The 226,554-nt window shown below is 43.4% G+C and overlaps 10 protein-coding genes and 1 non-coding gene across 22 annotated transcripts; 5 read left to right on the top strand and 6 right to left on the bottom strand.

Moving 5' to 3' along the window:
* Positions 1-1,539: 1,539 nt before the first annotated feature.
* On the top strand, positions 1,540-7,682 carry LOC147303219 (angiopoietin-4-like). Of its 3 annotated transcripts, none has more exons than XM_086280504.1 (7): positions 1,540-1,679; positions 3,146-3,951; positions 5,079-5,274; positions 5,358-5,504; positions 5,596-5,812; positions 6,878-7,073; positions 7,202-7,682. In XM_086280504.1, exons 2-7 carry the CDS (start codon positions 3,319-3,321, stop codon positions 7,346-7,348), a joined length of 1,536 nt encoding a protein of 511 aa, XP_086136630.1. In that variant the 5' UTR covers positions 1,540-1,679; positions 3,146-3,318; the 3' UTR covers positions 7,349-7,682. The 3 variants fall into 3 exon arrangements, with proteins under 3 accessions (XP_086136630.1, XP_086136628.1, XP_086136629.1); XM_086280502.1 differs by having other exon boundaries at positions 5,040-5,274; XM_086280503.1 differs by having other exon boundaries at positions 1,541-1,679; positions 5,040-5,274; positions 5,358-5,492.
* A 733-nt stretch (positions 7,683-8,415) lies between these two features.
* ndufb9 (NADH:ubiquinone oxidoreductase subunit B9) lies at positions 8,416-11,629 on the bottom strand. Its single transcript, XM_086280507.1, has 4 exons — positions 11,475-11,629; positions 9,707-9,899; positions 9,400-9,513; positions 8,416-8,784 (listed from the first exon to the last, which is right to left on the bottom strand). Exons 1-4 carry the CDS (start codon positions 11,561-11,563, stop codon positions 8,653-8,655), a joined length of 528 nt encoding a protein of 175 aa, XP_086136633.1. The 5' UTR covers positions 11,564-11,629; the 3' UTR covers positions 8,416-8,652.
* tatdn1 (TatD DNase domain containing 1) lies at positions 11,600-16,124 on the top strand. 2 transcript variants are annotated; one of them, XM_086280506.1, is made up of 13 exons: positions 11,621-11,700; positions 11,827-11,920; positions 13,034-13,099; positions 13,179-13,228; positions 13,723-13,786; positions 13,913-14,056; positions 14,193-14,235; positions 14,611-14,696; positions 14,778-14,818; positions 15,124-15,200; positions 15,281-15,351; positions 15,618-15,744; positions 15,868-16,124. In XM_086280506.1, exons 2-13 carry the CDS (start codon positions 11,848-11,850, stop codon positions 15,968-15,970), a joined length of 945 nt encoding a protein of 314 aa, XP_086136632.1. In that variant the 5' UTR covers positions 11,621-11,700; positions 11,827-11,847; the 3' UTR covers positions 15,971-16,124. The 2 variants fall into 2 exon arrangements, with proteins under 2 accessions (XP_086136631.1, XP_086136632.1); XM_086280505.1 differs by having other exon boundaries at positions 11,600-11,920.
* Positions 16,125-17,200: 1,076 nt separating this feature from the next.
* LOC147303216 (E3 ubiquitin-protein ligase RNF139-like) lies at positions 17,201-36,809 on the top strand. 2 transcript variants are annotated; one of them, XM_086280501.1, is made up of 9 exons: positions 17,201-17,704; positions 27,974-28,629; positions 29,302-29,449; positions 29,567-29,676; positions 29,933-30,184; positions 34,400-34,770; positions 35,912-35,977; positions 36,303-36,429; positions 36,553-36,809. In XM_086280501.1, coding segments are annotated over exons 1-7 (1,701 nt in total). In that variant the 5' UTR covers positions 17,201-17,541; the 3' UTR covers positions 35,913-35,977; positions 36,303-36,429; positions 36,553-36,809. The 2 variants fall into 2 exon arrangements, with proteins under 2 accessions (XP_086136627.1, XP_086136626.1); XM_086280500.1 differs by having other exon boundaries at positions 35,912-36,036.
* An 888-nt stretch (positions 36,810-37,697) lies between these two features.
* On the top strand, positions 37,698-51,009 carry LOC147303215 (E3 ubiquitin-protein ligase RNF139-like). Of its 2 annotated transcripts, XM_086280497.1 has the most exons (6): positions 37,698-38,390; positions 39,674-40,329; positions 43,127-43,274; positions 43,392-43,498; positions 45,414-45,665; positions 46,864-51,009. In XM_086280497.1, the coding sequence occupies exons 1-6, from the start codon at positions 38,228-38,230 to the stop codon at positions 47,644-47,646; spliced, it is 2,109 nt and encodes a 702-aa protein (XP_086136623.1). In that variant the 5' UTR covers positions 37,698-38,227; the 3' UTR covers positions 47,647-51,009. The 2 variants fall into 2 exon arrangements, with proteins under 2 accessions (XP_086136623.1, XP_086136624.1); XM_086280498.1 differs by lacking the exons at positions 43,127-43,274; positions 43,392-43,498.
* Positions 51,010-51,905: 896 nt separating this feature from the next.
* Positions 51,906-51,987, bottom strand: trnal-aag (transfer RNA leucine (anticodon AAG)). Its single transcript has one exon. It is a non-coding gene; the product is annotated as a tRNA-Leu (tRNA).
* Positions 51,988-52,373: 386 nt separating this feature from the next.
* On the top strand, positions 52,374-93,126 carry tmem65 (transmembrane protein 65). The gene is made up of 7 exons (XM_086280838.1): positions 52,374-53,111; positions 78,637-78,681; positions 79,635-79,702; positions 79,861-79,915; positions 87,560-87,602; positions 88,700-88,805; positions 89,273-93,126. The coding sequence occupies exons 1-7, from the start codon at positions 52,874-52,876 to the stop codon at positions 89,381-89,383; spliced, it is 666 nt and encodes a 221-aa protein (XP_086136964.1). The 5' UTR covers positions 52,374-52,873; the 3' UTR covers positions 89,384-93,126.
* A 1,236-nt stretch (positions 93,127-94,362) lies between these two features.
* On the bottom strand, positions 94,363-163,641 carry LOC147303212 (protein MTSS 1-like). 4 transcript variants are annotated; one of them, XM_086280834.1, is made up of 16 exons: positions 163,215-163,641; positions 150,977-151,038; positions 149,337-149,410; positions 115,184-115,268; positions 113,410-113,501; positions 113,226-113,300; positions 112,987-112,998; positions 106,571-106,728; positions 106,158-106,265; positions 105,791-105,888; positions 105,199-105,424; positions 102,066-102,290; positions 100,501-100,668; positions 100,172-100,328; positions 99,148-99,810; positions 94,363-95,571 (listed from the first exon to the last, which is right to left on the bottom strand). In XM_086280834.1, the coding sequence occupies exons 1-15, from the start codon at positions 163,284-163,286 to the stop codon at positions 99,158-99,160; spliced, it is 2,265 nt and encodes a 754-aa protein (XP_086136960.1). In that variant the 5' UTR covers positions 163,287-163,641; the 3' UTR covers positions 94,363-95,571; positions 99,148-99,157. The 4 variants fall into 4 exon arrangements, with proteins under 4 accessions (XP_086136960.1, XP_086136959.1, XP_086136961.1 ...); XM_086280833.1 differs by having other exon boundaries at positions 94,367-99,810; positions 163,215-163,640; XM_086280835.1 differs by lacking the exon at positions 112,987-112,998 and having other exon boundaries at positions 94,367-99,810; positions 163,215-163,640.
* A 5,901-nt stretch (positions 163,642-169,542) lies between these two features.
* Positions 169,543-171,399, bottom strand: LOC147303211 (uncharacterized). The gene is made up of 4 exons (XM_086280987.1): positions 171,310-171,399; positions 171,193-171,236; positions 169,720-171,113; positions 169,543-169,636 (listed from the first exon to the last, which is right to left on the bottom strand). The coding sequence occupies exons 1-3, from the start codon at positions 171,330-171,332 to the stop codon at positions 169,726-169,728; spliced, it is 1,455 nt and encodes a 484-aa protein (XP_086137113.1). The 5' UTR covers positions 171,333-171,399; the 3' UTR covers positions 169,543-169,636; positions 169,720-169,725.
* Positions 171,400-173,703: 2,304 nt separating this feature from the next.
* Positions 173,704-178,696, bottom strand: LOC147303210 (secretagogin-like). 2 transcript variants are annotated; one of them, XM_086279553.1, is made up of 11 exons: positions 178,478-178,678; positions 177,689-177,759; positions 177,298-177,393; positions 177,077-177,166; positions 175,965-176,021; positions 175,685-175,762; positions 175,547-175,602; positions 174,993-175,038; positions 174,790-174,849; positions 174,504-174,572; positions 173,704-174,253 (listed from the first exon to the last, which is right to left on the bottom strand). In XM_086279553.1, the coding sequence occupies exons 1-11, from the start codon at positions 178,545-178,547 to the stop codon at positions 174,128-174,130; spliced, it is 819 nt and encodes a 272-aa protein (XP_086135679.1). In that variant the 5' UTR covers positions 178,548-178,678; the 3' UTR covers positions 173,704-174,127. The 2 variants fall into 2 exon arrangements, with proteins under 2 accessions (XP_086135679.1, XP_086135680.1); XM_086279554.1 differs by lacking the exon at positions 175,965-176,021 and having other exon boundaries at positions 178,478-178,696.
* A 61-nt stretch (positions 178,697-178,757) lies between these two features.
* carmil1 (capping protein regulator and myosin 1 linker 1) lies at positions 178,758-209,620 on the bottom strand. Of its 3 annotated transcripts, none has more exons than XM_086279551.1 (38): positions 209,226-209,620; positions 203,705-203,802; positions 200,255-200,305; positions 195,266-195,325; positions 194,779-194,900; positions 193,676-193,773; positions 193,515-193,585; positions 193,144-193,217; positions 192,782-192,857; positions 192,523-192,611; positions 192,242-192,336; positions 191,601-191,687; positions 191,399-191,502; positions 191,227-191,304; positions 191,060-191,136; positions 190,788-190,892; positions 190,429-190,498; positions 190,228-190,309; positions 190,035-190,134; positions 189,895-189,949; positions 189,623-189,795; positions 189,348-189,416; positions 189,161-189,254; positions 188,990-189,088; positions 188,438-188,566; positions 188,204-188,326; positions 187,931-188,106; positions 187,687-187,774; positions 187,436-187,588; positions 186,726-186,792; positions 186,000-186,244; positions 185,770-185,885; positions 184,373-184,892; positions 184,076-184,118; positions 183,747-183,932; positions 183,503-183,640; positions 181,469-181,624; positions 178,758-181,157 (listed from the first exon to the last, which is right to left on the bottom strand). In XM_086279551.1, the coding sequence occupies exons 1-38, from the start codon at positions 209,464-209,466 to the stop codon at positions 181,045-181,047; spliced, it is 4,521 nt and encodes a 1,506-aa protein (XP_086135677.1). In that variant the 5' UTR covers positions 209,467-209,620; the 3' UTR covers positions 178,758-181,044. The 3 variants fall into 3 exon arrangements, with proteins under 3 accessions (XP_086135677.1, XP_086135676.1, XP_086135678.1); XM_086279550.1 differs by having other exon boundaries at positions 181,469-181,627; positions 209,226-209,619; XM_086279552.1 differs by lacking the exons at positions 195,266-195,325; positions 200,255-200,305; positions 203,705-203,802; positions 209,226-209,620 and having other exon boundaries at positions 181,469-181,627; positions 193,676-193,777; positions 194,779-194,902.
* Positions 209,621-226,554: the final 16,934 nt, after the last annotated feature.

Raw genomic sequence — 226,554 nt, 5'->3', positions numbered from 1 at the left:
CCAGGTGGATGAAGGGTAGAAAAAACCTCAACAAAAAAAAGAAAAAGAAAAGAAAAAACCTCAACACTAAACATCCAAAAGCAACTGTTGGTACTAATTAAATGTATACATTTTTTGTGTTTTTACTCACCATACTGCACTCTAACTCAGCACTTCAGCTGCTGTCATGACAGACGGAATAGCGTCACATTTATCAAAAATCATACAATATTTTGCTCATCTCTTCCTGTGCTAACCAAGTAGTTTCTGTATCTCTATGCAGCAATTAACAGTTAGTGAAAGCAAAGGAAGCACCACCCACACACCAACACCACCTGTTCTGAAGTGTTTGCTTATGGTTTGCTTAAGGCATCAACATCAAAGGAGCTTTTGTTCTCCCGTGATAACCCCTTACTCACAGTATTATCATAATACAACAGAGTTTTTAATCTTATCACTTGCAGCATGTCACATTATTTCAAATAACTTTTGTGTTGAAAGCAATTTAAGCATAAATCAAAGCTCTGAAAGTCAAACATAAATCTAAAGTCTGTTTTGAGAGCATCGTGACACCGGTACTTTTTTCCAGTTCTTTCAGTTTATCTAATGGAACAAACGGAGCAGCTTGTGGAGGTAAACGGTAAACAGAAACCCATTAAAGGCGGAAACAGCCTTGAACATTCAGTCCATTAAAAACTCTCAAGTATTCTTGGGGATAAAACGAAGAGCTAATGGTCTGATGGAAAAAGTAGTCAGTTGGACTCAAATTGAAGATAGTGACAGTATTAAAAAAGCCGGAAACTTCCAGTTGTTATATTCTGCCTCTGTGTGTGTGTGTGTGTGTGTGTGTGTGTGTGTGTGTGTGTGTGTGTGTGTGTGTGTGTGTGTGTGTGTGTGAGAGAGACGACACTCAACAAAGACAATAAATATACTGAAATTGGACAGTTTTAGAGATCTGGAATTAATATTCACAGTAACAGCATTAGCAGAAAGACAGTCTTATAAATTATCAGGTAGTTTTATCATAATGTTAACATTTAAAAATGAAGCACAGCTGAATCTGACAGCTGAGTGAGTTTTAGAGGTATTTCAGATTGCTGTTACAATTACATCCGTCTGTAGCCTGTAGCAGCAACTCATTTGTGTCTCCATAGTGTGGTGATGTTTGCTTAACAACTGAAAGATCCCTTGTCCTGTCGCAGGAGGAAACACGAATCACTTTGAGGTGCCCAGAGTACAAAAAAATTCCAGTTGGTCAAAATCCCACAAGGTTTCAGATTTGTTTGATATTTAAACACATCAGTTCTTTAAATTATAAATTTTCTCAATAATATTTGTCACGTTTGCGTTATCCGTGGTCGAAAAAGCTTCACCTAAAATCAAAGATTTATACTGAATAGGGGACAAAATAAGTTCTGATCGGTAAAAGCACAAAAAAATTAATACACTTAAAGCAAAGAGTTAAAACACAAAGTCCTCTTTAGTTCACTGTAATGCAATTACTGTAACTTGTTGTCACATTACTCTAATCCCATTATATGTAATCTATTACTTTCCAGGCCACTGGCTGCCAATCTCATTAGAGGATTATAAGGATACGATGTCATACCCGGTGCTGAACAAACAGACACACATGCTGCTTCCTGGCTGTCCTGACACTTTTCCATTCAGCTGAATTCAGCACTGCGACATGGCAGCAGGTAGGAGAGTGGTTTTCATCTTAAATATAAAATGATCTGTAGTCAGCTCAGCAGGTTTAATCGTTTGGTGTACTGCTGTTACACTTTTATTACACATTATCTCAAACTTATCAGGTTTTCTTAGGAGGATTAGTTTTACCTGATTTAAATCTAAGAAAATCACTGCAAAAACCTGTTGAGGACAGACACTCAGAGTCGGCACTCATTCAGTTTTATTGTCAAAGCTACAAGATTCATTGTTCAGCGCAGTATGTTAATGAGTTTTCATCAACTTTTACTCCTCCTTTACAGTTTGACCATCTTCGGCACTGCAGTACTAATACAAGTTTTTTGTCTCTGATCTTTATAATTCCTACTTTATAAATAAAGCTAAACTTGTTTCTTATGCTACATAATTCAGTTTAGTATTTCTCTCATCTAGCTGACAACAGCTAACAGAAGTACCTGGTTTAGGTAAAGGGTGGAGCCTGGGTGAAGCATACAGACTGCATACATGAGGCCCACTTGACCACTTGTGCATTATCTGCACTATTCCTATAGGAGGTCATTATATAGGTTATATTAAAAAAGTTTGCAGATTGAGGCTATTTAACGTCTGCTCTGTTTGTGTTGGGGAATAACAACAAAAGGTCAGATTGTAGTTGTTGTGTGGAAAAGGCAACACTCTCAACTTGCCCCAAGACGTGTGCTTACATATACCTGGTACATTAAATGATATATGAGAATGTTTTTAGGCCAAAGTCCACCCATGTTTTAGGTGTAAAGGCTGCAGGAAGGTAAAACATTCAAAATTAAACAAGCATCGTCATCTAGATGGAAAAAGCCTTTTTAAATTCTGAATATCCACCAAGCCTTCTCTCCGTTGTCCCACACACCATCAAACCATTTAACTCCTCGCTGGAGGGGAGAGGGAGGGGACACGGGGGGGAAAGAGGGCGGGAACAACTGAGCTGTAGTGCCTTTTTCACTGTGCAATATTTATGAGATTTTAAAATATCCAACAGTGCAATAGACACACAATAGTTGAAATGTGTAATTCCCTTGTATTCTTATTCCTGTTTATTCTATTTATCCCTATTATATACTCTGTATTTATATATATGTGTATATATGATTATTCCTGCTCACATTCTGCAACTTCTGTTGGTGCTGTGCTATTGGAAACTGAATTTCCTGGAGGAACCCACCCGAGGAATAAATAAAGTTTCATCTAATCTAAGATGCCTGTGAAATGTTATTTTGGCACAACAAAACAGAAATCTTAACAGACGAGCTGTAAGACTGATGTGAAGAAGTTCATTTGTTCCTGGATGGCTTTTGATTATGCACTGATTCAGTTCAAAACAGTGGCTCCACTCTAAACCACATTCATTGTTTTGGATCGGGTTCGCACATTCACAGAGACCTGGCTGGTGTGGCTCTGAGTTTAAAGGTCACAATACACCTTATTTTACTTTTTCTTTCAGATCTCCCACAGTTTTGGACCTAATGCCTACGTTTGGGTGAAATCTGGACCGCATCTTTCTGCGATGATGTCAGAGTCTGATCCTGACTCAGTAACTGAAACTGATTTTACCAGTAAACTGAATTTGTTTCGGATACAAGTGAACAGCCAGGAAGGAGGAGTCATTTGTTCAGAATGAAGCGGGTTGAAGTGTTAATATTTTATTTCTTACTGATTGTTTGGTGCGTCCGGCCTGTCGACAGTGACTTTCTGGTCTCAGATGTTACCCATGATGATGATGCCCACCCCAACACCCTCACAGAAACCGACGCCGATGCACCGGGCAGGAATATCCAAACAAACAGGGACATACGGGACACGAGCATGGAGACAAACTGGGACGAGCCAGATATGAGAAAGGACCACTATGAGGACGCTGACTGGCATCCTTTTACCTCCTTTACGGAAACGCTTACCGACCTGACCCCTGACGCCCCACTGGTGATACGCAATGACAACACTGGCGCTGAAGATAGCACCAACCAAACCTTCAACCAGACTATCAGCAATTCATCAGCGTCAGAGTGCGGTGAGTTCAGCAGTCAGCTGATGTCTAACGGACAATGCCGACTGACTGCAACACTTCCTCCTGTAGGAAATTCTCAAAAACGCTGCCCAGACATGTTCCGGTGTACAGACGACGTCTCCTATTGGCTCCATGAGAACGAAAACAGAAAGGAGCAGCTGGAAGAGCTGAAAGAGACGATGTCAGGGCTCCAGGAGGAGCTGAGGAACCACCGGCATCGAGTCAAGGCCCTGGAGATGCAGGTAGACTTCCTGCTGTCTACTCCACGTTCATGAGATGTCGTGTTGAACTTTGTAAAGAACAGATTTGTATTTTGAGACACGTGGGCTTAAAAAAAGAGTGTGATGTCATATCTCCAAAGCAAAGAAATAAATCCTGATTCAAGAAATTAGTTTGAGTGAAAAAAGTACAGTTAGTCTCTAGTAGTGTGATTACTTATAATTAGTGCTGAAGAAAAGAGAAAAATAAATCCTCCAAACACAGAGAAGAACAACATATGCACGATTAAAGTGAACAAAGTGAAACAGGAAACACATGTTTTAATCTTTGGAGTTTCAAAAATAAAATAAATTAAATTAAGTGAAATAAAAAAGATTTTTATCTAAATGGGTGGAGAACATTACTCATGCAGGGAAATACAATGCTCTCCTTTATCTCGCTATATCTCTCTGTCTTGACACTCACTAAGTCCTCATTAACCCTGAACGCTAACAGGATTAGCTGCAGGCCGGGATCCTACATTATTCTCAGTCTGCCCAACCCACAATGGATCCTTGCAGGCTTCTAAAACTAATAAATAATTAATTAGAACAAATAATATTATGTACCTATAAAACCAAGTTTCAACATTAAGTTCGGTCACAGAGGCATTTGGACATTACGTTTCTGCCAAACCTTCCTCCTCAGTCTAGAGCTCAGTAGCAGCTGAAGTGGTTAACTTTTTGTCTAAGGAAACATGTAGATATTAAACAGCAGTGGTCTGAGCACCGAGCCCTGTGGAACACCTGGTAAAACAGAGGTCAGCTGACAGGTGGAATTACTCTTTAAATTGTGTTACTGTTCATCTTAGAGATCAGCTGACCCCACTTTTATTAAGCAGAGGGCTATATTTAGTTACTGTTGTTCCCATTATAAAAACATTCACAATAAAATGATGGTACGTTGGCTTTTTATAACACACAAATGAAGCAAGCTGAAGTTGACTAAAAGGTAACTAGCTTCCTCCATCTCAGCTTCTTTTTACTTTCTATTTGCTTTTTTCAGGGATTTATTTGACTAACCTCACTATGACCACACAATAAGGTGAATCTTCTCTCATTGCACTGCTCAGGGTGAAGAAAGTGTTAACTTAAACTCAACCTTTCACCAGCGGTTGCGTTCTCTGGAGCGCCGTCACGCCGAGGCCGACACGCTGCTCCACGTGCACGCGGCGCTGCTGTACGAGCTGCAGGTGCAGCTCCGAAACCTGTCGGCAACCGCGCGCCACATGAGTCACAACACGGGCTGCAAGGTCAACGTGATCAGGACTGCGCCACCACTCGGCATGCGAGACACACTGCCGCCAGGTGCACCAGCAGCAAACACAGTGATGAATTGTGGGATATTTGATGTTTCACAGTACATTTTAACTTTGTCCGTCTCCCTTCAGATGTACAGCCCCTGTCTTTCTGTCCATCAGACTGTGCGTCTCTGTATCACAACGGTGTCCGTCGTTCTGGTGTTTACACCATTGTCCTGTCACCAGGCACCGCCCGGCCGGTCTACTGCGACATGGAGACCGAGGGTGAGACAGCTGGTGTGTTAGTTCTTGCAATACTAGTGCCAGTAATGGAAACACTCAGATACTACACACACTTTACACAATTCTATGTGTGTGTGTGCACTAGGTGGAGGCTGGACAGTGTTGCAGCGGCGCCGTGATGGGTCAGTGAGCTTCAACCGTGGATGGTCTGAGTACCGTGATGGCTTTGGCGAGCCGCGAGGTGAACACTGGCTGGGGAACCAGCACCTGCACCGGCTGTCTAACCAGGGCCACTACAGCCTCCGCATTGACCTGCAGGACTGGAGCCACGCCCACAAACATGCTCTGTACCACACTTTCAGGTAAACAGACACAATAGAAGAATGAAAGGTGGTAAATGCACAGGAACTGGACAGTTACTTACTCAGTAAGAGAGATGCTCTTAACGATGGTTAATGAAGACCTGTGGTGAAGTCTGTCTGATTTTCACTGTCTTGTTGTTTTTAAACAGGAAGTGATGAAAACTGAAGAACTGAGGGATGCTCCATGCTCAAATAATAGGGACTTGCTGATGTCACTGCAGGCTCGCCCTAAAGCAAACCTGCCTTATACTCCTTTTCGGCACTAACGAGGAGCATCACTTACAAAAAAAAGATCCTACTGTATTCAATAAGAGCGGTTTATGATTTATGGTTTGGAGTCAGCGGCACTAACAAATAGGCAGGAGGCCGAGCTGGACGTAGGAGATATGAAGATCTTAAGATTTTCACTGGGAGTGACTTGGATGGACGGGATTAGAAATAAGTTCATCAGAAGGACAGGTCATGCTGAAGGGTTGGAGAAAAAGGTTGGAGTGGTGAGACTGAGATGGTTTGAGCCTGTGCAGAGGAGGAATAGAGAATATACTGGATGTTGAATATGGAGCTGCCAGGCAGGAGGAAAGGGGAAGCGCACAGAGGAGATGCACGAGTGTAGTGTTGGAGGATACTGGGGACAGGGTGAGATGGAGGCAGGTAGTCCGCTGTGGTTACCCCTAAAGAGAGCAGCTGAAAGAAGATTAAACAATACATAAAACCTCAAACTGAAAGTGCATGGTAGATCTGTTCTGTTATAGATTTCTACACACCCAGACACCTTTGTGCTGCCAGAAGAGACTGCCCCCTGCTGGTTAAAGAATGAAGGTGTACGTCCGCACTGGCTTCTCTTTGCAGACCCAGAACTATATTCAGATTTACAGACTATATTCAGAGCTGCATTTAACGAAAACTGTCACATGCAATAAAAACTGAAAAGGCACTAACGTTTCCACCTTGTGGTTTTCATCTACCTTATTATAAACAGTAGTAGCTGTTTGGCACAGTACAACAGGAGTAAATCATCAGCCAACCTTGAATAGTTTTGATTTGATCATTTTCCTCTCGCTGCAGAATCGAGGATGAGGACAACCAGTACCGCCTGCATGTGTCCGGTTTCAGCGGGACAGCGGAGGATTCGTTCGGCTGGTATCATGACCTGCAGGGTTTCAGCACACCAGACACGGGCAACATCTGTGCTGAGATCAGCCACGCTGGCTGGTGGTTCCACCAGTGTTTCTATGCTAACCTCAACGGTGTCTACTACAAGGTAAGTTCTAGTCTTACAAAGTTGTTTTTCTGCCAGAAATTGTGAGAATAACAGTAAATTTGTATGAAATAAAAGAAACAATGGTTTGATGGTAAAATTAGACTGATGCTTCCACGTGTCTCCATCAGGGGGGGCACTACTCTCTGAAAGCTCAGAACTTGCTGGGGCCAGATGGCATTGTTTGGTTCTCCTGGAAGGATTCAGACTTCTACTCTCTGAAGGCGGTCACCATGATGGCACGACCACATAACTTCAGGCCACGCCTGTCACCATAGAAACACTCTCAATGACACTCAAGGATTCTGCAGCAGCAGATTTTTGAAAACATTTTTCTAGAAAGTGACTGGTGATTCTGCACAGGCTGTTTTAAAAGTCATTGGCCACTGACATGTAAGCTAATTCAGATATTTCTTCCAAACTAACTTCACAAATAATTGCCCAATGAGCAGCACTTGAGCTGAGCAACTAAGAGCTTCCAGAAGTAACTGTACCAGAATCAATTACGTACTGGAAATATTCCCCCAAAAATGCATCATTTCCTTCTGTATAACTTTTTGCTTTTTTTTTTTTTTTTAAATATAAATGATGAATAAAACTGATTATTTTTGAGCTGTTTGCAGGGATTTCTATCAATCATAAAATGCTTGCTTAAAGATTTTCTTAACCACACCAAGTGCCCTGAAATCACTTTAAATTCAAACTGACACACCACTGGACTTGAACCTGAGACGCACAGTCAACTCAGAAAGTAGTGAAAGTTCCACGTTGTTGGTTTGGGGGAATTTAAAGGATGAAGATTTCCTGAAACACGAGCAGCAGCTGGTACAGAAACCAACTGGTAACACTTGATTTCACAGCTAACATCAGTAACCCACAGGTCCACATGTTAATGAGCGTGTTCACAGGGTTCCTACAGCTTCGGGAATTTTTTCTCAAGGCCAGTTTAACAAGATCCAAGGACACGTGTGTGTGGCCATCAACGGTAACACCACAGATTTGTGGTCAGTGCGGTCACTCTCAGAGTTTGAGAACAGCTTAGGATTCAGTTTGGTTTTTTAAACATTAATGACATTTAAGGTCATACTCTCCCGATAATGACTAGAATGCCTTTCAACGCTTTAATGATCTACAAAAACTCTGCTTGTCTCAACATGTAAAAGCGAACTGTGAGCCTTTTCTATTTCGTTAAATTAAATGTTAAGCAACATTTATTTTAAGGCACTGCTCTGACTGTCACTTTGTTTACTCCTGAAACATGTAAAATGATCTGGTCGATCAGACCTTCAGGTACACCTAATAAACGTCTGACAAACAAACGTTTCAGCTGCAGTAAAACACACAGTCAGTTTTAATACACATTTATTAGAACAGGAATTAACTGGTACATCTACAGGACTTCTGAGTCACTCTGAATTCACAAAGGCTGTTTTTCTTAATTAATGCAACCTGCACCGGTGAACTCCTTTAGAAACGACTCTGTACAGACAGATGGTAATGACGGGTCAGCCTGTCTTCATGCTGTTGTTGTGAGATTTTCTTCAGGTTGCAGGAACGAGCAGGCCCACGTGAAAAAGATCCTTTATGTGGGGCGCTCCCTGGGACGGGTGACGAACTGCCACCACAGAGGGGGGAGGTCGCCCTCTTTGCGGGCAGGAGGGAGAGCTTCGGACTTCGGTCCAACAGCAGGGGTCTCAGCCTCTAGCTGGGCAACCTGGAAGTAAAAGGAAGGAAATGGTGACCTGAAGTTTCCAGTCCAACAAAAGCACTCTGGTGCCACCTACTGGAGTTTGTCATCAACAGGGACCCTTACATTCAGTTCCAGCTCCATGTTCTCAGCATTGGGCTCTGCTTGTATAGCTTTGCATGACTTACAGTTCAAAATAATTCCTATTTATCTTATACAGGCCTTAGATCCTCCTGTCTAAAACAAGCCTTTTATCTCCAGCCATCAAGTTTCTTAACCATTTATCCAATCAGGTTTGCAGAGGGGCTGGAACTTATCCCAGATGTCATAGGGTGAGAGACAAGCCTATCACAGGGCTAACACCCAGAGACAGACTCATATTCACACCTACAGCCAATTTAAAATCACCAATTAACCTAGTTAACCAATCAACTCAGCTCTCGTTAAGCTGTGACCAAGTCTAGGATTATTTGCTCTCAATGACGTCATACGAATCCAAGAGTAGAAAACCAAGAAGAGTCTAAAAGCTGAGCTATATGGAACAGTAAACAAGAAGTAGCACCTTTCTTGTCATTGGCAAAGGAGACCAGGTTAAACAAGGAGGTCAAAAGTAATGCTGGCATGTAAATGTTTGCTGCCCACCTCTTTCTCCCAGCTCTGATTCCTCAGTTTCTTCCACTGCTCTCTCTTGGAGAAATAATCAGGATACATGGCCTTCTCCGAGGGGTGCCAGTGGTCCAGCACCCACTCTGGGACCTACAGAGACAAAGCAGAGCTCACAGACACGTCTCTATCCAACATTAGGACAGCCAGCGTTTTCACTTCAAGTTTCTAACATCAAATGTTTTCCTGTACTTGTTCCCAGTTAGTTCAAACAGACCAGAAGTTAGGTCCAGAAAAAAGAAAGTTAGATACAGAACGAAATAATTTCATGGTTGCTCTGTTTTACCTTGTAGCACTCGTATCTCTCATATGAGGTCCCCCCAGGAGAGTCGGGGAAGATGTAGGGCTGAGGATGTTGGTTGGTCCAGAATTCCTCCTCTCCTGCCTTTAGCATCATGGTGGCCTTCACCATGTCCTTCTCAGTCTTGTTTTCATCAAAGCGAGCCCGCAGTAAGCAGGCATAGAAACGGTACTTGTCTCTATAATGACAAAACAACAGTCAGACCTCAAGAGAGACCACCAACATGTTTGAAGCAACTACATGACATCAAGAGAAAAAAAGTGTTAAAATATAAACATGTGGATATTTTATACTAACAGAAACATTACATATGAATTTTATCTATAAAACAGACAATAAGACTTTTCTTAAAACTTAATATCATCAGTGCAAAACATTTTAAAAACAAACTCTAAAGAAGGAAAATGAACAATTTTCTTTACTTTTTCTAAAATGAAAATATATATTATTGTTCTTGCAATCAACATAAATAACATCTCAACTTAAAGGAGCAGCCTTCAATCCTCATTAGAAAGACTATGCTGACGTGGGTAACATGGTGATTCACATTAAAACCCTGATACTGATTCTTCTGTCCATCTCTTTTCATAATGTGAAGCTCCTGCAGGCAGGTTATATTTCTAAACAAGCACAAAACTCTAATAATAATTTAAATACTGGCTGACTACTAGTGTAATATTAAATCTGTAATGTGGAGCACGAGTTTGACCAATGGATTGGTGTGGCGTCAGCAGTAATGTGTGTGTTGTATGAGGCTGGGATGGTAAAGAGAGCAGAAAGGACAACTTTTGAATTTACCAGTCTGAGCCCCAGACCTCACCGATGGTAATGAAATCTGACAGACAAGGTATGCTCTCAAATGCATGAGGCTGAAACTAGTTTCCTCCATACGGTGTCTGAGCTCAGCATAACAGATTTTGGAGCAGAGACGCTGCTCCCGTGTGGTAAAAGGAGATGGTCAAAGTTGCTTGGGCATCATGTTAGGATGCTTCCTGATAAACCAGAAAGAAACCCTGGGGTGGACTCAGAACTCGTTGGAGATCTCATGTGATCTAGGAACACCTCAGGAGGTACTGGAAAGTATGGGTGTGGGGAAGGATATCTGGAATACTTAGCCTGCTGACACCACAACCTAACTCCATATAAATAGAAGATGACGGATGGATGGATAAATGTCCAAAATCTTACTGACCTAACTGTATGTATTGATCTTTCACCAATGAAAGCCTTTCATTTATTCACATGGACCAGAACTGACACAAATAACGCTACATCCGAGTGACTGAATGAATACTAGTTATCCTAAATATTAAACATCATGGCAACTAACTTTGGAGTATTTTCCACATAAAGTTTAGACTAGTGCCTCTGATGATTAAGTAGAGTAATGTGTTTAATAACCTGTCTGCAGCTGAGCCAAGTGGGAGCTCAGCTAGAACTTTATTATTAGCTGCTTTTGACGCTAGCTGGCGCCATGTAAATACAAGTAACATATACTGACTCCTGCTCAAAAAGATTAAAATGAAACTATTGCAACTTCGCGATCTCTTACGCACATTCCCATCTGAATGACAAGTGGAGAAACAAAGATAACACTTTGGAGGTGTAACTGTCAGACTTGAGGAATGAGTGACCTGGCTTAGCAGCGGCTAGCTTCGCTGTTAGCTTAGCAGGACAGTGAACTTACTGCATGTAAAACACCGATATTCTATATTTTTCCACAGTCCCACACTAACTAAGAAGCCCTTCTTACCTAAATATGCACCACGACTCGAGGTGTCTCAAGGACTTCTTGTAAAGCCGCAGCACTTTCTGCTGGTGAGTGAGATAGGCAGAGGCCATGTTAGCCGTCCCCTGTCACCTTCTCGCCGAGCAGCGCGAAGGATTCTGGGATTTTGTGGCATCTGGAAGCTAAACCCGTAAATATAAAAAAAAAGCAGCGCGAATATATTACATTTCTTTTTGGTCACGCATTAAGTGTAAGTTATACAAGTGTAAATTATCTTCACGCGTCGAAATGTTTTCGATATTGTCTAAAATGTTTGGATAAGATGAGAAGAGTAGCCGAAAATCTTTTTCAGTAACAGTGATCCGGTCTGTTACAGTTATTACGGTATTGCGGCATTATGGGATTGGTGAGAGCTGCATGTGTAGTTCTTTCTGGGAGAATTTCAACCATGGCACAAAACAAATTCATTGGTAAGTCGCCCCTGCTTTATCGCCTGTTAAACCCTACCAGAAAAGGTAGAAGAGAGCGAGTGTCACTGGCTGCCGCTGACGGTTATTAAACGGAGCAGCCTGCATGTTTTGTTAGCATCAGTGCTAATAAGTTAGCTTCTTGAAAATGACAACACAGCAGGAACAGACTGAGTGACAGGCTCACAGCTGTGCAGGAATACAGTATACCGGGCACTTTATTTCAGGTTTACAGTAGTTCAGCTGCCACGATGGCAGCTCACAGTAGACTGATCAGCTGATCAGCAGTTGGTGCTGTTGTGCTGGCAATGAAGAAGCTATAGCACAGCATGAGCTCTGTGCTGGTCCATATATTAGATTTAACCAAGTCAAACCCTTTACCTGTCCGTGAAGCTCCTCTGCATACAGCCTGTGGTTGCTCTTCATTAAGGACAGCTGTAAGCTGTGTAGGGTTGTAGTCCTAACTACACAAAGTTAAAATCAACTGAGATAAAATGATGCAAATCAGTACACCCAGCAGCTCATCTCTCATTTAAATATTAACGACTACAAAATGGAAATGTCTAAAAAGCAGAGCAGTTCTCAGTGTACTTAGATGTGTCCAAGCAATTTAGTAACTTAGCTGACAGAAAATTGTTAATTGGTAATATTTCTGAAAGAATCATCTAGTAATTGCTTAATGAAAACCTACCTCTGCTTCAAAGTATGTCAAAGAAGTATTTAAAGTATGCGGCACCTCGCAGTGAGTCACTATAAAGATTACCAATGGAGTGAAATAAATTCTTTAAAACTAATAATTGTTATTAAACTCAGTACATGATTGTTGTAGAATTTAGGTGTTTATTATAGTTTTTTATGTTGTAGGTTAAAGACAGATAATCTGTAATCTGTAATTACTCGTTTTGTTATATGACTGTATTTCCAGTGTGTTTCTATTGTCTGTAAGTAAAGTATCCATTACTGCTAAATGTGTTCAGTGTTATTGTATAACGTGACCTCAGAGCGTCTCTCACATGATGCTGGTACCAATACTGTGATGCTTTAATTCCAAAGATACAATCAGTAACACTCTGTGAGTCAGTACATGTAGATAAATCCTGACCTCTTGCTGTTCAGACATCGGGGTGAATCTGACAGATCCCATGTTCAGAGGACTCTACAGAGGGAAGCAGAAACATGACGGTGAGCTACTGCTTCACTCTTATTTTCACTGTGGGGCTGTTCACATGATGTCTTTCTGAGTCTCACGTTTTCCTGACAGATGACTTCAATGAGATCATTGACCGAGCTCTCAAAGTAGGAGTTGAAAAGGTATGCTGTGTCCATCACTTTGATGAAGCCTCATGTATTTTAATCATAGCCATGACTTCAGGGATCGCTGCAGTGTTGATTTGTTTGAAAAAGGTCATCGTGAAATTCTGGGATGATAGAGATTTTTACAGCAACAGTTTGGCTAATAGCTGTTGGAGATGTTTATGAGTGTTAATATCCCGGACAAAACCCTCATTTATTTCACTCCCTGAAATGGACTGGGCGATGAGGGAAAGAAGAGAAGAACAAGAACAAAAAAAAGCCTCACCTACATTTTAAGTACACTCAACATATAAGCCGGTATACTCTATCATGCTGAGCCTTATTATATATGCTAAAGAATTGTGGTGCAAGTAGTCAGGATGCCGATGCAGATATAAAACATAATATAAACTCATAGTTACTCTTTTTTGTGTATGTTGGAAATGTGTAATTTGAAAGTTATTTGTTCTCAGTTGTAATGATTGCGTGTTTTATCTGTTGCTTCACTGCAGTTTATGATCACAGGGGGGAGCCTTGACGACAGCAGGGAAGCTCTTAAACTAGCTGAGACCAGAGGTAATAATGACAGCACGTTTAGTGCAACCAAATGATTTGTGGTCTTAAAGAATCAGCCAAACCTACCGAATGTTTCCCTCCGTGCTGGAGCGTCTCACCTTTAACAAGCCCCCTCCTTCATCACAGATGAGTTCTACTGCACGGTCGGCTGCCATCCCACCCGGTGCGGCGAGTTTGAGCAGAATGGAGAATCCCAGTATTTAACTGGGCTGAGGGAGCTGGCAGCAGCACACAGAGGAAAGGTGGTGGCCATCGGAGAGTGTGGACTGGGTGTGTGTACACGAGCACGTGTATGAATGTACATGACAGAAATAAGTCTTCATTTACACCTTATTTATTTTTCACTCTGTGGGTTACCCACTCTTAGCGTTCAACTATGAATATGTTTCTTTTCTCCTCGTTTCAGATTTTGACAGGCTGGAATTTTGCTCAAAAGAAACTCAGCTCAAGTAAGTTTGTGTGATTTTCACAAGTTTTGAAAAACGGCCTTCTAGAAGCAAAACTTGCCACTCGGCGGCCATTTTTTAAGGCCACATTGGGAATTTTAATAGTGACTGCATCCTTTAAGTTACCAGTGAAACCTGATAGATGTGCCAAAAAGTCTAAAAGCTTTTTTTCCCCTGAAGATTTCCTTCTAATTTCCTTCTAATAAACATTATGGTTCATTTATGACTCCACAGACTTGCAGATTGTTTCCGAGTCTGAAAAGTGAAAGTACCTTTAACCTGCTTTCTTTAGAAGTCTATAAGAAAATGGCCTTTAGCTTAAATGGCCCTCGTGGACTTTTGTTTCCTGTGCCTCAATTTGCTCCTGGTGTGTTGCAGATACTTTGAGAAGCAGTTTGACCTGGCGGAGGAGACCAAGCTGCCCATGTTCCTCCACTGCAGAAACTCCCATCAGGAGTTCATTGGTAGGTTTGTGAAGCAGACACCTGATCTGGTTCAGGAATTTGATTTTTATGCGAAACATTCAACTGTTTTTGTTTCCACAGACATCATGAAGAGAAATCGAGACCGATGTGTTGGAGGAGTGGTAAGGATGATATATCTAAATATCATAGACAGAGGAGGATATGCTTTCCAAATCCTGGAGATGCAAAAACAACCTGTGTAAAAGTGAATTATTTCTGTGACAGGTTACAATACTCGATGTAAACTGAACAGATTAAGGACCTAAAATGTAAAATTCTGTGAAGTTAATACTTTTGTTGGGATAAATTCACAAACAAACCTGATTTCATTCAATAAAACTAGTTTGCATATTTAAAAAGCCACTGAGTCACTTTATGAATGAATCTGATCAAAATTCTTCTGCGTCATTGCTCATTTGAATTTCAGGTCCACTCGTTTGATGGAACTGCAGAAGATGCTGCTGCTCTCATTGACCTGGACCTCTATATTGGAATAAATGGATGGTGGGATAATCTGAGAAATGTTGTTCGGTTTCCTTGAACGTGACCTGAATCACACTGAGTCTCACTTCCATATCTTTCAGTTCCTTGAAAACAGAGGCCAATATTGAAGCTATGAAGTCGATCCCCACAGAGAGGCTCATGATAGAAACAGGTGAGTCACACCGTCTGTTTATTTTAAAGCTTTTGGCAGAATGTGGCCTGAGTTTGATCACACAGGGAACCTTTAATATAAAGTTTTCTTAAAGCTCTGGAGTCATTGGTTTTATATTCTTGTTGAAGCTGTATCACCAATAAGAGGGAATATATTAGATTAAATAGGTTTGTGCTCACTTTATAGAAATGTTTTGCTGATGTTACAGTTCTTTAAATGCTACATTCATGTTATTTATGGATTTCCACCTTCCTGCTCATTTCCAGACGCCCCGTGGTGTGGTGTGAAGAACACTCATGCCGGGTCCAAATGTGTTAAAACTACATTTCCCACAAAGAAGAAGTGGGAGGCAGGACACTGCCTGAAGGACCGGAATGAGCCCTGTCATATCATGTGAGTCGCTAAAGGGAAACGCTTTATAAATCAATGGATACAATCAGACGTCGCACTGAAGCATGAATATTGTTAAACACAATAGACCTTTAATTTTAAGATTTCACTATTTGTCTCTTGCAGACAAGTCCTGGAGGTGATGGCAGCAGCGAGGGAGGAGGATCCACTGGAGCTGGGCAACACAATCTATAACAACACTGTCAAAGTCTTCTTCAGCTCAAGCTGATAATAAATGACATCATCAGGCTCACCGATGTGTCATTAATATTCTTTTATGAATCTGTTTGTGCGCCTCAGGACAAACCACTTATACTGTTATATTATTTGTGTTTACAGTCCTCTGTTAGTGCACAATAAACATATTTTTTTCATAAGGAACACATCAGTTGTCGTGTTTAGAAAAACATAAATGTTAATGAGTTTATTCAAACCACACAAAAAGCTTTGATGTTTGTGATTGTTCAAGTACCCCTACAGTGCTTTTGCTTCAGATCATCAAACAAGTTTTAATATTATACAAAAGTAACCCAAGCAAATGCAGTTTTCAAATGTTAATTTATTAATATAAAAAGTTATACAAAACCTAATAAACTGGCTGTGCCAACATTTGCAACAAGAGCTAAAATCAGCTGTTTTCAGTACCTGGCCATGAGTCTTTGGCCAAATGTTCTTTGCAAAATGATTTTAATTCAGTCAGCTTGTTTTAGAGTCATGCTGAAGTCCATCAAAAGCATTCTCAGAGGTTTGTGTTTTTAAGCCATGCAGGGGTGGACTTGCTGGTGTGTCACTATCATTGTGCTGCTGCATAACTTGAGCGCTCTTGAGCTTGAAAGACTTTCTGGAAGACAACAGAATTTATGATTCTATCAGTTACGGGAGTCATCCAGGTCCAGAAGCAGCAAAGCAGCCCCCGACCATCACATTACCGCCACCGTGTTTGACTGTTTATATGACCTCCTTTTTATGAAAAGCTGCCTTAGTTTAATGCCAGATGTAACAGTATTTGTATTTGTACCTTTCAAAAAGTTCAAGTTTTTAACTTTTGTCTTCAGTTTTCTCCGTCCATAGAATATTTTCCCACAACTTTTGTGGATCCTCGAGATGTTCGGAAATCCCAAAGTCTTTGAAATGTGTTTGTTTTTAGCTCAATAAATCAAATACGATAAGACACAACAAATATCTCAATAAGGTATAAAAACTAATCTGAAATCTAAATATAGTAAACTGAAATATATTTAATATACTTCTATATTGGTCTATTATATTAAGTCTGTGTTATATTTTATTTATGGATGTCTGTACTAGCAAACCATCCTCTGAAAGCAAAATAACGTCTACATTAAAACATGTAGCAAACAGGACACAGAAAAAAATGACGCTGTGTAATTTTATAGTTTGTAGAAATGTTACGTCAGCTGCCACGCCCACTGACGCGATACGTCGTAACAGCCTAGCAACTTCTTTGGTTTTTTTTTAAAAAAAAGAAGTCAAGTGGCACTTTCACAGCACTGACAAACTGACATTTAGAGATGCCTTCACTGGTTTTGTGACAGCGGACAGCGCCGGGTCTGATGGGGGCGTGAAGTTTACCGGCTGCCGGCTGTAACCCGGAGAAGCAACAGGAGGTTGAAGTGGACGAACATGGCGGACAGATGCAGGCTTCCAGCTGTCAAGTAAACGTTGGGCAAAGCGAAACTGAAGACGAAGGACTGCTGCCGGGTGACTCGTCACGTATTTCAGCGTTACATGGATAGCTGGGTCCCAACAGGACTGTAAAAAGCCCTCCGCTAAAGCCGTATGGCGTCCACCCAAGCCCGGATAGGCCAGCAGGCCTTGGTGGTGCTGGATGTGGCTCTGCGAGTTCCATGTATTTTTATTATCGACGCCATTTTTAACTCTTACTACGACCCTGGCTCGGGCTGGGCCGGGGCGATGGGGAAGGTGTTTGTCAGAGTCATGGGTAAGTATTTTTAACATGAAGGAGCGCTTAAGTTTCCCTCAACAGCAACGAGCTAGCAGCTTTAGTATGGCGTTATTTTTGTGCCACTATTCTGAGCGCACGTAAAGAAAAGTTTGCAGGTGCAAGTGTTGTATTTTGAGGAGAAATTTATTTTGAGCGAAGAAAAGCTGAATTTGAGTGAACAAAATTCATTTCTGCGTGCAAAAAATGTATTTCAGTGTTTGCTATTATCCACACACACAACAGCTGCCCCTCTCGCTCAGTTTTTGCATTTGCGCTCGCTCGCAATGTGTTGCTCGCGCGCTTAACATTTCTGCCCGTGCGCGCTCAACTTCACCGTTATATTTGTGCCACACAACCAGCCAATCACAGACTTGGATGCAAAAAAATCTGATTGGCTGTTCTGGTCTCCAATCAGCTCGAAATGACGAAATGCAACATCCCAGAATCCATTTCGTCCAAAACTCAAACGAGGCAGTGGCGGAGGAGCACCGAGTGGCGGAGTTTGAAATATTACTCTTTCTGAGTTACAAAATAAACTTTACACAGCACCATTCTCGCATGAAAATATCTTTAAACTTTAAATACCTGCTCGATTCATCAAGACATCACATATTTGCATAAGTGCTTTAACGTTTTCGGAGATACCTGTTACCTATGGAACGCCAGGACTGCCATAATGAATTAATTAAATACACCATTAAATAATTAATTAAATGTGGCAATAATTAATTAAAATTGGAATTAATTAATTAAATAAATAGTTATGACACATGTAATTAATTAATTATTGACACATTTAATTAATTATTTATGTATTTCACATTTTAATTAATTATTGACACATTTAATTAATTAATTATTGACATATTTAATTAATTATTTATGTATTTCACATTTTAATTAATTATTGACACATTTAATTAATTATTGACACATTTAATTAATTATTTAATGATATATTTATTTATTTCATTTTGGCAGTCCTGACGCCTGGCTCTCGTCATGAAATAATTTTATCTGTCAGCCTCACCCATCAAACTCAGGGGGCGGGGTTAACGCTGCCCATGCAGCTTCTCTAACATTTGATTGGTTGCCGTGCAAAGTAAGTCAAAACAGGTCGATCCTAGATAATCGATTGCTTGTGTAGACTTGGGGCAGCCAGTTATCCCAGAATGCAGATCAAATCACAAGCAGCAATGGTGGTGGTGTAGTTTTAAAATACCCCGTTTTTCTGTCACCAGCTACACTTTTAACAGTGTTTTAGCCGCGAATGTCGCGCCGTATGTCTGGTCAGGTTGTCAACATAGAACATGTTTGCAAAAGTGCTCAGATGTTTTCAGAGATTTCACTAGCTCTGCTAACAGTTAGCATGCAGAGCGCACCGAGGGGGTACATTAACCGGTTTGTTTACATATTCCACTCTCCGTGTTCCACATGTTGCATTCGCAGATTCTCATTTTCACCGAACGATCGTCTCTTTCCGCCTGGTCTTGTGTCTCTGTGCTTCTGTAACATAAAGAACGAGCTGACATTTTTCTCACGAAACCAGCGATCAGCTCAGCAGACCCTCAGTTTACCTGCATGCATCCTCCTCCTCATCTGTCAGCTGTTTAACACCTGCTGCTAATTCAAGAAACACGCCTAGTTACCTGGTGATAGTCACAGTTTAACTGCACAAGATAAGTAAATATAGTATTTTCCCCGAGCGCAGAGCTGCTGGAGCTCGTTTCCTTACAGAGCACTTTATAGGCGAACAGCTTCATCAGCGGCTGATGTCCAATCACCGGCACACAGCTTTCAAACCTCAGCTGAGTTTTAGCTCTCAGTGGTTAAACGCTGGACTTCATTCACTCAGGTTCTGTCTGTCGGGTCACGTTTACTTCGCTGTTTTATTTACAACTGAGCAAATCGGTTTGGCTGAGGTTAAAGTTACGTTTCATAACTGCATAGTTTCACAGACGTTTAATGGTTCACTGGCACATGTGTTAGACTGAACTATCATCTAAATATCATCTGTTTTTTAATAGTTATTCAACTGTATTCTAAGCACCTGTCTGTTAGAATGTGATTTTTTTTCTCTCTCTGTTGGCAGAGGTATAAAAATGCGCAGGAAAATCTGACGTGCATGGCGAACTTCACCGACGATATTTAGGGAGGAATAAACACACATCAAACATAAATGAACCATTTGTCTGTCTCCATAATTGAGAGCATTTTCTCTTCTTATGTCAACACTCTCTCTCTCTCTCTCTTTTTTTTTTTTTTTTTTTTGCTTTTTCGGTCATGTTATGTTTACCTGTCAAAGGCTTGTTACAAACTATGAAACACATTGTGCAGACTTCTGGATGTTAGAAGAAAACGAATACTGCTCATGAATGAGACTAAAGGCAGGAAGGTGTCCTTTAAAACTAAACATGTTAATAGGACCTCCCTGTTTATATCATAGTTTATGATATAGCACGTGTATTTCAGTAATAGCCTGCTGAGGCCACTATACGTGCTGGGCTCATATCAAATGTGAAGGCAGACTGAGTCTATGTTTGACGTTTGTTTATATCTAATCTTCCTTTTCAAACATTTAAACAGCAGCGAGTCTGCAGCTGAGGGAATACAAATTCAAATTGTCGGAACAGGTTTGCTCGTTTCTTGGATTCATTTGGTGATTTATTAAATGTATAACTGTGTGGTGGGGCGTGGTCTGCGGTGCAGTGCAGGGAGGGCGGACGCACCTGCACGGCATCCTTAATCACGCCCGCCTAGTTAAAAACACGGGGACTGAGGGGTTTGGGGGTGTTGTGGTGTGGTGAGATGTAAATAAAGATGACTCTGAACGTTGCTCCGTGGTCCCGCCGTGTCTTATTCACGCCACATTGGTGCCGAAACCCAGGAGGCAGCACGGCGGGTCCATATCGGAGCCAGGGAATGGAGGAGCTGGCCCAGAGGGTGGCCGAAATGGCGGCCGCCCAGCGGGAGCAGGCGGCGGAGGTGCGTCGCCAGCAGGAAGAGCTGCAGGACCAGTCCGAGCGGCACCTGGAAAGGATTGGGGAGCTGGCGGCGCTGCTCTGGGCCTGGGCGCCACCCCCACAGGTGTGTCCCGAGGACAGTGAAGCGGTGGAGGAGCCGCGTGAGGCACCTCAGCAGCCGGAGGTGGCAGACGAGGCGCGCGGGGATCTGCGCCTGCCGGAGGAGGGGGAACAGCCAGGTGAAGGGCTGCTCCTGCCGGGAGTGGTGGATGAGCCGCTCCAACCGGAGGCGGCAGACGAGGTGCGCGAGGGTCTGCGCCGGTTGGAGAAAGAGGAGCTGCACGAGGGGCTGCTCGAGCCGGGAGTGGCGGCGGAGGGAGCAGTAGTGACGGAGGAGTCGCGCTATGGGCTGCTCCAGCAGGGAGCGACAGCGGTGACGGAGGGGCCGCGCAAGGAGCTGGAGGTCCCAGTGCCAGGGGAGCTTGCTCGAGTGGAACTGGCGAGCGAGGCGGGCGCCACGCTTGAGATCGCCGTGCTCGCCAGACCGGCCTCACCACCACCAGAGGCCTGTACACGCCACACCTCTGCCCAGCCACCTGTGAGCTGGGGCTCACGCTTGTGCCGGCCGCGCCGGGTGCACCTGTCACGTGTCCGACTTCCGAACCAGCTTTGCCTGCGCCGCTGGATTCGCGGGCGGCCGCCTGAACTCGCACCTCCCCGTCGCTTGGCCGGGGCCTGGGGGTGCCAGCTGTCCGGGCTGATTCCCTCTCCCACTGGCGGTGGGGGAGTAGGTTCGGCCGGATGGCTCCCCGGCCTCAATCGGGCGATGGGGGTATGTGGTGGGGCGTGGTCTGCGGTGCCGTGCAGGGAGGGCGGACGCACCTGCACGGCATCCTTAATCACGCCCGCCTAGTTAAAAACACGGGGACTGAGGGGTTTGGGGGTGTTGTGGTGTGGTGAGATGTAAATAAAGATGACTCTGAACGTTGTTCCGTGGTCCCGCCGTGTCTTATTCACGCCACAAACTGTTATTCTAATCTGCTGCTGAGTCTCTTACACTTTTCTTTATGCTGTATATTTTCACGTCTCTGGAATAGTTGGCAGTTAGATAGTCAGCTGGGAAACTTTGTGTTAACTCATGGAGCTGAGGATGTCGTGGATATGCTGACCTCGCTGCGTGGTGTACAGAGCGAGGTCAGCATGATTAATATTCACAATAAAAATATTAGCCGAACATCATGAAGTCTGTATGTGTTTCATAGTGTCGAACAACCTTTGTACAGTTAAAGCCAGCAGTTACTACATGACGGAAACACCAACGTTATCTCTTTTATGTGTTTATACACAGGTCACTCTGATTACTGAACAAAAACCCAAAGATCAGATGTTAAACAGATTTATTTGCTCTCTCTCCTCCTTAAACATGTTTTTAATGTTAGTTATAATTCAGAATTGGCGACTGAAACACGTAGGACACATAAGAACATCAGGAAATAAAACACCGATAAATATAACCTCAGTAAAAGAAGTCAGCGGGGGTTACTACAGCTGTGTACCGGGGCCTGCGCTTTGTCGGTGGGATTGCTTACGAGGCGAGCGGGTCTATCCCACGCTTTGCCGTGAGACTGGGACGACATCTCCGAAATCATCGAAACACTTTTGCAAAGAGGCTGTATCTTGACAAACCGACCAGACACATGAAGATTAAACCACTACATTCTCGGCTAAAAAAATATTAAAACGGTATTTGGTAACACACAAACAGGGTTTTTCAAAGCTCAGTTCTGTTAGCTTCCACATGCCGGTTGTGTGCTAGAAACAATGGCCACCAGGCCAAAGCAATGGTTTTGACTCGATCAGCGTTAACCCCGCCCCCTGAGTTTGATGGGTGAGGCTGACAGATAAAATTATTTCATGATGAGAGCCAGGCGTCAGGACTGCCAAAATGAAATAAATAAATATATCATTAAATAATTAATTAAATGTGTCAATAATTAATTAAATGTGTCAATAATTAATTAAAATGTGAAATACATAAATAATTAATTAAATATGTCAATAATTAATTAATTAAATGTGTCAATAATTAATTAAAACGTGAAATACATAAATAATTAATTAAATGTGTCAATAATTAATTAATTACATATATCATAACTATTTATTTAATTAATTAATTCCAATTTTAATTAATTATTGCCACATTTAATTAATTATTTAATGGTGTATTTAATTAATTCATTATGGCAGTCCTGGCGTTCCATAGTTACCCACCATAAGAAGATCATTTGTAACCTTCACTAAAGCTGTTTCTGTGCTGTGATGAGCTCTGAAACCTGACTGAAACTCTTCAAATAAGCCATTCTTCTGCAGATGATCTGTTAGCTGTTTGACAACTACTCTTTCAAGAATGTTTGATATGAAAGGAAGGTTGGAGATTGGCCTATAATTAGCTAAGACTGCTGGGTCTAGAGATGCTTTTTGAGTAAAGGTTTAACTACTGCCATTTAAAGGCCTGTGGTACATAGCTGGTTATTAGAGATTGAAGCATTAATTATTGGCAGAACTTCTTTGAGCAGTTTTGTAGGAATGGGGTCTAAAAGACACGTTGATGGTTTGGAGGAAGTAATTATTGAAGTTAACTCAATCAATCAATGGGAGAAAAAGAGTAAATGAATATCAATGGTACTGAAAGTAGCTGTAGATAATATTACATCTGTGGGATGATTATTGGTAATTTTTTTTTCTCTAATGATTAAAATTTTATTTGTGAAGAAGTTCATGAAGTCATTACTAGTTAACGTTAAAGGGATGGTTGGCTCAACAGAGCTCTGACTTTTTGTCAGCCTGGCTACAGAGCTGAAGAGAAACCTGGGGTTGTTCTTATTTTCTTCAATCAGTGATGAATAGTAAGATGTTCTGGCTTTGCGGAGAGCTTTCTTATAAAGTAACAAACTATTTCTCCAGACTAAATGATGATCCTCTAAATTTGTAACACGCCATTTCCTCTCCAGATTACGAGTCATCTGCTTTAGGGTACGTGTTTGAGAATTATACCACGGAGTCAGGTACTTCTGATTAGAGACCTTAGTTTTCACTGGAGCTACAGTATCCAGAGTCGTACGTAGTGAGGAGGTGAAATTATTAACAAGATAATCGACCTCTGTTGGGGTAGCGTTCAGATAGCTGCTCTGCTCTATGTTGGTACAGTGCATTGAAGATGATAACAGTGGGTGGATTATATTCTTAAACTTAGTTACAGCGCTTTCAGAAAGACATCTACTGTGATAAAGTCTACTCTCCACTGCTGTGTAATCAATTATTGTAAATGTGAATGTTATCAGGAAATGATCAGACAGGAGAGGGTTTTCAGGAAACACCGTTAAATGTTCAGTTTCTATGCCATATGTTAAAACAAGATCTAGAGTGTGATTAAAGTGGTGGGTGGGTTCAATGACATTTTGAGAGAAGCCAATTGAGTCTAATAACAGATTAAATGCCATGTTGAGGCTGTCATTTTTAGCATCTACATGGATGTTAAAATCACCCACAATAATTATTTTATCTGAGCTGAGAACTAAATCAGATAAAAAGTCTGAGAAATCAGACAGAAACTCTGTGTAAGGCCCAGGTGGACGATAGATGATAACAAGTAAGACTGGTTTCTGAGTTTTACAGCTGGGGTGGACGATGTTAAGCATCAGGCTTTCAAATGAATTAAAAGTCTGTCTGGGTCTTTGGTTGATTAATAGGCTGGTGTGAAAAATTGCTGCCACACCGCCCCCTCGGCCTGTGCTTCGAGGTTTCTGGTAGTTAGAATGACTCGGGGGTGTTGATTCATTTAAACTAACATTTCAAATTCAAATTCAAATTTTATTTGTCACGTACACAGTCATACACAGTACGATATGTAGTGAAATGCTTGGACAACTGCTCGTGACCTAAAGAAAACAAAAAAAGGAAAGGCTATGAATAAGATAGGAAATAAATATGAAAAATTAAAAAGGGTAAATTTAACTAGGAAGGAATAAAATATAAATTAAGGTTAAAAATGAAATAACTGTACAACACAAATTAGAATGAAGGGTAAATTTAACTGGGAAGAATAAGATAAAATATATAAATTAAAGTTGAAAATAAAATAACTATACAACAAAATACACAATACACAATATAGAACTATATAAGAATGTATGAAGAAATCTAAATATAAATAAATATATACACAATAACAGCAGCTGTACAAGTATTAACTGGAAATGAAGAATATAGTGACCAGTGTTGTGCAAAAACAATGTCCAGAAAGTCCAGTGTGTGTGTAAGAACCATATGTGTGGGTCAGTACTGTGTGGTGGTGTGATTGAGAGACCGTATCGCCTGCGGGAAGAAGCTCCTCCTCAGTCTCTCTGTGTTGGTCTTCAGGGAGCGGAATCACTTTCCTGACCTCAACAGAGAGAACAGTCTGTTGTTGGGATGGCTGAGGTCCTTCACGATCTTCCTGGCCTTGGTCCAGCACCGCCTGCTGTAGATTGAGTGCAGGTCAGGGAGCTCGGAGCGGATGGTGCGCTCAGCTGACCGCACAACCCTCTGTAGAGCTCGTCTGTCCTGCATGGTGCTGTTCCCGAACCAGGTTAAGATGTTTCCCGCCAGGATGCTCTCTATGGTGCACGAGTAAAAGTTCCTGAGCACCTTGGAGGGCAGTTGGAAGTCTCTCAAGCGTCTGAGGTGGTAGAGATGCTGTCGGGCCTTTTTCACCACGGTGTTGATGTGACAGGACCATGACAGGTCCTGCGTGATGTGAACTCCGAGGTATTTGAAGCTGTCCACTCTCTCCACTGGGCACTCGTTGATGACGGGGGTCTGGTAGTTCCTCTCCTGCTTAGTGCTGAAGTCCACTATCAGCTCCTTTGTCTTACTGACGTTTAGAAGGAGGTTGTTCCTCTGGCACCAGTTCTCCAGATTCCTAATCTCCTTCAGGTAGGCCGTCTCGTTGTTATCAGAGATCAGGCCCACCACGACGGTGTCGTCAGCATAATCATCCTGCTGCAACCAGGTTTCTGTAAGGCAGAGTAAATCAATTTGTTGATCAATTATTAAGTCATGTACTAACAGAGACTTGGAGGAGAGAGACCTAATATTTAATAATCCACATTTCACTGTTTTACTCTTTGCTTCAGATGTGGATGCTGTATTGTTTTTTCTTTGTGATTTTTTTTTTTTTTTTTTTTTTTTATGTTTAAGTTGTTTATCGCTGGTTTTTAGTTTGTTTTTGTCTATTTGGGAACTGACACGGTCTAGCCTTCAGAATTACATGACAAGCTCATTCGGTGGAGTGAAACTCTGGCATCTGCTCCTTCCTATCTAAAATATAACCGAACGCTGGCATAAATTTTCGACCATCTCACACTTCTATTTAATCAGTTTTCTTTTTGATGTTTATTCAGCTGTGTGAAAACCCCGGAGGAACCCTCCCGAGGGATTAATACGTTTTATTTAATCGAATCTAATAACTTTAATGTCAGCCAAACCGATTAACTCAGGAAAAAAAAAAACACTGAAAAAGGCCAAACAAAAAGATGTTTAAGTTATTTAAGTGACTTATATGTCATGTTTAACCTGAGAGGCAAAAGACTGCGGGGGTTTGAAAACGATGTGCCGGGAGTTCTCCCCGGCTCAGATATTTGAAGTTTACTCAGCTACATTCTCGCCTGAAAATATGTTAAAAGTTAATTTTGCGACCACAAAAGACTAATAAGAGTAATATTTAAACTAAGTAAATGGTAAATGGCCTGTATTTATATAGCGCTTTACTAGTCCCTAAGGACCCCAAAGCGCTTTACATATCCAGTCATCCACCCATTCACACACACATTCACACACTGGTGATGGCAGCTACATTGTAACCACAGCACCCTGGGGCGCACTGACAGAGGCTCCAGTAGTAGTAGCCATTGTTGGAAATTGGAATTGGCTGGGCCAATCTGGGATATGGTTTTTCAATTTTGTACCCGGAAGGAAAATTGGGAGAAATTCGGGAGAATGGTGGCTCTGAGAGATTTTTGGGAGTGGCACTGAAATTCGGGATTCTCACAGAAAAATCGGGAGGGTTGGCATGTATGCCTGTCAGACAGGCTAAAGCCGATTAAGCGACCAGCAATAACATTTACACAGGGCAGATCCATCTGACACGCTGCTTAACTGCTTCACCTCGACCCTAATTTACTCTGCTTTGGCGCCATCAGCTCGCAAGCTAGCTAGCTGGCTAACGTCAAGGTGTGTTGTCACAAGTGTGATTTGTGGTGTCACGGATGGCCTCAGAGGCACCTTGGACCCAGATGGGTCATATTCAGGTCCTTCTTCCTGACAAAGCTCGCTTCTTCTCCTCTAACTGTACCCAGAGAGCTGCTCTCTGGTCTGAACTCTGTACCTGTGACTTTATATCGACGTGTGTTGACCTGGTGTCCCACTTTATGCACATCATTTGTATGTCTTGGCACTTGTCATATTTTCGGACAGGGGAATTACATTCTGGACTAGTGCTGTGTAATAACCAGAGCTGCTACTAACAAAAATCTGTTTCACTTTTTATTTATTGATAGAATAAGTCTGTAGCCTGACTAACTTTGAGTTTCCTCTACACCCCGTAATTCATAACAGCTCCTCGTTTTCATCACTGTGACAGAGTAAAGCTTCTCTGTGTTGAGTCAACAAACAGGTTATGTACCTCAGTTTTCCAGTTTGCAGACCTTTGAGCAGCTCGGGCCATCTGAAAGTGTTAGCCAAGAGCTCTGGGTTTGGATGGACAGGAAGTGAGATTAGCTGTTGGGTTTGCTTCTGTACCCGTGTTTCTTTATGTTTAGTACAGGAACAGAGACTCCATAGTGCCAGATGTTTGAACAACTTTATATTAAAGCAGTAAGGCTCAGGTTGGTTGAGGTCCTCTACAGTATGTACGATCAGTTTATCATAGTGTTATCAAATGCACACGTAGCATTACGTGGACTGTGAAAGGCATTTCTTTGTTTGTTTTTGTTCTTATTTGTTTTTCTATTTATGTTATATTATGTATGTTGCTTGTTCATCCTTTGACTTATCAGGATTACTCAACTCTATGCTGATTATTTTGCTCCAAAATTCTTTAATGTGCAGCATCTGTTGTTTTCTCACAAAGATTGATCTAAATACTCACTATAATCAGACAAACTTGGAAGCTACAGTTAGCTGACATTTGACATTTGTTCAGTTTGCAGTGAGAAATATTTGCCTTTCCTGTCTTTCTGACTGCTTCTCCGGTGTGTTCCAGGTGTCCTCATCTCCACTGTGGTGCTGCTGCTTTCTCAGAAAGCCTTGTTTAAGTTCTACACTCTATTCTTTGCTGTCCTCCTTGGCATGGCAGCAGTCCTCATAAACTACTACGCCACCTCCCACATGGACTTCTACAACGCCTACTACAAAGCAGCGTTGGGCTTCAGGTTGCTGCCTAGAAACGGGCCGACGCTGTGGCTGGGCATGGCCGCCGTCCAGCTCGTCTTTGGGATTGGCTATGTGTTCTTGCTTAACCTCCAGTCGGTGTTTGCTGCGCTGGTGGTCCTGGACATCATGATTCCTCTGTGGGGGCTGATGATTGAACTTCCTGCAGATGTCAGGCATCTGGTGGCAATGTTCTCGGGCCTGGTGCTGGCTCTCAGCACAGCCGTTTGCCTCGCCACGAGGCTCAAATGGTTCTACTATTCATGCCGGTACGTCTACCTGCTCGTACGGCACATGTACAGGATCTACGGACTCCAGCTGCTGCTGGAAGACACGTGGAAGAGGATCAGGTTCCCTGATGTGCTTCGAGTGTTCTGGCTGACCCGGGTAACAGCCCAGGCACTGATACTGGTTTACGTGGTGCAGGCGGTGGGGAGAGAGAGCGGAGATGCCACAGGTGGAGCTGCAGATGGGAGCTCTGATGCACAGGTAAATGCTTTTAGATAAAAAAAACTTCACTTCTAGGACATGTTTGCTATATGATGGTTACTTCATAAGCAAGGTAAGCTAACAAGATGTTAGCCACAGTGAATTGATATTTGGTTAATGACCTTATTCAGAGTCTTTGACATATCATAATGTTTACAAAAGTCATATATTTGTTTGGGGAAAGAAGTTTTCCTTTTGCAGCCCCAGGCGCCCCTGTTGGATTTCTGTAATTATATCTAAAAATTAGTTATATATAAATAATTATATCTAAAAATTAGTTCCTGTGTGTTTAAAAATATCTCTGAAAGCCTAAAATGTATGTAGGTGACCTCTACAGGTTTCCTGTGTTCTGTAGCCAAGTAAAGTCCAGCTGGCACATTAGCTCTTTGCAGTGTTTTACAGGTATATTAATGCACAAATTTCAATGTGAAATATTCTTTTAATAATTTATAAACAGTGTCTGATGTCTGAAGAGCAGTTAAAAATGATGCACACTACATAACAAGGTCATAATTCTTTAACAACCTCATTTCTACTGAAGCTGCTTCTTCATGTTCTGTGTTGCTGTTAATAATAAAGTCTCACCTAAAAAGACGGCAGAGTCTGAACTGAAGCTAAACGGGATTATGAGTAAAGGTGACGCATGTACCTGTGTGACTCCACCGTTTTCAGGGTTACCTGCTGAGCTGGGATGTGTTCTGGGATCTCACGAGTAACCTGATCATCTCCGGCTGCGACTCCACGCTCACTGTGCTGGGGATGAGTGCTGTTATCTCCTCTGTTGCACATTACCTGGGTCTCAGCATCCTGGCTTTCATAGGTATGACTGAGATTGTTAGTTGGAGTGGTAGCAGGTGTAAAAGCCTTCCTGATTTGCCCTTCACATAATTGTTTGGATGCTCCTGGAGTTGAGCACTTTCTTAATTTGAACCTTCAGGTTCGACTGAGGAGGAGGACGACAAGCGGTTGGGCTTCAAGGCTCCTGTCCTGTTTTTCATCCTGGCTCTTCAGACTGGCCTCAGCAGCCTGGAACCTGAGGAACGTCTGGTACGTCTCAGATTTGGGCTTCCAGTTTACGCCATCAAAGCAGCCGGCAAACTGTTTTTCTCTCATTTTTCTGTTGTTTTAACCTCTGTGTGAATTTTTATGTTGCCCTATAAACTAACAAAACATGTTTAATGATTACTGTAAATGACATTTGCACACAGCAGCAGAGTTCACTGTTCTTTTTGTAATCCTGTATTCCTGTGGTTATAACGTAATAACTTCGTACACGTAACTTAGTCTTGGTTTTGATCCACAGGTCCGCCTAAGCCGGTACATGTGCCTTCTGCTGACCGCCATCCTGCACTTCATTCACGGCATGACTGACCCCGTCCTCATGTCTCTCAGCGCTTCCCATGTCTCCTCTTTTCGGCGGCATTTCCCCGTCCTGCTGGTGTCCCTGGCGCTCTTTGTACTCCCTGCGGTGCTCAGCTACGCCCTCTGGCATCACTACGTCCTCAACACCTGGCTCTTTGCCGTCACCGCCTTCTGTGTTGAGCTCTGCCTCAAGGTGAGCGCAAACAATTTATCTTTGACTGGAATGGATGACGTCCAATGTCTCCCAAAGTTTTCACAGTCTGTGAGATTTTTGTGTGTTATGTTAGTCATTCAGTTTCACGTATGTGAGGTTTTTTGGACTCAGCATTACTCAAACTAATGAAAAAAATTAATGAATTAACATCCTTGCGGCCCGGCCGGGCACAGCCCGAAAACGGGACACCACCCGCACAAGGCACCTTAGGGGTCGGGTGCGATGCGAGCCGGGCGGCAGCCAGGAGCAGAGGCCCTGGCTGACCCGATCCCCGGCTACCAAGACTGGCAATTGGGACATGGAATGTCACCTCTCTGGTGGGGAAGGAGCCTGAGCCAGTGCGTGAGGCTGAGAGGTACTGGCTAGATATAGTCAGGCTCACTTATGGCCGGGGCTCTGGAACCAGTCTCCTCAGTCTGGGGCTGGAGTTGCCCCTGGTGAGAGGCGTCAGGCTAGGGTGGGTATCTTTGTATCCCCTTGGCTTACTGCTGGTATGTTGGGGTGTTTCCCATTGGACAAGAGGGTTTGTTCCCTTCGCCTTCGGGTCAGGGAACGGGTCCTGACTGTCGTCTGTGCTTATGCACCGAGCGGCAGTTCAGAGTACCCAGCCTTCTTGGAGTCCCTGAGTGCCCCTCCTAGGGACTCTGTTGTCCTACTGGGAGACTTCAATGCTCACGTGGGCAACGGCAGTGAGACCTGGAAGGACGTGATTGGGAGGAATGGCCTCCCGGATCTGAACCCGAGCGGTGTTTTGTTATTGGACTTCTGTGCAAACCACAGTTTGGCCATAACGAACACCATGTTCGAACATAAGAGTGTCCATAAGTGCACGTGGCACTAGGACACTCTAGGCCAAAGGTCAATGATCAATTTTGTAATCGTATCACCAGACCTGAGGCCATAAGTTTTGGACACTCGGATAAAGAGAGGGGCTGAGCTGTCAACTGATCACCCCCTGGTAGTGAGTTGAATCAGGTGGCGAGGGAGGACGCTGGACAGACGTGGCGCACCCAAACGTGCAGTGAGGGTGTGCTGGGATGGTGGTCCCCATCTTTAAGAATGGGAACCGGAGTGTGTATTCCAACTACAGGGGAATCACACTCCTCAGCCTCCCTGGGAAAGTATATGCCAGGGTGCTGGAGAGGAGAGTTCGTCTGTTAGTCGAACCTCGGATACAGGAGGAACAATGCGGTTTTCGTCCTGGTCGCGGAACACTGGACCAGCTCTTTATCCTCTCGAGGATACTTGAGGGTGCATGGGAGTTTGCCCAACCAGTCTATATGTGTTTTGCGGACTTGGAGAAGGCATTTGCCCGTGTCCCTCGGGGGGTTCTGTGGGGGGTGCTCTGGGAGTATGTGGTGTCTGGCCCATTGCTACGGGCCATTCAGTCCTTATACGACCGTTGCAAGAGCTTGTTCCGCATAGCCGGCAAGAAGTCAGACTTGTTCCTGGTAGGTGATGGGCTCCACCAGGGCAGCCCTTTGTCACAGATTCTGTTCATAATTTTTATGGACAGAATTTCTAGGTGTAGCCAAGTGGCGGAAGGCTTTCAATTCGGTGGTCTCAGGATCTCATCTCTGCTTTTCGCAGATGATGTGGTTCTGTTGGCTTCATCGGGTGAGGGCCTCCAGCTTGCCTTGAAACGGTTCGCAGCCGAGTGTGAAGCGGTGGGAATGAGTATCAGCACCTCCAAATCTGAGGCCATGGTCCTCAGCCAGAAAAGGGTGGAGTGCCCACTCCGGGTCAGGGACGAGACCCTGCCCCAAGTGGAGGAGTTTAAGTATTTCGGGGTCTTGTTTGCGAGTGATGGGAGAAGGGAGCGGGAAATCGACAGACGGATTGGTGCAGCGGCTGGAGTGATGCGGACGCTGTACCGGTCTGTTGTGGTGAAGAGAGAGCTGAGTGTAAAAGCGAAGCTCTCAATTTACCAGTCGATCTACGTCCCTACCCTCACCTGTGGCCACGAGCTGTGAGTAGTGACCGAAGGAACGAGATCGCGAATACAAGCGCCGGAAATGAGCTTCCTCCGAAGGGTGGCTGGCCTCTCCCTTAGAGATAGGGTGAGAAGTTCGGCCATCCGAGAGGGGATCAGAGTAGAGCCGCTGCTCCTCCACATCGAAAGGAGCCAGCTGAGGTGGTTCAGGCATCTGACAAGGATGCCCCATGGGCGCCTCTTGGGTGAGGTTATCCGGGCATGTCCCACCGGGAGGAGGCCCCGGGGCAGACCCAGGACACGCTGTAGAGATTATATCTCTCGGTTGGCCTGGGAACGCCTTGGTATTCCCCCGGATAAGCTGGAGGAGATGGCTGGGGAGAGGGAGGCCTAGGCTTCTCTGCTTGGGCTGCTTGCCCCGCGACCCGGCCCCGGATAAGCGGAAGAAGACGGATGGATGGATGGATGGATGGATGGATGGATGAAATTAACATCCTATGGTCAAGAAGAGATCAAGAGATCCGGAATAGTAAAACTTGTGACTTAAATAATCAAATGTGTAACAATAATGACCGGATTGATGTGCATATAAGAGCATGATTTAGCCCTACAAAAACAAGAAATAATCAGGATTAAATGATTACTTGTCTGGATTCCTTTTCACAGTTATGCTCTCGCTTTATGTTTTGTGCTAAATCCAACGCACCACTTTTCCTTTGCAGCACGTCTCTAAAAACCCAAACTCACTCCTCGACAGGCGAGGGGAGAGCCGAGGTGAGGGCCAGGCTTTGTCAGCAACAACAGTAAAACTGATTCAGAGAGGTGGACAAGGAACCACAGATACTGTTTGTAAATTCTTAAGTGTTGTGAGTTTGCATATAAAATGTTTCTACTGCTTAGAGACAAATGTAACTATAAGAACATGGAACCAGGCTCCTACATTCGATATTCTGGGCATGCTCACTTGACTAAAATTAGCCTGGGGACCCGCTGAGGAATGGCGAGTTTGTGGGTGTCGAATCGAAACTGTTCTGAAGGAGAGCGGCGACACATTTTTAGACTGTTTACTTCAAGCTTAGGGTCCAAAAACATTCCAGCTGTCACCAGAGGTCAGCTTCAGCTCCGTGTCACAGAGGATGTGTGGCTGTTGCATTTTTACGTTTGTGAATGTTCATTATTCAGGGAGTAAACTTTAAGGAACAACAATTTAAGTAACGATGTACAAACTTCAACTAAAACATGAATTGTGAGTTCAGGCGATCAACAGCATGCAGGATATTTTTGTTCTTTCTCAAATTAACTTGGAGCATGCAGTGAAGCATGAACACACACACACACACACACACACACACACACACACACACACACACACACACACACACAGAGCAGAATTTAAAGGAGAGTGTGGGTCAGAGTACCACTTGTCCATATTCTTAGTTAACATTCTTGTTTTGATTTAACCATATTTCATATGTATTCTGTAGTAGGCAAACATCTACTATCCCGGGTTTGTTTGTATTTTGCACTTTTACAGATTATATAATATGACATCTTGGTTTAAATCAATTCCTACAAGTTTGTTAAGTTAACATGTTATTTATTTCAACTGTTAATTGGTTTAGTTAGAACTCACCTTACCTACCTGTCTTCCAGAAACAAAAGGAGGAAATGTAGTTTTACTTCTTGCTTTATAGCTTCTGGGTTCATCTGAGGTCACAGGAAGAGACCAAGTGCGGAAGGGGAAGAATTCTTGTAATTTAAAAAAAGTTGATTTTAGAGTGTTTATGGAGAAATAGATTTATTGTTGTAATGTATGGATTACACCAGAGTTTATGTTGCTAGTAAAGAATCGCAGTAGAGGTCAATAATATTCATCTTACCTACTGAATGCAATAGTCCAGAGGAGAAATTGTTTGGTTAAGTGGACGATTTAAGCAGAAGAACTCAGGTGTTTGGGGAAAAAGGTCAGTGTAGCTGTGTGCAGTTATGTTTATTTGAACGGAGTTAACTATGGAGTTGAGTTTCTTATTTATTTTTTGTAAATATTGTTTGGGTCACAAATGGTGAATAAATCACTTGCTACACTGGACAGCATCAGCCTCCTGCACTTCTTTGGCCGCTTAAGTCAAGTCCTACCACAGAGAGTTTGTCAAACTTCCCGTTGGCATGCTCACTCCCTGTCAGGAGCTGAAACCGTTCACTAGTCTGCTTTGCTCTCTGCAGATTAAATTCAGCTCACGTTTCTGCTTCCTGCTCTCCAGGTGGTTGTGTCTTTGACCGTCTACGGCCTCTTCATGGCTGACGGATTCTCCAATGTCCTGTGGGAGAAGCTGGATGACTACGTCTACTACGTGCGCTCCACGGGCAACATCATCGAGTTCCTGTTCGGCGTCATCATGTTCGGAAATGGCGTCTACACCATGATGTTCGAGTCAGGCAGCAAGATCCGCGCCTGCACGATGTGCCTGCACGCTTACTTTAACATGTACCTGCAGGCCAAGAACGGCTGGAAAACGTTCATCAACCGCCGCACTGCCGTCAAGAAGATCAACTCCCTGCCGGAGGTGCGCGGTGACCAGCTGAGGAACATTGAGGACTTTGATTTCAACCATGGCACAAAACAAATTCATTGGTAAGTCGCCCCTGCTTTATCGCCTGTTAAACGCTACCAGAAAAGGTAGAAGAGAGCGAGTGTCACTGGCTGCCGCTGACGGTTATAAAACGGAGCAGCCTGCATGTTTTGTTAGCATCAGTGCTAATAAGTTAGCTTCTTGAAAATGACAACACAGCAGGAACAGACTGAGTGACAGGCTCACAGCTGTGCAGGAATACAGTATACCGGGCACTTTATTTCAGGTTTACAGTAGTTCAGCTGCCATGATGGCAGCTCACAGTAGACTGATCAGCTGATCAGCAGTTGGTGCTGTTGTGCTGGCAATGAAGAAGCTATAGCACAGCATGAGCTCTGTGCTGGTCCATATATTAGATTTAACCAAGTCAAACCCTTTACCTGTCCGTGAAGCTCCTCTGCATACAGCCTGTGGTTGCTCTTCATTAAGGACAGCTGTAAGCTGTGTAGGGTTGTAGTCCTAACTACACAAAGTTAAAATCAACTGAGATAAAATGATGCAAATCAGTACACCCAGCAGCTCATCTCTCATTTAAATATTAACGACTACAAAATGGAAATGTCTAAAAAGCAGAGCAGTTCTCAGTGTACTTAGATGTGTCCAAGCAATTTAGTAACTTAGCTGACAGAAAATTGTTAATTGGTAATATTTCTGAAAGAATCATCTAGTAATTGCTTAATGAAAACCTACCTCTGCTTCAAAGTATGTCAAAGAAGTATTTAAAGTATGCGGCACCTCGCAGTGAGTCACTATAAAGATTACCAATGGAGAGAAATAAATTCTTTAAAACTAATAATTGTTATTAAACTCAGTTCATGACTGTTGTAGAATTTAGGTGTTTATTATAGTTTTTTATGTTGTAGGCTAAAGACAGATAATCTGTTTTGAAAATAATCAGCACGATAATGAAGCTGTTGTAATTACTCGTTTTGTTATATGACTGTATTTCCAGTGTGTTTCTATTGTCTGTAAGTAAAGTATCCATTACTGCTAAATGTGTTCAGTGTTATTGTATAACGTGACCTCAGAGCGTCTCTCACATGATGCTGGTACCAATACTGTGATGCTTTAATTCCAAAGATACAATCAGTAACACTCTGTGAGTCAGTACATGTAGATAAATCCTGACCTCTTGCTGTTCAGACATCGGGGTGAATCTGACAGATCCCATGTTCAGAGGACTCTACAGAGGGAAGCAGAAACATGACGTCGAGCTACTGCTTCACTCTTATTTTCGATCCCCACAGAGAGGCTCATGATAGAAACAGGTGAGTCACACCGTCTGTTTATTTTAAAGCTTTTGGCAGAATGTGGCCTGAGTTTGATCACACAGTGAACCTTTAATATAAAGTTTTCTTAAAGCTCTGGAGTCATTGGTTTTATATTCTTGTTGAAGCTGTATCACCAATAAGAGGGAATATATTAGATTAAATAGGTTTGTGCTCACTTTATAGAAATATTTTGCTGATGTTACAGTTCTTTAAATGCTACATTCATGTTATTTATGGATTTCCACCTTCCTGCTCATTTCCAGACGCCCCGTGGTGTGGTGTGAAGAACACTCATGCCGGGTCCAAATGTGTTAAAACTACATTTCCCACAAAGAAGAAGTGGGAGGCAGGACACTGCCTGAAGGACCGGAATGAGCCCTGTCATATCATGTGAGTCACTAAAGGGAAACGCTTTATAAATCAATGGATACAATCAGACGTCGCACTGAAGCATGAATATTGTTAAACACAATAGACCTTTAATTTTAAGATTTCACTATTTGTCTCTTGCAGACAAGTCCTGGAGGTGATGGCAGCAGCGAGGGAGGAGGATCCACTGGAGCTGGGCAACACAATCTACAACAACACTGTCAAAGTCTTCTTCAGCTCAAGCTGATAATAAATGACATCATCAGACTCACCGATGTGTCATTAATATTCTTTTATGAATCTGTTTGTGCGCCTCAGGACAAACCACTTATACTGTTATATTATTTGTGTTTACAGTCCTCTGTTAGTGCACAATAAACATATTTTTTTCATAAGGAACACATCAGTTGTCGTGTTTAGAAAAACATAAATGTTAATGAGTTTATTCAAACCACACAAAAAGCTTTGATGTTTGTGATTGTTCAAGTACCCCTACAGTGCTTTTGCTTCAGATCATCGAACAAGTTTTAATATTATACAAAAGTAACCCAAGCAAATGCAGTTTTCAAATGTTAATTTATTAATATAAAAAGTTATACAAAACCTAATAAACTGGCTGTGCCAACATTTGCAACAAGAGCTAAAATCAGCTGTTTTCAGTACCTGGCCATGAGTCTTTGGCCAAATGTTCTTTGCAAAATGATTTTAATTCAGTCAGCTTGTTTTAGAGTCATGCTGAAGTCCATCAAAAGCATTCTCAGAGGTTTGTGTTTTTAAGCCATGCAGGGGTGGACTTGCTGGTGTGTCACTATCATTGTGCTGCTGCATAACTTGAGCGCTCTTGAGCTTGAAAGACTTTCTGGAAGACAACAGAATTTATGATTCTATCAGTTACGGGAGTCATCCAGGTCCAGAAGCAGCAAAGCAGCCCCCGACCATCACATTACCGCCACCGTGTTTGACTGTTTATATGACCTTCTTTTTATGAAAAGCTGCCTTAGTTTAATGCCAGATGTAACAGTATTTGTATTTGTACCTTTCAAAAAGTTCAAGTTTTTAACTTTTGTCTTCAGTTTTCTCCGTCCATAGAATATTTTCCCACAACTTTTGTGGATCCTCGAGATGTTCGGAAATCCCAAAGTCTTTGAAATGTGTTTGTTTTTAGCTCAATAAATCAAATACGATAAGACACAACAAATATCTCAATAAGGTATAAAAACTAATCTGAAATCTAAATATAGTAAACTGAAATATATTTAATATACTTCTATAATGGTCTATTATATTAAGTCTGTGTTATATTTTATTTATGGATGTCTGTACTAGCAAACCATCCTCTGAAAGCAAAATAACGTCTACATTAAAACATGTAGCAAACAGGACACAGAAAAAAATGACGCTGTGTAATTTTATAGTTTGTAGAAATGTTACGTCAGCTGCCACGCCCACTGACGCGATACGTCGTAACAGCCTAGCAACTTCTTTGGTTTTTTTTTTTTAAAAAAGAAGTCAAGTGGCACTTTCACAGCACTGACAAACTGACATTTAGAGATGCCTTCACTGGTTTTGTGACAGCGGACAGCGCCGGGTCTGATGGGGGCGTGAAGTTTACCGGCTGCCGGCTGTAACCCGGAGAAGCAACAGGAGGTTGAGGTGGACGAACATGGCGGACAGATGCAGGCTTCCAGCTGCCAAGTAAACGTTGGGCAAAGCGAAACTGAAGACGAAGGACGGCTGCCGGGTGACTCGTCACGTATTTCAGCGTTACATGGATAGCTGGGTCCCAACAGGACTGTAAAAAGCCCTCCGCTAAAGCCGTATGGCGTCCACCCAAGCCCGGATAGGCCAGCAGGCCTTGGTGGTGCTGGATGTGGCTCTGCGAGTTCCATGTATTTTTATTATCGACGCCATTTTTAACTCTTACTACGACCCTGGCTCGGGCTGGGCCGGGGCGATGGGGAAGGTGTTTGTCAGAGTCATGGGTAAGTATTTTTAACATGAAGGAGCGCTTAAGTTTCCCTCAACAGCAACGAGCTAGCCGCGTTAGCCGTGACATTAGTCGGCTGTGTGGAGCTGTGTCACCTGTCAGACAGGCTAAAGCCGATTAAGCGACCAGCAATAACATTTACACAGGGCAGATCCATCTGACACGCTGCTTAACTGCTTCACCTCGACCCTAATTTACTCTGCTTTGGCGCCATCAGCTCGCAAGCTAGCTAGCTGGCTAACGTCAAGGTGTGTTGTCACAAGTGTGATTTGTGGTGTCACGGATGGCCTCAGAGGCACCTTGGACCCAGATGGGTCATATTCAGGTCCTTCTTCCTGACAAAGCTCGCTTCTTCTCCTCTAACTGTACCCAGAGAGCTGCTCTCTGGTCTGAACTCTGTACCTGTGACTTTATATCGACGTGTGTTGACCTGGTGTCCCACTTTATGCACATCATTTGTATGTCTTGGCACTTGTCATATTTTCGGACAGGGGAATTACATTCTGGACTAGTGCTGTGTAATAACCAGAGCTGCTACTAACAAAAATCTGTTTCACTTTTTATTTATTGATAGAATAAGTCTGTAGCCTGACTAACTTTGAGTTTCCTCTACACCCCGTAATTCATAACAGCTCCTCGTTTTCATCACTGTGACAGAGTAAAGCTTCTCTGTGTTGAGTCAACAAACAGGTTATGTACCTCAGTTTTCCAGTTTGCAGACCTTTGAGCAGCTCGGGCCATCTGAAAGTGTTAGCCAAGAGCTCTGGGTTTGGATGGACAGGAAGTGAGATTAGCTGTTGGGTTTGCTTCTGTACCCGTGTTTCTTTATGTTTAGTACAGGAACAGAGACTCCATAGTGCCAGATGTTTGAACAACTTTATATTAAAGCAGTAAGGCTCAGGTTGGTTGAGGTCCTCTACAGTATGTACGATCAGTTTATCATAGTGTTATCAAATGCACACGTAGCATTACGTGGACTGTGAAAGGCATTTCTTTGTTTGTTTTTGTTCTTATTTGTTTTTCTATTTATGTTATATTATGTATGTTGCTTGTTCATCCTTTGACTTATCAGGATTACTCAACTCTATGCTGATTATTTTGCTCCAAAATTCTTTAATGTGCAGCATCTGTTGTTTTCTCACAAAGATTGATCTAAATACTCACTATAATCAGACAAACTTGGAAGCTACAGTTAGCTGACATTTGACATTTGTTCAGTTTGCAGTGAGAAATATTTGCCTTTCCTGTCTTTCTGACTGCTTCTCCGGTGTGTTCCAGGTGTCCTCATCTCCACTGTGGTGCTGCTGCTTTCTCAGAAAGCCTTGTTTAAGTTCTACACTCTATTCTTTGCTGTCCTCCTTGGCATGGCAGCAGTCCTCATAAACTACTACGCCACCTCCCACATGGACTTCTACAACGCCTACTACAAAGCAGCGTTGGGCTTCAGGTTGCTGCCTAGAAACGGGCCGACGCTGTGGCTGGGCATGGCCGCCGTCCAGCTCGTCTTTGGGATTGGCTATGTGTTCTTGCTTAACCTCCAGTCGGTGTTTGCTGCGCTGGTGGTCCTGGACATCATGATTCCTCTGTGGGGGCTGATGATTGAACTTCCTGCAGATGTCAGGCATCTGGTGGCAATGTTCTCGGGCCTGGTGCTGGCTCTCAGCACAGCCGTTTGCCTCGCCACGAGGCTCAAATGGTTCTACTATTCATGCCGGTACGTCTACCTGCTCGTACGGCACATGTACAGGATCTACGGACTCCAGCTGCTGCTGGAAGACACGTGGAAGAGGATCAGGTTCCCTGATGTGCTTCGAGTGTTCTGGCTGACCCGGGTAACAGCCCAGGCACTGATACTGGTTTACGTGGTGCAGGCGGTGGGGAGAGAGAGCGGAGATGCCACAGGTGGAGCTGCAGATGGGAGCTCTGATGCACAGGTAAATGCTTTTAGATAAAAAAAACTTCACTTCTAGGACATGTTTGCTATATGATGGTTACTTCATAAGCAAGGTAAGCTAACAAGATGTTAGCCACAGTGAATTGATATTTGGTTAATGACCTTATTCAGAGTCTTTGACATATCATAATGTTTACAAAAGTCATATATTTGTTTGGGGAAAGAAGTTTTCCTTTTGCAGCCCCAGGCGCCCCTGTTGGATTTCTGTAATTATATCTAAAAATTAGTTATATATAAATAATTATATCTAAAAATTAGTTCCTGTGTGTTTAAAAATATCTCTGAAAGCCACCTACATACCTACGTATGTAGGTGACCTCTACAGGTTTCCTGTGTTCTGTAGCCAAGTAAAGTCCAGCTGGCACATTAGCTCTTTGCAGTGTTTTACAGATATATTAATGCACGAATTTCAATGTGAAATATTCTTTTAATAATTTATAAACAGTGTCTGATGTCTGAAGAGCAGTTAAAAATGATGCACACTACATAACAAGTAGGGGTGCAACGATACACAAAATTCACGGTTCGGTTCGATACGTTGGTGTCACAGTTCAATATTTTTTCGATACAAAAACAATGTTCATGCCTTTTTTAATTTGTCATTTATTAAAATTATAAATATATGTTTTAACTCAAAAGTACAGTTTTTAAATTTAATGTTGCTGAAACAACAAAGTAATAAAAAAATTAATCTATCTGATGGAGAAATCTCTCATCTTTGGAAAATAGAGTTTATTACAGAAAAATGGCTCTTTCCAAAATAAAAGCTATACTATACGCTTCTTCTGGGCTATATTCTCAGCAGCATATTAAACATATCAGGTCCCCATAAGGAGAATCATGTGCTAACGGCTGTCTAAATGACTGGGGTAAAGTTTGTAGCATGCGTGCTTGTTCTTTTTTTTTTTCTGCTTCCACTTGTCTTTGCACTAGGATGATGTCGGAGTAAATGTGCAGTCATATTCGTTGTGTTCCCACTAGTGCTGTCAGCGTTAGTCTGAAATGACGTTAACGCCACAACACGGCAAATCTCCGTTAACGAGCTACTGCGGATTGCCCCGTGCGTGGGGCTGGACGACGTCAACACGTTCACGAGCTAACTGCGCTAACACACTAGTTCCCCCCCATGTAACTGAGCATTGCGTGGCACATCCAACATACTGTTTTACTTTAGTCCATGACGCGCTTACCTTCAAAGTCATGCTTCACATGAAAACCAAAATAGTTCCAAAGGCCAGATCTGAATGAGGGTGGGGGAGGTTCAATTTGCCATGTTGCAAGGAGAGCTTAACTTCTATCTTGCTTGTAGGGGTGGGCGATATAAACGATTTACGATAGAAACGATATAAATTTGGCCAACAATAGAGATTTTCACTATATCGCTCTATCGCGATAGCGCATGTTGATGATGTCATCAAGCTGCGCCTGTTTTGGTCGAAAGCATCGCAGCGGCTAAAACGATTATCATCTGCAAATTATTCCGGGCGACAGTCATAGCAAAAGGTTGAAGCACTTTTCAAATAAGGGGAAAGCCAAAAACTGCGCTTCCTCCACTTCTGTACCATTGATTCATTGATGCTGTATTCTATCACAGCTGCTCTGTTCCCATGTTGTTGCAGTATATTAATAACTAACCTTGTATTGTGGATGAATAATCTCAGTTGTTCCCCTGACTGATGTTTGGCCCGAGTATAGCATCCTGCTATGCGATTGCATTTGTCCCTGACCACCAGAATCCCTGAAGTTAACTTTTAATGAGTGGAAAAAAGTTGGCGTTCATCCTCCAGCTTCACTGTGCTAATGTTATGCTAACATAGCTGTTTCGCTAGCAATCACGTAGCACAACATGTTTAGGTGGAATCTAGCGAGCTAACGAGCTAACTTCCTGTTAACTTCTAACTCCGTTAAATGTAATAAATTTTGTTTTCATGGATGCATGGATGTTAAACTTAATTGTTACACCTGGTAAAGCAACAAAGCTGATGATTAAAGATGAAAGAATTTAGACAGTTTTTAACTCTCAGTATTCGTTTGACTTTGGGAGCTGAAGAGACGGAGTTTTGGACCCAGATTACCCTGCAAAGCTCCTGACTACGGCAGCCGTAATGCTCTGACAATCCATCAAGCAGTGCGGCTTACCAAAGTTGTACTAAAACATTTTTTAACAGATTTTTTAACAGAACAGTGCTTACTGTTCGAGGTCAGTACGCACAACCAGAATTCATACATAAGGCGCACTCTCGATTTTTGAGAAAATTAAAGGATTTTAAGTGCGCCTTATAGTGTGGAAAATACGTTATACAGAAGAAAAGAATATATCGTGATATATATTGTTACCGCACATGCATCAAATTATATCGCGATATGAATTTTAGGCCATATCGCCCAGCCCTACTAGCTTGCCCTGCGCTCAGTGAATCTGCGTTCGACTATTCCACCTAGGCTGCACTGTCGAGCGCAGATCCACTGACACAGACAGCATCGTCAGAAGAAAAGTTGATAAAATAAATTGAAAATTTTGTATTGTTCGATGCATATACATACCGAACCGAAAGCACTGTATCGAACGGTTCAATATCGATACGAGTATCGTTGCACCCCTAATAACAAGGTCATAATTCTTTAACAACCTCATTTCTACTGAAGCTGCTTCTTCATGTTCTGTGTTGCTGTTAATAATAAAGTCTCACCTAAAAAGACGGCAGAGTCTGAACTGAAGCTAAACGGGATTATGAGTAAAGGTGACGCATGTACCTGTGTGACTCCACCGTTTTCAGGGTTACCTGCTGAGCTGGGATGTGTTCTGGGATCTCACGAGTAACCTGATCATCTCCGGCTGCGACTCCACGCTCACTGTGCTGGGGATGAGTGCTGTTATCTCCTCTGTTGCACATTACCTGGGTCTCAGCATCCTGGCTTTCATAGGTATGACTGAGATTGTTAGTTGGAGTGGTAGCAGGTGTAAAAGCCTTCCTGATTTGCCCTTCACGTAATTGTTTGGATGCTCCTGGAGTTGAGCACTTTCTTAATTTGAACCTTCAGGTTCGACTGAGGAGGAGGACAAGCGGTTGGGCTTTGTGGCTCCTGTCCTGTTTTTCATCCTGGCTCTTCAGACTGGCCTCAGCAGCCTGGAACCTGAGGAACGTCTGGTACGTCTCGGATTCGTGCTTCCAATTTACACCGTCAAAGCAGCCGGCAAACTGTTTTTCTCTCATTTTTTTTGGTGTTTTAGCCCGGGGGTGGGCAACACCAGGCCTCGAGGACCGGTGTCCTGCAGGTTTTAGATCTCACCCTGGGTCAACATACCTGAATCACATGATTTGTTCGTTACCAAGCCTCTGGAGAACTTCAGGACATGTTGAGTAGAACAGGGCGATATGGCCAAAAATATTTATCACGATATACATTTGAAAATTTGCGATAACGATATAACTGACGATATAATTGATGCGAGACAAAATACTCCACAACATTACTAGCGCAAAAAGACAACCTTCCATTAATTTTCACTTAAACAAGAAGCTGGTTTTTATGTACATTAAAGCTTTATAAAAATGTAACAGTGCAAATGCAAATTCCTTGCTGAAAGTTTAACCAAAAGGCATTTCCAGTAGAAATGGGCTGACATATCCTGAGCATAACCATGTATAATATCCACTGAAGTTAAAAAGAGGTGCTTTGCAACATTAAACTGTAGTGTGCAGTACGTATTTTTTGGACCATAAGGCACATTAAGCGAAACAAAGCAGTCAGATAAATCAAACTTTATTAAACTCATTCTTCTTGCTTCCTCCACTTCTGTAACATTGATTCATTGATGTTGAATTCTCTGGCAGCTGCTCTATTCCCATGTTGCTGCAGTATATTAATGACTAACCTCATATTGTGGATGGATTATCTCAGTTGTTCTCCTGACTGACGTTTGGTCCGTTTACAGCATCCTGCCATGCGATTGCATTTGTCTCTAACCATGAAGAACCTTCACGTTAACTTTTATAAGTGGAAAAGTGTTAGTGTTCGTCCTCCAGCTTCACTGTTTATGTTATGCTAACATAGCTGTGTCGCTAGCGATCACGTAGCACATCATTATATACCAGCTAGCCCAACTTCAGTAACCCTACAAACGTCACTGCTGTTTAGTTTCCTGCCTTCATTTATGTTGGAAGTGATAGCAGAGCTGTACGTTTGAATTTTTTCAGAAATCTCTCCGTCAGAACATGCAATATCATGCTTAGGTAACTAGCGAAACTAGCGAGCTAACTTCCGCTAGCTTCCTGCTAACTTCTAACTCCGTTAAATGTAATACATTTTGTTTTCATGGATGCCTGGAAGTTAAACTTCATAGTTACACCTGGTAAAGCAGCAATGCTGATCGTTTTATTAAAGATGAAAGAATTTAGACAGTTAACTCTCAGTGATGCTGCAGTGTTGTTTGACCTGAAGTGTACTGAGTTTAGGACCCAGATTACTCCCAGATTTAAGAGCATCTTAGTCCGACAAATACGACAATAACGACGGCCGCTTGCATGTTCTGCAAAAAAATGTGCTTTGTTGTGTATCTGACGGACAAACACCAAACCAGTTCCACATCACTGAAGTTGCACCATTTTTACAAACCAATTCTGGTTCATCTGTTTCACTCAACAATCATGTGCTTATGAAAACAAAGGCACTGCGCATGCGCGTTTTACTCATATTCTATCGCGATATTTCATTTTCCTATCGTTGCCTAACATTATACCGGTATTACCGTGAACGGTATAATATGGCCCAGCCCTAATGTTGAGGTCATTTAACCATTTGAATCAGCTGTGTCGGATCAAGGACGCATCTAAAACCTGCAGGATACCGGCCCCTGAGGCCTGGAGTTTCCCACCCCTGTTTTAACCTCTGTGTGAATTGTTATGTTGCCCTCTAAACTACCAAAACATGTTTAATCATTTATACTATAAATGACATTTGCACACAGTAGCAGAGTTCACTGTTCCTTTTGTAATCCTGTATTCCTGTGTTTATAACGTAATAACTTCGTACACGTAACTTAGTCTTGGTTTTGATCCACAGGTCCGCCTAAGCCGGAACATGTGCCTTCTGCTCACCGCCATCCTGCACTTCATTCATGGCATGACTGACCCCGTCCTCATGTCTCTCAGCGCTTCCCATGTCTCCTCTTTTCGGCGGCATTTCCCCGTCCTGCTGGTGTCCCTGGCGCTCTTTGTACTCCCCGTGGTGCTCAGCTACGCCCTCTGGCATCACTACGTCCTCAACACCTGGCTCTTTGCCGTCACGGCCTTCTGTGTTGAGCTCTGCCTCAAGGTGAGCGCAAACAATTTATCTTTGACTGGAATGGATGACGTCCAACGTCTCCCACCGTTTTCAGTCTGAGATTTTTGTGTGTTATGTTAGTCAAGAGATCAAGAGTAATCAAACTTGTGACTTAAATAATCAAATGTGTAACAATAATGACCTGATTGATGTGCATATAAGAGCATGATTTAGCCCTACAAAGGAGTCAGTAAGGATTCTGTTGTCTGTTTGTCAGCGTGGGATTGAGTGGAGACTGATAGTATTCTGCTTATTGAGTTTATAGTCTGTGCCTACAGTTAATTAGTATTTATGTTCAATTACACTTATGGCTTCCAGCATTTATGAAAACAAGAAATAATCAGGATTAAATGATTACTTGTCTGGATTCCTTTTCACAGTTATGCTCTCGCTTTGTGTTTTGTGCTAAATCCAACGCACCACTTTTCCTTTGCAGCACGTCTCTAAAAACCCAAACTCACTCCTCGACAGGCGAGGGGAGAGCCGAGGTGAGGGCCAGGCTTTGTCAGCAACAACAGTAAAACTGATTCAGAGAGGTGGACAAGGAACCACAGATACTGTTTGTAAATTCTTAAGTGTTGTGAGTTTGCATATAAAATGTTTCTACTGCTTAGAGACAAATGTAACTATAAGAACATGGAACCAGGCTCCTACATTCGATATTCTGGGCATGCTCACTTGACTAAAATTAGCCTGGGGACCCGCTGAGGAATGGCGAGTTTGTGGGTGTCGAATCGAAACTGTTCTGAAGGAGAGCGGCGACACATTTTTAGACTGTTTACTTCAAGCTTAGGGTCCAAAAACATTCCAGCTGTCACCAGAGGTCAGCTTCAGCTCCGTGTCACAGAGGATGTGTGGCTGTTGCATTTTTACATTTGTGAATGTTCATTATTCAGGGAGTAAACTTTAAGGAACAACAATTTAAGTAACGATGTACAAACTTCAACTAAAACATGAATTGTGAGTTCAGGCGATCAACAGCATGCAGGATGTTTTTGTTCTTTCTCAAATTAACTTGGAGCATGCAGTGAAGCATGAACACACACACACACAGAGCAGAATTTAAAGGAGATTTTATCAAACTTCCCGTTGGCGTGCTCACTCCCTGTCAGGAGCTGAAACCGTTCACTAGTCTGCTTTGCTCTCTGCAGATTAAATTCAGCTCATGTTTCTGCTTCCTGCTCTCCAGGTGGTTGTGTCTTTGACCGTCTACGGCCTCTTCATGGCTGACGGATTCTCCAATGTCCTGTGGGAGAAGCTGGATGACTACGTCTACTACGTGCGCTCCACGGGCAACATCATCGAGTTCCTGTTCGGCGTCATCATGTTCGGAAATGGCGCCTACACCATGATGTTCGAGACGGGCAGCAAGATCCGCGCCTGCATGATGTGCCTGCACGCTTACTTTAACATCTACCTGCAGGCCAAGAACGGCTGGAAAACGTTCATCAACCGCCGCACTGCCGTCAAGAAGATCAACTCCCTGCCGGAGGTGCGCGGTGACCAGCTGAGGAACATCGAGGACGTGTGCGCCATCTGTTATCAGGAGTTCGCCACCTCAGCCCGCCTCACGCCCTGCCACCACTACTTCCATGCACTGTGCCTGAGGAAGTGGCTCTACATCCAGGACACGTGCCCCATGTGCCACCAGAAAGTTTACGTTGAGGAGGAGAGTAGAGACAGAGCCGCCTTTTCCAATAACAACGGGGGCTACGCTCCGCAGCAGGATGCCGCCGCTGCGGGCCCGCCGGCACCGGGGGATAACCAGCGAGGACAGCCGGCTGCAGAGATGCAGGCCAATGGAGTGGCAGTTGGCGCGCAGGCCGCAGGAGGAGCGGCGGCGCTGGACCACGATCTGCTGGAGGACAATGACAGCATAGAGTATGACGAAGACGAGTGGGGGACTCAGAACGGCAGCGCGCTGATAGAAGAAGACTATATCAATGATGACACAGACTCCACAGAGGACTGACGACAGAAGAGCTATAGATAAATAAACATCTATCTTTATTATATTTAAGTTAAGAAATGATAAAAGACATCTTAAGCATCTTAATTTGCTCTTGAAAAATGTCAGGGATGTCTTTCTTGTTAGTTTCTTTACGTTTTTGAGTTTTACTCTACAAGGGCTCGTGGAAAGAGTAACTGCTGCTCTCGTTGTGTGTGTGTGTGTGCGTGCGTGTGTGCATGTTGAAGCTGTATGACAGACCAAAAAACTCCCAACTACTCTGTTTATTCGACAGTATCTCCGGAGTATCGAGATCCTGATAGAAATCTTGCTATGTGGGCACAGCTGACTTTGCACAGTTTATTCCCTGATGCCAATCAGAACGTTTATAATACAAATAAACCTGAGACTATCTGCAGCAGCAGATTCTGCCTTGTTGGAGATGGTGGTAGAAGTGTTTTGTTCCAAATGGAGAAAAGACACAAAGCTGCACATTATTTTCTTTCTTTAGACTTTGTCACTTATGAGCATAAAAACTTATCTGGTTTGAAATTTAGCTGAGCTCCTCCTTCGGGATCCTTGTTTTGTGCACCTCTAGAAAGCTTTCAGATTGTCTGTTTTTTGTTTTTCATTGCGATCTGGTCTCTCCTGTTCTGACCACTCTGGGTTGCCTGTTGCATTTCCTCCAGTTTGTCAAAACCATGACTTAAATTTCATTTTAAGGAAGGGAGGGGAGAGCTGAGCTGGAGGCTTTTAGATTTACCAGTCCATGATGCTACAACCCTCACCCTGTGGCCATGACCAAAACAGGAAGGTCAAGAATACACGTGCCTCTCTTACATTTGTAGTGGGTAGGCTGGCTGGGCTTAGCCTTATGTGTGATTCATGTATTCTGTTGGCAGCAGAAGCAGTCACAGATAGGAGGAAATGGCAGTGCTGAGCAGCCAGTCCCTGTCATTGTGAGCTGCGTTGATGCATTTCTAGGGAGGTGCATGTCAGGTTATGGCACAGGGTCTCAAAACCTTTTGCAGTTACAAATGAGATTAAATACAGATGCATGCGCTTCACTTAAGATAAGAAGCTCAGAGTAAAGCCGCTGCTCGTTCATCTCAGGCTGAGGCAGCTGAGGTGGTTCAGGCGTCTGGTCAGAATGCCTCCTGGACTCCTCCCTTCAGAGGTTTTTCAGACACGCCCAGGTACGAGGACCCATTACAGCAGACCTATAAACAGAATTGTAAAGTGTTTCTGGTGAGGAGGATGTCTGCTTAGCCGGCTCCTACCACAACCCTCCTTCAGATAACGGTTGGACTGATGTCATGGAAAAAGTTACAGGGAGGCAAATCTGGCTAGTAGGGTGGGCGGTGGATGATGACGTTTTAGTGAAGGTGGTTTGTGCCACGGACTCTCACGGCATTACAGGAGAGCTTTGCATAGACAGGCGGTTTGACCTTGGTGGACAAATCCACCACCAGCACCGATCAGTAGTCCAAAACAGTGAGGCTACTGGAGCTGATGTGCTGCTTCAGAGACCTCATCCACACTGATGATTCTTAGTGTGAAAGTTGTCCGTTTGAAAATGGAGTTTTCTCTCTGCACTAGTTAAAGGTTCGTGGTTAAAATAGAGAAACTGTAAAAGGTCTGAAAGTACAAACCATGCTGAGTGGATCAGAGGTGCACGGGGGGGCTTAAGTGGGGAGCCTGGTGAAATTTAAGTTATGGTTAATATGCAGCCCTGGTGTGTGTGTGTGTGTGTGTGTGTGTGTGTGTGTGTGTGTGTGTGTGTGTGTGTGTGTGTGTGTGTGTGTGTGTGTGTGTGTGTGTGTGTGTGTGTGTGCCTGCCGACTTGTAATGTGATAAGATGGTGTCTTAATAATTTGGTTCATGTTCCCTTGTGGTGTGCTGCAGGGAAAGATGCTGGAGTGTTCATTAACGACAACTGAGGAGCGATTTCAACAGATTTTGAGCTCTAGTCATTCTGCTGGATTTGAGTTTTTAGAAAAGCTGTGAGCACAAACGGTCACGACTGATTCAGCTGTTTTTATTTGAATAGACGATGGATCCCCATCAAAGTTGGCATCTTTCACCTCGGTGACGTTAAATGTTTGATTAGTTTCCTGTGTGTTAAAATCTCCGACTTGCAGACTGATCACAGCTCAGGTTTGTGGTGAACTCGCTCAGCTTTTGTTTTTGTCCTTAAATGCAAACCGAGGATTTGTGAATGAAGCAGGAGAGCGAAGCAGTTCCCCATCAGCTCTGCACCGACCAGAGAAAACTGAGAGGTGTCTCTTTTTTTTTCTTTTTTTGTAAAGGTGACATCCTACTGTAATCACTGATATACCTCTGTCATTACTTACTACTGGTCTCTTGTGTGACCTTGCTTAGATTTGTGTACGTTATTGTACATTTAATGAAACAAACACGTGCACACGTTTCCCCTTGACGCTACTTTCTACATCATTCTTTTAAGAAATCAGTATTGACGTTGGTTAAAAGCTTGTTTCAGACCTGGGAGCGGTTAATAAGAGTGTGATGGTGTGGTGGAAAGCACATCTGAAGAGCTAGAGTCCAAAAATGTATTTGGTGAAATGATTGCTATGTTCAGTAACGGTCATAAAAATATAGGTGGTGCCAGTTGTTTTGCATTTCTTAAGGGAAAAATTTAAAAGAGTTGGATGGAATTTCTGTTCCCACACTGGTGGTTTTATCATTCACTAAATGCACATTTTCTTTCTAATCACTGGTACAGATTCCTTGTTGTGTCCGAGCTGCGAGGACGGCACTTTTTTAAAGGCTAAAACTGTGTTAGCAGCCACAGGCTGCAAGGCTGGAAGAAAGAAACTGGAAAAGATCCAGACGTGCAACCTCTGAAGGCAGTGTGCGATCATGTTGTTAAAAATTTGTTTAAAATAAGAAAATGTTTTTATTTTCCTGAGGTTTATACCTGCTGATCTAAAAATTTAAACTACTGGTCCAAAACGAAGCCCCGGCTGACTCGGCTCCCTCAGCGACTACAGAGATCTTTAATGTGAAACTGTATTAAAACTGGCTTTCAAGCACAACTCCACGAGTATTATGTGTAGACTTCCACAGCCCAAACGTTTTGAAGGCTTTGACTACAAACTTGTGCTCTGTGCTGTTTTAAAAAAAAAAAAAAAAAAAGCTGCAAGGAATCCATTTAATTCTTGCTCGATAAGAGGATATGACATATGAGGAAGTGTTGGGTCTAATTTGATTGGAAAGCTGTGCTTTTTGTTTCAGTAATGAAGGACTTTGATTATTAGTTTGATTGTTCTGAAAGCTTTTTAAAAGGTGGAAGCTGTTCATTTTGCCTTTCGTTTTAAAAAAGAGATTTATGTAAATAAAATCATCTTTGATATTGCATCTGGACTCATGACGCCTTTAAGTGACTTCTTCATAAACACAGTAGAGCATAATCTAATTTTTTTATTATTATTATTATTTTATTGAAAGAAGGACTTGTTACAATAAAGTGCATTGATATTATTTAGTCGGAAAAAAAAAAAGACTTTTTCTTAGTCCTTTTGTTTTACATTCAGGTAACGAAAAGTGATCTCGAATTTTTAAAAAGAATGTCAACTTTTCCATTTTAAATATTTCAAAAACCACCTTAAACCAATCAAGTGTTGGTGGAGTTGGATTTGACACTTCCTGGTTATTAATTTTTTGCTGGCTGCTAATAGCTCTTGTAAGAGCTTTGTGTCCCCTCCCCGGACCGAGCCAGCAACCAGGCCCAAGTACAAATTTACAAAATTAATATCAAATTTTATCTTAAAGACCTCACACAGAGTTTTATGAATTCCCAGTCAGTGATTATTTAAGTTAGGGCAGTCCCAAAAGATATGGGAATGATGTGCCTCTTCTGATCCACATCTTCTCCAGCATTCTGCTGTCCCATTTTTATATTTAGTTTGATGAGGGCTTTAGAAAAATCGAATAATGATTTCAGATCTTGCTGCAGATTCTCGATTGGATTTAGACACCAGACAGAACCCGGAGTCTTGCCTACGTTGCCTAATAGAGCATAACTTCATTAAATGAAGGACTGTAGAAGTTTAGGTGCAGACAAGTGTGCCCACATGCAGTTGAGTCATTGGACCACAAGGTGGTGCTGTTATACTATGTCCTGAAAACGTTTTTCTTGCACAAATCACGAGTGTGAGACCACGCAGGTTGGTGGGGTCACAACATGAACCACGAACGTTCCCACCAGTGGATAACGTTTTTGTTTCCACTCACTGAGCAGCCACCCCAAAAATTATTCTTGGCAGCGGTGGGATTCGAACCCACGCCCCCGAAGAGACTGGAGCCTTAATCCAGCGCCTTAGACCGCTCGGCCACGCTACCGATGTGCACACGCAAACACGAGCCCCATCTGAACTGACAGGCTGATGAACCGAAGTATTTATAGATGACTTTGAGGTGAGAAGGTGAGGAACTGGTTTCGTTTTATTATTGTTTTATATGCAATATACTAAGAAATCTGTTATATGACGCTGTATTATTTCTGATAAAGCTACGCGTCGTCATATAACTAAGTAAGATCACCTCCAGCAGCAACATGAAAGTTATTCATGGTTCAATAATTCTTCTACTTTCAGCTGCTTTAGGACATCATAGGTGGCCCTCCTCTTGTGGCCACCACCTCCAAACCCTGCATCATACACGTCTTACTGTCATCCTGTAAACATCCTCTCCAGGTCGTTTGCAAACATCTCAGTCCGCAGAGACTCCTGCCTGAATAGTTGACATTGTTCGTCCGTAAAGACTACCTTCACCTGTCCGCTTCCTCGATATTTTCGCTGATAACCAACTTAGAAACACTCCTGGCTGCTGCACACGTTTTAATATTACGACAAAAAAAAAAGTTTTGACCGGATGCCATTATTTTATTTTGAAAGCCACCAGCGGAAGTGTGACTGCGGCTGTCTTGTTCGCCTTTTAGCTTGAACTTCATGTGCCAAACTCCTGACCACCGAGTCATAAAAGATCATGAGACTGCTGTCTCGGCAGACAGCGGGGAAAGAGGACATGTACGGCCGTTTGAAATTTGACCAAAGTTTTACAGAAACTGCTCTTAAAAGCACATTTTATCACCATTAAACACGAGCGAGCGACAAGGACCGACGGACGGCCAACTTCTCCCCGAGAGACGTGAAAGCGAAGCGAAGAAGGACCCTTCAGAGAAGTACTTTGTGTCTTAAAGACTGGAGGAGTCGCTCTTTTTGGCACCATGTTAAGGATTTGCCTGCAGAGAGCTTTCCGCCCGGCTCTCCGTAAGTTACCGAAGGCGGCGGGGACTGCGCGACACGCTCCGAGCTGCTGGATGGGAACACACGGGAGAAACGAGCCCCTGGAGCCTCTCAACTCCCCCACCAGAGCCAAAGAGTTTATTTACCGCCTTCACCCCAAGGAGAGGACGTGTTTACTACAGGAGCTGCAGATCTTCGAGTCCAAAGCACTCGCACAAGGTAAAGCAACGAGCAGCGTGGGTTAAACGTGGCACATTGAATGAGAGGTCACAGGTTGTCGGTGCAGGCGAGCCCACATTTCCCTCCTGCAGTGTAGACCAGCAATGATATACTTCTGTACCTCCCCAGGGTCAAACCCAGGTGTAGAACACTGTTGGGTGTTCGGTCAGGGGCCGATTGATTTCACGATGGGCGGGCTCTTCTATGTTTGAACGCTCCTGGTCATTGGGTGGAGTCTTTGACAGCTTACCCTTAAAGGCACACGCGGACTCACTGTTTCAATACAGTTGAATACACCAGGTGTTGCTAATTAGACGCCTAATTGACGTTTAAAGGCGTCATTAGAAAGAAAACAGTAGTAGTGACACCAGTTGGTCGCTGTGGGAAGTGCAGCAGTGTGCCAGCATCCATAGCTACTGAACCCTGCTGGGATTTGATGGTTTAAAGGTGGTTAAGACTTGAGACCGTTACATGTACACGTTGCATGTCATTGTGGCAGTTTGAATCTGTGACTGACATCATCAGGGTGTGACGAGACCTGCCAGCTCTGTCCCAGTCTGGGTCAACTGTTTGAGGCAGATAAAAACTGTCATTTCAGGTCTTCAGCTCCAGCCACTCAGTCATTTCTGACTGAAATACTGTAAACAGCCTCATTACCAGCCCCCTCTGTGAGCTCTGCAGTCAGCCTCGCTCATACTCAGGATCTCAGCCAGGCTTTCTGCTTCTTCAGCACAAATGGCTTTACATATAAACAATGCGAGCTGCTGGTTGTCTTCCCTGTTTGTTTTGGTACAAAGACATGTTCTGTCTTTCAGTGTGTTGTCTGGTGCATTGGCTCAGTCACACAGCATATTTTCTTTGTCGCCTGCCAGACTGCAGGTTGCTGGAAATCTCCTCACTGGCTGGTCTGTCCAGGCTTTGTAGCCACCTTAAGCTTGAAGACGAGCTGGTTTGGGTGCTCGAGCCAGATGTTGACTGTGTTGATCCAGCACAGAAAGTGGGATTATATCCAAGTCTAAATTATAAGGAATAAAATCTTTTAAAGACTTTGTAGACCTGATATTTAAATTTTAACAAAGCCCAATAACAGAGGAGGTTTTTTGTGTGGTTTTATTTCTGTTTTCCGATGATATGAAAGTGTTTTCTATTTTATATTCTCCAGATTAAAAAAACGAACCACTGTAAAGCAATTTAAAGGCCCACATAAATGCTTAAATAATACCAATATTGATAATAATCCAGGGAAACTGGCAGAATCTTTAAAAGAAAAAAAGATGAACATTTTTTATGATGTCGCTCTTCAGCTGTCGTGTGTTTTGGATGTTTTCCCACCAATGCTGTGTGCAGAAAATGACTCGCATCTTTACAAGGACTCAGAAACGTGAAGCGCAGAGAATCAGACTTACATTCGATGGAGGATGTTACTGATCTCATTACCACACTTGGAGTAATAAGTTTAAAGGAAACTATAACATGAATATAATGTCTGTCACATCCTGTCTGCCTGTATTTTCTCTTCCTGCTGGAGAGTTGATCCCCTGCAGCTCCCGACTGTATTAAGACTTAATGTACCTGAAGTCAAATTATTCCTCAGCAAACTGAGGACCGAAATAATAAAGTGAATTATGCTCACCTAAAACTCACTTTGATCCTTTGTATATAGCTCACACTTTTAACTTAAGCTCAAATTCCAAGCCAACTGCCTCAGAAGATCACAGCGGTGTTCAGAGTTCTCCTGTGGGTTTAATGAGACCTGTGATTGAAGGTTTGAGACATATGGGCAGGTTGTGCCATTTAATGCAAAACGCCTGCTAACTTGTGCAGCAGTCATTGTGATGGTTTGTTTACATGAATGGTGGGATGACGTGTCGTACGGTTCTGTGTAAGAAGGAAGCAGCAAAGTGCCTTTGCTTTAGTGCAGCCATGCAGATGCTTTCTGTCGCTTCACTCAGTCGGAAAGTTTCCGACTGATCCCAAATGCTGTTCCCTCAGCATTTGGGATTTTTGTGTACATTTGGTTTGTATTGAGGTGCTTGGTTTATGTGTCTGCACTTCACTGGTTTTTAGTTTTGTGGGCGTGTCCTCCAGGGTTAAAGGCAGTTGCATTCACCTGGAGATGAGCGTGCAGGTGGGGTGAGGGTTAAACGCTGTCTCGTTCATAGTTTTTGTTTGTGTGGTAGCCCAGAAGTGCATGTGATAGCGTTCTGCGTGTCATCAGTGTCTCCACGCTTCGCCCACTGTGCTTCCCCACTCATGAGTGAGGAGTGAGGACACGTTCAGGATTTGTCAGGTGATGCTGGGTAGGGCTGTTCATATAACGATATATATCGGATGACGATATAAAAACGTCTATCGTTTCATTTTACGCTATCGTTTGTTTCGTGGTGTCGCAAAATAAACTGTTTACGGCAATATTTTTGTATCGTTTTGATGGTCACTGTAGTGGCTATATTCATTTCTTAAAGTTCTCTCTTTCTCTTATATTTAATATAACCACACTACAGACGGACAAGCGCCTGTTTTTATGCGTTGTCCGCTTGTTTATGTTCCACATAAACCTTTCACAATAAAGCTCAAGATCCTGTTGAAACTTTTCAAAATAAACTGAATCACGTGAAAGAGTATGCAGAGTATTTACGGATGAGAAGCCAAAAAGAGCCGTCAGGTGCTAAAAAATAAACCTTAGACTCAAACGTTAGAACAGGCTTTTCCCCGCAGCACGCCGTGTAATAAATACAAAGCCTTTTACTGAGTAGTTACTGGCAAGTGAACGCCTTACTCATAAGCTTACAGTGTGTGTGTGTGTGTGTGTGTGTGTGTGTGTGTGTGTGTTGACGTGTCTTCCAGTGTCAGGTTGTACATTTGTTGGGTGTGGACAGCTGGGCGTGCGTGCACATGTGTGTTGTTCTGTGTTTGACTCGCAGGGTATTTACTGTTTGCTTGAAAGCAAATAAAGCGTCTCCATGTGAATGAAACCAAAACCACGGTGACTCATCGGAGCACCAAAATAGTCAAATCAGCTGCCCAGTCAGGAAATGTGAGTAATCCCCTCGAGTGTCTGGAAGCACTCTGTAGAAGCCACGGGAGATACAAATATGGCATCCACTGACCAATACGCCGGACCTGCAGCACCCAGGGTGTGCTCAGTGTGTGGTTAGTGCCTCAAATACCTCGTGGTGCGTTTACAGCCTTCCTGCAGTCAACAGTACCTGTTCTCCCTCATTCTTATTCACAGTCAGATGATGCTGAAATGGTGAAATCCCGACACACTGAGAAGTAAGGCTGGGTCATATCATACCGTTCATGGTAATACTAGTATAATGTTGGGAAACAATAAGAAAATGCTGGAGCCGAACAAAAACTCCCTGATAACGACTGTGTGATGACTATTCTTCCCATCCCATGCAAGGCCACCTGGGTTGGCTGGAAGACTGTTTACTTAGGCTGATAGGGCGAAGGACACTGTCTCAGCTGAACTATGGACACGCACACACATACACTTACACTGATAAGCACTCACACATCCCCCCCTCCCCTTCCAACGCCTTCGATGCTTGTTGCCTCCTGGGAACACGAGGCTGGTCTGAGCCCGCGCTGGAGAGTCGGCGCAGTGGCAGGATGGCTGCTGTGTTGCCTGGGATTACTCCTTTTCCCTACCCAACCCTGTTGCTGGTCACGTGCTCCATAATGTTGTGCTGTGGACATTTATGTGCTTTCTGTGCAGAGGAGTTTTTTTGTTTCCTGTTCTCGCCCAGCATGAGTAGAGGTCTCTTTTTTTCCTCTTGTACTTTCCCATTGTAGTGTCCATTTCAGTGGTTTTCTGTAATGCAACCGTTCTCTGACTTGTATCCCCATGTGATGTCTGTGTTGTGTGTGTAAGGTCGGGGGCGGGTTCATTTCACTGCAGTTTACTGCATGTGGCGAATAAAAGTTGATGATGATGATGATGATGAAATATCGCGATCAAATATGGGTAAAACGCGCATGTGCAGTGCCTTTGTTTACATACGCACATGGCGGTGACGGAGAATGAGAAGAGTGAAAGCGGATCGTTGAATGAAACGGATGAACCAGAACTGGTTTGTAAAAATGCTGCAACTTCATTGCTGTGGAACTGGTTTAGCTTTCGTCCGTCAGATACACAACAAAGCACTATATTTGGTAGAGCATGCTAGCGGGCCGTCGTTATCACCGTATTTTTTGGAAAATACAGCACATTTAAAATCTTATATATCTTATAATCCCGTGTGCCTTATGTATGAATTCTGGTTGTGTTTACTGACCTTAAAACGATTTTATGTACACGGCGCTCGAAAATCTGTCAAATGTTTCAGTACGACTTTGCTAAGCTACGAAGCCGCACCGCCTAATGGATTGTCGGAGCATTACGGCTATCGTAGGCAGGAGCCTCGCGGAGTGATACGTACTGTGCTTCAACATAATATTACCGTATTGTAGGGGTGGGGGAAAAAATCGATTCTGTGTAGCATCGTGATATTTTGTTTGCTAATAATGTATCGATACAGGGACAGCAGAAATCGATATTTTGTTACAAAAAAGGTTTTTGTGCTCTGACTTCAGAGCATGTTGATCCTTTTTCTGAGCAAGAATCCTGACATTCCTTCACTGTCCAAATGTGTTTAACTTTTTTTTTTGGCAGCAATAAACATGACAGTTTACTTATTTTAATTTAAGATATGTTTTATTTTAATTAAGTTTAAAACTTTTTTATTTAATGTAAAATTACATTTTGTTTTATTTTACTTTCAAATTCTTCAGTTGCTGAAGGGGCTGCATAGTTTTCATAAATTGCATAGTTCAGAATAGCTGTAATTGTACCAGATGGTTGCATTCAGTTAAGTTGGACTAGACTGTAATACAAACCGTTCAGTTTGTCAACAATAAAACTGAAATGAGAGAAAGACTGAGTGTGAGACTTTGATATTAGATAAAACAAATATTGATAAAGTTTACCTTTATGTACAGAATCTGAATATCACAAAATATTTTAAAAAAATTGCAATAATATCGTATCGTGCGTTAAGTATTGTGATAATATCGTATCGTGGGATGTATGGTGATTCCCACCTCTACTGTATTGTGTGTGTATAACCTCTTTTTAAGTTTTGTGGATATTAAACATGGTTATGCTGAGGATATGTCGGCCAGTTTCCACTGGAAATGCCTTTTGGTTAAACTGTCAGCGAGGAATTTGCATTTGCACTGTTACATTTTTATATAACTTTAATGCACATAAACAGCTGCCTGTTTAAGGGAAAATACATTGATGTTTTGTTTTTGCACTAATAAAGTTGAGGAGTTGTAAAGTATTTTGTCTAGTGTCAATTATATCGTCAGTTATATGTATATCATGATAAATATTTTTGGTCATATCGCCCTGCTCTACTGAGAAGACATTAAAGGAAACGGCGACGGCTTCAGACCAGCTCCCCGTCACTTTGTTGTGCAGCACGTTGCTCGTTAGTCGTGTGCACCGAGGCTGCTGTGTGGGATGATGCGCTGATTTCCTTTTTCAGGAAACTGATTTCTTTTTCTGACTGTTAGTTTTTATTTGCCCACCACTGAACATGATTTTTTCCGATTTAGGAGAGAGAGACTGCTGTATCAGGTGTTTTATGCAGGCGTGTGTCTTCTTCCCGCGTTGCACGGGTGTGGAGAGCTTCGAAAAATTGCCAGACAATATTTATTAGCTAAAAATCTCTCACTGATCTCAACAGGTTTCCTATTACAGAAACGCTGAACAGCAGCATGAGAAGTTAACAAATGTGTGGGCGTTAATTTGAGGGTTTCTGCTGAGCAATTTTAAACTCCTCTTGCTCTTTGGGCTGCACCAGTCTGGATGTGATCTGGTCTGACTGCCAGTATCTAAAGCAGGGGCGGGGAACTCCAGGTCCAAGAGCCGGGGTCCTGCAGGTTTTAGATCTCACCCTGGGTCAACATACATGAATCAAATGATTAGTTCGTTACCAGGCCTCATGTTGAGGAGGTAATTTAGCCATTTAAATCAGCTGTGTTGGATTAGGACACATCTAAGACCTGCAGGGCACCGGGCCTCGAGGCCTGGAGTTCCCCCACCCCTGATTTAAAGGTGGATGGGTGGATGGAGGTATCGCACACTGCACAGCTTCTCTCTTTCAGCAATGCTTTGGCTCCTCTCTCACTCTGACTCGTTCACTTTCACTCATCATCTTCAGTCAGAGAAACTTTAAACGGGGTAGAAGCCGCAAGGACGATGGTTCAGTTCAGGGAGGATTTTATTAAATTTAGAGGAACCTTACGTGTTACCATCAGCTTGGTTGATATTATTTATCTTAAGCTGTCTGCCCTCGGCTTCACTCCATGTTTGAGGGCATGTATCACAAAGGAGGAACTAGTGGGACTATAAATAACCACAGGATGCAGCAACCCAGTGACTCAGTAATGAAATGACAGGCTTAATAAATTAGGACCAATGAGGCCGTGACACAGTCTGTCTACAGCTGATGAGAATGATTTCTCCTCCAGTGTTGGTTCGATTTTAGTCAAACTTGCACACAGTGGACTTTAACCCTCTGCAGCCGACCAATGAGAAGAAAACTTCACACATTACAGTTTTATAACCTGTGAACTGTAATGGACTGTGAGGAGGGGTGGGTGATTTCAGCCTCAGAATTATATCAGTGTTTTAGGAACATTTCGATGAAGATTATTTATGATGATATAGGAAAAAAATACAAAACCAGTTTACAGGCAGCAGCATTTTGAAGTGTTAGTGAATGAATGATGTGTTCCTGTTTTTAAAAATCAGCTGTTGTCACTGATGACACACTACCGAACTCCAAATGTGAATCTATTGAAACACAGTGCCAGCAGCAGCGTTGTAGTGCAGTATATCCAGTACATGCAAGTACAGCAGCAGCTGGGTGGGAAATGTAAGCAGCAGTCTAAAATAACAGTCTAACAATAGGTAACTTAACCTTAAATATCTTTTAGATCAGTACAATATTCTCACGTGCTGTTTTTCCCACCACACGTCACTGATTTCCACCCACTGTTTGCTTTTTCTGTCACACGGAGCCCAAATAGTGCAGTTTGGTTTTGTCACCAGCTGCTTGCACCTCCTCCTTCGTAGCCTCGTTGTGTTCACAGATGTGTTTTTGCCACTTTGTTGCTTCCACCTTCACAGTCTTCTGTGTTTGTTGAAGTAACATCAGAGGCTGATGCGCAGCTCTCGCTCTCAGACATGGTTGGCTTTGTTTCGTTGTTGTGCACCAGGAAACGTAAACAAGTGGAGTTACTATAGCAACGGCAGTGCGATATGACACTTTTATATTACGTAAAGATGCGCCACAGCCAGGACTGTGGGCTGGATGAGCTACTGCATTACTGATGTTTGGGTGTATTTAACCAGGAAGTTATTCCTCAGAATTACTGAAGTTTTCTTTTATGAGGATTTTTTTAACAGAATAGAAACAATCATAGGAGCCAACATTTCATACAGGGTACACTAATATACTGACTGAACACTGATAAGTGGTCGCTTGCTTTAGGTTGAATAACAGGATCTGATTGGAGTCCATTTCTGTCCACTAACTGCAGATTATTGTAGGTTAGCTCATTCTAGCTCGAAATGTTTATTAAAAACATAGAAAAAGAAGAAGAGAACAGCACCATGAACTCTGGTGAACAGGGTTGTGTGGTGAGTTCTCACTGAAATAGGCTGTAAAGGTGAAGCGAACGCTCTGGTGTGTCTCTGTCTTCCTGTCTCGCCATCTCGTCACCAACAGCTCAGCATTAATAGTAAATTACATTTAATCACCCCCCCTCGTGTTAGTTGTGAGTGATACATGCAGTTTATACAGAGCTGCTTGTTATGGGTAGTATATTAATATTAATGTTTATGAATTTATTTCAAAACCTGGTTTGCTGTGAAAGCAATGCCTGACTCCCCCGTCGTCTGTTCAGCTGCTGCTTAGGTTTTCATATCATTTCATGTTCAATAACGTATAAACCGGTACCATTATTTCTATACTGGTCTGGTATTTACACACAAGTACCGGTCGGATTCGTGTAGGGGGAGTGGACGTGAGTTCTAATTCTTTAACTATTTTTTTCTTTTTTTAAGCACCCAGAAAGTTTTAAAGGTCACTATTTAAATGTCTTTTTGTCCCATTAGATGAGTGAATGTCAGCCTCGCAGCAGAGCGCTTTGAGCGCCTCTTGGGAGAGTTTGACCCAAACAGTTAATCTCCTTTCAGAATTAGAAGGATCACCACAGTTCAGCTTCATAGAAGCTCCTTTCTTCATAGACTTACTTGATGCTTAAACTGCTATTGAACTTCTTTGTAAGTGCGGTGCTTTCTTTTCAGTTGTAAAAGTAGAAGCAGGCAATCCTGTTATTGTTGCTCTTCCCGCTGTTTCTACCAGAAAAGCCTTAAATATGAAAGTGTTCTGAGTTTCTTACAACAAATGGAAAAAGTTGCAGTAAAAGTAAGTTAGTAAAAGTATGTCAGGTTTCAGATGACTGGCTAATGTGTTTTTTCAGTGTGATGGTGTAGTCGGGCACCGAAGCAGCACCTCTTTCTTCTGCACCATCTTCCATATTAATTAGACGGCCGGTTTGGCCCCGAACGTCTTCTAATAAGCAACTGTCTGCAGCTCAGACCCCCACCCGTCCCCCCGCGCCCATTACTTTTCCAGCTAATGAGCTAAATGCCATCGAGGAACAGCGAGAAACTCTGAAAGATTTTCTCTGAGCTCGTCTCCAGGCTTGTTAACACATTACATCTTCTTGTAGGGAACCCTGTTAATGCAGGAGGCGCGCTGTGAGTGTAATCTGATGGTTTGCAGATTGTTGGCTTGTCACAAAGGTTTTGAGTTGTCATAAACCAGGGTAGATTCACATCTGTATTTCATGTTGTGCTGTGGCATCATGGGCTCCTGCTGTTATCGTAAATCCTTGCACTTCATATCCATCAGTTAGTGCTAGTGTGTTTTCCCACATTGGGTGAAGTCCTTGTTTTTCCAAGCCAACAAAGACTCATATTCAGGTGCAACCAACCTGTGGTGTACACTGCAGCCCAACGACATAAGTCCCAGAGGCACGGACCACCATCCGAACTGGACGAGACCTGGTGCACTAACCCTCCGTCTGCAAGGCTACAAACCACGAGCTCGCTCTGCTGTTTCAGGAAGCTACAACACAGACAGGCCTCAAAGATGCAAAGTTGAAGCCATGTAAACACCGACTGCAGTTTAAACTGTAACAACTAGTGATGAGGAACCCACTCGAGAGGGGGGAAAAGGAACATTGAGTACCTAAACCTAAAATGATGATCTCAGTTATGTAAATGCCAAACTTGAATCTTCAGGATCCTTGGGTGCGTAAAGGTAACGTTACTGCTACATTACTACGGGTGTTTCCACACTGTCGGCCTGTTTAGTTTGTTTAGTGTTGACCTCTGGTTCATTAGGTGTGGTTGTAATGACTGACTGTGTAATCACAGTCTGCTTCGGACCAAAACAACCGCACGGAGACCGTCTCCTCCAAATCCATCGAAAAAGCAGTCCAGCTGAACCAGAGGTCATTTTTCGACAGCCTTGGGTCCTGAAGCCTCGAGCTGAAAGCAGTGAGTTGTTATGAGTTGAGGAATTGCATACATCCCACTGGGACTATTATTGTGTAGCAGACTCTCTGACCACTCGGTCGCTCCAAAACAAACAGTGACATGTGCAATAACGTCGGACTGGCAGCCAGTAGCAGTTCCCATCCAGGAGCCAAAGAAATAAATTGAAGTTATGCTGCAAACTCAATTTGCACCATTAAATATGTCGTCACACTTAATAAGGACATTTAGAGATTTTCAAGCAGCAACAGATTGTGACTAATGATGCTCTTGTAACTCAGTTTGTTTTTGGTGAACTAAATTAGATACTGATGCTTTCTGAGGACATCATGTGGTACCAGTCTGATAGAAATGTGGGCTTAGAGTGCTGTTATGTGACACAAGTCACATATAATATGATACATGCAAAGACGTGTTTTCACACTTTTCATTACTTTAGTTTAACATAAAAACGAAGCTGTTAGGAAACCATGAATAATGAGGCATAAATTAGCAATGTGGATGTGCTGCTGCTGCTAAGCTGTAATTAAACTCTCCGTTACTGATGGAAATTATCACTCGCAGCAAGATTTCTTTTAAAGCCACATTTAAAAAGCCCACTTTGAACCCGACTGACTCGTGGTATTTTAAAATGAGGAAAATATTGAGCTGTTTTGTGCAGTACCGAGGATGAGACTAAGTCATTACATTTCACCTGCTCTTCAAAGCGTGGGAAGCAGCGTCACTCATAGATTTGTTTTCCCGTAATGGTGAGCGGCTGCTCAAAAGGAGGCATGCTGATCCAGACGGTATATGCTGTTCTTCTGCAAAGGGCCGTTAAATAACAGAGTGCTATGATCAGCTGCGTGGCCGATCATTCTCTGCTGCTGCTGGTTATTGTTCTGCTCTGCAGGACATGAAGCAGAACCTGCATCTGCTACAGGTGATGGTTGGAGAGCAACCCCAGCTCACGGCAGAGGAGGACAGCAGCGGTCCATCACAGTGGAGCAGCAGTGAGGCAAGAGACGCAACTAGACTGTGACTTGGACTTTGACAATGAAAGTCAGGTGTCCACTCGTATATTGACTGTGAATGACATCATGCTCTTCAAAATATGGGGAAAAAGCTAAAATAACTTGCTTTGTATAATTCATTTCCTGGATGGATGCACTGATATGTCAGCTCTAATATGGTTTTTGGTGGATTTTGGGCTTTGCATACGAGGAGCATTTGGCGTCCCGTGTATCACGTCCAGGGTTTTCCCTGGCTCAGTGTTGCCTCACAGTTACTGTCCAGGGTTCAAACCCTTCTGTCTGGAGGCTGAATCCTTTTCTGTTACTGGACAGTTTGTCCCGACAGCTGAGAACCAAGTTCACCGTTTCTGTTTTGAGCCAAGCGACTGTAACGAGAGATTCTTAATCTGAGCAGTTTCACTTTCTGGTTAAATAAAGGTTTAAAAACAGGCCACATGTGTAACCATGATTGGTTTACATGTTAACACCAAACATAATTAAGCTCCACGTAAAGAAAACCGTTAAATATTTTATCACAGCGCTTGTGATTTTCATTTGAGTACAGAAAATTTTAATGTGCAGGAAAACTGTGACGTTAAAGTTTTGTGCTTGCTCATTGTTCAGATAGTTCAGCTGTTACTTTATTTTTCATAAAGATGATTCTTGGCTTACTGTCCATGAAAGGGCTTATCGACAACCACAACACCACAACAAAGTGCATAAACTGGTGTCTTATAGTTGGTATTGGTGTAGTTCTTTGGTTACATTGTTGCTACAGTGGACTAACACGAAGCACCACAACGATTCTATTTGAAGTGTTTCACAGTTCTAACATTAAAGGAACATCTGTATCTGCAGTATCTGTGTATAACTGTGTGCCACAGCTGGACTGGATGATCCACTGAGTCCAATTAAAATGCATTACAGTGTGACTCTGCTGCTCATGTGGGTTTGAAGTAGATGATGGTGGTTTTCACAGTGTGGCTGCTGTCCATTGAAACGATCCTCCCGTGTAGATGAAAACAGCAGGAGCTGTACGGATGTTGCTTCTTATCCTGCTGGCAGGAGCTTTTTTTTTTTTTTTTAACTCCTCAGACTTTCCCTTGAGAACGATGCTGAGAGCAACTCTCTGGAAAGAAATGAGATGAAACCAATAAGGACGATTGACCGCATTACTTCTGGATGATGTCACGTTTCTTAAAGGATTTGCTGGGCGATAGAGGCAGCTGAAGTTTTTTTTAATATATTTTCTAAACTGTTTTGATGAGCAAAGACACAAAAACAAAGCTTTATTCACATGTTGGATTTCTGCTCGTACATTTTTGGCCGCAGAGATGGCGTGGGATTGTGGAACTTCCACTCACTCACACACTGTGAACATTAACTTCATTGCTGATTATTAATCTAAAAGACTGATCCATAACTGCATTTTAAAGGTGATAGTAGTCTAACAGTAGAGTTTTGTAGACAGTGATACTGGATGTTACTAAAATATTTATTTGTGTTATTAATGAGGTGATTGAACATCTTACCAGCTTCTTCAACATCACCATCCTCTTTAATGGCGGCTCACTGCTGTAGCTGTTTAAAATACTGGTGCAACTTTACTGGCAGTGACCGCAGAGAAGTTCTCTGTTAGGAGCTCATTTTAGCACTGCGAGTCCTAAAGGTAGAGACGATGCATTCTTTTATTTTCTTCTAACTCACTCTGCTAGAAGCTACCGTTAGCTTTAAGCTTTTTTGTGAACTTTATAAAACAAGGTGAGGTAGCAGTCTGAGAGATCAGTGACTTATAACAGGCCATTTGTCATGATACCTGAAACCACCAGGAGTAAACATGAGGATTTAAAGGAGTAAAACGTGTCCTAAGGTCAGCACTCTGCGGCTCAGATGATGCAGATGTTTGTGCATCGGCAGTGGGAGGACAGATCAGTGTTGGACTGTTGTTGTGCATTGGCAGCAAGTGTCACTGTGATGTGCTTCTTCCCGAACAACACATTCTGCTGTTTGGGGATATTGATTTAAAGCCACAGCTTTGTGTGTGTGTGTACTGCACAGAGCCTGGAGGCTAGGGTGTTTAAAAGAATCCAAACCCAGGTTTAGCTTTAGGAATTAGCAAATATCCAAAGTTGCAAATCCTTTGAAGAGGAAACAAAGGTGTTGGCACGCTTAATTAAACTAATTGAATGCAAACAGAGGGGCTTCTCTGCCACCAGCAGCAGAGTTTTGAGCATTTATTGGAGAAGCTTTTGTATTGCATATAACAGTACTGTTACACATTATAGTACATAATAATACCATAGTCTATGTGCATCACAGAAATGTAAGTACATGCCACTGCTGCTGCTTTTCCTCACTTTCATAGTGCTGACAATGTTTAGACTTTTTGCAAAATGATAAAAATAAACACTGGGTGAGAGGCGAGAACAGTTATCTGCTGTACTCCTCGTGCTGGCTGTCAGAGCAAATAAATAAACTTGAGGCGAAGGATGCTTCACTGTGGCGTGAACGAACCACAAGTTAGTTCTGGAGACTTCTCTCTGTCCTGTGTTTCAGTCCAGAGTGAAAATCTCACTTTATATTGTGTTGTTCTCTACACCGGGAAACAACAAATGGCACTTATGTAGTCATCTTCAGGAACATTACTCATGACCTCGCACTTAACTAGGCGTTGTGGATAACCATCATCTCACAAAGAAAAACCACACCGTTGTTTCGTTCTGGTATTTTATTTCACATTGGATGCATGGCATGGATTTTATGAAAGAATGAATGAAAAACAAGACACAAAATCTCATGTGTAAGCTGACATATGTAAACATTTTTTTACAATTAGAAAATTCTATGACCTATAAACATCAGGCTGTATTTCCTTATCATACAAAGTAAAGCAAAACTAAACAGGCTAACGTTAGCTAACGTATAAACAGTCGCAAGTAACTCACGACAGTTGGCACCAAACACACGCTTGTAAAGATACAACATTACTGCCAACTTACAGACGGTTTTGGCTTAGGACACAGCATAGGCAGGCACAGGAGTAGATAATTATCCTTCTACCGTTAGACAGGAAGTAGTGAGATGCCCCGCTTCTGGTAGGATGTCAAAATAAAACAGACAGTGTAAAAATGCCCCCCAAAACAAATACTGTATGAACCTATTTATCACCACATAATAGCTCGGGCGACCCTTGAGGAGCCAGAACATTACTTTTACTTCACCTGTTGGTCCTCTGCCCGCACACGAGCACGATCGGTCTGCATAAAGATTTTCTATTTAGCAAAAGTCAGAATTTTCCTGTTATTTTTCCCATTTCATAAACAAAAATATATTTAAAGTTTGACTAATTGAAACTTCGTTAGTAAAAAAAAAAAAGAAGCCACCATCAGGTTTGTCTGAACAAAGACTGAAAGAATTCTGAGGGGAACGTTTCAGTATTTTGCATTTTCCTCATTCAGAGCGCACTCGGGGGTCAGACTGAAAAGTGTGACGGACGTTTCCTTCACATGAATGCAGAGCAGAGCGCTCTGTTTATGGTGCTGCTCAGTGAACCTGCCTGATGGATTGACGTGACCTCCATACGCTTCAGTTTATAATTTGTCTCTGTGCACTGAGTTTGCGACACATACAGCGAACCAGCACGTAGACCAGGCAATGAATGGGTCACACTCGGGGTCTGCTGTGCATTTCGGTCTTTTTTATCAAATAATTTGGCCAGATGAACAAAATCATACAACACCAAACTGCTTTTAAGTAGCCGTGTGGTTTCTTCCTTAAGCAACCAGACAAACCCAGACGTGCATGAGAGCGAGAGCTACTTCAGGAACCTCTGTCTTAAATTTGCTCAACATATCATGACATAATTTTGAGCCTATATTGCCCACCCGTGTTGCTGATACAGATTTTGATGCAGCTTTTATATAAACATATATATTACCATACCAGCTGTGCTAAACTGCTAGTAAAATATCCCCTGATCTCAGAGAAGTCTTTTTAGAGGCTAATGCGTCTAAGGCTTTCTTTTCTCCAGGTTTGAGCACATTTCCCACCGGTGACACCTGCAGTGAATTCAAGAAGTGCAAATCTTCAGGGAGTTAATTAGTGGGATTAGGACACGTGGAGTGTCGCTGCAGCGAACATGGGGGGGGGGGGATTCTTGTTTGTTTGCCTACAAATTCTGCTTATTAATGCACAATATCAATGCTCCCTCACTTCAGACATCAGCTTAGTGCTGGATGGAGGCAGCTCTGATTACATATTGGCTTAAAAAGATGAAACTAGAAGAAGCTGTAGTCATAGACTGTATATGAAGGATGGACTGTGTGTAACCAAAAAGCAAACAGTTCTAAAAATGTTGCAAGTTTTTTACATATTTATGTATGTATCTGTATGTATCTGTTTATTACTATAAACAGACTATTACTATAAACAGACTATAAATAGTCTGTTTATAGGAGTTTATAGGAGGACTATAAATACCTTGGAGTACACATTGACAATAAACTGGACTGGGCTAAAAACACCACAGCACTTTACAGGAAGGGCCAGAGTCGTCTCTATTTTTTGAGGCGACTGAGGTCCTTCAACATCTGCCAGAAAATGCTGAGGATTTTCTATGAGTCTGTGGTGGCCAGTGCGATCCTCTATGCTGTTGCATGCTGGGGGAGCAGGCTGAGGGTCGCAGATGCCAACAGACTTAATAAACTAATCTGTAAGGCCAGCAATGTTGTGGGGATGGAGCTGGACTCCCTCAAGGTGGTGTCGGAGAGGCGGATGCTGTCCAAGATAAAGACAATGTTGGATAACACCTCCCACCCACTCCATGACATGCTGGTCAGTCACAGGAGCTCGTTCAGTGAGAGACTGAGATTACCCATGATGCACCACTGAACGACACAGGAAATCATTCCTGCCTGTGGCCATCTCCCTGTACAACGCATCCACTTAACACACTGTTTGCTGCTACAACTACACATGTTTCTTTTCCAACTATTTATTTATGAGTGACTTATGTATGTATGTATGTATATATATGTATATATTGTACTATTCTTAGTTAGTGTATTGTCTGTCTTGTCTTAATGTTGGTTTAAAATGGAGCACTGTAACAAAAAATAATTTCCCCCAGGGATCAATAAAGTATTCTGATTCTGATTATTATAGGGATGACATCAGTTCTAAATAGAAAAATGACAAATTTGTAACAATATCCTCAGAGTACAAGGTCACATTTAATTTGTAAAGGATCCGTTGTATGTAATAACTTTTATTAATCATTTAACTCAGCGGTCTCCAACCCCCAGGCCACGGAGCGGCACCAGGCCGCGAGAGTTGAGACTCAGGTGTGAAATCCATGGTTTTCAGGGTTTTTATCATTAACTCGGTTTCCCTGGGTCTTCTCCTGTGTGTTATGAATAAATCTTCTTTTTTTTGGTACCGATACCGGTTTTATTTTGTTGTATTTATCCGCGACACCGTAAAGGCTGGTCTGTGAAAATATTGTCGGACATAAACCGGTCCGTGGCGCAAAAAAGATTCAGGAGCGCTGATTTAACTAGACACTACATGTGTAATATAGTCGACCTAAGGCCTCCTTTTCATAGTTTTTCATCTTTCTTTCTTCTCATATCTGTTCTCCATCATTTACAGTCTTTGAAAAATAGACAAACAAATCATCCAGACTAATACTGGATTACAGATTACATGGATGTAAGTGTATTTGTCAAATGGTTCATGGCAGAGAATGAGGCAGAGCTCATAGTAGTGCAGCCATCCCAGTCACAGCCACCAGGTCTAACAGATTTTAAGATTTTCTTCTTCTACTTATATTTATATATTATTCTCCATTCAACATACATAATGTATGATAACACCAAATCCTTACTGCTGGCAAAGGCCATCAACAAACATCCAGAATTTTATTATAGAACTTATAAACAAAGACATTTGATAGTGAAAATGAATAATTGATGATATTCTGATGGTTCATTTCTGTGTTGATGGTTTCTTTTGAGGAAATAAATGTTTTGACAGCACTAGTATGACAGACAGCGCTGTGTGCACATGTCCACGTGCTCATCCACTCGATCGCGCTCTGCAGGGTGCCAGCCCTCCTCGGGAACTTGTCAGCCTCTCTGTGGACGTGAGTGTGTAGCGTGTCATTTCCTCTGAGATTTGAGGCCGATGAACACTCTGTTGAAGAAGTGGTTTGAGGTGCTGTTGAGTGGCACATAAATTAGGCCCTCGCTTAAAAACTCGAGCTGCCTCCTTATATCAGCGCCCCCACCTGCCAGGCCCACATCATATCGCTTTCAGCTGAGCCCAAAGTAGCCCGTCACGCAGGGAGATTGAGATGAATCGTCTCCTCTGACAAAGCTGACAATTACACAAACAGAGCGCGAGAGAAGAAGAACAGCAGGGCGGAGAAATGCAGAACGAAGGAAGGCTGAGAGCTGTGAAGAGACCCAGTCAGCTGCAAACAGAAAGCAGTAAATAAAGTAAAATAAAGATAAATGAAAAATCCTCAAGGACGAGCAGAGCTCCAGATTATGTGATTATTCTGTTTTATTATTAGAAAAACTGTGTGGCAGCTTTGAAATGGAACAAAGAAAGAAAACTGATGACTCGTCACATAAATGAGATTAATGATAACAGTCTGCAGGAGAATCGCTGAGCTGAGTGAAATCATTAAACCACACGCACATCAGACTTCATTATCACTGGTCATTAAGTGTCTGGATACACATCAGCTTTTCATGTCACTTAATCAATGCTTATTTTGCTCTTTCATATTCTGTGATTGTAGTAATTATAGTGGACGGGGTGTTTGCAGGAGCCTAAAATACTAGGGGTGCAACGATACTCGTATCGATATTGAACCGTTCGATACAGTGCTTTCGGTTCGGTATGCATGTGTATCGAACAATACAACATTTTTAATTTATTTTATCAACTTTCCTTCTGACGATGCTGTCTGTGTGGAGCGCTCAGTGGATCTGCACTCGACAGTGCAGCCTAGGCGGAGCAGTCGAACGCAGATTCACTGAGCGCAGGGCAAGTTAGCGAGACAGAAGTTAAGCTCTCCTTGCAACATGGACCTCCCCCACCCTCATTCAGATCTGGCGTTTGGAACTATCTTGGTTTTCATGTGACGTATGACCCTGAAGGTAAGCGCGTCATGGACTAAAGTAAAACAGTATGTTGGATGTGCCACGCAATGCTCAATTACATGGGTGGGAACTAGTGTGTTAGCGCAGTTAGCTCGTTAACATGTTGGCGCCGTCCAGCCCCACGCACGGGGCGATCCGCGGTAGCTCGTTAACCGTGTTGTGGCGTTAACGTCATTTTAACGAGATTTACGCTGACAGCACTAGTGGGAACACAACAAATATGACTGTACATTTACACCAACATCATCCTAGTGCAAAGACAAGTGGAAGCAGACAAAAACAACAAGCACGCATGCTACAAACTTTACCCGAGTCATTTAGACAGCCGTTAGCACAGGATTCTCCTTATGGGGACCTGATATGTTTAATATGCTGCTGAGAATATAGAAGCGTCTAGTATAGCTTTTATTTTGAAAGAGCCATTTCTCTGTAATAAACTCTCTTTTCCAAAGATGAGTGATTCCTCAATCAGATAGATTTATTTATTTTTATTACTTTGTTGTTTCAGCAACATTACATTTAAAAACTGTACTTTTGAGTTAAAATATATATTTATAATTTTAATAAATGACAACTATTTAGACCCCAGGCTGAAAATGGGGATGAGGTTGCTTTAAAACGACTGATGCCAAACTGACACCACCAATTATTTTTCCTCTGCGTGAGCAGCAAAGTTTCTAATATAAAGAAACCTCTGAGTGACGGTTGATGAGCCGCCAGGTTGGCTGATGGAGGAGAAGCAGTTGGCCGGAGGTTGGTGTTAATTTCCCTTTCTGCTCCGTGTGTGTGTGAGAGAGAGAGAGAGACATAACAGCCCGCATCCTTGATAGGACGGTCTGTCTTCTCTCTTCAATTAAAAAGTTTTTGTGTGTGTGCGCTTCTTTTTGCTACATGCGCGCACACGGACTATGGTAAATGGTAAATGGCCTGTATTTGTATAGCGCTTTTCTAGTCCCTAAGGACCCCAAAGTGCTTTACACATCCACCCATTCACACACACATTCACACACTGGTGATGGCAGCTACATTGTAGCCACAGCCACCCTGGGGCGCACTGACAGAGGCGAGGCTGCCGGACACTGGCGCCACCGGGCCCTCTGACCACCACCAGTAGGCAACGGGTGTCTTGCCCAAGGACACTGTCCGAGCCGGGGCTCGAACCGGCAACCTTCCGATTACAAGACGAACTCCCAACTCTTGAGCCACGATCGCCCCGTATTTGACAAATAACGTGGAACAGATGAGAAAACCGAGCAGCAGATTTCTGTTTGCTGCTCCTCTTCAGCGTGTTGGACAGAGCTCCTGGTGGCTGTCCTTGTCCTGCACCCTCGGTGAGATCGGCGTAGCCTGACGTGAGCAGCTTCTCCACCTGCTGCACAAATGCGTGGTCCTGCAGCTTACAGCAGGTCACCAGAGCAGGAAAAAGACTCGGGGCCATCGGCTCTTTGCGTTTGTCCTTTACCTTTCAGCATGACTGTGCTCTTGCACAAAGTCAAGGTTTTAGTTTTTTGTTGGCTTGTGCAGCGCTCTGACCTCCTGTGGGTGAACTCCAATGCTGCCAGTGTTCCCAGTATAAAAGTTTCTGGGAGAAAGAAAATGTTAGAAGAACAATCTGTTTGATTTTGGAGCCAATCCTGAGGATTTCATCTCACAGAGAATATGAGAGTAAGCATTTGTCTTATTTTCACTGAGCCAGTGGAAACATTTCACTGAAAGTGTTCAAGGTTGAAGTTTTCAAGGAGCACAAAAGATGCTCAAAAATGCAAATGCATGAGTAAATATCCTGATTTCCACTTTTGGGTGGATTTAGCTCTGTACCTTCAGAGCTGCACACTGTTGATATTATGCATGCACAAGTGTTAATAATGGAGCGTATTATCTGCCACAGGAATAGATAAATACATAAATCCCTCTCTGAGTCCAGCTGTGGCTGTGAAACGATGTCATCTGTGGTGATTATTTATATTTACTTGTGTCTGCGGCGTTGGCTGTGTTCGTCAGGCGTGTCGCAGGAAGCATTTCCACGCTGTTAATCAGCAGTGTGACAGCAGACAGATGATGCTGCATCTGCTGAAGTCTAATTATGTGTACGCAGACAAACACACACAGTCAGCTTATGTTTGATTTAATCACACACTGACACATGAACTGTGTTCCACTCACACTGCTGTCATTAGCAGCTTTATGAGATACCCTGCAGCAGAAACACTCGAGAGCTGAACTCGTCAGCGTTTACTCATCTGACTCCAAATCTGCAGCTATTGGCAGATTGTACAGTGATATTAATTTTTCGCTTGCATCAGGCAGACCTATTTCTGGACGTTTTCCCAGGAGTCGCAGTGTTTGTACTCACACTGCAGGCGCAAGGAAGTCAAAATGAAAAAGAGTGAAAATGAGTTGTTCGCTCTTTGTGGCCTAAAAAAGAAAGACACAAAGTCACCAGTACAGCGGCTGCACGAGGCTGCGGTCCTCCCCACACGCCAGGAGGCAAAATGATTTGAAGGCTGGGAAAATAGAGGTTAGTTCTTAGATGCTTGCTGCTGGGAGGTAAAGTTTGGTTCAAGAGGAGAACAGCAAAGGTTCTGTCAGCTCTAATGTAAAAGACCCTGAAGCTGTTTTCACACAGAGTATTTCAGGTCAGAGGAAACGTTTCATCTTTGGTTTGTTTCTGTTGTTTTAATCTTTAATATTTCTGCGTTCAGAAACATTAATGATGAGTTCAGAGTCGTGCTGCTTTTCAGGAACGTTTTAGTTCCACAAATTCAAACCTGTGAGTTTCCAAGTGTCAGAGCAAACGCTTTGTTCCTGTATTGTTACTTTTATTGTGAAAAACGGTGCTTAATGTAAGTAACAGTCCATTTTATCTCTAACTTGGATTTTCCTTTGACACGTACACTCTGCATGAATGCAAAATCCCAACTAGTCTGCAGACTTACCTGCAGATTTATCGGCCACCTCAGCAATGCTCTGTCACGCTCTGCTTCTGATGTGGGCTCTGGATCTAATCTCACCCGCTCGAGACTCTGCTCGAGTCGCTTTGGCTTACAGTGCCATCAAATTGCACTCAGAAGCTGCTCTCTGCTCCACGTCGTTTGAAATGGCTCCAGAGCAAAGCTGCACTCAGCTGAGGAAGAGGGCAGGAAGTCAGCAGCATTCTCAAACACTTCTGCTGATTTTTAGTCGAGTCGTCACAGACGTGTTCCCAGTGTGTTCCCAGTGTGTTCCCAGTGTGTTCCCAGTGTGTTCCCAGTGTGTTCCCAGTGTGTTCCCAGTGTGTTCCCAGTGTGTTCCCAGCGTGTTCCCAGCGTGTTCCTGTGGTTAGCCTCTGTGGGCAGCTCAGCTGCCAGCTTTCAGTGTAGCCAGGGCATCTCCACACAGCAGATGGTGTTCTGTGTGCCCTCCATTGTTTATGAATGTAAACACATTACTGATGGTTTTCAGATTGCGTTTTAATAAATGCAGTATTTATTCTGTCCTTCTCGTGGTCTGTTTCTCTGCATCCAGTCCAAGCCTGCACAAACTCAGCAGTATTACCTGAACTGCAAACGGGAACCAAAGATGTTGTGGTGCGACATAAATATGTAGGATCACATCTGTTGACAGAGATTAAACACGGTGTACACACGTGTGGCCTTCACCCTCCCAGTTTGATGAAACTGGAGGTATCGCCACACTAAAACTGAACGCTGGCCTCTCTGATTAAAGAAGTGTTGAAAGCTGCTGAGATCAAAGTGTGTTTAATGAAGGCCCAGCCTTTTACAGCAGACTGTACCGCCGTGCTCCTCAGATTAATCTGTTATAGGTTCACTGATCAGCTCTAAGATTAAAGGTCTCACTGGCTGGACCTGCTCAAAGCTTTTATTTAGTTTTGGTTAACTTTAGAGATCAATTAGTGCTTTATAATAATTAGGCTTAAGGTCAGGTTTGAGCTTTTTTTAAGTGTATCATCTGTCAGGGGAAATTATTGCTGCCAGAGCACAAAATCTGCAATTCATAATGCTGCTGAAGTACACAGAGTTTATTATCATTTCTTTCTCTTTTCTCTTTGCATGGACTTCTTTAAAAGTAAAAGTGTAAACACTCACTCTATGAATTACTAATGAAGTGTGACACTCTCGATGAACACAATAAATTGTGAGACACAAGCTCCTGAGATGTTTGCATAATGAAAACTCCAGTGATTGTGTGAAGAGCGAGGTGGCCCTGCGTGCGAGTATAATCAGAACATTATCTGAATAAATCACATCGGATTGAGCCTGCAGCTCCACCAGATCCTCTCATTGACATTCAGTGGATATCCCACGCACACACACGCACATCAGGTATTCATATCTTGTGGGGACAGCCCCTAACCCTAACCATGAAAAATGAATACCTAACATAACCATAGCTCTCAAAAATGCCTTCAGACTTGTGGGAACCAGGATTTTGGTCCCCATAAGGGCTGTTGGTCCCCACAAGTATAGTAAACTTCCAATTTGTGGTCTCCACAAATACATAAATACACGCTCGCACTCTTCGCCTGACGTGCTGCCTTCAGGCCTGAAAGCTGTGAACTGAAAACGTCTCCGCTGCAGCCAGACGGGCCTCTCCAGAGATGTTCCTCCACAGGAAACTTGGGTCCAATTAAACCAGAAGTTGATGTTTGCTGTCTGCACCAGTTTGAGGTCTGAAGTGCACAGTGTAACTGGTCAGAATGGGACCCCGAATGAGTGATTCCAGCGATCCCAGTCTGTCTGCACGCGCAGAGAACATGCTCTCGATCGTGAGGTTGACTGAATTTAATCGGGTGAAGTTTGGGATTTTTGCAGACTTGTTCCCAGAACTACTCAACCTCAGTTATTTGTCACAAAGCACAAATGTAAATATTTCCAGAGGAAAAACCTGTAAGTGGAATAATTAATTTCTTTTCTGCACACCACAACAGAGTATAACAGAACTATACGGTTGCAGACCTCATGATCAAACATTCATTCTTGTTTTCTTTGAAGTCTGCCTAAAAGGCCAGTGTGTAGCTGGTGTATTGTAACTAATTTGTTCTTGTTTCAACGTCTAACACACAAAAAAGTCTATTTGACTAAAACTGAGCACTGACCTGAGGGGCAGTACTTCTTCCATGCTCGCGTCCACTCCTCTGTGCAGAAGGTGGTCACATGTCACCTCGACTGATTTGGTGACATTCCAGTTTATTCTGACCGAGCTGACATCAGTCTTTATATCAAAGTACTGCAGACCAGTGCTGGTGGTCGTAGCATTGTTGCATCTTTTTACGGTGTTTTAGTGTTTCTAGCAAAGGCTGCAACATTAAAACATGTAGTTGTCCGGTCATGCACACCCTTAATCATAATGCCCTGCTGATGAGTCCATATGGTCAGAAGAAACTTGGCAGGTACTCGGGCATCTACGCAGCGCCTCGAGCTCACCATCTGATGATATTCATGCCACTTGGACACAAGTACGTCCCAGCAAACTCACATATGCTGACAGCACAAAAAGCCCTTCAGTTGGCGGGAAACACTGCAGAATTCTCAAATATCTCAGAGTTCAGTTGGTTTTCTGGTCATTTGCTTGAATTTTAATGAGCATCAGTCAGTTTGCTTGATTGGCAGGATCACACATTCACGTCTCAGCCTCTCACCTGTCGTTCCTTTTTAATATTACACCTCCAAAATAAAGCCAGTAGTGCTTTCCATGCCTGCGAGGGATCGACTGCTGCTGTTGTAGTGGAAGCTGTCAGTGCTGATGTGTGAGAGGCTCTCCTTACACTTCAGAGGCATCCTGTTGTGTTAAAGATGAGTTAAAGATGAGTGAAGAGTGACATTTTGTACCTGTTAAATTCCTTCACACCCTTCAGCCGAGTTACTTCCTGGATGAATGTTGTTGCTAAGGCCTGGCCTCGCTGACTGGAACGGGATTTTGTTGCTTGGCAACTTTGGCTTATTGAGCTTTCAGTGAGGAAGCAGAAGGAAGCGTCGGATCCTTCGGAGAAGCTTTAATTTGTAGACGCTGGTTTCCTCAGCTGAAGGATTTCTTTTTCTTGCAGTATGAATGTTTTTTCTTTTTCCTCGTGAGAAGTTGTTCAGAGTCAAATACAAAGGCTGGAGGTTTGTGGTAATTGGATGTTAGGTTGAATAAGGAGGGCACAGGGTTTCTTTTATTCTATTTTCTCCTCTTCAACTAAACTAAGCAGCTACAGGATGTTTCTAAGATCAGGGATGTGGATCCCATCAGCCCAGTTGCTGGCACTGGTTTCCTGCATATCCAAATCAAATATTGATCATCGGTCTTGGACATTTCACTGCCCTCCCAGTTAAAACTGAACATGGAGCAACATTTAAGTTTCCATCCAGTTTACTAAATCAAACTAAAGAAGGTTATCCACAGCTCATGTTCGTGTCCATGATCTTTTATTGTTTGTGCTTTCTGATCATGTTCTGTGTGTGGCTTTAAAACGAGAAACAGAAAATGAAGGAAATAATCTTCATTTTCTTTCCCTCAGCTGATTGTTTCGGGCTGACAGAAATAAAATATTGTTCTTATTACTTCTCTTCATCTGCTTGTCTTATGACAGCGGCAGAGAAAACCTGTATCTGTGATACCAGCGATACATTAATGCTGCCTCAGTCTGAGGAGGCTGCGAATCATTGTTTGTGTGAGGCTGCACACATTTAAGGATATAAACTTATTAAACAATTATTTTTGGGGAAACGAGTCTAACCTGAGGCTTCTTGCCTCACAGTCCCTCAGAGCCGAGGGTGCACAGAGAAAACTGTCTGCTCTAAGAACAGGAGGAAAACTTGGTGAAGCTAGTGTGTGAGGAGCATACAGACGCACAGGCAGAGGTCGGGAAATCGATGCGTCGCAGTAATCGACCCGCTCCTGTAATTGGACTCTGGCCGAGAGTGCGGTCTGCTCCAGTGGCACACTTCTGTCGAGTTATCTCAGCGTCTCTCGAGGGCGCTCCACACACCAGCCAGTCTGCTGCTCCTCGCACCAATTAAGGTGAGAGGACCAAACCAACACGTGAGATTAGCCAGTCTGTGGATGGACGTCAGAAAGCCGCTCTCGCAGAGTTTCAGTGAATCTGCTGGTAGTTAACTGTGGTTTTTATGCATTATTTTCATATTTGAAGCCCTTTGATACCTGAGTTTGTGGCTGTTAGAGAGCAGCAGAAACAATATCAAGTTTGGGGGGAAAAGAACGTTATTTGGAAACAGGATTTCCTTCTCGATGGCTCGGTGGTGCAGCGGTTAGCGTTGTTGCCTCCGTTGGTTTTCTCCGAGGACTCCAGCTTTCCTCTCACCGTCCACAGGCATCAGCGTTAGCTTAGTCATTGTGAACGTGCTGTGAGTGGACACCTGTCCCTGTGTTAGTCCTGCAATGCAAGTAAATGACCAGCTGCTGTGGCTGGTGACAGACCCACCCAACTCAGAGTGGGAATCCACTGCGCAGCATACACAGCATGAGCCATAAACACAAAAGTGGCCTCGTCTTGGTGTTTTAACTCGATTTAAATTCCTTTTGGTTTATATTTGCATAAATGAAACATGTGGGGTGGTGGTGTGAGCGTTTAATCATTGCACATCACACTGATGAGCTCCATGATTAAAGTTGAAGTTCTAAAGAAGTGAATCCGTGTCTCTGGCTGCGTCTCCATGCTGCTGCAGACACTTGAAGTCAAACCTCAGCAGTTAATGAGTGAAACTCTGATTTTCTCTTTGCTTTTTTTTTGTTCTCAGATGAAGTGGAGCCCTCGCCGCCGACGGCAGCCCAGATCAGATACGGTGAGAGATTAAAACAAACACACACACGTGTGCGCGCACACACACGTGTGTATTTATATGCTGCTTACCCTAACCATAACCGAACTGTGACCCTGACACTAAAACCACATTTTGAGTCTCAAAAATGCTTCAAATTTGTGAGGACCGGCTTGTGTGTCCTCACAAGTGACTGTCATTGGTCACCGGGACATTAAAAATGCATGCACAGAATCACCAATCAGACAGATTTTAATGATACTGTATAAAAAAGATGGACGTAACCGATTAAGTCTGCCTGTCCTGTGAAGGGAGGAGTGTAGAGTGGCTGCTTTCCCGACTGAGCCGAAGGACACGGCTAACGACATGTCTTTAGCTAATAAGCAGACCTTCTTTATTGTCTGTCCAACTCAAACTGGGACTGAAATTCACAAAATGAAGATAATTTTGAGCCCATGATCATGTTTACCGAGGTCACGAATCAAGCGAGCCAAAGGAGTCGCCTCCTGCTGGTGATTAGAAGGAGTGCAGGTTTAAGACACTTTGCCCTGGACTGTCTTTGAATGCTTCCCACATATAATGTCTCGAATAGAAATATGAAGTTAAAATCAATAATTAGCTTTATTAACTATTCTGCTGTTACAGTGGATGCTGCTCTTATCAAAGATGATCAGTTAGTCTTCTTTAAAGGAAACAGCCTTAAAAAGCAGATATTCGCAAAGCCTTGAACTGAAGGGCGTCACCGAGGCCAGGTTTAAGATGCATAAGGACTTTTTTATCTGAGTGATGCAAAGATAATCTTACAGAGCCAGTTAATATAAATATGCAGGTGGAAATGAGCAGAACGGGTCTCCTGTAAACAAACCGTTATCACAGATACAGGGAAGCTGTTCACTGTGCAAATTATTCCAAGTTACATTCAAATAAATCTGTTCTGTGCTTTCCACGTTTCTCATTTTCCTTCTTTTAATTTGCAGTTTTACTCCACAACGCCATCCCCTTTGTTGGATTTGGCTTTCTGGATAATGCCATCATGATTGCAGCAGTAAGTATTTGAATCTCATTTTGCAGGAATTAGTCGCCTGTAAAGAAAAAAGAGTCTTATCTCTGCATTAAGGCTGTAATTTCCTTCTGTCTGCTCTTCCCGATGTGCTAACTCTGAGTCGGGATGAGCGTTTCACCTCTTTCTCTTTCATTCTCCAGGGAACTCAAATCGAACTTTCCATCGGAGTCACTCTGGGGATCTCCACCATGGCTGGTAAGAGCCGAGCGGCGATGAGTCGCGTAAACCTAAAATGACTTCGTTATCTTGTTGGCCTTCTTGAGCTCATTTCTAATGAATATTTTAATTGATTAATGTAGAAAGTTTTGATTGGATAACCAAGCAAAGCAACTTTCTGCTCCCATTTCTCCTGCGTGAGATGATTCGTTTCTCCGTTTTACAGCAAATATGTGTTAATATATGTACATATGAATCCTCAAATCCCTGATTTATGAAACTCCACTGAGGAGCGTTCCCACTCGAATAGCCGGTAGAAGCTGCGAAGCTTTGATGGATGAGGAGGAGAGGAGGGTGTGACCACATCAAAACCTTCCCGATCAGAGTTGAGTTTTCTCTGTTTTCAGCCTCATGCAGTGAAAATCTGTCGATCTCAGCAACTCGTTTTATATCGTTCAGGGTCGTTCAGTGTGCACCTCAGCCTGGCCGTAGGGTCTCGCAGTACAGGGTGATACTTTAAAACTACAAATATCTAACTCCAGTAATTATCTTTATAGTAGTCTGAAACAGTAGATCGTAATCTTAATGTTCGCAGCGCCATAAAAAGAGGAAAAAGGAGGAGAGGAAGAAGCTCGTTAGCTGCTCCCAGCGTGGCTGTAAAAACGCCGCTGAAGCAGACGACAGATAAGACTGAGAAACTGTTTCTGCTGGGAACGTCTCTCAGCACATGATGCTGGTGCTTATCTCAGGTTATGGGAAATGAACTTTTAGCATTCGTAATAAAAAACAACAAAAGCCAAAGATGCTGAGAAACGTTTTTTTGTTTACCAGATAAAGTGAGATTTGAGATTGAATGTCAGGACAACATGTGGACTACAGAGTGGATCTTAAGTCAAAATATCACCACGAATTTAAGGCTGGTGTCCTGAAACTTTTCCATGTGCCTGCCTGCTGACATGAGTCAAATGGCTGCATTGCCACCTCAGCATGCAGTCAAGTCTTGCTAGTGACCTACTAATTGCAGCACGGACACTTGAAAGTTTCAGGACACCGGCCCTGGAGGACTGGAGTTTGAGAGGCCTGGTGCAGAGTTTACAGAACTCCTTCCATTTCCTAAGTGAACACCTAAGTGAAAGTTACAGGATGCGCAGCTTCTTCCCGGTGATATCTAGCAAAGTTCAGGGCTTCAGTGAAGGAAAACAACTTGTATTTAGTCTGAAATGGGCAGCAGTCCACCCCCCTGTGCCACTGGCATTAAAGCAATAACAGAGCAGCCCAGCAGGAAAGTCATAAGTTGATGTAGTTCTAAACGAGGAGATAAAGGAAGCACAATCCTTCCAGAAAATCATCCTGTCACCAGGTTAGAGTCCCACATAAAATCCTCCCAGGTGTGATTGCTTTCACAGCACCTGCAGTGTTGGCTTCTCCATCAGGCTTCACCTGGAAGACGTTTTTATTGCTTGCGCAGCTCCCGCGCCGCCACCAGCGCTTACACTCGATTCTACAGAATTGTTGCCGCTTATTGCGACAGATCCCGCCGTCACCCCGTCTCCTGTTGCGGTTCTCAGTTTGGGTTTTTATTGCTCTGCGAAACCATAAAGGCACCCGAGCTCGCCTTCTCCCCCCTCTTCCCTGCGCGATTATTCAGTTTCCATGGATACCTGGCTCCATTTTCCTCTGCAAAGTGCAAATCGGAGGCTGAAGACGGGCTGTAGATCAATAGCTCTGCTGTGACGTCTCCATCCATCCAGGCTCTGACGCGTCCGCGTCATCGCTGTCCACCCTGCAGGGTTTATGTTAGATTTTGGGGGCTGGCACCTTTGACTCCCGTGTCTTCTCCCAGCTCTGGGTGAAACAAGGCCAGCTAGTTTCACCGTCTCACCTCCTCTTGGCCATCAAGGAGCTTCTCTTTGAGGGGAAGGTGTCCATCTGGACTTTCAGCTCCTGCAGGAACGTTCGTGCACGTCCAGCTTCAAGCTTTGTCTCTTTTTAATCCTCCAGATTCCCTGAAGGCAAAACAAACACGCTTTATAGTTTCAATGAACAAATGCATTTTCCTCCACGCTGCAGTCCACAGCGTTAATTATTCAGAGCTGTGGTGTACTGTCAGTGAGCTGGAGTTGTTGCAAAGCCGATTTTGCTGACAGTGAAACCATGAAAGCAGAAGACAAAGAAGCTGACGGGAGTCTTTTCCAAAGGTGCTCTTTGATCCTCGAAAACTTTCACTCCTTCTCGCTCCTGCTGATTCCCCTGTTTCTGCTTTGATGTGTTGTTTGGACACTCGCTCTGCTTTTTCATCATTAGTGAGTCTGCAGAGATGTATGTGGGCCACTTGGCACTGCACACTTGTAGGTATATGCACTTATCTGTTCAGGGCGTGATGTGTGGGTGGGTTTCTAAAGGCTTCCTTAAAAAGGAGCTTGTTGTCGAGGGAAGCGTGCGTCCTCAGCATCAGGTAAATGTTTGTGCTGTTAGATTTGAACTTTAATCAGCTGTCAGTTTCCTGCAGGAGAAACAGATGCCTGAATATTTCCTGCAGCTCCTCTTGGGGGATGCTGTAGCACTCCCGGACCAGATGGGATGTAAAATCCCTGCATCGAGACTTTTCCCCGGAGTCTTTCTCAGGTGGAAGCGTCTGTAAAAGAGTTAAAAGGACACATCCGGGAAGATCTTCTTCACACTCCATCTCCCCCACACGCCGTGGGTGTAATTAGGATGTTTGGAGAAGCAAGCAGTGCGTTAGGATTTATGTAACATGCATTAAATACAGAAAAAGGAGGACGATGTCACAGATGGTGATCACGGTACTTTTTAATCTGTTATTTGGATGCTTTAGCTGTATTCAAATGTGGCTCAGATTCATCTTTACAATTAAATAAGTATGGGAGCTTACTTTAAATTAAATGATTAATGGGGAAATTAGGACATTTTATCATGATAAAAGTTTAATCAAAAAAAGTCCGGATAAAAGTCCGAGCATTAATCGAGAGTTTCATTATTGTGCAAAAATGCACTTTGTTCCAAAACTCATTGAAAAAAGAAAGAAGTCTGCTGAGTGTGGGAAACATCAGGCTGTTTACAGAAGATAAACAATCTCCTGCGTACTCACCGCGCTGCTTCCAAGCACCGGGCATCCGGTGTGAAATGTTGGTCAGATCAAACATGTGGATCAAAGTAATGAAGTTGATGAGCCGTGCGATGAAGATATGGGAAAAAGCTGTTGAAGAGAGGCGGCTGTCAGCGAGCAGCGGTGTGGCTTCATGCTGAGATGTGAAGTTAGAGGGTGAGGCTGGAGGAGTACAGAGAAGGAGCTTCACTGTGACGATGGTACTGCGTGAGGAGGTCAGAGTGGCGGAGACGTATGTGAGGGTGGTGCAGGACAGGTATGAGGACTAAGAGACGGTGGTGAGGTTTAACGTAGTGATGGACAGGCTGATGGATGAGGTCAGGCAGGAGTCTCTGTGGACTGTGTGCAGGTAACACTGATCTGTAGTGGTGAGGGATGCTGATGCTGGAGCTGCCAGGCAGGAGGAGAGGAAGACCTCACAGGAGCGTTTAGGCATTAGGAGAGAGAGCAGCCAATAGGAAAAGGAGAAACAGTCTCAGCAGACGTCCAGTTAATGCACTGCTGCTAAATCAGACCCAGTGTTTTATCAGCAGCACTGACATCATCAGTGAGAACGCCACTGCACTGGAACACATGAGTGATGGTTTCAGATGTACATGATTCATGACTCCTTATTCCATTCATCGTTTTCCATTTCCTGCATTTCTGATCGTCTTTGATATAAGAAATTACACTTTGCTTATTTCTCTGGTTTTTGAGCTGAATAAAGAATTTCAAAGTGTTTTAACGCCGTGAAAAGCAGAAGCAGAGTCTCAGCCTGACTTCTTGTCACACTTCCTGATGCGACTAAGACGAGTGCGACCTCGACTCACTTCCCTGTCGATGCACTTTTGGGTCCAGAAAAGATCAGATGAAGCTTTCACTGAATTGGGAAGTTTGTGCGTGTGTGTGTGTGTGTGTGTGTGTGTGTGTGTGCATGTGCGTCCGTGTGTGTGCGTGCGTGCGTGCATGTACAGTGGGGCAAAAAAGTATTTAGTCAGCCACCGATTGTGCAAGTTCCCCCACTTAAAATGATGACAGAGGTCAGTAATTTGCACCAGAGGTACACTTCAACTGTGAGAGACAGAATGTGAAAAAAAAAATCCATGAATCCACATGGTAGGATTTGTAAAGAATTTATTCGTAAATCAGGGTGGAAAATAAGTATTTGGTCACCTCAAACATGGAAAATCTCTGGCTCTCACAGACCTGTAACGTCTTCTGTAAGAAGCTTTTCTGTCCCCCACTCGTTACCTGTATGAATGGCACCTGTTTGAACTCATCATCTGTATAAAAGACACCTGTCCACAGCCTCAAACAGTCAGACTCCAAACTCCGCCATGGCCAAGACCAAAGAGCTTTCGAAGGACACCAGGAAAAGTATTGTAGACCTGCACCAGACTGGGAAGAGTGAATCTACAATAGGCAAGCAGCTTGGTGTGAAAAAATCAACTGTGGGAGCAATCATCAGAAAATGGAAGACATACAAGACCACTGATAATCTCCCTCGATCTGGGGCTCCACGCAAGATCTCATCCCGTGGGGTCAAAATGATCATGAGAACGGTGAGCAAAGATCCCAGAACCACACGGGGGGACCTGGTGAATGACCTGCAGAGAGCTGGGACCAAAGTAACAAAGGTCACCATCAGTAACACACTACAACGGCAGGGAATCAAATCCCGCAGTGCCAGACGTGTTCCGCTGCTGAAGCCAGTGCATGTCCAGGCCCGTCTGAAGTTTGCCAGAGAGCACATGGATGATACAGCAGAGGATTGGGAGAATGTCATGTGGTCAGATGAAACCAAAGTAGAACTTTTTGGTATAAACTCAACTCGTCGTGTTTGGAGGAAGAAGAATACTGAGTTGCATCCCAAGAACACCATACCTACTGTGAAGCATGGGGGTGGAAACATCATGCTATGGGGCTGTTTTTCTGCCAAGGGGACAGGACGACTGATCCGTGTTAAGGACAGAATGAATGGGGCCATGTATCGTGAGATTTTGAGCCAAAACCTCCTTCCATCAGTGAGAACTTTGAAGATGAAACGAGGCTGGGTCTTCCAACATGACAATGATCCAAAACACACCGCCCGGGCAACAAAGGAGTGGCTCCGTAAGAAGCATTTGAAAGTCCTGGAGTGGCCTAGCCAGTCTCCAGACCTCAACCCCATAGAAAATCTGTGGCGGGAGTTGAAAGTCCGTGTTGCTCGGCGACAGCCCCAAAACATCACTGCTCTCGAGAAGATCTGCATGGAGGAATGGGCCAAAATACCAGCTACTGTGTGTGCAAACCTGGTAAAGACCTATAGTAAACGTTTGACCTCTGTTATTGCCAACAAAGGTTATGTTACAAAGTATTGAGTTGTATTTTTGTTATTGACCAAATACTTATTTTCCACCCTGATTTACCAATAAATTCTTTACAAATCCTACCATGTGGATTCATGGATTTTTTTTTCACATTCTGTCTCTCACAGTTGAAGTGTACCTCTGGTGCAAATTACTGACCTCTGTCATCATTTTAGGTGGGGGAACTTGCACAATCGCTGGCTGACTAAATACTTTTTTGCCCCACTGTATGTGTGCGAGTGTGTGTGTGTGTGCATGTTTGTGCATGTATGTGTGTGTGCGTCCGTGTGTGTGTGTGTGTGCATGTGTGTGTGTGTGTGTGTGTGTGTGTGTGTGCATGTGCGTCCGTGTGTATGTGTGCATGTGCGTGCATGTATGTGTGAATGAGTGCTTGTGTGTGTGTGTGAGTGCACTGCACAGCCACTATCAACTCCAACATCATTGTGAAGTTTGCGGACGACACTACAGTGGTGGGTCTTATCACCAACAGTGATGAGACAGCTTACAGGGAGGAGGTCAGCGCCCTGACCCACTGGTGTCAAGACAACCATCTCACCCTCAAGGTCGCAAAGACAAAGGAGTTGATAGTGGACTTCCGGAGGTGCAGAGAAGTACACACCCCCATCACCATCAACGGCGCTGCTGTGGAGAGAGTGAGCAGCTTCCAGTTCCTTGGAGTACATCTGGCTGAGGATCTTACGTGGTCAGTACACACAAACAAAACAGTGAAGAAGGCGCAGCAGCGCCTCTTCTTTCTCAGGAGACTGAAAAGATTCGGCATGAGCCCCCGCATCCTCAGGACCTTCTATCACTGTGCCATTGAGAGCATCCTCACTGGATGCATCACCAACTGGTATGGCAACAGCACCGCCTACAACCGCAAAGCTCTCCAGCGAGTAGTGCGGTGTTCTGAACGGATAATTGGAGGAGGCTTCTCTCCCTCCAGGACATCTACAGGAAGCGGTGCCTGAGGAAAGCGGGGAGGATCATCAAGGACTCCAGTCACCCCAGCCATAAACTGTTCAGACTGCTTCCATCAGGAAGGAGGTTCTGCAGCATCCGGTCCCGTACCAGCAGACTGAGAGACAGCTTCTTCCATCAGGCCATCAGACTGCTGAACACGTCATAGACACCTCTGTGCTGTACCAATGTACCTGCACATGTGATGTGACTATAAAAGTGATTTGATTTGAGTGCGTGTGTGCATGTGTGCATGTGTGCACGTGCGTGTGTGCACGTGCGTGTGCGTGCATGTAAGTGTGCATGTGCGAGTGCACGCATGTATGTGTGCGAGTGTGCGTGCGTGTGTGTGTGCGCGTGTGCGTGCGTGCGTGTGTGTGTGTGCATGTGCGTGTGTGCATGTGTGCATGTGCGTGTGTGCGTGCGTGCATGTAAGTGTGCATGTGCGAGTGCATGCATGTATGTGTGCGAGTGTGCGTGCGTGTGTGCGTGTGCGCGTGTGTGTGTGTGTGTGTGTGTGCATGTGCGAGTGCATGCATGTATGTGTGCACGCACGCGTGCGTGTGCACGTGCATGTATGTGTGTGTGTGTGCATGTGAGTGCATTTATGTGTGCGAGTGTGCATACGTGTGTGTGTGTGTGTGTGCGTGCGTGCATGTATGTGTGTGTGAGTGCATGTATGTGTGTGAGTGTGCGTGCATGTATGTGTGCGAGTGTGTGTGTGTGTGTGTGTGTGTGTGTGTGTGTGTGTGTGTGTGTGTGTGTGTGCATGTACGTGCATGTGTGTGTGTGTACGTGCATGTGTGTGTGTGTGTGTAATGTGTCAGGCTTAAGTTGTGTTTGATGGACGTCAGCACAGCAGTGAGCAGATTTCCTTCAGAGATTTTGGCGCCTGGCCTCCCAGAGGAACTTGATGGTTATCAGATTTCTGATTCAGTCTGAATAAACCTCGTGTTTCTGTGAGAGTCTCAGGAGGAGTTTGGTTTTTCTGAAACTATAAAGCTTCTTAAAGTCTGTTAAAGTTCTGGGAATGAGAAGATGACTTAGGAGCGTCTGAAAGAGATCGATACTGTTCACAGAAATCACAAATGACGCCGTTATTTTCATAATTAGATATTAAGATCTGCATAAATCAAATCATTGAGTTTCACAAATCCTCAGCATTTCTTTTCTGTGTGTCTGATGCATTTGTGTCTGTCACTGTGCTCGCTGTTGTTCTTTGTGAGAGCAGCAGAAACCAAAGTGTGTGCCTCTTTGTGTTTGCAGCGGCGGCTCTGGGGAACCTGGTTTCAGATCTGGCGGGGCTCGGGTAAGCAGCATCTTTATAAACGGCCTCTGAGGCTTTTCGGTTTATTCTGGGCGAACTGTGTGAAGTCTGTTTAAAGCAAGTTAGAACTGCTCAAAGATTTCAATCAATGACGTGAAGTTTGTCCTGTTGTGTTTCTGTTTTTGTAGTTTGGTGATTTTTCTGTGTTAAATACCTTTTATTTTCTTATTTATCTGTAGTAAAAGGTTTACACTGTAACTAAAGTCTGACATCATCTTTGAAAGGACGGTTTTGTGTTGAAGAAGGTGTGCAGTCAGCAGATGTCTTCACACAGGAGATGTGAAGCTTCTCTGTGTTTCAGTTTTAATCAGTCTGAATGAAAAACAGATTTTTAGCTGTTGATCTGATCTGGTTTAGTTTTAATCGTTACTCCGGCACTAAAACATCCAAAAATACACACATGTTATGAGCTCTTCCTGTTTTCCGGGTTTGAAAATGAAACTGTTGAGTGTGTGTGTGTGTATATATAGTGTTTATGTTAACAGGATCTTCACTTCAGAGGCTCAAACTTTGCTGTTCGGCCTTTTTAATTGCGCTAACAGTTGTGCAGAAGAAGGCTAGCCTTATCCCGAGTGTGTAGTTCAGCACAAATGTCGAGGCAGAATCACCTGGATGAGTGATGAAACATTTCTCCCACTGAAAACGCTGAAGCCACATGAACAGAACAAACTGTCTGGGATTTCCTATTCCTATTACTGTGACCTCTGACCCCTGTAAGCCTCAGCTGAGCTGGGATGTGAGCTGGCTGCACGCTCCCTTTGGTTGGTTGAGCAGTTATGGAAGTTTTTACTTGGTTTGAATAACGTCTGGAAGAAGACAAAGCTGCTAAACCAGCATCCAAAGCATGCAAAGCGTTGGCACTGAATGCTGGCAAACTTGATCTGCATCGGCCCGTTTCGCAGATTTCAGTTTCTGCAGGAATTATCGCAGACGTCTCCACAGCTGATGTCCCCAAAACTGGGCAACTCGCACATGAAGGACATGGATGGAAAACCACGAGCACGTGTTTTATTTTTGGGTGAAGTGATGTCACTAAATGCCTGTGCAGCGATTAACACACATTTGTTGTCTGTGTGAAGTCTTGCAGGTTATGTGGAGGTTCTGGCCTCCAAACTGGGGATGCAGGTTCCAGATCTGACGCCCAAGCAGGTGGACATGTGGCAGACCAGGCTCAGCTCTCACATGGTGAGGTTTTTCCTTTGGGTCTTATTTTTAAATCCTCTTCATGTTCTTATTCGTAGTGGCAACAAAAGAGGGATGATGGGAAGGAAGAGGAAGCAGGAGTTCATGCTTCTTTATCTCAGAGCAAGCAGGGCGCTCCACTTTTCCAGGTTATTAAATAAAGTGTTGATTATAATCAGCTGCACTTATCACAACAGATAATGTTCAAAGGGGCGAAAATGCAGGAAGTTTGTGGTGGAGCCACATGAGTGTTTAAAATAAGGAAACAGAGTTTATTCGTATCAAACAGATCCTGTCAGAGGTGTGTAAGAGCATGAAAGGGAAGCTAAAACTACCGCCTCATGAATAATCCATGTATCCTGAGATAAGAGCATTGCTGCCCAGACTTTCCGAAGCTAGTTTCACCTCTGCACACCCGACTGTTTGAGGATAACAGATTCTGATGATTTCTCCTTCGCCTCCTGCTGCAGGGTAAGGCCATCGGCGTGTCCATCGGCTGTATTTTGGGGATGTTCCCGCTGTTTTTCCTAGGCGACGACGACGAGAAGGAGGACGGCGACGCGCCATCAGGCTCCTCCTAACACGCCACTACATCTTCATAACACTGCTGATGTCACAGCTCTAAGAAAAGAAAAAAAAAAAAAGTATTTACAGTCGGACGTTTCTCTGTCATCCTGCTCGGGCGGCGTACAGTTTGAGGGAACGTAATTGGCCGCTGACCGCGACCAGAGTTATTTTTACACCGTCGGCTCCAAGAAAGCGGCGTCTGTTGGTTCAGCGGGAGGTTCAAGCTGCGATTCTCATCGATTCTTCATATCAGTCCCATTCCCAGTGTTCTGGGCGCAAAAGCAGAGAGGAAACGGCCGCATAGTTGTTATAATCTTTATGGCTGCAGAGTCCCTGCACGCACATTTTCAGAGTAATTTATTTGCCAAAAAAGAGGAAAAGCACACAATAAATGCCAATAACGTCCACTCGTGACCCCCTGAAAGCCTGCTAGGAGTAACTAGGAGACATAATCCAGGTGATGGGTCACAGTGAGGGGTTTCTGCCTGTGCAGAAAGTGTTCTAATAGTCACTGAACCACATCTGTATGGATGTATTGTGACTCATCACTAAAGGAGAAAGCATTAAATATGATTTACTGAAAGCAAAAAGATCCTTATTGATAATTCAGGCTGATTTAAAATCACGATAATGTGAAAAATCTGATGTTGTTGCAGCCCCAGTGTGGATGTGGCTCAGACTGTAAAAGCACGTCTTTGTGACACATCATCTGAAATGAGAATCTGCTCCGCCTCTGTTGAGCAGCACAAATAGAAAACTGGGTTTAATTTAGCAGCTATTTCGCTTTAATCCCACATATCAGTTTATGAATATCCAAAAATCTCTTGCTGATGTTAGCGGTTGGTCATACCTGACCAGGTGAGGCTGCAGATCTCAGTGCACTGCTCGTTGCCAGCATGACTTTATCAGTGTTTGTAGTAAAAACTTGTTTAGCTGATCTAGGTCACTGCAGGTGGGCAGCAGGTAGCCGATCGGTGCAGTGCGTGAATTTGCACCATTAATCAAAACGTTTTAAACATTCAGTTTCATGGCTTATCGAAGGTTTGTCGCTTTGTGCTCCAACCGCATGTTTTCCAACTATTCCAGCACCACAAACGTCCACAATAATGGATTCACTCCTGGACTCTGTTCCCGCTGTCACATCACCAGCTCAGCTCTCCGTGCAGTGTGAAGCTAAAGCGCCCAAATCTGCGAGGAGACCACACGGAAGCTGGGAACAAGTGGAAATTCACAAAGGGATACGAAGTAAAGCTGCAGGAACAGTTTCAATGGTTTTGCTGCACGCGGTGTTTTGACGCCACATTTCCTTTTCACAGTTTCAGCAGTCAGAGATTGCTTAGCATAAAAAAGGGATCCTGGAGTCTCACGCTGTGATGTGTCCTAATTTTAACCTGATAAAAAGGGAGATGCGGTGCTGGCGGAGACCCTGGAGAGAGAGGCCTGTGCAAAACGAACATACGCGTAACCTTGGTGCTGATTTCGCTGCTTGGCATTTAATCCAGTAGTTTTTTCCCCCCGTATCAGTATGTTAGTCGAGTTCCCAGAAATTCACATGTTCGGCTTTCCTCTCTGCGACTCGGTCCCAGGGGCTGATGGGAAGAATCGATGCTTCTCTGGTGGAACAAAACTTTGATTTCCCTCCCACAGACGGCTCGTGTAAATCCGCCCGGGCAGCTCGGAGGATGGGAAACCCTCTGCAGTCTCAGCACCGCCGGTGTGGTTTATTCTTCCCAGACATCGGCGCTGTAGCAGCGACGAGTGTTTCCCATCCCGACAGCAGAAACACGGACGCGACTGTTTCAGACACTAGCTCACGTTTCGTTTTGATCTCTGATTAATTAGAGGAACAAAAAAAAGAAAAAAGCACAAATTTTTAAATTTTCTCTTCAGCAGACACTTTATACATTTACAGACTTCATCTCCAAAAACACTATTTATTCATGAGTCAAAGCAACAAGTGTTTTGTCACGACTTGCTCTGGAAGCGAGCGGACTTCCCCGTCGAGTCGCCGCCATCCTGCAAATCTGAAAACGTGTCATCTGCTACCTCGAGGAATGATTTCTGTGTTTGCATGAACTTGTGTAGCTCTGTAATCTCGTCAGATGGTTTTTATGAGTGCTTAGAGATGTAGGAGGCGTTCAGTGGCAGCGCACACTCGGGAAACTGAAGTTTCTATTTTCAGCTCTGGGCTCCGTTCTGAGCTTTCCAAGGTCGCTCTGTATCTGTTTGTTTTACTTTCTCCACCATCTTTTCCTTCGTTCTCTCACACGGTCGCTTCACTCGCATCCAGGTTTTCCTTCTTTTTGTTAGCTTTTGTTTGATGACTTGAAGCTGCAGATGGTGCCTGAGAAGGTGCGATTCAAAGTCAGAGAAGTGGCTCAGACTTTGTCACCATTAAACACTCCAGCTGTCGACAGACCTCTAAGGTGCTTCTTATAACGACGCTGAACCCACGTCAGGCGTTTCCTCCTCTTCATCCTCAGACGCCCACGCCCCCAGCTTCCTGTCTCAGTGTTTTGTTTGCTGCTTGATTTGGGCTTCCACAGTGACTCTTTTCTTATTGATCAGCAGCTTCATCATTTTTAGATTTAACAAACTGTCAGAAATCATCTTATTATTCCAGGAGCTGCTGAGACTTACTTGGATAATTCAGATTCTCACATTTTAGAGGCAAAAATCAGATTGTTTTTGTTTCTAATAGGTGAAAATGTCTTTGCCAGCTGCTTAAAACACACAGTGAGTATTTTCAGGCTGTTAGATGTTTAGAAGGACTTCTCTTCCTCCTGCAGTCTTCTATCAGCTCATTCTACATCAGACATCTTTCCCTACGAGGTGCTCGACCTGTCACCCTGTGACAGCTGGGATAGGCTCCACCCCTCTGTTCTCTGCTGGGCTTTGATGTCTGATCAGTGCAATAATGTGCAGTTTTTGTTCAATATGTTTTGTGCAATCCAAAGCAAACTGATGGATAATTAGAGAACGTTGGCTGCGGTGTGGTTCAGCAGTTGCGAGATGAAGGTTGATCCAGGTCGATCATCACAGCATCATTATCTTGTTTTTATCAGCCTTACATTCTTCAGACGTCCTCCCGCCATCACAAGTTTCCTGATAAAAACTGTGATGTGTGGTTTTGAGTCCTGCTGTTTTTCTAGCAGATTATGAAATGTTTGTCTTCAGAGGGACGGAGACGCTTTAAGCACGAATCCCAACGCATCCTCTGAATTAAAGGAATTAAGAGCTGTGAGCTCAGACAGAAATGTTTGCACGGTGTTTTAATGAGGGTTTGGACTCGACTGCAGGAGACATTCAAGTTTGTCGTTGGATTAACTGTAAAAGCCTCGAGGGAAGTGAGCTCTTTGTCTGCCCGTCTCATTAGGACAGATTAGTTAAGTCTGAGTCTGTGTGAACCTGGTAAAACTGAGGATGCTTCAGAACTCGTTTGCTTTCTCATGTTTGTGTTTATTTTACACGAGGAAAAGATTTTAATCAAACTTTTTGTTTGTTTTGCTTTTTTAAGATGATATTTTCCTTCATTTAATTGTGTGAAGTCATCCTTTGAAGCCTACAAACAAGAAGTTTGTCATGTAAGGCTGTCGGGTAAAGGAATGCCGTGCTGTGCTGCCATCTGGTGGACAGTCTGGAACAGCCGCTGCGCACTGATGCATGTACAGTATGTACCGAACAACCTGGACTGTTGAAGGATGATGTGTGGATGTATTTTGCAACATTATGTGCAATTAAAACAAAAGTAAATGAATACGAGTGTTTGCTTGTGGCTCTGCAGGTGATGCTTCACTGACCTCTCGTTCATTCATTCATTGGGGACTCCAGGCTGAGCACGCTGCTGCGAGCAGGACTGAGCTCATGTTCAGTGTTTAAAGGTCCTGAAAACAGCACGTTCATTTGAATCATGAGCTCAGACTGTAAAGCAAAGATGGATGTAGCCACTGTGAGGTCACTTTTAGCCCTTTTCCCACTCGTACCTGCTTACACAGCTCGACTGCGTTTCGCTCCCCATTACAATCGAGGACCACCTAATGTGCGTGGGGTCGTTACAGCATCGCTCTAGTCCAATCGCGTCATTTGTATGTGTGTCTCAAAACCTGCCGAGCGACATCACTGACTGGTCATGAGGTCTGCTGAGGTCGAACACTCAGCTTGGTGTTTTGAAGCAGACATGAGTATGACTGAGGATCTCTGCACACTCGCTGGATAAAGACTCATCACATCACTGATTACCATCTTGGTTTATCCTTATTCTTCCGCGCTCTGGACTGCAGGTTTCTCATGAGCAGGTTCCTGGTTCAAACCCCGCCTGGAGTTTGCATGTTCACCCAGAGGAGAGATGCAGGTAAAGTGTACAGACCGAAGCATTTGCTTGAATCTATGGTTAAATATGTAGTGTGAAGCACTTTGTGTATATTTGTTTTATTCCTTTAAAACATTTCTGGTTTAATCCTAAGAAAATCTTGTAAACTCTCACCTGAACCCAAAACTCACTTTGTAAACTGTGCTGTGATTGCAGCCATTCCCCAGCTCTCTGTGAATGGTTCTCATGGCCATTGATCAGTGGTTGTTGATCAATGGTCATGAGAAGGAACTGAGGAACTGACCTCCCGGCCCATTGTTCCCTCACTGGGCTGGTTTCAGTCATTATGCAAATGTGCTGTTTATAAGAAAACCTGCAGTCAGCTGAGACTGAAGGAGGCAGTTGGATGATGACGAAACGTTTCTACGTCCAGATGAACAGAATCAACTTTTTGGAGATTTACTTTGTAAACATATCTTTAAATAATCATAATGGTGAAATGTTGTCATTTTATGTCTTTATTTATAAGAACAAAAGAGTAAAACCCTAAAATAACTTCCTTATATTTCAAAGAACTTGATTTAAATCTCACCAGAACAAATAAAATCTGTCGATCGACTCGTAGACGGAAGCCTGCACGTCTTTAATTCATATCAGACGTTTCCCAGCGCGTCCTCGTCCTCCTGCTTCCTCTGCTTAAATCATTTTATCAGAATAAGAAACCTGATTTTCGTAATATCGGATGCTGATTCATTTACAAAATAAACGATGAAAATCGTGATTTGGAGCATCAACAACCTCGAATGAATAAATAGACTCAATTATTTGTCAGTACTTGATAAGTTTATTAAGGGACAATCAAAACGTCTTGCATGAAAAAGTAGGACCAAAGATAACCAATCGTTTATCTTAAGCCCAAGCTCACAGTCAAACTAAAGGTTTCCTACTTTAGCCTCATGAAGTTAAATAGAAACAAAAAACGATAAAAGCAAAGCGCAGGTTTCCCTCGTCATCAGGTGCACATCGAACGTACGATTTTATTTTACAGCCAAGATCCAACAAAAAACCGGTTTACATAGAAAAAGATGATTAATATTCAGGAACATGAAGCAGAATTTACAGAATTACAAAAGTAGTAAAAAAAATTAAATAAAAAAGGTTTTTTACTTCTAGCACCACAGGCAGGAGTGAGTTCGTCACAGCGCTGGAAAGGTCTGTAGCTGCTGCAGATTTAGGATTTTAATAAAACCTGTTTGTTTCCTCACGGTTTTAAAAAACAGCTGAAATGAGATGGAGAAAAGCTGCTGTTCTTACAGGAGCCATGCTGAGTTCAAGGCTAGTGGGAAATTTGTCAGTAAAAAGTTACATTCATGTGCCGTTACTTTTATTAAAATCAATAAAAATTAAACCTCACTTGTACATCGGCTTAAAGTGATTATTATAGTGAGTGAGTGATGTTAGCGAAGCTGTTGATCTCAACCTCGTTGCTGAATTTTTAACGGATTTAGTTTTTGACATTTCACTACGAAGGCGTAGCGGATAATAACTTTTATAAATCAGAACTGGAGCAGACTTTTTACCTGACACACTGTACGCGGTTGTTTTTGTAAGTCTAATTTAAAGTCTTTTTATTAATAAGAGCTGCAGTTTGCCTTAAAATCCGCCTTTTATTTACCATCGTAAGAGCAAACTGGGGAAGTAAAGGACTGCTGTCCCAAAGTTTAGGCCTCAATCTGTGATTTATAAAATGCATTTTTCACTCTGGCTCCTCCCTCTTTAAGATACCTTTAGGCCAGCTTTCTGCTGATTGGATGGGTCCAGCAAACAGAAGGCTCAACGGCAGGTGGGTGGGGCTTAAACGTGGTGAGGGGTCTCTCTCAGTGCCTGAAAGATCTGAGAGCATAAAAAGCCGACATGAACAAACACTGACTTCATATCTGAATCTGTGGCCACGTTTACAATGAGAATCCACCACAGTACGTGTACATCTGACAGAATAAATCATAATACTTCAAACTTACAAGAAAGATATTTGAAATATTTTTAAATAGGCTTTTTGTTGTTGTGCAATAAATGATAACTGACTAAAAATGCATTTTTTGTAAAACGTGCACCCGAGACTATGGTGATAATTAATCTAAGGGCCAAAATTCTAATTCTGATACTTTCCATAAAATAAAGTGGCTGCATCAAAATCTGTTGAGGAAATGCACGAGGGAAACCTCATAGTTATAGGAGAGCACCTGAAGGAGGAGTATCATACAAAGAAATCAAACCCAGAGCTTCTTTAAGCGTATACGGTAAGACATTAGGCAACTCATCTGAAAATGAAAGGCTGAAGTTTAAAGGGTTAAACGGACACACTGACAGCTGCTGTGTTTACAGCTCGGGGACAAGAGTGGCGTCTCAACACACTGAGGACCGGGTCGCTGGCTTTTCATCTAACTTGGTTTTTCTAACCCGGTGCGCTCTGAATGTGTGACACATTTAAACGAATCATTTTCCAGCTTTGACGGGAATTCTAACGCTCCTCTGATCCTCAGTGTGTGTCGGCCTCACTCGGATCATCGATGACAAACATCTACAGAGTCTTCAAACACTCAGCTTCATACGCTTGTTATCGCGTCAGCCACACACGACTGGATTTGTAAACCTGCACAGGAGAATAAGCCTGGATTTTTTTTAAAAACGAAGCCGGCTTCGGTCGTCGTACAGGGCGTCAAACAACCGTCACACACAGCAGGAAACGTTTCTGCATCCTGCAGGAATCTAAACTGCATCCTGGTCCAGAAGAGTTGGATCAACAGAGGAGAGAAGCAGGCTAATAAATCATTATGCTCAGCTAAACAAAGCAAACGAAAGACGACATGCATATTAAATATAGTCTCGTTAATAGGTTTTATATGCTCAACAGGTCAAACGAAAAAGATGGGAATATTTAAATTAATAAATGCTTAAAGCACGTAATAATTATGTGGTGACTACATATTAGCAGTGCTATTTGGTAGAAATGGGAGTTTTAGTGTATTTCAGCTTGCTGACAGCTAAAATCTGACATGTATTAACAAGCTAGTACAGTTAAAGTATACATACGTACTGGACTTATATTCATATTAGTATGCAGCAGGGTCTGATTGTGTGCAGCTAAGAGGATCTCCTGGTGGGTCACGTCGGCCTCGTGTGGTGTCACTGTGGAGGTCCACAGGCAGCTGAGGCTCAGTGTTTTTAAAAACATCAATTAGAGCTTTGTTCTCACCAATCATTGACAGCTGTTGGTTATTTTTAATGGCATCTCTAAATTTGATGGGATGAGCTCGTGCAGTCGTGCACTAGCATCAGATCTTAATTTTTGTAAAATACGATGAGGCACGACAGGACTACTCGTAGAATCACTTTTCTAAGTGATGATATATCAAAGCTCAAATAGAAGTGGGCGTTAATAATAATTTGACTTTACTTTTGTTCATTTTTTTTCGAGCAGTCTCTGAACTGGAGACAATTTCAGGACCAAGATGAATAAGACGTGAACGGCACTCTGTGGATCAGCGTGTGAAGGATTTGACTTCATAGCTGTATAAAGTGTTGGACCTCCAACATGGTTACCACAGCGTGTCCCGCACCACCTGAAACACCTCCACACACTGAACAGTTGGTGTTTTTAGGCTAGTAAGTAACAGTTTGGGACTAAAAACAAGCTAAACTCCAAACCAGCGTGTTGTGCATCTCCTCTCTTTAGAGATTTTTATACATGACACCGTTTATACTTGTAGGCAGAATACTGGGGGGGTCGACCGACCACGTTCAGCCTTCCAAAGTGACTGTGTTCAACCGTCTTGCTCTTTCAGGGCAGTCATTTGGCATTTTTGGGAAGTCGGCTATCCTTAGACTTGTACACATTTCTGGCTTACACACAATTTAATATGTGCACACTGCACATTTCAGTATTTAGTAAAAAGTGCTAACTACGACTGAGTTATACAACATAGACCAGATTTTCTGCGTTTTAGATATTAAGCATTAAACATCAGGTCACAGGCCAATAATTTAAGCACTGACCGAGCAGTAACTTCACTAAAATAACATCCACAACTGTTTAAATCTGTGCCTCCTAAATCAGCACACTTCTATTACACCAGACCAATACACAAATCCACATGATTGTATTTACTACAGATACGCAGTAGCACAGGAGGAAACTGTGGTAGCCTCTGTTACTGCACTGCTATGGACTTGGAGTGTTGGCTGACGCACGCTGTGGCCATGCTGCGTTGCTAATGGTGTTTCTGTATTTTTGTGCATTTTTAAATTGCTCAAATTTCACAAAGTGCTTTTGACAAGCACAGAATCGCAGTGAGAGGAAATGAACCTCCAACGGCACCTTGCAGTATTGTTTTCAGCTTAGAAATTCAGAGCCGGGACGTTGTTTGGACAGCAGCCTTAACCTCGAGTTGTTCCATCCAGAGTTCCTGATCCTGTCCTGCTGCCGGGGTTTTCTTATTCGGTTTAAGAGGCAAAAGGATCATTTATACTGAGGCAAACTGAATACATGCAGGTCAGTCTACTGTAACAACAGAAAATCCTTAGTTGCGAATGGTTACACGCCACTCTTCAATACGCTGCCCTACATATACAAATCCTCTTTCAGGTGGTGTCCAAGTACAACTCTCTGTCAAACACCATACTCATGTTTGTACATAAAGAAAATCCAGCATTAAATATGTAAGTCGTATTCAGCACACAGGCTTTTGGCACCTTTAGTGGAAATGGGAGACTACGAGGGTGTAAAACATACAAACACATCAAAATAGAAATATGTACATACAAATAATGATTTGATCTTTCGAAAATATTCCATCACTCCTCCCAGCTCAGCGTCGTCTGTCTGAGAAGTGTTCTCTTCTTCTACCTTCACTTCTCCCCAACATTAGGATTTCATTTCATTTAAGCCTCTTTTTTCCTGCTACAAGGTCGACCTTGTCCAGGCGTCTCTCGGTCGTCAGGATGATCCCGTCTCCCTCGCTCTGTTATCGAAGTTGCCCTGAGGAAACGATCTCGGATCAGAGTTCCTGGCTCGGCCTCGCGCAGGAACTAGAACTGATTTTAAAGGGAGATGTGCTTAACAAGTCCAGTCAACACTTTGTGGAAAGTTTACTTAAAATTTCTCCTTGTGCACCTGTGCAGGTGAGGCTGGAGGCGATCCCAGCTGACAATGGACTCGGTCTTTGTTTGATTTAAATGCAAATATTATTACTCTTTGTCCAAACTGTGAAAATGCACATTTTTTTGTAATCACTGCTAAAAGACAAGATTTCTAAAATGATCCTCAATCAGAGTCTCTGGGCAACTTCCTCCTGTTACTGGCATCCATTTGATGTCATAGCGATTTGCTTTTACTTAGCATTAACCATTTTGTGTCCCTTCCAACAGTATTTTCAGCCAGGGACACAAAATGGCTCATGTCAAACCAACCTTTGCAGTCTCAGTGAATCATTGGTGCTGATCGGTCGTTGGTTGTCGTCTTCTTGAGCTTGACGCCTCGTCGGATGGCCACCAGAAAGTCCTCCACCTCAGCGTATTCTGTTTCCTCCAAGAGCTCTGGGAGGGGTCGACGCTCCCACTCTGATGACCGACCGCTGGGCTGTGGAGGTGGGGTTGGAGGATCCGATCCCTTGCCCATGTGCTGGATCTCCCAAGGGACAGACTTTGGTGACAATGACCCGTTGCTGCCTGGTGACAGAGGAGTGGTGGCCGGGCTTAGCGGGGTCCGCGGGGTGTTGCCGTCTTCTGACGCTGCTTTGCTGGGGAATCCAGGGTGTTCAGGCACAGTGGGAGTCTTAACTGGGATCATGGGGGGCTTGATGGGGATGGGGCCCAGGTTGAGGCCCCCGGATGGTCGTCGCAAGTTGGGTTTGGAGGACGGTGTCCGTCTGATAGTAGCAACCCCCGGGGTGATTACAGCAGAGGGGTTGGAAGGCAGGCCAGCAGTGGAAGCAGGGCGTTTAGACTGAAACATGCGGCGGTAGGACTGGGTGATGTCGCTGTTCCTCGGGATGGTGGAGGATTTATCAAAGTCTGAGGACTGCTGCTCCACCTCCTGATCTGCTCCCACAGAGTAGTAGTCACAGTCCGATACTACAGAGACCAGGAGGGGGGAGAATTTAGCACGATAACAGAATTTGTTTGAATAGAGCAGAGTCAGCTGATGATCTCAAGCATTCCCCAGATATTATATAATTAAAGTCTTTTTAATTCACGTTAACTTTAATTAGATTTTTTCTGTTTAGAGTTTAGATCAGAGCGAGATTTGAGACGTTCAGAAGAGACACAACGGAAGTTTGTTTTTCAGTGATTCAATTCAGGCTTGTTTCTGGGTCCAGTGAACATTTGAATAAAGTTAGTGCTGAGCTTAGCAGCAACGCATCCTTTGCTGGAGTTAAACTGTGAAGTAGTTTGTATTTAATTAATCTGGTGGGAGTAAGTTAAGTATGTTTACCCTGTGAGGAGATGGTGTCCTCTGAGCAGCAGGGTGTGTTGGTCTGGCTGCTGTAGCCGCTGGAGCCTTGCAGGGAATCTCTGCTGGAGCCGTGGATGTCCAGCTGGAGGCCGCGGGCCAGAGCTCTGGCCAGCTCCTCACGGGTCTCCCTGTCCACCTGTCAGAGACACACACACACACACACACACACACACACACACACACACACACACACACAGGGGAATATGTGAATTATTGGGATTCGTCTGTCCAATCAGAATGCTCCCAGTTAGTCATGTGACTTTCTATTCAAGGACTTGTTTGGCATTTTGCTGGTCATTGTGTCCGACCTTGGGGGATGATGAAGTGTTGTTTCCTTTGCCCCTGTTTGGCTCCTCTCCTGGTGTGGTGACATCAGCACCCTGGTGGCTGCTGGGATCTGTAGTCTCTCTCCTGTCCTTGCTCCTCTTCAGGGTATTAACCATGGGCTGATCGTACGGGCCTGGTTTGGCCCAATCCTACACAGGAAGATATCATCAATAACAGTAAAATAGTTTTTTAATATTGTTGTTAATTTTGTCCATTAGTCAAACGTCCACATAGAAGCATGAACAGAGGGATGTTTCTTTTATAGAAATGACAAAAATGCTCATGTTTGCTGCTGTGAGCAAACATTTGGAAACTGTTGCAAGAACACCAGAGGTCTATGCAAGCAAACCAAACCATTTTATAGGCCGCACCTCAAAACACGCCTTTAAAAGTAGAAGCTATTATATAAACTGTAAAAATGTAAACCACAGCCTTGCAGTTGGATGCCTCCACCTCCCAGTGAAGTTGGAGTTTACAACTCAGCCACAACATTAAAACCACACACAGGTGAAATGAATCGACGCTGATCGTTTACTTGCGTCCTGGTGTCCATAAGGATTGGACTTTATCGCATACCGCCCACCTAAACAAAAACCTCCAATGACACTCCCCAACGGCAGCTGCCTCCCCCATCAGGAGAGGATACGCCACAAGAACAAGTCATTGAGGAAAAGTCCTTATATCCCAAATCCAATCAGAACACCAGAGCAGACACCCTGTCCCACAGCCCAGCGGGCCGAAAGGACCAGACTGTCACCATCCCAGAGCCAGTCACCCCACAGAACACTCGCTGTGGTCCTTATAGGTCAGAGTTGTTTTAACAGCATAACAGGGACCTACACAAAATTAGTCAGATGTTTAATGTTGTGGTTGATTCGTACATATGTACAGAAGACTTTAAATGCATTTAGCATGTGGGCAACAATTCAATTTGACATCTGAATGAACCCGTCGACAGAATGTGAGGAAACAGCTATGGCATCATGTTAAAGGCGTCTCTGTCCGGTGGGTGTTGCAGGACCGGGCTGCATTCTCAGCTTTATGAATGAAGAATCCGATTTGCCCCAAACACAACATGAAAAATCTCAGAATTATTCGAGCTTGCATTATCACAACAAGGCTACAGGCTATGAAACACTGGATTAGAAGTTATGTACATTTGAAAGTAGAAGTTGTAGTTCTCGGCTGAACAGCTAGGCTAATGCTTTTAGGTAAAATGCTGCCACCTGGTGGTGAGAGGAGTTTTGTAAAAAAGTACCTGAAAAATGGACAACCTGAAAACTCACGCCTGTCACCAGCACAGGTAAGCAAGGCTCTCTGTATAGTGATAATCAATGTTGTTTTAAAGTTTACGTTTCAATTTTTAATCTTAAAGATAAGCAGGAATAAAATTAACAAAAATATCAGGTGAAATTGATCCTAAATTGAATTGACTGGAAAATGAGAAACTTTTGAGAGAATGAACGGACATCAAGAAAGAAGAGAAAATAACACACAGATCAACTCAAAGAAAAGAGGAGGACATCGGGGAGAATGAGGATCAAACCTTCCAGGACGGGACTCTGGATGATGGGATCACTCCAAGCCCCGAGGGGCTGAGAGGCAGGAACTCTCCTGATTGGCCGCAGCCTGAGCGAGACCACGGCCACGTGGGTGAAACGGACGAACAGGAGGGCGAGGAGATGGGAGAGGTGGTGGGAGAGGAGTAGGAGAAGTATGAAGGGTGGAGGTGGGGGTCCTGGGCTCCGTGATGGTCAAAACCATTTGTCAACTGAATGTGAATGAATGAAGAAGCAGAAACAATTCAAAAATTAAAGATGACGCTCACGACCGAGGAGTGAAAACACGAGACATGAGCGCAAAAACAGGTGCTTCATGCGGCAGAAAAAGCTAATGTTTGGGCGGCAGTGAGGTCCCAGCATTCATACACATCCAAACATCAAACATCCTGATTTATAGCACTGACGATTTCATCTGGAGTTTCTTTGAAGCAGATGATTTTTTCACTTTTTAATCAGTATTTTATTTCACTGGCCTTTCCCAGTTTCTGAGATTTTGCAAAACAATTATGAAAAGAATTTGTAGTCTTACAAAAATTCGCTTCAACTAATGCCACCCAAATACTCCCTACACATTTGTATTTCACATTTATGCATCTTTAATTGCAACAGAGTAATTTTATTCTACGCTAAAGATACTTTTACTTAAGCCAATAACATCTCAGCAAATATAATGAAAGTCGATCTTTGTTGTGTTTTTTGTTTTGGCAATTCATCCATGTGAAGCCCTGCCGGAGGAGGAGGAGGAGAGCCCTGCATAAGTTCTGATAACCAACTAAATTATGAACCATCACTGGGGACCATATGGTGATGTTCATTAGGTTTCACTGCACGTTTCCTGTTTTAGTGACGTAGCTGAGATGTGCATCAAAGTCACTCAGTCCCAACTGTGCATTCACGAGTAAATCAAACATGTCGACTCGATTTTAAAAAGTTTAGAATAACTGTTTGCCTGAGAGCCTCATCATATAAATATCTCATATATTCTGAACAGTTACCTGGTAAAATGACCAGGTAACCTGACCTCTTCACCCTGACACACTCTGACCATAAACAGACCAGACTGGGATTTCTTTGGCTTTTGTAAATGTTTCTGTTTGACAAACCTGAGGGGAAATCTGTTTGTTTTTGGTCCCTTTATTGCTCACAGAGCTGGGTTCCCTTTACATGCGAGTAATCTTTTAATCCATTTCACGGTGGAGTGAACATCGTGTGCTGTTCTTAGTTTTCAGGATGTTGATGATTATCAGGCTGCCAATCAAACCTGGAATATTTCTTCCTCCTCAGCCAACACTAGATTATATTTTAATTGTTCATTTATTCATTGCCAGTGTTGAGCACTGAATGTAATTGGATTTGTTAAGCAGCTGGAAACGTTTCTGTGCAGTCGGCTTTTTGTGCTTCATGAAGGCTCCTGTTCATATCACTCAAAAATAAAAGCTGACACACGACTCACCTGGAAAAACAAGAACAACAAAACACTAACACAATTGTGTGTCTACGTGTTCACCTGCTGCTGCCCAGAGCGTGGCTCGGGGTGTGAGGGTGAGGAAGAAGAGGAGTATGAGGAAGGCCCCACAGTGACAGACTGAGAGGGTGAAGCAGAGACGCACGACTGCAGCAGCGCCATGCAGAGCGCACACAGAGACAGCAGTTTGCAGGAAGCACAGAGGGAAGCCAAGAAAACAGATCAAAACACAGACACGAGAGAAAAGCAGAGGAAGCAGCAACAAACAGGTTAGAACAGCAGGACAACCAGTGCTGGGGAGCATTAATGCACATGCAGTTTTCAGATTTCTGCACGTCTAAAATGATTAAGACGGGTTTAAGTGCAGTGAAATTGGGTTAGGATGTGTTAGGAGGAGTGAATCTATGAAACATTTAATGAGAAGCTGTAATCTCCCAAACACTGATCCCAGGTCAGAGGTCAAACAGAGCAAAGACGAAGCAGAAGCCGGTTCAGCAGGTGGAAAGAGAAACTATCAACTTTATGATTTTTTTTTTAAAAGCACTACTGCTAGTATTTTCTCATTATATTTAACAGTGAGTCATGTTGGAGTGAAAATCAGAAACAGAGCTAACGCAGGCTGAAGCTTCAGGTCTGTGTCTTCTTCTATTATGTGATTCATGACTGGTTAAAGTTTTATAATAGCAGCATGGCTGATCAGTGTCACAGCGTGCTGGGTTACTGAGGTGAGGTGAAGATGAAAGCACACAGCAGGCTGTCGCACTCTGAACGTCTCCTTCCTCTCACACACAAACATCCTGTCATTTTGTTCATGTGCTAAATTATCAGCACAAACAAACTGACTACATATAATCTTTACGTCCTAATTATCTTTGCTGAAAAAACATCAGCACCAACAGACCGTGGACACCTTCACGCTCCGTCTTTGGATATTTAATTAATGTAAATTATCTTGGCACAGCACTAAAACTAAAATGATCGTATTTAAAATAGCTTAACTCGAGTAGTGCCTATGATGTGTTTTATATATAAATGTATATACATGTATGTATATGCAGCTGGGTAGCGTAGTGGTAAGCAGGTGCTGCAGTTCCAATTCCCGCCTGAGGCGTCTCACAGCTAGAGCCAGGGGCGATATCATCACCTCCACCTGATTGGGCACCAGGATCGTTGAGTGCGAGAGGAACTGATCTATTTAAAATAAAGCCTGTGTAGGCTCGACAACGTAAACACTGACCAGTGTCTGTACCCTGAAGGCGCTTAACAAGACTGGATGCAGATGACGTCTGAATGAATGTCGTTGCTGTATATCCTGGTCTCGTTCAGGATTTTGTCATTTCTCCAACATGACGACGAGATTGACTTTTTTGTTTTTAAACAAGTAACAGCAAAAGATGATGTTGTTGTTATGAGTGTTAGACATGGCTCTAAATTTGACGATACCTCGAGTTTATAGATAGATAGAAACCATCTATCTCTCTGAGGTTACTGAGACACGCACACGCGACATGTGGCTTCCAGCTAACAAACACACCACATCGTAGGAACTGGGGAACATCCGCAGACATCATAAACAGAACTCACTGGTTTATTTTTGGCGTCTGTTCTCAGTGAGTCGATGACTAAAAGCACTGAGCCGCGACTTTTGTTACCTGCAGGGTCTCTGGGGGCATCGGTGAAGGGGATTTGGACTGGTAGGCGTCCTGAGAGATGAAGCCAGAGTCGTGTGAGGAGATTGAAGAGAGGCGGGCAGGTGTCTGCTGGGGCAGCACTGAGGAGGAAGAGGAGGAGGAGGCGCGATAACGGAAGTGGGAGGTCGGGGAGTGACAGTGTGAGCCGCTGGAGCGAGAGTCGCTGCTGTTCACGCTGTTCAGGCTGCTGTGGGCCGGACGGGAGGAGACAAATAAATGTCAGAAAGAAGGAAACCTGAGAAGCTCTGAAGTCATTCGCTGATTTTCTGTTTTAAAATCTCAGCTCATCACATGAAAGAATAAACAATCAACCCGAAAAATGAGTCAGGCAGATGAAATATTCTGAGTAATAAGACATGATGGTAAAATAACATTTACTGGAGTTATTTCTCTTTGATAAATCAAAACTTTCAAAAAAATCGATGATTTAAAAAAAAGCTGTAGTTCCACTTGTTAACCACAGAGGGGCAGCAGAGGACAGGCTCTCAGCAGACCACCTTATCTCCCTCTATTGTTGAGATAATAAGCAGCTGGCAGCAGCCACATAACTAACCTGCACATGCTGGACTTCCTGGATACGGTGGTGCTTGGTGACGAGGGAGGAGTTTGGTAGGACCAGGTGCACTCGGAGCCCTTCAGGTCTACGATTACCTGGAGAGAAAAAATGCTGTGAATCGTCTATGATGTTTCTGTGAAGGTGTCTGTGTGCAGTCAGGTCAAAGGAAGGCGTGTTTACTCCGTGTCGAGGTTACCACTGATCAGCGGGTAGAGTGAGTGAAGGTGTACTGAACGTGCTTAAATCAAAAACCCTTCTGAAATATTTTAATCGGTACAGAACGGGGCTGAAACTGAGACATTTATAACAGAGGACAAATCGTTCGATTGTGTGGTCACACGACCCCTCACAGCACCACGAGTACCTGCTCACTGGAAGCGGGCAGCTTGTGTGGGTCCATGGTTAGCATCTTCAGGTCGTCTGTCAGCGTCTGGAGGTGTGTAATCTCCCCCAGCATGGACATCTCCTCCTCCTGAGACACACAAACATTCATCAGCTGCAAATTCTACACAAAAAACAGCTTTGAGACTGACGTCATCACAGCAGCTGCTCCACAGGAGGTTTAAAGAGAGAGCTGCAGCACAGAAGGTGTAGGAGTTGATGTTCGTCAGAGATTTACATTTGGATTGCAGCTGCTGACGTCCAGCAAAGCATAAACATACAAATCTAAGGGGGCCAGGTGTTTCTTCAAAGGCTTGCAGAGTTTCTGCGTAACTGTAGTTAGAGCTCCAAACATCTTTCTGTGTTGTGCATAAACAGTTTGAATGCATCACTGACCACGACAGGCCGCAGCATGGACACGAAGCAGCAAAAGCGACTCCTCTCCTCCACCAGCGCCCTCCTCACCGCCTGCTTCTCCGTCTCCTCCAGCAGCAGGTACTTATCGCTGACGTCCTGCATGGCGCTGTCCAGCTGGGGCTGCAGGTCTCCACGGCCTGAACACAAACACGTGCACATACCTCGTTGCATCCAATTTCAACTAGAAACAGCAAGCAGACCCTCACAACCACTTGCCAACCAGTTGGAGAATAGTCATTTTTCCCTAGTGACCAGTTGCCAACCGGTCTCTAGACCTGTGAATGGGTGCAAAAGCTACAGAACAAAAAGTTTGAATTGGGCCTGCTTTGTTCCAAAGTTTGTGCCCGTCACTAAAACACATTCTCTTTTACAGTGGGGGATGGGCACAAGGTAAAACCTCCTGTGGAAATCAGGGCAATGAAGAAAAGAAGAAATAGCAAACATTCTGGAAAAATGCTGCCCTCTGCTGATGAAAGTTTTAGTCACAGGAAGTATCTTTAAGGCATAAAATAGCCTAAAAAGAAAGGAAATGGGGACTATTTGCAATAAAAAGTAACTAAAAATCAAAACGATACACAAAAAAAGAAAAAGTTGTCTTTCAAAATGCTGATTTAAACTTTTAAACTTAAGCAGCCACCCAAAGGTAACACCAGAGTTTTCTAAATCTCTCTCTCTTGCAGACCTACACATGAGCAGAGGAACCGTTTCTGTGGCGTTAACAAAATGCAATCACTTCAGTCCATCTTGGCTCAGATCAACAAACTCACACAGAACTAAAGAGGAGGCAGCCTCACAGCTGCAGCCAGATTATCAGCCATCTGTGAAATCCAATTCTCACTGAACAGAACTTTAGCTACAAAGAGCAGAGCCTGCTCTGAAACTACGATCACTCAGTGGCTTCAAAAACAACAGTCAGAGCCTCCCACAAACCATTAACCACATTAAAGTCTCAAACAAGTCTTTTCTCTCTGGCGATCAGTCAGCTGGAAACAAACAACCACTGGAATCCCACTGAAAACACACCACACATTAATAATGTTTGCCATTTTGAAATTACATTGCTGCTTTTATGAAATGCTTCTGGTTTATTTTTTAACTCTGTCCAAATGTCTCAACTCTCCCTTACTCCAAGTCTTTACTAAAGCGGTTTCATACACAGAAGATTAAACTGATTTCACGTGTCGACACGGCCGTTGCGACATGAGTCTGATGAGCTGGAGTCTGTATCTGCTTTAATATCATCTCCCACAGCGACTGTAATTGGATTAGTTAATTTACTTTATGACACAGAGCAAAGCTGAACTATTTTTACATTGTTTCATTGACTGATCGAGAGCAGCTATTGTGGGTGTGGGTTTCCCGGAGCGCTGAATATGTCGGGTGTTTGGGGATCTTAGCACGCTACACGTTAATTCTGGTAAATTCATATGTTCCAATTGGAAATGTGGAAATGTTGAACAGGAGTATAAGGCGACTTAGATCATCCCTGGTGAGTCATTACTACATCCAGGCGTATTTTACTCTTTTCTTCCATTTGCCCGCGTACTACGAAACAGGATTCAGGGCTTAGCGAAGGAACTTCAGGTTTCACCCTGTGATTTCCATCTTATGAAGAAAGTTCACAACTTATGCTGCAGACCTGACCACCTCCAGATCTACTGACCAAACGATTCTCTGAAAAACAGCGTCAGGTCTTTACTTTCACTGATAGGAATAATTCAGAAAAGAATTCCAGAGTCTTAAATGCAGCTTTATTCCTTCTTTATTTGGCTGTTGGCTGAAAGCAAGTTTAGAACCATTTTTGACAATGAGTATAGCGGCACAGATCGGAAACAGGCCACCCGGGTCTCCCGAGGCTGTTAAGTTAATATTTCTGCACTGCTGTATTATAACATGTAATGAATGCATTGTGCAATACTGAATTCTTTCCTTGCTGGTTTCATCAGCCCACAGCTACACTTTAGAGGATGTTAGCTTGTCAACAGCTGCTTTGGTGTCTTCTGTTAGTGATGGATCTGAAATGTTTCAGCTTCTTGCTGAAATATGCAAGAAGTTACCCAAGCACACTGCTTTAAGACAACTTCCTGTCATGTCCAGAGAACAGCTTTTAAACCGTTATGTGGCATGACATGAATCATTACCATGGATGCAAGTTTATTTTGATTCCTCAGACTGTCCTGCTTCCTTAAACACTCACTGGAGAACAAAATCTGAGTTAATCCATCAACAACGAGGCCCCCTCCAAAATGCACCCTGCACCCCCAATTCGTTAAAACCACGGACAGTGCCATGAACCGCTTGCAGCCGAGGCCCACAGCGGCAGAGAGCAGGCAGACCAACATGTGATTACTCAGTCTTTTCTTGACTTTGCTGTCATGAAAATACGACATGACAGAGCAGACTGAAAAATGCCTGCAGCAATTTTCTAAACCTCAAAGCGACGTTCACTTTTGTGTGACGAGATCACATTTAATCAGCTAATTTCACTCCTAACAACTGCTGTCTTTCCCCCTCCACATGGTGCTCTGGGGTTCAGTTTCTCCTCTTTAAAGCGATCGTTTGGTAATCTCATCTTCTGGATTTGAGGACAGACATAAACATGCAATTAAAGTTCCTCATTCCTCCAGCGAGATCCGAGGCCGGCTTCTGTGGTCGGGCTGATAGACGGGAGAACGCGCGCCGTCTCTCTGTAAGAATTTTCCAAGCACAGGCTTCAGTGATAAAGAGGAAAGAAATGGTGAAGACTTGCTTCCAGAAATGTGAACGTAATTCCAGGTTTCCCACAGAATTCAAACAAACAGGATGTCTCGGGCAGAACATCGCTCTTATGTTCTTGTTTATCTCACGATCGCCTCCTTTTTTGTCTAAATCGAGACATTTCTGAATGCTTTCTTTTCTCCTCATCCTCGTGTCCTCTGTTGACCTTTGCGTAGCCTTTTCGATACAGGTCAAACTGAGAAGACCCACAATCCCAAGACAACAGATTTTTTTGCAAGCTTGTGCACTCCAAAGGATTGGACAACATGGAGTTCCACTGTAATGCAATCAGGGGTCTGCGTGAGAACGTTGCATTTACCAAACCCAATAACCTAACCGGTTCATGGTCTTTCTGTCCTCTCGCCCCTCGTTGGTCGCTGCAGATGGCTGTCCCTCCCTGAACCTGGATCTGAGGTCTCTTCCTGTTAAAAGGGAGTTTTTGCCATCGCCAAGACATCGCCTGGTCATTCGGGTTCTCTCTCTCGCTCTCTCATTGTAGGATCTTACTTTCTCTGATTTTTAAGATTCCTTCGGATAATTGTTATTGGGAACTGATGCAATAATAATTCAAATCTTAATGGGATGAGTTTAAATACCTGGAGTCAAACACCCAAAGCAAAAGGTCAATGCACAAGAGTGCAGGCAAGGTGGAGTGGGTGGAGACAATTGCCCAGGTGTCTCTTGGAAATTAGATTTAAATCTCATCACAAATCACTTTTCACCTGGATAAATAAAGAATGAGAGTAAAAGGGAAGATTTACAAGATGCTAGTGACATAAAAAAAATGACAGGAGACAGAGCTGAAGATGTCAAGACTTTCATTGGCAGTGACCAAGGTTGAGCAGCTGAGGTTGAGCAGCTGAGGTTGAGCAGCTGAGGTTGAGCAGCTGAGGTTGAGCAGCTCAGGTTGAGCAGCTCAGGTTGAGCAGCTCAGGTTGAGCAGCTCAGGTTGAGCAGCTCAGGTTGAGCAGCTCAGGTTGAGCAGTTTGGAGAGGCAAGGCTGAGGTGGTTTGGACATGTGCAGAGAAGAGATAGTGGACATACTGGGCAAAGGATGTTGAAGATGGAAGCAAGAAAATAGGAAGACCTCAGAGGAGGTTCATGGATGTAGTGAAGGGGGCCATGCAGAGGGTTAGTGTAGGGGGAGATGGAGGAATATGATCTGCGGTGGTGACCCTTCAACGAAGCAGCACATTATTTCTGTTGTACCCTGGATACCTGCAGTTGCTAGGTTTTTAATTTTTTTTACACACACACACACACACACACACACACACACACACACACACACACACACTTAAAAGAGACATGAAGACAAACTGGTGCAAACTGTCAGCTACAAAACTGGATTTTCAAACTCCAGCAACTCCAGGATCCCATGTGATACTATAATAAAATCTATAGAGGACCATAACACCCAATTAAATTCAGCACTACATGGTGGTGTCTATGATGGGGTACTGGAGCTCACCTCACACATGACCCACCACTTTAGACCAGCTGTGCTGTTTCCAGCTTCGCATCAACAGTTTCTTTCACCTTTTCCTGTTTAAACTCGATCCATTCCGAGTTCCCGTGCTCAAAGCCAGCGCTATAAATAAAAAACCTTTCTTAAGGTGGTTTCCCTCAATCTGTTTCTCATAATATTAACTCTTACTCAGAGCTTTCCCTTCATTTTCCAGTCTCCTGTCATTACATTCATTTCATTCCAGCTCAAGTTCCTCCACCTCTTTTTTTCCTTCCTTGAAACTTCTCCATGTCCTCTTCCCTCGTGACATCCACTCCAGTGCAGAGGGAGTTTCCTCTCGTGCAGTAATAACAGGCTGGGAGGACCTGAGGACTGAAGCAGTCTGACCACATCTGAGGTTCCTCTGGGGTCAACCCTGGTTCCTGTTTGTTTTGTCTTAGAAGCTCAATTCAAAGCTGGAAACCATCGAGTCCTTTGTTGGCAGCAACAACGAGCTTTTGTTTCCAGTCATAATAAGGCTCGTTTCAGTGCGATTGCTCAGACTGGGACTACTTGTTCTAAAAGCAGAGCCTGTTTTGGTGTTTACTCGTAGTCCTTTGGAGTTCAGCGGGCAGAGTGAAGAAGTAATATTGCCACATCACATTCCTGTAATTCCACTGGACTTCATGCTATCCTAAAAGTTATTTTAGAACAATTTAGTCAAGTCAGCGGTCATGCTATCAGCTCTAAGAGCCTGCAAATAAGAGGTTTACTCTGCATTAACAGCCTGACCCTGGAGGAGCATCATCTACAACTGTGAATGATCAAACTATATCCTGATATCACTGCATTTAGACAGACCACTGATATCGGCTGTGTTATAGCTCTCATCATCTACAATGATCCTCATCGATCTCTGCTCTCTCAAGTTTGAGGTCCTCGGTTGAAATCGCAGTCTGCACAGGTAACGGTGCTTTACACAGGATTCAGCACGTACCGTGTTCACTGCTGTTAGATGGAGCTGTTGAGGGCGTCGCTAACGTGGACCTCCAGGTTGTTATCTGAAAATAGCATCAGCGTGGAAGCATGCCCGAGAAAACGATGCTGAACAGGAGCTCAGTTCATTTTACATTAATAAGGGCTTTTGGTCTTTATGGAGCTGTTTTCCAAACTTCTTCATCACACCTCAAACATGCTGGATAACCTCAGCAGCTCTGTCAGCGTCCGTTCATCCGCCCGCCCTCTTCTACTTATCTGAAGTCAAGTCATGGTGGCGGCACCCTAAGCAAACTTTCCAGTTCCCTCTGGGGGTTCCCAAAGCATTCCTATTCCAGATGAGATAAGTAATCTATTCAGCCCGAGCCACCTTAACTGGCTCATTTTGACGCTGCAGGAGCGACAGCTCTACTCCCCCGGATTCCTCCAGATGTCCGAGCTCATCGCCCTATCGCTAAGCCCGAGCCCACCCACCCTTCAGATGAAACTAAGGACGTTTTCACACCTGTAGTCTGTTTACTCTGAATCCGAATCAGCTGAGGCGTCACAACATGACTCTTTCAGTCATTACCCAGACTTTATGACCAGAGGTGAAGAGTCGATGGACGGGTAAATCGAACGGTCCACCTTTGAGCAACGCTCTCTTCACAGTGGCTTCACCAATCCAATGCTCTCCGACTTCCCATCGCATGTGAAGAAGATTCCAAGATGTTTGAACTCCCTTGCTTGACTGAGCCTCTCCACAACCCCAAACATTTGGTGCTGACCCTGTCGTGTGCTGCGTTCGGGGCTGAGTCACACTGGTTGACACGGTTTTACTGAACGAGCCATGAAAATATTTCCTTTGAAGACTCTCGTTCGGTGTGCCTCTAGTCTTTGTTGTGTGAGTCACACAAACATCTAAACAGCGTGGGAACATGTTTCAGCCGACCGAAGTGGGCTGGATGTCAAACTCAAACTGAGCTGGAGGTGTCAGAGTGCGACTGTCTCATATTCACCATGTTGATATATTCACAACCCTCTAAGCTCGCCCTCTGGATTATCGTGGAAAACTTTAACACACTTTTTTTATTATTGAAATATTAAAACCACTCAGACTAAACATTGGAGAAGTAAAAATGGAAAACACCAGTCTCCTGAGCCTTTTGCATTATTGAGAAGAGCTAGAAAGGTGGATAGATGGGTGTGTACTTACCGAAAACATCAGCTGGACGAGCAAAGCATGATGGGACGCCAAAGGAAACACATAAAAACATGATATTAGCTTTTACATCTGCACATTGCTCCATGCCAGTTACACCCTATAAAACAACTACTGATTGAATTTTCCCACAAATACCACAAAGTGTTTAATTTAAACAGTTTCAAGTTGCAGCAAAATATCGCAGCCCCTCAGCCGCAGTTTTTTATGCAGTGAACCCACACGTGACAAACCTTTCTTAGCTTTCTTCTGCAGCTTTAGAGTGTCTGATGATCTCTTCTTGATCTCCTGACGGGCTTTCTTGTACTCTGGAAAACGCACACAAACACGGTGTGAATGCAAACAGCGTGTGAAGTTTGAGATGCATGTAGAGGTTGTGTGTGTGTGTGTGTGTGTGTGTGTGTGTGTGTGAGAAACCTTTGGCATGGTCTTTATCCAGAGTGTTGGCGACTCTTTTCCACTCCTCCATCTGCTCCTGTAGAGGGTTGATCAGACAGTCCAGAAACACCCTGAAAGCGCACACACACGCACGCACGCACGCACGCACACACACACACACACACACACACGCACGCACGCACGCACACACACACACACACACACACACACACACACACACACACACACACACACACACACACACACACACACACACACACACACACACACACACACACACACACACAACGTATGGTTAAATCTGTTCCTTTTGCAGACAAAAACAAAGACCACACAACACAAATCAAATTACAGATGAAGGCCGGATTAAATCTGTGGGGAATTAATGCAGATGTGTGTGTGGGCATCATTAGCAGAGTGATTAGCTGCAGCGGTTTCTTCCTAACAGAACTGACGCACGTGCAGAAATCAAAGGACTTGATATTTTTAAGCATACAGATCAGATTTAAGTGTGCATACAGCATCCGGAGCATGCATGAGCCTCTCTGCCTCCGTTGGGGCTCGATCACCAGTAAACTGGTGCATGGAGATCATTCCCAGGATGCCACTTCTAAGAAGTTTGGATTTACCAATAATTTGACACAAGCATATGTATTCAGTTTCTTGAATGAAGAAGAGAGCTGATTCATAAAGCAGTTTGTAAGAGGATTTATTCTGAGGTCATTTTTCCATTTAGTAATTAAAGGCTGACGGAGATCAGGAGCCATTAGATATTATGAGGTCATATTTACTGGGATTTACATGAGCTGCTGTGCATATGTCCAGCATTAAAAGGAAGTCCAACACTAGTTTCACTCCTGTGTTTCCCCCTGGTCATCTGCACACCAGCAGCAGCCTCACAGTCTCAGAAACGTTGGTCTAGAATAAATACTGTGATTACAAGTAGAGAATAAAAACCCTGAAAAGGGACCAATTAGCTTTCATTCCCAAGTTAAATGACTGCTGAGGTCACGGCCACTTATTTAAGATTTATCAGCCTGATACTGTATAATGTGACAATAAGAGGATTTTACATCCCATGTGGCCAGGAAACACCTCCCCACCGAGGAGCTGGAGGGGGGAGGTGGTTGGGTGAAGGGCATCTGGGACGCTTTGCTTAGCCATATAGAAAATAACTGGATGTCTGCCGTGACACATCATACTTTATTAACAGAGGTGAACCCTGCATCCTCCTGCTACTGCATCCCTATTCACAGAGTCAGCTGGAGGTCCCATCTTACAGCTTCAATCTCTCAGACTCTCTGCTTTCATACGGGTGGAGTTAATGGACTCATGCAGCGAAGGCAAAATGAAAAAGAGGAAGGCTGATTTTGATCAGGAGGAGCGGTAGGTGAGGTTTACAGGCTCTTGGAAAGAAAGCTGGTGAAAGGATGTGGTCACAGCAGGACTGACTGGGGCTGATACTGCACTCTGCGGTCACGTGGATGTAAAACATGAGTGATGAAGAGTGTAAGGAGGATTCGTAAAAGCAGAAAGAAGGCGGCACAAAGATGGACGAGGGTGTATTTATAAAAACGATCTGGATAATTATTTTCAGCCACGATGATGTCATTAGATTGAGTCAGAGACTGATGGACCAGGATGGAGGATCTAAAAGCTGAGGCAGGCAGAGGAGCAGGTTGCCATGGAGAACTGGGAGGACAGGCCACTCCTGTTCATCTGACACACACACACACACACACACACACACACACACACACACACACACACACACACACACAGATCTACCCACATGGAGAACTGGCGTAGTTTGGCCTCGATGCTGCGATGCCTCATGCACATCCTGGTGAGGGCTGAACCGATGTCCCGGGTCCCCCCTGAAAGCAAACACACAGACACAGAGGACAATCTGTCAGTCAGACCGGGAGCTGCAGATCACTGGAAGACTTTCAACATGACGCAAACTCACAACTAAAATCACCCTTGCAGCTCTTGCACTTGTAAATCCTGTGTTTCTGCCTATCATCTATTTATTTAACCTCTAAATAAGCTGAAACTGGTTTTCCTCCAAATAAGAAACCTTATCAATACCATAGATGCTCACATGCAACTTTATTAGCTACAAGCCTTCACCTGCTCGAAAAGCAGTCACAGCGACTCGATGAATTTAGGCGTAATCAAGACAAGCGGCTAAAGTTCAGACTGAGCATCAGAATGTTAAAGGAAGGTGATTTAAAGGACTGAACGTTGTTGTTTGTGTCGGACAGGTTGGTCTGAGTATTTCAGAAACTGATGACTTTCCCCTCATAACCATCTCTAAGGTTTAAAAAACAGAAAATATCCTGTGAGCTGCAGTTTCCCTGGGAGCAAATGCCTTGTTGATACCAGAAGACAGAAGTGAAAGGTCAGGCTGCTTTGAGTTGATAAGAAGCAACAGCGAGTCAAATACTGACCAGTGAAAACTGAGGTGTGCAGAAGAGCGTCTGAAAACGCACAACACGTCGCACCTTAGAGCAGACTGGCTATAGCACAGAGACCACATCGAGCCCGCTGCACTCAGCTAACAACAGGAAACTGAGGATACAATTCTCACAGACTCAACAGACGACTGAAGAATCACCGCCTGGTCTCATGAGTCTTGATCCTGCTGCAACATTTTGATGGTAGATCCATCCTGCCTTTTATTGGTGGTTCTGGCTCCTGCTGGTGGTGTGATGTGAACACTTCTTTTGGCACAGGTTCTGCCCTTCAGTACCAACACAGTATCATTTAAATGCCCCAGGCTGTCTGAGTACTCAGTGTACCCAGTGCCTGCTTCCAGCAGGATAACGCGCTGTGTCACAAAGTTCATCTCATAATGGTTTCTTGAACATGACCTTCACAGTCACCAGATCTCAATCCAATTGAGCACCTTCAAGGCAGGAACAGGAGATTCACATGATGGATGCAACTGACAGATCTGCAGCAGCTGTGTGATTCTGTCACGTGGTTTTAGACCAGAATATCTTACATGTTTCCAGCACCTTGTTGAATCTATGCCATGAAGAATTCAGGTCATTCTGATGGCCAACACAGGTCCAATCCAGCACCAGACCCTAAGGAAGCACCCACTGAGTGTAGCAAGTAATAAACCCTTAATGGATTATAGTAAAAACATGCAACCACCATCCTCAACATAACAGGTAAACACAAACCACAAGCTTTGACAAGCTATAACTTATCCTGTTTATAATCAGCAGGGATGCTAAATGTGTACAAACAGAATTATTCCCCTTACCTAAGATAGCAAAAACAACTGATGAATACAACACTTGTATGTCATCAGCTTGTGTTATATGGAGCAAATCTCTAGGAGAATGTAAACACACACACACACACACACCTTGTCGAAATGACTGAACTGCAGAGCACTCGTACTTCTGTGTGGGTCTGACATCTTTCGCTCGTGCATTAGATCTGCACAGCATCAAAAATACATCCAAATGTGAGCCCTTCCACTCATGTACAGCTGTGATTTTCTTACCACTGGAGTCTGCTAGAGTAGCTTTGCATGATCCAGAATTCAGAATAATCCATTGTCCTCAAAGTCACCCAGATCTCAGCTCAGGTGAACATTCATGAGAGATTCTAGAGACGTGCCGAGCTGCAATCTACACCACCATCACAGCCACGCTGCATTAGCTGCTACAAGCTAAGGGAAACTCCTGCATTTGACTCTTTGCACTTCTACAAATGATGACTTGGATAATATTTAGTGTGAGCGCACAACAACACCGGATTTCTTCATCAGCTTACTTGGTAGAAAGCTTGTTCCAAGTATCTTGGACTGGCTGACATTCTTCTGTGAATTTAAGCCGAGTCAGAGTTCGCTGTTACTTTGTGTAATCTGAGATGTTATTAAAGGACAAAGAAGGTAGCTGCACCTTCTCCCACACAGCCACTCGATAAACAAACCCATGAAAACACGAGCTAAATAAATATCCTTCTGTATTCAAGACTGAAAACAAGGCAAACACATTTGATAACTTAACCAAGTTAATAAAGCAATTTCAGCAACTCCAGAAATGGACGGGATTCAATCTCCAGTGTCTTGCTCAGGGACACTCTGGCAGGGTGTCGGGGAGCTGACTGTCAGCGCAGCAGAAGCTCCACAGGCGCCAGATGGTCATCTTCTCTTTCCCCCAGACAGAACACTCCCTCCTGGGGAAAAGTTCACCACAACTCAGCCTGGCAGCCTGGAGATCCAGCAGCTCCTCCAACACACGCCAGCACTCGCCTTCCTGTACATGTGAAGACCATCAACAACCACATTCCTCTCCAGCTTTGACTTCAACCTCTCCTGAATTCTTCACTTCTTAATATCCTGACTAGCAAATTCTTGTCTTTTAATATCGTGTATTGTGGACTTGCTTACTCTTTAACTTCTGGAAGGAATATCATCAGGAAGAGCCCTCACAAGTATACTGAGCAAACACACGAGTTGGCTGGGTGGGTGAACACTGCAATGCACCACTCCTCTCCCTTCCCGATGCCTTCCTCCTTTCCTCTTCGTCTTCTCTCCGACATGTTTCTGTCACACCCTTATGTCTCTTTTCTGCCTTCTCTTTAAGCTCCTCAGAGCCATCGAAGGCACAGTGAGGACGAGCCGTCCTGCTCCCAGCGCACATATAAGATGAAATAACATTACCCTACATGTGTGTCTATGATGGATTGCTGATGATTAAATCTTCCATGCCGAATTCTCAGCAAGTGAAAACGAAACAAAGTCCCAAATGGGAAGCTGAACCACATCAACGTGTAGAAGAAAGCTGCGTGAAAAGAGGCTCATAGCAGAGACACTGCAACAAGCATGACAATGTTAGTGCCGCTCCCGTCAGCTGAGCTTAACGGGTCAATCAACTTGTGTGAGTGAAGTGGAAGAAATGTACGGCAACCAAGTGCAAATAAAGATCAGGCTGTGGTTGATAAAAGGACCAAATTGTGTCAGTTCCAAGTTTGATAAGGTTTCAGCACTAAAACTATTTTTATGTTTACAGATAGTTTCAATTGCAAATATGTATTAAAAACACTTTAAAGACTGGCTTTCTGACCCTAAACCTCTGTCGTGTGGTGTTTCTGGGAGCACACAGTGAGCTGTTTGCTTCTTTTGGTTGTAGACAGTAAAAAAAAAGAAAAAAGAAAAGTTGTCCCATAAACTGTTCACAACAAAGTTTGTAGAGGTTTTAAATAACCGTGTCATGATTCCTGGAAAGACACGTAAGCGCAAAGTTTTCCTGGCTCCCAAAATTACTCCAGCACCAAAGTAAGTGGAGAGCTGAACCCTAACTTGACCTGATTTATTTTATTTTGGAAGAAATTCTTAGGGCTCTGTTGATGTTATTGACGGTTTCTTGAACCCTGAAGCCTCGGGGCTGTACGGTCCATCAGCCATTCATCCATGTTTGATTTAGCCATTTCTTTAAGAAGCTCTGTTCACTCCAAATACCACCTCCTCTTCCACTTTCCTCTTGCCCTCCTTCACACCGTCTCTCCATCACTCCCATCCTCTCTCTCGTCTGTTCTCACATTCAGAGGAGGTGCTGCCTCCTCTCTTCTCACCTCATCTCCTCGTCTCTGCTGCCCTCCTCTGAGAAACAAGATGTCACACTTCAGAATCGGTCCAGGCCAAATTTCTCACCCGCCATCTCTGGTGGTGGTGCAAAATATAATTTGTCAGAATTGTTGCAGGGCTTCTCCGGCAAAGATTTTACGACAACAATAGAGTCAAAGTCAGAAAGCAGACCTCCAAATGAGCTCACTTTTGAAGGTCTATGTGAGCCAGACGTGCTGATAAAGCTGACATGGCAGGTTTTCTTACAGGACAAAAGGCCCGAGATGGCTTCTCACTGGCGATCTGAATCGTGCAGATCTGTGAAAATGATTTCATCTACAAACATTTGGCCTGAGTGCTGGCTGGGCAGCTTTCCACACACGCTGTAACTCCCCGTCTTTCAACCTTTTTTGACCTCATATCCTCAATTTCTCAGGACCACCACAGTCTGAGATAGCGTGACTAACAGTGCACTCTCTTTATTTTAGGAGGCAGCATCAATGATCTGAAGCGTTACAATTCACATTCAAGCCAAGAGGCGAGAGTCCTTTAAGTCAGATCATCATTCACTTTGTGTACACAAACTGTTCTTCTGATTTGTAAAGAGCCTGGTACGAATCTAAACAAATCAAATCTAAAACTACTAATGCGAGGACACCTGTTTATGTGGATGTGGTGATCCTGGCAGGATCTCCAAGTCGCTGTCTCTCTTGACAAAAGGCTTTACCACTTGCTCTTAGTGCTGTTTATCAACCCAAACCGTTGCCTAGTTTTAGAGAAATCAGCTGCAGAGATGTCTGGCTTCTCTTGATTATAAGATGTGTTTAAAGTGCAAATAAATTAAAAGAACACTTTGAAAACAATGGGGAAAAACATGCATATATATCTATAATGATATGGACTAGGTAACGTTTTAGGAAGGAAACAATGCCACATATTTTGATGAAAATGATCAACCTACACAAGCTGAATACAAAAACAACTCAAAAATCTAAGTAAAAAAAGATGCAGCAGGTTAGTTCACTTTGCCAAAGTTTCCATGAGCAACTCAAAATGCTGCTCAGTAGTTTCTGCAGCCGCCACAAGCTGCTGTGGACGCCTGACAATATTGGGACATGCTCCTAATGAGACGATGGATGGTCTGCTGGGAATCTCCTCCCAGATCTGGACCAGGGCATCACTGAGCTTATGGGGCCAGTCAGTGGTATCAGTCCCTTCCTCCTCTAGGAAATGAACCCTAACCCACTGCACCAGCGCAGGGTCTAAAAATTGCTCCAAGGATTTCCTTTGGCTAAGTAAGGGCAGTCAGAGTGCTGCTGTTGCGCCTGCAGATATCTGTATGTCCCTCCATGGATATGCCTCCTCGGACAATCGCCACCAAACCAGTCATGCTTAATGTTACAGGCAGACCCTTTCAGGTCTGTCACATGAGCTCAGGGTGGAAAGTGGTGGACCTGGTATTCTGTGGCAAATGCCAGTCTGGCTCCACGGTGCCAGACAGTGAGCACAGGGCCCACCAGAGGACGTCCAGCCCTCATAAAGTCTGTTTCTGATTACTCAGTGGCCTGTGGAGGTCATTTGTAGCTCTGGCAGTGCTCATCCTGTTCCTCCTTACACAGTGATGCAGATACAGATGTTGATGGGTTAAAGACCTTTTGCAGCCTGTTCGGCTCTCTTAGAGTAACTGCCCGTTTCCTGAAATCTCCTCCAGGCTCTTGAGACCGTGCTGGGAGACAGCAAACCTTCACACACTGATGAGCCATCCTGGAGGAGTTAGAATGTGTGTCTGAGCTCCGTAGTAGTGACACTACTCTAGAACTCTGTATGTTAGTAATCCATTATTGCCATATTACACATAAAAGCAGCTTGGGAAAACTACTAAGACATAAAACACATGTAGCAGCTCAATACTCTTTGATCTATCCGCACACATCAGATGCACTGATGCAGTGGTATAATTACAGTAGATTAGGTCACTTTGCTGTATTTTATGGCTGTAAACTGTGATCTGTTGCGTTCACACTGCTCCAGGCTATAAAGTGGAAAATTAACTTCCTGGTGTCTTTTTCTCACGTCTGTGTGCACAGAGACGCATCGATGTCAACACAGCTCTGCTCTCCCATCTGTACCCCACAATTTACATTTTAGTGGATTGGTGGAGCCACAAAACATAAAAACATAAAATTGCCTTCCATCCACACCCCGAACGTGCTGGCCGAAGCCGCCAAGCTTAACAGCTCTTCTGGCAGAAACGCTGGGATCACGCTCAGTGTGACATGATGTAAACGTCCGTGGCGTCCCCTCAGCTGGGCTGTGATGTTAGTTGGCTGCACAGTTCTTTGGGTTGGCAGGTTGTAATTCGCCAGAAACCAAATGGTTCCTACATGAAACTACTCAGAACAAGGTTTGTGTGTTTTCTGAGTAACTGGGTCGGGATTGCAAATGTATATTTTTTTCATTTGTCCTTTTCTTGAAGAGATTTGAGCACCACAAGGCGAGTGGTGTGTATGAAAACAAGGCAGACCTCGCTATAGCAGTTCTCTGTAAAACTGGGTAACTCACACAAACACTGTAGATCAATAATCAGCACTGCAACACACACATTTGACTTTAGTAACCTTTTAACTGAGTGCAAATGCTGAGCAGAACAAACGAATTTTAGAAAAATAGCTGAGTAAGGAAACTAATCTCTCAACTTTCATCACAAACAGTACAAAGGTTTGATTTTTAGTCACAGTTCAGATGAACTTCATGTCCGGTGTTAGCAGGCTAGAGCTCTTCCTGCAGGGTCACAATCAGTCAATCATTTATTGGTCAAATGCAGCTGATTGACCCGACTTCTCACTCGGGCCCTGTGTGTGTGTGTGTGTGTGTGTGTGTGTGTGTGTGTGTGTGTGTGTGTGTGTGTGTGTGTGTGTGTGTGTGTGTGTGTGTTATTGAGACCCAGCTGACCCAATTCAGTGGGACAGAGCAGCGTCTCTGTCTGAGCTTCAGAGCGAACCGGCTGCAGGTCAGACAGAGACGCTGCTCTGCAGACAGAACGGCCCGAGGCTCCACAACAGCTCATCTGCATGGAAGACCAAACTCGGCCCGTTTAAACCCTCAGACAGAAGAAGCCCTGGCCGTGACACCACACAGGAAATTAGTTGTTAGTCAGAGACCAGCAAGAAGGGAAAGAGATCAAAACTGAGGCCGGACCGGAGCGAAATGAAGGAAACATGCTAATCAACAAGGAGGTTCAGACATCTCAACCTATGAGGAAAAAAAACCTCTCAGGTAACGTTAGTTAGAAACCAAAAACTACTTCTGGAAACGTGTTAAACAGCACAGATGATACAAAACAAAGTTTCTGTACCTAACATAAGATTCTGCTTTGGGATTACATAGGATGCGGTCTAAATTTGGCACAATTCTGACGGAAATCAGGAATTATCTGAATAAATAATGAGCAAACGAGACTGATTCAACTTTTTGTGCCAGCGTTCATTACTCTGGACCACAAAAAGACTTCAGCCAGCGCCAAACACAGAGCAGAATCATCCCTTTGCATTGGAACAATCTCTCGTCTCATCCGTTTTCTTCCAACAACCAGCAGCTCCAACGGTGAAGCTGTTCGATGATAACTACGTAGTGTAGTTTAAAATGTTATGCACATATGAGAAGAATATAAATAAGTGTATATTGTTCTTTTTGTCTGTGTTCATATAGCTTTGATTTTAGACTCATAACTTTCATAAGAGCTCATCAGGTAAAAAGAGATAACCCAATAATGTCTGTTTATAGAGATAATATTGTTGTTGTGAATGTTTTCATATGACATCACTTCTACTTGAGTCGGTAAAAGCAGATTTTACTTTAAAAAGCTCAGTGACGTCAAAAATTAGAGGAAAATAAAACCACTACAAAACGGTACAGTAGCCACGCCCCTTTTCTCTCTCATTTCTCATCTCAGAACAGCTGAGATTTATCTGGTAGATAAAAACAGCAGAGCCTCAACAGTAAAACGCTGCTTACATGTTGATGAATCAGTGCTATTAGTACGTCACATAAACTCAGACGACAGCTAGTATGGACATTCTCACTTTGATATATTATTGAGTGTTATTAGTAGCTTGAGCTCAGGAAAGGGTCTTTCCTCCTGTACGTCCCTGTCATCTCATAATCTATAGCAAAAACTATGAATTATTTTATTAACTGTAAAACTTCATTTGTAATCCACAGCCTAGAGCGTCACAGCTGCAGTTTCTTTAGCATTAGTAAAGCAAAAAGCTGCAGGATAGGTGAGCAGAACATAACTGCACCAAACACACAGGCGACATTAGCGACCCGATGGCTAAGCACTTACTCTTCTACACTGCGAGCTGCTGCAGTTGACCATATTCCTCTTTCAAAGAGGTCATAGACAATGAAGACTTTCTGGAATTATAAATACAGGCCACTAAATATCCTGGTTTATGAGGACTTTGATTTTACTCATGACCTTTATTTGCCTTTAAAGAGGAGCTTTTGTTACCTGTGGTTGATGTGGCGGTGTGATCTTTTTCCTGTGTGATGTGGGTTGAATTTAGTGAATGATTGTTGATATCTGTCCAGGTAACTGAAGACTCGTCCTGTTGGAGTTTAACTTGAGATTTTTCAGCCCTAAGTGGAAGCTGATTGACCCGACTTCTCACTCGGGCCCTGTGTTGTGTGTGTGTGTTATTGAGACCCAGCTGACCCAATTCAGTGGGACAGAGCAGCGTCTCTGTCTGAGCTTCAGAGCGAACCGGCTGCAGGTCAGACAGAGACGCTGCTCTGCAGACAGAACGACCCCGAAGTTTTCTACTCTGGGAACACAACGAGGAAGGATTTGGTGCATTCGTGGACTCTGGACTCAAACAGAGTTCTTTGATATTTGAGTTTATGCTAATGTTTATTTGGCTCCGTTTGAATTAGGTTATTTGCATCTTTAGTACTGAATAAAACAGCGAAAGACTTGATTTTACTCAACGAACTCCTGGATGATGTTTGACCTTCATGTTGGACGTCATTGAAATACTTTTTAAACAACTTCAGCTTTCAGCGCCACAAACGACAATCACAAGCATCGGCAGCTTTCTGGGTAAAAGACAGAAAAACTTTTTGGGAGTGTCCTGGGGCACGACTCTAATCCAGCACGCACACTTTCAACCCCAATTTAAAAATCGAGATTCCTGACCGACTTTTCCGAGACGAGAACCTCGCTGTCGAGCGCTCTCGACACTTTAACCAGCGGATGTTGAGCCGCGTCAGCGCGGTGTTGACGTGAACAGTGGGTGACCTGGAATCTAAGACTGGAATTTAAATCCATCCAACTGGGACGTGAGCTCAGCCATCGCATTCCCACAGGAGCAGCTCCACACGAACACTGGTGGAACTGGGCTGAGGAACTGGAGCAGCTGAAGCATCTCACACTCTCACACACACACACACACACACACACACACACACTCTCACACACACACACACACACACACACACGCCCAGCAGGACAGGCAGTAAATCAGTGTCCTGTAGAACGAGACTATATTTCTTGTCTTGTTGCTACAGGGACGTTACTACTAGGGAGCTATTTTTGAGAACTGGAGCATGAAGGAGGAGGAAAAAGAATAAAACAACGACAACTGGAGCTGCAGAGGACAGAAGATGGGATACAAGAAGAAAAAGAAAGGAAAACTGGAAGATTGAAGTGAAAATTAAAAGGAAACAAAGACTTCAACGACCCTGCTCGTCTTCTTTAATCCCAAACACAAGTGTTACGGTGCAAACAACAAAAAACACAGATAAAGAAAAAGAAATACTAAAAGCTAAACCACGTTGTAGCCTCAGTTCTAACAGGCCAAGAAGTCACATCCAACCCACAGACCCTAAACATCAGCTCATACCCTTGCACACATTCACAGAGAAGACCCTATATAGAATTTACACCCTTTGGACTGCCTTAGGCCCCAATTCCAGTGTATCTGCAACCCGCTTTGCAACCCACATCCCCTTAGTGTCTTCATTTCATGCCAAGTGTAATTATAATTGGTGTCATATCTAATATCATATTGATGTCCGCTCTGTTCTTGAGTTTACTAGATTAGTTTTTGATGCATTGCCGCACTGTCAATGACAGTAAAGTGTTTCTGACTGAATCGCAGTAAAACGGTTTCAGTACTTTGTTCCTTTCAGTTGCTGTAGTGACAGCAGTGCATTCAGTTGTCTGTGGGTTGGTCTCTCTGTGGGTTTACCTGTAGCTACAGCAGGATCATCTGGGCAATGCTGTCAGCTGCTCTTACTCGTGTTTTCTGACCAACTCAGATCAGTTTTTAGTTACATCAAAAAAGAGAAAAGTACCCAAACTCTGACCTTTGAGAGCAACAAACAGGAAACTTACTCTTTAAAAAAGGCAGCAAATGTGCAAATCTGTTAAAAAGTGCCTCCACCTTTACCGCGACTGCAAAATCTGGATCTTCTTGTGTGCATAACAAAATAATTACAAATTATTATTTTAGGATGGGATGTTTGTAAGGAAATTTCACATAAAAATAACTCTCAAAAATGTGGTTTAAGTACACAATAATTTAAAGTTGTAAGTTCAGAGAGTGGCTTCATCGGGTGAGGGCCTCCAGCTCGCACTGGAACGGTTCACAGCAACGGGAATGAGGATCAGCACCTCCAAATCTGAGGCCATGGTTCTCAGCCGGAAAAGGGTGGAGTGCCCACTCCGGGTCAGGGATGAGTTCCTTCCCCAAGTGGAGGAGTTCAAGTATCTTGGAGTCTTGTTCATGAGTGATGGGAGAAGGGAGCCGGAGATCGACAGACGGATTGGGGCTGCAGCTGCAGTAATGCAGACGCTGCACCGGTCCATCGTGGTGAAGAGGGAGCTGAGTGTAAAAGCGACGCTCTCAGTTTACCGGTCGATCTACGTCCCTACCCTCACCTATGGCCACGAGCTGTGGGTAGTGACCGAAAGAACGAGATCGCGGATACAAGCGGCAGAAATGAGCTTCCTCCGAAGGGTGGCTGGCCTCTCCCTTAGAGATAGGGTGAGAAGTTCAGCCATCCGGGAGGGGCTCAGAGTAGAGCCGCTGCTGCTCCACATCGAAAGGAGCCAGCTGAGGTGGTTCGGGCATCTGACAAGGATGCCCCCTGGGCGAGGTTTTCTGGGTGTGTCCCACTAGGAGGAGGCCCCGGGGCAGACCCAGGACACGCTGGAGAGATTATATCTGTTGGCTGGCCTGGGAACGCCTTGGTGTTCCCCCGGATAAGCTGGAGGAGGTGGCTGGGGAGAGGGAGGTCTGGGCCTCTTTGCTTAGGCTGCTGCCCCCGCGACCCGGCCCCGGATAAAGCAGAAGAAGATGGATGGATGGATGGAAGTTCAGAGAGCAGGCTGCTATGACTAAACTGTCAATATGTGATGAAGGTGCAATCCCAGCAGCTTCTTTAATCCGCAAAACCCCAGAGTTTGGCATCACCGTACATTAGCACTTTGATTTCACTCTTTTTTCCCTTGCTGCCTGTCAGTAACACACACATGACCACAGCTGTGATGCCATTAAGTTCACACTCGGCACAAAAGCCGTAAAGAAGTCAAAAATCATTTAAAAGGTCCCACAAAACTTCAGCTTCTCCTGTCAGTCTGCTGCTGCGTGACAGAAGTAAGTAATCAGGTGATGGGCAGCGTTAAATCAGGCGCATGGTGTTGCCTGGTGGTTGCATCAGTCAGCATCGCTCTCTGCATATAGCCAAGGTCACTTTACAACTTCAATACGTCTCACGTGTCAACGTGTCGCTCGCTGTCAATCTCTTTAATGCAGAGGCACGAAATACCAACTTCCTGCCAATTAGCCACACGTCACAAAGGTCACATTGAGCTCAAATGGAAACAAAGAACTCATATTTCCCATTAAGTACTCCACAGCACACAAACATCTTGATGTCTTTGATCTCTTTTTATGTGAGAGCTTCTGTTTGTACGGAGCGCTGCAGTAGAAATATCATGAGTGCAGCTTTGAGTTCAGCCCATTTGATTTTTTAAACGTGCAAAAATTTCACAATTTTCTTGAGGTCCGGCTTCCTGAACCATGGAGACAGAAACAAGATGATGCATTACCTGAACTTCTATATTTAGCCTAAAGGCTGTGGGGCATTTGGATGAGAAGCTATGAAGTCGCTGACAATAAGAAAACGTGCAGCAAAAGTCTGAATATCTGTTATCGATGAATGTGGCAGCACCAGATCTGATCACATTCAAGCGTCGTTGCTCCATCTTTAAGCTTTCAAAATCGCCTCTCCTAACTGGGATAGAGGACACACGCAGTGGGAGTGTTTTTAGGGAGTAAACAGAATTCCTCACATCTCACGGAGGGGCGACCGGGGTCGTACAGTCCTGGAATACCACACACAGAAGTGGGGAGGGGAGCGATCCAAGGATGCCTGCCAACATAGGGCTGCAGTCTTAGGATGCTTTCTGCAGTGTGTGTGTGTGTGTGTGTGTGTGTGTGTGTGTGTGTGTGTGTGAGATACAGTAAAGGCTTAAGATTCTTTAAATAACACCTCCCCTCTCTCGTCACGTCCTGAGGTTGGAAAGCTGTTTGCTGCTGTTGGGATTCATAGAACGCAACAAGACGAGCAGCAACAATTTAACGATGTTTTTAAGAGTTCATGTTGGTTTGCATCATCTGCTGTTTTATCTTTATTTTTTATTTTCAGTCATCTAATTCCAGCAGGCAGTCGTACGGTTTGCGCCTTTTGCGGTCGTATCTGCTGACCCGACACGGTTGTAACGGGGGCGGGGCGGGGTTGTCACGGACACTGATAACTGTCAGTCATCAGCGGTGAGACAGCTGCCGTCCTGTCAGCTGCTCCGACCGCGGCTCAGTGAGCCGCTGCAGGAACGCTGAGCAGGAAGGAAAACGGAGCGCGTGGCACGTGTTCGCTCCAAGTGTTCCACTATTAAGAAAAAAGGTCGAGTTCATCAGAATAACATTGCTTATAAAAACGTGTGTATCATAACAAAGAAAGACATTGTTTTTATAAAGTGGCTTCAAAAAATGCTGAAGAGTTTGACATTTTAAAAAAAAGATTCTCAAAATCTCCTTTAACCTCCCCGAACGCTTTCATGGCATTTTTAATTCTCTGATGGGACCTGATGAATGTAAAAATTACCAGATTTTTGTTTCTGAGAAAAATGAGATCTACATATGAGGACATTCGTTTTAAATTTCGATAGAACAGTGGCAGTATAGTGTCCTCGTACGAGGATATCAGGCCCTTGTAGAGCAAATTTTAGTATTTTGGTCTAGACAACCCAAAATGTGACGTCCACATATGTGGACACCAGGTCCTAGGAGGTTAACCTAGGACCTGGTGTCCCTTGAATTCATGTGTGGTTATTCATTCGTGCCTATAATCACAGCTGTGACTATCAGACAGAAGTCAGGAATATTGCATCTCACCTTAACATGCCTCCACCAACACCTTCAGTGTAATTCTACCTCTGCCATGTGAGTAAAGCAGCTGTGACCCATCGAGACGTAGACACTACGAGGCCTCTGAAGCTGCGCTGTGGCATCAGGCAGTGACGTGTTGGCTGCAGGTGCTTTCAAATGTGAGGTGGGACATCCGTGGATCAAACTTGCAGTCAGGAGATGACTGATTACACCGAGATGTTGGAGGTCTTGTACTCAATTTGTATAGCGCTTTACTAGTCCCTAAGGACCCCAAAGCACTTTACACATCCAGTCATCCACCCATTCACACACACAATCACACACTGGTGATGGCAAGCTCCATACCACCCGGTTATCAGGGTTTCGTTTGTTACAGCGACCTGGACATTATGACCACGGAGCAGTCACGCCTTCCAAAAAACCCATGAAAGATTAGAAGTATAATCAAAGCTGTTTAAAATGACAAACCAGAGTTTCCCAGCTACAAATGTTTAACAATTCAATGACAGCAAGAGAAATCTTGGTTTGTTATCCTGGTAAAAATCCTAGAAAGACATTTTAGCTCGAGTGGAAAATGTTCTGTGAGCCATCCTAAACTTTGACAGCTCTCCAAATGCTGCACATTTAAAGCACAGCATCATTCGGTCTCGTTACAACTCCCATGTGTCGGTGAACTATTGCACAACCAAAGCGGCCAATTTATCTGCCTCTGAGGAGCTCGCTCAATGAGGTGAATATCTGTGGAGATATTTATGGACGAGATGGACAGTTTCGTTGTTCCTCTGACAGCTGCAAAAACAGAATGAATGAAACAACTCAGAGGACAGAGGGACCAACCGACCTCACAGCCATTAGGCCTCACACACACACACACACACACACTGACCACACACACACACGTGAGACAGGTGGAAACCTGCTTCGATGTACAGAGAAACAGGAATGCAGAAACCAGATCGGCTGATATCAGACGCTCTTTAATCCAACGTTTTAAAACAGCGTCCAACGCTGTCGTCCCCATCTTTGAAAGATTTCAGCCAACACACACACACACACACACACACACACACACACACACACGCACACTCTTTGAACTGAGACTAAAACAAAGCAAAGTGAGCGTTTGATTTGTTTGACCCGAGCTGCTGCCAGCCCCTCAAGCGAAACCACAGCTCCTATTTCACCGCTAATCTGTAGTCTGAAAGAGTTGGCAGGCTCACGGTGTACACCCACTGCCCTCTGAGTGTGTGTGTGTGTGTGCGTGCGTGCTTGCGTGCAACAGAGAGGGAGTCTGAATGCTAAAAGCTTGTGTCACTTCAGAGTTCGACCTCTCTGGTAAAGACGCTGTTGCCTCTTGTGTTGCTGCAGCAGCTTCTGTGCAATTTCACAGATTTGCAGCCCGAGTAAGAAAACACAGCCTGTGGTGCAATTGCTGCGACATAAAAACACATCTGTGGTCAAAAGTCACATCGAGATCATTTTTCTTTTCCACTGCAGGTGTCGCAGTCACTATTACAAATGTTTGATGGTTTGAAATCTGCCTCCACTGATGGATGGAGTTAGGGATGGGTATCGTTTAGGCTTTATCCGATACCGGTGCCAAATCGGTACTTTTGAAACGGTGCTGGTGCTTAAACGGTGCTCAAACTGGTGCTTAAAGAATGGAGAACACAAAATTGGTCCAAAAACCTCTCATGTTCAGCTGGTTTTTTGTAAAAAGATAACAGTGTTAGCCTTTTCTGCAGCTATGGGGCATATATGGTATCACTCTTGGCTGGAAGCAGTGCTTAAACAATGGAAAAAACACAAACTTTGTCCAAAAACCTCTCATGTTTAACTGTTTTCCACTTTTTCTTTGGTCATTTTAGCCTTTTTGTCCAGGGTGAAGGGAGTATCTGCCATCAAACAAGAAGACAGCCGCATGTAGCTATGATGATGTTTGCTAGTTCACCTTACATGCATTAATGTAATAACGTGGTGAGTCTACTCAACGTAAATTACACACAAACAACATTAAGCTCCTCACGCAGAGAAGAACGGCTGCTGCCATCATCATCCTCATCATTTCTGCTACACTGGCAGGGCTACGGGCCAGGACTCTATTCTTTGGGTTTCTGGGGGATGTTGCTAACTCTGGGTCCGATAACAGGCACCACAGTAGATGTGCTCGGTGTGAGGTCTCGCAGCAAGCTATAAAATACAGCGCATTTCTCGGCTTTTAAAAAAACGCTATGCGTCGCCAGGTGTTTCATCGGATTTGAGGTGTTACCTCCTTTGACAGTATCACAGTATCAGCTTAAAGCACTTGTTGCTGCTGAGTTTGCATCTTTTGCTGTGAAGTACAGCCAGACTTTTGACCGCTTCGCCTTGGGCATTTTAATCTGTAGCTCTGCTCTAAAAGAACGTACGTACCTGGCCCCGCCTACTATCCTCGGAAACGTAAAATGATTGGCTAGAATCTAAAGTGTATCACAGCTCAGGAAAAAAAAGCACCAAAATAAAGCACCGAAATGTGCGCTGCTTTTGGGTCTGGTTACTACCGTTTATGTCAGAACCGGTGCCATGATACCGGTACCCATCCCTAGATGGAATTTAATGACGAGGTTCCAAACACCGCCATCATCATTGGTTTGTTCTATTATATTTTTTGTAGTTTAGTTTAAGCTGCACTTTGAGCACTAACAACATGCTCGGAGTTGATGTGCAGAGCTTTAAGGTCGGCGGTTCAGGGTTGGTGCAGTGTTCCTTCACCTATTCAGGCCATGAATGAATATTTGTTTTTATTACTTATCTGATATTCAATATCTTGGATGCATATTCTGCGTTTTATAGTTCCTTAAATATTGTTTGCATATGTGAAATTTTCCATCATTGTTGTTGTGCATTGTGTCCAGCAGTGTCTGCAATCGAACAGCTGAGTCAGATTGGAATTTTTGCCACAGCACATCTTTTATTACTCTCATCAGGTTCTTCTCCTATAAGAACAACATTCGTTTATCATTTTATGTTGGTGGAACTCAAATAAATGCACTCACCATGTTTGGGGGCATTTTTGATTTCATGACTTAATTCTCTCTGCGAGACAAACCCAGCGTGTGGAAATGGACTACCAGTGGTTTTCTAGTCTCATCCCCCACTCGATCACTTTACACTCAAACTGCATGTAAAACCAGGCACAGCCATCATGTTGTCATCCCCCTGGTTTGGGACTCCACATTTTGATGTCTGAACTTTGGTATTTTGGGCATCGCTAGGTTCAGTTTTTGTTGCCTGATGTGACAATATTTGGACAAGAAGTAGGATTGTCAGCTATTTCAACAAGCTTGAAGAGAGAGCTGCATCAACAAGCTTCAACCCACAACAGATACTCGCTAATCAGTAAACACTAGCATTTCACTCGACAACACTGGAGCACGGTTGCATCTTAAAGTTTGTACGACACAGTAAGCCATTAAAGACACTCCAGAAGGCACCAACACCACAAACATGTTTCAGAGGTCTAGTTCGGTGGTTCAGATTAACATAGGTGAGGGCTAGCACTAAACTATGGGTTGATTATCAGTCTGTACAGATACCAATAATCTGAAATCTTAACAGTACTGAAACGGGTGACGAAACTCTGTCTGCCTACAGATGGTGTGGAGGGAAAGCCTTTCACAGAGACCAACTGTTAGCTGTAAACATGCTATTTACACAGCTGAAGCCGAGCTTTTAAAAAGCAAAAAACAAACAAAAAACCAACATGGGACTGTGAGCGTACTGACTCGCTTTTGGGGCCAGCCTCAATCAAGGACGTGCAGAGTGAACCTAGTGGTGAAAGTCAGAACTGCAGGTCACATATGAGAGCCTAATACTTCTTTTAATGGAAGAAAATGCTACAAATTCCTCTTCCAGCACATGGAGTAGTCATTAAAGCCAAAAAGTGTGATTAATGTTCATTATTCAGACATGAAACCTTATTGCTCAATTGCAGGCAGTATGAGCTGGCACCTTTGCTTCAAATCTAAGAAACTGTTAGTTCTTTCTCTTCTTTAAATCGTACAATAATTCATGCAAAAGAAAATGTGCCGGCGTCTTAACGGGTCTGACTGTAATTATCAGCAGCAGCAGAGTCGCAGCAGTGAAACTGGGATGTGTTGACAGTAAACAGCAGTTACTAGAGTGCAGACAGAAAAGCTTTCAGCGAGGAAAGAAAAAGGAAGAGATTCAAACAGGCAGAGATAATAACAGTGTGCGGAGAGAGTGTGTCTTTGTAGCTCCACCTTATCTCCGTATACAGAAAGCACTTAACACTAATTACACACGCAGACAGTCTGAGGCAGCGGCCAGCGCTGCTCGTCTGCTGTTTAACAAACTAATCTTTCCAAAAGACTGAGACTGATGGAGAACCGCTGCTGTGCACACCAGTATGACCAGAACTTACTAAAAGGGCCGTATGCACATTTCCACCTCCATATTTTTTTAGTTCTTGGACTCTGCTGGAGCAGCTTTGTATGGTTCCCAGTTCAAGATAACCTTTATTTATCTCACTCTGGGATTCGGTGCAGCCCCTCGGAGCATCATCTCTGTCGTGAAAACAGTGTTTTAGCTCTGTTCCCTTTGTGCTGGCTTTTTGTTTTCTGATTGGCTGCCCCTCTTAACCAGAATGTGGGCGGGGCTTCTGATACAGGTCCAAAGAAAAGGGAAAACAGAGGAAAGAATTGCAAACTAAGTGAAACTGAGCTTTCAGCCCGCAGGGATCACTCGTACAAACACTGACCTCACTATTTAAAACTCTGGCCATGCTTAATAAGATCACCGACCACTGGAACAGGATAAATATGACAACGAATAAGAAAAAACCCACAAAAAGCACAAAAGTTCCACTTTAAAGGAGGCTTTGTGTGTGAGTGTTGTGTCAGTACAAACTGTGTGGGGGGTCTATGACAACAGGGGTAATTTTGCCAGTTCACAACGCACAACACACCTGTGTGTATGAACACACTGACTGTTTTAACTACCCAGAGCATGTTTGGGCAGCTCTCTCTCAGCTCTGATTGGCTGGTGTCTGTTAAGCCAGACACACTTTGATCCTCCCATTGGTCCCTGGAGATGACACACACACACACACACACACACACACACACACACTTAACAGTGGGCACATTAGGTTACCTTTGTGTAAGCCTTCTCACCGCTCCCCCACAGTCATCTATACAAACTACCTGGTGGTCAGGTGTGGGCGGGATGAAGCTGGGTGTTTTCTGCTGATAACACTCTAGTTTTACAAAACCTAAAGCCAGAAACTTCAAAGAAACATTCAACATCTATGACGAGCAGCAACATGATAATGAGTTTACTGTAAATCACTATGATGGGGGTGAAGAGTGTGTCATACCCTCAATAACACAGTAACACAACTGTGCTCCAAGACTCGGGATGCAACAGTGCATCAGCGCTCATTTCATAGTTAGACAAGATTTAAATAACTAGTTATTTGATTCAGCTTTAAAAGTGACATATGCTTTTCCTCTATTTCCTGTCATATATCCACCGTTACCTGCTGTTATAATGTTCTGTTTGAGAGGGGCAGCCAATCATAAGAAAGCTACAGAGAGGCAAAACAGATATAGAGATAGAGGATTGGCTGCATCAAGGAACAGTATAAGATGAATAAGTTGTTCTAGAAAGTCCAAGAATACAAACATGGAGGTGGAAATGAGCAGAGCAGGTCTCCCGTTTAGAGTGACAGCTGAAGAGTGTCTATGGGTAAATGCAAAGGAATAACATGACTAATTCAGTGAAGGAGGATGAAGTGAAGCTGCCTGAGAGTGACAGAGTGTACACAGAGTTCATCTCTGCAGTGTGACAGAGTAGCTGTGAATTATTTAACAGCTGCTCAACCTTTACAAATGGCTCCGACCTCCTGCTGGTAACCTCCACCGCTACAACCGCCGCTCTCGGGAGGGACGAACACTCCAGCGAATGGGTCTTTGCTTTTCAGCGATCGGACCAGGTCGACGTTTTCTTCCCTTCTTGTTTCAGTTTGTGAAAATGCAACTCTTTTCCCTAAACTTTTTTAAATGAATTCTTCCAAAGTCATGCAGAAATACACAAATAAGGAAATCACGATGCGCTTAATGCAATAAAATATCATTATTATTACAGCCAGAAAAGAGTGCTTAGTTATTCTTTTTGATGCCATATCAGATGGGGGTGGACAGCAGGGTGGGTGTGGGGTGGTGGGGAGTGGGGGTATTCATGACTAATTAGAAGCAGTTTGTTTAGGAGATGAAAAGAACACAGAGCTTCACTTGCTGGGTGCCCCTGCTTAATAATTCAAACGCACCCTCTGAGTGACTCACACAGCAGGTATATTCGTGTCTGCCTGCACAGACAGAAACAGACATGTATGATTACCAATAACATGAAAATATCCCTGTTTTTACCTGGTGACTCAAATTTATTCCTTTTCAGTTTCAAGGTCAGCATCCTGTACACTTTTAAAAGCTTTGTTTTCAAGCCTTAAAGTGACGTGCACAATTTCACTCACTTTCTCGATTTCTGAGCCAAAAGTGACGAGAGGGTGGAGTCATCAACCAGCTTTGTTAGCAAGCAAACTATGAGTGCTAGCGCTAATTAACATACCAATAAAATCCCAAGAGAACCTAAATCCTAAAAGAACTGAAGCACTAGACTTCTTGATTAAAAGAGGCCACACCCCAGACTGTCTTTAGGCTCCTTCACACCTTATACAGGTGAGTCAAAAACATTCTGCTCTGTTCAGTTGAAAAGAAAGGAACAATTCAAAGAACAAAACCATTTTTTGTAGTAGTCTTAATTTTTGCGTTGGATATTTTAAACACAGGAGTCAGTGGCCACCGACTCACTTTTAGAGACAGCCTCAAGTGGCCATTAGAGGAACTGCAGTTTTTGGCACTTTAGTATTGGCTCCTTGTGTTCTCATTGTTTCAGAACTTGTAATTAAACTCTGTAAAAATCTGATGACTGTGTTTTCAAATGGTTTGATAGTATTTGACAGTCTTGTCAACATGCACAAAACAGGCATTTCAATAACCTCTGTATTATCCAAAAACTGTGCTTTAGTTAAACATACATTAAGGGTACTCACACATCTGCAGTGGAATGATTCATATATATATATTATATGAGGTACAATCTATTAATAATAATGTGCACAAATTATTAAAACAAACGACATTTGGACTGCTTCTACTCCCCAGTAAAAATCGTTTATGGATGCCAGATTATTTTAGGCATAGAAATCCAAACTTCCCTTTCAGCTTTTCCACTTTCACTACAAAAACCTGTAATTACATTCATTAGTGGGAAGAAATGAGATGTGCTCTGTGCCAATGTGCAGAGTGTTGGCCCAGTTCAAGCAGCACTCCAAACGAGATGCACGGTTTTCACCAGGCACCGATGAAAAATGGCTTCTCCATCTGTGCACGAGCAGCTTATCGTCCCTAAAACGGTCTAACTAGAAGGCGCTGTTATCAAACGCTTGTTCCAGCTGCTAAACATCACCACTCATTTATATGACCAGGACGTACAGGTAACACATCCCTGCACGGGTCTGTTTGCGGTCTCTCTGTGCACATGTTTCTTATAGAGGTTCACATTCTGCGTGACGTCAAAGCAGGCAGCTGCTGCTGTTGCCGTGGTGATGCCATACCATAATGAAGCCCTTTAAGACCACACGCTGCTGCTCCTGCTGCTGGCAGTCACTGCAGCTCTGCTCTCACATTAAAGCAGGAACACCTGGGGCCTCGCTTTGTGATCAGATTTCTAATTCAGTCATTATTGCAATTGAAACACAAATTTAACCCATTTAGTCGACTTTTATCCCCAAAACCAGTTTCCTACCATCTCGGAAAGATGTCATTTGAGTCCTTTAATACTGAAAAGAATGCAGGAATATCCAAGTGGGCATCTTGTGCAATGCTTTGGCACACGAGCCTCATTTCCAGTGCTGATTATTACTGGTTTTAATTTACCGCCATTAGTCCAAACGGATGGCTTTTATTTTGCCAGATAAAAACCATCCGTGCTTTCAGAGTTTTAGCTCAGCACAAGAATATCTACTTGCTCAGAGTTCCAAAGTCTTTGTGTAAAGCTGTGTTATTAAGAAGAGAAAACAAAACTACTAAAGGAGTATTGTTCCGCTTTCTGTCTGCTAGACTTTGACTAAAACAAGTCGAGGCTAAGTGTCAACCTGCAGGCTGAAAAATGAAGCCGACTCGTGCTAAAAACTGAACTTTCTCCAGTAGAGATGATTTAATGATGGATAAGTAAGAACAAAGAACTCAGGCATTTGAAGCAAATGTAGGAGCTCATATAAAAGCTCTTCTTCCTCCATCTGCCTGCAAGTGTTCGAGCAGTAAAAGCGTCCGACTCCGAGAGTGATCGTATCCTCAGAGCTTTAGGCTGCTCACAGTTATTAGAGGTGCCGTTATAACCACTATTCATTGTCTACTAAATTACTATGGCAAAAATATTTACCAGTTTCTTACATGTCCTGTAGTTCTGATTTTAACCACTAGGTTTTTCACTGCTGAGAGTTCCTCTAATGCACTGTTTCACAATCTTTTGGAGCCACGGCACATATTTCACATTAGCTCACACAGCACACCACCAAACAACAATGTCACAAAAAGCATATTGATATGCGCAGCAGGTATAGCAGAATTGGCTGGTTTGCCCCCAGTATACCTTTTTGCTTTCTTCTGACCACCACTCATGCTGGGCCTTCATCTGGCTCAGAATTTTCTCCAGGACCAGGTCAGACCCACTACTTTTTCTTTTCATATATTTATCTCTTGTTATTTCGCGCTGCATCGTCTTAAAGCAAGACTATTATGTAATTTCTTCTTTGTCTTCTGTTTTATTGTCAGTTGGCAACCCGTTTAATTAGAGCAGGTAGTTGCACTGCCCTCTAGTGGAAGAGGATGTCATCGTTCTGCCCGTTACTTGCTTAGAGTACTAATCAGGTGGAACCAGATAATCTTCCACATCACACCTGATCATTTCTCACGGCACACTGATGTGCCACGGCACAGTGGTTGGGAAACGCTGCTCTAATGGATACTTGAAGCTCGCTCCAATAGTGAATCAATGCCCAAAGGTTCCCATGTTTAAATCGCCTACAGCAGAAATTCAACATGTTTATAACCAGGTACAATGAGAGTTTTGGTGTTTCCTCGTTTGTGACAGCTGTACTGTGGATTCTTTTTAATTTAACTTACATTTTTCAAAGATTTAAATGGTAAATGGTCTGTATTTATATAGCGCTTTTACTAGTCCCTAAGGACCCCAAAGCACTTCACACATCCAGCCATCCACTCATCCACACACTGGTGATGGCAGCTACATTGTAGCCACAGCCACCCTGGGGCGCACTGACAGAGGCGAGGCTGACGGACACTGGCAACGGTGTCTTGCCCAAGGACACAACGACCGAGACTGTCCAAGCCGGGGCTCGAACCGGCAACCTTCCGATTACAAGGCGAACTCCCAACTCTTGAGCCACGATCGCCCTGTAAATTTAACCTCATGTCTGATGATTAAACGTCACTGAACTGGGCTAAATGCTATGATTGTTGTGCTGGAGCCATCTGAAAGTCCATGCTGTCTCCTAAATATGGTCACTTCTGGTAATCAAAAGTCAACCTAAAGCCTAAGGCTTCAAAATGCACATAAAAAAAAACAATGAGTTTAAAAAAAATAATCGAGACCGAGCTCTCGTTTCGTCTGTCGTTCTTGTTGGGTTATGACTTTGGCCCAGTACTCTGGCTTCACTGGCTTTTTGGATCTCGTTGAAACTGTTCAGTCCAGGACTAAAAATAACAGGACAGGGTCTTGACTACTGTGACATGACTGGACTGGGATGATTTACAAAGTGGCTTTGGCCAGAACATTTCCGAGACTCTCTCTAGTCATTTATCTACTCCCTTTAGCAGTGTTTGAAATACCACACGGTATTTTTAATTCCCCGAACCTCTCTCCAATGACCCTCCATCTCTTCTTTTGTCAACACCTGACAAGTTTGGGCATTTCACACAAGAAGATGATGTCAGCTTTGAGTTCCAGCTACTTTTCCAGTTGGCTGGGAGGATTACCACTTAACAGCCCAACCTGTCCAGATTTCTGTTCCCTTTCTGAGAAAAAGCACCATCGAAGCTTCTGTGGTTATCACATTGCATGTTATACTGTGATCAAGAGGGAAGAAAAAGGCAGTTAAAAAGACAAGAAGTAGCACGAAGTTCAGAGATTTCAATTTGTTCCCTTTAAATATCCTCACAGTCAGCAGGCAGGCTCATACCAAGAGCCAAAACAGTATTAGGCTCATAAGCAGCAACATGTCACGGCCTACACTTCTGAACGTTTGACCTCTGCGGTGCAGAAACCTCAGAGCACAGGATATACGACACTGCTGTAACTTGGCTGCTGGGATGGTGAGTTTGGAGCAGGAACAGAGGAACAGGCAGTTTGGTTTTACAGTAACGCGAACACTCCAACTCCAGCTCACTTCAACCTGCTGACATCATCCCACTCCGTATAATATTTCTTGTGATGTCTGTTTATGAAACACGACCTTGATGCTTTTACTGTTTTCCAGAGAACATTTCTGGAGTCTTTGTTCTCACTGTAAAGGACACTTTGGTGCTTTTAGTAGTAGTGCAAGTCAGCAGTGGGATAATTCACTCAAATCCCACGTGAGCGTCCCGTCACGTGGAAATGTTTGAGTTTGCGATGGTGCTTTTAATCCAACTTAAGATGAAATATCAGTGCTAAAAATACAATCCTACTGGAAACACTTCTGTCTGTGAATGATTCAAGATATTTTTCAAAATTTAGCCGCAATTAATTAAAAACAGAAAGATTACAAAAAAGGTTTCGCAGAAAATAATGATTAAAAGAATCGATCCTGAGTCCCACAGTGTGAGTGCTGCCTTTACCTGTACTTGTTATGTGAAATGATGCAGATAATCATGCTGCGAGTTTAGTGAGTTCATGTGATGCAAGTTAAAGATTTGTGTCATATTTAAATTTCTACCATACCGTGGCTCCATTTATTTGTATTGCAGTGTGACTGTAGCACAGTAGTCTGCAGAGATTCACACGTGAAAGAGCAATAACACAACAAATAAAACATGAGCTCGGTGAGAGTGCGACTCTGATGCACGAATTCATTTTTAATTTTACAGACATTTGGATGTCTTGAAGTATTAATTATTGATCACAGAGGGATTCGTGTTCTCTGATTAGCTTCATAAAAAATTTAAACAGCGATCTCTAATTTTAATCATTTTGATTCCTTTTTCTTTATTTATTTTTTAAAGCACAGTGCTTGCTGTGCGGTGCAGCTCTGATTTCCTGCAGGATCCTGATGTATTGAGCTTTTGCCACGTGGCATTAATTTGTCGGCCATTTGGATGGATAACAATCCTGGCATGCCAAGTGAGTGAAAAACCCATGAGATGAGATAAAGTGTGGCAACTACGAGCAAATAAGTGTATTTACTCTCTCAACATTTTCAGGGTAAGCTTCTTACTCGTTACGCTGACGATGGATATTTACTTACTCCCCGAGTGTCTCTACTGATGCTATGAAGTGCAACCCTGCAGCAAGAGAAGCACATCGAACAGTTTTTATCATTTCACATCAGTTCGGTTACTCTTGTCTACCACAGCTAGCTGAAGGACAGCGGCACAAGCAAAAGTAGCCCACAGAGCACTTTTTCCACACGTTTTTAAGACTGAACCTTGGTGTCAGTAACAGCTGCAAAATGTAGAAGACCACCAGCAAAGTTATGTGGAGGCTCTTGTCCCAGAGGAACCTACCCGAGGGATTAATAATGTGCTACCACTGTACCTTTTGCAGGCAATTATTCACATGGACACTAGAGGGCGCTGTAAGTTGTAACTTGCAAATTACCCAAGATTTCTTTTTTTTCGTCTGCTATCACCAACCAATGTAGCCTTCAGCAGCGATGAGGACTGGAAGGGTCACTTCTTTCTAAATGCACAGGCTCAGGTTTGAGTTTGCATGAAGGGGACTGCGTGCAAAGGTTTTTGTTTTTATAAACCTTTTTTTTTTTTTTTTTAAATGCATATAAACCCAGCTATAGTCCCTAACATTCACTGATTTCTTAAACTCAGTTGAGATTTCCTTTAAATGTGGAAAAAAATGCTGAGCAAGGACTTTAATTTTGGTTAAACGAAAGTTTGAGTCCGAGTTCTGGACCTCTATGTGACCTTGAAGAAAACCCTAAAAATGCTGGCATGTGGACACTGCAGATATGACATCATTCACCTGCGCCTCAGATGATATCATTAAACAACGAGCTGCCAAAGAAGGCCATCTGCTGAGGACTCAACCCCACCAACACACACACACACACACTGCAGATACTGACTGCAGCGACCACAGGGATTCACTTCATTACGTTCTCTCTAGAGCACGACGTTTTCAACTTGCACAGACAAGTGCTGAACAATTACACAAGCAGCCCAACAGGTAAGATCATTTTCCTTTTATCTGGTCAAATCTACGACAGAAATCATGTTTGTACAATAAAACAGACTAAAAACAAGAAGAATCACGAGACTACAGGCCAGCAGTTCACCGTTTTTCAAGCATACCATCACCAACACAACTGGATCACGTTCAGATTCAGCTCCGTATGTGACAGTTTCTCTAAAGCATCCTTTGGCAGCAGCAGCTGAAGCTCGTGGTTATGCTGGTGACATTCAAGGAAACTAATTTATGGAAATAATGTGATTTGTGAAGAACAAAAGGTCAAACCCTGAACCTGCAGAATAATGTCATTATGCAGGTGCCTCCGGTGCTGCTGGAACATGTTACATTACTATGGTTGCCCAATAATATTGCTCAGTTTTTTAAATGACTTATAATAATAGCTCACTGAATAGTTCCCAGCAGCAGCACTTGATAGACGTTTAGTTGGGCACTTCCTACTATCATAAACATCATGTGACTTCTTATGTTTTGCTTTTATAAACATGTTTGTTTGATTTGGTAAAACTGCCAGAACTTCACTGAAAAAAAAATATGGTGACAATTTGAACCCAGTCAGTAAAAAATGACAATAATTCACTTTAAAAATAGCAAAACGAGCACCTACACTATAAACCTGTCTACAGTAAACAACGTTAAAACAAAAATACAGACATTACAGTCCTGCTTAGTGAAAACAAATACAACTATACAATATATTACAGCATATTCATGCAAAATTAAACTTTATGGTAAAATTATCTGTAAAAAATTTTGATAGTCGACTAATCAGATCATGCATCCATTGGACGTAAAACGTACAGCTGCTCGTATATAACTATCATTAGCTTACAGCTTGAAGTGTTTAAGCTATGTGCTAACTAAAAATAAAGACAAGATGATAGTCTATTAAATTTTAATGAAATCTGCAGATTGTTTCGGTGAAGTTTAATAAACTCCTTGCTATCTAAAATATAACAGGACACCGGAGTATATTCTCCAGCATCTCACACTTCTGATAATCAGCTGTCTGCTTGACGTTTATTCAGCTGTGTAAAAACTATAACTTTAATCTCAGCCAAACCGATTTACTCAGGAACAAATAAAATACTGAAAAAAGCCAAACAACAATATTTTTAAGTTATCTAAATGACTTATATTACATGTTTAACCTGAGTAGCGAAAGACGGCGGTGGGTTTGAAAATGATTTGCCGGGAGTCCGGTGTTCTCACGGCTCTAGTGAGCCTCGCCCCGGGCTCGCTATCGACCTGGTGGGTAACAGACGTCTCGGAGCGCTTTTGAAAATATGTGGTGTCCTGATAAACTGAGCAGATATTTGAGGTTTACACAGCTGAAAATATGTTAAACGTTTATTTTATGACCCAGAAAGAATAATAAGAGTAATATTAAAACTAACTAGCTGCCGCCATTGTTGACTACTGCGCTGGGCTGCGCTATGAATTCTGGGACAAAGCTTCTTCTTCTTCAGGGTTTAACGGCAGCTGGCATCCTTGTACATGCAGTGCTGCCATCTTCTGTTTCAGTCCGTTATTACACTCTTAAATCCTGCTACTTATTCCTGCGTCTTTTGTGATCTTACAAAGCTTCAAACGACGCGTCGACTATTAAATCAGCCGTCGACGATTTAAATAGTCGACGTAATCGTGACTAGTCGACAAATCGTGGCAGCCCTAGTTAGAACTGTCCAAATACTTCTGCAACCTTAGAACTGAGACTGTTCTTCAAAGGGAACTCCAACATCTCGAGGCTGTTTGGTAAAAAAAAAAAAAAAAGTCTTCTGCTGCACCTAGTTAGTAAATGCTGAACTAAATTTTACTTTAGTAACAGTACGGTTACGATCTAAACCTGCATTTTTCTGGAGTACCCTGGGTCTTTACACCCACACAAGCAAAAAGCAAAGCTACAGTTAACACACTAAACAGAGATCTATGCATTTTCTGACGTATATGTTTGAGTAACTGAAAGCCTGCTTGGAAAATAATCAAATACATTTCGTTTCATTACAATCCTGGAGACTTTCCTCTGAGGGAAGGCCAAAACCTCTTTTTTTTTTTTTTTTTTTTTAAATATGGGGGAAACGCTGTAATCAAATGTTTCAGACAATATTCAGGCTAAGGCCCTTCATTATTTAACATGACAAACATATTAAAGTCAAAGAAATGCTCTTACCAGTTTCTGCAGGAGTGTTTTTATTTCACCCAGAAAGTGAAACACTTGAAACTACAAATCTCGTCTTTGAGGGTTTCTGGCATGTTTTTGCAGAGCTCCCTGTTTGAACCCTGAGGTACCACGGCACTGATAACCACGAGCCGCTGTGCTGCCCTTCAGTTGTTTACCCAGTCTGAACTGCAACCACATCTAACGCCAGCGGGATGACCCGAAAACACTTGGTGAGCTAGACCTCATCACCGAGCATCAATTCAGGACCTCACCGATGCTCCTGCGGCTGCACGTCTCCAGGTACAACATCTGGAGGAGTGACAGCTGTTGCAACAGCTGATCTGGAGTGAGATCAGAGGTGGTTCAAAGAAGCTGCGGCTGACTGATTTGTTCTCATGTTGTTGTAATTGTAAAGCCAGACGATGCTGGGATTTGTGTCCTTTGGAAACTCAACATTGGGAATTTTTACCCTTCGGCTTAACCAAAACCAGCCAAACACACTGGGAATGTTCTAACCCAAACAACATCTGGCCTTTACTGCCTTTGGTGGCTCATAAGCTCCTGTAGTTTTTATAGCTGACAATTAGGTTGCCGACTGGATACGGATGCTCTGACAGCGTGTCAGCAACGGATTTAATGCAGTCAGCAGACAATCGGTCTGTGAGCAGACTTCAATCTGGAAGTAGTCCCGAGCTTTGCTGATATCGTTTTTCACATAACCAAGTAACCTTTCTAAGCAGGGAGCATTTCCATAGGCTACATGTTCCTATGTTAAACCTGAAGTCTTTTTAACATCTTTCCATTTCTCCTCATTTTCCTTCAATTCGTTGTCTATTTTGTCTCAAATTTCATCTCCTCTCCTTTCTTCTCCCTCTCATCACAGTCCTTCCTGCCCTCTTCTCCTGCTCTGTCCGATCCAGTTACCAGGTGTTTACATACTGACACGGCCCTGGAAAAAAGAAAAAGCGACACAGCTAACCGAACCTTTAAGGACATCATTGTCCCTGGCAGCAGGTTGTTATGGCAACCACACCAACACACTATGAAGTAGGGAGATGGAGGTCGACACCAGCTGCACCTCATCTCCACGGCGATGTTAGTGTTAGAAACAATAAAGGAAACTGTTCAAATAAAGTATTATTAGTAAAGCGCTATACAAATAAAGCCAATTATTATTATCACAAAAAAAGTTCTGTTTTTACTGTAACAGCTTTTATCTTAACGTCCCTCATGTCACAAAAAGAAGTAACTCCTTATTTTCACATATGTGGTATACTGTACATGGTACAGGCTGAAGCTCATTGTGTACCTGCTTTTTAGAAATGAATAAATTCATAACAATAATAATTAAAAAAACGATAATAACTCAATTTTGCTTTAGTGAGTGACTGATCTGTTGGCAAATCCAGTAACCTGAGGATATCACCCTCAATATTACCACCAGAATGCAACAACACCATCAAAGCACATAAAGGGAACAAAACAAAAGGTCACACTTCATTATGGTTTTTTAATAATGGAAACATTAAAGAATATAATGACTCAGCTTAAACAGCACAAATGTTGCCTACACATGTGATACTATAGGACAAAACAACCAACCTGCAGGGACAGTTTGGTTGTGTCCCCACAGACTGCAGAAACACCTGTGGATCAATTCACAGGTGTACATAAAAGATGGACAAAGCTTCTGGACAGAGCATTAAACCTGCAGTCTTTTTAATGGCCAGCAGGGGGCGATTAATGCCGTTTTAATCAGAAGTCCGACTGTGGCCCATAGCTATCTATGAGAAAATGACACTTTAGTTCACTGATTTACGAGTAAAGCAAATGTTTTCCTGGTGAGATTATGGTCTCAATCACTCGTGTCGAGTCTTCATTAACGCAGCACAAAGCTCATTTTGTACAATACAATCCCATTTTGCCATCAGTACAAGAAGCAAAGCTTCAGGGCGAGAATTTGACTTCTGATTAAAACAAAAATTAGACAGCAACAGACAAAAACTGAGCCCAGGTCTTTGAACCTGTGTGTACACAGCCTCTGCACACTCTGTCATTTCCATGATTCCCAGTCAGTCTGTGCAACGAGCCGTGCAATGATTACAGATAGCAGAGAACCTGTCTAGATTTCCCTCCAGGGTGTAAAAAGGATGAAGGAAAACCTTCATGCCCACTGTGGGCTCACTAAGAGGAAACAGTGGAGCAGTTCCATTTCTCCTGAGGGACTAATCAACTGATCTACAACAGCACATCCAAATAAATGTAAATACATGGGAATACATGAAAATCCAAATGATAGCGGAGACGACTTCTGATAAGACGACTGAAGGACGGATAAGATAAGAAGAGATAAGCAGAGACAGACGGGGGCAGTTAGAGATGCTGCATCTGCTGCTCAGCCTGAATTCTGCAGTGATTTCCATCTTGTTGCCATGAGCAATAGCAGCAGCAGCCGGCTGGACACGACAGCCAACGGCCTCCCGCTCCTCTCCACCCCTCCACCTTTCTCCCAATCACCATCTGCCCTCTACCTCCTTCTCTCCGATTTTCCTCTACTCCCCATCATCAGAGTATTTGAACTTGCTGTAATTTTCCCCAAATTACAATCCGTACTCGCCTTGGTTGAACACAGCTTCCATCTATTCCTCTAATTTCACCCCTCTTCTACCCATGTGTCTCCATTAATCTAGAAATGCAGGGGATAAGGGTGAAGCTGGGAATATCGATAGGACCAAGAGTTCATTTCAATAAATCACAGCTATCAGAGCAGGATCACTGCAGCTTCCATTAAAGATTAAAACCAACATGAAAGCTGTTCTTCCTGATTCTTTATAATGCTCCTCATCACACATCATTTCATTTAGTAAGATTTACAATGATAACAATAAAATAACGCATTAACACACTAGGCCCTAATGACTATTAGGCTTATACGTTTGGCATTAGTTCAACCACAAAACAATTTCCTTTTTTCCATGCTCGTTCTATTTTTGGACATGTTACAGAGGTTTGGAGAAAACCTGTATATCCCATGTTAAATGCATTTGTCTTTATCAGTGAGTCACATGACGCACAGAAACATGACCTCAACAATAAAAACGAGTCTTAAACCTCAAACAGAGCCATTGTGTGGGTGTGGGGAAAAAATAGAACAACCCGAAGATGTGCTAAGCTAGTTCTACCAACAAATGCTTTTATTTCATTCAATTTAAGTTTAGAGATATATTTCAAAAACAAAAATAACTTAATGTGATGTATTTGATGCTACAGCCACACTGGGGAAAGCAGCGGCTGCAGACCAGGCGCTGCCTGACGGGGCCACAGAGCCTAGCTGTGATAATTATCATCACCTGTCAGAAAGACACCGTGTTAATATATGTTCAGTATAAAATATATGAAACCAGCTGTGGATGCTGAAGTCTGAGGTTGCGAGGCGGGGCTGTACAAACCTAACTGCCCCAACAGTTACCAATAATTCAACATGTAGCTCCAGGTGTGCGCACACACACACACACACACACACACACACACACACACACACACACACACACACAGGTACAGAGTGCCTGAATCATCAAGACAGTGACTGATCGTTTCCTCTGCTACTGTTGTCATTATGACAGCGAGTCGCCTCAACAGGAAGCTGGCCGGCATCCAGCCCTAAGGATGCATAAATACACACAGACACACACAGAACTGTGCAAAAGTCTTGAACCAACTTTCAAATGGGAAGTGGATTATTAAGTGCAAACGTGAAGGCAAGAACCGAGTTTGTAGAATTCTAACAACCTTACGTGCGGTACTTTAGCATTCATAATTTCATCCCGTTTTGAAAATCTCCAACACCACTAGATTAAACGCAGCCCCATCATGACACAGCCTCCACCGCATTTTACACACGCTGTAGACCATCATGGCCACGCCTCTCTCCTGACCTAAAGTAGTCTGGCTCACTGGAAGCAAAATATAAATAAATCGCTGGACTCGAGACTTTTGAACAGAGATGGATCTCCTCAGAACGACAACAATAAAGAGTCGTGCTGAACAAGAAAACTAGAAAGCATGGTATACACACACAATCTCACAAACATGCCCATAAAGGCCGCCTCCTTCACTTAATCAATCCAGGAAGCAACCACCATTGATGTTACAGTCCAGTGATCATGAAGACAGCAGCCTCTGATCATTTGTCAATAGCAGAAAAGTAAAAATCAATAGAAAGCGTGCAGCCAGCTTCAAAAACAGCAGCACAGAATACTGGGACCTCCTGCAGTTTGTTGACTGAGGAAGAATAAATCTGAAGCTTCAGGATGCTTTTATTTCTCCGGCTCTTTTCCTAAGTTTGCAGTCAGACTTGTTGCTGTTTAAGCTGCTGAGGACTTTACATTCTGCTGACACTTCAGAGATACTTCAGTGGTTGATGAGTAAAACAAGAACAACCAAAGTGTTGACGAACTTAATCACCAATCAGACTTTAACAAACATCTCTAGGAGTTCTCACACAGACACCTTGATGGTCGCCCTCTGGAGCAGCTGTGTGTCAGCTGAATGCTTCCTGAGAGCAGTAATGAAGGCTGTGTGCGTGGGAGTGTTTCCACTTTCAGCTCAGCTCTTTCTGTGATTCCTCTCCATCTTCTCTCCCTTTTTTCCTCTCATCTCTGTGCAAGCATAAGCAGATTCATAAAGCCCCGGGAAATGTTTCGCTTCCTCTCTTTCGCTCTTCTTTAAAGCACTTTAGTGGTCTCGCAGCGGCCCACTCGTCTGCTGTGAACCTGGACTCTCGCTCTCGGCTCCTCTTTTAGTTGTTGCTGGACAAAAACTTTTGGCTAAGCAGTTTTTAGCTTTCATGCTCCGAGCTGCTGAGAAAGTGTGAGTCTTTAACTATGTTTAAAGAAAACCTACGACCTCTCAGGGCCCTGTCCTGGTCCCAGCTCCCCGCCTTTCATCCATTTTTATTTGATTTATTTAAAAACAATGCAGCTCTTCTTTATATTCCAAGTGTTGCTGCGGCTTTTACATCACTAGCCTTTTGCTCTTCTCTGTGGACTCTGTGCCGGACACCTCTGCGTCTAAAATAATAACCCACTAAGCACGGATGCATTTCATATATAACAACAACATTTTGACTGAAAAACCAGGCTTCTCCTGTTTGATTCCTATTGGCTGACAAACAGCCAATAAATAAAGTAAGATTTTATTGTCCTCTTGGAAATTTCATTTGTGTTCTTGTGGTAACTGTCAGGTAAACGCAACCGAGAAGGCATCACAACACACTAACAACAGAATGCTCCATAACAACAGCAGCAACAACAATAAGAATCAAAGCTCATGCAGCATTACAAGCAACACACACACACACACACACACACACGTCATATCGCCTGGATTTCTTGGACCAACATATGCTCGAAGGTGAAAGATCTCCAGGTAGGAAAGTTCACAAAGGCGGCTTTAAACCTTCGTCCTGATGAGAGAAACTCATGTCACCATGAAAAGGTTGCAATACGTCACTCTCCACTCCATAAATAAAGCTGAGGATACAACACGCCACTGTGGGGCCTCAGTAATAATGAAAGTAGATGAGAACACGGCGTTTAATCCAACCCAAAGGATTCATCTGATGCTCATGCTGTGCACCTTCAGCTGTATAACCACTGCATAAGGATGCGTCTTCTTGTAGCTAAATGCAAATGAAAAGTCCGGAAACAGCACGTGCACATTTAAGATTGAAATCTCTTTTTCAGGACAGACCTGACCAAGAGGCACAGCAGAAATTACAAACACAACACATAATATGATAGTAAGCATCACTTGGTCCAGATGACCGTACATATAAAACAGCATCCACTGCACTCGTCTCTCTTTTATATGCAACAAGCCAAAGCTGCTGCTGTCAGTCCTTCTACAAGCACACCCTGTTCCCTGCAGGTTATATCTGCACTGTGCTCTCTAACAACATTATGGTTTGATTAAAGGCCCCAAAGAGCCACAATGATGAATGTCAGAGAACTGAACAAATAGCTAATGGATACGGTAAGAAATACGACCAGTACTCTTACCGACATCTTTACTACGATAACCAGCAGCTGCACCTGACTCTGTTCACTCGATTCTTTAAGTACTATCCTCCTGACAGTGTGCCTGCTACCAGGACCAGGACTTTGGTCCCCATAAGGGCTGCACCTCGTCCCCATCTTACCTCGGCTGTTAGTTGCCAGGTCGGCCACCTTCTGAAAGGCATCCAGGAAGGCTGCTACAGCGACAACCGTCGTCCTGGAAGACACAAAACAGGAAGTAGAAACACAGAAAAAAGACGTTTCTATTCATTAATTCTTTCTTGATGGCTTTTTAATTTTTTATTGGAAAAAAATTATGTTAAACTCATTTGATTTGTTCTTTGTGTTTTTAATATCATGTCATCACTCAGCTGATCTGTAGCAACAAAGCTCCCCGTCTTTCTAAATTCAAATCAGGCGCAGCACTTTGAACTCAAGTAATCAGTCTTAAAATGCGACATATGCTCTGACTCATCATCAGGGAGAGAAACTATTTCAAATGTGCAAATTCATAATTCTGCACCTTTGAAACACTGAGACAATCCCCCCACAGAATAGATGCAGGGTGAGGAAGAGGACGAAGGATCGAGTCATTAGCAATCAGCTTTGACCTCTGATGACCTCTGTCCCAGGACAGAATCTCTGGAGACTCAGTGCTGATCCATCTCGCTGATAATGACTTTATGGTGGCATCATTAATCTCTGCCAGCCACAGAAGGTTAATTGAGTTGTTTGTGTGTGTGTGTGTGTGTGTGTGTGTGTGTGTGTGTACACAGTGTATATGAAGGCAGTCATTGCTGGTTGGTTAATGGCTGAAAAGTGTAAGTGAGTAAACATGTACGTGTGGAGACTTTGTCAAGGCTCAAGTGTGTGGTTTTTGTGGTCTGTGTGTGTACATGTTTCTATTGATGGTGGCAACCTTCAGCCGTGCGTGCGTGTCAGGACGTCAGGGATGAGGTGACAGGAGAGGTGAGCCTGACATTTAGACACCTAATGAAGCAGACTGATTGGATGTTCAGGAGCTCAGGTTATGCACACTCTCAGGATGTGGGTACGCTTCCTTTTATCTTAAGGTTAAAACAGCAATGAATATGATTCTCTATGTATAAATAATCAATATAAAACAGCTCAATAAGGATACAGAGACCCAAAAGTTTTGCATTTCTGAAACTAAATAACCTTCTTCATAAACCAATGAGAAGCCACAGTTTGGTGCTACTGGACCGATTCTGAGAAAGTTCGTGTAAATGCTCTCAGAGCAACACAACAAGAGCAACTTCTGCACTGAACACAATCGCTGTTTTCAGGAAGCTGATCAAACACGTTGAACAGATAAGATAGTGACACATTCATCAGTACTCTGCACTTTATTGCATGATTGCATGAATTGAGACTTGCATGTTTTGCAGGATTTCCTGCTTTATTTTTTACTTTTTGTCTCTGGTGCGTTTTTTGTATATTTGTGTTTTCTTCACTTGTTCGCTTGCGTGTTATTTTCAGTTCTTTGATGCTGTCGTTACAGGAGCCAGGCTGGAGAAAACCCTTCAATCTCCTGCTGTGTGTCACCCCGTCTCCTGTCATTGCTCGGCTCCTGTGTGATCTGCGTCTCTGAGTTCTAGGTGCCGTCTCTGATGACAGACTCGGGGCGTCTGAAGATGTGGGCCGGGCCTATGCCAGTGGCTCAACCTCTCGCTCTTCTTTTCCCCTCAAGTAAGTCATTTTTAAACCCTTTATTTGGTCTTTTGTAAATAAACATGTTACGACATGTAATAAGCATTTTTACCTTAGCTGTGACTGTAGTTTGCTGGCCTTGCTGATGAAGTCATCCCAGACGGGGTAACTGCCCTGAAGGAAAAAGAAAGAAAATTATGAGGAAAATATCAAATAATCCACAGTTTTATATCAGTGAAAGCAAAAAATGTGGGGAAGATTTTTTGTCTTACATTTTGCAGCTTTAATTTAAAAAAAATGAAGCTTTGACAAAAGAAACTTATTCAATTAAGACCAATCAGCACTTAAAGCCAGAGACAGCAGTGCTATAAACCCAACGTATCAGGTCAGTGTGTCAATAGAAATGATGGGGATGAGATTAATGAGATCTCTATTGCAGACATACTCATTATCATACAGTTGTTCTTCACCCAAAGGTCCCACAGTCTGGGTTATCTGTTAAATATAAATATACAGATAACTCAACCAAACTCAAAACCCACGCACGCCTCTTCAGGCTCCAAACACATAAATCCTGAGAATCAGACACAGCAGTTAACAAACAGACAACAAGGAGACAGATCAATACGACCGATCCATATCTCCCTCCAACCACCCACCCATCTAGGAGGAGGCCAAACAAGCGCCCCCAGGCATGCAAATACAGTAGGTCTGCTGCCTGGGTGTAGCAGGACTGAGCAGCCAGTCGCTGCGACGGATGCGTGTTCAGAAAGTAGGCCGCATGGAGGGAAACACCGAGCCACTGCAGCCAACCACAGCGAGACAAACCAGGCTACGCTTCTAATGTCAGGAGGAGTCTCCTGATGCCTTCAGGACGGGTGGAGCTTCTTTCTTTTTAAACTGCAGCGACAGATCTGAGCCGTCTTCCCTCACAGGGTTTGGTTGTCTAGACAGAATACTGTCACCAAATTTCAAAATCCTACTGATATATTATGTTGTGATGCTTTATCATTGCATAGTGCATTATTAGTATCACAATGTAGTAAAATATACAAGAAAGGTATGCACACACCTTCAGCCACTAAGCTTTTATCCCAGACTTCATTAAAGTGTCGGGCGACCTGAACCCATACAAAACGTATTTGGTTCTTTCACTATTTTTGATTGCACTAACCCGAAGGATCTCCACAGGGGAACACTGCAGTCCAAAATACAGCAAAACTACCAACAATGTAAACTCTATTCTCATTTATTTTTTGAATTTCATTTTATAGATTTGGTACATTTGACTCAATGGTTCATGTGTCTTGTGTTTTTACAGACTGCTTCTATCTGACCTCCATCATTAGGAAGGCAACACAAGGCTTTAAGACGGTGTCGCTTACTTCTGCACAGGAAGTGGTCCAAATGAGCCAGAACATCCAATAACTCACTAAACGAATGCACGGCACAGGAGCCGTACATAAAGACCGTGAACGTTTCCACCCTGTGATCCTGTGGAGAGCCGGCACGCCTCCACCTCTCGGCTGCACTTTGTGGGTGCTGCCCCCCCCCTCCTTTTTTTGCTCCCACTGCTCTTCTCACGGTGCAGCTGAGCTGGGTGTGTTCAGCCTTCCTCTGATTGTGAGAGAGATGCCGAGCGTCATTGCCTGGATTACATTACCATGGCAACCCTGCTGCCGGAGCACCGGTGGCTGCAGAGGGGCTTCACACAGAGAAGGATGTGTGTGAGGAGGGGAGGATCACATGTGCGTGCATCCTCACCCAATCTCACACACAGTTTCTGTGTCACATGTTTGTTTTCTTTGTTTCCTTTCATCCATATTCAACACCTGCATATTTCCTCCCTTTCTCCCCCTCTTCCTCACCCCCCCCTCCTCACACACACATTTATCATATGCACTGTCATGTCCTCTTCCAGCTCTTTCCTACTCATTCATCCTTTCCTCTCTCTAACGCTGTGCACGCACACACGCCCACACCTCATTGCATTCTCTCCATCTCCTCTTGGACACACAGGCGAGGCCAGGGTCGCTGCATCCATCAGTCACTGACGACATAAATTGTCACCGTGGCAACAACCAAAGGTGGCAGCAGCATGCTGGTCCTTCAGGAATCCATCCCTGTTTTTTGTATGGCTCTGTGAACACCTGCAAGAGCTTCAAACCATACAATCCTTGCTTGAGTCTTTCTGCTTCTTTAATGTTTCTGTGTAAGGACTGCTACCTCGTCCACAGAGATCACTCACAATTTAAACTGGGGACATCATACAGGCGAAATATCAGGCAGGTAGATGACAGAAAACACAAGGTTGCTTCACCTAATAGATATTTCTTTATGCTGAAAGCTAGATAAACATAGATCCGCCCAACAGACCTATCAAACTGTGAACCTGAGGGACGTTGCGCGCTTATTGGCTAAAGACTTAAATTTCAAGCTATTAGCTACTGAGAATAAGCTGGTTTTTCCCCAGTTCTGAATCTATGTTTCTTCAAAAACAGGTGGAATTAATGCTCATCAGCCTGATTGCTGAGGTCATAAATCAAGTGAGAGCTCAGTTAATTTATCCATAGATGTCTACACAACAACTCCCAGATATCTTTCTGTATCTGGGAGTTGTCCTAAACCGGCTATTACAAAAAATAAATAAATAAAAAAAATGTAAAAAAAAAATAAAAAAATAAAAAATGGAGGTTTAAGGTGTTTATGTCAAATTGGAAGTTATGCCCATCCTTCACATACAGACTGCACAAAATGTTAATCGCAACTTTAATTCAGTCTCTGCAACACACGCTGCAGGTGACTGAGTTCTTTCTGATGACACTACTGCAAAATTACCTCAGACATGTTTCTCTGCATTTATATCATTTTATACAGGCACAAACTGGACAACCAACCAATCTTCCACAACATGTCTTTGGCTGCATCCCAACTCAGGGTCTGCAGCCATAAAGGCCGCATTTCAAGGCCGATTACGTCACAGCGGCGCGCCGAACACTGTCCCAATTCGAAGGCTGCTCGAAATGCGGCCCTCAAATGCGTCCTTCATTTCCCTGAATTTTAAGGCTGTGGCAGTGTAGACTTCGTTGCCCAACATATCCCAGAATGCATAGCGCGGCGGTGGGTGTGGATAATTTTGCCTGAAAAAAAAAAAAAAACGGCGGATGAGGGGCAGCCGAAGAGTAAACTTTAAGTAAGTACTGAATATTATGTCACTTATTTATGTGCAAATGTTTAATAATGAAGAACATTAAAACATTACTGTTGGCCACATGTCTGCAAAGTCATGTGACATTAGTGACGTTTGTACTAACTTGGTTTTAAAGCCTTTACTTTAAAATATACGCCGTTCAATAGCTGAGCTTAATCTTACAGAGAACGATCAAAGCTCATGTAGAAACAAACAAACGAACAAAAGATTTTCTCCTTCATTTCTGTCAAACACAGCTGTATGACACGTTTCCAGCTGTTAGTATCATGGTTGCTAGGCAACCTGGGCAGCGCAACAGAGGCTAGACCGTCCCATTTCACAAGCCTCGCACTTCCGGCCTTAGCGGTCTTTGAGTACGCGGCCCTGGTGGACCATTAAGGCTGCGTACTTTAAGGCTGCAGACCCTGAATTGGGATACAGCCTTTATCCTGTCTTCCTTTTCTCTCCCCAAACAATCACAGCAGATGGCCCCGCCCCTCCCTGAGCCTGGTTCTGCTGGAGGTTTCTTCCTGTTAAAAGGGAGTTTTTCCTTCCCACTGTTGCCAAAGTGCTTGCTCATAGGGGGTCATATGATTGTTGGGTTTTTCTCTGAATGTATTATTGTAGGACCTACCTTACAATATAAAGCGCCTTGAGGAGACTCTTGTTATGATTTGGTGCTGTATGAATAAAACTGAATTGAATACTGTATGGTGGATATGTCAGCCCTAATTTCCTTTGTTAACGTTACGCTGGCAGGTGGTAGCAGATTTGCATCTGCACACAATATATGTGCCACACTGATTCGATCTTCTTCAAGTCTCCGAAAAATACAAAAGCAAATGAGTGTCTTTCATTTCTGTGTTACAGGATAAGCACAAAGGGTGCTGCTACTGCTGTTTATATGTTTTTATTATGCTGATTTTCAGTAGTAGTACCTACATTTAATTAAATCAGATGCCAGCCAAGAGTTCACTCCCCACGAGTCAATGTCAGCACCACTACAATAAAACAAAGTGACCCATTTGGCCAAAGAACCAAAGTCAATGCTGCAGCTTTGTCCGTGATGTTTCCATGACAATCCTGACTCACAGACCAGTCTAACCAGCAGCCCGCTGCAGAAAGAGACCAGGCTTATTATAGGTCTGAGGTGATTAAGGCTTCAGTTCAAGACAAATGGCAATTAGCATCAAGCGAATGTGCTCATGTCCATTACTTACACTCCCTCTCTCACACATGAAAGCCTTGTTGTTTAGTAGCAAAAAACACTTTACACACTGATGTCATCACAACATTAATGTTCAGTCTTAGTTTATCTGAGGTTGTTGGGTGGAGAGAGTTGTGTCTACTTGCTAATCAGTGCGTGTGTGCGTTTGTGTATGCGAACGACTGCCTTAAAGGTTTTACTTCTTAAAGTTTATATAACTGAGTAATCAGCCCAGTGAATTCCAACTCCATCGCCCTGGACTGCAGCGGGTCCAACCTCCGTGATCACGGGATAGAAGCACACTCCTCACCTGCTGCTGGTTCTGGTGTAATCGTTCACGGGACATCTTTCGAACAGGAGTACTACCTCATATATCTTTGGTGAACAAATATACACACATGCACACCAAACTTGGGGTGACTCTAGCTCAGGAATGGGTCGTCTACCAACTGGAAAGTCAATGGATTAATCCCAGATTCCTCAAGTCCGCATGCTGAAATACCCTCAGGAAAGATACTGAAGCTCAAGTTGCTCCTAATGAATTGCTTGCAGTGTGAATGTTAGAAATCATGTTAGATCAAAGCACTGAATGAATGTGTGTGTGACTGGGTGAGCGCTCGGCTGAGTAGAAAAGTGCCACGCAGGTACCAAACCAAACGACCAACCACCTCTGTTTCAACCCGATTAAAGGTCACTGAGTCAGGACTGATTTGGGAACCACAGGGGGTGGGCAGCATGCACAGGTCACCAGGTCGCTGACTTCTTCTATAACATACAATGCCAAAATGAATCGACCATTTTCCACCTGATAAAACCGACTCCCTCCTCGAGGTCTGTTTTTTTGTCCCGCTCTGGATCGGCTCCGTCTGATTAAGTCTGGGAGTGATTAATCATGACATTATGCATATATATAATATTCCTGAATATTTACATTTATAGATGTAGGTGTGGGTACGGATGTAAGCATGCATGTTTATATCTACAGTACATAGGAGGATAAGGATTATTTTATAGCATTTATTTTTTGTCCGATCTTTCATTTGATGTCTGACTTAACAAATATATAAAAATGCACTCATATACTTTATGCGTCACACACACCCACATATCCCTAATATGTCCCCACCCAGTGGTCTAATGGCTCCAGTTTGTTTCTTTATGTGCCCGTCTTGTTTAATTGCTGCCCTGAGGTAAATGCTGTAAAACACGTTAGCAGCAACTTCAAAATGAGATGGAGGGGAAACTAATGAGTTGATAATGGCCTTGCACTCTCATTAATGTCTGACGTCCTTTTTAAAGAATGTCCCGGATTGACTCACATCCATTTATTAAAAAGACACGCAGGAGGAAACTCCTGGAGGCTCGGTCAAAGTCTTCTTCTGCCCTATGAGCTGCTCCTGTGGGCTTGGATCTGCATTATCCTGTTTGGGAAGCTCACTGCTGTCAGGGATTTAAAACCATCAGCTAACCTAACAGGAGTTTTAACATGAAATACTTCGATCTAGTAGCTTAATCACTAAAAACCACTTTGATTACTTGTGTTTTATACAACTGTGCTCTTATTTAAGATTCTTCAGACAAAACAAGATTTAACCATCTTCATTTTATTAGTATTGCTTTGGTTTATGTGAACATAGAGTTGATCAGTTTTGTTTAGAAAGGATGATATTCATCTGACATCCAATGTAAATAAATTGTTTGGCATTAAAAAGTGGAAAACGGTCACATTACTCTGGAGCTCCGCGTACTTTCTGACTTCCTTTACTTTTCATTCAGGCTGCATGACTGAGTCTCTCCTCTACCCACATATTAAAAACAACCCATCATTTCCAGCAAACAACCACAGACGGGCTCGGCGAGTGTATACAAAGCAAATAATGGAGCATATTCATTAGACAGACAAAGAACCTGCTGCATTTTAAATCACATACTTCCTCAATACTCGCTGCTTTGAGCATATAAGCACGTTCATGCGTTCATGCTTACCCTCAATAGCTGCCTCATTGGAAGCAAAATGTAGGAAAAGGATTACAAGCTTATTTCCAACCAGCAGAAGTTATGTTACCACAGCTGATGGAAACACTACTGCTAGCTAGTTACATTGTTTGTCTATTGTGTTGGTTTGGTGTCATTAGGTCTGTGATGTATCACAATATGCATGAAAATACTGGTAAAAATTTTTACATGATATAAAAATGTCATAAGGTAAGATCAATGCTATACAATGAGGCAATCCTGGGCATGTCTGAGAGTAAGAGCAGTTTAGTATCTACAAAGGAGCTACGTCAACAACCTCCAAAAGGCACAGTGCACATCCCACAACGCTTGATTCACACACTACAGAAGTACAACAACAAAGCATTCAAACAGAAGTTTGGGACATTTATGTCTGCTAGATGCTAACACACATCTTTGTCTCTCTTATACAATCCATCCATTTCAGGGTGGCGGGGTAAATGTCCCACGCTGGACAGCTCGCCAATCTATAACAGGGCTAACACATAAAGACAGACAACCATTCACATTAACATTTACACCTATGGACAACTTAGAAGCATCAATTAACCCAACCCCACTAACTGCATGTACTTGGACTGTGGGAGGAAGCTGGAGTACCCAGAGAAAAATCAGACAAATCAGGCTTAATCCATCTTTAACACCATAAATATGCTGCACGAAGCACGTCAAAGAAACTATCTAAACCCACAGTTCACTGTCCGTTCATAATGCGAACGCACAATGAAAGTTTAAAGGCACACGCAGCTCAGAGTCAAGCAGCTCACAGTATGAGAGGATGAAGCCGTTTCTCCTCCAGGGAAAAACATCCAGATCGGTTCCACTTAAACGGATCAACAGTTATGTGTCTGCTTCCATTTAAACAGCACAGTGATGTGGAGATGATGGACTGCACGCTGCCAAACACCCTCACATTCATACAGCACGATGCAGGAAACCTTTTGCATGTACACAACATGCTAAGCACATCATAACAAACTGAGCGTGAAATATTTTGAAGGGAGGATATGAGTGAAGTGAAAAGAGGCCACAATGCTTGTTTCATGCCCTCATCTTAATAAAATGAGGGTAGGAGGTCAATCTCATGAGCGCAGTTACATGACACCTAAAGCCAAACAGTGCCATGAACAACTGAAAAAGTAAAACCACACTAAAAGTTCTCGACATGTGCTTTTCCCAGCAGTCCGTAAACAGTCAGTCTTTCATGGTGTGTATCAAAATCATTCTTACAAGAGGAAGAACTTACAACATGAAACCTTCAAAGCTTCCAAATGTTTGAGGACCAGGTGACAGGAATCCAGCATCACTTTAAAAGCAATACAAAAGCGATCACTTTACATGTTAACACAAAGTATGACAGAGGGAGTCGGGAGGCTTTCATCAGGCCGGGCACACCACAAACACAAACACGCAGACAAAACGTCTGCATGTAAAAGACAATGAAACGCAGGAGACTGGAGTCTCCCCACTGACAGAGTGGAAGCCATTTCCACCCACACACATTTACACTAACAAAAGGAAACCTTTGACCATCTGTGACTCACATGTCTGATGCAAACGGCGGTGGATGATGACGATAATTCAGCAATTAAGATAAAAATGAGAATAAAGTATCTTTAACTTTCGTGTGTATTATTAGGTGCTCATGATGTCAGAACCTTTGCAGGAAAACAGTGCATTACAAATCTTAATTGAAAAAAATAAATAAATCAACCAATTGCATTGATTCATTGGCTTGGGTCAGGTCCCAGCTACATGATATCAGCAGGAAAACAGCCTGAAGATGTCAGGAGTCGGGTCTGTAAACGACTGATGACCGTTTTATCTAATCTAGCATATGGCTGACAACAATCAGTGCTGCACCTTGGACTGTTCACCATGACCTAAGAATACATTTGGCTTCAGACTTTTAAAACATATCCACACTACGGGCATCCAAAGCGCTTTTCCATGCCAACACAGCACGTTTGCCACCATCTTTGTGGTGCTTCGCCGGCACCACTTTCTGGTGATATCACTCAGGTTGTGAAAAATGTGCAAGCTACGACTTGTCAGGGGACCAACGCATAGTCTGTCATTTGTCTCCCACTCTAATTACCTGATCTGACATCTTCTTAAACAACAGCATTGTGTAGTGTGAACCCCGCATTAAAGAGCTTTGTGAACCAGAGACTAATTTACAAAGGGGCCAGGACCTCACTGTTACAGTAGGGGAAGGTAAGACGTACATGTTGTACCAGAAAACCTTGTAAATGTTAACAAACAGAAACTTCAACTTGTTACAAACCATTTAAAAGCCATATTAAACTGAAAACATTACAAATATAAAAACTATGGAATGGACTCATTTTTAATTTAATATGAGATTTGAAAAATCTGGTGAAATATCTCACAATTAATTCCTTTTATTTATTTACTTTCCAAGGAGCCTCCCTAAGAAGCTAAGAGTCGATCGTTAACATGTTTTAATGTAACATAAAGTAAATAATTTGTGAGTTATATCAGAGAATCTGCAGAAATCTCTGATCTTCACCACAGCACTGCATTATGACCTGTGACAAAGGTCATTTATTTCTGTTTTATTTTTATAGCACTCAATTAATATCAGATCATGAGTACAATAAACTCAGGTTTATCTCAATTTAGAAATGAGAAATTAGAAGTCAGGTCCTTAAAACATTCCAGCAGTTCAACTAATTGATCTGGCTTCATGGATAGATAGAGTCGGGTATCATCTGCATAACAATGCAACTAAAGGAAGCGTGGTCCTAGCACAGAACCCTGCGGGACTCCAGAAGAAGACTGCCTACTTACATGAACAAACTGGAGGTAATTCCTTGTAACTTGCACATCAGTGAAGGCCCCACTAATGCTGAATAATATGCACAGGTATTGGCACAACAACAAGGAAAGAATACACAACGAGTGTTGTTAATCAACAGCATCCTAATACTGTCAGCGGCTTGAGGCGACTGCTGTGGTGATTTGGCGCTTTATAAATAAAACTGAACTGAATCCTGAAGTCCAGACTTGCCTCACAGTGAAAACATCTGAACCAAAAACACAAAAAAGAAGGACTCCAAGCAGCTGAAATCCTAAGCTTTGGCTTTCTAAATAACAGCAGGAGGTCTTCTAAGTTGCCAAATATTTACTGAGTGTTGTCAAAGGTTACAAAAAAAAATGCCTCAGTTCTTAAATAAACTGTTCCTTTAAATGTAGAAAAGACTGAGATCTGTGGCTTTGTTTGTTTACTCTACCTCTGACTGTCCTGTTGTTACTTTACCCAAAGACAGTGATGCTGACTTTTACAAAATAATACACAGTTTGACTCATCAGGAGCTCCATATTCAACATCCAATTCAGATAAGCATCAAACTATAGAATGAAAACAGACTGAAGATATTAGCTGGACTCATAACTGGCTTTGTTAATAAAACTCATTTTGTTAATATCTGGTCTTAGCTGTGCCGTGTCCTCACGCTCACCGTGTGTTTATCAGAAAAGACAAAGGAGCTGATAGTGGACTTCAGCACTAAGCAGGAGAGGAACTACCAGACCCCCGTCATCAACGAGTGCCCAGTGGAGAGAGTGGACAGCTTCAAATACCTCGGAGTTCACATCACGCAGGACCTGTCATGGTCCTGTCACATCAACACCGTGGTGAAAAAGGCCCGACAGCGTCTCTACCACCTCAGACGCTTGAGAGACTTCCAACTGCCCTCCAAGGTGCTCAGGAACTTTTACTCGTGCACCATAGAGAGCATCCTGGCGGGAAACATCTTAACCTGGTTCGGGAACAGCACCATGCAGGACAGACGAGCTCTACAGAGGGTTGTGCGGTCAGCTGAGCGCACCATCCGCTCCGAGCTCCCTGACCTGCACTCAATCTACAGCAGGCGGTGCTGGACCAAGGCCAGGAAGATGGTGAAGGACCTCAGCCATCCCAACAACAGACTGTTCTCTCTGCTGAGGTCAGGAAAGCGATTCCGCTCCCTGAAGACCAACACAGAGAGACTGAGGAGGAGCTTCTTCCCGCAGGCGATACGGTCTCTCAATCACACCACCACACAGTACTGACCCACACATATGGTTCTTACACACACACACTGGATTTTCTGGACTTTGGTTTTGCACAACACTGGTCACTATATTCTTCATTTCCAGTTAATACTTGTACAGCTGCTGTTATTGTGTATATATTTATTTATATCTAGATTTCTTCATACATTCTTATATAGTTCTATATTGTGTATTGTGTATTTTGTTGTACAGTTATTTTATTTTCAACTTTAATTTATATATTTATCTTTATCTTATTCTTCCCAGTTAAATTTACCCTTCATTCTAATTTGTGTTGTACAGTTATTTCATTTTTAACCTTAATTTATATTTTATTCCTTCCTAGTTAAATTTACCCTTTTTAATTTTTCATATTTATTTCCTATCTTATTCATAGCCTTTTCCTTTTTTGTTTTCTTTAGGTCACGAGCAGTTGTCCAAGCATTTCACTACATATCGTACTGTGTATGACTGTGTACGTGACAAATAAAATTTGAATTTGAATTTGAATGCTTCATGTCTTCAGGTCTATTTTGGAAAACAGATCTTTTTCTCAAAGAGATAATCTGACTCAATAAAACTCATAAATCCTGAACCACAGCCAGCCTGGCGCAGCAGGACCCAGGATGGAGGGGCTGATGGGAAGTCAGTTCTCTGTAACGTACTTCTGCTATTTTACTGGTTTGTCACCAGAGTTCATCTACAATTAACCACTTCTCATCTGCATATACTGATTATTACACAAAGTGCTGCTATTAATTTACTTCTGTCCTCTGGCTAACATATGGCAGCTCATATTAGTGTCGGTCATTATGGCTTGTTGCTGTCTGATTGCGTTGCCATTTGCTCATGAGTAGCTTGCGTCTTTCCTACAGTGTATGTGCTACATGTGTATGGCAATTGATGGGTGTCTGCCAGTTACAACCTGCCATTCAAATTAAATATGGGTCAGTTTGGTGGACATGCAAACACTAAAGCCCCACGAACGTTACAACAGAACACCCCAGTTACAGCCATCGGGTCTCCATAACTGATTGTGTTCTTGCTCAGGGAAATGCAGCTAATGACTCAGTTCACTGTCATTAAGCTGCCATTTATTTCCTCAATTAATCAATGACGTGTTTGACACAGAAAGGTGGAAAATTCAGCCATAAATACCCAGTTAAAAGCAACAATTAGAACAAAGACAAGCAGAAATGTTCACATTTTAAAAGCTGGAACAAATGAAAGCAGCCATTTTTAAAAGGTTTGAGCAAAGCTGTTGAATTTCCAACAAATCGAGCTCTGTCACTATTTCATGCCTGAGACTGAAATGTTTTATCTGGCACAACAATTCTGGCAGCTCTTACAGACGAGATTGATTTAGAAATATATCTGAAATGTTTTTTGTTTGTTTGTTTGTTTTTTTAAACCAGCCCATCCCAGCAGTCGCACCCCTGTGGCAATCAAAACCCCGGGAGTGTGATTTTTTCTGTGAAGCTCGGGGAGGACACCGAGGATTTTGCACTTCATTGTGTGTTTATCTCCTGCAGTGTCACTCATCCCTCCGATGCATTAGTAGCCTGCAGCTGTGTTTGGTTACCGGGATGAAGCTTGGTTTACATGCTACAGTCATTTGCTGGAGAAAGCTGCAGGCGATCAGATGCTGAACATTAAGAACCAGCAGACTGCGCTCACCTCCCACTTCGGGCTAATTAGAAAATTAATGATGTCGCTAAAATCTCCAGCACAGGCGGAACGCTTTTCTCTGGTTTTGTGCAACAGGGTCTGCAGATCAGAAGCCTCTGCAGCAGCCGCCCTGCCTTAAACATCAGATGTGTGTAACACAGATGTTAACCACCAGGATCAGGTGGAACAATCGCGTCTTTTTCGCGTTACCTTCATGTCTCCAATGACAGTCTGGAAAAGCCCCCCCAGCGCGCTGCACTCCCTCTCCATCATCGTCTCCATCTTCAGCTGTGTGAACGGAAATTACAAACACGCTCACTCGGAGCTTCTTTAGTCCATAAATGAAGCGTCGGGAAACAAACGGGCTTCACAGGGAGGGAGAGAGACGCTGTTCGGTGCGGATGTAAGCGCTCACACTTGCGCTGCAGGGTTTCCCCGGCTGAAGGAGACTAGAAGGCGGACAGAAGCAGGAGCGCAGGAGCCGGTCGGTGTCCACTCGGAACGCACAAATCCCATTTCAGCCGGAGGAGCAGAGACGCGCCAGAGCGGGGAAGCTCAACCTCACACACCAACCTGCTCCTCTGACACAGCTGAAGGAGACACGGCCCGGGAGCGCGCTTGGAAGGTCGTGGACGCGCGTTCCCGTGGCCCCGCCTTCAGCACAGGAAGGTTTTTTCTTAATGGAAAGATGAGGGTGTTGTCTTTGTGATAGCGCTGGGAAATGACTGCACAATATAAAGCTAGTGACACAGAAACACAAAGGACCCAAATAACTGCTCAAGTATGACAACCAAAGCCATTCTAAACAAAAGACACGCCGAGGCCTGCGATATTAATATTTTATTAGATAAAATGTGCAAAAGAAATGTCACAGAAAGGCATGGCTCTCTGACAAAGAACAAACAGTCTAAATTATTTCATATTGATACTTAGTCTTTTTTTTTTTTTACAGATTACAAAAGAGTTAAATTATTGTTAAGTGGAATAATATATGAAAAATGACCGTATTTAACATTACAGAAAAATCTGTTCTGTTCAAACATGTAAAAGAAAAATAATATCAGTAAAACAAATGTTTTGTTTCCAGCATTTAAATCTAAAGAAGGTAAATTGTGGTTTGTTTGCTAGAACTAGACGAGTAAAAACAGGATGTTTAAAAGAATTAGTCATTAAAATATTTATTTGGGTTATTGTCAGTCTGCAAGTGAAGTTGTCATTCATGCAAAACTTCTAAATGCAGCCACACAAAATAATAACCTACTGAGCTGAGTTCTTGAACAATAAAAGTCTCAGTAAAGTTTCATTTCATTACGAGCTCGTGATTTAAAGAAATAGAAACCTGAGTAGGACAGATATTTAAAATTATACCGCCCCCTAGTGAGTGTTTCGTGGATCTACAGGAAACAAAATCACAAAGATGAATCTTCATCTTTTCTTTTCTCATGAACCAGTCTGACGCTCAGTCTGTGAGGTGAGGTGTGTTTCAGTGTTTTCATCTGTGAACCTGGTTTGCATATTGTTCCACACACTCATATATACACGTCATACATTCATTTACATGTGCATTAATATAAGTGCATGTGTATGTTCACAGTAACGAGAGCAGCCAAAAAGGAGATTAAAGAAAATGCAATAATGAAAATTCACAGTGAACCCACATTTTTCATAAAAGATATTAATGTTGAAGCATGAGCATAATTTATTAAACAGAATCATTTATTTACCAGATTTCAGTCCTGGATAGAGCGTGGACTAACAACACTCCATCCCTTCACACATAAAGGGACACTACAGAGTTTTCAGTCTTTACAAACAAGAACTGGCCTAAGACAAGTAGGTTCCTTCAAACGCGGGATTATTTTAACAAACATTGCAATATCCCAAACCCAAACTCGGTTGAGTCAGAAATGTTTAAGATAGTTAAATGAGCATGTGTTGGTTCTCTGAGAAAGGCAATCTCCAAACTATATGATGTGCTTCTTCAGCCCAGGAAGGATACTACTCAAAATATTAAGATTAAATGGGAATTGGAATCAAGGATGGGTAAACAAACGAGAACTGGGAGAGGATTTGTAATTTTCATTGGTACTCAACAAGTTCATTAATTGGAGAGACCACTGCTGGAAGAACATTATTAGATTTTTCTAAAGCCCTCATCAAACTAAATATAAAAATGGGACAGCAGAATGCTGGAGAAGATGTGGATCAGAAGAGGCACATCATTCCCATATCTTTTGGGACTGCCCTAACTTAAATAATTACTGGCTGGGAATTCGTGAGACTCTGTGTGAGGTTTTTAAGATAAAATTTGATATTAATTTTGTAAATTTGTACTTGGGCCTGGTTGCTGGCTCGGTCCGGGGAGGGGACACAAAGCTCTTACAAGAGCTATTAGCAGCCAGCAAAAAATTAATAACCAGGAAGTGTCAAATCCAACTCCACCAACACTTGATTGGTTTAAGGTGGTTTTTGAAATATAAGACCAGCTCTGAATTGGTGTATCTCCCATGTACTGTACAATGTCAGGTCGACCATCTACTTCATAATTTATACCTAATGTACTTTATGTAAATAAGTTAAACGTGCTGGATTATGTAAACACTGTCAAGCACCGAGATCACTTTTTGTTACCTGAATGTAAAACAAAAGGACTAAGGAAAAGTCTTTTTTTTCCGACTAAATAATATCAATGCACTTTATTGTAACAAGTCCTTTTTTTTTCAATAAAAATATAATAAAAAAAGTATAAATTACTGTCAAAGTGAAGTTCATAAATGAGTTTATTTTTAAAGTTTGCTACAATTTAAATGAGCCGGACACCAAAGAAAGTTTGGTCAGTTGAAGTCTTGTGCAGTGATTTATTTTGTCTGTGTCACCGTAAACGTCACCCTGACGTCTGACTTCTGGTGTTCATGGAGGTTGGAGGACATCTAATGGTCAAATGTAGTCAGTGAAGCTTTGGCAGAAAACAGTATGAGAAAAAGCAACAACACACAGTGGATTACATTATCCACTTACATGTAACCACATAACAAACATTACAATCACCTCTTGGTAGAGATGATTGTAAGAGCATTCTGTTTTCTGTAGTTTGAACTATCAAGACAAGATACTGAAGCAGAAAGAACAGAGCATTCACCTCCACCCACCCATAACGGGTCATGTTTAGTCATGTTTGGTCTTTACATCTTACTGTGAGCTGTTTTATATTCTTTGACCTCTGAGGACTCTATGAGAGAACACACTACACAACTAGAGAAGTAGAGAATTGTTACAATCTTGTGTCTTTGTCTCTCTGGAGCCGTTAATTTGAAAAATCCTGTCAGTCACTAGAATTTTAACGCGATAGCATTTTCCAAGATGGCCGCCTCTTCCAACAGAGGAAACAGCTATTCTGCTGCAAACTTCAAGAAACTTCAAGAAAAAAGTAAGAAATAGTAAGAAACTAACAGATGTTAAAAAATACTATTGGATTAGATATTCAGGTGGTGCAGTAGCACTGTTGCCTCACAGTGTGCAGTGCTCTTAATGGTATTTGAACATTAGTGTGGTGGTTAGAATTTCATCCAGGCCAGGGCCTTTCTGCACGGAGTTGGTATGTTGGTGTGGGTTCTCTCAGGATACTCCGGCTTCCTCCCACAGTCGAAAAACGTGAAGTGAGTGGGGTCAGGTTAGTTGGTGATTCTAAGCTGCTCATAGGGGTGAATGTGAGTGTGAGTGGTTCTCTCTCTCTCTGTGTTTGCCCTGCAACAGACTGTTGTAGTTCCTACCGTCATTTAGACAATTCCAGTAATATAGCTACTGTGTTCTTGTTAATGATAAACTACAAATTTACCTCAAATTACTAAAATATCTATACTTAAGTACGAGAACTGATTCTAGAACATGTGGAGCAGGGAAATTATTTTACTGCTATTGTTAAATAATTATCAACAGTACCATTGCATTAAGAATATAATCTGTAGTTTATATTGCATTCAGAGGTTTAAACAGTGTGTGTCTTTCAGAAAGACTAAGTTGCAGGCTGACAGGAAGTTGCAGAGAGTTTGCAGAAGTGAAAGCAAAGTCTAGGTTATTCAAAAGATTCTGTTATACGTTTATATTCTTTTATTAAGCTTTTAGTAGAGGTTCTTGATTAAAACATTTATTTTAAGTAGATGATATATCCATAGTTTCAGTTCGATTATTACATATACGAGAGTGGTTTCTGTCTCTCTGTCTGGTTAGAGGTCAGGAGCTAGTCAGCGAGGTGAAACAGGGTGCAATTGTGGTTAGCACACAGACACAGACACACACACTCAGTTAGAGAGAATCATTTATAGATGAAAGTTTAATTATGTTTTGCTTGGGGTTGCAAAAAGCAGTTTGTCGCCGAACTGCTGCTGAGGTGTCAAGATGACAAGCGAGCATCCGGCAGTGACAGGAAGTACCTGTTATGAAGATAGAAGACAATTGTTCTTTTAAATTGTGTCAAAAGTCGTTGTGGTTTTGATATTGACGTATGTGTATATATCCTGTCTGTGACGCATGAAGGGGCGTCAGTAAATCAAACCCTGATGCTATAAAAATCTGTGTATGCTTTGAGGAAGTCGAAGATCAATTGCTGTCTGTAGCGATCTTCCCACGTGTGTATTAAAATCATTGTTTGACCAAGAGCTTCTGGACCATGGTGGTTTGTACTCTCCTTCCTCAATTTTTGAACCTTAACAAACATAAATATCTGCTATCGAAAGAATCGATCATTATAGAAATTCTGTTTGGACTAATATTCAAACTTATTTCCAGTTTATTTTGTTTTCTTTAAACCACAGGGATGGCTGTTTTCTAGTCTTTACCATTGGATTATGTTATTTTATTCACTGATCAGGACTCATACACACTTTGTACATGGTGTACTCCTTTTAATCTATTTTATCTAAAGTTATCTTTCTTTATAGCTTATTTTATTTTCTAACTGTTATCAATTAATTTTTTGTAATGTTTTACTCATTCAAATTTGTAATTAATTTATTTGATTTGTGTTGTTAATTATATGTCAGTTATTGAAGTATGTCATTTCTTTTATTAGCTTTTTAATCATCTTTGAAACACTTTGTTCAATAGAGTTTGATTTAAGCAGCTGCAGCTGCCTTGGTTGCTTTACATCTGCTGCCTTGCAAACCGTAGCCTTTCATGCAGTTTCTGACTGGAGGTTTCTTCCTGTTAAAAGGGAGTTTTTCCTTCCCACTGTCATCAAAGTGCTTGTTCATAGGGGCTCATAATTGTTGGGTTTTTCTCTGTATGTATTATAGGGTCTACCTTACTATATAAAGCGCCTTGAAGTGGTTGTTGTTACAATTTGACACTGTTTAAATAAATGAGGGAGTAAAAGATCCATAAAACAAATATATGTTACTGCAGATGAACTGCAATGCACTTTTGACTAAAGTGCATTTTGATTGAATGTAAAGCAAAGCCCACAACACTGTACTGTAAACGGTGTGCTACAAAATATCTATAAAAAGTTTTACAATAAATGATATCTCTATCTATGAGTAAAGGAAAGGATGGTAAAACCCCCAAACAAGCAACAGACACTACGAAAGCTGAAAATGGAAAACCAACAGTGAGTTCATTGGAGCTGGGATCGGATGGTGAAGCATCTCCTGCAGTCAAAGCTGTGTCATTTTGACCACACAGACTCGCTGCTTAATGACAGGGAGAAACACCACACACACAGGAAGTCAGTGTCCAAAAAAACAGCACTGTCATTATCTCCCCAAACTGGAGATGACTAAGCTAATAACAGCTATCAGAGGAGGAGGGGTGGGACTCTGTTTGAGCAAGAAGCAGCAGAAAAGTGAAAAGACAAGAAAGTAGCATTTGATGATACATCTATGAGATATGTATATTAATACTCAAGACTTTTTGTCCAAAGACAAAGCAATAGTGAATATTCTCTACAGAATAAAAACACTTTAATCCGAGCCTGTTAATACAGTTTACTTTTAAGGCACAAAAAGACAACACCTGATACTGACGGTGAAGGAATGATCAAAGTTCACAACTGGGCCCCAAAAACAAGACACCCACACCTTTCAAAGCTATAATCGCTGCTTGTGCTTTGAATTGCCTTAGTTTATGCTAATCCCTAATAGTGACCACCTGCTTGGCAGACTACCACCATTTTCCGTTTAGCATCTGGTTGGTTGTAGTCCTGACTGGACTGTAATTTTTGCCATTGATAGAAGGCATTAAACTGCCATGTTTCCACCCCTTGTTCTTGAAGTGAAAATTGTGGTTGTGAACCCTGAACACTTGGTGAAACATTAAAGCTAAGCAGGTTTGCTTTGCTAAGCTACACAACTGTAAGATAATTACAATCTTTGGGGCTTAAGGCCTGAGAGGAATTTTATGTTTAACTATTTCAGGGGGGAAATAAAAGTGCCTTTTGTGCATCAGTTTGTATACTGCAACATTATGGTAGCAACAGTACAAACCTAGATCTGAGCAGCTCAGTTTATCATGAGAGCATGCATAAAACTGAACAAACAGGAGGTTTTAACAATAGCCAGGGACTGCAGCTCTGTGCACTTTATTAATTTCAGAAAATCTGATGCCATGCCAGAACGAACTGCAGGTGAGGCCAGAACCTGAGGAGAGAAAAATAAATGGAGTTTTTATAGCTTCTTAGAAACAAAACAAATACAAATAAAAGACAACCATTCAGAAATACCTATTGCTAACATCTGTTGTAGATGGGTGCCTGTTGCTGTGGCCACCTGTAGAGATTTCTTAATGAAACTGGAATGGGTCTGAAACTTCTTGGGTCAGCCAAGTCCCACATGCCAGATTTGGTTTGCAGCACACCTCCACTTGGAGAGTTGGCTTCACTGCCCTGGAGCTTGCTGGCCTCGTAGCGTGGCTGCTGGGGGAAAGGCCAAGGCTGGGCCTGGGGCTTGCTGGCCTCGTAGCGTGGCTGCTGGGGGAAAGGCCGAGGCTGGGCCTGGGGCTTGCTGGCCTCGTAGCGTGGCTGCTGGGGCGTTGGCCGAGGCTGGGCCTGGGGCTTGCTGGCCTCGTAGCGTGGCTGCTGGGGGAAAGACCGAGGCTGAAACTTACTGGACTCGTCGCCCAACTGTTCACGCTCGGGTTGTACCTGGACATGGAGCTTGCTGGCCTCGTAGCGTGGCTGCTGGGGGAAAGGCCAAGGCTGGGCCTGGGGCTTGCTGGCCTCGTAGCGTGGCTGCTGGGGGAAAGGCCGAGGCTGGGCCTGGGGCTTGCTGGCCTCGTAGCGTGGCTGCTGGGGGAAAGGCCGAGGCTGGGCCTGGGGCTTGCTGGCCTCGTAGCGTGGCTGCTGGGGCGTTGGCCGAGGCTGGGCCTGGGGCTTGCTGGCCTCGTAGCGTGGCTGCTGGGGGAAAGGCCGGGCCTGGGGCTTGCTGGCCTCGTAGCGTGGCTGCTGGGGGAAAGGCCGGGCCTGGGGCTTGCTGGCCTCGTAGCGTGGCTGCTGGGGGAAAGGCCGGGCCTGGGGCTTGCTGGCCTCGTAGCGTGGCTGCTGGGGGAAAGGCCGGGCCTGGGGCTTGCTGGCCTCGTAGCGTGGCTGCTGGGGCAGCGGGCGAGGCTGGGGCCGAGACTGAAACATACTGGACTCATCGCTAAACTGTTCTTGCTTGTCGTGTGGCTGGGTCTGGTGCTCATTACTTGGCCGCTGGGGCACAGAACGCATCTCAATTGGATAACTTGAGACGATTCCTGCGTCAATCCAGTTTCTTTTCTGGGATGGTGCCAAACCCCACATGGCATCCTTGGACTGGAGGGCACCATCAGTATCACCCTGGTAATATGATGGTTTGTGGGGTTGTGATGAGCCAGATCTGTAGCTAGACATGCTTTCTTGTTGAAGGTAACCATTTAATGGCCTACCAGAGGAAGCACCAGCACCACCAGGCAGACCTGCAGCAGTGGGGTAAGAACTCTCAGGTGACCCATTTTCAGGCCCATAAACACCCAGAGAGCTTCGGGGTTGTGCATAGCTCTTATGTCTGGAGACAAGATACTGATTGTGTGGAAAATCCTCAGGCTTCCCAAAATAAGGCTTAATGACACTGGAGTAGCTCCTCCTGTAAGTAAGAGCTGCAAAGAGAAAATTAAATCGACAGTGCTCTAACAGGTTAGTGATTGCATAATGTAGTTTGCACACATCAATACTCACCCTCAGCATGCTTGCTGAAGGCCAACAGTGAGAGCAACAACACCCTGGAAATACAATGTGTGTTAAACAAAGTCAGCATATCAACAGATTTGCTAAAATGGAACAAAACAAGTTTACCTCACACAAGGTCCAGAGGCCATCTTTCAGAAAGCACAACCCAGCAGCCTGCAGAGCACGCACTGTTGCTTGCAAACAAACAACAGGTTGAGAACCAATCATATAGCACTAATTTGAATCAGGCGGGAGAGATTAGCAGAGGCCCTTCCATCCACCTCAGCAGCTGTTTGGAATTAAACTAATTAGCCAGCGTAGTTTGTAGACTACTTACAGGATCAGCTGACCAAAGTGATGACAGAACTTTAGCCCCTGTGTCTAATTGTTGAGACACCCAACCACGAGTTTTTGGATGCCACCTAAATCCAATAGAGTTTACATTCAAATTTGTGGTGCATAATGACTTTAAACTGACATGTCTTCACACCAAGGTACCCCATTCCTTATTGGTCTATTATCTTAAAATGGGTGTTAAATTATGAAATATACTAAAATAAACCTAGTGATGAAAATTCAAGACTTTGGTTTCTAGAGGCTTTATGATATTTTATCATAAAAAACCACATGCTGTCCCTTTTTCCCACTACATGGTTGTAGAAATGTTGTTAGCATTATATTTTTGTTTAGTCTTACCAATAAAATGTAGATAGGAAGGAGTTTTCTGCAGGTTCACATTTGAAAGGAGACTCCACTCAGGCAAGTCTGCTGGACCAGACGGAGTGAGTCCCCACGTCCTCAAGGCCTGTGCCCCCCAGCTTTGTGGAGTCTTCCATCAAGTGTTCATGCTGAGTCTGAGTCTGAGTCTGAGGGTCCCGGTGTTGTGGAAGACATCATGCCTCATCCCTGCACCAAAGACGCCACGTCCCAGTGACCTCAGGATTACAGACCTGTCGCACTGACCTCCCACATCATGAAGACCCTGGAAAGGCTCATCCTGGACCAGCCGGCGAGCACTGTGAGGGTCATGTTTTTTGACTTTTCCAGTGCTTTCAACACCATCAGGCCGACCCTCCTGGGTGATAAGTTAGCAGCGATGCAGGTGGATGCTTCTCTGGTGTCCTGGATTGTTGATTACCTGACAGGAAGACCACAATATGTACGTCTCCCACAGTGTGTGTCTGACAAGGTGATTAGCAACACAGGGGCACCACAGGGGACTGTCCTCTCCCCCTTCCTCTTCACCCTCTACACCACAGACTTCAGCCACTGCACAGAGATCTGCCATCTTCAGAAGTTTTCTGATGACTCTGCGGTGGTTGGATGCATCAGCAGGGATGATGAGACAGAGTACCGGGCTGTGGTCGACTCCTTTGTCACGTGGTGTGAGCAGAATCATCTGCAGCTCAATGTGGCAAAGACCAAGGAACTGATCGTGGACTTCAGGAAGACCAGGAAACACTTGACCCCTGTTTCAATCCAGGGGGTCAGTGTTGACATTGTGGAGGACTATAAATACCTTGGAGTACACATTGACAATAAACTGGACTGGGCTAAAAACACCACAGCACTTTACAGGAAGGGCCAGAGTCGTCTCTATTTTTTGAGGCGACTGAGGTCCTTCAACATCTGCCAGAAAATGCTGAGGATTTTCTATGAGTCTGTTGTGGTCAGTGCGATCCTTTATGCTGCTGCATGCTGGGGGACTCAAAAAACTGATCCGCAAGGCCAGTAATGTTGTAGGAATGGAGCAGGACTCTCCTAAGGTGGTGTCGGAGAGGTGGATGCTGTCCAAGATAAAGACAATGTTGGATAATTCTTCCCACCCACTGCATGACATGCTGGTCAGTCACAGGAGCTCGTTCAGTGAGAGACTGAGATTACCGAAAAGCACCACTGAACGACACAGGAAATCATTCCTGCCTGTGGCTCCCTGTACAACTCATCCACTTAACACACTGTTTACTGCAACAGCTACAGCCTTCTTGCACATGTTCTTCTTTCTTATTCAGTTTCTGATGGGTGCAGAGAGATTTATTATAAACAAATAAACCTTAAACCTGTCTGGGGTAAAGCAGACACAACACGGCATCATGGTTCACTGAGCTCATTTTATGTGAACAAGTTCTGGTAGATGTGGAGATTTGTTAGGGTAAATGAAGCCAAATATAATAGGAGAAAAGATGTCCTGGGTATGTAGAAGTTTTTAAAATTGTTTCACAGTACAGGCCTCTAAGACTTTATACTAACTCAGCGTAAGAGGCACATCCTCTGATTAGTTTCAGGATAGAAGGCTTTAATATAAACTTAAATCTAGAGCATCAGTTTGGAGGGACAGCATATGAAAGGTATATTTTCAAAGTAATAAACAGGACTGTTTCCTGTTATGTGATATTTAATAATCTAAGGTGGTCCTTGTTGCCAGATTGATGTTTTTCAGTAAAAAGACTTCAGGAGTCCTGCCGGTCGTCTGTGACTCCTGTGGTTTATGTTCAGAAAGACACTACTGACAAAACGTAAATCATTTTTATTAAATCTCTTCTATCTTTGCTACTTTCACAGTAATGTCATGCAAACAGTGATTTAGTCACATTACGCAGAATCAGCATGCGTTGGAAAAAGCAACATTATAATAATTCAAAGCAGATAGATATGTTTTACTTATCTACAGTAGAGTAATGTCATTATGGCAAGATCCACATTTAATGCAAAATATTTTCAAATAAAGAAAGATATTTACAGTTATGGAAATATGACCCAGTTAATAAAAACACAACACCATTTATCAACATGCCTGCAAAAACTGGGATCAGACGAGAAACCACAGGTGAAGAAAGAAAAGGGACGAGTTAAGACAATCAGCAGGATACAAAGAAGACGGCAAGTAAAAGAGATCAGCAGAGGAAGGAAGGATATACACTTCTTTGAATGTTTCCAGGGTCAGTTAGCTGAGCTTAAGGCCGAGGCAGAGAGCCAGCTCATTCTTTTGGATCTTTCCGTCTCCATTGATGTCACAGTGACCCATCAGGGCTTTCCTGAACTTATCCAGGTCTGTCCCACTGATGCTGGGCTGCAGAAAGAATTTATAGCTGTGAAAGTCTTAGTGGATTTAAATGCTTCAAATAAAAGTCTCTACAGGTTATTAAAACAAAGACAGGTTTATTTAAAGAAAGTACCAACCCTACTCTGTAAGGGTTTTTTTAATGTTACAGAATAACTGCATTTTTGTGAGTGATATCAAAAATCATACAACAACAGAAACATTTAAACAGCACTAAACAAAAACACTGCTGTCGGGATCGTAAGAGTAAGAGTTATACCTTCACCAGCTCCATCATATCTTTGACAAATCCATCCACCTCAGGGCCCTCCAGTGCACCCGTCTTACTCTACACACACGTGGCATAATATTATTTTATCATCAAGAATAACTGCGTGTCAGAACTTCAAAGGTTTTCTTTCTCTATTCACATTTTTAAAGCTACATGAAAAATGTGCTTTGCGTGAACCAGTCCTGCTCTCTGGTTGTACTATTTACAAAACAACAAAAGAATTCAAGCCCAATGAGAAAGAGATGATTATTAAAGTGGGCAAAATTCCACTTACAACATCATAGTGAGCGAATATCTTCTCAAAGTCCCTCTTTCTGTCTTCCTGACTGCAAGCCTGAGAGCAGAATGTTGCACTGAATATGAATAAATGAACATCCAAACTGAGTATGGAAGGTTAAATATGATTCAGTCACAGTGGCTTTGTTGTTAGGTGCAGTTTATCCACTTTACACTACAAGTCAGCATCTTCACACTTACATCCATCTTAAACTTCAGCAGGAAATTTTCTTTTAAGGCCAAAATTCTGGAGAAAAGAAACAGATTTTTGTCAAATAGAAATATGATAGAATCCAATAAATATTTTCAATCCCTCAAAGGCTTTTGTGAGTGATTCTATCGGGATGCAAGGACAAAAAAAAGAAAATATTTTAAAGCAGAACAATAGAAAATGAAAACAAAGTAGAAAAACATGTAAAAACATCATAAAGAGACTCAAAACCGTGACAAGCAAGGTCACAAAAACAAAAGAACACAGAGAGGCCGATCGATCAAAACAAAGAAAATGACCGATAAAGTGACAGGGGTGCCACCAAGGGGGGGCAGGGGCCATCCCCCCCAAAATGTGCTGGCCCCCTCAGTGCTGCTTATACAGTTTTTGTCATCTGTAGTGTGTCATGTAGTATGTCCCTCACGATTTCCCATCCTCACCCCCTCCCCTGTGTCACCCCCATGAAAAAGTACTGCAGGCGTTGCTGCAAAAAGGGTGTAAAAACACTCGTTGGTGCCAGAAAGTGAAACAATTCGAACAGTACCTGGCCAGGTCATTGAGATCCAGTCTGCCATCTTTGTTTTTGTCAAACATTTTCATCTAGAGGGGGGAAAAAAACCCCGTCAGAGTGAAGATGAGCCAAACTTGTTGCCCCCCAAATCCCAACCTCACTGCCCGTTACCATGGTGTCAGTGTACTCCTCCAATTTTTTGGGGGTGATGGTCTTCCCATGTTGGAGGAACAAGTCTTGAAGAAACCCCTGAAGAAAGACACAAGAAAGACGCGTCTGCCACAGAGAAACTCCACCAAATGTCCTTTTTCATTTTAATTAAGCCCCAATAACGATCTAATCTGGGTTCACACAATAAGCAAATCGCTGATTTTTGGGGATCTGAAATCATTTCACCACCTCCGAAAGCTGTGTCTGCTTTTAAGATATTTCCTCAGATTTGAACAGTCACCTTGAGTTCAACAGCTGAGATGTAGCCACTGCTGTCTGTGTCATAGTTTCTCCAAATCTGCAAAAAGAAAAAAAGGAATAATCCTAAAAATAAACCATTAACATGAAATTACAGTTCGTCTTTGTGCCGAAGGTTGAGCCACACCGACAACAGTCTAACCTACAGGTCTCCCCTTCAAGGTCCTTTCCTTGTTCAGCTTTGGACCTCTTCCAGCACGTTGCACTTTTTAGATCATTCAGTGGATGCACAGTGGATCTCTACAAGTGTGTGAAACTTCACGTAAATGTTGTGGAAGATTGCAAAGTCACAGGAAGCCAAATGTGAACAGTAGGGCAGATGGTGAGCAAACATCATGCTGGTGGGCCCAGAACTTTCCATCGATGGTTTCCAACTCTCTTGGTGAGGAATTTTCCTCATTTTCCTATTTAAGGAAAGATGGTTAGCTGGAGGTGAAGCAGAGAACGGGAGGAGGATGGTGTCAGCGAGAAGCCTGCTGAAACTAAGTTTAAAGTAACTGAAGCAATGTCCAAGGAGGAAACCAGAGAAGGTGGAGCTTCCCGACGTGTTTTTACCAAAGTGTCCATGGTTAAAAATAAAGAAAGAAATCCAGGTTCTCCTCTGTTACGACTCAAAAGCTGCAACATAAATATGGAGACTAATACCAGAATTTCACAAAGAAGAGGTTTTAATTTAAATTACATAATAAGCCTCCCTCAGGTGTGCCTTTATCCACACCTCACCAACTGCTGCCAACAGCTGAACACTCTCGCCCTACAAAGAGATTAGGGGCTGCAGAGCGGTGTCATTCGTAATGATTGATAAGACAGGGAATATTGATTGTCTATTAAATTAAAAGGTTAACGCCTTTACAGTTTCATTTAGTATTTTGTTTTATTTGCATGCATTATCTATGTAATTATAATTCTGAGCATTTTGTGACTCATGGTGTTTCAGAAATGTGCACATAAATACCAAAAGGAAACAAAACTGTTGATATTGATTAATCTCTGATTTGTGAAATGCTCTTCCACACTGTTACTCATTAAATACCCATCCTCCTCCTCCTCCTCCATTCCTCATCGCTCCATTATTTGTTGACCTTTGACCCTCACCCTCATAAACTCCACACTGTTGTCCAGCGGCGTCTCTCTGCGGAACAGAAGCAGGAAGTTCTCCTCCTCTGGCAGCATCAGTGTGGCCAGCTGAAAAGGTGACAGAAGAATCTGTTGTTGAGTCTAATTTCTTCTTCTTTTTTGTAATGTATGTCTTTTTTGTACAGGAGTGAATATGCTTGTTGGTTGCTGACAGAACACATCGAAGGCTGACCTCGTACCTCTTGGATCTGCAGACGTCCGTCAGCCCCGATGTCACACGCAGGCATGAACTTCTCTTTCAGCCTTCTGATTTTGTCCTCAGTTATCTCCTCCTTCTGAAAACAGCATGGACGTCAGTCTGCATCTAATGAGTTTTGGGCATTTCTGGGTCCTGTTTACTTATTATTTTTTAACCTCTGGGAGTTACAGTGAAGTTTTCGAGGCCTTTAAATGTGACAGCTGACCCAGAAAAATCCAAATGCTACCAAAAAGTTACCATAGTTGTTTTAATCGTGTCTGACTTTTACAGTGCAAATGTTAAAAAAAATACAAACTGTAGTTCAGAACCTCGTTTGGCCAACAGGAAACGATTCGCTCATCGTTAACCGTTCTCACACGTGGATCTCTTACCTTCATCCCGAGTTTGTGCAACGTGTGTTTAAAGAAGGCCTCCAGCTCACTGGCTTCGATGTAGCCGTCGTCTAAGACAGAAACAAAATGATGGTTTTTCTGTCACTTACTCTCGAGTAGAACTGCTTATGTGACACTGATACAGTTTCACTTCTTTCTTCCAGCTAAACTGGTTCAGTTCTTCTGCACGAGCCGTTTTCAGAGAGCGGAATCATAACAGGATTTACTGCGACGGTTACAATCTTTCCAAACAATGTAGTTTGTTTAAAATTAATTGTTATAATTCAGATAAAAACTGAGTTTCCTCTTAAAGTCACAAAGTTGAATCTGGAACTGAAGAAAGTCTCAACAGCTTGATTAAACCCTGCACTGTTCACACGGATCATCATCATCTCACACATTCACTTCCATCAGCTACAAATCACAATCACAACAATTTATTCGTTTATTTTTGTATTTGATTGTAGTTTAGTTTTGCTTTTATTTGAATTCCATCATTATTTTCTGCTTAAGGACTTTTGCATTTCTTCGTGTCCTGTTCCATTTTATTGATTACTGTACATTATTAAGCTATTATTTTATTTAATTATTGGTCTGTTTGTTAAGCTGCTGTAACATGATCGTCCCAACTCACTGGTTTCATATCACATCAAGTTTTGCACTTTGTATTTAGAAGCAGTAGCAAACTCAAATCAATTATACAGTTTGTATGCCAGATATCTTTTTAATACGTTCATATATCTATATATATTAGTAATTTAAGGTCCATTAAAAAGCTCGCCTTCTTACCATTTATGTCAAAATGTTGCCAGATCTGTAAGAATCCTGCAGCGTCCAGTCTGTCCAGTGTGCTGTCCATGGTGCTTTAGACCAGTCTACAGGCAGGAAACAAACGTGCCCGACGTCCTCACAGAGAGACAAAGACGCTCTGTCCCCCTGAAATAAAATCTGCTCAGGCGTCGCCTGAAATCAGCCAAATGAGCATAAAGACTTGGTGGTCTGTATATATGAAGGGAGGGGTGAGCGAGAGTGCCCAACAGACATGCGTGTAAAGAGAGCGAGAGAGAGACACAAGTAAAATAATATTTATTGGTATAAACATTCAAATACAGAAATATCTGACCGTGCGCTGTCACATTTACAGCAAATCTATAAAAACAGATAAAAAAGAAAAGAAACCCATCACCAAGGATTTTAAATCACATGACACAAACCCCTCTTAGTCTGTAATCAGTGTCGGCTCATATTTACAGGATACATCGGTGAGGGCAGCAGTACATGATGAACAGAAATCACTTTGTTTGTTTAAACACTGAACTTTATGGACTCGTGATAGCAGAAGAGTAACAGATGGTGACATTTACCAAAGGCAGTTTGACGTTTCGGATACACGCACTGCTTATTTTCATTTAGATAGAACCAATTAAATATTACAGGACAGTTCACCTCCAAATCAAATGTGCTATTCTTTCCGAGAGATCAGCTGCAGAGATGTGAACTCACCTCGGGGTGCTCTAAGGGCCAAACAGTACCTTTGAATAGCTCAGCAGTGATGCGTCTTTCCAGACATCATGACCGGCTCGTTATAAAAAACCCTCCACGAGCCGTGGAAAGAGCAGCTTCACATGGGAACGGTTACCATAGCTCTACCAGCCCAGAGAAGCACGCAGACAGCCAACATTACAGCTCTGCTCAAGAGGACTCGTCAGCGTTTACATCCCGTAACAGGAATCACGTCCCAACATGGGTACGTGCTCGTTTGCCCGAGCAGACTGTTGGATGGTTGTAGTTTGGTAGAAAGAAAATAGTTCCCACATGAAACTGCTCACAGCAAAGTTTGTGGACTTCATGAGAAACAGGGGCGTGACTTCAGCAAAGAGGTTTCCAGGTGTATTTTCAGGTGCTTCAAGAACTACTGTGCACTTCATGATCAAGAAAAACTAAATAAGAAAAAGCGGGGAACCCACGCCGACACAATCCAGAAATACAGGGTGGGGGAAAACATGCAAACGTGAGTTTGGGGTGAACTGTTGCTTTAAATTTTGCATCTCAAATCTTAATATTACCATCCTCCTTGTTGGCTTACTTTTGCCTGACTTTGAGCAAATAAATAAAAGGAGCACGAGCTGCTCTGTCTCCACCCGCTGAGGTTTATTTGCTGTGTTCACATCACGTAAAATGAGCGTAGCAGCTGTTTTTCTGGGTTCAAACCCACTGTTCAACTGGGCTGAAGGCCAAGCTGTGGATGAAATGAGGCGTCTGTATCATTTCCCTCCGCGGTGACTGGAAGGCTCTAATTGGAGGTTTGCAGTCGGAAGTGGACGTGGACGAAAGCAGCATTTACAGTCCACTCGACATAAACGCAGCATCGTCTCACTGCTCCTCTGACGCTCTGTTTATGTCGCTAAAATGTTACATCTCGATCTTGATTAAAAAATAAAAATAAATAATAATAATGATAATCTGATGGTGCTCTAATTAAATACACCGCATCGTTTCTGGTTTAACAATCGTCCCTACTCTGTGTTTTATCCTGGGAACAGCCGGAATCATCTCAGCCTGCTGGCTGGTCGTGGACATTAACCTTATATTTAATGCTGCTTTATGACATTAGAGCTGGAGTCTAGCACTTTTACACATAAATCAACATCTGTTACATTTGGCACAAGCTAATACGTTGCTTATATAAAGCATCCCCAACCTCCAGTCACTGCTTTTAATGTTCCAGGCCGGAGTTCAGTTTGTTCCTTTTCTGCTGCAAGTCCATGGAGTGGACTCGCTCTCAAACACGCGTGTCTTTGAGGAAACATCACTGTCACAATGTGCAGATTGATTTATGATTTATCTCGCTATCAGAACGGAGCGACAGAGAATTCAGAACAGAATTTTTTGACTAGTTTGTTGCTCTTCTAATGAGTTTGAGAATTTTCCAGCTGCTTTGAATTTGCTGATTTAAAGATAATAAAGAAAGATTTTTAGACTTTGACCGTCTTACAGTCGCACAAAAACAACAAGTCAGACTCATTTTCCTCAGTGCTTTGGACTAAGTGAGCTTTTTATTGCTGAGTATGTTCATCTAAGCAGCCACAGATAAAACCCATCCTCCTGCTCTTCATGGTCCTATTAGAGCTTTGGACAGAAACAGTGGTGGGGTTGTTTTGATGTGCACGTTGTTTTGACAGCTGGGACTAATCCAAGGTCGGGAAAGTCCCACTGATAACAGCATGACAAAGTGCAGCATCCACTGCACGTACAAAGAAAAATATTTACACGTGTGTCTTTGTCTGTATGAACGGGATCGGCCTCCTTAAAGGTGGCCGAGCAGGATTTAGGTGACTGCAAACACCTTACAGGTGTCAGACTGATGTCGTGTCATCACTGGACTCGTCCTCTGATTTGCTGTTAGACTTGAGATCGGCCTCTTCATCAGCTGGACTCGGAGGTGCGTCAGACAGAGATGGAGGCCTCACTGCAGAGAGTGATAAAGATAATCATACTGATGCACTCTAACACCACCTCAAGCCTGTGGAATACAGTCTGTATACTTTACTATGAGGTTTGCTTGTTTTTATAAAAAGAGGATGTGATTATTATTCATACAGTACTAGACCCAATCAGCAGGGAGGATGCTGCGAGCTGCTGTGGCCTGAGGTTTTGCAGATTACTCGTGATGCTCTGGGCATTCAAAACATCTTTGCAGAGACAGAATACAGCAGATCATCCTCCTGACTGATCCATCGAGCACCAACATGCAGTGATTGTAAGTGTGACTGGTTGTACCGTAGGCAGGGAGGGATTTGGTGCGCTCTCGGTTGTCCTCGCTTGCAGCTGAAAGGTTGACTGTCCTCTTCAGAGATGACGACCGCTGGCTGCCCGTGCCAGACGCTGCGCCTTCGACGGATCCATCAAACACATCGCCGTCTGTGGAACTCTCACCTGCTGGAAGAGAAGGACACACTGTCCGTAAAGACCGACACGAATTTGAAGCTGAAAACTCTCAGCGGCTTCATTTGATTTCCCAGCGTGGACTTGGACAGCAGATATGAACTACCGATGACTGATTAGGAACCGGTTTGAATGCAAAGGTAAGTGTTGGAAGTCAGAAAGGTACTATCCTACAGGATGAAGACGTTATCAAAGAAACTATTTATTTCCTTAATTTTCATTAAAGTGCAGTTCCTCTAATGGCCACTTGAAGGTGCGGCTCCATCCCCAAAGCCTCTTCTGTTAAAATGCAAAGTTTGTTTACAGCTTGATGCAAAAAGTGTCTCAATAATCTTTCCAATATAACTTCATAGTGGATGATTTTAAAAAAGCTTTTTTATTATTGAGTAAATTTTAAAGCAGTTTAGCATAACTGCCGCAGGCCGTTTGATTGACAGGCGTCCCGACCTCCACTGGACCTCTGCTCTGTGTTTGCTGGTGTCGGTGCCTTTTAAGACATCTTCTGAGAATAATATTGGACAAATTACACATCTTATTGTACGAACAGATCAGTCTTTCCTTAAGTTTTCGTGAATATATAATTGGTATAATATTTGTGTGCTAATGTGCAGGGTTGCATGTATCTGCACCATTAAACACGTGGATGCAAACTGATGATCAGACTTTTTAGCATTAGCTGATGAGCTCTGATAGTTTAGATTCCATAAAGAGGATTGTGGTGATCCTAAAGCTAGTGGGTGTAAGTTTGCTTTAAAAATAAAATATTGAACGAGGTTAAAACAACAACTCTGCGGTTCACACTGAGATATTCTGCAACGCTTCATCAGCTGAAACACACTCACTCTGAAGAGTGCAATAAACTGTCCTGGAAACGTACAAATGACCTTTTCTTCTCGTCTCTTTGACTTTAAAATCACATCTTTTTACACAACAATTAAAAAAAGAAGAGAAGTCGTCTTTTTTTCTTATCGCGCAGCTGAGTCGCTGTTTTAAGGAAAAACACTGAGTCCCTGTGAGCGTTAATTACACAACTAAAGCATTAAACTACTAAATCCCCCGCACAGTGACATTTGGACGTATCAAGTACAGGCTGGGATTGAACGCATCTGCTTTAAGTGTGACAGACCATCGCTTCAGACGTAACATGTGTGGCGTGTGGAGGCGTCAAACACGGCCCTGGAAGCCTCCATTAAACATGCAGGAACCTGGTAAATTAAGTGTTGTGCTTTGCCAGAGCGGCGAGTCGTGCAGCCTTCATCGCAGGGAAGCGTCTCAGCAGCCGTGGCTGTCTGACATCGTCTGAGTGACCATCTGTGCCGAATTTAAACCACCTTATCAATAAAAAATAAGTAATAAATAAATAATACCTGAACTATAATGTTTATAGACTGAGATTGATGCCTTTTAATAAAGATTGATTATCTTAAATTGTTTATTGAAAGGTTTTACATATATGAGTCTTGTGTGACGCCTCATTTCTTTACATTTTACCAGGATAATGAAAAATAAGTGCTGCGATTTATTGAAACATCTGATCCATGCAAAGGAAACCAAGATGTGCTGCTTCAATCATGCTCTGGGGAGGCCGATCCATGACCCATAGTGGTTTTACTGCACTGGTATCGTATGTGGGATCATTGTTCTGCTGAAAAATGTGCAGACGGTACTGCACGGTGGACCAAAGTATGACGGCACTTTTCTGTCCATCGGTCTCATCAGCTGTGACGAGATCATCCAGGACTGGACCGAAAATGACGGTGTCCAATGAAAAACAATGAAAACAAGTATAAGGAGGTCCGGTGGCTTGAAAGAAAAATATAAAGAAATCAGAGTGACTCAAGACTTTTGCACAGTGCTGTAGGTACTAACCCTTCTGAGGAGAGAGAGCTTCTGCAGGGTTGCTGCTGGTACTCGCTCGCTCCTGTTCTGATGGTGCCCTCTTCAGGCGAGGAGCAGGAAGTGGTGCTTTGGGAGACAAGCTGCCCGTTGGAGCACTGCCACATTCATCTGACACACAGAGGAATCAACCAGTCAGACACTTGGTCTGGTTTTAAATGGGAACTGCATATATTTTTCAGCTTCAAAGTGGTGGCTTCGCCCTCTCCCTGCTTACCAGAGACGTAGGTGCTGCTTGGTCGGCGGCTAGCTGGGCTGAGGGGTCCAGAGGTGCAGGCCACCAGGGGTGCTTTGATAGCCTGGGGTGGTTTGGGGGTGACACCAGATGGCTTAGCCCTGGGTGATGGCTCTGGTTTAGATTCATCAGTGTCTGCTGGCACGGCGGGATGGACTTCTGACTTGGCTGCAGGAAGACGATTGACAGCACCGTCAGCACAGAGCCAGCACGCTTGAAACATCACATTTTTCATGGCATTTCAAATTTCATGTGGAGCCCCGCCTTTCATGTTCAGCCTCATCTGAAGGTAAGATGATAAAGACACAAACCTTTGTCACCGTCCACCTTGTCCTGTGCGTGAGCTGCCTCCGTCTGAAACCAGAGAAAGACATTTTTATATTCAGTCACTGAGTGCGCTCCTACTGGCCTTTTCATTAGGAACATCTGCAGCTCGGCTTACGTCGCTGCATCATTCTGACGAGTTCTGACGATAAATCTACTTTACTACTGTAGCTGCACTCAGCAGTAATGTGGTACTGGTCTGTTCCTATTATTTTGTCCACCCCATGAACATTCATGTCTTATATTTTGGATAATGATGCATCCAAACTTTAAACTCCACCTACTTTCTTCCCAGCCATTCTCTCCTGCCTGGCCTTCATCTCAGCCATCAGGTCCATTCTCATCATAGGAACTCCGATGTGACGGGGTTTATGGGGGTTTCCCTTCTTCTCCACTTTCTCCAGATGCTCTGTCTTCTCCAGGTTCTCCTTACTCTCCACGTTCTTCTTTTCTTTCTCCTCCTCTGCAGGTTCGGTGGCAGCTGGAGACGCCTCAATCTCAGAATCTGTGTGGTTCGAAGAGTGAGACCTGTGGGGTTCCTGCTCGGGCTCCGGCACAATGGGACAGATTTTCACAGGTGATGTGGGAGATGCCGGTGTCGTCTCCCAAGTCACTGGACACGGGGAAAGGGGTGCAGCTGTGGCAGAAGAGGCAGCTTGAGGTGGGGTGATGGCGGCAGATCCATGGCTCTTCTCTGAACGGGACGTTCGTTTGATGAGATTAAAGAAACCACTCTTCCTGGATTCACGTTTTTTATCCGATCCTTCCTGAGTGCTGGTGGACGAACCTTTCCCAGAGGGAATTCTGGAGATGATCAAAATGAGAAAATCTAAATTTATTCAGTCTCAAAAGTGAATTTGATGCCAAACATGTTCAAATTATAAGAAAACCTTAACCAACATGACCAACTGAATTTGGGAAATGATCACTTTAATGTCACAAAAAAAAGGGAAAACAATGTTTACGTCTCTTTGACTTCTCGACATGGAGCTGAACAGCTGTAGGACTGGAAAATATCCAATCCTACAGCTGTTTAGCACCAGATGAGGACGAGGTGGAGGAAATCCAACCAATACATGCATCTGCCACTATCCAAAACTCAAGAGGACAAATCCCAGCTGGTCACATGCAGGTCTCTAACATCCGCAAAATGTCCTCCAGCCTGTATTTAGCCTACAGTCAAAGGTAAATGCACGGTAGGCTTTACACCATCTGGCTAATAATAATAATAATAATGGATTGCATTTATATAGTGCTTTTCGAGGCCCTCAAAGCGCTTTACAATTCCACTGTTCATTCACTCTCACATTCACACACTGGTGGAGGCAGCTACAGTTGTAGCCACAGCTGCCCTGGGGCAGACTGACAGAAGCGAGGCTGCTAAATCACGCCCCTCTGGCCATCACCAGTAGGCGGTAGGTGAAGTGTCTTGCTCAAGGACACAACGACCAAGGCAGACAGAGCTGGGGATCGAACCGGCAACCTTCCGGTTACAAGATGAGCTTCCCAACCCCCTGAGCCTCGGTCGCCAAGCTAAATACAAAGATGTGCATATTTGTACTTTAGCAAACTGCTGTTTTCAGGTAACGTAATGAACTGTTACTATTGTAATAAGTTACTTTTAAAAGTAAGATTACTTAAAGAGTGAAAATATGTAAAACAGTTTTGGCACGATGCTCACTTGAAGCCGAGTTTAATGACTTTCTTGGAGAAGAAGTCATCCAAGCCCTCGTCCAGCTTTCCCATGATGCTGTTCGGCTCTGCTTCCTGTGGCGCCGAGCCGCCCGTGGCCTCCCGCTGAAAGAGACAAACAGAGCTCAATTATTTGATGATGAGTTTACACTAAAAGGACTCACAAAACAAATCCCAAACATCCATCCCAGGGTCGATTTGGGGATGTTAGAGACCTACGTGTGGCCGAGCGGGTTTCGTCCTCTTGGGTTTTGGCCGGAATTTGGTGTGATGTTCCAGAGTTTTGTGCTCCATGGGCGGCAGCTCGGCCAGCGGGGCAGATTTTGCGTCCTGTGGAGTCGGGGGAGGGGGGAGGTCTTCGTAGTACGCTGATGTTCTGTCCAGCTGTGAAGGAGAAGGAAGAGGAGGGTCCTCGACGTGGATAGGTACCTCTTCCAGAGCTTTGTCGAGGTCAAACTCCAACTCTGACAGGCAAAGACAGAAGGAAGCAAAGCCTCATGGGAATTTCAAAAAGACAAGTCAAGATCGAACAAGTCAAATACCACCGCAGCAGGTCCTCACGCTAAGATGTTGTGTTATATTTTGTCCCATGATACTGGATACACAAGACATGAAACAACTAGAAGACAGATTGTAAACTTATGAAAATACAGTTCAAATCTGTGTCCTTCTTCACTTCTGCCAGGCTGATTCTGGTCCGCGAGCCTGATGTTTGACACCCCTGGTCTAAAGCCTTATAAGGAGCTGTATTATATTTTATTTTGAAGAGTTTCTACATGCTTAGACGTCAGTCTCATCAGTGACTAACAGTAATGAGTAGATTTGTTTATCTAGTTCACTTTTCCCCGTCTGGATGAAATGCTTGCCGACTGTCTCCATACTGTTTATTTCCCACCTCCTCCAGGTTCAAAGGGTCACCGGCGCCTGACTCAACATGTTACTTACCAAACGCCACAGACACGGGCCTCAGCATCCTGACCAGAATGCTCTTCCTCTTGGACTTGGGTATCATCTAAACAGCAAAGTATTTTTGTTAATCATTATTTTTTTTATTGTCACACAAATACGTGAAACTCTCACGAGTACAGCCATAAAAACAAACACAGCAGATTTGGGCTTAGCTGTTAACCCATCAAGGTGACCTCCTAGCGCAGCGCTAACACCGCTCCCAGGTCTCTGCTGTACTCACACACATCTGTGGAAGTCTCACTCTTCGAGGTGAATTCTCCTCCTCCATGTTGTAGATGTAAGAAGTTTAGACCCAGAGCAGAAAATGATCTCCTGCCTCTGTCTTCAAGTTTGTATGTTTGAAATTCAATTCAGTTTTATTTATAAAGCTCCAAATCACAACAACAGTCGCTTCAAGGTGCTTTATATTGTAAGGTAGACCCTAAAATAATGGATACAGAGAAAAGACCCCCTGTGAATAAGCACTTTGGTGACAGTGGGAAGGAAAAACTCCCTTTTAACAGGAAGAAACCTCCAGCAGAACCAGGCTCAGGGAGGGGCGGGGGGAGGGGCTCAGGGAGGGGCGGGGCCCAAGGAGATCACTTTGAACGGATTAACAGACCTGTTTTCTTTAAATCCTGCTTGTGCTCTGTTACTGATGACTTTGAAACATTCGTAGCACATCATTCATACTTGTGTTTTCCTACCATGGAGTCCATATCGTCCAGGTCATTTCCCCGATCTTGGTTCTGATCCTGGTCGTAGCTCTCTGGCTGCAGAACTGTCTCATCTAAGACTTCCATCTCCAAATGGGGCTTGTGATGCACCAGAGGTTGGTCCTTTCTGATCAGATGGTCAGCCTGAAAACAGCCAGAGAAAGATAACGAGGGATAACCAGGAAGACCTCGACGAGGAGAAAAAGAAAGGTGGTGGAGGTGAAGGTGAAGAGGACACCAACCAGAGTGTGCTGTGATCTGGACAGAGACTCCAGGATCTCATCCACGATGCGATCAGAGAGAAACGAGGCAACGGCGAGTTTCACTTCACTGTCACACACGGGCGACATAAGACACGTGTTACACATGTGCCCAGGATATTAAGATCAAAAGGTATTAAAAGATTTTACAATTTTAAAAAAGTGTGTGTGCTGAGGATCAGAAGCTCTTTAAGTGTTTTTAAGGAACCTCGTTTGCATTTCAGACCTGATCTTATTGATGATGTCGACCCCGGACTGCTCCAGCAGCGTGGTGGTGGCAAAGCTGCGAGGAATGGTCATCCTCCCCGCACCGGCCTTCAGCAGCTCCTGGCGAAGGCTGCTCTTCTTCATCACATTAGGACACAGGGCCTCTGCAGCCTCCACCATGGACCTCAGCATCGTCTGAGGTGAGCGAGTTAGAGTTTAAGGCTCGACTTGCTTTCCCGTCACACAGCCGAGATTAGAGCCACGTTTCAGGGGTAAAAATGGCCGTTCTTACCTGCAGCTGGTCGTCCATCACTGCAGCTACCTCTCCAGCCATCGACTCCAGTTTATCCTGAATAGCTCCGACACACGTACCTGTGGAGCCTGCACTCTTCAGGTGGTACAGGTTGGGAAGCAGCTGCGATAAAAAGTAAAGGATATGAGTGAGGAGCATCTGGGTCGGTCTCCATGCCGCACACAGGCTGTGCTGTTAGTGTTGGTGGATCTGAGGTGAGCTGCACGTTCTTACGGTTTTGGAGTTTCTGGCATCCCTCATGAGGTTCTCGGCCACCTTCATGTCCTCCTGAACGGCGCTGGTCTCTGTGAACCTCAGAGAGTTCAGATGATCCTGCACCCTCACACACATCATGTCCATCATCTGCATCACAGAGGTCAAAGGTCAGACAACACTGCACGCGATATTTTGAATACTTTAATTATTTAAAGTCCCTTTGATCTGTACAATTAAATAAAAGTCAGTACAGAGTAGAGATGGCACGATACCGATTCTGATATCATAAATTTGGATATCTGCCGATACCGATATGAATCCGATATGGCGTATTTTGTAATCAATAAAACTGTTAAGTCAAATTGTTGAATGTGTCCTTGTGTTTCTTAAACTTGTAAAGTCTGAGTTCAAGCAGTAGGATCAAAGCCATTCCTTTGATCCTGACCACCTCTGCAGCCGCTCTGTGCTGGGGGAGGTTTTATTGTAGATACATCCTCTCTGACAGATCTGTTTCTTAAACACACAACAGTTGTTGCAAAAGACCAAGAGAGAAATCTGTGCTGCGCCTGCCTGCTGTGTGGTGGTGGTGACGATTCCCTGCTGCAGTCTGTACGCCTGCTCCTGCAGGTATTTACGCGTCTCGTGGTTCCTCAGCAGGTACTGCTCCATCTGCACGAGGAAACACACGGTGAGATCACACAGAAATGATCTTTACACGACCAAAACAGAGAAAACCAAAACCTTGAACAAGGCGTCCTCCGTCTTCTCTGGATTTGCCTTCAGCGCCTGAGCAGCATCCATGATGGGAACAGGCATGAAACGGATGGTGTAGTTCCTGATGGGGAAAAACCACATTTGATTCACTCACACAACACCAAAGCCGGGGCTGGGCTTTAAAGCTGGCAGCTGTGCCTTCCTGGACACTCACTTCTCCAAAGCGGCAGCGACATCCTGCAGCCCCTGCGGGCTCAGGTTGTTCCTGTCCCACACTAACGTCCTGCAGATACAAAACAAATATAAAAACTAATCAGCCAAAAAAGGAAAATAACTCTTTTAGTATCCTCTATGAGAAACTTTTAGAAATGAAAAGATTGTCAGGATGTTTTTGAGATTCCCACGCTCATCGCTGTAGGACATTAAAATCCTCTTCAACTTCTTGATGTTCACCACAACACGAGTTAAAGATGAAACACCTGAGCTCACCTGAGCTTAGTGTTGATCTGCAGGGCTTTGGCCAGAATCTTAGCCCCCATGTCTCCCATGGAGTTTCCACTGATGTCCAGTTTGGTCAGAGAGGTGTTGCTGCCCAGAGCGTTGAGGACGATGGAGAGGTCGGCCTTGAGTTTGGAATCAGCCAGGGACAGCGAGGTCAGCGGCTGCAAACGGGGACGCAACGGACACATTTTGAGTGTTTAAAATCAAAACAGGATGAATTTAAAGCCTTAAACACGAATTTAGTGTTTAAAGTTTCTTACGGATTCCTCTTCTTGAATCATATGAACCAGATTGTCCAGGACCTGAGCCACATTCCTGTAGGAAACGTTACCAGGTGAGTAATTGTGCCGCAGTGAAACAAAGAGTGCAAACCCATGTTTGTGGCTTGTCTGTCACCCACTTGGTCTTGATGTTGTTAAAGTTTTTGCCCAGTGAAAGATGCCTGATGGAGCGGTTCTTGGCCAGCCACACGAGCAGGGTGGTCAGATCCATATCCAGGCCTGCGTGAGGCAGCACGGAAACATGAATGAACCAAGATCACAGTCAAAGCAAGTACAGGAGCAGCTTTAATACTAAAAGTAAAATTTCCACACCATTGTCAGAAATATCCAGACTGGTAATGTTGGGAATCTCAGCAATACAACCCTCCAGGATCTGGGAGCCTCCAGAACGCAGCTGGAGCAGAAGACAGTCGCTGTAAACACTTTTCCAATACTTCCAGTTTACTTTATCTGTGTAGAACAAATCACAACAACATGTAGTCTCCACACTCACGCAGCGTGCTGCAGTCTTACCTCACAGCAGCTGAGGTCCAGAGACACGTCGCTGAGGTTCGGGTTGCAGCCGAGTCCCAACAGCAAAGATCTGCAGAGACACAAATGAATCAGCGAGTGTGACTTACAGACATCAGTGTCACTTTTTCCAGGTTATCCTTCCTTTTATTAACATCTGTCTCTGTGTGAACAGCAACACATCCCTGAGGTTTCCAGAAATCAGCTAAACGTTATACTGAAAACACTAACAGGAGACCTGTTACGCTCAAACATGACCAAAGCGGCTGAAGCACTTACTTCAGCGTCAAACCGCTTCAGAGACAAATTTGCTTTCATGTGAAACGTGTACAGAATATGTGTCGTTTAAATCACAGTCTTACTTCAGAGCCTCCAGAGGCAGCTTGGTTCCTGACAGACTGACGGACGTCAGAGCCTGAGCAGAGCTGAAGAACTGCTTAAAGGACGGAGGGATATCTTTACACTTCCTGTGAGGACACGTGCATCAACACATCGATAAATGTCAAGTGACAAAACAACTGTTGGATAAGATTTGCTGAAGGAGAAATCAAAAGAGAAATGAATGCATCATTTGTGATCAGATTGGATATCTGCAGAGACATCACACTAAGGTGCATCATTATTAACATCTGACCTGTGAGAAAAGACTGTTTTTGACATGTTGAGGACAGAAAGGTGCTTCAAAGATCCTCTGAGCAGGGACGAACACACCTAAGCACAATAACAAACGATGAAGAAAAACATAATCAGAACGCGATGGAACCACAGAGCCCGACTTTTTAGTTTTAAAGTTGTTCCGACCTGCTCCAGACAGCAGTCGCTATTGGACAGATCGAGGGTTTCCAGGACGTTTGAGTGACTCAGGAAGCTGTGAAGGTTCTGTGAAGACAAAAAACACAAACTGTGACTGTAGCTCGAGTGTTGCCCAGCCTGGCGTTTGATACGAGATGTGGTGGCGAGGATGACTGCATACCGGGAGGTCGTCCCCTCGGAGGGAGTTTCCCGACAGATCGAGGTGTGTGAGGGTGGAGGCCACAATCGGGTTGGCGCAGAGAGCCTGACAGAGGCTGTTTACGCCTGAAAATGATGACAACAACACGCACTTAAAAAAAAAAAAAAAAAAGGTAAGAATTCACAAAATAGGACGTCTTCTCAGTGTCCCTGTGTTTGTTCACCTTTAGGAGACATGGAAGTCCTGGAGAGGTTCACGTGCTTTAGACCCATGGGCAGTTTGGCAAACTGAGCGCTCAGAGCTGCAACACCTGCAGGAAACAAACATCAGTATTTGAAGTCGTTAGACCAGGGATGTCCAACTCCAGGCCTCGAGGGCCGGTGCCCTGCAGGTTTTAGATCTAACCCTGGGTCAACACACCTGAATCAAATGATCAGTTCATTACCAGGCCTCTGGAGAACGTCAAGACATGTTGAGGAGGTAATTTAGTCATTTGAATCAGCTGTGTTGCATCAAGGACACATCTAAAACCTGCAGGACACCGGCCCTCGAGGCCTGGAGTTCGACACCTGTGCGTTAGACTTTAAAGTGCTAAAGAAATGACCACCAGAGGGCGCCTGACTGCAGCTGGAAGCCCCGTAGGGAGACGGATAACAGAACTCTGAACAAATGTTTAACAGATGAAAAAAAATTAAACATAATGAGAAGTGAAATTAATGCCAGTTCTCATCCGGGACAATAACAAATGAAGTAATGCTCTACGAGAACATCGCCTCTTTTGTATTCCTGGGATGTTTAAGGGCGTGCTGATACGTCACGGCCTGTAGTGTGTGTGTGTCTGTGTGTGTGTACACATTTTTTAACCTTTGTCCTCCAGCGAGTTGTTGCTCAGATTGAGTGTTTGAAGTGTGGAGGCGGGGTTGTGTGCCAAAGCGCCGGCCAGTTTCTGAGCAAAATCACTGCAGGAGAAGAAGAGCGAGCAGGCTTAGCAAGATTTTGTTAACAGAGTCTCAACACGAGCAACAACAATGCAGATCGGTCAGTCGGGGTCTCTTTTTATTCTTTACTGACAAATGTGGAGAATATGGAAGAACGGAAAATGAGCACAAATCACATGTGCCTGGCTCTCTTATTTGACCTCTGACCTTTTGAGCCCAGCATTGTCCAGCACCAGCTCCTCCAGCCGGCTCGATCGAGCCACCACTCTCAAAATCTGGTCGCACACATCTGTCGGCTGAAACAGACAAAACAGACTCGGGTCTTAAACTGAATCCCAGTCACATAAAAATAAATAAAGAATTTTTATTATATAGCGAAGGATTTTTAACATTATGATAAAAACACAGGAGGCCATGTGTGGATGTTTTATGTCACAGGTAAAGCGGGATTTGTGCAGGATGTTACCAGTTTGTAGTCTTTGGTGGAGAGCTTAGTGAACCACTGGTTGTACTCCAGAACTGTAATGATTGGAATCAAATCCCTGAAAGGACAAAAATGTGCCTTCATTACCTTCACTTATTCCACACAGTGACACAGAAAAAAGGACATCAAACACTGCTGCTGACGTTGACCTGAAAGTTTACACCTCATTCACCCAGCACAATGAAAAATGTGATGCCAAGAGTCCTTTTGAAGCGTCAACAACAAAACAGCTGAATCTGTAATTAAATGCGTTGATACTGCACATAAAAAATGAAGATCAAACTGGTCCCCCCATATTCAAAGTCACTCTCGATACATAATGAGGTGTTGAGTGGTTTCAGTACTTGTTGTCCAGATGAACAAAGTCCTGCAGGTTGAGCTCTTTGGTGTCCTGAGTGAGATAGATGGTGTCCACATCCTGGTGACAACAAGAAAAGACGTGAGGCTGAGAGGAAAGAAACCACAAACTTAAAAAAAGAGCAGAAACACGCAGCTCCAGCAGATGTGACAAGAATCTGAGTTATTGCTTCAACATGGCTGTGACATCACAGTAAAAACATCTGGAGAGAAGCAGGCGAAGAAAAAAAGATGGAAAAGGTATCAGTGAAAAACAGAAAGCGGCAGATAAGAAAAGAAGCTGATGACTACAGACGAAAGAGAGGAAACAAAGTTCATCAGATTAAAAAGAGTAATGATTCCAGCGAGCAGCACCGACCCACTGGACTTCCTCTCTGTACGGCTGGCGGAGGTAATCACACACACACCAGTACTGATGGGAGAAGCCGCCTGCAAAGAATCACATGACAGCAGCGAATAAGCACAGACACTTTAAACATGTGAATTGGTGTAACTGGGAAGTGAGTGATGATGATGTACCGCACGGTCCCAGGTCAGCTGACGCCTGCTCGTCCCAGATGGCCTGCAGGGCTGCCAGCCTGTCCGGGGGATTCAAGTTTAACTTCCTCATCATCTTCCTTCCTTACAGAGAGAGGAAGGGACAAAAGAGGAGAAAGCAGGACAACAAAACAGGATCATTTCATATTCATTTCCACACTTCTTAAAAATCATTTCAAAAGCTTCACAAAACTCCCAAAGCAACAACTGAAACTAAAGACAGGAAACAAGAAAAAAGACAAGCTCGACTTTATTAGCTAATAAAAAGAAACGAGGACTAAACTCACATTTTCATAACTAATGACGAGATTTGTTTAGCAGTCAACTAGACTGAAAACATACATTTGGTTTCATCTGGGTGCAAAGGCCACAAACGTCTGATTTCTATCAACTGAATTACTGTGAACATGAAGTGGTCACCATGGATGCGACCATCATCACAGAGACTTTCTGTAACATCCTGAAAATGAAACCACGTTGAAGGATTGCTGTAGAGGATTTGCACACACTGCAAAGATCCACTGTGGGATCTAAAACTAACAGCTGTGCTAAAAATGCTTCAGAGGTGCATAAGAAGATGACCTTAAACTTAAGATCTGCACAATTTGGACCTGCTCAGGCTCTTGATTCTCACACACGTTCAGATTAAACATGGTCAAAGAGACGAATAATGAGGCCGACACGTGTATCAGTCATGACAGTGATCTGAAAGCGTCAGACTGCTTCAAACGTGCACCGTGCAGCCGATTACAGGAACGACACTCTAGCAGAGTCCAGAAAAGTCTCCTGAAGATTTGTTTCATACTTATATTTTAATTCCTCCAGCAAACACAATGACCTCCAACAGATGTCAAACCCTTAAAGGTGCCGTGCTGTTAAAGATGCTTCTCCTGTTAAATGAGCTTTTTCCTGTTTTAAGTATCACATGGAAACTAATTGTTCATCATCATTCTAAACTTTACTGAATAAACTGAACACTGAAAACTTTATTTCACACTTAAAGGGTCTTTCCAACCCTCTGTCAGGTTGTGGTTCTGTGTTATCAGCCTAACAGTGCCAGCGGCTGCTGGCTGTGTGGTACCTACACCGGTACGCCTGCCGGGCAGATCCGGTGCAGACAGCTGCCGATGTGAGCGATCACCTTGTCCACTTCCTCTGCAGAGCCCAGCCGGAGGCTCCACGAGCCGTGCTCATGCTCCAACACCAGCTGCAGGGGGCGACACACACAAAGGAATCGGACATGAAGGAAACACGGATGTGAAGAAACGCAGACACCCCGTGATGATGATGATTGGTTTTCCCCTGAAAGCCTGAGGAGGCTGATTCAGGTGAGTGAGTTAATGCAGAGCTGGAGGCCTTTTTCACTTCTCCAGTTTAAAAGACCAACATGATGCAGAAGGACACACAGTGGACAAGAGGACAGCGTCAGAGTTCTCGACACGAGTCAAGCCTGCTTTAGCTTCATGAGGAAAAGCTGTCAATGTTTTACATGAGACACATGTGCATGTAGTCCAGATGTTGTCATGTGTGCTGCGATGTAATGAATGAAAAGCTCTATAATGTTGTTTGTACCTGTGTGGGCTTGTTGCTTTGGATTCCCTGGATTTCCAGATAGCTGAAGGACTGTTCAACCTGAAAGGGTTCAGAAGAGACGCCGTCAACGTAATCTTGTATTTCCACATCTGATCAAAGAGCCACTGAAAGGGCAGCAGGCTGAGAAAAAACAGCCAGAAGTGTTTTTCTACTTTTCATCAATCACAAAGGAGCTTTTTCTTCCCACAATGTGAACATTTACAACGGAAAACAAAGCGAAGTGATTACAGTCACTCCTCCTTCAGCATGAGAAACTCGGGCTCTTCCCAGGAAACGTTTACCCCTCACACACAGTCAAAACACAAGCTGCCATTAGCTGGATGAAGGGATTTCAGGTGCTGCACACACGGACACACACAATACAATACAACTTTATTTGTATAGCACGTTTAAAAGACCAGCGGTAACCCAAAGTGCTTTACAATAAAAACAGGAAAATTAAGATATGATTAAATAAAAGACTATTAACAAAGTACCACATATGTCATCAGGTTAAGGGCACAATTATACAGCAATAAAAGGGGATATAAGAACAAAGTTACTAAGAACAGATATAGCTAAAAGATAAAGTACATAAATAAGAAATTGAACCAAATATAAAACAGGGATGCTAACGAGATGGAAAAGCTATGTTGAATAAATGAGTTTTTAAACGGGATTTAAAAGATAAAACGGAGTCTGACGCACGGATAGCGATAGGAAGGTTGTTCCACAGATTCGGTGCAACCAGGGCAAAAGCACGGTCACCCCTAGATTTAAGTCTAGATCTAGGCTGGAGGAGTAATTGGGCTGAAGACCTGAGGGCTCGTCCAGGGACATCTAGACTAAGAAGATCGACAAGATAACGAGGGGCTAAATTATTTATAATTTTAAAGGTGAGCAACAATATTTTAAATTCAATACAATATTTTATGGGTAACCAATGCAAATCAATAAGAACTGGGGTGATAGAGGCATGCTTTCTACTGCCAGTCAGGAGGCGAGCCGCAGCATTCTGGACAAGCTGAAGTCTATGAAGGAGAGCACACACACACACGCACACACACACACACACACACACGCACACACACACACACACACACACACGCACACGCACACACAACATTTGATCTACATTTTTGAGCCAACAGCTGTATGTCTGAACAACTGAACTGGGCAGATGTGAAGGTAACAGGATGTACAGGGAGAGGTTTGGTTTGAGCTGCCCAGTTTTTTCCTTTGCATATTTGTTGCAGGGATCCTTGCACTCGCCTCAAAGCATCGAAACATACTGAAAAACTCAGCAGCAAAGTTTCTTTCCAGAAATCGTGACCTATATACTTTTATGCTTGTGTTTTGTTTTTTTACCTTATGTCTAAATCTTATTTTGCCATGTTTATCATATTTTATTGCTGCTATTGTTCTCGTGTTATTGTAAGGTGACCTCGAGGGTCTGAAAGGCGCCTATAAATAAAACGTATTATTATTACCTAAAAAATTCAGACAGAAAACTAATTTCTTTCTCCTGAACTGCACCAGGAAACAGGAGGCGTGCAACGACTGGTGATGAGAGGCTCACTCTCGTGGATGTGGACATGACGGCAGCCAGAGGTGCACATCTCTACCACTCTAAGAACACCACTTGTGCTCATTGTTTGAACCTGACCTTCACATTTAGGACCGAAGGCCGACTGCGAGGCAGATCTTATCAGCCAACTTCACTGTTAGCAATGCTGATGTGAGCCAAGCGAGGCAACATCTGGTGGAAAGAATGAAACATCATCGTTAAACTATCACACGTGGCTGAAATGTTGAGGGTCCACATACTTTCAGTCATGGAGCAGAACAAGTGTTACCTTGATGAGTGCGTATCTGTTTTTAGATGGACTGAGAATAACTTCTCAAGCGCCGATTTGTTTCGTGGTTGAGCAACAGAGACAGTTCGCTGTGCCGCAAGAACGTTCAAGGAGGCTTTCCCAATCATCTGGACTATATTTCATTTACACTATCAACAATTCTCCAGTGAGGAATTTCTTAAATGCTTTTCCATGATGGACAGAGTGTGCAGTGCCGATACGAGGCGGGTTATTATTGCTACTGAACAAACCCTGAAGAGAGGAGCAAGAAGAAAAATCAGCGAGACTACAGGAATGTAAAAAACACAGGCTACAAATAGTCTGCAGAACAAATGTCTGGAGCAGAGCCTCACACTCGCTTCCCTTTGAATCCAGAGAGAGAGTAAAAATAATGTGCGGTCGCTGCCAAAAAGAACAAGTGTGACTGAGGAAAAGAGGGAGAAGCACAACAACGATGGCGGGGGCGAAGGGGGGAGGCGGAAAAAGAAAGCGAAAGAGATGGAGTGACCGGAGAGCTGTCAGACGATGAAGAGGTGCGATGCAGAGCGAGAGGGGGAGGAGGGTGGAAGAGAGGACGGTTTGGACTTTGCCCGAGTAGAAGAAATCAATAAGAAACGAAGCGAAAAGCAGAGCGAGAGGGCGAGCCGTGCCCCCTCCCTGCCCTCCTCACCAGCTGTTAAATTCCTCCATTGTCTCCCCCCCCTCCCCGCTGCCTCTCTGGGCTGGGACAGTACACACCGAGGAACAAACCGCCCTCTGTTCCACTCTCTTCCTACACAGTTAGAAAAACCGCTGGCCCACTGTGGAACAACAGATCAGGGGTCAGCTGGCGGAGCTGAAACACGTTGCAGCCTGTAAGGTTCACTCGTGTTTCTGAACATCGCAACTCATCATCATAACGTGTTTTTAAAACAAGGAAGGTTTTAAATGTGTCACGAAAAGACCGACAACTTTGATCTGAGGAGCTCTGTTCAGTCGGGTAACCGGATTAACCCGGACAAACAAAAGCACAGTCGGTCCTCCACAGGTCCAAACTTTGATTAAAGAAACTTCAAATAAGTTAAACTCTGCTCTGATTTTTACAGGCGTGATACGTAACTTCAGTCATAATTTACTCATTTTAAACACGGGGCCTCTACTGTGGCTTCCAATAAAGTCGCTCGGCTAACAAAGTGCCTGCTTTAAACTCATTGAACTACAAAGTCTTATTTCAGTCATTTGATAATCAAAGACAACATTTGCTTAGACAAAACAATTATCCCGTCATAAGGGAATCTCCGACAGCAACGATTGCACAACGTAAAACAACCTTAAATAAAACAATAGTGATGACGCAACTATTAACGTCAACTGGCAACATAGATCGAAAACCACAGAGCCAGAACACTTCCTCTGACGCCCCCTTAAAGCTGGCTCCAGAGGCGAGTCCATCCTCGCAGACTGTCCGACTTCACAGCAGCTCATCAGCTGGGATACAGCTGAGGCTCAAAGCTCCACCGAGGCACTAAAGTGGACCTCTCCACTGTGTTTGTACTGTGGTAGCAATGAAATCCTCTTAAACAAAAATACAGAGACAAACTTAATCAGTCTATTCAGTTATTTTGTTCTGATTTCTTATAAAAAACACATGTAAACAAAAGTGCTGATGAATTAATGCTTCTCGTTAACGGTGCTGGTGTTTGCATTAATGAAATTATCTGACAAATAATATGGTGACATTACCGAGACGCGAGGAAAATGTGATTACTTTATTACTTTGTCAGTTTGCACTGATTAGCAGGGATCTGTTCATCTGTGTTCGTCTTATATCTTCCTCTATACGCCGTATATGACTGAGATTTCCATGATTATGTGCCATATTTCCAACATATACATCGTTTCTGGGGTCACGATTCTGTGTTTGACATTCTGGAGCCAAACAGCCATTTAGTTTTAGTTTGAGCAAAGTCCCAGGACTCAGTTTCACTTTGAATCAGACTTTATGTCTCTGTCTGGCCTGGTTCACACACTCATTGCTAAGAAGCCCCCAAAAAAGAAAAAAAAAACCCTCGAGAGTCACCAGGGAGCAATGAAAATAGATGCTACCAAAAAGGAAGCATCGTGGAAACTGTGTTTAACCACAGAGCTACTTCTCTTTTTTAATTATACAGAACTGTGATGAGCCGGAAGTTCTAAAAACAGTTTATTAAACTTAAAACGAGGAAACACAAAGATTCAGGATTCAGCTGAAAATGGGTTTTGGGATAGAGTACGGGGGGTTTTCCTTAGTTTTACGTCACGTTTGCTCTTCCGTATCGTGCCCAGGCAGCCTAAAAATAAAGCAGCGTAAACATTTCACGATCCTTCGTATCTTTCTCAGTCTGAAGAGTTCAAGAAAATAGTTAAATCTTTACTTTTCTGCTCTTTCCAGAATGTTTTTCCTCTCCGTTCCTGCCTCTCGCCCTCTAGGTTGAACTTTTCTTCCTGTCACTGTTTTTCTTTCCCACAGGCTGATTTCTCACAGCTGCATTGTGGGTAAAACTATCAAATGTCTCCATATGGTGCTGAGACCTGCTCAACTGTGTAGAGAGGCACATGCAGGAAACAGCGAGAGAACGGGGAGAAGAGATGCGACAATTCAGACATACGGAGAAATCAAGAAAAAATGTGGGTTTGTAACGTTCAATATGACCAATAAAAACCATGAGCACATGCATGAAAGGTAATGTGTTTTATCAGGGAACCATAGTGTTTATGCAGGGGACTTTTCTGAATGTTAACCTGTGCTGGAGCTGTCCGGGATGAAAAGGAGGATAATTAGCAAACATGGAAGCCCGGCAAATCATGTGATCAAAACACCCCAGAGTATAATAGTTAAACACATCCTGTTAACACACAGCCAAGTGCCCAAAAACAAAGGTGTGTTTGGAGGTAATGTCTGACTAATAACAAACATAGCTGTACTTTGTGATGAAATACAGATTAATACAGTCTGTAGTCACGCTCGGGGCGAGGCTGCCCTCCAGTCAAAACGCTCTCTGTGACAGTGGCCGATCCAACGGGCTGACATTCAGCGTGTCAAAGACTGCGACTTAGCACAAAACACAAAGACAAAGATTGAAATAAAAAGTGTGAGATGAACGGGGTCACTAACCTTAGAGGGGACTCGTGCTGTGAGCAGAAAGGCTCGATGTGAAGCCAAAGCCTGAGGACAAAGACAGACAACGGTCAACAGATGAGGATGAAGAAACTGAGTTTTTGCTTTCTGACATGAATGAAAACATGTGGAAGACTTTTCTTTTTAAATGAATGAACGCTCAGTGCTTTGGACTACACATTTAACCACACATCCATACGGTTATTCTACACGCTCTACAGTCATCTACCGCACAGCCAGCAACTGTTCAACCTAAATCCTGGGGTCTGACTGTGGACAGCGAGGACATCTGTGTGCCCGCCTGCTTTAGCGACCACATGGACTCATCTGCACTACAGTGTACGCATCCACCCAAAGAACAGCTTGGCCACTGAGTTTCCAGCTGTCTGTCATGAAGTACAATCAGCGCCCAACAAGAAATCACCCTTAAATAAAACAGGCAAAAAAGGGTTTTCATGCATCAATAATAATAATAATAACAATCATAATAACAACAAGAAGAAAAAATGAAAAAGAATTCAAATGGACTCCCTGCGGTTGGAAGAGCAATTTAGAAACTGTAATTGTGGCGTTGATGATGTTACACATGAAAAACTAAATAAATAGAATAAAGGAAATTTAGTCATTTTCAGTCTAAATGTGAGCAGCAGTCCCTCTGGGCCTTTGGTCCCAACAGCTTTGTGTATTCTCCCTCGCAGAGAAGCTGGCAGCAGCGCCGGCTTCTGGAGAGGTTTTTAGCCCAGTGGGATAATAATACACATTATCTTTCACCACGTGTTGAACCTCAATCCTGGCGGGGAGCAAGTGCGCATTACGGCTGCTCGCTCGGCCTTAGCCAGACTCCTACAGACAAAATTAGCGACTTATTTTTGAGATGTTTGATGAATTATGGTGTGAAATGGTGGGGATGTAAATGGTCCTTGTAATCACACTTTCACTGCAACGATTTTATAGGAAACAAAGTGGGGCAGTGAAAGCGAGCTGTACGCCACAGGAGGCCGAGCCAGCTGTGGCGCCTACAGTTTAGTGAGGTCACTCCAGGTTACATCTGAGGCGAGCCAAGAAGATACGACTGTCTCAGACGATGGACCGAGGGGCGGGCCTGTTTCAGGTCGTTCTGCAGACGAGCTGCAGTGAGCAGGTGAGTAAGTCCACGTAAGCAGACTAGGGAAGAGAAATCAGATGCAAAGCGTCTGAACCAGAGTGCATCAAAGTGCTGTCGAAGCCTGCAGGTTCATCCTGAGCTTTTATCTTTAACAGTCTTTAAGATATTCATGTTCAAACGCTGCCTTTTGTGCGAAAGGCACAAAAAATATTTGAAAAAATCTATTAATTGAGATGAAATGATCAATTTTTAGTTGTAACAAATAAAATAATCTGCACACAAACTGGTGTCGTGTGGATATGGAGGGCACATTTAGATGGTCACCAGCACTCAGTCCTGAGACCCAAATATTACAAATAGATAAAATTATAATCTGTAGCTTTTGTGTGTCAGCTCAGACACGTTTCCTTCATAGTTTGGAGTCAGTGACGATTGAAGTGGGTGCAAAAGACATCGACAGTGTGAACGCTCAGCTGTAGTGGTTTCACAAAGGTAAACTACAGACCCACATCTTCACAAACAAACTCATTCCTGGTGTTGACATGCAGGACGCAGACACACATTCATGTTCACTGGGTTGGAGTTCAGGAGAAAAATGTGTTTTTTACTTTAATTTCCACAAATGAAAAGAAACCCAGCAGGACGCTTTATCGCGAAACACTGAGCACGCTGGCTCATTTCAAGAAGTTATAGCTATAGGGTAGAACTGCTGATATACAGCTGTGGAATGTGTGTGTCCCAACACCCTGTGGCTGTGAGTGGGTTGCTTCAGTCAAGTCCTGACAGGAGCTGCAGAGCCGTGGTATGTGGCCAAAGGAAAACACAAGTGTGTTAAAGATGTAAAAAAATGAACTGAGCTTGAAGGCACTTCCTGAGCTGAGCGGACGAGCTTTAAGCAGAAGTGGTGATACTCATTTGTCTGTTCTTATTCCCACACTCACACAAACCTGCAGTTAGGTGAAACCAGATAGCCCGGTAACACCCACCTATCCCTGCTCTGCGTCTTCCAACAGTTCATAAGAGTTTTACTTTTGCTGCATCATATTTGCAGCAACATCACCAAACAAAAAGTTCCAACAATCAGTCCTCATTTCTGCACCACTTCCTCATTTCAGGACTTCCCCAGTATGTGTGGAAATTCTTCCATGATTCCTACACAAAAGAACACAAAGAAAAGGAAAACGGCGCTCGTACAAATGAGGCTTGCAGGTAAAAACCCCCTGAGTGGTTAAACTGTAAATATCAGCCCGTCATCTTAGCACAGCTTGTTCAATCAAAACAAAGTTCATCATAACGATATTTTGCTTTCAACTTGGTGCCAAACGTTTGAGGTATTTCCTTTCCTGTTTCTGCACGACAATGTCGCCACTCACGAAGCCGTGTCCATAAGGAGGTGCTTTCCAGCCTGGCATGAAACAGCAGCACCACAGAGCTCTGATATCAAGCTCTACCAGCCCCTCTTCAACTTCGACCATGAGGCCCATTTCACAACGTCCACCCTGCAATTAAGCAACTTAAGCAACATTCCTTCTTTTGTTTGCTCCGACATCGCCAATCAAAACAAAAGTTTCAGAATGGCTGCTCATTTTGAAAACAGGGGAAAAGCTGTGCATCAGTTTTTACACTTTTTAAAGATTGTAGAGCTGCAGAGAAACTGAACCCAAACAAGGAAGCACTCCCAACGTGACTCAGAGCAGCAGCAGCTCCCGGCGGACGAGCTGCTGCTGCTGCAAACAAAATATTTAACAACCGCACACGAGCTGACGAGAAAACCTCACAATATCAGAACCAAGACTGCTGATAGAAGTTTCATTTTAAAGGTGCGGGTTGTTCTGTTGTGATATATAAACACTCAAACATTCAAAAAAATGGCACCGATCCTTCCTCGCTGGTCTTCATCAGTCACCGGCTGCTGCTAATCTACAGTCGCGTCGAGGCAACTAAAAAACCAAAATGACCACAAAAACACTGCCTGTGCAGCGCTCCTCGCACGACATCTGGAGTATTTGAGAGCACCCTTTTGTATTTTGCCTATTCAAATAAATACTGAGTAAGCATTGAGATGAGAAGAAGATGAATTCCTACAGACATACAAACTGCTGCGTGTGGCGATAAACCGTCAGCCTGCACTTCCTGCTTCATCACCTTCCCGCTCCAGCAACATGCCCACACACACACACTCAGCTTACTGTGTTTTCCAGGGTTAAGAGCAGTGACACTTCCTGCTTCCCACCCATCACATATAACATTCCTGATGCCAAAAAGGGCACAAAAACAAAAGTTTAACAACAACTGTGAGTACACATGGTTACAGTAAAAAGCACTAAACAGCTGTCACTTACCAGCACTCTGTTTTCCACCTTGTCACCTTTGACCTCCAGCTGGACTTTCTGCCTCAGGGTCAGCTTCACCCTGCGCCCCACTGCCTCCCGCACACTCTCTACAAACACACAAAAACTCACGACAATTGACACCAGAACAGCTGGAGGGATCACAGGTTACACAACAATAGGAGGATGGGAGATTTGGTGGCCTGCAGATGCTTTCAGGTCAGATTAACACGTCTCGTTTACTAATGAAGAATTGTGTTCTGAGATGGTCTTAAAACATAAAGAAATAATTAAAAGAAAAAAAACGTATAAAGTAAAAATAAATAAATAAAAACAAAACCACAACAACAACAGAAACAACATAACAATAGAAACAAAAACAAAGCAAACCATAACAAAAGGGAAGGACAGATACACAAATCAAGTTAGAGTTTCAGGCTGTTAAGTCCACATGGATCACATCACCAATAATTTGACTCAACAGATTTATTACCTTTTCCCAAAAGATTTTCACATGTGGACACTCCCATATACAGTGAAATATATTGTCTTGTTAACCATTTATATTGAAGTAGTCGAGATTGCACATTAATTGTCTGACTCTGGGCGAAGGAGCGTGATTTATACCACTCATCATCAGATATGTTCATTTGCAAATCCTTCCTCCAAGCCTCTAAAACAGACTGTGTTGATTCTTTGGAATTTTCCATAAATAATTTGTACAATGCAGAAACTCGGCCTCGCCCATTTAGATGCTTTACTGTGCTCTCTAGAGAGGAGGAGGTGGAGATTTCTAAGCTGTCACCTTGTGTGGTTAAGATAAAATTTCTTAATTGAAGAAATTTAAAAAAAATGTTTGACAGGAATAGAAAAAGTACTTCCAAGTTGTTCAAAAGACATGAGTATTATTCCTAAATATATCAGACACTTTTCTTATACCTTGATCGAACCAAAATTTAAAACCTGCATCCGCCCTACCAGGAGGAAAGCTGTTATTTCCAAATGTCAGAGTAAACCGAGACAGTTGTAACATTTCTCCCAAGTAGTTATGTGTTTCTAACCAGATCATTATAGTGTTTTTAAAAAGGGGTTCTTAGTTTGCTTATTTAGTGTTTTTTTTATTTTTTCTTTAGCTCACGGTGCACCATGTAAAACTGTTTAAAACCAATAAATAAATGTTTTTAAAAAAAAAACGTCTTTATGCTGCAAACTGAGTTGTGGTTTGCAATCACTAAAACACAAATTATGTGTCAACCTGCATCTTGTTGTCTCTCTACAGGAGAGAGCAGACAAAAGTTAATGAGCTGCAGAGGGAAACATGAGTGATGGAAGGCTGCACCGCGAACACAACACCAAACATTAGCTATCATTTTTTTATGCACGCAGAAAAAAGAATCAATCACTTAGAACGTGTTTTTATTTACGAGGGTTTAGTGTCGACAGGCTGAGTGTAAATGCAGAGTGTCCATTTCTTTACGAGAAACTCATCCTTCACTGAACTGGAATCACTTCCAGATTATCATGCAAATGATTTCATTTGTTTAAGAAGCTGCATGATGTTCATGATGAACATCGAGTTTCTCCACAGTACAAAGAGCGAGAATAGAAACGTTAGAAATGAAGCTCTCTGTTAAACAACTATGTCTACATAAAGGAACCACATAGAAAGCTTTCACCTTTGCTTCCTATTATGAATACTGAACGACGAGGTCGCCAACGCAGCTGTGCTGGAGCAGGACGGTTCCCTGAGCATCAATCTCTTGCTTTGTCAGCATCGAAGGAGACGGGCGGGCCATGCGCACCAAAAGAAGGACAAATCACACCAAATGATATTTTGTATGGCCGGCTCAAAGAGGTCACTAATACGTACGTAAGACTGCCTTCTAGAATTTAGACTAGCATTACAAGATGGATTCTAGAGGTTTGTGCTGAGAAAGGATGGATTTAAGCCAGTCAGCAGTTCCTGTCTGCATACACATGAGGCCGGGCACTGTCGAGGACCAGGAGGAACCCAGGACCCAGTGTGCCAGTGTAGGGTCTGACATCCCAGTACCTGAAGGCAATCAGGCTGCTGTTGGCTAGCCTGAAAAGGGCTATGTGTCCCTGTGAGAAGCACAGGGCACCACTGGTGGACCTGCCAATTCTGGTCTTGTATTCTAAATGCCAACTGCGCTCTATGGTGCCAGATAGTGAGCATAGGGTCCCCAATAGGCCCTCAGGCCACCCTGGTGAAGCCTGTTTCTGATTGTTTGGTGAGAAACATTCACACCAGTAGCCTGATGGAGGTCATTTTGTAGCTCTGGCAGCGCTCAGACTGTTCCTGCAAGCTCACTCATAAGTCCTCCTGATGGACTAAGGGTCTTCTACAGCCTTGTTCAGCTCTCTGGAGTAACTGCATGTCTCCTGGAATTTCCTCCAGGCTCTTGAGACTGTGCTGAGACAAACCTTCAGGACGGTGCATCAGGACTACCCGTGCAACATTGTAGGGTCCAGGTATCGGCTCATGCTACCTGTAGTGACACTGACTCTAACCAAATGCAACACTACAGGAAAAACAGTCTGAAAAAATAAGTAGGGAAAAACGTCAGTGGCATCCAGCTGTGATAATATGAACGTGTTTGGGGATGTCTCATCGTTGCCCCTCTAGTGCACCAGTTGTTCATTTCATTAACAACCTCCTCTGCTATTTAACTGAGCAGATCGCTCTCCGAGAAGTTTGACTGACCTAATGCTGATCAAAAACGGTTCCTTTCATTTATGTGCAGTGCACGTTGGTTGGTGGCACTTCTGTGGAGAAAAATCCAGTCAAAGCTTTTCCACATCCATTATAACTTGGAGCTTCCTGTAATCAGAACATACAAGAACTCGAAGGACTTGCTTTTCACCAGAAATATTTATTTTACTCCTTAGTTATTCCCTCTCAGTGCTGTTTTACCGAGTGTGACTGCCTTACATCTTATTTGCTCACAGCATGTACCACATCTGATCTCCCTGATGGAACCAGTAGTGGTTTGTTAATGGTTTACCCGTAAAGTCTGTATGTTGTTTTAGTATTGGTGTGGAAGTCCAGGGACACGAAGAAAGAACGAGGGTGAAGAAGCTGGAACGCAGAGAGGGAAGCATCGGGTAAAAGACAAGGGTGAGACGAGGAGAAACGAGCGGCGCTGTGCTGTGTGCAGGAGTCTTAATAAGTCAAAAAGCACGGGTCCGCCTTCATGCTGTCCTCCACCCAGACACACAATGAGGTCATGAGGAGGATCAAAACATTAGAGCATGAAGCAGCGTGGAGGCTGATCAGAAACACATGTCCAACCCGCTCCTATAAAAAACACGTTCCACTTCCCAGCAGACTAATTAGTGTAGAGTAACAACCTGCGACATGCCGAATCTAAACAAACGTCTGCTCTCACTCTCCAGTTACTTCACACTGGCAGAAATTCAGTCTTTACTATTTTCTGAAAGTCCATTAAATGCTGTGCAGACGGCTTCATCCTTTATACAATTAATTCTTCCAGATTCTCATTTATGATTTGAGAGGCTCGAGACTCGTTTTGTCTTTGACTTAAATCACAGTTCCTGCTTTGAACCTGAACTGTTGGTTGTGACTTCTTTACACAGCCAGAAGTTATAAGACAGCACAAGCTCACATTTAGAGACATCGAAGCTATGGACACAGGTGCTGGCTCTGCACGTCACGCCTACAGGAGGCTGGGCTGTAGAAGCTCATGCCACGAAGCTCCCGGTGCACAGTTTTTGTGCTGATGTTAATGCTGATGAGTCAGCAGAGTCCTGGTGACGTTTATGCTCTATGCACCTCAGCGACCTCGCTCTGTAACTTTACATGACCTTTGTGGCTCCTAAACCCTTCTGGTTTGCAATAATGCCAGCTGATTATAGAATATCTAGCAGTGAAGAGATTCCACAAGCTGACTTGTTGCCACTTTAACAGGACTTGTACTGTAACATGTCCTAGTACAGCTCTTTAAAATAACCTGTGGGAATGGGAGTATAACAACACCTGAATATAAAGACAAAGCTGCCTAACCTGATACTTTTTGGTGTATTTTTGGCCACTTCTTAAATAAAAGTCTGGCAGTCTCTCTTTGACAGCAATGCTTTTAATCTCTACCAACTTTTGAGGGATAAATGTGGCTCTGAAATGCTGAGCTACTGGCATTTTGGGGTATTAGATGGACTCTGTCTACTTTCATATGGGTTCTAGTTATTTATTTGTAAAATTGACTGCTTAAAAATTAGACAAGAAATGAATGGGTGTCCGTATACTTGCTGAACTTTCTCACACAGCTTTTGGCATGTAATCACCCAGCATCTGATCCTCCTCACTTTTCATTAGTTCAGTCTCTGTGCACACAAAGGTCAGGCCTAACGAGCGCTGCCGATAAGCTTTTTTCCCCTCCTAGTTTTAAATTACTGACGATGAGCAGCATCAGGTCAGCCCGTCCTGTTAAAACCAACAGCAGGGCTGCCTACAAAAAGCCCCATTCATCGGTCAGCGCAGATATACAGTGTGAGACTGGTCTGCAGACACCGTAACAGAGAGCACGGGGTAGTGAGTCAGCTTCATCACGCAGTATCTGAGTCTGCTAATGGTGAGCTAATAAATAGAAAGACCTCATGGTTTTTCAAGCTTTTCCTTAATCGGCCTCTCCACCCTCACGGCCCACCGCTGTCTCTAAAACTGTCAGTAAGTAAGACACTGGTTCTAAAATAGGTTGCAGGTGGCTTCAGTCCAACATCAGCCTGCAGAAGTCAATGTAGGTCAAACACATGGACCTGCAGCTGTCTGGCTGTATCAGCAAGGTGTTTTATTTCAGTTCAGGCTACTCTCTCCAGCTAAATGCAGTGATTTACACTTCTTTTTTGACACTCAGTCATCCAGGCAGTCTGTGTTGATAATATCCCACAATCCAAAGGAATTTCACAGACACACCCCTCTCCCCCACTTCAGATAAGGAAGTGGCAGCAGAGGAGAGACTCTCAGGTAGCCAGCCAAAGCCCCAGGGCATGAAAATGACTTTTTTATTTTTACAGAAATGGACAAATGAAAACCAGAGATTATTTCACCTGTTAATAAAAGGCCCAATCAGTGTGATCCAGTACTAGCAGGACAGTGTAGCTGTTGTTTACTGAAGTTAGTGTGTTTTAATATGAGCTTGTTGCCTTCAGTTGAATCACGTTATTCTTTCCAAAACACTGGCCCAGAATTGTAGTAAACACTCGTATATTTAGAAAACTTCAACTTCTATGTAACTTCTGAGAGTCTCAAAGTGACTCGCAGTGATTTCAAAAGCGAGTAAAAACACAACGTCACCGCTATCAGATCAATGCGTTAAGTTTTACATGGCGCTGTTCCCTTTAAACCATTGCAGCTAAAAGACGTCTGAGCCAGCTGAGCCACGTCAAAACAGTTCGACGAACTCCGAACTTTTTATTTTATTTTGAGGGCAATAACAGCGCAGCGCACGCGTCGGTCAGCTGGCGTAAACACGAATCCCCGCTATCGTAACCTTACCGAACAGTTCGTTAGGGAAATCCGTTGTTTCCTCAGACATGATTGTGCCGGAGTAAACACCTAAGAGGAATCCGCTGGAGAGTTCAGGAGAAGCGGGCAGACCTGAGAAGAAAGGCGGCTGCTGTGCGGAACTTCCACCGATGGAAGCGGCGAGTAATGCGGTAAAGGTGTAGTCCCGTTTTCTTCCCTTATCTTTGGCTACCTGTCGCCACCCTGCTTTCCTAATTGCAACTGTCTTCATCCATTCCTACATGCCTACACACACTCTGACTTTACGTCTGCATTACTGCGGCTGAAGGAAACCCGGAGGAGTTTAAAAATGGATTAAAAGTAGTTTCAGTTTGAAAAGTACCCGAAAGTGGCGTGTGTGTGTGAAAACAACTCATGCGGACGCACTTCTTCACACACTCCAGTCAGCCCTTCTTTCCAGCAGGATTCCCCTTGCTGCGAAAAATGGGAGACTGGGGACACCTGGCGTCCAGTTGCTGCTGCACAGTCGCTTTCTTTAACTTCACCAGTCTAAAAGAAATAATAATAATAAAAAGACAGACGATACCTGCAAGTCCCTCAGGCTGCACAGGTAGTACAGCTGCTCTAGGATGGCACATATTAGTGACATTGTTAGTTTTATTTTCATGAACAGTGGAGCTGTACACAGCCGTGTACCAGTATATGCACTGACTGGTACACCAGTTACAGTCTGAGCAGTGAAGAGGCGACACCAGTCCATACATAAGATGTTAAATGGACTGATGTTATACAACACTTGCCTCATTCACCTGTGCACACAAATAGTTTTTCAGAGCTTTTTCGACACAGGTGCTTTCTACCTTCACAGTCATTCATACGCCGATGATACCGAGCAGCTCTGCAGGGTTAGTATCAGGCTGGACACCTGCTCTGCCTCCTGAGATACAGCCACCCTAAGAGAAGATTGTGTTGAAGGCCTTCAATCCTTCAAGACAACACGCACGCACACACAAAACAAATTTTCTGCAAAAAATAGCAGGGCTTCAAAATCCCAAGAGCAGCAGTCGGATCATTTTAGACGGTTTTAATTCAGACAGAGATTTTGCAAATGCCTTGAATATGTTCTTCTGATTTTAGCAAGAATATTTTGGAACAGAAACAGAAAGATACTCAGCACTTTATCATTAAACTCAGAGATATCCAAAAGGCCTTTCATGCATTTAACGTGAAGACGAGCCAGGGTCCTGATAACACTAGTGGCTGGCTGATTAAATCTTGTTCTAAAGAACTCAGTCGAATATTTCAGGTTATTCTTAATCAATCCTTTCCTCACTTTGGAAAGAACTGTCGTGGTTTGTTAGGTTTATATGGTTGATTGTCATTTATGCTTAGAAATATTTACTCATATATGCTTAGTTTTATAATCAATTGCATATTGATAGAGGTTTGATCCTTAGCAGTCTGTAAAGACTCTGTGTGCCTCCCAGAGTGTTCTGGCATGCACACTCAGACTCTGGGGTCACGAGAGAGGTCGTCCCTGCTCTTATTGTTTCATGGTAGGATAAACATCTATATCTGTTTTAGGCTAAGCGCCTTTTGTTTAGATGAACTGCTGGAGTTCCAGACCAGCAGCTTCAGAGAAGTCTTTATGGGGTCACATTCTGACCCCCCCCCCCACACACACACACACACACAACGCACAGGCAAGGTACTCTTTGTTTGTATGTATACGTCATATGTTAATGAACCTATGCGTATTCATGTAACCTCAATAAAAGAGCAGTGTTACGGGGGAGCGGACGAGAGCGACTGGGGTCAAGCGAAGGAGCGGCGTTTGTCCAGTTCTGTCCCGTGCACGAGAAACATAAAGAACTTTGCCTGCTTGGTGCTTTTTGCTGTATAGTTGAACGTTGTCTTGAACGTTCCAGCGAACAGGTTTATGCTACAAACCCATCATGGTTCCTGTTCCTAAATCTAAAAATAAAAAAATCATCAGAAATGTGATTATGAAAGAGATCGAACGTGAGCTGGATACAATGTAATTTGCATATCGGCCCAATAGAGCAGTGGACGCACTTTCGACTCTACTGAACCTGATTCATGTAGAGAGTAAAGGGACTTCTGCTCGTCGATTTTCCTTCTGTCTGTCAGGTGTAAATAGATGTCTGTGTTTTGTGAAGGGATGCTGAATGCTATCATTTTTGTGTAAAGCAGATTTACACGTGGCGATCGTGGCTCAAGAGTTGGGAGTTCGCCTTGTAATCGGAAGGTTGCTGGTTCGAGTCCCGGCTTGGACAGTCTCGGTCGTTGTGTCCTTGGTCCTTGTGCAAGACACTTCACCCGTTGCCACCTACTGGTGGTGGTCAGAGGACCCGGTGGCGCCAGTGTCCGGCAGCCTCGCCTCTGTCAGTGGGGGCGTCCTTAAGGATGCTTTACTAGTCCTTAGGGACTAGTAAAGCGCTATATGTTATTCTCTATATAAAAAAAATGGCCATTTACCTACAGGTATAAATAAACTAACCTTAACCCTAACTATTACCCTGACACTAAAACCACATTTGAGTCTCAAAAATGCTCATGAGGACAGCCACTTTAGTCCTCACGACTAATTCTTTTCCCCGCAAAGATGTCTAAACACACACACACACACACTCTGCTCCTCACACTGACTTTGTCCCCTGATTCCCTGAACTAAAGGCAAAGTTCTCCCGCTGATTTCTTGTTCCAGAGTCACAGACATGTGGCAATAATTATGACGTTGCAGCAACAACACACCCATCATAATGCTAGCAAAAAAAAAGACGAGTATCAATGGATGCAGACATTGGAACAAGAACAAAATAAAGTACAATATAATTTAATCTAAGGTCTAAATGTCAAAATTTCTGAAGCAGGAAAAGCATCATTCTGTTTGTAACATACACTGATCCGACATAACATCAGACAGGCAGTTGAGGTGGACGAGACTGATTATCTCTTCTTCACAGCTTTTGTTAGCGGGTGGGATAAATTGTATTATACAAACAACAACAAAAATAAGGAGAAAAACTACACTTTTGAAAAAAAGCTAAACTAACTGAAATGATTTTGTGAACTTCGTAATCGAAACTTCTTAGTTTGTTAAAACTCTTATTACAGCTGCGTGATGAGGCAGTGATGGATGTGCTTTTAAAAACCATCTGTTTATTTTCTAAACTAGGTTGTAATCTTTGCATTTATTATACTTTCTGCAGCGGCGTCGCTGTGTTAGGAGTATCTTTGTTACGTTGTTTCCTGTTTATTCCGGCAAGTCGTGCATCTCGTAGCTTGTGTTTAATTTGACTTCCCTTGTCTCCTTTGTGTCAGCTGTTCCTCATTACCCCAGCTGGGCCTCAGTGTGAGTATTTAAGTCCTGCTTTTCTTTGTTCAGGTGTCCCTTAAGAGAACAATGAGAGAAGAATTGTGATCCAGCTTTTGCTTTATTTCTCTGCCTAACAGAGGTTGTTTTTTGTTGTTTACTTTGTTTCCTAACTCGGGATTTGGGTCCGTCTGCCACGTGTGAGATGTACTCGGGGATTAGAACCTCATGACGTGATTGCTTTTGTCCTTATGAGCTCATTTTATCATCTGTTTGCACATAAGTATGGTTTCCAGTGTTTTATGGCCTCTGGAGTCGTAGCAGACAGCCCTCACCTCCTGCGTTGGAGTGATTATATTCAACCTAAATTCAACAAAATGATTTGTTAATTTGTTGTGTGCATTTGAATCAGTCACTAGATGGCGGCAAACAGCCATTAAACTGTTTTTCTTGCTATATCATAAGTGCATTAAATCAAGTCCTGACTAAAAAGCGCCTGGTCAAGTCTGAGCTGTGTGATTCAGTCATTTTAAAAATAAGATCTGACCCAGTGTGATCCACTGTGAGTTATCACATATCAGAGCTGTGGAGCAGTGACTTCTGGTAGTGCTGCTGTTATTAACTGTAAAACAGTTAGCACTGTGTGTTAGCGAGATTAACTAAACAAAACTGCTTCATTTTCAGTAGGTTTTGAAATATGTCAGTAAAACTATTGTTTTCTTAAATATCTAGACATTGCAGTGCAGAAAAGATGAAAAAAAGATGACAATACAGACATTTATTGAAACGGTTTAAAATCTTGAATCACCAGGAGGCCACATCATGTCCTGTGTAACTGCGTTGGTTGGTTTGTAAAAATAAATGACGTAAATCAGTGATGAGATCAAATGTTTTTAAAGTGACTAAACAAAAGATGATTTCAGGGGCGAAAACTGGACTTGATCTGTCCAAGGTCCTGAAATAAAGAACTGAAGTAAGTATGACATTTCATGACTGAGACGTGTGGGATCCACATCATTTCCTCAAAATGTCATTTGTTAGGGCATTAATGACACATAACACTTGTAAAAACCCCACAGATATTTACTTGACCTTGTGTGAACATTTTCTTTCTTTGATGGTCTGATTCATGTGGAAGCAGAAACGTCACACAGACACAATGAAGAGAGGCCGACATATCTTTTCCAACACAAGCTACTTGTAACATAAGGTATTAGGTTAAATGAATAGTCAAACTAGGGGGGATGAGGTTTACACAACATTCAGAGGAAATATGTCACTACAAATTACTACAAAAACATTCCAGACACTCTGGGAAGTTTTTTCATTTTTCTTAAAGTTGATTTATGTTCTATGTCAGTGTAAAAAGCACCAGTGCTCCTGCTGCTCTGTTTGCAGTCAAAACAATGCTTACGTTTTTTTTTTCTTCTTTATGTCGTTAGGTTGCAATTTTTTTCGTTCCGTTGGCTATGTCAGCCGAGATGTACTCAGGTCACAAGTATTTGAACAATGGTTTTCTGCACTCTGTGTTTGGCGCAGGTTTCGGGATCATAGGAAAACTGCAGATGCAAATTTTTAGGGTAGCTATGGGAGAGTTGGTGGGAAGGATACTGAACCTCGAGTTGCCCCTGAGATGCATCCATCAGCATTTGTGTGTGTGAATGTAAAAGAAAGAAAAAAGGTGTGTGTATGACTTAGCCTTATTTGGAGATTATGTATCGGAATTTCAGGAGCGGGACCGCACCTCCAAACAGGCTCCTTCCAACTGTCTTCTATATAGGTTCCCCCAGTTCTGCAAGCTGTACATTTATGTGCCCCACCCTCCCTCCCTACTTGTTCTCCATTGTTCAACTTCTTCACTCCTATTTAGTACATGGGGATCTGCCAGGCCCGGGAGCCGTCGCAGTCCCCTTCGAGGTCTTCCCCAAACCGCAGCTCAGTTCATGTCAAAGCATCACCTTTACCTACTAAAACGCTGTCAAACCTAAAATGAGGACGTGGGCCCGGCTAGTGAAAGTAAGAAAGGCCCAAACTGAGTAGAAAAGCTATCCAAAGCACCAGAGTCTGTCACCATTTACATGTGCAAATGGTGAGAAAGAGACTTCCTGGGAACAGCCTGAAAATAGCAGCTGCAGATAACCAGGTGAAGCGGAAGCTAGCATTCAAATTAGGAGTTGGTTTCACAATAGGTGAGAACATTATTATTTATTACCTCGTAAAAGAACAGTGGACTTCTGTGCATTTTCAGCTCATCCCTTAACTGCATTTATTTATTGTTTGTTTTTTTTTTCATTTGGTTTTTGGTCATTGTTGCTGAAAACCAGCAGAGAACTGTTTCTTGAACTTCTGTAGTGGTGGCCCAGTATAAAAGACCAGTATAGCTACCATGCTGTCATCCACTGCTTTGCGTAGTCCCGTTATGTTGCCATGTTGGTATTTTTTTTTTAGTTGGGTGGTCTTCAACTCTCAAGGTGACTTGAAAAGGGTCCCAAATAAGGCAGAATCATTGATAATGCATAAAACACTTGCTTCACCCATCATGGATCCTGCCTTCAGCATCTGACAAGGATGTCAGTTGGATGACTTCAAGGTCAACTTGGAGGTCAGGCTGAATTATATTATTCTAATCTAATCTAATGTTAGACTTTATTGATCCCTGTGGGGAAATCCCTCTCTGCATTTAACCCATTCACTCAGTCAAGCAGTGGGCAGTCACTGGGGGCCCGGGGAGCACTGTGTAGGGAAGGTACCTTGCTCAGGGGCACCTCAGGGTAGCCGTTTAGTGGATTCGGACCTCCAACCTTCCGATCATGGGGCCACCACTCTACGTACTGGGCTATACTGGGCTATCCCCTGCCCCTATGCTCAGGATAAATCATAACTTCTTTGTATATGTCATAGTAAGTCATGACAGAGGAGTTTCTTCTTGCCTGGAAATTAATTGTAAAACACTGTAAAAGGAAGTGACAAATAAACCTGATAAACTAAACTCAGCTTTCCCATGATCATCCAAAAAGTCATTAGACATTCCAGAGAAAGGATTAAAGATGAGCTCATACACATGGGAAAATGTATCCTTATTATTCAATTTCAGAGAAAAAAATGTGGTTTAACTTTAAAGATTTTCCTGATGGTCACAATGAGTCGTGCAACACGTGAACATTTTGGCTTAGATGATGAAATCACACTTGTGGTTAGAATTATGCACACACTCGTCATGGGCATGAATGTTATGGGAAGCTTAACAATTAACCTTTCAACTGAGCTTTAGTTAACTGGAAAAAGATCCGTTCAAAAACATCAGTATTCCCTCCATAATACCATGACAGTCATTCTAGTTTATGTAAACGTTTGACCACAACTATATTAGTAATCACGTCAAAAATTCTGGTATTTCTAAAGAATTCACAGACTTTAACCAAATATTTGTATTTGAGTGTTTGCTAGTCTGATTCAACCCTCTATCAGGAGCAAAGCTGCTCATTATTTTGAATGAATGCAATTATCTTCTGTAGTCAATGGAGTGTCATCAGACAGCACCTGAATAAATTGAGTCATCCTGAGTTGCCTTCACACGAAAGGCATAGATGTGCTTACTGATTACGCAACGGAAGATACAAATTTACATTCCACACCAGCAATAAAATCTGTGCTTCAAATTGGATTGCAAACTAACTGAAGGTCTGAGTGTTTAATTCATGGGCTCTCTATGAGTCTTTCCACCATTTGCGTCAGAGAGCAACGTGGGGTTCAGTATTTCAACTAACGATATTTTGGCAAGTAGCCGGGGGTCGAATTCCCAACCGTCCAATCAGTAGATGACCTGCTCTACCTCCTTTGCTACAGCTACCCTGATATGTTCCAATATACTGTCCTCTATGTTAAGTACAACAGTAAAAGTGCAGTTCATCCATTCCTCCACCATGCATTCATTTTTTCCTGATATTCATATTTATGGAATGCTAGAGCCTATCCCAGCTGGAGGTTCTGGGACACACACAGAGACCGATAACCATCAGCAAACAACCCAGTGTACATGTTGTGCACTGTATAAGGTAACCAGAGCTGTAGAGAGCCCACACAGTGGGAGCCTAGTTAACAGGCGGATTCAAGCGCAGGACCACCACGCTATCCTAGCGAGCCAGCTCACAAAGCTCCCCTTGCTCGAATTGGTGAATGTGGCCACTAGCTGTTCGGTAAGCTTCTTCCCTGCTAATCTGAATGTCTCCAATTTGTTTGCAGTGGAGCACTTTTAATATCTCTGTCTGACACATAGCAGGACTTACTGTGCTTCAGCTTTAATGAGTGAGATTTTATACTTGTTACTTGGCATCTGTGTCTGAGAGTATCCATCCAGCTTGCTCACCAAGTTTGATAACCTTAAGTGACAAATAAGTTAATAAGTTAAAAATTCCAACAGTTGTGGGGGTAGTGCGGGCTTGGGCATCTGGAGATTCGCTAGAGACGTTTTCCCTGGAGGGCACTGCCCGGGGCTTGTGGTCATATCCTGGTTGGGCCTCTGGTGGCTCTTGGGTAGCATTTTCCTGGTGTAGGCGTGCAGCAGGGCTGGGGGAGGGTTTGTGCTGGCGGGCGTGGGTCACTGGCATGGTAACCTAGCTGCTCCTGGGTGGTCTGGGGCAGGCTTCGGGTTCTGGGGGCACTCTGCCCTCGGGCTGGGGTTCTGGCTGAGGTTGTGGGTGGGCCCTGGGGGCTTGGGTCCTGGTTGGTGTGTCACCGGGGTTGTGGGTGGGTGCGTGCACGAGTGCCCAGCCCTGGCGCAGGGGGCCTCTGGTGCACCGGTGGTAATGGAGGCCTCTTCAACTGGCCGGGCGGTTGTCACATCCTTGCAGGAGGTCTCTGCTCTCCAGGAGTCCACCCTGCAGCTGAGGGAGAGGTACAGGACAGGTGGACAATAAACTCAACCTGGGTGTCTTGTCTTATGTAGTCTGGTAGCTGACTGGATGATGGGGTGGGTATAGTTTCTTCTGTGGCAGAGTTAGGTGGGCTTCCCAGGGTTCTTCAGGGCTGGGGGCTCTGTGCTGCTGCTGTAGGCCCTGGTCCGGATGGGCCTGAGCCCCCTGGCCTTGGTGGATTCTGGGGAGCGGAGGTGCCTACTGGGGCCAGTGGGGGAGCTGGTCCCAGGGAGGGTCTTGCATGCTGCTCAATAACATTCAATATTTAGTATTTACTGTTACTCTTTCTCCCTTTCTGTCTTATTGTCTGTCCAATTTGTAATAACTTAAAATAAATAAACAATAATAATATAGATCAATCAAGTGGAACAATATGGCATTACGGTGAACTCCCTAGGTAGGTAGATGGGCCTGCATTTAACAGTCAGATATTCAATGTCCGGTGAACAGTGACGGTCAGTGATAATAGACCGTCACTGTTCACCGGACATTGAATATCTGACTGTTAAATGCAGGCCCATCTACCTACCTAGGGAGTTCACCGTTGTCATAATAACAGCTGTTTACATACCACCAGATGCTAATGCTAACTCTGCGATCGCACTCCTGCATACAAACATCAATAATAAACAGAGCACCTACCCTGACGCTGTACATATCGTAGCAGGGGACTTCAATCACGCAGACTTAAAAAGAGCAATCCCCAAATTCCACCAGCACGTCAAGTGTGCCACTAGGGGTGACAAGATTCTGGACAAAGTTTATTCCAACATCAAAATGGGCTACAGGGCCAGACCTTTGCCACATCTGGGTCAGTCTGACCACTTGTCACTGTTTCTAATCCCTGCATATGCCCCCCTCAAGAAAACTGCTCTTACCATCACAAAGAATATTACCATATGGCCAGAGGGTGCCTCTCAGCAGCTGCAGGACTGTTTTGACAGGACTAACTGGGATATCTTTGAACATCAGGACTTGGAAATGTTCACAGACGGTGTCCTCTGCTATATAAAACACTGCATAGACACTGTTACAGCAGTCAAACGGATCCGGGCTTATCCCAACCAAAAGCCCTGGATGACCCGGGAGGTCAGGCAGCTGCTGAAGGAGAGGAACATTGCGTTCAGGTCTGGCAACAGGGATTACTACACCACAGCCCGATCCAACCTGAAGAGAGGCATCAGAGAGGCAAAGGGGGACTATAGGAGGAGGATCGAGGACCATTTGAAGAGTAATACCAGCCGGCAGGTGTGGCAAGGCATCCAGCACCTAACCAACTATAAGATCAATCTCGGAGCTGCGGACGGTGACCTGGAGCTGGCAGAGGAGCTGAATATCTTCTTTGCCCGCTTTGAGACCAGGGTACCGGAGGTATTGGAGCCACAGCAGCAACACGCCACCCATAGCAGCACCACCCTCACCCTGGAAGAGCACGAGGTGAGGCGCATGCTGCAGGCTGTTAACCCGAGGAAGGCGGCGGGTCCTGATGGTGTGCCAGGTCGAATATTGAGGGATTGTGCAGGACAGCTGGCTGGGATCTTCACCAGGATTTTCAACAAATCCCTCGCACAGGCGACTGTCCCACTCTGCCTGAAGTCCTCCACCATAGTCCCCTTGCCTAAGAAGCCCCACATCACCGGCCTGAATGACTACAGACCGGTGGCACTCACCCCAGTGGTAATGAAATGCTTTGAGAAGCTGGTCCGCAGACACATCACAGCAGCCCTGCCCCGCAGCCTGGATCCACACCAGTTTGCCTACAGAGCAAACCGATCCACGGAAGACGCTGTAGCCACAGCACTCCATGCTGCATTAACTCACCTGGAAGAGCATGGTAGCTATGTGCGGATGCTCTTCGTGGATTACTGCTCAGCTTTTAACACCATCCTTCCACACAAACTGGTGGCCAAGCTACAAGACCTGGGGCTTCCATACAGCACCTGCATGTGGATCAACAGCTTCCTCTCGGGCCGTAGACAGAGAGTCAGAGTTGGCCATCACACATCCTCAGCCCTGAGTCTCAGCACTGGCTCACCCCAGGGCTGTGTGCTCAGTCCACTGCTCTACTCTCTCTACACACACGACTGCACTCCTCGCCACCACAGCAACATCTTTGTGAAATTTGCAGATGACACCACAGTGGTGGGGCTCATTTCCAAGGGAGACGAGTCTACGTACAGAGACGAGGTGGAGCAGCTGACGTCATGGTGTAAGGCCAATAACCTCCTCCTCAACACTTCAAAAACCAAAGAACTCATAATAGACTTCAGAAGGAAAAAGGCAGAGATCCAACCACTATTCATAAATGGGGACTGTGTAGAAAGGGTGGCAAGCTTCCGCTTCCTGGGAGTCAATATAGAGGAGAACCTTTCCTGGAGTGTGAACACCTCCGAGCTGCTGAAAAAGGCCCAACAGAGACTGTACTTCCTGAGAATTCTCAGGAGGAATAACATCACACAGAGACTGCTGGTGTCCTTCTACAGAGCCACCATTGAGAGTGTTCTAACTTACTGCATATGTATTTGGTACACTAGCTGCACAGGGGCTCAGAGGAAAGCACTCCAAGGGATCATTAACACCGCCCAAAAGATCACTGGCTGCCCTCTCCCCACACTGGAAGTTCTACACAACGCCCACTGTTTTAAAAAGGCCCAAAACATCATAAAAGACACCTCACATCCTGGCCACTCCCTGTTCGAACTGTTGCCCTCAGGCAGACGGTACAGGGCAATCAGAGCAAGGACTAATAGACTCAAACACAGCTGTTATCCAACTGCAATAACACATCTGAATACTACAAAAAAATGTCCATCACGCCACTCTTGTGTTAATCTATGCACGGTCTGAAGCATGTGTGTGGGAATGTATGTGAATGTTTTACTGTTATATCTTATTAGTATTTTAAGTATTCTATCTATTTTATTTATTGAATTTTATTGTTTTATTTATATTTTGATATTGCTAGGGATGATGCAATGATCGGGGACCATTCTTAATTTCGTTGTTCTCATGACAATGACAATAAAGTTTCTGATTCTGATTCTGATTCATATTTTCTCCATTTGAAAAAAGAAATCCGTTGGGCATCCTTCCTGGCCTTCAGACAACAGTTCTGGTCGCTAAAGTATGGAACAGAAGGGGGGGAAAGAAAAAGGAAATGAAAGAATTCCAACAGAGGTGGTCGTTAGTAACATGCGACAAAACTGCGGCAAACACTCTAACATATGGTATGCTGGTAATCTCGCAGTGATCCAGTCCACCTGCTAGGACTGCCAGCCCAATATACACTCAGAAAATGTAAACAACTCCAGAAAAACACATGAGCCCTGGGCCCATGAGAAAAGATCCCAGTGTGTCTCCCTCTTGGAGTCATAAGACGTAAATGAATATGGCATTGGGTTAACTGGTTCAAAGGTGACTGTGAATGTGTGCATCTGTGGTTGTCTTTCACCCCATGACAGCTGACGATAAATGGAGAATGGAAAAATGAATGACTGATACATCCTGTATTGTTACCTCGTTCTACCAGGTTGCATTTAATGAAAGGCTTCATACTGAAACTGGGCCACCTTTGGTCTGCATGTGAGTGTCACACAGTGAATCACTCAATTTTATTCTTACATTTGGTGTCTGGTCTAGTCTATCTGGCTTTGTCATTTAGGTCAGCGTTGACTTTTACTTTTGAGTCATACTTGTTTGGACTGCTTGCCAGACCTGCTGCTCTGGTAATGTTCTCATATATCTTAGTGAAATGGAAACAAAAAGATATGTGCAGAGAGGCAAATGAGAGGTTGTTCTGCTGGAAAGATTTAAATAAGCTGTAAACAAGCTTAGGCTATAAATTCACAGATTTGTATATTTTCTCAGTAAGAGTACACAGTGATAAGCCACTTATTATAAAAGCTGTTAAACTTTAATTATGTTCTGAGTAAAATGAAACTGACTTTGCTTATGTGGAAATTTCACATTCATTTTGACTGTGCAACAGAAACCCATTTGGATATCTAATCATGGAGATAATGCTGGCACAGCAGCAGCTCTTCAACCAAACACTATCAGTATTAAAATATACTTCCTGCTTTTATCTCGAGAGGATTTTTTTTTCCATATTGTTGAAAAGTTGAAAAGTTGAGGCTGTGGTCAGGACAGGAGCACGAACCCTGTCTCTGCCCTTCACAGACTGAGCTCATAATGAGAAATCCTTAGTTGTGCCAGTTGGCTATTATTATTATATTGAATGACATCATTTCCATCATTATCTTAACTTGATTTTGATATTGAGGTTGTTGGGATTCAGAGATTTTATTGCTACCATATAATTTGCCTTATGAAGAATGTATTAATAACATGTTTCACAGTATCATTTATCAGTAATATTTCCTACAGGGTTTATAAAATTGCATTGAATATGTCTGTCATCACATTGACCTTTCTATTTTTATAGGTTGAGTTCATTTTATACACAATGCATGAATGTGCTTGGTTAGAGTTGATGTTCCATTCTAGAAGGTTTTAAGCTTCACTGGTGAGAGTGTCCAGATGATACATGCTGAGGGGAGATGAGAACATAGCAGGTTAATTGCATGCATGCTTACAATACACATATTAATCTAGTAGCAGGTTTGAGTGAAGGCCTAAGCGTCTTCTACTTCAGTTTGAGACTGGCTGCTAAAGTACTTTACTTAGTGATTAATGAGGAGGGTCAAATTATTAGCTCTCAGAAAAGCTAAGACCTGAAGTTATTACCTTAAAAGGCAAGTAATGAAGAAAGGAGAAGTTATATGTCAGTTTATAGTTATTAAAAATATATGTGATGTACCCTTGTCTGTACGAGTTGAACTTTTGCCCGTCTGTCACCATGTAGTTTTGAACTGTATTGACGTAGGTGTGATATTTTATCCTATAAAACCAGAACCCATTGTATTTTTGTCAGAGCAATACATTCCGTATGCTGACGGTTGGTTGTTCTCCTGTGATAATAAAACTCATCGTTTGATTGCACTTTTCCGGAGCCTCCGTCGTTTGTTGTCTGGTCTAAAGTTGATCGATCTCGCAACAAGGTCTAAAAACAGCCCAGCAGCTGACCTGATGACCTCCAATAGAGCTGCACAAGGTGCAGTCAAGCTAAATGTGTGCGTCAGAAACACTATTAGATTACATTCCACTCTCATCACTGACAGAACAGAATCATAGACTCAGACTGTGGGATTAGCTAAGTGCATAGGCTGCGTCATTCATGCTCAGCTATAATTGACTTATTCATGGCTGTCTGGGAATCACTGACTGCTAATTACAATGGAATCAGTGTAAGCATTCCAGTTGCTTCTTTATAGAGTTACTACAAAACCCTGCTCGTACATACAAGGTCTGATTAAAAAGCTCTGGCACTGGGCCTATGAAAATGAGAAGTCATATCTGATTTCAATTTCATACCAGGACGGTCCTCTCAGGTGTGCCCATGTGAATTGCGGCTTTTACTTCACTCTCTAAAACTTCCGTTCCACCACCACTTCCCCTGCCAGTGGCGGACCCCCTCAGACATCGGTGCGTTGGTGGTTCTTTGTGTCCGGGGATGGGCGTCCAGGTACACACCGGCTCACTCCTTGGAGCCTGGGGCTCGCTCGGGCCACTTCGGAGGTGGGGTGCCCCCGGCCTCTCGGCCTGGGGCTCGGTCACTCAGGCGCAGCTGGCTGCCGGCGGAGCTCACGGGCGCGTCACTGCAACTCCCCCTGGCTTCTGCTCCGCGGCTGCTGAGTGAGCCCTCATCTGGGACTCTCCTCAGCTCTTTCTGGGACAGTGGCGCGGCTGCCCCTCTGTTGGTCTTCCTTGGTCTCTTGTGTTCTGGGGGCCTCTGGATGTCTGGAGTTTTGATCTGCTCCAACCTGCTTCACGCCCTGGAGGACGGGGCTGTGGCCCCCCCACACCCTCTAGCAGATTATTACATGAAGGAACCTTTTAAAAAAACAAAAAACAACCGCGTCCATGCTCACAGGTGTACACACGGGTGATCACACCCACAAACTACACCCTTTTTGGCTCCTACCTCAAAGCACACTGTGTTCTGTTGATCTTATGTGCTGCACAATAATGTTTAACATTTAGTATTTACTGTCATATTCCCATATATCATTGTGATGTTGTTTATTCTATTACTCTTGTTCTCTTCTGCTTGCTTTCTTTTTTCTTTCTCAGCAGGTGATCCAGGTGATTGATATATGCATTTTTTTCCTCTGCCCGTTCTGTTGGTTTTTGTCTTTTGCCCTTCTCCCCCGTCCCTCTTCTCAGCTGTTTCTCTTTCCCTCTTTCTTTCTCCCCTTCTTTCCCCCAGTCAAGTCTGTCCCGTATTCAGTAAGTGAAAATAAAATAAACAATAAAAGGTGAATCAAATGGACCATTACGGCAAGGCTGGGATGGTCAGTTTGGTAAAGTAAATCCGTTGGGCATCTTTCTTTGCCTTTAGACAACAATTCTGATGGCAAAAGAGCCAAACGGGACAGGCAGAAAAACAAACAAACAAAAAAAAAAACTTCCGTTCCGAGCACTTGCAGTGCGTGCTCTGCCGTTTTGTGATTTCACTCAGAGAGCAAACATCTGCTGAGGGATAAACCAAATCCAAAACATTCTCTCCTGGTTACTTTTTGAAATTGGACTCTTTTATACAGCAAATTCATTCTGCAAGGTGAATCTGTCATCAGTTCAATTTGTCCCGTGGCGTCTGAGAGAGGATATTGAAAAAACTGCGTGAACTGTGGCGCATACCTGCATGTCAGCATGGGGCACTTTGAAAACGGGGGAGGTTTTTGGCCACACAAACACATTTTTCACTTACCACCGGGACAACTACCTACCACCAACCTTGCCTTACTGCAACTTTGTTCACCTGATTAGAAAAAAATGACATACTAGAGGACAACTGGAGGGTAATGGCGCCAGTACAAAATATCATCGTGAAGGTGATCTTGAATACAAAATGGACCAAATTCAAATCAGGTAGAAGTTCGTTTGTTTTTTTTTTCTTGAACAATTTCTAGATCGTTTTGCTCACCTCTCGTGCATTAGTGTAAAAGTCATACTTTGCTTCTAAGGCCTTTGTTTTAATGTTTTAAATTGGTTTTCCAGGCAGGTCTTTGAAAGTCTTTCTTTTGCCTTTCACTCATTTTCAGTCCAGTCCTTGAACATTTCAGGGACTTTCTTTGTGTCTGTGTTTTATTAAATGGTCTGTGTTTGTATAGCGCTTTACTTTTGCTTAGTGTTAAGTGATTTAATAAAATCACTTAACACTGACCCATCAGTCATTTAAGCATAAACAGTACCTAACCAGTTTCACCTCTACAGACAATAAAGTACCTCAATTGCAACTTTGTTACTAGCAATGATATTATTTTCTGACAGGCAGAAAATAATATCATTGCATTATTTAGGTGATTTCCAAAGAGCGATGAGCTGAAAACACGATCTGCAAGCTATCTTCAAAAACTGTGAGGAAACTGGACAAATGAAAGATAATTCAAATTTGAAATGGAGGTGGAGGTAACTGGAGTAAGAGCCTACAGCCATCTGTAAACCACAGTGGTGGGGGTTTGCATTTCAGCCAATGGGGTTAGAAATCTTGTCAAAACTGATGCCATTTGATTGTCAGTGGTTTCATTTCACAGCAGAGCGATCATCCCGGATCCACTTTCAGTTCAGTAGAAACATACCTGGACACTATCACTATCACTTTCCCAGAGCTGACAGAACATGGAAGGAAAGGCATCGAATGAAGGGCTTTATGACAGCTTCAGCAGTGTTGGCGAGGACTACGTAAAGAAATGACAGTTCAGTTGAAGAATAAAGCTGGTCGTACCAAATATTGATGTTCCAACTTGTTAGAACTGTTGAAGCTCTGTTTCTGTTTTATGTATTAGATGTCCACGTGTGTTTGCACGTTCCAGTAAATTGTTTCTCCTATTTCCCATTTTTCTAACAATATACAGATGTAACATCACCATTTTGGGGTTTTTTTCTTTCCACTCAGTCTGAATCTAGGTATAAAAATCTGGGATTCCCAAGTCCTCTGGGAAATAACTGCATATTCATTTGGAGGAAAAATAAGGAAACTAACTATTCATGTGGCCTGTTGCTGTTTTGTTGTGTTTCAGAATATCTTGTGATAAACATCCAGGGTATATTCCACCTCTTGGTATATTTCCATGTTATGTGTCTCAAAACAAAAGTATTACTTTGGACTATAAAGAGCTATAATTATAGACATGCCAGGTATTGTTTCAGAAGCAGCTACTGTATTTACAAGAAGTAATCACTCAACATTTTCAGCTTGTGGATATTTAATGAGTGGACAGAGGTATGCCTGAGTAGGAAGATGAAGGAAACAGCCAGACCCAACATGCATTGGGTTTAATATGGAGAGCAAGTGTGAGCAAGCGTAAACTAGTCAGGATGAGAGGATTTCTTCTTCAGCTTAGTGGTTGAGCTGCTGGATTAAATAAATATTTGAAATACTTAGATCAGGGGTGTCGAACTCCAGTCTCGAGGGCCGGTGTCCTGCAGGTTTTAGACCTCACCCTGGGGCAACACGCCTGAATCAAATGATTAGTTCGTTACCAGGCCTCTGGAGAACTTCAAGACATGTTGAGGAGCTAATTTAGACATTTAAATCAGCTGTGTTGCATCAAGGACACATCTAAAACCTGCAGGACACCGGCCTTTGAGGCCTGGAGTTTAATTTTGACACATTAAGAGTGTATCTTGTGTTATTAGACAGTTTTAAGTGAAGATGAGACAGGAAAGCATGGAAGACCTGCAGCAAGGGTCAGAACCAAACCGAGGCTGCTGCGGCACCATCGCCCATGTTGTTGGAGATAACCAAACATGCTGCTTGGTAATGAGACATGTTTAAATCACTGACTGTAGCTTTGAATTCCCCTGTTGGAGTTTTATTAAAACTTTTGATTCTGCACCTTTTACTGTAAACGCTTCTGTTTTTAGTTTTCTGCAAAATAAAAAAAGCATGTGTATTTTTATCATGGACACAGTGCTGCTTTTATGCAGCCTGAAGAAGGCTGTCACCTGATGATGTACCATAACCAACGCCTTTTTAAAGGATGGT

The sequence above is a fragment of the Aulonocara sp. 'chitande type north' Nkhata Bay genome, linkage group LG22 (genome assembly GCF_057382095.1).
Source record: "Aulonocara sp. 'chitande type north' Nkhata Bay isolate Kocher_YH1m ecotype deep benthic linkage group LG22, A_spYH_male_GT1.1, whole genome shotgun sequence".
Lineage (NCBI taxonomy): Eukaryota > Metazoa > Chordata > Actinopteri > Cichliformes > Cichlidae > Aulonocara > Aulonocara sp. 'chitande type north' Nkhata Bay.
Note: the sequence above shows the minus strand (reverse complement) of the source record. Positions and strands in the feature narration are given on the sequence as shown.

Excerpts from the sequence above, each read along its gene's own strand:
- carmil1 (XM_086279550.1), bottom strand. The coding sequence starts at position 209,466 with ATGAAGACAGTTGCAATTAGGAAAGCAGGGTGGCGACAGGTAGCCAAA. Across the intron at positions 193,586-193,675 it reads AGCTGACCTGGGACCGTGCG|GCGGCTTCTCCCATCAGTAC; the intron begins GTACATCATCAT and ends GATTCTTTGCAG. Across the intron at positions 187,775-187,930 it reads GACATCATCAATAAGATCAG|TGAAGTGAAACTCGCCGTTG; the intron begins GTCTGAAATGCA and ends CGTGTGTGACAG.
- LOC147303211 (XM_086280987.1), bottom strand. The coding sequence starts at position 171,332 with ATGGCCTCTGGACCTTGTGTGAG. Across the intron at positions 171,237-171,309 it reads GCCTCTGGACCTTGTGTGAG|GGTGTTGTTGCTCTCACTGT; the intron begins GTAAACTTGTTT and ends TTGTATTTCCAG. Across the intron at positions 171,114-171,192 it reads CTTCAGCAAGCATGCTGAGG|CTCTTACTTACAGGAGGAGC; the intron begins GTGAGTATTGAT and ends TTCTCTTTGCAG.
- LOC147303210 (XM_086279553.1), bottom strand. The coding sequence starts at position 178,547 with ATGGACAGCACACTGGACAGACTGGACGCTGCAGGATTCTTACAGATC. Across the intron at positions 177,760-178,477 it reads GCAACATTTTGACATAAATG|ACGACGGCTACATCGAAGCC; the intron begins GTAAGAAGGCGA and ends TTTCTGTCTTAG. Across the intron at positions 174,254-174,503 it reads ATATGATGGAGCTGGTGAAG|CCCAGCATCAGTGGGACAGA; the intron begins GTATAACTCTTA and ends TTCTTTCTGCAG.
- tmem65 (XM_086280838.1), top strand. The coding sequence starts at position 52,874 with ATGTTAAGGATTTGCCTGCAGAGAGCTTTCCGCCCGGCTCTCCGTAAG. Across the intron at positions 79,916-87,559 it reads GGGGATCTCCACCATGGCTG|CGGCGGCTCTGGGGAACCTG; the intron begins GTAAGAGCCGAG and ends TTGTGTTTGCAG. Across the intron at positions 88,806-89,272 it reads CCAGGCTCAGCTCTCACATG|GGTAAGGCCATCGGCGTGTC; the intron begins GTGAGGTTTTTC and ends CTCCTGCTGCAG.
- LOC147303212 (XM_086280834.1), bottom strand. The coding sequence starts at position 163,286 with ATGGAGACGATGATGGAGAGGGAGTGCAGCGCGCTGGGGGGGCTTTTC. Across the intron at positions 105,425-105,790 it reads AGGAAGTCCAGCATGTGCAG|CAGCCTGAACAGCGTGAACA; the intron begins GTTAGTTATGTG and ends TCCGGCCCACAG. Across the intron at positions 99,811-100,171 it reads GGACACCATCTCCTCACAGG|TATCGGACTGTGACTACTAC; the intron begins GTAAACATACTT and ends TGGTCTCTGTAG.
- LOC147303215 (XM_086280497.1), top strand. The coding sequence starts at position 38,228 with ATGGCGTCCACCCAAGCCCGGATAGGCCAGCAGGCCTTGGTGGTGCTG. Across the intron at positions 38,391-39,673 it reads GGTGTTTGTCAGAGTCATGG|GTGTCCTCATCTCCACTGTG; the intron begins GTAAGTATTTTT and ends GGTGTGTTCCAG. Across the intron at positions 45,666-46,863 it reads GTGTTGAGCTCTGCCTCAAG|GTGGTTGTGTCTTTGACCGT; the intron begins GTGAGCGCAAAC and ends CCTGCTCTCCAG.
- LOC147303219 (XM_086280502.1), top strand. The coding sequence starts at position 3,319 with ATGAAGCGGGTTGAAGTGTTAATATTTTATTTCTTACTGATTGTTTGG. Across the intron at positions 3,952-5,039 it reads TCAAGGCCCTGGAGATGCAG|GGTGAAGAAAGTGTTAACTT; the intron begins GTAGACTTCCTG and ends TGCACTGCTCAG. Across the intron at positions 5,813-6,877 it reads GCTCTGTACCACACTTTCAG|AATCGAGGATGAGGACAACC; the intron begins GTAAACAGACAC and ends CTCTCGCTGCAG.
- tatdn1 (XM_086280505.1), top strand. The coding sequence starts at position 11,848 with ATGGGATTGGTGAGAGCTGCATGTGTAGTTCTTTCTGGGAGAATTTCA. Across the intron at positions 13,229-13,722 it reads TCAAAGTAGGAGTTGAAAAG|TTTATGATCACAGGGGGGAG; the intron begins GTATGCTGTGTC and ends GCTTCACTGCAG. Across the intron at positions 14,236-14,610 it reads TCAAAAGAAACTCAGCTCAA|ATACTTTGAGAAGCAGTTTG; the intron begins GTAAGTTTGTGT and ends GGTGTGTTGCAG.
- LOC147303216 (XM_086280501.1), top strand. The coding sequence starts at position 17,542 with ATGGCGTCCACCCAAGCCCGGATAGGCCAGCAGGCCTTGGTGGTGCTG. Across the intron at positions 29,450-29,566 it reads CAGCATCCTGGCTTTCATAG|GTTCGACTGAGGAGGAGGAC; the intron begins GTATGACTGAGA and ends TTGAACCTTCAG. Across the intron at positions 30,185-34,399 it reads GTGTTGAGCTCTGCCTCAAG|GTGGTTGTGTCTTTGACCGT; the intron begins GTGAGCGCAAAC and ends CCTGCTCTCCAG.
- ndufb9 (XM_086280507.1), bottom strand. The coding sequence starts at position 11,563 with ATGGCCTCTGCCTATCTCACTCACCAGCAGAAAGTGCTGCGGCTTTAC. Across the intron at positions 9,900-11,474 it reads GAGTCGTGGTGCATATTTAG|AGACAAGTACCGTTTCTATG; the intron begins GTAAGAAGGGCT and ends TTGTCATTATAG. Across the intron at positions 9,514-9,706 it reads AGAGATACGAGTGCTACAAG|GTCCCAGAGTGGGTGCTGGA; the intron begins GTAAAACAGAGC and ends TTGTCTCTGTAG.